Source organism: Eublepharis macularius, chromosome 4 (genome assembly GCF_028583425.1).
Source record: "Eublepharis macularius isolate TG4126 chromosome 4, MPM_Emac_v1.0, whole genome shotgun sequence".
Lineage (NCBI taxonomy): Eukaryota > Metazoa > Chordata > Lepidosauria > Squamata > Eublepharidae > Eublepharis > Eublepharis macularius.
Window position 1 is genome coordinate 28,188,879 of NC_072793.1, and position 259,806 is coordinate 28,448,684.

Genomic DNA, 259,806 nt, shown 5'->3' on the forward strand with positions numbered 1-259,806 from the left:
TGCAGGAAGATTCAGGCAGCCTCTCCCTCCCGCTGCCAAGCTCAATATGGGAGAACGGTTAAGTGTTCAAAACACACACCCCTTTCCTGAAGGCAGTTTCAGGCTCTCTTCACAAAAAAGAACATTTAAACTCTGTTGCCCTCTTCCAAGATGGTTGTGCTGCTTGCTTTGCTGGTGTCTCCATATTATTCCTGGGCTTGAGGGATGTGGAGGAAGTGGAACAGAGGAGATTGGGAGAGCTCAAGAGCTGTCTTCACTCCTCCACTCGCAAGCAGTGAATTGTGCAGTCAAGGAAGGTGAGAAATGGAGCCCCTGGAAGGCTGGGAAAGTATGTTTAAACAGAGAGGCATTTTTTGTCACATGACATTGGGCTCAATGAAGCTGATGGAGAAAAGTTAGATGGGTGAGGGAGAAAAGTATGCATGTGGGGGGGGGAGAAGGGGAGGCACTCTGTACATGACTCGAGGCATGTTTCTTTCTTATTATAGCATAACTGAAATAGACTGTGGCTGCAATCCTAAACTAAACCCACTGAACTTCAACAGATTTACTTGTGAATATGCAGGCTTAGCATTATGCTCTGTGAGATGGTGTGCAAAAATGCTATTTTGGGGCTGATTTTGACCCCACTGAGACCGTGCAGCTTCTGTTTTTCAACTGGAAGTGATGGAATTGGAGCATCTGGAGCGCCACACGCATGAGAAACATGGAATGTGTACAGCATCTGGGTTAAAACCATCTGGCAACCCTAATTCAAACTCAGTCCCGTCATAAACAAACTGTAGTTTGTTGTTTTCTGAATACAGCTAACTTTCTTATGCAGAAAATGAGAGACCTCAGTTGGCTCTCTCTGTTGAAATTTTCTTGCTATTCAAACACAGCACCCATGTTTGTAAAATACTTGTAGGCAGAGAGCGGGGAGAAAACTTTTGAGTTCAGAATGAGTGAATAAATTCTCTAGCCTTAATTCAAATTTGTACAAGCAGGTATGACTCTAGGGATTGCTCCTCAGATAAGGTACATTCCCCATTAATTCCTGAACACAACATGGATTCAAGGAAAACAACCTTTTTTAATCAGCAGTCAACACTTGCGTTATTTACTTATGGTACATTATCTTTATTTATACACTACTTTTCTTCCCAATGGGAACTCAGACTGGCTTACATTCTCCCTTTCTCTGTTCTCACAACCCTGTGATGTGGGTTAGGCTGACTGACCTGTCGAAGGCCACCTGGCATGCTTCCATGGCAGAGGGGGGATTTGAACCTGAGTGTCTCATATCCGAGCCCACCATTATAACCGGGTTTGGTGCTTGTTCATATCTTTTCTGGGCCCCGCCAGGTGGAGCTTTTGCGCAGCAAGGCTTCTGATTGGCTGTGTAGATTCAAAAAGAGATTGCTTCAGCAGCTGCTGCCACAACAGCACAAGGATCTTTGCTGCATGACTGAAGGTAAGCTGTGTGTATGCAAGAAAATGTTTTTTAAAACATCTTCATTTTAAAAGGCATTCTGTTAAGCAGAGCTTCTGCCTGAAATGTCGAAAAGTTACTATTAGAGTTACACATAATTTCATTCGGTGACATTTTGTGGTTAGCTTTGCCTCCTGAAACATTCATTTTGTGGCTTCACCCACCACCCTGTATCAAAATTTCAAAGGTGCCTGCAAGCTTGAAAAGGTTCAGGGGCTCTAATACCATGCTGGCTCTGAACACACTAGGGGACTGTGTCTGAAAAATTCAATAGCCATAAATTAAACCAGTCTCAAATTCTATTGTTCTCTAATCTTATGGTTGTTAAGAACCAAACATGATTTTAACAGTTTGAAATAAACCATTTTGGGGAGCCTACCCAGCCAACTTGAAGTGAGATATTTTCTTCCCTCAGTGGCCTGCAACCTACTATATTCATGCTAAGGAAAAGGTCCCAGATTTGGAAACAATCTGTGACTTTCCACTTTTGCTGTACATTTGCAATGTGATATTTGGGCAATTAATGCATTGTTTCCCATAAAACTGAAAAGCCTGAGCAGGGCTTCAAAATAAGATTAGAAAAACAACAGAAATATAGGGATTGTTTCATTTCCATAGAATTCTTGTGCCCCCCATTTTGCCAATCTCTCCCCCATGCCCCTTCCCCACCATCTACCCATCAGTCCTACATCAGCTTGCTTGCAAGCCAGCCAAAGGCCTGTCTTCCCCGTTACAGGCACATACTTCCCCCAACAGTACTAGGCAATACATGCGTGTATCCAAATGTGCATAGGTGGCAGGAGGGATGACAAACAAGGAAGGGTGCATGGGAAAGGCACCAGCAGCTGGCCCCATTGGCCACCCTGGGCCACAGCAGCTGCCATCCCATATCAAGGAATGCTGATAATAGGCGGGAGGCGGGTAGGGTATTCTACAATCTAAAACATACTTGTGAAATCCTGCATTACTGGTGAATGGCCCAACCCAGTAATCTTTCTACTGCTTCACAGCTTTTTACGCATAAATGTGTCTAGCCAAGAGTAGTGTCCAAACCTGCTCCGATTTGGTGGCTGATATCCAGACCTAATACATATGAACCAAAGTTCATAGACATCAGTCTGATTTCAGTGGCAGAGCTCAGCACGTGCTTTTTGTAAAGCCTCAGAAAAAATGACAGGGATGAAATAATGGGTGAGGCAAGGAAAATGGCATTAATGTCAGTAGGGCTGTTGTCATACGCCCTAATAGGGATGGCCCACTCATGGAATGCTGGTGACATGTCCGTGTGCAAAATGGTTGCGAGCCGTTTGGCTTCTGTTTTTTCGGTGCCTTTTCTGGGACCACGGAAAGTGTATTCCCAGAAAAGATTTGCAGTTTCCCAGCACACACAAACCTCAGTCACTAAATTACACTCCTGATAAATTATATTTCAAATGGAAGTTTCACCTTAATTCCTACACAGAAGTGCTCTTTACATACAGATTCTGTGAAATACTTTTCGGAGTCACGATTTGACACAATCCTTGAATACAAACCTGCCTGCCTGCCCTGGCCCTCTTAACTGCAATCAAATACCTTTCTACTCTTCTCAGCATTACCACATTCCCCAACTGTTTCTAATATTCCAGAAAATGGTTCTTATATAAAACATTTATTTGCCAATTTTAAAATCATACATCATTTTTAAAACAGGCAGGTGAAGACTTTTAAGAGGCATTTCTGGCCTAGTCCTTCGAAGTCTTTCAAACACAGCATGAAAAGTTCTCATTGCATCTTTTTATTTCCATTGCAGGCTATTTCCCTGAGTTAGAAACTTTTCCTTAAATAAGACTTGTCCGCCAGCTAAGAACAGGTCTGTGCAGTCATTTTAGACAACTGCTGTATTCTGGAAGAAGAGATTTCTTTGGCCCAGGGAGACAGAGGCCTATAAGCAGATCCAGGAGAAGAAATTTTCAAGGCCTCATGCCACACCATCGATAGCTTCTTTGAGCAATATTGTTTCCTCCACCTCTCCTTTCTGCGCTGTCATTTCAATATTCAGCAAATTAGACTGGCTGCTTTTCCACAAAAGGGACTTTTCATATTTGGTTTTAAAAAGCAGACCATGTCCTGAAGGAGGAAAGAAGGGAAATATATCTTTGTTAACTACAAGCCAAAGCATAGCTATTTGGGAAAGGTACGTTAAACGGGGAGCTTGAGGCATCAAGTAAAAATCTCCTGGCATGTATGTGATATAATAAGCATTAGAAAGAGAGGTTTAAAAGGTATAGGAAAGTTCGTTTAGTATCAGATTATAATCCTCCAAAATTCATAGATTTGCAGCTCTACTGAGTTCACAAGGTTATTTCTGAAACATTTAGGGCTGGATGGGACAGTTTATATTTATATGCCCTTTCAGGACCCAAGGTGACAACAACAATAAAAAACCAACTTGATAAAACAACAAACAAACCCAGAGATTTGGGCTGAATTGCCACCAATATGCAGATGATACTCAGTTGTCTTGCATTTTCAGCAACTCCTAGGAAGGTTGAGAAACCATGGAAACTAGAGGCAGTTTTCAGCTAGATAGGAACTAACAAATTGAAAATTAATCCCAACAAAACAGGTGCTACTGGTGAGGAGAAGGTCTGACCCAGGAATGGATATAATCTCCTTTTCTGGATAATTTTGCACTCCCCTTTAAAGGAGCAGGTTCATAGCTTTGGGGTGATCCTGGACCCGAGCCAGGGGTGTCTTTCACCAGTTTCAGCCTGTCCTCGGCAGGAAAGATCCTGCCACTGTAGCACATGCCCTGGTAACATCTAGAGTAGATTACCTCAATGCTCTCTATGTGGGGCTGACCTCAAAGACTGCTGGAAAGCTACAGTTGATGGAGAATGCTGCAGCCAGAATGCTCACTGGAGTCGGCCATAGGGACCATATCCCTCCCGTCTTATTCCATCTGGGCCCAATTCCAGCTTTTGGGCCCAACTGAAGATGCTCATATTTAAAAGTTTAAAGCTCTAAATGGCTGGAGGTCTCCATACCGCCCAGAGCCCCTGGGATGGGCGGTATATAAATTGAATAAATAAATAAATAAATAAATAAATAAATACCTGAAGAACTGCTCACTCCCATATCAACCTACCTGACCTCTCATTTTTAGAGGTCATGCTTTGGGTTGGCTCACCATCTTGGGTGTCAACCCAAGAAAGGGCCTTCTCAGTCGTGGCTCTGAAACTCTGGAAATTTCTCTCCAAGGGTATTCATCTGTATCCCCGTCACTGCTTTCCACCAGCAGGTAGAGACTTTTTCGTCTGGTGTACCCCCAATAACTGTTATTGGCCCTACTCCCTGTGTGTGTGCTTTTATGTGTTTATATTTTTATGTGTTCGTATTATCTTTTATTTGTTTTAAATATTTTATATACATTTGTATTTTAAATGCTTTTTAACGTCACAATTTTTAGTGGTTTTTTAAAATGCTTGCCTTGTGGACTCTGAATTAGGTGGAAAGGTGGCATAGAAATGTTTTAAATAAATAAAGCATTAAAACAACAGATTAAAATCTAAAAACACGTTTTAGCCAGCAGCAGCACTGTATTCTCCCTTTGGCCAGGCTGCCTCCAGTACTCTCCAGAATACGGCTACCTTAGAGCCTCACCAGAAAGCCAGCAGAGCAGGAGCCCCCCCCCCTGACTTCTTCTGTGAGGCTGGTCCACAGACATGGGGTAGCCATTTAAAAAGCCGGAGTCTGGACCACTGCAGATCAGGCCTTAGACAAGGGGGGAGGTACTGATGGTAGACCTTGCTAGGAAGAATGAAGCTGCCACATGGGAAGATGAAGGGAGAGGCTTCAAATGTGTGGGCCCCCAGGTCATGAAAACATGAGCACCAACACCTCGAATTGGACCCAGAAACTAGTCAGCAGCCAGTGAAGTGACCTCAGAATACAAGCCAAATGGTCTTGATGGCTAGCCCCTGATAACAGAGGCAGCGACTTTTTGCACCATCTGCAGCTTCCAGTTAGTCTTCAAGGGCAGCCCCATGCTGACCATGTTACAGTAATCCAACCTATCTGACAGATTAGATAGGAAGCCAGCTTCCTAGCTAGATGTAGCAGAAGAAAAAAAATGTTCTAATAAACGAACATAACTGCCCACACATTTTGAGGCAAGTTATTTCATAAATAAATGCTTTCTAGCATGACAGATGTGTGCAAATTCATGAATTCTTGGACTACCTAAAGAATATGTAAACAGTTTGAATTTACATTATTAAAACTATTTAATACATGAACATTAAGAAGTTAGCAATGGAAGAAAATCCTCAAATATCTTCTGCTAACCCAAAAATACCAATACACCATCTGGTAATGAACTGGACTCATGCCAATGCAATTGGGATTTGAAGTTTTTAAATATGAAAGTAGACAGTAAGTCTAAGCGACTATCCCTTTTTGATATAACAAGGTCTTTCATTTAAAGGTGCCCTGCCACTCTGAACAACTAAGCTGAGCTACACTTACCTGGGCAATCTGCTGTCTCTCTAAAAGCCCTTTTCTTGCAGCATCCTCGACACAGGTTAAACACACACTTGTTACCCTGGGAACAAAAACAAACTAGCTCATTTTACATATTAATTCCACATTGCAATAAACATGTAGAGAAGCAACTGAAAGTCCTTCCTAGGTAAATGGGATTTGAAATAAACCTCAGCACTAGAGGTTTTCAGAACATTTATTTTAACACATGGCCCTGTTCACAGGGGGAAAAAACCAAATTGCACTCGCTAGGGCTATGCACATCAGAGTTCTAATGGGAATATCCGTTAATTCCACCAATAGAAGATACCAGCCTAGGAAGGGGCTATGCCAACAAACATGATATAGGATGACAAAAAGGTTCAAGATGTTTAAAAAATGACACGATCCCAATGCAGAAAAAGATTTGTCAACCTATTAAAGGGTGCGTGCAGTAATCCCTTTAAACCAAGGGTCCCCAATATGGAGTCTGTGGGCACCATGGTGCTCACCAACACCTTTCCTAGTGCCTGACAAGTGTCTTTAGAAAGTGGGCAGAGCCAGGTGAGGATTTTGCCCAGAAGGGCTTCTGATTGGCCACTGGAGATCTGATAGGCTGTGCAGATTTTAAAAAAAATACTGCTGCCACCACAACGCAGGGAACTTTTATTGCGTGACTGCAGGTAAGCTGATGTGTATGCAAGAAAAATATTTTTAAACAATATGTTCATTTTAAAAGGCATCCTGTTAAGCAGAGCTTCTGCCTAAAATGCTGAAGAGTTACTTACTATTAGAGTTATACATAACCTCACTCGTTGACATTTTGTGGTTTGCCCCACACCCTGCGGCAGCCATTTGTGGCTGGCCCTGCCCCTTGCGGTAGCCATTTTGTGGTTATGTCCACCATCGTGTGTCAGAATTCTGAAGGTGAAAACATACTCAAAAGGTTGGAGATCCCTGCTTTAAACCTTGCCCATGCCCTACTGAGACATTTAGAAATGAAGTGGGGTCATATAAGCCTAGAGTATCATATTTTCGGGGCAGCATCCTTCACATCTCTGTCCTTTCCAGTGCGCCTCCAGACCGCTGGAAAAGTGATGAACATCAATTTTTAAAGAGCTCAAGCATAATATTTTTACCAGTGTAATATTTTATATTGCTGATTGCTGCCCTAAATACAGGAGAAAGCAGGATATAAATGCTCAAATAAATCACCAAATGCTGAACCACTCTCTGTTTTGGACTACAAACTCAAGCTCAATTCACACAGAATGTTATGGTTTTCAAAGGACTTATTTACAGTCCTGTATATGAAGCAAAGTGCTGATCTCAGAATTTCCTATTCGGTTAGAATCAACCAAAGACTATCCACAGTAAGAAAAATCATCTGAGGCCAACCCCCCCGCCCCAAACACACACACAAACCCCCAAATGGAATAGGCCCCTTTCTCATTGCAGCCATCCCCCCAAAAACTCACTTAGGCCTCTTGCCAAAAAGTAAAAGGTAATAATTAAACCACAACGTCACTAAACTCAAGTGTCAAGTTAAGTGCAAAAAGAACAACACAACAGGTAAGAGTTCATTTATTTCCTGAGCAGAGGCTGGAAAAAAAATCAGTGCAGATCCTGAGGTCATTCTTCTTCTTTCACAGTACTCTGATCCACAGATCAAGGAAGTCTGCAACAGAAATGCCCGGCAGATGGCAGCTCACCATTAAGTTTGCCACCGCCAATCATTACTGAAGATGCTCGTGGCTACCAAGAGGCTTCAAATCTGAGACCTTTTAAATAGTCCTAGCCAGGGCTTTTTTTCTGGGAAAAGAGGTGGTGAAACTCAGTGGTGGATCTCAGGACCACACAATGAGGTCACTTTGGGTCAGCTGGAACAAGGGGGGGGAGTTTTTAAAAGTTTAAATCGCCCTCGGTTAAAATAGTCACATGGCTGGTGGCCCCACCCCCTGATCTCCAGACAGAGGGGAGTTTAGATTGCCCTCTGCACTGCTTGGCAGCGCAGAGGGCAATCTAAACTCCCCTCTGTCTGGAGATCAGGGGGTGGGGCCACCAGCCATGTGACCATTTTCAACAGGTTCCGGAACTCCGCTCCACCATGTTCCAGTTGAAAAAAAGCCCTGGTCCTAGCTAGGAACAAAACAAGAAAAGGCCAAGTATCCATTTGGTATGAACAGCAAACATGTAAAACAACCACTGCTAATTTACACGGCATTTACATGTTGTTTCCTCAGTTGTGCATCAGAGTATTGTAAAAGAGTAAATCACTTAAGGAATTTTGAGCAGATGGCAGGGCACTGTTATGTAACAGAACAGCTGGTTACTAAAAGCCTTACTTTGCAGAGAAAGGCCTATCTTCACAAGGAAAGGGGATAAGGACGTTTTTAAAAAATGGAAGCTGGTGATTCAGAGAACATGGCAGACAGATTGTTAAAATTGCTATAATGAATTGCTCATGATATGTCAAATGCCATTTTTTTTAAAGAGCCCTCCAATGGCAAGGGAAATGGCCACTGCAGGGGAGCTGGGGCAGGGGAAATGGCATTATTGTTGGAGGGATTAGGAAGATCTGGTCTTTCCCATCCACACAGGACCATCCCCACTCTGCTGTGATCTTTCCTAATAAAACAGAGAGTATCACAATTAAGAGCTTACCAAAAAGGAAAAAAAACAATTGTGAAAGTTTACTAAGTTATCTAGTTCAACATTACACCTTTAATAAAGCATTTAATTCAAAATCATGTCTGCTTCCTAAGTTTGTGTCATGTGTCAGAAATACACATATATGAAAATGACCATTGAGTCAACCTCCAAGCCAGTATGAAATTTACTTGCAGTAAATCGTTCTGTAACTATGAAGTGCTCATGTTTAACATCCAATAAATAAGCCAAAATTCATTCTGCATGCTCAGCTTCATGCAGGAGCTTTGCAACAATGTATTTCTAGGAGTTAGAGCTACATGCATATTATCTCATATTGTTGTTGTGACTGCTTTGAGAAAAGCAATGAAACAGGACAAAATGAACCAGGCGACCAGTTAGCCAGTCACATTTGATTGATTTCTTGGCTCTACAAAGAAAGAATTAATCAGCTTTAAAACATACAGCAGCAGCTTTGGACCTGAAACTCGACTTTGGCAAGATCCTCTGAAAATATTGAGGGAAATATGGATCTTTAATAATACGTGTATTCCTCAGCACGCTGTTCTGGACCTCAGGACTGTGACAATAAATGGACTAGTACAATATCCAACTATTTATTTGATGTATTTATGAAATGTTTTTATTGGATGTTAAGCACTAGCACTTTATTGTTACGGAACGATTTACTGCAAGTGAATTTCATGCTGGCTTGGAGGTTGACTCAATGGTCGTTTTCACATACGTGCATTTCTAATACATGACACAAACTTAGGAAACACATAATTTTGAATTAAACGCTTTATTAAAAGTGTATATATTTAACTAGATAACTTTGTTCACATTTTTTTTTTCTTTTGGGTGATCTTCCCTAAAACAATGCAGCAAAGCGGGTTTGAGAAAGATGGGATTCAGGGGGCGGCAGCTGTGGGTCTGCAGCAGAAGAGCAAGACGTGGATCCAGCAGCAACTCAAAGACCAACTCGATCTCCAGGACGTGGAGTTTTTGAGAGTCGGATCTCCCTCCGTCAGATATGACGGGGAGCTCCTGGAGGTACACAGAAGCCCCGTGAGGCCGCCGCGGAGAACGTGACAAAAACCCGCCTCCCAGCAGCTTTCAGGCGAAGGCGAACAACTTGTGTGTAAGTGACCAAAGGGGAGACTTACCTTTGGATTTCCACACTGATCACATTTTGCATATTTAGCTGGAAAAGAAAAGGAAAAAAGGGATTTCGTTCTCTGGTATTTTGAATAGCCACTGATGTAGGAAAATGACTGAGACAATTTTCCGCATCTTGAATTTAAAAAGTTCATTAATGCAAAGGAATTTTGTTGCAATGCTTTTAAAAAAAGAACCCTCGAAACTAACCTTCCTTCAGCTTAAGCGGCTCTTCCTTGGCAGAAGAGCCACTTAAATTGGAGGGACGCTTCAATCTTGGCTAAGTGGAGTGGTAGGCTTAGGCCAATTTTACACCCTAATTAAAAGAAGAATGGAGTAATTTTCATGTAAAACTGTACAGAAATGTAACAGGGTGTGCTGAAGAAAGGAGACAGACATCTAAAGGAAACTTACAAGTCGGCTTTCACTACAATGAGTGTGAGGGCAAAACTTCTAGTTTCAGAGACACGGTCCTTTCTCCTCTTATAATCCCCATTTTGTGACTGTTTCTAATACCATTCCTTAATTATTTTGCTTTACTCACTGCAATTCATGTAGCCCTTTCCTCATAAAGAACTGCGCATTCCCCCAACCCATCTCAAAGGAACTCTGAGGCAGGTTAGGTTGAGAGAGGACAACTGAACCAAGGCATCCTAGTGAGCTTCACGGCCGAGAGTGAATTTGAACTCGTGTTTCCTCAGTTAAGGTCCTACAGTCTAGCCACTTAGGCCATACTGCCTCAGGTTAGTTCCACACTGGCTTTGTGAAAAACCATGGTTTAATTAAACTAATTATGGTTAGTGTGATTGTCTAAATGCAGGCCACTAACTATGATTAATGTCCATCAAACCAGAATCTGAAGGCAGAATCCAAAGCTGGTTCATTAAACACAGTCTTCACTATGGTTTTGTATGATGAACAAATACAGATATCCTGGTTTAACCTGGCTTGTTCTCTGGTGATGAAAGTAATTTGTCAAGGCAGACCAAGACTTGAGTGACTGTCCATTAACTTATTTCTGATTTCACATACTTAGTTTTAAGGTGATCCACTCCAGTATGTGAGAGAAGAGCAAATGCCTGTTCTTAGATGGCATCAGCCGCCACAGACCAAATTTAAAAGCAAATTAAAAAACTGTTGCCTGATTAGTTTTAGGACGTCTACTTATTTCGTCAAAAGATCCTAGCAATCTAAAGTATTTATAATAACATTAATAACATGAGATTTATATACTGCCCTTCAGGACAACTTAACGCCCACTCAGATTGGTTTACAAAGTATGTCATTATCCCCACAACAACAAACACCTTGTGAGGTGGGTGGGGCTGAGAGAGCTCTGGAAGAGCTGTGACTAGCCCAAGGTCACCCAGCTGGCTTCAAGCGGAGGAGTGGGAAATCAAACCCAGTTCTCCAGATTAGAGTCCCACTGCTCTTAACCACTGCACCTAACTGGCTCAAATGAGACACCAAAATGGCTCAAACCGATTCAATGCGGCAGCCCCACATCTTACGTTTCAAGGATGGATCAAAGCTTTTATTGGGATTTCTCAGTTTTTTCTTTTGTTTGTTCTTTGAGAGAGAATCTGAGTTCCCATCATCTTCATCCTCCAAAGCTCGCTTCCCCCGATTGCTTCCTTCCACCCCAGCAGTGCCATTTTCTTTGCATGTCTCCTTGGGCCTGTGAAGTTTGAACATAATTTTTTTAAAAACACAAGGCAACGGTCTCCATATAGATTCACCTTGGTGTCATAAGTTCCTTAGAAATAATAAATTAAAAAATAATAAGTATTCAAATATGCTTTTTTCTAGCTGTACTGTGAAAGAAGGCTAAAAGTTCCTGACATTGTAGAGTGTAGAGGTTGCTTGAAAGGTGAAAAGTCAGATGAGAGTTCAAGAATGTACTGAGAATAGCTGAAGGACTGCCTCTTCCTAGATGAGCCCAGGAGGACCCTACAGTCTTCATGCCAGGGACTTCCTTCAGTTCCCTCTCAAGGAGAGCCTCAGCCTAGGCAAGCATATTTGGAGGGGCAGCTCCATCCCTTTGGAAAGGGCTCCTGAATGATACGGTTTAGGAAAAAGTAGCAAAGCAGAACTTTTTAGAAGAGCGATGGTTGTTGGGGGTTTTCCGGGCTGTATTGCCGTGGTCTTGGCATTGTAGTTCCTGACGTTTCGCCAGCAGCTGTGGCTGGCATCTTCAGAGGTGTAGCACCAAAAGACAGAGATCTCTCAGTGTCACAGTGTGGAAAAGATGTAGGTCATTTGTATCTACTCAGGAGGGGTGGGGTTGAGCTGAGTCATTCTGTAAGAGTTTCCCAGGGTGTGGAATGCTAATGGCGGGAGGCTTCACTGTCTCCTGAGGAGGTTCTTTTGCATATGGATTGGTGCTTGATGTGCTAATCTTCTCTGCAGGGCTATTGTCGGGTGTGGAGTGTTTTGTTGGCCTGGTGTTTTTCAGAACCGGAGCCCATGCTCTGTTCATTCTTAAGGTTTCTTCTTTCCTGTTGAAGTTTTGCTTATGCTTGTGAATTTCAATGGCTTCCCTGTGCAGTCTGACAAAGTAGTTGGAAGTGTTGTCCAGTATTTTGGTGTCCTGGAATAAGATACTGTGCCCTGTTTGAGTTAGGCTATGTTCAGCCACAGCTGATTTTTCAGGCTGTCCAAGTCTGCAGTGTCTTTCATGTTCTTTTATTCTTGTCTGGATGCTACGCTTTGTGGTCCCGATGTAAACTTGTCCACAGCTGCAGGGTATACGGTATACTCCTGCAGAGGTGAGGGGATCTCTGCTGTCTTTTGCTGATCGTAGCATCTGTTGTATTTTTCGGGTGGGTCTGAATACTGCTTGAAGGTTATGCTTTTCCATAAGCTTTCCCATCTGATCAGTAATTCCTTTGATATATGGCAAAAACACTTTTCCTGTAGGTGACTGTTTTTCCTTGGTTGTTTGATTCATCCTGGGTTTGATTGCTCTTCGGATTTCATTTCTGGAGTAGCCATTTGCCTGAAGTGCGTGGTTTAGATGATTAATTTCCTCATTGAGAAAGCGCGGCTCACATATCCGTCTTGCACGATCCACTAATGTTTTCATTATGCCTCTTTTCTGTCGGGGGTGGTGATTGGAGTTTTTGTGTAAGTACCGATCAGTGTGAGTTGGTTTCCTGTAGACCTTGTGACCTAACTGAAAGTTTGCTTTGCGGATGACCAAGGTATCCAGGAATGAGAGCTTTCCCTCACTTTCTTTCTCCATTGTGAATTGTATGTTCAGGTGGATGTTGTTGAGATGATTCAAAAACTCCCTCAATTCTTCCTCCCCATGGCTCCAAATGATGAATGTATCATCCACAAACCGGAACCATACACTGGGTTTGTGGGGTGCTGATTCTAGAGCTGTTTTTTCAAAATGTTCCATGTAGAAGTTTGCTATAACTGGGCTGAGTGGGCTCCCCATGGCCACCCCATCCATCTGTTCATAGAATTCGTTGTCCCATTGGAAGTAACTGGTTGTCAGACAATGATGGAATAAGGCTGTTACATCCTCTGGGAAAATCTGATTAATCAGTGCAATAGTGTCTTTTACTGGAACCTTGGTAAACAGGGATACAACATCAAAACTGACAAGTATGTCTTGTGGATTGAGTTTCAGAGAACTGATTTTGTTGATGAAATCTGCTGAATCTTTGATGTAAGACGAGGTTTTCCCGATGTGGTCCTGCAGGAGATCTGCCAGATGTCTAGCTAGTTCATATGTCGGTGAACCAATGGCACTCACAATGGGTCGGAGTGGGACTGAATCTTTATGTATTTTGGGGAGTCCATATAGTCTAGGTGGCTGTGCTTCAGTCTTGCATAGTTTTCTGTGCGTGTCGGGATGTAGTGAGGAATTCTTGATCAGCGCATTTGTTAGCCTGGTGATTTTGCAAGTGGGATCTCGTTTTAGTTTTTTGTAGGTGGAGGGGTCCAGGAGTTCCTTAATCTTCTTTTTTTTTTCTATATGGACTCCCCAAAATACATAAAGATTCAGTCCCACTCCGACCCATTGTGAGTGCCATTGGTTCACCGACATATGAACTAGCTAGACAGATCTCCTGCAGGACCACATCGGGAAAACCTCGTCTTACATCAAAGATTCAGCAGATTTCATCAACAAAATCAGTTCTCTGAAACTCAATCCACAAGACATACTTGTCAGTTTTGATGTTGTATCCCTGTTTACCAAGGTTCCAGTAAAAGACACTATTGCACTGATTAATCAGAATTTCCCAGAGGATGTAACAGCCTTATTCCATCATTGTCTGACAACCAGTTACTTCCAATGGGACAACGAATTCTATGAACAGATGGATGGGGTGGCCATGGGGAGCCCACTCAGCCCAGTTATAGCAAACTTCTACATGGAACATTTTGAAAAAACAGCTCTAGAATCAGCACCCCACAAACCCAGTGTATGGTTCTGGTTTGTGGATGATACATTCATCATTTGGAGCCATGGGGAGGAAGAATTGAGGGAGTTTTTGAATCATCTCAACAACATCCACCTGAACATACAATTCACAATGGAGAAAGAAAGTGAGGGAAAGCTCTCATTCCTGGATACCTTGGTCATCTGCAAAGCAAACTTTGTTAGGTCACAAGGTCTACAGGAAACCAACTCACACTGATCGGTACTTACACAAAAACTCCAATCACCACCCCCGACAGGAAAGAGGCATAATGAAAACATTAGTGGATCGTGCAAGACGGATATGTGAGCCGCGCTTTCTCAATGAGGAAATTAATCATCTAAACCACGCACTTCAGGCAAATGGCTACTCCAGAAATGAAATCCGAAGAGCAATCAAACCCAGGATGAATCAAACAACCAAGGAAAAACAGTCACCTACAGGAAAAGTGTTTTTGCCATATATCAAAGGAATTACTGATCAGATGGGAAAGCTTATGGAAAAGCATAACCTTCAAGCAGTATTCAGACCCACCCGAAAAATACAACAGATGCTACGATCAGCAAAAGACAGCAGAGATCCCCTCACCTCTGCAGGAGTATACCGTATACCCTGCAGCTGTGGACAAGTTTACATCGGGACCACAAAGCGTAGCATCCAGACAAGAATAAAAGAACATGAAAGACACTGCAGACTTGGACAGCCTGAAAAATCAGCTGTGGCTGAACATTGCCTAACTCAAACAGGGCACAGTATCTTATTCCAGGACACCAAAATACTGGACAACACTTCCAACTACTTTGTCAGACTGCACAGGGAAGCCATTGAAATTCACAAGCATAAGCAAAACTTCAACAGGAAAGAAGAAACCTTAAGAATGAACAGAGCATGGGCTCCGGTTCTGAAAAACACCAGGCCAACAAAACACTCCACACCCGACAATAGCCCTGCAGAGAAGATTAGCACATCAAGCACCAATCCATATGCAAAAGAACCTCCTCAGGAGACAGTGAAGCCTCCCGCCATTAGCATTCCACACCCTGGGAAACTCTTACAGAATGACTCAGCTCAACCCCACCCCTCCTGAGTAGATACAAATGACCTACATCTTTTCCACACTGTGACACTGAGAGATCTCTGTCTTTTGGTGCTACACCTCTGAAGATGCCAGCCACAGCTGCTGGCGAAACGTCAGGAACTACAATGCCAAGACCACGGCAATACAGCCCGGAAAACCCCCAACAACCATCGTTCTCCGGCCGTGAAAGCCTTCGACAATACATTTTTAGAAGAGCCTTTGACTGAATGTTAGTTTTATAGTGATCTCTTTTAGCATTGGATGATGTTTTAAGTATTTACTGTGCACAGATTCTGTGTCTGGAAACTGCTTGGCACTTTTAGGGAAAGCACTATAGAAACTGATTAAATACATGTAAATAAATAATTCACTCGTCGAGGCCAGCTGGGCCACCCTAAGTGGTGGGACAGCCAACAAACTGCAGCCTGAAGTTCAAAGCTGGTGCACCGGGACAAGTAGAAGGAAAGAGTCCTTGGGTTCTGGGTCATGAAGGGCTTTAGAGGTCATGACCAGCACCTTGAACTGAACTCGGAAACAAACTCGAGCTGTTTCAAAATGGGTAAGATATGTTCTCGGTGGCTAGCCCATGGCAACAGTTGGTCTGCTGCACTCTGGACGTATTGTAATTTCCAGGTTGGCTTCAGGGACTGCCGCATGTGGAGCACGTTGTAGAAATCCAGCATGTTGCTGATGTGAAGTGTATTCAGTAACCTCTTTGGTACACTAGTAAATAAAAGTGTAGAGGAGGGGACGATAAACCACACTCCTCGTAGCTTCAGCATACTATCAAGGCTACCAAGCCAGGCCTTCTAAAGCAACATCACTGTTTGCAAGTAGAAACATTCTTGCCCCTTGTGGCTCAGCCTGGAGCCCAAGGATGCAATGGGAGAGAAGCGACCTTACAGGGTACAACAAACACATGCCTCTTAGCCAAGAGGAGCATATTGCAGGTGAAGGCTGCCTACTGAAAGGGAAGAGATATCCCTTTTCCTTGCAATTACCAACACTCACTTTGCTGCTCTTGTTACAAGGTGAGCTGGGAAGGGTGCATCTCTGGCCTCTAGATGCTGACCTGCTCATCAAGATGGTGAATAAACAGTTTAATCCCCAGGGATAAAGACTCTAGTCCACATGTATTGCACAAGCAATTTTAAGGGGTTAACACTGAAGCATGGCAACTCACCCTGGTCTCACGTATGGCTGACAAATCCAATGGGAGAAAGGCAGTCCTCCCTTGGGCTTCTCTTCTTCCTTCAAATTGGCAATTTCTTTCTGTGAGCACAATTATGAAACAAAGAAGAATTCTTAGAAGCCACACACTATTGTGTTAATTTCACAGGAGTAGAAACGGTAATTAGCACAGTCTGACGCATTTGAAACTAAGTTAACATGTTTTAATGAATTAGCACGTTGGAAGCTAAAATAAGAATTTACTGAACAAATCTGTTAGCGTAGCACATTCCGTATTTTTTAAAAAGGGACATTTTCCCCCTGTGAAAGAGATGGAAATATAGTAAGAACTTAAGCAGTCTACCTCTGGATGGCAAATAAAGAGGCTCCCCTTGCCATCCCCAGAGTTGCCCTGGCCGCTTGTACCTGACAGTGCAACTTCAGCTGTTTGTTGACAGCCACAAGACCTTCCAATGTCTTTACTTTTGCCAGTTCATCGCGCAGCTGCTGGTGAACTTGTAACCTGAAGGAAAGCAACAACCTGAGTGTTATTCTATTCCCCCTGAAAAGACTCGAGGCGTAGAACAATGCGAAGAAGTTTACAGCCAGCTCCTGGAGCCTAGATTTGGCAAGTGAGGAGATTACTTATCTCATGTCCCATAAAAAAAAAACCCGTATCAAGGGCAACTAACCACCCACGGCCAAGCTCACTGTTCTCAGCTCCCAGAGCTCTCAACAATCTACTGGGGGTGCAGGGTGCAGTTCATAAATGGCAGAGTCACTCACGTGTGATGCCACAGCTTGAAGAGATGAGCCCTGACGTAGGACAATGGGCAAGGATATTGTTGTACTATTTCCAGGTATTCCTCAGCCATCTCCCAGACCACAGGGTTTCTTCCCTCAAAGAGTGCTGGATTATGAAGATTGCCCTCTAGGGGGGAAAAGAGAGAAAAAAGTTTCAGCTCTTGGGGCTTGACTGATTAAGTACATGAGATTCCTAGCACCATGTTTGTCTCATAATGCCAAAGTAGGGACTGGGGAGTGGAAATTGGCAGAGGAGAAATGGCAGGCATGAAGGCGGTATTTATCCTCTTATTTATCCATCAACTCTCACCCACAACTGTCCTCCAGCCATTTTTAGGTCAGGGATTGAAAACCAGCCAGCTGGGGGTGAGTCAGTGAGCTTGGAGAGTTAACCTAGGGCTGGAGAGACCTCGATTCCAACCCCGTTCAGCCATTAAGCACAACAGATGACCAAGGGCCAGTCACTCTCCATCAGCCTAACCTACCCCAGAGTACAGGTTTGCCACCTCTGCAAAAATACACTGATTTTCCTTATATCTGTGTCCTACTGTTCCTTGAAAGAACAGTCCAAGTAACGTGCAACTAGCTAACTTAGACCACCTTTATTGTTTTTATTTGAAAGTATCTGTGTAATGAAATTGTGTGCTTTTCCCTGTATTTTGTTTTGTCCCTTTTTTCTGCCCCTTTTTAAAATCCAACCACCCTTTCCCTTTTTTGAATCATAAACTTTCTTTTTATAAAGACATTTTTGAGATTAATTTAGTACAGTATATTTCTCTGGGATATTTCCCTTGATCTCTTCCTTACGTGCGAGACTGCACAGATGCTACACAGTTTTCTGTAAGGTTTGCTCCGGGGTTTCCACCATTATTTCTTTATTGGTCTAATACTGTGCTGCAAGGAGAACTTCTTAGCATATCAGTGTTGATGGATCTCAGGAGATACCCTGAGTGGTGTCAGTCTTTACTAGGTTCTTTCCAGGGAACCCTCCATCTAAGGAAGTTTCCCTACAAGGAAAGGCACCTTCCCCCCCCGTCTTCCGTCCATCACAAGCACGGAGGCTGGTCAGTGCTGGGTTTCCTGAACCGACCAAGGCACACTCCGTCTTCAGTATATCTCATTTCCTTGGGTAACTGACCACCACCTCTCTAGAAAGGCCAGTCATATTCCCAGAACCACCGGTCTCCTTTTGCACTTCTACCATCTAGGAAAGTTGAATGATGTCATATTTGTCATCCTTGGAAGTCTGGCTTTATCGTGGATTCGCTACAAATAACAACTAGCATCTTGGAGCAGCTCTCTTCCTACCTGCACTCATGACTCCATGAGCTCCTGTCTTCTGAATACATTGTTCCACGTCACTGAGGTACTGGATGTTTCCATTTGCAAACACAGGAATATTTACAGCCTTTCTATGACAGACAAAAGAACAGCAGCAGCAATAAGTAAAGCCAGAAAGCAAACCCATAGCTCTTTAGGGGGAAGGAGGGTGGACCTTTTATGGCTATCATAAAGGGCCTGTTGAGAACTGTGTTTTATTTTATTTCCTGTGTTCTTTCACCTTTTTCTGTAGATTGGTGCACTACCTGTCGTGTGTGCGTAAGTAATAAAAGTTTGCTACTTTGACTGGAGCGACTTCCTGGAATAACTTTTCCATGTTTTTGCCACTCTATCACTCTACCTTCTAAAGGGATATAGAGACCTGCTTTTCCCCTCATGTACATGCACACACATGCAGACATATCTTCAAGGACTGATCTACAGAATGACCTGAAGCAGTCTGAAAATACTAAAATTTTATTTCTGGGTCCAGAAGGGATCTGTGGTTGGAGAAACATGGGGATCTGTAGGTAGAGATTCAGCTACCTGGGGTACAGCGTACCAGCATAATAACAATTCCAAAGTATAATCTGTGACAAGACCAAATTCATAATTTACAACAACATGCGGAACACTCTGCCCCACAAATGCCTGTATCGAATCTAGATCTTTGGCTTTGGAGAAGCGACTCACCACCAAGCTATTGTAGCACCTCACCTCACAGCTTGTATGTGCTCCCAGGAGGCCACACCAGCAAGAGGTCCTTTCTGTTCTTTTGTGCGACCGTGGACAGTCAGGAGCTAGGACAAAGTTGTATTTGCTTTTCAATTTATGTGGGTCAAAATTTATCTACATCTTGCTTCTCGGGTTATTACAAATGTGGCAGGATTCCTTGCACCAAATTTTCTCCCTATCTTATGGGTTCTGCATCAAGAGAAATTCTATTTCATCTGCTATGGCAATGACTTGAAGCCTTTTGAAGTTATGCTCTGCGCTACCAGCATGTATTTGTCTAGATTAATCAAGAAATCAGATACAGAACCCAAGCAAGCAGCTTAATCAAGAATAAAATAGAGATACACAAAGATTGCTCTCTCCAAATACACAAACAGAACAACAAAACTGCAGGGCATTTATCCTTTATGCTTCCGATATATTTATGGTGGAACCAAAGTCAAGGAATGATCTACAGGTCCATCAGTGGCTACTGGCCAAGATGACTAAAGGGAACTTCCATGTCCAGAAGCAGTAAACATCTGAATACAAGATGGTGGACTAGATGGACCACTGAGTTTGACGTTCCAGGGAACCCGTTACATTCTTCTTTCTCAAATGTTACTGGCTCTTTTAATATGTGAATGTACTTTGGCTCTGGCTTATTTAAAAATGACAACTTCAGTCAGAAGACAGAAGGATTTTGCTAGGGTCTCGAATTTCCTAGCTCCCCCCTCAAACGAGATATGTGGTTTCCCCAGCTTCCTATTTATCAAGTCTGGAAATCCCGTCCCATCATAGGGCTTTCTTGTTGGCCTGATGCAATATATTTCCATCTGCAGTACTTGAAGGCTGTTACAAAAAGGTCCCAATGGCGGAGTGTGTTTACCCATGCGAGACTGGGAAAGTAGAAACAATTGAGCGCATCATGCTTGTCTGTAAGCTTTATCATGAAATATGTACGAAATATATCCAACCAGTACTGAAGAAATTTTCGAGCCTTCTGGATATGGAGCTAACTAAGAAGCTCCTGTCAGGTTCTAATTCCAGATCACGCTGGCTAGTGCCAGATTTCTGGCTGCAGCTCACAGAATCCGCAGAGAATATGCAAAGGGGTGACATTTGTTTTTACACTTTAACTCCGAAAGCCCAAACTCTTGTACTTACGTCGTTAAGCTTTTATACAATTATTTTTATATCAAAGCTGTGTATTTTGAGTATGATACTCATTTATGTTTTTAATGGATGTAATTCCTCAAATAAACAAGACTGAATTTCTGACTCAATCTTTGCCAGGACACTGGTGAGGGAAATGCTTACCCCTCATTTCATTCTTTCCCCCCATACACAAAACATGTTAATGAAACTTCCCTGAGCCACGTCCCCTTAAATGTAAGCCTATTAAAGCCCTGTCTGTAATGCAACACAACAGAGAGTGGCTGACTCCTTACTTGGCATCCAGCCTTCTCCAGCAACTGAGCGTATTTGACAGTCTTGGCAATTTCTGGGAAAACACGGATTTTGCATGTGATAGGAACAGAGAGCTTCTCATTAGCCAACGCAACTGGAAAACAAGGCAAAGACAATAATTATTAAACTGGCTTCAGTCCAAAAACTGTATGCAGTAGAAAGGTAAAGCAAAAATCTACATAATTTTTCTTCCAGTAAAGGCACACTATACGATCTTTTCCACAGAAGGCAATTCATGCTTGTTTTCAAATTTCTTCCTTTTGATTTCTTTCAGTTTTTTATTATTCTCATGATCCCCCAGCTCCAGCCTTCTTGATGTACAGATTTATCTAAAACAGGAACATCTTCCATGAATGGATCTCTAAAACATTCACTATCTTCTTTTCAGAGGCAAAAAAAAAGAGACGGAACACACAGCAGCTTTCTGCACAGGTACGTGTGCATGTGTGTATTTTTGTGTATGTCCTGTTCTTACTCCAAAGAGCTCTGAATGATGCTTAAGACTCACACCCATCCAATGGGGCCTGGTCCCCCGGTGACCATCATAAATGAATGGGATTCCCCACATTCAAGCTCAATGCTCTACATATATGTTAGATATTAGGATTGATCAACCTGGAATTGCAACAGGGTGCACTGAACACTGACTACCCCAGTTCTGGTTGCTCCACAGCCATTACTAAATGTTAACTCCCACAGCTGGATTAGGCACTAGGCTAAATTCCTGTTTGTGACAACTTAAAAAAAATCAATATGCTGATACAATCTAATGGCACAAGGACAATAATTACCCTGTAGACTACAGCTCAACTATTTTGAGAGCCACTGAACACATGCAAGTAATTCATGGCACCTAATGGCAACAGCTAAGTAGGAGCCCATGTCTCTGTGTTTTCAGCACTGCAAAAGATTTGCAAGCAGCTAGAAGACTGAAAAAAGTGTCTTGTGAGTGGAAAAACTGTTTGCAATGGACTGTGTTCTCCTGTAGGGACAGAGAAATATAGTTTTCCTATGCCTTTGCACAAGTACTACTAAAGCAAATACTGTACATTTCCCATTTATTCTGAACATTCTTGCCTTTGTTTGAACTTCTCATGAACTTACTCATTCTCTGAAGAAGGTCCCACTCCTCCTGCAGGAATGCTCCATAGTGACCTATGAAAGAACAGACAATTATGGACTGGCAAATACAGCGATAGTCCTGGTAAGTGCACACGTTCAACAAAAATGAGACTCTTAAACATAGGCCAAAAAGTTAAAAATAAAGTATTCTTTCAATGTAAAATTCTGAACAGTTAAAACTTGGCAGCACAGAGTTCCTAACAAAACTAGAGTCTCTATAGTCCAACCAGTACCCAACAAAAGCATCTTCATTTTTATGCTGCTTTGATTCTAAATACTAGTGTGAATTAGGACGATACGTGCAGCTTGAATATAAGAAAGCTCAACAGGGTGTTCAATAGGAGAGTACTTGCACAAAAAACTTTTATGAAGAGGTTTAATAGAATGATTAAAGCAGGTTTCCTATGCTTGATATTTAAGGAGTGAGGCTGAGGTTGCTGCACAAATCGAGGTTACAATTCTCATCATATTGTCATTAAATTCAGTAGAACTTACTGCTGAATAGAAAGACACAATTTATTAATTGGGATTGTAATTGCCTGACCAAACCTCTTAGGACCAAACCTGACATGATGGAGACATCTACATGTTTGCATTCACGGATTCATCTATTCCTTGTAGAAGAGGGTTTGGGTGGGGGAGGGCTATTGTTTTTCACAGGAAATGGAATGTGAAAGCGAAATAAGCTAAACCACGTTTCCTTTACTTCATTGTGCCCCAAAGTTTGAAACACTGCTCTTCCATGACTGCTGGGAGAAAAATGCTTCAAGATACAGAGTGTAATGCAATGAGGCAAGGAACAGGAGAAGGTAGGGTTTCGTTCCCTTCACCCACAACCTCCATCTTTTGTAAGATAACAACCCCATCCTGTTTTACTCACGTGCCTATCACATCTAGTTTGATTTTCAAAGTCTACATTGATACAGATTCTGGTTTGCACATACCTCTCTTTGCAATCATCTGGGGGCATCCTAAATTCAGATCAACAGCATCACAGTAATCTTGAGCCAACAAGGCAGCCTGGACGAACACTTCTGGGTCATTGGCACAGAACTAAGGAAGATTTATAGAAGTAAAAAAAGAAATCAGCTGGAGTCCAAAGTACTATACCTACCCTGAGTATACAAAACAATAGGTCATTATGTAATTAAAACTATCATGGATTATGGCTGTCAGTTACTCTAAGATAAGAACACACCCTAAATTGTTTTCTGCCTATTTAAGCACCCAGGTCTTTGCCAACCATGCAAGGTTCCCCAAACCCTTCATATCCCACAGCATACATTTTCCTATTCTACAACCATCATTTCAGTCCTTCTCATAAAGACATCCGAAACATGTTTCTAGACATCATGGGTGCATATGAGTGTGTCTTTGAGAAGGTGTGGTTTTCTGAGATTCCACCTGAACCAGCAATTTTTCACATTTCATTTTGAATTTGTTTACCTTGACATTAATAATGTGGTGTTTATCATGCATAAACACTTCTTTCTCACAAAAGAATGCTGGATTTGCAGATCCTATCCACTCATATCCACTCCAATATATTAATCATGATGGGAAAAATGGAGGGGAAGTATTGAAACTGGATTACGAACTAGCTGAATTTAGCTCAAGTTAAAAGAATTTATCAGGGGGGGAAAAGCTCTGACAATGGTCCAAGTTTAATCAAGAAAAGAAGAAAACTAATTTTGTATCAGGAAATAGAATGATGGAATAAAATAGAATGCTTCTTTTGTTACAAGTCATGGGAAGGTGTCGCTTCAAGGACATACAAACTTTCCTACACTACCAGTACAATCCCAAACAGAGTTACTCCACTCTAAGCCCACTGAAATCATAACACGTAATTCGTCTCGCATAATTATCAAGAGCAGATCGTGCACCCTGCGTATGTATTGTTGCTGAGGTATACAGTCCACGTGTTTGTGTGCACACACACAACAATATACAACAATATATATAACAATGTGTGTGCGTCTCCATCCTCTCAGCCAAGGTTCTGAAGCATTGGGTTGTGTTCTTTTCACTCTTACTGGGTACAACTGTAGGTTTGAAAAAAGTTTTCACAACCAATGTACACAGTTTTCTATAACCTAGAATGTACCTTTGAGACATTCTTTGCAACCTCAGCAGTTCTCTCAGCCTTTTCTCACAAGTGGTCCTGCTTCACTTACAAATTTCAACTTGGCCATGTCCTGTTTTGTAGTGTTGAGTGGACAGCTACCCAAACCAGGCTTCACCATTAACAATGCTCCTGCTCATTTTGCAATGACCACGGGTGGCATAAGTGAAGTTACTCAAAAAGAAGTTTGGGGGACAAAGCTACAGATGCGTAAAACAGTTGCACCCATGAACATACCTCTCATGATAATGAACAAAGGTATCAAACTTCAAACCAGACACAACAGCAGCACAGCTGTTCAAGTTTGCAGAAAAAAACACTGATACAAGGACATTAGAAAGAATCATGCAAACATACCTTAAGGATGATCTCTACCATTCCTATCACTCTTGAAATGCTCTAACTGCAAAATCCTGACTGAGTGAGGAACAGAGAGGTTTCTGCCTCACTTGAATTGGCCTACATGTGGGATTATGTTGCATATTTCAGGAACAATTAATTTGTGGTACACATTATACTAGTATTGTTATTTTGAAGCAATGCCCTCACTAAATCACAATATTACAATAGATATTGCAACACTACCTATTTTATCACCATGTTGTTATATTAACTTGTAGGAAGAAGCATTCTTCACTCCAAATAATATAGACATTCAAAAAGGAAAAACCCTGTTATTGCTGTTACCTGCACAATCAAAGGTCTATCTTCAGGGCACACTTCACAATACAGATTTTCTTTACGGTAATTGGCATCTCTGACAAAGACCTGAGCATGCAGCATAGGGGTGTAACACAACTGGGCTCCATGACGGCGGCTTAGCAGTCTCCAGGCGAGTTCACTTTGATCCACCATGGGAGCAACCACGTAGCGGGCACCTCTCAATGTGTTTCTCCAAAACTCAAAGCCCTTAAGTTTGGGCATCTTCATCTGACTGGAAGGGAATAGTAACAGAGGATACATGCTCTAATGGATTTCAGTATGTGACCACTATTTTTAAAAAGGCCCTCATATCAGACACATTGATGCCAAGGGATCTTTGATTCTTCAAAGCTTATACCCTGAAAATCTTCTTGGTCTCTAAGGTCCATTGGACTCAAATCCTGTTACTGATGTCAACTATTATTTTTCCTGTATGAGAACTGTATGGTACGAATAGCAACTCTTGAATTTGCCATTTATGAAGAGTTTTGTTTGCCTCATATATACAATACACAAAACATTTACAGTTCCCTCTCCTCTAAAGAAAACACTGAGAAAAAATGTACTTAGTATCATGTTTTGTGACATTTTTTTGATATCTATATTTAAATTTTATGGGAGGCAATGCAGATAACATATACACAGGCCTCTACTGGGTTCTTCTATGAAATTATTATAGAAAGGAAAATGGAAATTTCTACAGTATTGTTAAGTATCTGCTACTTACTGTACCACAGCAAAAGTCTTGTTCAGAGTCAAGACCTTTTTTTTAAAAAAGGGGGAGGGAAACACAAACAGCAGTTTAAAAACACTTGCATTTCTTTGCCCTACACATCACTGCTTGAATAATTCACAGGAGGACAACATGTTGCAATATGGCATGCAAGGGGGAAGAGCCATCTGGAGCTCATGAAGAATTGCCCGTTGCATGAGGCTCTTCTATGGGGCGGATCTGATTTGATTAGAGCCAGCGGGCTATTTTATTGGGTTGATTTAAAAAAAAAATGAAAGTCTGTCAGCGAACTGGAGCAGGTTCCTACCCTGAGAGGTAAGAAAGAGTCCAGTAGCACCTTTAAGGCTAACCAACTTTATTGTAGCATAAGCTTTTGAGAATCACAGTTCTCTTTGTCAGATGCGAGAACTGAGAACTGATTCTGGAAAGCTTATGCTACAATAAAGTTGGTTAATCTCAGGCCTTTTTTTCAGGGAGAATGTGGGGGAACGGAGTTGTGGCACCTCTTGAAAATACTCGGCAATAGTCCTTGAAAATAATATGATTTCAAAGAATCCCATGCGTTTCTTCCTCATTTCCCTCTTGAGAGTTCCACCACCTCTTTTCCCAGAAAAAAAAAACCCTGGTTAGTCTTAAAGGTGCCACCGGACTCTTTTCTATTTTGCTACTACAGACTAACACGGCTAACTCCTCTGGAGCTACACCCTGAGAGGTATACATTTAATGACTGTCGCTAGTATTACTTTTCAGCTAGCTGAGGAGGAGAGGGTGTTTAGCTGTACAGAGCTGGCAACGGGCTCTTCCTGAGGGGCAGCCAAACGGCAGATCCAGGTTAAGCCGGTCTCAGGCGAGAGAGGCCAGGGCAGGGTTGCCTGTAGCAACCAAAGGCTCCGCATTCGGACAGGGGCTTGGCCCCCAAGGCTACCGAGCCCGCTCCCTCCCCGGAAGCCCAGCACTCGCCAAGCGAGCCCGTGCGGCTCCAACAGGGCTACCTAAGGCCAGTGACAGCCCTGCCGCAGCGAGGCCAGGAGTCAGGCCGCGGCTCGCCTTCCAGAGAGGCCGCGCCCGGCCCTCTGCCCCCCCATCCCCCTTCCTTTCCTCTCCCGACGGTACCTGAGTCGGAGCCCCAGGCAGGGCGCTTCGGCAGCCGGACGGCGCTTCCGCCATCCCACTCCGACCGGCGAGGGGACAGCGCCACTGCAAACTAGGCCCCGTCGGAAACCGTGGCGCAGCTAAACGGGGCCGCGCAGAGCTCTCTCCGCCTAGCGGCCGCGCCTGGCTTCGCGTATTTTCTCTGCCGCGAGAAGGGAATGTCGGGCTTGGGAACAAAAGGGGGCGAACCGGCAGTTTGCATTATCCGACTAGTAGAAGTGTGGGCGTTTGGCACGGGACGCGTCTGGGTACCCCGTGCCCATGCTGCACCAGGCTGGGAGGGGAGGCGCACAGGCTCTGTGCCAGGGCACCCTTCTTCCTTCCCAGCTTCACCGCGCCCAGGGCAGCGAAGAGGAGCAGGAGCACAGCGGCCGGCTCCCAGTTTCGCCCTATGCCCGCGCCCTTGTAGTCTCCGTGCCATCTCCCGTGCGCCTAGGTCAGGTCAAGGTCAGGTCAGGCTAACACATGGCACCCGGCTAGCACTGTGTGGCTGGTCAGGGCATGGCGGTGGCAGACTTCCCTTTGTGTTGGCTGGCCAAGGTGTGAACAGCTGAGGAGGAGGAGGAGGAGCAATGCAACTGGTCCCCAACTGACAAAAATCAGTTCCACTGGAGAAAATAACAATTCAGAAAATCAGTGAAAATCCAAAATGTCGACTTTGCCAGGAAAAAGATGAAACTGTGTCCCACCTTATCCCGCCACCGTCCCCCTACTCCTATATGAGAAAAGCAATAAAAATCTATTAAAAACAAAACCAAAATTGTATAGACGGACTACAAAGCTAGACATGACAGAGTTGCAAAGCTGATGCACTGGACGTTGTGTAAAAAGTATAACTTGCTAGTATCAAAGAATTCATGGGAACATCAGGTGGAAAAGGTGCTAGAAAATGACCAAGTCAAGATCTTGTGGGATCTCAGGATTCGGCACCTTGAACATAATACACCAGACATAACAGTCGTGGAAAATAGAAAAGCCTGGATAATCGACACTGCAATTCCTGGGGATGCCAGAGTTAACGAAAAAGAAAAAAATGATTAAATATAGAGATCTGGCAATAGAAACCACCTGACTATGGAAGAAGAATGCAACAGCAGTCCCCATTATCGGGGCACTTGGAACCATCTCGAAAAACGTTGCCATTCATATGGAAAATTGCAGCTTTCTTACATTAACACCTACAGAACTGCAAAAGACGGTGTTAATTGGAACAGCGTACATATTGTGCCGATATCTGGTTGATACTTTGGTCTCCAGTAAAAACTTGTATCAGCAAGGCCAATCAATAATAACATGACCTCTGCTTATTGTTGACTGTGTTTCGTATAATTCAAATAATAACAACTGCCCTTATATTCCACTCTTCTAGACAGATTACTGCCTAACCCAGAGCTGAACTAGTATTATTATCCCCACTATACAGTTGGGGAGCTGGGGCTGAGGAGTGGCTTACCCAAGGCCACCTACTGAGACCATGGCAGTAGTGGGATTCAAACCAATAGAGTGGTGATTTGCAGCTGAACCACTTAACCGCTGTGCTTCAGCAGCTCAATGTCATTATCCCCACAACAACAATCACCCTGTGAGGTGGGTGGGGCTGAGAGAGCTCTGGAAGAGCTGTGACTGACCCAAGGTCACCCAGCTGGCTTCAAGTGGAGGAGTGGGGAATCAAACCCGGCTCTCCAGATTAGAGTCCCACTGTTCTTAACCACTACTTGACTTGGAAGGTGGATTATATGACATTATATGCAGCTGAGTCTCTCCCTGCCCCAAACCCTGTCCTCCCCAGACTCCACCCCCCAAATCTCCCAGAATTTCCCAGCATGGACATGGCAATCCTCTGGGGTTTGGCATGCAAGGAGGAGGCGAGGAGGAGGATGGGCACAACAGTGCCTGGTATGGGTCCCTGCTGGCCTGGGTGTGGTGTGGCTGGCAGGGAGGAGCATAGGCACAGCAGTGCCCAGCTTTGCTCTGGTGCAACCAGTGAGAAGGAACCTTCACTTTGCCCTATGCCAAATCTGAGGTGGTGCAGCCAATGAGAAGAAGCATGGACACAGGAATGCCCAGCTTCACCTTGTGCCAGCTGGGAAGGAGAAGTTTAGCAGCTCCTGGCTTTGCCCTACTGGGCCAGGTGTTATGTGGCTGGTAGGGAGCAGCACAGACACAGCCATGCCCAGCTTCATTGTATGCCAGCCTTGACTTGGTGCATCTGGTGAAGAGCTTCACCCAACTCTGGTCGAGGTGTGGCTGGTGAGAAGTTTAGCAGTTCCTGGCTTCCCCACTGCTGGTTGCAATGTCATGTATCCAGGGACAAGCAGGGCAGCACCTTCTCACTCCTCCTCCCACTTTTCAGCCCTCAGTCAGGTGTGGGGTGTGTGGTCCCTTTCCTGGGCACTTTTAGTTTCCACGTTTACTCCGTAAGGTGGGTAGGGTCAGTTTATATGTATGAGGTAGTTTGGAAATCTTAGCTCCATAGGTTAGTGAACATGTGCAGGCTATAAGTGATTTAAGCTGAGACAATCTCCGATTTTCAAAAAATATCTGACTATGAAAAAGAGGGCTGCCTGCTTCACTAAAGTGGGTACTACCCCTCTCCTACCTCATTACTAACCAAAGTTTGAAGATTTCTTCCAACAAGTTGTAGGAAAAGCAAGTTAGGGAGGAAGGTACTTTAGATTGGAGGAAGGCTGGATCCACCCGAGTGTTTTCCCCAGGAAAACTAGTAAGCCACAGTAGGCTTACTAAGTCACCTGCTGGTGGTGGTCAGTCTCCCAAATGAGCCAGAATTAGTCCCGCGCAAAGCATGAGAGCATGCCCATGGTCAGTGCAATGACATCACTTCCTGAAAGTGATGGCTTCACGCAAGCCTGGGAGTGTGCATGCACGCTTTGTACACATGCAAGGAGGCTTTGGAGGGTAAATCCTGGATTCTTCACCTCCCACCGGGAGGTGATGGGACCTGGGATGGGAACCCTAAGCTCCAGGCATTCTGTAACACTGGTCTTTCATGATGCACTTGCAGGGAAAATTAAATGTGTTAGTTCCTATCTTGAAAGTCTTCTAAGTCTTGGCATGAAAACTAGAGGGAGTGCATTTGACCATACGATCCATCCTGCTTATTACCATCTGCCACTGGTAATCTCTTGGTGGTCCCTGCAGGAATTAGTGGTGGGGCCCAGGCTGCACAACCAACTTCTGGCTATGGTGTGCTGCAGCCAGGAGCTTGAAACTTTGAAAAGGACTTAGAGGGTGATTCTAAGCTGGTCTTCTCAAGTCTGTTCAATGGGACTTACTTTCAGGAAAGTGTTGGTAGGATTGCACTGTTAGGGAACTAATTTATTCAGCTGATGAGTGCTGATAGTGCGACTTAAAACTATTTCTCCATTGTTTTATTGAAAAGCAAATCAGAAATGTTTGAAATGAAGTCACAACTGGTCCAAAATGAGGCAGTGCGCTTTTTGACCGGGACTCCGGCTGAATCCACACACGTAGTGTCCCGGTGTTGTGCTAAATGTTCGCTAAACACCCGGAAGTGTAGCGTCTTTCTAGCGTGATTCAGAAATCGCACTAGAAAGACGCTATACTTCTGGGTGTTTAGCAAACATTTAGCGCAATGCTGGGATGCTCCGAGGGTGTGTGGATTCAGCCTCCATTCCAGTCACGTATTACACTTGTTCTGTGCCAACCACACTGGCTTTCAGTGGAGTTTTGGGTCAGGTTCAAGGTATTGGTTTTGAACTTAAAGGCCCTTAGTAGACTGGGACTGACTTATCTGCGGGACCATCTCTTGCCCTATATTCCCCGGAGGCTGCTTTGATCAGGAGACAAACAGCCCTGGCCCCAGGGAGGTTCGTCTTGCCTCAACCAGGGCCAGGGCTTTTTCAGTCCTGGCACCTACCTGGTAGAACTCTGTCTGTGGAGGCCAAGGCTCAGCAAGATCTGCGATCATTTCGCCGGACCTGTAAGAGGGAGATGTTCCGCCAGGCTTATGGTGGTTGAGGCAGACGAATTGCCCGACCGGCCCCTCCCAGCAGAGGTGGGGAGGAGAGATGCCCTGACCTGTATCTAATAAATCCTAGTCACCCTTCCCCATGTACCTTGAGGATATTTTGAGATTCGGGGTGCAATGTGAACGCCTTAAAAGCGCAGTATTTTAGTGCAGTTTTATATTACTACTACCAATGCTTTATCGTATGTTTTTATGTGTTTATATGTTGTGAATCTAGGGTTGCCAGCTCCAAGTTGGGAAATTCTTGGAGATCTGGGGGGGGGGTGAAACCTGGAGAAAGTGGGGTTTGGGGAGGGAAAGGAGCTTGACATGGCATCATTCCATAGAGTCCACCCCCCAAAGTAGCCATTTTCTCCTGGTGAACTGATCTCTGTGACCTGGAGACAAGTTGTAATTCTGGGAGATCTCCAGCCACTACTTGGAGGCTGGCAACCCTATGTGAATCCGCTTGCAGGGATAGCAGACTAGAAATAAAATAAATAAATAGTTAACTAAATATTACAGATAATTGGAGAGAAGAGACTGTGACAGAAGGATGCTACTTTCTATGATGGGACCCATGTTTGTTAATATATAGTGGTACTCTAAGGGCATTTTCAAATGTCATACTAAAAGCAGTTTGTGTTTAAATGAGTTTATAATGCATATATATATAAAACCGACGCTGGCTAGAATATACATTCAGGGTCTCTTCCATGTTTAGTCCCACATTAACAGTATGAATATTTGGCACAAAGCAGAGAGCGATCTTTGTGATGAAGTGTGAAAATAATTAGATTTTTTGCAAATTTCTGAGGAATTTGCTGTTGGGCCAAGTTTAGTCTAGTATTTGGCATAGGGCTCTCTGAGGGAAGGGAAAAAAGAGTACAAAGTGATTAAAATGGATTTTCTGAAGAATGATAACGGAACACATACACTCAGGGCTTTTTTCTGGGAAAAGAGGTGGTGGAACTCAGTGGGTTGCCCTTGGAGAAGATGGTCACATGGCTGGTGACCCCGCCCCCTGATCTCCAGACAGAGGGGAGTTTAGATTGCCCTCCGTGTGGAGAGCAATCTAAACTCTCCTATCTGGAGACCAGGGGGCGGGGCCACCAGCCATGTGACCATTTTCAAGAGGTTCCGGAACTCCATTCCACCACGTTCCTGCTGAAAAAAGTCCTGCATACACTAAATCTGATGTATACGTATGAAGACCAAAATAATAATGAAGTGCTAGTGGTTCAATGCACTTGTACAATCTCAGTAGTCTGTTGGGAGCCAATATGCAATACTGCCTCTATTAAACAGTTTAAGATGACTCTGTTCAGCAGTGTATAATAGAACAAATTGGACAAGGTAAAATTAGCCACTCCTGGACCAATGGCTTCTGGTTAGGAATAAATAATGCAAAAACTTTATGCTTCTTTCAAACAAATACATAAATATCTATGCCCTTTTCATATTCTATTAAACAAGTTGCCTGAATACTTGTTTTAAAAGTGTCTCCAGGATTGTTCTTCAAATAAAAACGCGTTACACTTTTCATTGGATTCCTGCAAAAGTTGATTCCTCTAAAAAAGATTAACAAATGTAGATGTCGGTTTGGCCATTACTAGATTTAAGGAATTGGGAGCCAGCTGTGGGATTGTGCATGCTCCCGAGCCCCTGCCTTCTTGTACACAGATTCCTGCTTTCCCTACTATAGTTAGGTCTGACTGCCTTTGATCATGGTTACCACCAACCTGGGAACACCATACCTAGCTTTTGAAAACATTATGGACAGTTTCTGCATGAACCCAAATTCAGAAATATGTTTGTGTTAGTAGATCTTCCCTTCAGAAATTAGGTGCCAGGTCAAAGGCAAAATTGAATGCTACGCTTAATGGTCATTGTAGAAAACACATTTGCCAGAGTTCTTTCATATGCGAACAATAACCAAAACGTGGCATAAGTGGAGTGAGAGAACTCAAATGTGTTTTTAGGATAATGCCCTAAAGATTTGGAGTGCGAACTTCGTCTTTTAAGATTGCAGTGCAAAACTTAGGAATAACCTTATGAAATTGCATGAACCTGTCCAAGAATTGACATGATCGTTGTTGGGAGTATTATTCAGTGAACAGTGATTTTATCTCCAAGCTGTTTCGGAAGCTTATGGTTGGGGGAGGGGTGATTTTAGATCTTTTAAATAAATAATGCACATATATAGCACTGAATGGAAATTTCCCCATGTATACTTAAATTTAACTAATTTATATCCCCATCTTTCAATTTCAATGTAAAATTTCCAAGATGGTAACTTTTTTCAGGACAGCACTTCTGTAAAATAAATAGGGAAGTAGTAATGTTTGTGGCATTCGTTGCATCATCATATATTCTATTCCGTTTGGAGTGTGTTGTTCTTAACCTTCCAATCCAGTTTTATTACATTGTTTGCATATTTACTTAATGGTCTTTATTCACATTGTTTTAATTGTGTAACTGTATTGTGTAATTGTGTTGTTCTTAACTGTGTAATCCACCTTTAGTCTCAGTGAGAAAGGGGGACCATCAATGAAGTAAATAAATGAATATTATCAATTACTATCTTCTGGATCAACAATTTACTTTTGCGATGGGCCCTGTAGCTGAAGGAGAAGAGAAAGCAGATAAATCAGTGAGCTCTTAAACTACAAAAGGAAGCCATAACATAAGGAAGATTTAAGGTTTCCATAGTAGAATCCTAAACAGAGTGACACCCTTCTAAGTCCATTGAAGTCAGTAAGTTTAGAAGGGCATCACGCTCTGTTTCAGATTGCACTGTCAGTCACATGTTTAAGAACTGAATATACCAGTTGAACACACCCAAGCAAGAGGAAACCACAACCAAAAGTACCTCAGAAACAGCTCTTTGCCGCCTCCAAACCATAGTATCTAGATGTTTGGAAGCCTCCTTTTCTTCCTTGAAGAAAAGGGAAATTCAACGTTTAAAATAAACAGAGAAGCAAGGAATATGAAAATAACAGACAAAAGCCAACGGACAGTTTAAGTTGCATTTAATTAATCTAGGAGAGCCACAGAAGAAAGGACACTCCAGAGCTTTTTCACCAAAGAAGTGTAAAAATGAAAAACAGAAGAGAACTGATATGGAAATGTTTTAATTTTTACATTGCAAAATTCCACAAAGAAAAAAAAATCCTTAAAATTAAAAACTAACACCAGTGACCCAGCTGCTTGTCCACAGAGGATGGTCCAGCCAACCAGTTCCCAGCAAGTATGGAATGGGTTTGTTTGTCTTTACACCTCAATAGTGGCAACATCCTCTAGCAGGGGAGCTAGATCGTAAAGCCATTTGGGGAGTAACAACAACCCTCATACTTGAGACCGGTTGCTCCCTACGTCTCCTCTGTATCATCAGAGCAGCAAGGATATCCTGATCCCTACAAGCATATCCAACAGAGAAGAGGCAAGAAAAGGCTTACTGGACTCCAGGCTGTTGTTTTTGTTTTAATATATAGGGGCTTTCGGTAGCTATATTGATAAAGTAGGGCGGGTGGGTGGGAGAGATGATTTGCCTGGGGAGGATTAAATCAGGTTCTTGTCAACAAGAAGCCACAAGGAATCCAAATCACAGTGAATCTTTCAAGTTGCAAAGATGCTGTAGTGAAAGCAAGGAGAGGGGACAATGCAGAAATTTGCACAAGCCTCGTCTGTGGGCTCTCCGCACAGATGCAGGAAGTAAGTAACATTTTGACTCTGACCTTTGCTAAGAATCTCACATAATGAATTTCACACAACTACCAACCCCTTCCATCAAGATCCGACAGATGACAAAGCAGAAGCAAGTCTTCTGCGGGGGGAAAAAGTGATACTTGTATTGGAATCCACTTGCCACCTTACATGAGAAAGTGACTGTGAAGATGAATTTTGGTTTAAATTAAGGGCTTAGGGGGACAGGCAACTTCATCTCGCAGGGGGAAAAAAAGTATATCCCACAATGGAGTATTTTCCCTTATTTTTTTAATCAAAGCTAAATTAAAATTGTGAGCCTCTAGTGAAGTAACAAAGCAATAAATATCTAATATATTTCAAATTAAAAATAATAGTTACAAAAACGCCTTGTTGGATTTAACCTTCCGATATTGCTACAGACTGACTCTTCACAGACAAAATGAGTCTCCAACATCAGTTGCAGCCTCTCTCCTTGCTCACTGGGCTTGGTTAGTTTAATTTATCCTTTGGAATACTGCTAGACAACAATACAATACAATACAACACACAGCACAAGTAAGGGGGGAAAAAAAGAGTCTGCTCCTAAGAGGGTGGGTTTTCTTTTCATGTAAATTGATGCCATCAATGCAGGTCTGTGCAACAATGCAACAGTAGTGTCAATGCACTCGAGAGTGAGAGAGACCGAGAGGTGCACTGGTCAGTGGGACTTCCAAGACTTGACTGCAGAGCAGATGGTATGGTGGATTACAGGAAGAGTTCCTTAAGAGCATCAAGAAAGGTTAGCTTTCAATTCTCTCTGCCAACGACAGCAGAGTTTCTGAAGAGTCTAGCCCTCTCGAACACTGTCCCGAGGCTCTGCTAGTGAACTGTGGATGATCCCAATAATTGACTCCACACCCTCTCCCTCCAGGCAGGTGCGGTGGTCCCCTTCAACAACATGGACAAATACTTTTCCATCACAGACCTGTAGAAGGCAGAGAGACACAAAAGATTAATGTTACATATACACAGGGCTTTTTTTCAGCAGGAACGCGGTGGAATGGAGTTCCGGAACCTCTTGAAAATGGTCACATGGGCTGGTGGCCCCGCCCCCTGATCTCCAGACCGGGGGGAGTTAGCAATCTCAACTCCCCTCTGTCTGGAGATCAGGGGGCAGGGCCACCAGCCCATGTGACTATTTTCTCCAAGGGCAACCCACTAAGTTCCACCACCTCTTTTCCCAGAAAAAAAGCCCTGCATACACATTTATTTATTTCCATTATTTATAGTCCACCTTTCTTACTGGGACTTGAGGTGGATTACACAGTGTGAGTCAACAGGATCAATGGCTCAGATATTCAATAATGATGCAGTAGGGTGTGGAATGCAGAAATCCGATACAGAAAGTTGAAACAATGCCGACACAAAGCATAAGCAATTAGACATGCCGTATTATATGAGGCAGAAGCTACCCAGTAGGTATACAGTAGTATAGTCCTCAGCCCCCGTCGCTTAACCAAAACCTCTCTCTGAACCATTTCCTTACAGTACAGTCCTCCTACTTGGGTAAAAAAGCTCTCCTGAATAATTCAGTTTTGCATCGTTTGCGGACAGCTAGGTGAGCTCTCCTAACCTCAGGAGGCTACAACAGGGAATGCGCAGGTATGGGTAGCTGTTGATTTTGTCCATTTGCAGGGTGGGACCTGGAGAAGACCCTGTTCAGATGAGTGAAGCTGCCAAGGTGGAGCATGGGGAGAGAGGTGGTCCTGCAGATATGAAGGACCAAGGCCATGAAGGGCTTTGTATGTGATAGCTGAGACCTTGAATTAAGCATGGTCCCTGGTGGGTAGCCAATGGCATGACTGCAGAATGGGACTAATATGCATGTGCCGCCTAGCTCCCAATAATGAACGATTCCGCACACGTTGGATAATGCACTTCCAATCCTCTTTATAGATCATTTGGAACGGATTTTTTCATGTGCGGAACAAAAAATCCACCTCAAACGATTGATAAAGTGCATTGAAAGTGCATTATCCAACGTGTGCGGAATCAGCCAATAACTGAAGTGGGGAGTTCTGCACCAACTGGAATCTCCAAGTTGACTTTGACGGGAGACCTACACTCTGTGGATCCTGGTGGCTAGACTGGCTGTGTCAAGTAGGGGGCCATCTTCCAGGCTAGGCTGAATTGAAAGAAGGCCTGTTTTGCAGCTGCATTAACTTGGTTTAGTTTCATACCCTTTCTATTTCCATTCATACCCTAAGAAGGAGATCTTAAAAGGTCCCTTTGGCTTCTAATTCTTACATTTCCTTCCAATACCTCTCTAAACCAATTGCAACTGAAGACATGTCAAACAAGGCCTGTAAGCCCTTTCCTCTCTGTTCTCCCAACTCATATCTAACAGATTTATTCCCCAATCTGGCAAACCGGATCTTGTATTCCTGCTATTGCTCAAAATTTTGCAGAACTGGCAGTGGCAAGCAGCCTATTGTGTTGCTTTAAGGGGAGGACTGATAGAACCACATAAAGCCATATTCATAAGACAAGAGTACTGTTGACTTTCTTCTGTTAATACTAGTTGCTTCTTGGACTAACCTCTGAAAGCTTGTAGTCTCCCCCAAGGCCTTCTCCATATTCGCTGTGGGTCTTTGCTTTCAGTAGCACCACATTGCCGTGATACTTGCTCTCTGGTACATACTCGTCTCCTGCCTTCAGTTTGTAGTAAAAAGAAGAAGCAGCAAAAGTGAGTGCCTCCTGGCTGATGTCTTTATGGTTCTGAGTTATCAGGTCCACGGCAGCGTTTACACGCGCTTCCAGATCAGGCAAGGGCAGAAGAACCTCCAGCAACTGCAAGCAGCATAAAGAGAAAAGCTTCACTACCAGTTCTAGTGCAGCTTGTTTGATTGATTTGATTTATTCAATTTATATTCCGTCCTCCCCATGAACGGAATCAGGGCGGATACAACAGAATTAAACCACAATAAAAGCAAAAATATGAACAGTTCAGTTCAGTAAAACATCACCCCAAAATGGCAGTTGTACATTCTTGACCCCAACCAGCACACCCCACATGGCGGAGGAGATCTCCAGGTGAGCTGATGAGTTAACTGGCGGAACCAAAGCAGGGGGTTGCATTGCCCACCCCCAGTAGGGGGCCAGCCAGGAGGCTTGTACTTGCCCCAGCATCAGCCATATGCCTGGTGGAACATCTCTGTCTTACAGGCCCTGCAAAAAGATAATAAATCACACTCATCCCAGGTCTCAACAGACACGAGAGTTCCACCAGGTAGGCGCCAGGACAGAAAAGGGAAACTGCAGTGAACAAAATAGTTTTCTTGCAGCTATGAACTGTGTTACCTTATTGTATTCCACGCCAGTAAACTGCTGAACAAAGGCACACAATGCTTCGGTCTCTGCTTCAGCTTCATTTCCTGGGGTTAGCTTGGCTCTGTAGCTCTGGAGGAGAGGATGGACCATAAAGTTTACTCTAATTGAACACATTTTAGACAGAAGTCTCTTAGCTCCACCTATGAGAGTACTAAAAATAAAACCAGGCAGAAAAAGAACTACTCATCCACCTACAGGTGGTTTGGAAAAATGAGCATTTTATTGCCCTTGATTCAGTACAGAACAGGAGTGCGTTTATCAGGCACACGGCTCTTCAAAGGAAATTATGCTGAAAAGTCTAGGTAAGTTAAGCATCCAGTGTATGTTTCTGGAATTGGTTGTCTAGGAAAAAGCAGGTCGCTCACATGCGAATTGTCATTTGCACATGCAACAAAACGTGTGCATGCATGCAGCTATCAATTCAGCAGGTTGCATGCAGCTATCAATTCAGCAGGTTGCATGCTGTTCCTATATGGAAATGTTGACTATCTGACACAGTTGGATTCACCCAAAATCTTCTTACCTGCGTGTGTGCCGCTACATAGGAGTGGGAGCCATCAAACAGAAAGAGGCTGTTGGGTGAATGGGAAGGATTCTGCTGGGCTTGGAGCTGACAGCATATTTCAAAGGCTACGCAGGCACCAAAGGAGTATCCAGAAATCCGATAGGGGCCTTCTGGCTGCACCTGCTTTATGCAGTCAATGTAGTAGGAAGCCAGGCTTTGAATACTATTCAGAGGAGCAGCTAGAGAGAAGAACAAAGATGGAAAGTTAGGGGAAATGCGATGGATGATTGTGACCAAAAAGTCTAGAATTTTGTGCTAAAATTCAGGTTAGGCTACTAGAACCTCCAAAATCTGGAATGGAAATAAATTAAGTGTTCAAATGCTCAAATTTTGTAGAATTAGAATCTTTTTGTCAAGATTAACAGAGATGGTGGACAAAAGAGGATGCTGCATTAATACATATATTTGAATAGAGGAATAGGCATTAGGCTGTATATAGCAAGGACAAGAATGTGTGTGTGTAAATTCATTTCAGGCTTTGTGTATTTCTAAATCAGTGGCAACAGCTTCCTGCACAAATTAACATTCTTTGATAAAATGGAATGCTAAATATTTATGTTTTAAAAAAAAGTAAGAGCCAGTCTCAGTATTTAAAACAGAAAAGAGTCCAGTAGCACCTTTAAGACTAACCAACTTTACTGTAGCATAAGCTTTTGAGAACCACAGTTCTCTTCATCAGATGCATAGTATTTAAAACAAAATCTACACTACATTTTTTCTAGAACTAGATTTCTCAGCTCTAGAAATAATTGCATGGTTGCTGAAAATTCTGACTCCAGAGATCAAATCAAGGTAGAAAGAACCTGGTTTTGTTGTGATGTGCCTATGGTTTAAGTGGTGCCAATGTAACAAAGTTCAGGATGTCTGTTAGATAATGTTGCTTAAGAGTAAGGGACAATTTGGAATCTATTTATTTTGTGCCATATAAAAAGGGTATTCCAAGCCTTTCAACAGTCATAGGTTTAAAAAAGCGTTTATTAAAAAAAAGAAACTATATAATCAACAGCTCAAAGGAAATGGTCAAATTAATTTTAAAACAGAAGAAGCAGCCGTCTTCCTATAGTTCACGCCATTTACATTATATAAGTAATGCTACAAGCACTTAGAACTGCAAACAAGAATTGAAATAGCACTCCAACAGGAAGGTGCATAGCCAGCTATCATGGCTAGTGCCGGTCTCTTTCTTCTTCCAGATGTCTGTGCTTAACACCGTAATGTGTTTGAGGGGGTGTCCTGAACCAATGTTCTAGTTTAGGTTTTTGTCCGATTTTTTTTTTGTCTTCCAGCAGTGAATTACTACTGCATACCAATCCTTCAGGTTTGGATACCTAACATGAATAAAATCTGCACATATCTAGATACATGGAATGCAGTGATGGGTTCACGCTGTATTAACAGTGGATTACAGCAAGAAGGAAAGTATCATGAAGGAAGCTAACCAAAGAATTATATCATGAAACCTAACTAAGCAAAAATACCAATGAACTACACATTAAAATAATTTTTTTTAAATTATTGATTTTATGTTTTTGTGACTTTTAATGTATTTTTTGAATGTTGTTAGCCACCCTGAGCCCATCTGTGGGGAGGGCGGGGTATAAATCAAATCAAATCAAATCAAATCAATAAATAGATATATAGGTATGTATTAATTTGTACAAAATTTTTTGTTTACTACTAAGTGCTACTACACAATATAGTGCCTTATGCAGGTACTTATTCTCTATTATTTCAACATATCAGGACCATACATTAAAGTGCTAGTGCTTCACAGGTTGTATTTACGGACCATATCCTATTCCTATGTCTTGTATACAAAAGTGCTGTTAATCAATATTGCACTATCCTGTAACAAATTGGCATACAAGGATAATTATTGCACAATAAAGTGCAGTCCTGGGTACGTATCACACAACTATAGCCACAACTTTCAATCATAAAAAAATCTTTCATAGAAGTTCTATCACTATTCAATGTACTCAGGAGGACAAGTCCTTGCAGTCAGTATGGATTCTGGATAAATAAAGTAACCAGCTTCTGAAGAGGGGATTAGTCTAAAGCGATAAATACACAGAAAGCTACCTTTTGTGCATTGAAGTCCGTAGCTGGGTATGCTGAGCTTGGAAGCAAGCGTGTTGAAAACTGCGACAGATCCTTCTATGGGGTGGATGAGGAAGAGCGGAGACTCCTTGCTCTGCACCTCATTGAGTTGCACAACAGTCGGTCCTTCCGGATTAACCAACAAGGTGTTCAAGTCCAACTGGGGATGCTCAGCCTGACCACCTTTGGTTTCATGTGTCAGCACTAAAAAACAAAATGAAACACCCCACACATAGGAAACAGCCAGCGAATGCCTTTATCTGGGAAGAAGAGCAGGCTAAAAAAGGCTTGTAAGCCAGTTTAGGAGTAGTCTTACTAGACTATATGTGAAAGTATTGACTTCTGGGCAAATAAACTTTGGAATCTGAGAGATAATATACTTCACAGCCATGAGCACAGGGGTGACCGCTTAAGTCACCAGAATGAGGGGGGGGGGGAAAGCTTTCTAGTGCATTGTAGGGCAAAATACAAAACAATAGAAATATCTTCGGAAATATCTTAGGGAAAGTTCCTAAGAAATATCTTAGGAAAAGTTACAGGACATCTTAGGAAAAGTTAGTAGTGTCCACACCTACTGACTTGCCTACCATCAATGAGGTTCAGAGTGGGGTTTGGCTGCAGAGTGCGGGAATGAACATAGAGACAGAAATATTAGAGAAACTCATATCCCTCAATTTTCAGCTTGATTCACAACAACCATCAATTTCTGCCAGATCTCCTCGTTGGGCGGAGCAGGCTCCACTCCCAGCAATAAGAAAACATAAAAATAAAAATGCAACACAATACAATTACTGGTGGTGCATGCTGTCAACTTGATAGTCCAAGGGGAACTGCCATGCCCTATCGATGCTACACCTGTGCTCACAGTCTTTGTAAGAACAGGCACCCATGAAGTCCTGTACACAACCCATTATCAAACGTTGCTCCACCACCTTCTCCTCTGTGGCAAGGACCTAGGATGCCTGCACATTTCAGTCCCTATTTATTCTGGAGGAGAGGGCAGAAATGATAGATTTGCTTCACTAACCACAAAACCTCTCTGTGCATCAGAAACAAATGGCTCTCATCCATAACAGGAGTGAGCTGGTCAAGGAGTTTGGCTCCACCTGGCAGCACGGGCACTTGCTCCCCATTCTACCATCCGTTCTTCCGTGTCACAAATGCAGAATCCAAGCAGCTAGGCACACTTACCGTCTGTGGTTCCAGGCTTTGAAGAAAGTTCCCGCAGTTTGTTAATGGTAAGCAACCTAACATCTCTCATTGCCATGACAATATCATAGTCCCGCTCCAGAGTTTGGCGCACTTCCACTCCCATTAAGGAATCCAAACCCAGATCAGCCAGCGAGGTGTCAGCATTCAGACTATTCACATCACGAACACCTGAGGAAAAAAAATACAAACTTAAGAAAACCCTTTCGGCAACTTTTTTCAACAAGTTTCCTTCCTCTGTGGACAAGGTATCTTTGAGGGGTTCAACTTTAGTTTTATCGGCTTTAGTGCAATACTGCAGACCACAGAAAAATTGTTATGTTATCTTTAGCTAAATTTCCAAATGCTTCCTAAACATTTTATTTTATGTACAAGTGTTTGTTTAATTGTTACAGCCAGGGGTCATTTCGTAGAAAAAGAGCTGCAGGGACTCATTAGCACAACTCATTAGCATATGCCATGCCCCTTGCCACCACCAAAAGTGTGTCATTAGCATACCTGATTTGCATATGCCCCACCCCCTGACATCACCTGTCCTGGTGGTTTTGAACCCAGTCCTGGCCACTCAGGGCCGGAATTGGACCCAAAATGGCAAAAAGGGGCCCAAAATGTTCAGAATTGGGCCGCTGCTGAGCAGGAGAGTCAGAGACCCAATCCCGGCCATTTTGGGCCCAATCCAGGCCGAAACAGGCCTAAAATGGCTGAAAATCAGGTGAGTGGGGCCACCTGACATGTGACCTCTTTGGAGATCTACCGGAACTGCATTCCTGCGTGTTGCCCCTCCAAATGAGCCCTGGTTACAGCAATAGTATCACCTTCAAACTGCTAGAATCTTTCTACCAAGAGGAAGCTGCAAGATACAGGGAGCAAGCAGACAATTCTTTGGGGGAAAAGGTTAATAAAAGTGACCCCTGCATATGGAATTAGATTCATCCTGGCACAGCAGATAACCACTCTTGCCTTGTGCCTGAGTCAGGGACTTATGATCAACTACACACATTGCATAGAAGACAACAGGCAAACTGTAGGATACAAAAAAAGAGAAAAGGAAGGGTAACAGTTGCTCAGCAAGTAGAAAGTTGGTGACAAGAAACCTAAAGTAGCATATATTAAATAAATTCAGAGACAAAAAAAAGGCTGCAGCTTGTCTATACTACAGGGAATAAATATGCCAATCTCTAAAAGCAAGCTATGATAAATATAATGAAGTGCATCCTATCGCTCTACTAAGCAAAGAATTGAAGCCTTCCGGCCTAAGGAGACTTCCTCCAACCTAAGTGCCACTTAAATTGGAAGAAAGCTGCTTGAAGGATGGTTGGATCCACTCCAGTGTCCCTTTGTTGACTTTTTGAACCAAAAAACCCTACAGAACCAGAGGAAGCCGAGTCGTGCCATTATCCAGAAATGGTCTGGTCTGGAAGACGGGGAGAGAGAGCTCAAATAATCCCCAAATTGCAGGCTTCACAGAGAGGAAGGACAGCAATTTAAGGGGAAGGGGAAAAATCTTCAAGCAGATGATCAGGCAGTCATCTCAATGAGCCAAATCAGCATTCAACGAAATAAGAATCCAGAACAGTCAGATGGCAACGAGAGAAACAAAAGGTTCTAAGAATGTAGATGCAAGAACATAAGAAGGCCCATTTTAAAAGAACATATTAAGGCATGGTGAAAGAGGTGTAGTTAAGAAAGGTACAGGTCCGTATCACCAGAGGGATGAAGAGAAAATGGGACAAGATATAGAAGGATCACAAAGTCTTTGTCTTATAGCCTACTGCCCTGTGCAATTAATGCATGATACACTAGGGACAGTTAGGGACCAGAGGTCCCCCGGGATCTAAATCCAGGATTCTCCCTCTCACCTGGCCTGCCGGGGGGGGGCAGGGAAACAGGCCTCCTGAGCATGCTCCTGGGTGGCTCAATGACATCACTCCTGGGAGTGACATCATCACACTGCCCTGAGAGTGCTCCCGCACTTCGCAGCCAGCCGATTTGGGTCGGGGCCCAAATCTGCCCGCTGCAAATTGCACAAGTGCTCTCAGGGTGAGCGTTCCCAGGAGTGACATCAACACACTGCCTGAGGAGCATGTGCATGCAAAGCATGCATGCAAGAAGGAACAAAAAGCTAAGTGCTGGAACCCCCCCCCCCCCACACACACACCGGGAGAGTAAGGGAACCTGGCAACCCTAGGGACAGTATATGGGCTCTTGCTCTACAAAGCTTATTTTGAACACAAGGAAACTAGCTGTCCCTGAGCTATGACGTCAAGGAAGACGTCATCAAGCATGATAAAAAAACAGAAAAAGATAAAGGTCATCCAGTCCTGTGGAGTAAGAAAGTAAAAGAGAACATAGATGGTGAATATGTAAGAGGGTCAAGCAATGAATCAGTTATGATAATATTTGGTCAATTCAAAACTTTCACTTCTTGCAGTACTGCAGCAATAGTTCCCATTCCTTTTCCACATCCAGATCCTTGCTAAGTCTTAGTTTTTCTGATCCCCACCCCAGGAGTTCCAAGCCTATTCTTACCCTCTTGAGATAATCTTTAAAGGATTGTGTTCTCCTCCTTCTCCCCACCCTGATTCTGCCTTCACCAGTTTAGTGTCTCTGTTAACATTATCCCTCTTCTTCTGTGTTTTCAAGGTGGAAGGAGGGAACAGGTTCACGCCTTTAACACCCCTCAAGACTCTTCTGTGCGCACCCGTGACCTCATATCCTCCCACATCTAATCCTGCTTGTTGTATTGCACCCAGATTTCTCCACTTGCAGTTTAGCACCATCTTCCATACTAACCCCTACGCCTGGCAGTTTCTCAAATGCTTCGTAATTCCGGGAAATGATATTCAGGGAGAGACAGAGATCTGCATGTCTACATGCATTAGAATTGCAAGAGGTGAAATTATTTCACACAATGCAGTGCAGACAGCACAATGTAATTGTAACAGAATTGTAACAGAACCAGGGGGAATGATCGTAGGAAGAGAGTTTCAGGATTAGGCCAGTGGTCCTTCTAGTCCAGGCTCCCATTTTCCATAGTGGCAACCAGAAGCCCCACAATCAGGGGCACAGAGGTCAAAGCACTCCCCATTATCCCGTTATTACCCCATGACAACTGGCATTCAGAAGTACACTCTGTCGGGACAAGGAAGCTGCAATTAGCCAGTGGTTAATAACCACTGACGGACCAATCTTCTATGAATGAATCTGTTTATATTTCCTTTAAGACCATCTAAGCAAGTAAGCATCACTATATCCTTTGGCAGGGGTACATGATCCCCGTCTGGGAACTGGGGTTAAAAAACCAGATTTTTGCCAATTCGGCTAAATCCAGCTTTTCTAGATCAAATTAGAGAATTCCATATCTGATCTGGGCCCTGGATCAAGACCTCTGGACAAATCCAGGTAAATCTGGGGGAAACAGCGTCTTGGCTGGCTGTTTACCTGACATCTCCTGAGGTTTTTTTCCAATAGGGGAGGGGGAGGAGGGAGTGAAACAGGGAGCCGGGAGCAAGTGGCCAATCTGTGCAGGAGTTCTTCTTGTCTGCCTGACTTCTGTGAGTGACACTGATTCAGTTGGGCTTTGCTTCAGTTTGGTTTGCGTGGAACTGCGTTTTGACATGATTCTCTGGTGTGATGTTGGTCCCCTTGTTTCACTTTGGTTCTGGGGAGATTCCATTCTCTTGCTTCAGTTTGGTTCTGCTGGGCTTTCTCTAGGTTGAGCTTGCATTTGGGAGTCTGCCTCCAGTCAGTGACTGCCTTGCCCCTGTGTGTTTCTGCCTGAGAGGAAGCTCGGAAATTTTCCTGCCATAAGAAAAAATGGAGAGTGGCTTGGCACCTTGTTCAGGGGGTACTTGGGTTTTGTGGGGATTTCAGTTTGGTTCTTTTCGGCTCCCTCTTGCAGTTGGGGGTGTACGTTTGGTCACTGGCAGCCTTGGCTCTGCGTGCTTCTGCTTGAGAGCCTGCTTGGAAATGTTTCCCCACAGGAAACAACGGAGAGGGGTAGGGGGCACCGTCTTCAGGGGCCTGGGATCCAATCTTCTTGAAGTTTGGTGGGTCTTCAGTGGATAGTCAAGAGTAGATTCCCTACAAATTTGGTGGAGTTTGCTTGAAAAATGTACACACACACAGAGATAGTTTTCTCCATAGGGAATAATGGCCGAATAAACCCAGGATTCTTTAATCTTGCTGAACTGGATCAGAGGATCTTTCCCAGATATCCTAGATTTTTTGAGGATCCCTGAAATCTGGATCCAGATTTCCTGGATTTTTTTGTTTCATGCACACCCCTGGCAGTGAGTTGCACCAATAGTTTTTTTTTCCTTTGGGATGGATAGCATCCTTGGCTAGAATTCCAGAGGCTGGACTGCTCTGTATGTTGTGTGCATAGGTGAGATTTATACATAGACACAGAAGGCATTTCAGGTCACCATCAAATTGTGACTATGTAGTAAAATAAACACGGTACAATAAATGCTCTCTGATCTCTATAGACTAGCAGCCATTCTGAACAAGATCCAGTGCAAACGCATGGGGTAGTTGAAACTCACATCCCTTCAGGATAGCTGTTGGATTTGAAATACTACAGATACTTAATAAAGACTTAATATCACCTCTTTAAGATATCAGGTTAGCCATGGAAGTACTTACCAAGAATGTGTGCAACAGCTTCCACAAGGTCCTTCTGGCTACCCCCATCACTTCTTGACAACACTTTCTCTGCCAGAACAAAACTAGACATGACAGGGTGAGGCTGGTTGAGGAAGTGATCCAGAACTTCCAAACATGAGCTGATCCTCTGGGGCAGAGTTCCACCAACCACAGTATCATTACTGCCCATTGTCTCCAAGACAATACCCACGTCACCGATAGCGCCCCACTGTACAGCCAGCCCTAGGAAGGAAGAGAGAATGTATGGAGACTGTTAATACAGTATATGGCAGTGGAAAGAGGGTATCATTGGAAAAACACAAACACAAAAAGGGGCCATTTTCACGTTGTTAACGTTGCGCAACATCGCGCAACACTCACGGAACATTAGCATCTTTATGGCATGATTTCTGACATCATCGTGCCATGAAAACAGATTCATGATGGGGTGATGTCAGAAATCACACCATGAAGACGCCACTGTTCCGTGAGTGTTTTGCAGTGTTGCATGACGTTAACGATGTGTGAAGATGGCCCAAAGGACAGCTCCATTACCTGGAAGCCCATCATGCCGTCGCTGTTCACAGATGCGCTCCATGGTAGAGTTGGCAAAACCGTAGTTAGTTTGCCCAGCATTTCCTCTTCCACAGCTTACTGAAGAGAAAGCTACAAAGTAGTCCAGGTCTGGACACTTTTGACGAGTCACCCTAGAGCAAAACAACATGGTGGGGGATAATTCGTTAATTCTTTTTCAAAACAATGCCTGCCTTCATCAGCATCAAGCAAAATAGTAGCTTATATTCATGCTTCACATTGCACTTACTGGTCCAAATTAAGTGTGCCTGTGTACTTCGGTTTGTTAACTTCCAGGAAAAGTTCTGGAGTCTGATTTTCCAGCATGGCATCTTTCAAGACCTGTAGGAAACAATTTTTTTTTCATAATTACCCACCTAGTTAGGACAGAACATATATCTTGTTTTTGTTTTAAAACAATGTGGGGAAAGATTTCAACTGAACTATGGACTAAGAGTGCAATCCTAAACAGAGCTACACTCTTCTAAGCTCACTGAAGAGGTTTAGAAGGTGACTTTGATTAGGATTGCACTGTAAGAAATCTAGCCAAGATACCACTGAGATATGAACTAGTATTTCTATGTAAAATAGTATTTCTCATTCACTGCAGTTTTACAAGTTTACAGCATGAAAACTGATAAAATAAATATTGTTCAGACAAGTCTCCCCAGAGCCTACCACGGACCTCTTCCCTCCATCCTCCAGATTGTCTGCTGACCACAAGACGTAGAGTAGAACTTCATCTGACAAATATCACTTCTCTCTGATTGATACAGGGATTGATAAGGTATAACAACCTACCCCCCCCCCTTAAGAATACTGCTGCCCAAGTATCATTAAAGAACTGGACAGACAGGGCAACAGCTTCCACTTTCTAGGCCTTGTCCAGAACAATGCACTGAAGAAAGCTAATTCAACCATCACTGGTCGGCATGACCCACCTCAGTAGAGGAGGAAACCATCACGGACACCTTTGATCACTCACCATAGCCAAGTTGAAGATGCCCCCAACTGGTCCAAGCTGAGAAGCTTCTTGTATTAAGGCTTCTGCCCCCTTAAGAGTCACAACATCAGTGGTTGACACCAGAACTTGGACTCCCAATTGCTTCCATTCTTGGACTCGTTTTGCCTGGTAACCTGCAAAGGAAGGGAGTATAAAATAAAGTTCTAGGTATACTGCTAAAGCTGTACTTTCTGCTTTTATTTATTTGTTTTTTTAGCGATAAAAAAAATCTAAAGAGACTTTCTAGGCATGTTCATTCTTTCATTACCAGGAGATGAAAACAGAATTTTTAAAAAAGTAGCAGGTACACTGCTTGTTTTGTAGCTACCAAATTATATCCACGCAGATACTGCAGAGATATAATAATACACATTTTCATATTATGGCCCTATTGATTCTTTAGGTTCCTCTTTTTCAGAGAAAAGTAAATATTTATTTATTTATAGTCTGCCTTTCTCACGGAGATCCAAGGCAGATTACAACAACACTGCAAGTGAAAATACAATATAATTGACAGCTAGGACATTCACTGAGCAAAGTATAATAATGAACAGCAGGACATTCAGGGAAACAGATACAATAGGGACTGGTAGCAGAAAAAGATTTAAATAAGCATAAAGCTAAGCATAGAGATGAAATCTGTCTGAAACAAACCATAACTAATTTCCATGGCATGTTTAGCAGCATGAAAACACCTTAATAGGTGCATATCTACATCAGCAGACAGTACCCAATAGCATAACATTTAGTCTCTGTCACTTCCAAAGCATCTCTCTGAGCTATTTCTTATGACACAGTCCGTAATCTGTGTAGAAGGCCCTCCTGAAGAATTCAGTTTTGCATAGTTGGCAGAAAGCCAGGAGAGTAGGGGCTTTCCTGACCACCTCAGGTAGGCCATTCCAAAAGGTAGGGGCTACCACAGAGAAAGCACGTGTGCCAGCAGCTATTGATTTTGCCCAACTGCAGGGTGGTATCGGCGGAAGACCCTGACCAGATGAGCAAAGCTGCCGTGGTGGAACATAGGGGGAGAGGTGGTTAAACAGGTATGAGGGGCCAAGGCCATGAAGGGCTTTGAATGTAACAGCCATGACCTTGAATTGAACCAACCATTGCACCAGTTCGATGGGAAGCCAATGGGAGGGACTGCAGAATGGGAGTGATAGGCATGCTCTGTCTAGCTCCGGAATCCCCACAAAGTCAACTCAGAGACCTCAGCTGGTACAGAACATTGCACCTTGTTTACTCTCAGAAGCTAGATGGAGCATGCATATCATTCCCATTCTGCAGTTACTCCATTGGCTTCCCATCAGTTACCAGGCTCAACTCAAGGTCATGACAGGGAAAACACACACAAATTAAAAATACTATCTCCAATATTTCTCTCATTCTACCCCTATCTGGAAGATCTTATTTTTAAAAAGCTCTAAGCAGATTTGCTCACAGATCCCTCATTGTCCCTTCAAGTTTGGCCCAAATTTATACTCAGCTTACCCGTTCGAATGCCAGAACGAGATGTCAGCACAAGCTTTTTTGCTCCTCTTTCAACCAACCACTGCGCCAGTTCAAGCCCAAATCCCCCAAGGCCTCCTGTGATGATATATGATTTATTTGCTGGGCAGGAAGTTCGGGAGATGGCTGGGAGTGGAGATAGCTTGGCACCCTTTGTGGGAGATCGCTTTTCTTCTTCATTGACCTAAAAATAATTGTACATAATGATAACTCATCAAATAAGGCGTTTTCCATGGCCATAGATCCAGAGGAGTTAGCCGTGTTAATCTGTAGTAGCAAAGTAGTAAAGAGTCCAGTAGCACCTTTAAGACTAACCAACTTTACTGTAGCATAAGCTTTCGAGAACCACAGATCTCTTCTGACGAAGTAAAGTTGGTTAGCCTTAAAGGTGCTATTGGTCTCTTTACTACTCATCAAATAAGGTAATGCTTCAACTTAAATCACACCCTGCGTTTACGTAGCAAAGGGTTATGCCATGCCAAAAAGACAATCAGGCACGCACGCTGCTTGCCTGTTACTCTATAGCTTTAACGTGAACCCCCCCCCCCCAATATATACAGGTGGACCAAGTGTGGTATATTGGCTAGAGTGACAGACTAGGATCTGGGAGATGCAGGTGCGATTCCCCATTCTGCCCTGGAAGCTTGCTGGGGGACCTTGGGCCAGTCACGTACACTCAGCCTAACCCGCCTCACAGGACTGTTGTGAGGAAAAATGGAGAAGAGGAGAATAATGTAAGCTTTTTGGGGTCCCCACTGGGGAAGAAAAGCAGAATATAAATTAAGTGAAATTTTTTAACAGTAACTAAGGTTGTCAGGTCCCCTGGGGCTGAAAGTGGGGGGTGCGTGTCCATGCATTCTGGAATACTCCCACGTTGCACTGGGAATTACATCACTCCCAGTGCAACATGGAAGCAATTGGTTGTCCTGGGGGACCAGTTCAGTAAAAACTGACCCCAAATTTAGTGTTTGGGGCTGATTTTTACTGAATCAGCTCCTAGCACGACCTGTCTCTTCTGCATCATGCCAGGAATGACATCATTCCCAGCCCAATGTGGGAGTGCTTTGAAGCGTGCAGGAGCGCACTCTGGAGTTTGCAGCCTCATTCCCGCACCTCCCTCCTACACGGACAGGTGAGGGGCAGCAGGAGGTGAGAGCCCCACTGCCGGCTGGTAACCCTAAATGTTCCCCACTTTGGTAGGCAACGCCTGTCCTTTGCTTTAGCCCACTGCTGCTGTGGGGAGAAACCGGTTATGCAGCCAGAACAGATGTGAGATGCTGGTTTGGTAAGCCCCCTCTCCCCCAGCCCTGATCTCCCAGGGGTTGTCAGCCAAAGACTGTCAATCCTTAAAGCCCATTCTGACCTTTATGAAGTAGGTGCAATTTCACAAATTCAAGCTGCAGCTTTGTTCAAGAAGCAAAAGGAAAGTGTAACTAGGTGCTAAATTACTTATCTGGGTCGACAATCACCATTTTTTGTGCCAGGCACAACTAAATAAAAAAAGCAGGTTTTTAATTAACTTCATTTTTATCCTATCTTTCTCCTCAATGGGGACCGAAAGTGGCTTACATCCTCTTCTCCATTTTATCCTCATATCAGCCCTGTGAGTTAAGTTATGCTGAGAATGCATGACTGGCCCAAGATCACCCATCCAGCTCCCACAGAAGAATGGGGACTCAAACACGGTTCTTCGAGATACTAGTCTTAGAGCAGGACCACAAGTGACGCCTGACACAGGTTGGACACTTGCCAGCTTCCCTCAAGTTTTGATGGGAAATGTAGGCAGCTTGGCGGAATGTTGGACAAGTGACAGTTGAAAAGTCCGTTGGGCAGCAGTCAGAGAGCCAAGCTGCAAGACCAGGATGCCTACATTTCCCATCAAAACTTGAGGGAAGCTGACAAGTGCCCAACCTGTGTCGGGCGTCACTTGCGGTCCCGCGCTGACACTCTAACGACTACTTTGAACTGGGAAAAGGTATGGCCAGGCATAAGGGCTTGGCCTACATAGAGTAGTCATTGTTTCCAAGGCTGGGACATCCCTTTTGCACTATTGTGACTTGAAATTGCTCAAACACAACTTTTGGTGGTTCCTCCACGGATTTTCAGGTATTTTCACATCAGTTCGAGGCTTCAGTAGATTAAGCTCAACTCTAGTAGTAAATGAAACCTCCCCCTCCCTTCCTTGGAAAGGAAGATATTACTGTCACTTCTCATAATTCTTCCATGCAGTTAGTATACATAGCATTTGTGGATCATAAATACAATCTAAAGACCAGCCAGTCATACCTTAATAATGACTTTTCCGATGTGTTTTCCTTGTGCCATATATCTGAAGGCAGCTTCTACCTCATCTCTGCTGAAGACCGTAGTCCGCAGAGGTTTTACAACACCGTTTTTGATGCCCTGTGTAAGCAAGTCCGATACTATTTCCCAGTCTTTGTTTCCCTCTTCAAAAATGGCATCTAAAAGTATCCCATGGAAAGCCACATTCTTCAGGAAAAGGGCCATTCCTAGAAGATGCAAAACAGTTAAAGAGAATCCTGTATTTATTTGTGATCTCTCTTTAGTGTTGTCTAGAGAAAAAATGTCCAGTTCTTTTAATAGACACTTATTGTGTAGAATTGGGAAGGTAAAGCTTGCCATCGCATCAGGTAAATAAAACCTGATAAATAATATTCCATTAAGCCTCTGCCAAAAGGATAGGGCATTTTTTCCTCAGGCTGTTGGCAACTTTATCTCTTTTTGCCCCCCCCCAATCTCTTTTGTACTTAAAAAAAAATTCACTCGTCTGACAAGTAATGACAATGAAACAGGCCAGTTACTAAGAATCAAAAGGAAACGTAAGGAAGCAGGTATTTTTAAGGAGGAATATCCACTGGACTTAACTGAAACGAGCAAGGCAGTTTTTTAAAGAGACCAGTTCTGCAGAAACTCCACCCACACAAATCTCCTAGGCAAAGGTATTAGCTTATGGGGATTGAGGCGGGCGAACCACCCAACTGGCCCCTCCCCGTGGAGGGGGGAATATGTGCTCCAACCTGCCCCGTGGATCTTGATGTTAGATGTAGGGTACAAGGTGGGCTGTCTTAATATGTTTTTATTGCTGTATTTATATGACTGCTCCCAGAGTTTTAATTATTTTTATTGTATGTATTTATATGTTGTTAATTTGTTATGAGCCCACGTGCGGGGAGAGTGGAGTACAAATTAAATTAAATTTTTTTAAAAGCAGAAACAGGATATTTAGAGAGAGAGTTGAATCTGGAACTGGTTCTGTGACCACTTAGGCTGATGCAGTTCTACTTCAGGGGGACTATGAGCAGAACCACGTGACAAAAGGCACAGATTGGACACTTGTCAGCTTCCCTCAAGTTTTGATGGGAAATGTAGGCATCTTGGTCTCGCAGCTTCGCTCTCTGTCAACTGTCACTTGTCCAACATTCCGCCAAGCTGCCTACATTTCCCATCAAAACTTGAGGGAAGCTGACAAGTGTCCAATCTGTGCCTTTTGTCACTTGTGGTTCTGCTCTGTAATAGAGTAAATGGTTACTGGTATTCTGGTAGCTACTAGGAGACAGAGGGGATGATGAAATATAACTGTTGCAGTCCAAGCTGTAAGTAAGTAGAGGGCTGCACTCACTAACAGGGCAGCACAGGGCAGGCTCATAGGCTTGGGGGAGGGGCACTGGCAGGTCCCTTTTAGCTCAGTGCTTGTCGGCTGGCAGGACAGCCAAGATTCGTTTTTTCCACTAGCATTTCTCTAAGCTAGAAATGGTCAGAGAAGTACTTATGGAAACAGAGCCAAGAAAGAGTTTAATATTCCCTGATATTTTCCCCTGATACTGTCGCCATGGCAGCTATTTCCTCCTTCTGTTGGAAGTGGAGGATTTTTTGGTTTTGAGTCTTTAAAAAAAATATATTGCTAGCCCTTTTTCTTGCAGAGATATACCTTTCCCTTTTTTAAAAAAAAAATGATGCTGGGAAGTCAGAGAATCTGGTACATAGAAAGTTATATTATGTTGATACAACAATATTCAATTGTATGTTTGAAAACAAATCTAAAAAGCACCAGCAGCCCAGAGGAGGGGGGGATAGCTGCTGCTGGGGGACTGGGGCAAGGAAACTACAGGGAAACCTGCCATGTGGAAGCGCCACTGCTGCTGCACTCTATCATCATCATCATCATCATCATCAAAATCACACAAGCCTGTCCTCCTGTGGAAGCCATCCTGAAGGGTTAATTTTGAGGTTCAATAGCACACCACAGCCCCAGGGAAAAGACAGAAGAGCTGATCTAAATGAGATGCAGGGACTTCACCACCCATTCAAAAGAACCCAAACTAGTCGTAAAGGCTTTAGTTTTTCTCTTTACTTTTTCACCTCTTACTGATTTCTGCCTTAGCTTTTCTGTTTAGGTTGAAATGTTTCAGGCAAAAAAACAACAACAGCATTGTTCCTAGAAGTCCTACCAATACAAGTATCAACATGTATCATTAAATACAGGAGAAGTTTCCAAACAAGGCCAAAAACATTCCTCCGAGAAGCCTCAGCATTACATATTCAACAGGTTGTCCTGGCTCCAGATTCTAGAACTAAGGAAAGAGAAGCTTCTCGCCAAGATCAAGTCCCCAGTCAGAGTTTGATTAGGGTTTCTGTGCCTATCTTTCAGGAACCACACAGTTCCAGATAAGGGTCTTGGTTATGAAGAGTAAGAAATAGTGTCATAGCAGCCAAAGTGATACTACTAATAGCTTCCTGTGCTAAACTCCCAGAGTTCACGTCTTAGCTCTCCAGATGGCTACCACTAATGTCAGAATTGGCTTGCTGAGCATTTGGGATCTGCTTTTTTATGGAAACTGATTGTCTATGCAAAACCTGCATTTGTTGTGGGCAGGGCTTTTTCCTTCCAGGCAATATCAAGCCAAAAGGTAGAACTCAATGTCATTTAATCCTTCAGCTATGGTTGCTGGCATAACAAGTCTTTCAACCCCAGTTCCAGGAAGGATAGCAAGCTGCTGCTGTTCTGCAGAGAGTTTTTTTTAAATGTTTTACTTTTCATTTTTTAAACAACATATATAACAAATATAACACGCACAACTTTTTTTTCCCAACATCAAGGAGAATTTTTTGTGATTTGTGATTTTAGTTTCTTCGAGAGGTTTTTGAGAGGTAAAGTTCTGTGCTGTACTGTGTTGAACTTTATTTGCTTAGTTAGGGAGACTTGGGTGGAACCTTTTGTCATCTTGAGTCATGTTATTTAATTGTCTGTATATTTTAATAAATGAGCGAACGATATATTTGTGTTTCTGGTTGAACCTCAGTGGCGGTGAGGAATTCAAAGAATAGGTACCATTTTCTCTGTGAAGTTAATTGGTTTGGGGTAGATCTCAGCTGCAGGGAAACCAGTTAATGAATGTGACCCTGCTTGCCTGTCACTCAGGCCCAAACTACACCTCCACACACACACACACACACACACACACACACACACACACACACACACACACACACACACACACACACACACACACACACACACACACACACACACACACACACACACACACACACACACACACACACACACACACACACACACACACCACACTACACAAATCTTTATGCAAGCAACAATGAAATGAAACGTAGAGAATGTAATCAGCTGTAAAGCTCTAAATGATCAAGCCTGTTGCTACTCGAACTAAAAAAAGTAAAGCTACATCTTACCAAGAGGTGTATTGTTGGACAGGTCAAATTTGCCAATTTCCAAAAAGCGCCCATGTCGAGCAAGGCAACGCAGACTTGCCTGGAGCTTCTCTTCTGCCAGGGAGTTTAACACCAGATCGACACCTACAAGGAGGAACAACACAATGAGTGATTCCGCACACGTTGGATAATGCACTTCCAATCCTCTTTATAGATCATTTGAAATGGATTTTTGTGTGTGCGGAACAAAAAATCCACCTCAAACGATTGATAAAGTGCATTGAATGTGCATTATCCAACCTGTGCGGAATCAGCCAATAATGCAACAGGAGGTTAGAACCATGTGCACAGCCCTGAGCTTACTGGAGGAGGGGCAGGATAAAAATGCAGATGGACAGACACTGTCATTGCACTGCCCCATCTCTCCTGTAATTAATCTGTACTTCCCTGCTTCTAATTCGAACATTTGATTCAGTCTTCTTAACCTCCAGGGCCACTTTTCTCTTGCTGGCCTATGCTCATGACACTCACCGGTACCATTGGTGACTCTCAGGACATGTTGTTCAAAGGAGGTATTTCTAGAACTGGCAAAGCTATTTACATCAAGTTGGGGGAAACGGGCTTGGAGGTATTCACGTTTCTCTTTAGAACCTAAAAGGAGAAAAGCAGCATTACATGTTTGCAAAATTCTTGGTCCTCCCCTCCTCAGAGATGTCTATTGAACAGGAGGAACTGTCGAATCACTGAGGGTAAGCTCCAATGAATGATATATAAAAACAACCAGGAGTAAAAACAGCGGGGAAGAAATATCCATTCTTAGGCAGTATACAGCTATACCCAGGGGTTTTTTTCTGGGAAAAGAGGTGGTGGAACTCAGTACCGCACAATGACATCACTTTGGGTCAGCTGGAACAAGGGGGGAGTTTTGTAAATTGCCCTCGGCGAAAATGGTCACATGGCCGGTGACCCCGCCCCTGATCTCCAGACAGAGAGGAGTTTAGATTGCCCTCTGCACTGCCGAGCAGCGTGGAAAGCGATCTAAACTCCCCTCTGTCTGGAGACCAGGGGGCGGGGCCACCAGCCATGTGACCATTTTCAAGAGGTGCCAGAACTCCGTTCCACCGCATTCCAGCTGAAAAAAAGCCCTGGCTATACCTCTGAAGAGGAGCAGGAATCACAGGAATTCTGTGATTTTTAGCTGCAAAAGGAGCTGTGCTTCTTCCTGACTTTGTGTCTGTAAAGACACAAATGCACTTTCCAATTTGGATCCTAAATGCCTCTTCCCATTACTCCTCTCCTCCCAATGTCTCAGAAGCCTGCTTATTTTCCCCAAACAGCCCATAGTTATCCGATCAAATGTACATTCGCAACACTTTTTTAAAAATTAAAAACTGCACAGAGATGGGTAATGGTTGCTTTGTGACTGACACAAGGGTCAGCCAGTCAGTGCTGTGTTTCTGTGCTTCTTATTGACAGAAGAGCAGGCAGCTTTGTGATCTCGCTGATCACTGTTGTATATAGCTATACTAGGGGGGGGGGGTAAGTTAGCTTAATTACTAGTACAAGACCTGGCCAATCAGTATTGTGCAAACTGAGTTTCAAAGCATCCCCCAAAATTTAAAATGCAGGAGGGGGGGGACTGTGTAACAAATGCAGTGAATGACTTTTTACAACGAGTTCACTATAGAAATTATTCACATTTGAGTACATAGAATCATAGGGTTGGAAGGGACCTCAAGGATCATCTAGTCCAACCCCTTGCACAATGCAGGAAATTCACAACTATCTCCCCTCCCACACCCCCATTGACCCCATCTAGTCCAACCCCCATTGACCCCTGCCCATCATTCCTTCCTTCCATTTTTATTTCTCTGAAATAAAACATGTACACTCAAGACACACACAATTCTTGGCCAACGTTTCAGAACCAAAAACTCTCTCTTAATACAAAAGCCTGGTTTACATTTACATTTTGAGCATTAGTATTAAGTTTATAAATACTAGGATAAAACAAAGAGAACAAAAATTCTCAGCATAGAAGCCTGTGGTCCAGGATAGCTAGGAAAAAGGTGTTGCTACTTACCAACTGTAGTGAAGACACGGCAGCCCATGCTAAGGGCAATAGAAATCGCTGCCTGGCCCACACCACCTGAGCCTGAATGAATGAGCACACTTTCACCCTTTTTCATGCCACCTCGAACAACCAAGGCATAGTAAGCAGTGGCATATACCACAGGTACAGAAGCGGCTTCTTCAAGAGTCCTGAGCAAAGATGAAAGAGGCCTTTTTAGACAACTGTGGTTCTCTGTTTTGCTGTATTATACTCTCAGTCATATTCAGTTCTGTTTTAACTGTGTATTGTGTCACAACATTGCTAAGTACTGTTAGATGTTCTCTAACAGGAAAGGGACAGAACTGTTATTTGCAGTATGTTGGGTAATAGATTTACAAAAAGGGCAGTGCTTGAAAAAGAGATTAAGAAATCAATGCTAAAGAAAAGGAACGACACCATTTCTTTTACCAAGAGAATATGCCTCTATGAATATGTTTGGAAGTTCATATAATGGCTGCCAGGACAAGCTCTTTGACCCACCAGAGAACTGTGGAAACTGGACACAGAGCAGAACCACAAGTGACAAAAGGCACAGATTGGACACTTGTCAGCTTCCCTCAAGTTTTGGCGGGAAATGTAGGCAGCTTGGCGGAATGTTGGACAAGTGACAGTTGAAGAGTCCATTGGACAGCAGTCAGAGAGCCAAGCTTCAAGACCAGGATGCCTACATTTCCCATCAAAACTTGAGGGAAGCTGACAAGTGTCCAATCTGTGCCTTTTGTCACTTGTGGTTCTGCTCACAGTCAGCTCCCCTAAACTATCATATCCTTAAAAAAATTAACTCTCACCCTGGCAGTCAAATAAATATCCCATGAAAACATACACCTCTGGGGCAAAGCATACAACATATCTGGGCAGCAGTAGTGCAAGTGTTCTTCACTAAGAGAACTTCCCTTAGACAATAATGTTGGCCAAATCTAACTGCATTCAGAGTAAACAGAAAGTCTTATCATTGAATTCATTCTCAAAAGGGTGGATTGATATTCTAAATCTCAGACAATTGGTATCAATGGACAACAGCGGTGGTGACACCTCGGCCTCCCCCACATGAATCATAGTCTGATCAAGACAGCTGCTCTTCCGCCTGTGCATCATTGCAAGATGGTATGGGCCGCTCTCTCAAGAACTGTATTTCATTGTAATATATGATTTTGTTGATGGTGTGGTTTTATTCTGGTTTTAAATGTAATTTATATCTTCTTGTAACCTGCCCTGAACCTGCTTGCGGGGAGAGAGGGCTAGAAATCGAATAAATAAATAAAATAAACTGAGAAGCAAAGAACCAATTCTATTATTAGCTTCTCTCAAAGCTATTCAGCAATGTTTCAACTGGTACTTTCCCGTATACGTAAAGTGCCATCAAGTTGCAGCTGAGTTATGAAGTCTCATGAGGTTTTCAAGGCAAGAGACTAACAGAGGTGGCTTGCCATTGCTTGCCTCTGTATAGCAACCCTGGTCTCCCATCATAGTGGTCTCCCATCCCAGTACTAATCAGGGCTGACCCTGCTTAGCTTCTGAGGTCTCATCAAATAATTATAGGTCACTGTCTATGTATACATATATATAAAGAGAAAACCGCAAGATCTCATGGTACTGGCTGATTAATTTAAACAGAACAGTTCTGCTTCAGAAAATCAGTCATTGCTTTGACATTATTTCTGTATTACATGAAACTGTATTACATGAAAGGTCCTCAAATCATGCAGTTGTATATCTTACTTATATCTAGACCAAGAAAGGAGAGAAAGAGAGAGCACAAACGGGCATACCAATTTTGTGGCACATCCCAGAGGAACCTCTTGTCAGAGTCTACTACAGTAGCCAGTCCTTTAGCTGGTAGCAATCCCATCACTCTCTTTCCTTTAGGGTCCAGTCCTGAGAATTCCATTCCAAGCATGCATTGTTGTAATGTCCAGTTTCCTGGGGGAAAAAATTGTGTGGACCTGTGAAGCTGCTCCTATAAAGTGATGTTGACCAAACGTTCTTTTAAAAAACACACACACACAACATTCAGATTGCTATGCCCATCTAGGTCTTTCCATCCTGCATGCCTCATCACGAATAAGTAAGACCACTATAATAACAACATTTGATTTATATACCGCCCTTCAGGACAACTTAGTGCCCACTCAGAGCAGTTTACAAAATATGTTACTATTATCCCCACAACCAAACACCCTGTGAGGTGGGTGGGGCTGAGAGAGCTCCAGAGAGCCGTGACTAGCCCAAGGTCACCCAGCTGGCTTCAAGTGGAGGAGTGGGGAATCAAACCTGGCTCTCCAGATTAGAATCCCGCGCTCTTAACCTCTACACCAAACTGGCTCTATGTGACTGGGCATTCTCAGTAGGGGCCAAAGCAGGAGCTGGGGGGGGGGGCGGTGCAGAAAGGAACCTACCTCCCGCTCCCACACTTTCTCATCCTGCCAGGAAGTGACATCATTTTCCGGTGCAACAGAGGAGCCACAGGGTGCGATGAAGCCGAGCTCAGCAAAAACTGCCTCCAAAGGGGGGATTTTCACTGAGCTCTGCTTTAGTGCACGCTGCTGTTCCTCTGTCCCCGTGATGTGGGAATGCATGCTTCCCCCTCTCCTGTTCTCCCCCTCTCCCCAATGGCCAAGTGAGCAGGGGGGGCAACAGGTGGGGATGGGGGATGGCAAGCCTAACCCTCAAAGAGGAAATCACATCTAATTTCTAAAAAGCTTGACATTTGGCTGGAGTAAGTTCTTAACTTATTTGCCCCCTCCCAATCAATAGCCCTGAGTGGTTCATTTCAAGATTAAACTCTGAATAACAAGATGAGAAGTCATTGGTAGCAAGGATAAAGAGAGCTTGTTGTAGGGATTTTCTGATCAACTGGTCAGTCAAATATGATTAAATATTGGTAAGGCATTTTTAAAGTTATTACTACAACAAAACAAAATGCAAGTGATTTGATTTTTAATTAGTATAAGGAATATTATGAAAACAATAACATTACATTTTAAATTTAAACAATTATTACAACTTTTTAAAATGTTGCGTAAGATGTCTGTTAAGTGTGAGAAGTTCGCTGAGTGCTTCTCTTTGGCTTTTGTCCTGAAACAATAAGGTCAGCCAAGAGCTAACAGTAGAAAAAACCAAAAAAACAGAAATAATGTAACAGCAACTCCTAAAATCAAAAGTCAAACTTCAAAAGTAGTCATGCTAAGTAATAGGACTGCCAGATCAGGCCCCCTTACCCTCCCAGAGGGAGGGGGGACCTAGCTCTTGCATTTTTTATTCTTTACTCTCTTCACAGTAGGCCAATTTGGGCTTCAAACGGACCCAAATCGGCCTGCTGGGGGCCCAAATTGGCCCACTGCAAAACACAGGAGTGCTCCCAGGGCGGCGTGATGATGTCAGTGACGTCATTGTGCCGCCCACCTGGGAGGTCCATTGCCTTGCCCTCCTCCCCTGCCAGCCAGGTAAGTGGAGGCAGGCTGGGGGAAGACGGTGAAAGCAGGGGATACCCCCACCCCCACCAGGGGAAATGGATCCCTACTAAGTAGACCCAGGGCCCTCCTTCTGGACTGTACGTGCCTACAGTTACAGCAGATAACCACTAGAAGAAGCTTTGTGTTGCTGCTAAATTTGCCCAATTACTGCAGGACCTGATTACCGCAAATGGTTTTGCTTACACAAATGAAACAGTAATGACATTTTTAAAAAGGTGAAACTGGCACTTGTACACTGATATTATTGGTTTTAGAGGTTCTTGTCAAAGAAGCAGTCACTTGACCGGTAAATTAACTGGTATGCCAATGCTAACATATTTGTCATTAACCTAAAGTGAAATTTCCCTGTAACCTGACCTCTGCCCACAAGTGTCCATTTCCCAAGCAGTGTCCATACAATTGCATTAAGCCATGCTAACACTGTATGAGGCAAGACTGTTAATCCCGGTCTCTGAATGAAGAAATCATAACCAAGCTGAAGCGATTAGCTGTAGGGTACAGAAGGAGTATAATAGCAGGAGGGGGAGGAGGAACTCCCTCATTTTAATCCTACACAAGACTCTTCACCCTTAATACAGATGGTCTGTTTACCTCATTACAAGGAAATGACTTACGTTTGTGTCACATAAAAGTTCAAATAGAAATCAGTCTCAGCTAGGGTTGCCAAGTCCGCTTGACAACAGTCAGGAGACGTATCTTGCTGGGGGGGAGCCTCACTGCCAATTTAACGATGTTGCCAGCAATGGTCTCTCTCTCCCCGTGCACCCAGACGTGACGCCATCATATCACCATAGAGTTTTTATGAAATGCTAGAGCATTCCTTGTTACTTCCAGCTTAAACTTGAAGCGTTATCAGCATGCCAGTGTGATGCCCAGGCCTTCCCACAATTTCTCCCACAGGCACTGAGGGCCCGAGCAGGCATCAAAGGGAATTGCCAGGAAATGCCTAGCATCCCAACTTCAAGGATGTGTTGGCCATATGGAAAAATGATGACTGATTCAAGTTCAGGCATTTAGTTGCATAGCCTGATACTGCCCACTCTAGCTAGCAGTTTCTCTCCAAGGGTCTCATACAAAGGTGATTTTCAGCCTTGCTACTTGAGACCCTTGACTGATTGTGGTGGGGATTAATTCTAGAATGGTTACTGTAATAATTCCATAAGCACACCATGTCTGAAGTATTGAAATTTTTATTTGAACAAAAGCAGGGCCTTCCCTCGCCTCTGCTTAGTACAGAACAAACAGCCAACAACCAGAAGGGAAAGTGAAACCAAACTACAGCACAGGCTTTTCGGCCCTAAGGGATCAGGGGAAAATAACTAAACAGTCCAGTAAGGGAAAAGGGAACATCACCAAATTCATGATTTGCCACTATATAAGAGTTAACATGCAAATCATGTCGTGACAGCCATTGAGGCAAGGGATCCATTCTTTAGCATTCATGCCTGGTTTTTAAATAAAGCACCTCTTATGTTTGGATCAGGCAAAGAGAGATTACCAGCGGAGTGTTAGTCACACTGTAAAATATATTGTGAATCCCTGATTGAAATTTTTATTCAACTCACCTGGAATGGCATCTGGAGAGAGTTTTCCTGTGGCCAACATGATGTCACGGAAGTTGAGAGAGGCATAATAGACTCTGCAGAGCTGGACATCAGGGTTGGTTGTGTGGAAATGGCGAAGTGGGGAAGCAATCCAGTGAAGCGAGGAAAGATCACCACGTGTCAGTACGTTTACAAACGCATATTCAGTGAGCTCTTCAGATTTGGCTACAGAGGAACAGAAGAATTAGAAATCGTCATTCTGCCATTTTACAAGCACAGCCACAGTAAAGAGGTTTCATATGAAAATAGAGCTCTTGGACACTAGGAATGTCAAAAAGGAGGAGAACTGAGGGATTTTCCTTCGAGTCAGCCATCTTTTTGCACATTGTCATTCAAGACATTTTGTCTTAGGGTTGCCATTCCCCCGCCCGGGGTGGGAGATCCCCAGATTCCACCCCCTGCACCCACTTACCTGGCTGGTGGGGGGGGCGCTCCCTGGGGCACCCCCTCCCTGGGCAGCACGGCACACCCGAGTAGGGGGTACACTCCTGCGCCGTGAGAGCGGGCGGTGGCAGCAGCAAGAGCAGACCACTCTCATTGCCGCTGCTGCCGCTGGCTCTCATTGCCGCCACCTCTTGCCCACTGTTGCCTCTTGCCACCATGGCCCCTGTGCGCCAAATGAGAGCAGGTCATGGCAAGAGTAAGCAGCAGTGGCAACGAGAGCGAGCAGCCATGGTCGCAGCAAGAGCAGGCAGTGGCAACAAAGGCCCCCTTTGGCCCCACATGATGACATCACTCACGGAAGTGACATCATTACACGACCCGGAGCGTGCACAGGCGGGAGAAAAGAAGCCGGGGTAAGTACTGGCTCCCAATCCCCTGCTGGGAGACTACAGGGAGCTGGGGATCCCCTGTTGAGGGACTCCAGGTCCCTGGCAACCCTATTTTGTCTACACTTTCAATTCATGCCATTTGGCTATGCTGGAAAGGAAATTTGCTGTTTCACAAAATCAGGACAAGGGAGGTTATTTCCTTTGATCATTACTGGGGAAACTGTCTGGGTTACATAGCATGAAATCCCTTATAACTTCATTGTTTCTAATCCCCATGGAAAGAGATGCTGCCACAAGCTGGTCTTGTTTGTGATAATCACCTTGCTTTAGCAGGATGTGTCTGAAAGAGCCCCATTTTCCATCACGATAAATATTCATTACTAGGTCATTCTGTAGCATTTTCTGCATCTCCTTAGCTGAAGGACTGGTGGAGGGCTTAGGAGAAGCAGCATTCAGGTTGGAAATGAGGAGGCACCTAAGGAGTAAAATACAATGTTTAAACCTAATTCTTATTAGACGTACGTTTTTATCAGTTGTTCATACGAATGAGCCAAATAACTGTCCTGCCACGGGTGGCTGAAGTTTTGTACCTGATCCTGTGGCCCCCAGGTTCTTGACGAAGACAATTCACCATGCCAACCACTCCTGATGTCCCACAGTTAGTGGCAGTTAGCCAGACAGGCTGTTCTGAAGTTTCTGCTAGCATTTCCTGCAAGAGAAATTTCAGCCGATCTTATTAATTAACACAGAATATAAAGAAGCGATTTTCATAATGCATAATGTGAAACAGCTCTTTAATTTTTCATATAGATTGAAGGAAGGCTTTTTAAAAAGCCTAAAAAAAATTCTTCTACTTGGAAACTCAGGAACAATAATGACAAGCAACTTGTACCGCCATTAAAAACCTTTACCTTCAAAGGTTCCACCCATTTGTAATGCGTCTCATCCACAGGTAAGAAAACAGGCTTCTTGGCAGGAGCCGGCCGACGACATAAGAAGATAACTGCACCAAAGGAGGATCTTTTTACAGCCACCAAATTCAAACCGACCTTGCTAAATAGATTCTCCCATTCTACCTGCCAAGACAAATAAGATAAGAATTATAAAATGGTGTCATCAACTGATCCTTAAACAAACACGCACTCAGTTGTTGGCTCTAAGTTTGGTGTAGTGGTTAAGAGTGCGGGACTCTAATCTGAAGAACTGGGTTTGATTCCTCACTCCTCCATTTGAAGCCAGCTGGGTGACCTTGGGTCAGTCACAGCTTCTAGCTCTCTCAGCCTCACCCACCTCACAGGGTGATTGTTGTGGGGATAATAATAGCATACTTTGTAAACCGCTCTGAGTGGGTGTTAAGTCATCCTGAAGGGCAGTATATAAATTGAACGTTGTTGTTGTTGTTATTAGTTTTGAACCAGTCAGTTATTTGTTAAATACATTATGGCGGTCCCTTGCCAGAACAGCAGAAAATTTCTTGTTCAATCATTGTTTTCTACTCTATGAGTGGAAAATATTTTTTTAAACCGTAAGTATTTATGCTGTGCCCTGCAACCAGTTAACAAACTCATCAATAATCTGAAGAAAACGAGAAGAAGAGAGTGCCACAATCCCTGATGGTCCCTACTATATTCATTTTCTTAAAAAGGAATACTTGCTAGTTCTTTTTTTAAACTAATAGACTCTGATCAAAGCATGACCTATTCTACAGCCAACTAGAGAAAAGGAGTTTTACCTGAGTCAGGAAGCTTGGTTTCTTCCGAAAGTCTGGATTTGTGAGGAAAAAGACTATTTCTCCCAGTATTTCTCCTTTCAGAAGAGTGTGCAATAACACAAAGCCACCTTCCTTCACTGTGGCTGCCATGTTGGAGAGCATCTCTGCTGGATTTCTAAAAGCATTCAGTGAGCAGTTGCACACCAGGAGATCAGCACTGGTTAGACTCCCAGAAGGAGGGTTAACAGGATCCCATTGGTCAATGGAAACACCAATTTCTTGCAAGTGGCTCTCATGTGCTGCGAGGATTTCTGGTGCTGCATCAGTGGCAATGTAGTCTAGTTGTAGCATGGGTTGCGTATTTAAAATACTTGTAACTCGTGAGAACAAGTGCCCATCTCCTGCCAGAGCCTGCAAACACCGAGTACTGGTTAATGAGGAGTACCGCAGATTATTTACACGTGAGGAAAACAATAAAAGGCCTCTGCAAAGTTACCCTCCACAACTAACCTCTACTATCTTCATCTTGCGACTAGTGATGTTCTCCAGTGCTATGTCAACACAAGTCTTCAGCTCAGCAAAATCCAGCAGGCCATTGAGAAGGGGGTCTTCTTGGAGATGCAGCTTCTCTCGAGTCACAACCTGTTCTAGCTCAGAGTAGAGGTTTCCATTCAGTTCTAGGCGGCAGATTTCAGCAAGTACGTGCAGGAGACCCTTTGATCCAGGTTCTTTTTGTACAGGTGTCTTCACAGTCTCCAGCCCTGGAATAGCCAACTTGACCCCATGCTTTGCTATCTTCTTCTGCAAGTTCTGGATCAACACTATAGGATGGAAGGGACAAAACATTCACGAATATTTGAGACACCCTTTAAAATCAGTGAAGAAGAGAACCTGACAGTAACACTTGTGAATGCACGCCCATCCTTGCTAGAAAGCCTTCCTCAGGGCTAGAGTTGTTCCAAAAGGAAGCATTTATCTTTGACAGAAATCAGATCCCAGACCAAAAGATCTTGGTATCATCCAAGGACCAGCAATTTAATCTGCAGACATGAACCCATCCTCTCCAAGTTATAGCCTAAAAAGTTTTTAATGACTTTCCAAGCACTAAGATAATGACTTGCCTGGTCCTTACCCTACGTATATGACAAGCAAAGGGGACAAAATTGTTATTTTTTTTCTTGCGTACAATTATTTGCCTTGTGCCACTTCTCAGAAGTAGGAGGTATTTACTTCCTGGGGCTTCTGCTCCTACAAACCACTTTGGCTTGGGAAATGGCAAGATCTGTGTCATAATGTCTAATCCATATAAAGCTTTTACAGGTCACTTCTCTGACCACGTGTTATGTGTCAAGTCAGGCCAAAAGCCTTGATAACAGTAGTGACTTAAGAAAGTAAAACTGCATCAACCTGTCTTTTTGCCAGTAATTAGATCAAACAGAATAGGTCCCAGTTCTATCACTTTGTGGTCCGGGTGTCCACTTTGTATAGGGCGTGTCATTTCAGAAAATAATCTGAGGGAAACCGAAATCTCTTTACCTTTGCAGTGTTCAAAGCTGGAGAGGAGCTGGGCTTCGAAGGACAAGCAGTCACTCTCAACGTGGGGCACAAAGCAAAATTTCTCAAGTGTTGGAGGGATCTGTTCCTGCTGTCGCCGAGGAGCAGCACTAGCATGAAGACCAGAAATCTGAACAGCTCCTGCTGTGATGGTATTAAGGCAACGGTCAACGACAGCATCAAAAGCTAGAAGGCAAGGAGAGAGTGAGCAGAAAGTGTTGGTGATGTCATGGAAACATAAAAACTATTATTATTATTAAATTCATTTGTAGCCTGCCTTTCTCACTAAGACTCCAGTCAGACTACAAAATATGAAAGCAGAAAAAGCCTCCAATAAACTATGCAGTAGGACTTGGATTACAGAGACTGCAAAACAATGTGCATCTGCTAACTGCTATACGGCTCCTACAAGTCCTCCATAATGCTTTAATTTGGCACAGCGGTTTCAGATATATTGGCTTCCCTTCAGGAGTTGAAAAGTCCCTGAAAAAGAAATGGTGCCCTTCACCTTCAATATCATCACTGTATTTGTGTACACGTTCTTCATGTAGTGTTGGGTCTATGTACACTGAAAGGATTCTGGTTGGCAACCGCAGACTTCTTCCTGTTTCCCCCAAGATTATCAAATGTAGCAGGGTGTCAAGGAATGTCACCCAGTTCCCGTTCCACAGCACCTTCCCTGAATTTCCTGGGGGTGAGGAAAAAACCCATTAGCGTAAATTCACAACAGCCACCAGGGTGGCTGCTTTGGCACGAAATGAATAAGGATATACAATTTGTTGTATCGTAATAATTGTACTGGTTATGAATTTATATTCCAAGCTTTTCACGCTAGCTCAGAAAACAATTACTCTAATGCTCCCCAATTTTTACAAATCTTCTCAAATTGTCAGGCACTCAGATATCCACATCCCTACATAAAAATTGTATGTTACAGGCGAGTAGGTCTTAAAGCTGAACAGAAATAATTGCTATTTTCAATTAAATACCATCACTACTGGATTCTATGAGTCCCTGGAATGTCGGCCCATAGTCATAACCACGCAGGCGAAGCTCTTTGTAAATGTCTCCCTTAGATAAGCGGATTTCCGAACAGGTATTTTTCTGGTCAATTTGCTGGTTACGGAAGTTATTCAGAGCAGTTTCTTCTAAAAGGCAAATTTTTCCTGGTAGATGCAATACACAGAGAACAAGAGCAGTCAATGGCCAGGAACATACACAGCGCTGAGCTATTCAGAACACATCTACAGGAATCAATGACTTACCAGTGACAGCCAGATTTCCATTGCTGGATACTTCAAAACACTGAGAAGCAGGCATGAGTCTCACCTCTAGCTGGGCTGAACCTGCACGGTAAGCCAGAGATTAGTGAGATGTTAAGAGGACCTTACCCTGACCCAGGCTAACCCAGTCTTGTCAGATCTCAGAAACTAAGCAGGGTCAGCCCTGTTAGTACTCGTATAGGATACTACCAAGGAAGTCCAGAGCCACCACGCATGGACAGACTACCTTAGTTTGTCTTTTGTCTAACCCCTCTGGGGTAGCCATAAGTTGGCTGCATCTTTACAGCCTGTTTACACACACAAAAGAATTTCAGCCTTCGGTCTTACTTGTTTTTATACCCATGAAAACCTCTCAGTATGCATAAAATAAGCAGCATAGGGTTTTTTTCCACCCTGTCGTTCACATAGCAATCTTTGAGATCTTATGCTTGCTTATGTGTTTTTCTTTTGCTTGACTAATACCTTATATAGCAAGGTATAGGTTATAAACCTGCTGATCTGGTTTCCTATTGTGGTATTCTGACAGAGGGTCCCAGCTGAGGCCATTCAGGCTCAGGGAAATGCCCTGTTCAGAACAACACCAACACATTAGGTTAGATCCTAACCACCTCTAGCAGATCCCTTCACCCTAGAAGCCCCCTTCTGATCCCTGGAAATTAGATTTCTAGGGATCAGAAAGGGTTACTATGGGGAGAGGAATGTGGCTGGGATCCTCACCTTCTGCTGGTGGTAATTAGGATTTAAGCCATAAAGCTGCTTAATTGGAATTCACATGCAAATTTCGGCCGTTTCCTCACGCCCTTAAAATAGTGGCACACTTCTGGAATGCAGTCGGCTTGTTCGTGCAATTTTTTTTGTTTAAAACAGATGCAGGGTGTTTTTTCGGCACATATTGTGCAAAGAAGTCCTGGGAGCGTGCCGCTATTTTAAGGACATGAGGAAACGGCCTTGGACTCAGCAAGAACGGTTAGTTCACTACACAAATAATTGTCCAGGCTTGCAGATTTATATACATGACCCATATGCATCTCATGTACTCTGTAGTAAAATAATGCAGTAAACTAGGTTGATTAGGTCTTCCTACAACTGAAGGAATCAGATAATGGGCCAATCACACCACTGATAGGAGGGAGAAAACTCTGTAAGTCTCACCTTTCTTAGGAAGTATAGTCGCCTGGTGAATTGCAACGTCTTCAAACACAACCGGCATTTGTTCTACGGAGGTCCCCAAAGATCGGGCTAGAGTGCGCCAGGCTAGTACTAGGTATCCTGTGGCTGGGTACAGAACTCTGCCATCAATACAGTGACCCACCAAGTAATGGTCAGGGGATTCAGGATTCACATCTGTCAACAATCAAAGGGGGGAGGGAATCACAGAAAACATTTTTAATAACTCCCACGTAAACCTCAGATTCAACAAGACTACAAAGCAATTGCCAGTTCTTTCCAAAATCCAAGCATGAAGCTTCACCCTGTTTCTGCCGCCCATATAGGTTTTAGCGCAGCGACTCTTATCAAAGCAAGCCACTTTTTTCTCCCTCCCCTATTAGCTTAGTTAGCACCCCAAGATATATGAAGATTCATATTTTCTATCCAGAAATAAACTCAAATTATACATTTGAGATATCTGGGAAAAGGCGTCATAAAAAGGTCCAGGACGCACCAAAGTTGTAGACAGTTGCTGCTCCAGAACCCCCTGTGGTTGTTGGGAAATCTTCGGCTTTTGGGACATCCCATGTCTGACTGTGGTCCCATAGGATGTAAGGAGAGATGAGTGGAGTTCCCACAGGGGCAGGACTTTCCACAGGTGGATACAGATTGTTCGCAAGGACATTTATTCTAAAGACACAATAAAGAGCAAAGAGTTTGTGACCCCCAATAAGCAATAGCAAGAGTAGTGAATGGGATGCAGCCAAGGTATTGCTGACCCCCCTCCCCAAATGTTAAAGTCTTAACCTCTATCAATAACACATAATATTGGCTTCTTTATCCTTTCTATTCAAATTTCACTGTGGGTCTTTCGAGGTACCGTACGGATCTTCAGCATCGATCAGAGTTCTCACTTGTACAATATAAATTGTAGAGCTGGATATCACATTATTCCTCTGAAGCAAGCACACCATCTTTTTTTTAAAGATGTAAATGAAAATAACCCATTCTTCTATTATACATCCAATGGTATACAGAATACTGTGGTTCTCCTATTGCTGACCAGCAATGTCTCTTCACAATAGCAACATGGGTGAGGTAAAAATCAGTTAAAGGTATAATTCAGTCTGTTCAATCAAAAATGAAAGGCTATTTAGTTTTCCCGTTATGTTTCACTCATCCCCTTACCCAGTCAAGTGGATTTTCCCAGCATGTGTCAAGAAGAACTCAAGGTTGTTTTTATGGTCTCTCTTCATCAAGGGCAGAATGGTGCAAGTCGGCTTCAAAGCTCTCCTCAAGATGGCCTGGTCAGGTGGAATTGAAAAAGTTATCAGAACAAGACAGCAAATTTCTCTGTATAAACAGAACTCATAGCAAGGGCTGCCTACAGTTTTTCTGGCAGCGCTTTTAAACATTACAGGCAAAAATTCATGCTAGGAAGAGTACTGATTGTCACATGACAACCTACTAATCAACATAAATTAAATATGTTACCACAGAATTAAAACTGATACACACACACACTTGACAAGCAGTGATTCTCCAAAAGAAGAAACAAGTGTCTTCCTACATCTTTCATTGCTCTTCCACTAAAACCACAAGCAAATCTAACTCTAACAAAACCGCTTCCATGACACTTATCTCCCTGTAGGATAAAGTCACTTAGATTGGTGATTCTCAATGTGACACCCATGGGTAAGCCATGCACCCACCAGAGCTTCTCCTCAGCCACCCATTTGCTTGAAAAAGGTTGATCAAGCCTTTTCCTGGCACACACTGAACAGGAAAATCTCCTTCCACCTTACCTCATGGCCAATAAACTGGGTAGCAGGGCATACCTGCTGCTGAGGGCATTCACTGCCCTCACTCACAATTCCAAAGGTGCTCACAGGCTTCAAAAGATTGGGGACACCTAACTTAAGTATCGGCCTCCCAACATGAAATCTGAGGGGGAAGCTTTCTCAACTGAAGTTAAAGTCCATTCTTGTGAATTGTATAAGAGCTTTTTTGCCACTATTTCCCCCCTGACATTCTTTAGTATTATTCTAAGCAACAAAGCTACTTAACCCTCTGAAAGCATTTAGGAGAGACCACCCCCGTTTCCCATAAAGAACTGTCTCTTTGGTTCTGTGCAACACTTGCCAAGCTCCTTAATCCCAAAACTCCTGTAAAACCAGCCAAGGAATTCCAACAGGAACCTTTGCTTGTGGAAGAAAAACAGGTCCTGGATCCTCAGGGAATCATAGCAAGACAAATGGCAAAAAAGCACCTGAATAAATGGTATATTTGGATATGTCAGTTTATCCCATGCCGTACATAATGAACAAGTATATACAACTGAGTACACCAATGTCACCTCCATTACATATTCCCCTGTCAATGGAGAACCTGTTGTGTTAGCACTTGCCTCCAGGGCTTTTTTTCAGCTGGAATGCGGTGGAACGGAGTTCCGGCACCTCTTGAAAACGGTCACATGGCCGGTGGCCCGCCCCTCTGTCTGGAGATCAGGGGCGGGGTCACCGGCCATGTGACCATTTTCGCTGAGGGCAATTTAAACTTTAAAAAACTCCCCCCTTGTTCCAGCTGACCCACAGTGATGTCATTGTGAGGTCCACCACTGAGTTCCACCACCTCTTTTCCCAGAAAAAAAGCCCTGCTTGCCTCTAAAGTACTACAGATGGCTCAGAAGAAAGGGAAGGAAGAAAGAACAAAGTGGGAACAATCTGCAACTCGATCCCAAAGAGACCCCAAGGGAACAACCAACAGGTATATGGAGTCCAAAATACGAGAAGAAAACCCATAGACAATTTCTTCATCTCAGCCTGAGGTCCGTGAGACTGATGTGCAAGAACATCTCCATGTGAGGTTTGCGTCTACCAAGCACCTCCTTTAAATTGGGCCCTCTGCTGCAACACATGCATTATTGGCACATCAGGGCCTGAGTGAGTATTGGGCAGGTATGATAACATTGCACATGTGATGGCACTGCATGCGCAGCAGCCTAGTTGATAAGAGATGCTGGGCAGACACAACATTGCACAGGTTTTTCATGCCTGCTAATATTGCATTTAAATTGTGTCTGGGAGTTTTAAGGAACAAACTACAAGTTAACACAAAAGGGAGCCCCCTAACCTGTATTTTTAAAATGAGAAGCAATTTTGCAATAGAGGTATTTGAAACATAAGCGCCCGGAAGAGAAGAGGAGGCTATTTAACCGTTTCCCTGTTGTTTTTCCACTCTGCCCTCCTGGTCCCAGATCCATGTTTACCACGTCTAGAGTACAAATGCTGCCCTTCCCACTAGTCATTTCTGCCTTCGATGAAGACAAATGATAAAGAGGTTAGAAGCAGCACATTATTTATGCTCTTTTGGCCCTAGCATTGGGCAACATTATATCAGTATTCCTATCCCCTAAGTACCCAAAAAGAATATTCCTTTGGCTCCCAGATTAATGACAACTTCTCCAGCAGAAAACGTAATTGGAGGAATAGATATAGGCAGGCAGGCAGGTAGGTTGATGAGTCTGAAGTATCTATGATCAGTGTCAAAGTTTAAGATTTCAGTATTCTGTATTTGCTGTCTGTGCAATAGAAGTAGTTTGAGAAAGATAAAGATGGTAATCAATAGACTTCAAACGTGAACAAGCATCACTGAAATGCTTGATTGACCACATATACGGTGCATGCAAATAAAGTTATTTCCAACATTAAACAGAATCAAACTAATCACATAACATTTGTCTCATTGGTTGCTTCGAAAGCTACTTTTTTGTCTTACGAAAAAATCACCAGTCTGTGTGGGAATCCAACAACTTCATTGTTAAATATGCCTTACTTCTAAGAAAGTTGCACCGTTAAGCTTCTAGCAATCGTTTTTGAATACACCTTCCTTTGTTAACCTAGTAAGCAAGACTTTAAATAGTATCACATCTTCGTGGCGGTTGTTTACACACTGGAATCAAGTAACTTCTTTTTACCTTCTTCTGAAGAGCTAACACAAGGCAATTTCTGGTTTTTCCTCTTTTCAGACAAGACAGAATTTTACATCCCTTCTTGAGTACACAATCAACTTCAAGCCTATCTATTCTATGTGATGTGATGCAACATACATTCTTGCCTTTAACTGAACAGTGACTTAAGTTTCAAGATATTTCTAATGGCTGCTTGCAAAGGTTATTATTAATCTCTTTCCCTAAATTTAGATGTCATGAGAAAGCATAATTAAACCTGAGTGGACACAAACAGAACTTGTCACCGTGCTCATGCACCTCCCCCACCCCCCAATTACGTTTGCCTTATTTCTTGTCACTCTCACAGAACTTGAATCTACACAGTTCGATTCAACTCTAATTTACCATTGTGGGCAATGTGGCACACTGGATTCACCTACTCTAAGCAGGTCACAATTCCCTGTGAGAGTAAAAAAATGCTATTCACAAGGAACCTGCATTCAGACATTACGGTGAACAGGGGCCAGCTCAAGCGGGAAAAGGAATTCTAAAATTTACCATTGTGGGTGACCCGGCACACTGGAATTCATCTACTCTAAGCAGGTCACAATTCCTTGTGAGAGTAAAAATTTGCTGTTCGCAAGGAACCTGAATTCAGACATTACGGTTAACAGGGGTCAGGTCAAACAGGAAAGTTCTGAACCAATGTCCATGAGGAACACTCAAGCACAGCAATAAGTAGTATCCATGTAAAGCTGGAGTTTAATTGTAGTTTGAATGCAGTCGTTGTGAGAAAAGACAATCAGGAGATTTATTTGAAATAACAAAGAGTCAAGATTTTATCTCATAACCCAACATTACTCAAATTTTATTGCATGGGCGCTAAAACTCAGAATATTCTTAATTGTTTTCACTTAGTGAGTCATCATGAGCAGGAGCACGGATAGGAAGCATATAGTTCCTAAACAAATTAGCCCATAGACACGTATATTTAGCAATGAAGTAGCTGATGAGGGTCAATGTTGTAACTCCCTAAACTATGGATCCATCAACCCACCACTTCCTGCCAAACCACAGGAAATCTCCCAGACTGACCCCGTGTTATTTAATGACACCTGATAAGATCAAGACCGAAGGAGTCACTGCTTCGGTTTCTCCTCCCTGCCACTCTCTTCCCACACATTATATTTATTTGTTCACCTGATTGTTGTTTCTCCATCATGAGTCCTGCCCCAACTTACAAAGCTTAGGGACGTGGTACATGCACAGCAACGGGTGTGTTCAGATTACTAAGTGTGTGAAGGAAAGTTGCATGGAGTATAGAACTGGCAGGACTCTCACTAGGGTGGGAGACGTCCTGCTGGTAGCTGTAGTTGCCTGCTGGTGGTCTGAGCAGCAGCAGGAGAGAAAAAAATAATTGAAAAATGCTGACCCCAGCTGCATTGCTATGTCACTTCTGGGGAAAACCCAGGAGTGACGGAGGATGGCTCCAGGAACTGCCGGAAACTCTATCCCTATGTCCCTGCCCCCCCTCCCAAACCTTCTACTGGCTGCCAGGTATGGCCTGGCCACCCTAACTGAGGAACACCAATTAAACAAATTGATAAAACAGGGAGAGAAAAGGAAGCTGGTGCAAGAAAAAAACAGCAGTATTGTCCTGGCGTTCTACTCTCTAACTTCAGCCTGTTAGCGATTGGCAGGGCCATACCTGTAGGAGGGCATGTGGTGCAATCTCCACGACGACTGCATTGTCCGGGATGTGTTTCAGACCCTCCTGGAACAAGACGGGGCTCACAAGGTTATTTACGTGGTACTCAGCGGAGGAGTTCTGAGCCAGGGCACTTGGCCACTGAGATTCAGGGATGGAGGTGCTAATCCAGCGGGATGAACGAGGTTTGGGATTTGGAATAACCTTAAAGAAAAGGGGGAGGGGGAAGAAAGGAGACGTGGTCAGGAAACAGTAAGGCGTTAAAGTTCAGAGATGCTTCATTTCCTTCATAACTTTACTGGCCGAGATCTCATAGAGTAAGGCAGTGCAAGACACTTGGATCAGGCAGCAGGTACTTTTGGACTTCAACTTGAAGCACATTCACTTGGATACAAATAATAATAATAATAATAATAATAATAATAATAATAATAATATTCCACTCTCCTCGCTCGCACGGGCTCAGAGCAGATACCAACCATGGATAAAATCACATTTAAAACCATAAAGAAGAATATACAGATCGATGAACATCTCTTGACGGCAAATCCACATTGCCCAGCCCTAACCAAGCATCCCATAGGGATGGAGGATGGAGAAGGATAATCAACTGGTGACGAGGGCTGGGCAGGGGGGGCACAGTAACCCCCCCCCACAACAGGAAACTGGCAGGAAGACTCGTCCAAGCCACAACTTCAACCACGTGCCTGGTGGAACATCTCTGTCTTACGGGCCCGGCAAAAAGATGACAAATCTTTCCGGGCCTGAGTCTCAGCAGACAGAGAGTTCCACCAGGCTGGAGGCCCCCAAACCGAAATGGCCCTGGCTCTGGTTGGGGCAAGGTGAGCCTCTCTGGGGGCAGTTGGTTTCAAGTGGGCTTAGTTTTATGTAAACCATTGGCAAACATAAATATTTTGAAAACTACTAGGCTGGTCTGACTGCGGCTGCTTATAGAAAAGAGTCTCCAGTCCGTCCTGATGCTGGACTCAGCTTCTTCTAACTTTGTTCAGAAAAATTAAACAGACGTTTCTCCCATTAAAACTTCGGTCAGGAGGAACGTTACCTTCTTCAGGGCACTAAGCAGCACCGGTGCAATGGATGCCATGTAGTACGAGTGGAAAGCGACTCCAGCACTGAGGACCTCTTTAGCAAACACACCTTCTGCTTTCAGTTTGGAAACAAATTCAGATACAGCGTCCTAACAAAAAGGAGAAAAATGACTGTGAATTGGTGTTGTGATGGCACGGTGCACTGAAGTGATCCGCTACAATCTGGGTTCTGCTGTTTATGAAATAATCATAATTCCTATTACCAGATGTGGATGACCCTACATTTCTGAGCGTGGCCAATAACATCCACTTTGGGCCAAACTACAAGTGACTCCTGACACAGGTTGGACACTTGTCAGCTTCCCTCAAGTTTTGATGGGAAATGTAGGCATCCTGGTCTTGCAGCTGTAATGCAGAGCCAAGCTGTAAAACCAGGACACCTACATTTCCCATCAAAACTTGAGAGAAGCTGACAAGTGTCCAACCTGTGTCAGGCGTCACTTGTAGCTTGGCCCATATATCAGCCTAATCTGTCAAAAGAGAATTTTCTTGCATCATCTGCCTTATTTGGATGTCCCAGCAAACTGCGATCACATTCTGCTTGTGTATGTACAAACTTCGTTGTATAGTGCTTGTGGTGATGCATGAACGCGGAGAGGGGTTGGTGCACTTTGATGTGCCAACCTCCAGGATGCACTAGTTCTTTTCCCTAACCCTACTGCAAGGGTGTGCAACGTTCAGCCTGGAATTTGGATTCAAAGTAATCAAAGTGGAAACCCACAACTAAGGGATACAGTCAGTCGGGTTCTGAAATTCTAGTGTATTAAAGTGGCGCAGTGCAATGAATAAATAACAATACTGTTATAAGCATATCAAATCACATAAACAATGTGCAATAAACAGTTCAAAATCGGCCAATACAGAAATATCCAATGGTGCAATCAAGTTCATATCAGAGTTCAAAGCAGAGATGAAACATAAGACAGCAAACCAGAGAAGCCCTGAGGACCCCTCGTTCCTGTTCAAGGTAAGTTCTTAAGACAGATGTACTCTTCTCATTTTCTTTCAACAGGTGGAACAAGGAGATGGAACACTCTGCAGGACCGAGACCCGACAAGGAACCGGTCATCAACAATGCTTGTTTCCAGACTGCATCCGGGGCCACAACAGACCTCCTCACCAAACATCTCACTGCTGCCGCTGTTACAAACTTCAGCGGCAGTCTGTCACACCTCTCTTAAGTGGCCGTGCTGTTTATTGCACGTTGTTTGTTTATGTGATTTGATATGCATATATTGTTATTCCACTTTGATTACTCAGGTTGTTGCTAAGGGAGCTTCCTTTTGTTCTATGGAATTTGGATTCAAGCAAGACCAGGCAGCAATGCTTCCTCTAGAGGCAGGAGCACTGACACGGGAACGTAAGAAGAGTCCTGCCGGATCAGACTCTAGTCCAGCATCCTGTCTCATACGGTGGCCAACTAGTTACTCTGGAGGGTTCAACCACAGGGCATAGAGGCCAAATTCTTCTCCTGATATTGTTGCCTGGTACTGTTATTCAGGAGGTTCACTGCCTCTGAATTTGGAGGTTCCCTTTAGGTACTGTGGCTAGAAGTAACCACTGATAGATCTAGCCTCTAATCCCATTTTTAAAGCTGCTGATGCTTGTGGCCATCACTACATTCTCTGGCAGTGAATTCTACATTTTAATTACTGGTTGAGTAAAGACGTATTTCCTAGTGTACATCCTGAATCTACCACCCATCAATTTCATTGGATGCCCTTGAGCTACAGTATTTTGGGAAAGGGAGAAAAAGTTCTCTCTGTCCACACTCTCTACCCTATGCATAATTTTATAAAAATGTTCCCCCCTACTCCTTTGTCATCTCTTTTCTAAAGTGAAAAATCCCAGACTCTTCAGTTTTTCCTTATAAGAAAGGTGTTCCGACCCCTAATTCTTCCCAGGCACATGCACTGTTTCTATTCTTTCTGCTCTCTTTTCAAACAAGGACACAGGTATTGCTGCAGCTATGGAGGAGATGGAAACAACCACTTAAGAATGTGCAGTGTATAAGAGAAGCAGCCGTTCTCAACTTCTCTCCTCTCCCAGGAGCTGACGATGCTCCAGTCTGCCTCCCCACACATATAGCCGCTGATTTGCAGCCATGGAAAGCCTAACAATTATTGCCAGCCTCATTCATATAACTTGCGCTGTCTCTCTCTTTCAGACCAAATGGTTCCTCTATTTCCAATGCCCCTTTGAAAGGATTTCTCTCTAATGTATCTAACCACCAAGCAGAAACCTAAGCAGATCTGTGGAGGAGAGAAAAGCTTGAAAGAGGAGGGACAGAATTAACGGGTGGCCAGTGAGAAATCAGGGTTATCATAGAATATCTGACATCCAGGTTAGGGACAAGAAACATAGAACTCTTCCTGTTCACCTCCAGTTCTGTTGGAAAAGAATGGACAAAGTAAATGCTGGAAGCCAGGGGAACAACCCCCCCCCCCATCTTGTTTGGAATTACTAGCTCTCATGCTACTTTACCGCTAGCCTTCATTTCTTCAGCAGCTATCCATATTCAGACTGGTTTCCTCTCATGAGTCAGATTAGAATCTCGTCAGACTTCATTTCTTGAGCTACTAAGATTTGACCCATATATTAAGTTCTGGTGACGATGCACTGTTATTTAGCAGTGGGAAATGCTTTCCACTGTGTTCTCACCTGAGGCCCTGAAACAGTCACAGTGTCTTCAGAGTTGTGACAAGCAGGCACCACTCCTGCAGGACACTTGCGCTTGCATTCCTCCCATGTTAGACCTGTGATGAAGAGAGGCATACGTTTTGGTCTTGTTTCAAAAACACACAAAGCCTGTTTGGCTGGAGGACAAAAGAAATGTATATATGTGGACATCATGGCAAGTGATGCTCTTTCAAATCGCTTTTGACTACTGTCTGTGATGTCTTTGCTTTCTGTCATATGTCATGTGCAAAAATAACCTGATCCAAGGAAGTGCTTGAATAAATGCTGCTTCAGTCCCCAAGATCTGGGGAATCGCTCTATTCACAGAACAGATTGTTGCTGCCTCTTCCTTTTCGTCAAAGCCTCCCTCCCCAAAAAAACTTGCTCTAGAATCTGGGGAGGGGGGGAAGGAAACTTGCTCTAGAATCTGTGTGTGGGGGGGAATTTAACCCACCCCCTGTGAAAAACTGTCCACCACAGTATGCATGAAAAATATTATAAGTCTTCCTGATGCTGCCGCCGCACAATACAAAATATCGCTATTTAAATTGTGTTTTAATATTGATATAGATGTAATGTTTTTAAATTGTTTTTAAAGGTTGTTAGCTGCCCTGAGCCCGCTAGCAGGGAGGGCGGGATATAAATATGAAATAATAAAATATAATAAAGAATAAATCTGGAGCCCCCCCTGATTAATGTGAGGATGTGGCATAGGGAGCTGCAGTGGGAAAGAGGGAAATTGCTCCTCACAGGCAAGCGGAAGCACCATTCCACTTATGGAAGGCATGCGCATGTTGAAACCAACATATAATTATTTGTAACATGCAAAATGTTTTACACCTCAACCACTCTCATAATAGAGCCACTCTGACTCTTATTTCATTGATGGGGAACCAATTTGCAATTAGGCCAGAGAGAAAATTGATGGCCCAGTCAACATTTGAAGTCTGACACTCTAGACCCAGGTCTGTCACTTGTACCAATCAATGCCTCATAAAAGCAATATCTCATCACTAAAGTGCACCACTAGCCATATTCTCAATTTCCCAAATGTATTCCACAGTTTGTGTTTTTCAAAGGTTTCCAATAAGTTTCTAAGAGAACCTACACAATCACTCTCAAAGGATATGGCTAGAACTAGAGAGCCATAACATTTGTTTGTATTATGTGCTAATATTTTCTATAATTTGAGTAGTAAAAAGGACAATTTATTATTAGGCACTATCTTTTGTGCCTGACTCTTTGGTCAGGCAGGAAGCATCTTTTAAGGGTCCCTGGCCCTAGGGAAGCCTGCCTGGCGTTGACCAGGGCCAGGGCCTTTTCGGTCCTGCCCAGGGCCTGGCCTTTTCGGTCCTGGCCCCGGCCTGGTGGAATGCTCTGGCTTGTGAGACCAGGGCCCGGCAAGATTTGTTAGTATTTCGCCGGGCCTGTAAGACGGAGCTATTCCACCAGGCATATGGCTGACGCTGGGCGGTGCTCCCCCCCACTCTGTGGAGGGGAGGATCAAACCATATGCCCTCCTATGCGGATGCAGATGTTATTATTAATGTTCACACTTGATACTGTACATAGTTGCTCTGGAAAAACCGCTGTATGGAACATCAAATCTCAATTATGTGCTGCTTTTATCTATTTGTATATAAATATATGACATTTATATACATAGCTGTAATTTTAATGATTAGATATAGTGTTTTAATGGTATTAACATTTGTATTTTTGTTATCCGCCCTGAGCCCGCGAAAGCGGGGAGGGTGAAATATAAATGTAATAAATTAAATTAAAAATTAATATAGCAATCCATGAGCTGATTTTATTATGCATAAAAAGGACCAGCACCAGAGAAAACATGAACAGACTTTGCAAGTAGGTGTGGGTGGATACGCGTGTAACTTTTAAAGGTTTAGGAGTAATAACCCACATGGGATTGTGCCACAATGGCCGGCTTGGCTGCTTTCAAGCATCATATAATTGGACCACAGAAAAAAGTTCTTTCTTTGAGGGCTGACTAATGATATATCACAGTACTTACACTGTGCCCTGTACTCAAAGTTTACTGGCCCCACTTGGATTTTTTCCTGAATTTTCATGAAGTTTTAATTACTTTATACTTGCTCCATACCACGTTAGATAAATGGATGGGAGTACTGTTGATTAAATCCTTTAACATAAAAGGCAAACTGTGTTGCTGACAATACACATTTTATCCTGGTGTGCCTGAGCAGAAGTGCCAAGATAAAAAGTGTGTCATGGCCAATACGGCCTCCAGAGGGCGCTGTGGCAGTGGGAAGATCAGGTGAGCCAGCCCACTCCTCCAGAGGCCAGCGCAGCGGCAGGAAGGCCAGGTGAGCCGGCCTGCCCCTCTGGAGGCCATGCCATTTTCTAGGGCTCGTTTTTTTTTTTAAACGGGCTCTGTTGCTAGTATTTAATAATATAGTAAGAAACTGAGACAAAAGAGAGAGAAAGCAAAAGGGATAAAGGAGGGCTTCTTGCTACTTACCAACAGCAGCCATGCCACCTGGCGGTAATTTGGCCTCTTTGATGCACCTTCCTCTCCAGTAGGCTGCAAGAATGGCCTCCTCATGACTTAAGGAGTTGTCTGCATAGCCGCATGCAAGTTCTCCAACCGAGTGGCCAACAATTCCATCAGGCTGCAAACCCATGACCTTTAACAGGTCTATCTGTGCAATCTGGAGAGCAGAAAATGTCTTGCTTAGTTTACATTATGTGGAGTAGCTTGTATTATTCTGTTTTTGCTGGTGTCTTCACAGCATGAACAGATGTCTCCTGAAAGAACACTTAACGTAATAATGGAGATTCCTATTAGCACCAACCCATCTTGCTCTCAACTCTGTTTTTTCCCCAAATATTTTATCACCCACTTCTATTCATACTTCTTCTGCCCATCAACTTCTCACTGAATGCCTCCTGTTGAAATGGAAGATCCTATATTATTACTTTTGACAGCTTGGCAGGAGGCTTGCAGTGTCAGAACTACCTGAAGCTACACCACAGGCCCATACTATACACTAACAGAAACATGCCCTTTTCTTGTTCTGAAACAATATTACACTTCAGTCTCCATTCCAACCTGTATTGGTTCTAATTTAACCTGTGTACTGTGAACAATGAAGAAATTGAAATTGTTAAAGATTTTCTATTCTTTGGCTCAATCATCTACCAAAAGAGAGACTGCGACCAAGAAATCAGAAGATGACTGAGACTTGGAAGAGCAGCTATGAGGGAACTAAAAAAGACCCTTAAGGCTAAGGATGTATCTCTGGGGGCCACGATCAAGAAAATCCACACTACAGTCTTTCCCATTATGATGTATGGATGTGAAAACTGGACAGTGAATAATAATATTTGATTTATATACTACCCTTCAAGACAACTTAACGCCCACTCAGAGCCGTTTTCAAAGTGTGTTATTATTATTCTCACAACAATCACCTGTGAGGTAGGTGGGGCTGAGGGACTCTGAAAGAGCTGTGACTGACCATAAGTCACCCAGCTGGCTTCAAGTGGAGGAGTGGGGACTCAAACCTGGCTCTCCAGATTAAAGTCCTGCCGCTCTTAACCACTACACCAAACTGGAAGAAAACTGAGAGGGAAAAAATTGCTTCATTTGAAAATAAATGGGTTCTAGATAAAATCAAACCTGAATTGTCTCTAGAAGCTAAAATGTCGTAACTGAGGTTATCATACTGGTCACATCATGAGAAGATAAGACTCTCTGGAAAAGTCAAAAATGCTAGGAAAAGTTGGGCAGTAGGAAAAAAAGAATACCTGAAATGATTCAATAAAGGAAGCTACATCCTCCAGTTTGCAAGATCTGAGCAAGTCTGTTCTTTATAGGACATTTTGGAGGTTCTTTCATTCATAGGGTTACCATAAGTCAGAAGCAATTTGACAGCACATAACAGACACACATTATGAACAATGATTTAGCTGATTACGAGTCAAGAGAGACATCACTCCTCAAACTTCTTCACAGGAATCAAAACAGGGAGAAACACTCATCCTTCATTTTTACCTGAATAGCAGCAAGTCCAACAAACGCATTGACGGTTTCGTTAAAAGTGTTCTCATCAGCATCCAGGAGCAGGTCAGACACCTTCAGGCCCGTGTCTTTCAAAGCCTCATCGGAACGCAAGATGGACTGGCGGAAGAGATCAAGCTTCATCAGGCTGAGGCCCATTCCTTTCCACTGTGTGCCCATGCCTGTGGGATTCAGCAAGCAATGCAAACCCCTTTAGTGCTACTGTCACGAGTAGAAGATGAAGACACATATTTGACTGAATTGGGAGAAGTGGCATTCAAAATTCAGATCTAGGAGACATGGAACTCCTCCAGCTACTGAGAATTATTACCTCACACTCTTAGCAGCATATGCATGTCGTATGAAAGTGACTATAACAGGGGTGGCCAAACTTGCTTAATGTAAGAGCCACATAGAATAAACGTCAGATGTTTGAGAGCCGCAAGATATGGTGCACTCAAGTGACTGGAGATGAGGAAGTGGGTTTGAGGGAGTGTCCCGAAAGGGGTGGGTTTCTGGTGCAGTATGCTGGAAGTGACATCATCGGAAGGGGTGGAGCTTGGGAAGAGCCATCACCTGACCCTTGACTGGGAAGTGACATCACAAAAGCGACATCACATCCTTGCTAGGCTTCACCCTCAAAGTCCCCAGATATTTTTTGAGTCAGACCTGGCAACCCCAACATTTTTATTGAAAACATGAAAGCCATGGAAAGGAGAAGGAAGGAAAAAAGGAAAAGGGAGGGAAAGACATGGAAAGAAAGGAGGAAAGGGAGGGAGGGAGGGAAATAAACTATAGACTAAAATAAAATGTATGGCCACAGCGATACTCAGAAACCTCCGGGAGCCACACAATATGTCTAGAAGAGCCATATGTGGCTCCTGAGTCACAGTTCGGCCACCCCTGGATTATAATAAAATTTAACTTACACAGACTCAAAATTGCATGAAACAAAAAGACTTAATGAGATGTCATAAAACCTAGGGAAGCTAGGACACGTCTGAACTCAAATGTTGAGTCTCATACAGGAAATCAAAGATCTGTTTCAAATTCGGATGTAATTACCTGAGCAGATGTACCACAGAGGCCTTCCGGTGGACTGAGCCATTTGAATCTCCTTCACATCACTCTCACTGCCAATCAAAGCGTAGCCCCTATAAGGCATGGATGACACAGGTATTCCAGAGATATCATTGAGCATGCTCAGAAATGTGGCGTGCTGCTGTTGTTTTGTGCTCTGTTCTATTAATCTTTCCACTGCTTCTTCAGTCCTTCCACAAAATTGAACCAATCGTGGCAAATTATAAGTTTCCAGAGGGGGAGATTTCTTCTTGTTGGGGCTCAAGATGATATGGGCATTTGAGCCACCAAAGCCAAAAGAATTGATTCCAGCATAGAGACCTTTTACTGGCGTCGGCTTAGTAACTACTTCAATACGTCCATCTTGTAAGGCAGGAATATCCGGATTTGGGGCATTGTAGTGAATGTTTGGTGCCCACACTCCATGTTCTAAAGAGAGAACAACCTTAGGGGGGGGGAAAGAACATAAACATTTAAGCTAAGAATACTTTCCCAACTGATGTCATTTGCATAATTTTTGCAGCAGCCCGAAGGGTTAGGAAATAGCTCAATTTTGAATAAAAGCAGAGGTCATCAGGACTTTGAAGAAGGCCAACTTTTACAATTTTCTCTAATCATATATAATGTGGAATGTGTTTCCTAACTATTCTGCTCTTCTTGCGTAATGTCTTTCATCATTCAAAATTAAGTTACTTCACAAGAAATAAGTAGGAAGATATCTATAGAGAATCTATGATTAAGTAACCCAATTGGGGATTTGGTATAAGAATTCTGACCCCATTTGCAAAATTGTGGCTCTGACTCTGCTAAAGTTTACAGTGTCACCAGCTGAAACAATTGTTACGACACAGGATACTTCAGGAGTGACAGGAGGACATGCAGTGATCCAGTCTGTTATACATATTCTTCCCTTCTACTTATTCTTCCTATTCTTGTAATTTCTAGTCCTTTTCTTTTTTAAAACATTGTGCTCTATTCACATATTGCATATCAGAAAGAGCAAAATGCTTTAACCAGAGCAAGACAAGCATCATAAGTCAGCAACTACACAAGACGCCCGAGCACATGTTGGGTCCCGCAAGGTTCCCTGGGTAGTGTAGTCTTACAAAGAACAGCAATTCGATGCAATTCTGCACCTTTCACTTCATACTACCATTCATTATTTCCGCCGTAGCTGGACTCCGCCTCCTGTTCCTCCACGAAATGGGCTCCAACAATCCCACAGGCCTAAACTCAAACACAAAATTCCCTTCCACCCCTACTTCTCTTACAAAGATCTCTTGGGAGCTATAATCCTTAGCCTGTTCCTACTCTCACTAATACTATTCAACCCTAATCTCTTAAGAGGATCCAGAAAACTTCACACCTGCTAACCCACTAATAACTCCCCCCATTCATCAAATCAGAGTGATATTGCCTAAGACTACACTACCCAGGGAACATTGTGGGACACAACACATGAAGAACACGTGTCTGACACTTTGTGTAGTTTGGCTCCTATGCTCTCTGCCAAACCCTGACTTGTTCTTGTTCAGCAGCCACTGTCCATCCCTTCTCTCTCTTTCTCTCTTTGGGCAGCAGGGCTACCCCCTCTGGGAATATCTGCCCCCTCTCCCCCTCGGCATAATTCTAAAACCTCTTACAAAGGCTCCCTCCTCTTCGCTTCTCCCTCATCCAGACAGAAGGCAGAGGGAAGGCAGAAGTCACTGCTATACTTGGCTGAGCAGTGAAGGCTGCTAGGAGCAGCAGCAACTACCACTGCTGGGGTGGGGGTGGGGGAGCTGGGACTGTGGCTGTTTTGCACTGCTGACTGTTTGCTCACTTGTGTGAGCAGCCAAGTGAAAGGCCCTGTCGGCAGAGGCATCAAGGAGCAACAACCTTCCCTCCCTTTTGCAGTGAAGGTGGTAGTAGCAGGAGATCCAGCCTCTAGGAGCTGGGCCCCCTCCTCTCCATGGCGTTGCAATGCTGGTTCTGGTGGCAGCTCTTCCTCCACCAAATACAATCAGAGGGTGGGTAGAACCCATGACTTTCGTTTCTCATCCGGCAGCCAACAGTCATTCACTTGTCTCCTGCCTGCGCAGGCTGTGAGGTTCAGCTGCAGCTACCACTGCTCACAGGAATAGGTGTTACTTTATTTAGCTATAATTTTGAAGTCACAGTTGCTTCCTGGTCTGTGTGTCGTACCCACAGCAGGGTCATGTGTGATGAAACAGACATCTACTCCGTCATTACCTTTGCTAAAGCAGCAAGCCCAGAGGCAGGTTCTGGATGACCCATGTTAGATTTAGTTGATCCAATCAGCAGTGGCTCTCGATCTGACTGGCAAAAAACACTGACAATGCCATTGACTTCTTGAGGATCCCCAACCTAATAAGAGTCAACAGGAAGACATTAAGAGCTGCTGGCTACATTTCAGAATCACTTATAGCAGGTCCACACAGTGAAATTCCTTCACACAATTGTATAAGCAGATAAGGTGTCAGTGTTGTGTAGTGATTAGAGCGTTGGTCTAGGATCTGGGAGATTCAGGCTCTATTCCCCAACCTGCTGGTTAATCTTGGGCTAATCACACATTCTCAGCCTAACCCACCTCACAGGGTTGTTGTGAGGATAAAATAGAGGACAGCCAAACAATATGAGCTGCATTGGGTCTCCAATGGTGAGAAAGGTGGGGTATAAATGAAGCAAATAAAAATAATAAAAAATAAATACATGACTACATGAAGGAAAATAGAAGTGTGACTCATGTGGGGAGCCAGCTCTTATCTCTAGGATCATGGCTGCTAGAAAAAGTGCAGATGCTATCAGCAAAATGGCTGATAACTCCATAAATGTACAGCTCACGTTTCCCGCACCCACATACACGATCACACGGAGGAAGGTGATGCAGTGAACTAAGATGCAGTCCCAAGTTTCTAAAACCTGTTTGGTGAATCACAGGGCAGGGTGCAAGGGCTGAAGCAACCCAGCCTCCAGCAAAAGATTCAGATGGGAAATCAAGCCTCCAAACTTAGCTGGAGGGATTGAAAAATGTGAAACCTGAGACACAAGAAGGGGAAGAGAGCCCCCAAAGGCAGAACAGGAGAACAAACCTTAGTGCCTGTGCCATGAGCTTCAATGTATTCCACTTCCTCAGGTGTAATCCCAGATTCTCGGTACAGAGAGCTGACCAACTGCTGCTGCATCCATCCGGAGGGGAATGTTACACCTGAGGCAAGAAAGACAAAGAGTTTAGATTGTGCACTAATTCTTGTAGCAGGGAACTAAACCTTGTTCCCACAGATTGGATATGAAACGTCTAGCATTGTAAACAAACAAGCAAGCAACCAAACAAACAAACAGCATTTGCAGAACAACTTCGGTCCACGTAATCTCATATGCTCTTTGAACAGCATCTGGGATTCAGAAAAATCAGAGCAAGCGCCGAGACACTCTTCCGTGCTTCATACAGAGGGATTTGCATTCTTTTACATTTTAATCAGAGCATCTGAAGCAATCCTTGGCTCAGGTTAAAACAAAAGCACTCACGCGAAGTGAAGACAGACATAACATAAAAAGAGATCTGGCAGGTATCCTTCACTCGCAGTCTGGGTTTGCCAGAGAAATAATAAATAAATTAAATACTGGCTGCGGTGGCAGTCTGCCTCCTCCTACCTCCATGCGTCAGACAAGCTATCTATCCACTTGTCCTTTTCTTTTTTTAAGTTTTAAAAAGGCTGCACGAACATCCATATGCCCACTCTTTTATTAACATTTCAGGGAAACATTCTAAAATTGCAGAACTGTTCCAGGGATTTGGGAGGCGGGGTGGGGTGTTGAGATTTACTGGGGATATTACAGAGCAGGGCCTGAAGCCCATCAGAACTATGTCTGGTCAAGTTCAGATGCCAATTCACAATGCTAGCTTGTTTTTGGAACTCGACTCCGACATCTGCCTTCACCTATGACAAGCCTCACAATTTCACAACCACCAGGGTCAAAAATCTCACCTTGCTCCTTAAATCCATCCGTGTTACACCCAGAATTGACTATGGTAGAATAAATCCGTTTGGCCATTGACCTCTTGGTCAAGAAAACAACGACAGCAGCTTCTGAGCGGCAATATCCATTCCCTGTAGAAATTCAAAATCATAAAAAGGACGGTAACCTTATTTACATGGTTGGATTTCTACCCATACCAAAATTTCTACCAACACCAAAATGAAACCTACTATTAAAATAGCTATTCAAATAACTTTAACCTGGTAGAGAGAACCTGTCTTGTATAACTCCACATTCAAATGGGTGTAAGAAACAAATGGCATCAGTTTGAGAACAAATGTTGACTTATTTTTCTTTTTAAGGTTGAAGTTGCCCTACGTTCACTCTCAGACCTGCCCGGTAATTTTTTTGTGTAAAATTTCATGCCATCTGTCCATATAAGCCATGTGACGTGACCTTCTATATTCAGAGAATCCTATCTATGTCTTCTTAGCTTCCTTACCAATGGCTAAGTTTGTAACCTTATGGAGAGGGAAATAGAAGATTATAACAAGAAGCCCCCAAATAATCCATGACCACCAGCTTAGTTTGATTAAATTTTGCTTTGGAAGTAAGACGTTCTTCCAGACAAGCTATGCAGTTCAAACGAATGAGTTGTTTCTGAAGAAACTTGAAAGAATTGCAATGTCTTCTCTGAGTTCTACAAAGAGTAGTTACGAATACAGGGTGGAGTTCTAACCATGTTTTCTGCAGACATTTCTGCAGGTGGAAAAGAGGAAGAGGTGATATTCAGAAATTTCCCCCTCCCTTCCCCCATAGTTATCTCAAGAGTTCACAGATCCCTACGTATGTGATGGGGTGGTGAAAGAGCTGGCTGTAGCAATAAGAGGCAAGTGGAAAATTAAGCTTCACCGAGTGCCACTCCATTAGCACTACAAAGTGCTGTCTGCTCCCCATGAAGCATCAGAAGTTGCTTACCTGAAGCATCAAAAGACTTGCAAGCACCTTCAGGACTGAGCATGCCGAGCTTCATGAATTGCACCGAAGTGCTGGGCTTCAGTAAGAGATTGACACCCCCTACAAGGGCCGATTCACACTGTCCACTGCAAATGGCTTTGTACGCATTGTCCAGAGCGACGAGGCCAGAAGAACATGCGGTGTCAATGGACATACTTGGTCCTTTGGGAACAACGACAACCACCAGTGGAAAAAGTCAAAAATTGCTCTACTGGCTTTCTTGATGCTGCTAGCAGAATATGCCCCTTGTTCTCTCTTCAATGTGCTAAGTTCAAGAAAGGTGAGGCCAAGGCTACCACTCGATTAAACAGCTGTTCAGTGAGACCTTAAAGACTAACAACATTTATTCCAGTATAAGCTTTTGTGAGTCAGAGTTTAGTCTTTCAGTGAGCTCTGACTATGTTGGAATTATCTGTGTTAGTCTTTAAGGTGCTACTGGACTCCTGTTTAATTTTGCTACAACACAGGTAAGCCTCTGGAACTGCTTCCACAGAAGGTTCACGTTACCATTCTTGTTTAGAGTCTCCAGCCAAAAATTCTTGTTTACTGTCCATATACTAGAGGAGTTAGCCATGTTAGTCTGTAGTAGCAAAATAGAAAAGAGTCCAGTAGCACCTTTAAGACCAACCAACTTTACCGTAGCATAAGCTTTCGAGAACCACAGTTCTCTTCATCAGATGCATCATGCATCTGATGAAGAAAGCTGTGGTTCTTGAAAGCTTATTCTATGGTAAAGTTGGTTGGTCTTAAAGGGGCTACTGGACTCTTTTCTATTTTGTCCATATACTGAAAGAGCCCACTCTTTTGTCAAAGGCTATGGCTCCATCCCTGACCTGAATATCCCAGGCTTGCCTGAACTGGTCAGATCTTGGAAGCTAAGCAGGGTTGGACCCAATTAGTACTTGAATGGGACTACCAAGGAAGTCCAGGGTTCCTATGCAGAGGCAGGCAACGGCAAACCACCTCTGAATGTCTCTTGCCTTGAAAAACCCCACAGGGTCACCATAAGTCAGCTGTGATTTGACAGTGCTTTCCACCACCGTGGTTCTCAAAACCTGTCATACAACCCGTTCCTGCTAACAATTCAAAGTGAATGAAGAATATTTATTCTCCTTGCTAAGTGCTCTCACATTCTTTGCATTATCTTCTACTGGGTCCTACTTATTCATGTCAAAGTCTTATCGTGGAAGGAATATATTATCCTATCATAAATAGCTCCCTTTATACTGGGTTGGACTCTTGGTCCATCTAGTCCAGTCCAGCCGTTCCTCTCCTGGATCTCAGGCAGAATAAGGTTTTTCCAGGTGCCCATTACCTGAGATCCTTTAAGTAGGGATACCTAGGGATCTTCAGCATGGAAAGCAGGGGATCTATGACTAAGAGTGCAATTCTAAGAAGTGTTACTCCCATCAAATCCCATTGATTTCGATGGACTTAGCCTGGAGTAGCTCTTCTTATGATAGTAAAGAGTCCAGCAGCACCTTTAAGACTAACCAACTTTATTGTAGCGTAAGCTTTCGAGAACCACAGCTCTCTTCGTCAGATGAAGAGAGCTGTTGTTCTCGAAAGCTCATGCTACAATAAAGTTGGTTAGTCTTAAAGGTGCTACTGGACTCTACGGTTTCGAGCTACAGACTAACACGGCTAACTCCTCTAGATCTTCTTAAGATTGCACTGTAAGCCTCAGCTCCACCTGAGAGACTAAAACATGCCCTAAAATGATCAATTTACGAGTACTAAACGGGTATTTCCAAATAATGGGCTACAGCCTCTGCACTTACCATTGAAGTCAAAGAAGTAGGAAATTCTGTTGGCAAACATAGCACGTTGACAGCCGGTCATACTATACCCTAGCAAATGTTCAGGGTCTAAGCTAAACGCTTCACCAGCTTCTGACCCACTCACACCAATCCATACACCTGTGTTGGTGCCCCTAAGGGCAGTTGGATTAAAACCTGGAGGGGGAGAAGAGGGATTTCAAAATATGAACCAGAATGCAAAGAACTGGAATGCTACAAATGCTTGGCCCCAAAGCAAAGCAAAAAAAACCCAATTCAATGGTCCTATTCAAAAAGTAAGGCCAAGGTAATCTGTCCATGGATTAAAAAAGAAAAGAACATGATGGTTCTTAATCACTGTTGCTTATCACATGACCCTTTCCCCATAGTATGGCATGCAGAATAGCAAATAGATTAAAGTTATGAAAGGAAGCTTGTAAATATCTTCATGCTGTGTCATCTCCAAGAGAGCAAAAGACATTGTATGTTTTGGTGTTCTGCTTCCCCCTCTGCCACCAAAGACCGCCCCCCCCGCCCCCACAAAAGCCTTCCTCAAACCTTTGGGGGAGTATGTTTAATTCCAGTCCTGTAAGTCCTCCCTAGGTTGCTAGAATTGTGAATGGGTGTGCGCAGGTGCTTATATGGGGTACATTTAAGGTAGCGACTGGATGGTGGGCCTTTCTTTATGACCCCAAGAAGGGCACCAAAGCAAGAATCTGAGACAAAGCCAGCCCTCTAAGCCTGTCTTAATGATGTCTGATATCTGATAGTGCAGAATCCAACCATGTTATGTCACACTGTCCCTGAAATGTAAACATGTTATCAAAGTGTATTATTCAAGTGCAGTTGCAACGATATTGAAAGGAAAATGTAGCCAGAGAGCACAAGACAAAAGCTAATGCCCTGCTGTCTAGGCAGGATGCTGGCGGATGGGATGCCCCTCTCTTCTAAATAAGCAGAGGGGCTCCTATCCATGTGCAGAAAGGAATTGGGAACTAACTAAGACTAGTTCTTAAGATTAAAGGACATGGATCTTTTTAGAGAGCCTTGGCACTTGCAAGCAAGGGTGCATATAATCATCATCATCACTTATATACTGCTCTTCTAGACAGATTAGCGCCCCACTCAGAATGGTGAACAAGTTAGTGTTATTATTATCCTCACAATACAGCTGGGGAGCTGGGGCGCAGAGGAGGGGATTACCCAAGGCCACCTACTGAGCTAATGGTAGTAATGGGATTTGAACCAGTAGACTGCTGATTCGCAGCCGAACTACTTAACCACTGCACTACAGTGTCAAAGCAGCCAGCCCTTTTTTGCTTTGGTGGGGCAAGCCGAGATTTCTTCTACTTTGACTTTGCAGATGGCACATGTGCCCTCCTCTTCATGGAACACTGATTTCATCATTAGCTTGGCCTCATACGCATACTTTCAATGGGGCTGGCCACCCTCTTTCTTGTTTAAAATACCATTTATACATCTATACATTTAAACAGTAAGAGGACTCAATATGGTGTAGAGGTATCAGACTAGGATCTGGGAGACCCAGATTTCAATCCTTGCTCTGCCTCGGAAGCTCACTGGATGACCTTTGGCCAATCATACTCTCTCAACCTAACCTACCTCACAGGGTTGTTGTGAGGATAAATGAGGGAGAGGAGAATGATGTAAGCCACTCTGGATCCCCATCAGGAAAAAGGCAGGGTGTAAATGAAGCAAACAAGTAAAACAAATTTATGGGGACTGATTCTTTAAAAGCAATTTTGCATTTTTAAATAGTAAAGAGTCCAGTAGCACCTTTAAGACTAATCAACTTTATTGTAGCATAAGCTTTGAAGAACCACAGCTCACTTCGTCAGATGCATCTGACAAAGAGAGCTGTGGTTCTCGAAAGCTTACTCTACAATCAAGTCAGTTAGACTTAAAGGTGCTACTGGACTCTTTACTATTTTGCAACTACAGCCTAACATAGCTAACTCCTCTTTCATTTTTAAATTTTTGTGATGTCACACCATCCAGCCAATCAGTGGTCTGCGCAGCCCCTCTTGCTTTAAACTGGCAAAGCTTGTCCCCTGGAGTTTGATCCTCAAGAGAAGGATGCATTTGTGACAACAGCATAGAGAGAATGCTTTCCACAGTGTGTGTGTACATCTAGACTTGAATCCTCCCTGTGTTCTTTACACAGATGTTGCATTTCATCCCCTAATCTCCTTCCTTATCCTTACAAAACAGTCCAGTATACCAGACTTTGCAATCTGAAATCTGAAATAGGGAAAGTAAATTGTTGATATACTGTACTCATCCACAGACAGAAGCAGAATTTTGGATTATTTGCTTACCGCCATCTAAAATGGCTTCATAACAGACTTCCAATAGCATCCGGAGTTGAGGGTCCATTGTGTGAGCTTGCTTTGGATGAACTCCAAAAAAAGAGGCATCAAATTTGCTGATGTCCTTGAGTTTCCCATTTCTCCTGGGTAATCCATAAACTCCTGAAATATAAAAAAGAAAATTGTCGCATTTTCAACATATTATATAATAAATGAAAAGGGAGTCCAATGAGGAATTGCATGGTGGTTGTATGTACTCTTGTTGTGTCAGTACTAACTGGACATTTCAGCTGCCCAAGTGAATGTGGTAATAAAACGATGCACAAGAACAAACATGTGACACAATTGTCTACACCAAGTTACAAAAGAATAAGTCAGAATTTCTGGAGCAATAAATGGTCAATTCTGGAGCAATAAATGGTCAAAGCTACAAGACCTCCTTTTTTCCAATAAAGGCAGCATAAAGTACCTTGTTATCCGAGACATTTCCATTAATAAGCAGAAACAGCATATCATTTAGGGATCCATAAGTTTTACCAATCATTGGTAGGATTCGTTTGTCCATAAAAATGGGCTTTTAGTCTAACATTCAAGGAACACAGATGGGGTTGCCAACCTCCAGGTGGGGCCTGGGGATCTCCCAATATTACAATTGACTTCTGGACAACAGGTAGATGTTCCTCTGGAGAAAATGGCTGCTAGACTGAGAAAGTCTAGGAGATTTGGGGGTAGAGCTGGGGAGGATGTCAGGTCTGACATAAGTTCTGTGTGATCTAACCAGAGAGACTCCATTTTAATCCTGTCAGTGTTTTAAGCTCTTCTTTTGCAGCCCAGTAACAGTTATCTCAACGAGGAGGAATGTTTTGACTACAGTCTTTCCAGCCCTGGGAAAGTTTCACTCTCTCAGCTTCAAGCCGTGTGTTTTGAGAACTGTGGGGGGAGGATGGGATTTGCTGGGCTATGCTATTCTGTACCCTAACCTTTACCTTCATTCGTAACAACATCCGTGTACCAGCCAAGATATTGCATCTTGGCCAGTGGACTATAATGGTTGTTTATATTCAGTAAAATCTTTTGAAACCAATGGACTCATGTCTAATTGCAAGAGATTGCAACTTTTAATAAGCCACAGTCTGACAGAGGACAGGATTAGAAGAGAGGAAGGATCTCAAGTCAGTATAATGCCATAGACTCCACCCTGCAAAGTAGCCGTTTTCTCCAGAACTGGTATCTGGAGATCAACTATAATTCTAGGAGATCTCCAGGCACCCTGGAAGCTGGCAAGCCTAGCGGGGACTTGATAAAGAGGGTGATCAATTGCTCTCTTGATTGACTACGGATAAAAACAAGAAATGACTTAAACGGCAACTAAATATTTAGGTTGGGATAAAGCGATCTACAGACTGTATCACTGGAGGCTTCTCAAAGCCTGCAAGTATTTGACGGGATTTATTTTGGCCGTTGCAACCGGTGAAGTAGAGAGACTGCATGGAGACAGTCTTGATGACATTGCTCCAGCTGTATATATAAAAATATCCATAATAAAAGATGAAAGGGCATAGTTCTTTGGCATGAACAGCACTGGGAATGATTTTTAAATTTTGATTTGATGCTCCTTAGCAGTCACTTCCAATTTTATTTCTATGACTGAAACAATTCAGAATCACTCAGCCTACCTGGTTTCCATCTCCGATCATCTTCTGTGACCATGTCCACTCCATTGATCAAATTTTCCCAAAACTCCTGTAAATTTTCTGATTCTGGCAGCTTCCCTGCTATGCCTGCAATCACCACGTCCTCCATGTCTCAACTTGGCTCTAAATGAGAAATGCAAGAAAAGTCAAATACAAACAACAAAACTTGAATGATGCAAAAAAAATGTGTTTCAACATCTCAAAAAGAAATCAGGCATCATCAAGCATAGACTGGGGACTGAATTTCATATAGCAAGACCACAATGGTAATGTTTTATGATAACACCACAATATTACTGTTTTATGAGTGGTTGTGACCAGATTTCAGTGCTCAGGTGTAATGACAGAGAAGTTTTTGAAGACCTGTTGGTACAATAACATCATGCTGCATTAATGAATCATGATAAACTGTGGTTTGTTTAAACCGGGGTGGGTAGGTGGCTTGCAATTAGTTATAGTTATTCAACAGGTGTTCTAACAATCCTGGTTTATAAACAATTCCTAGTTTGTCAGTCCTCCCTGCTAGAAGACAGAGAGAAGGCAAGAGGCATTCTACTTGTACTGCTGTCTCTGTGGCCAGAAACCTGTGAGGGGTACGTCTTAACAAAATTTGAGACATCACAACAAACTACTGTTAGGACACACTTTCAAACCAGCTACAAACGGAAATCCCAGTTCAATGCCAAGCAATTATTCACAGCTGAACTACACAAGATGAATTACATGTGAAGAGCACATGTTGGGTCCCGCGAGCTTCACTGGGAGCGGTAGTCTTACAAAGACCAGCAGCTCGACGTGATTCTCTGCTGGGGAGACTCGCAACTGGAGGGATTTTCTCTCTCTCTCAAAAATCCTTGGGGAGTGGAGGGGAGTGACAGGAGGCAGGAAAAAAGCAGAGAGAGAGAGAGAGAGAGAGAGAGAGAGAGAGAGAGAGAGAGAGAATCCACTATCATAATCCCTGAAAGGAGAACCACGGGAGAGACTGGGATTAACCTCAGCTTTTTTCCTGCCACCTGTTACATTGCTCCCCCACCAGCTCCCAGAGGGTTTTGAGAGAGAGTCCCTCGAGTTGCGATTCTCTCAGATTGAGTGGCATGACTAACTAGGGTTTGCTCGAACCTCTTGTTTAAAAACTATGCTTTATTGTGATGTCTGAATGCAGCCTAAGGACTTGTGGTTCGTGGACCTTGATTCCACATCGTAATTCTTGAAAGAAGAATACTGTTTAAGAAAAGCTTGAATGAGCAGTTTCACATTGAGCGAAAGAAGTGATGAGCAAGAGTGACAAGCAATCACTTCTAATGGCATAGTAGTTTGACTAGTGTTTGACCAGAGAGAGTTTCAAATCCCCATTTTGTTATGATGCTCACTGGGAACCCTTGGACCAGTCACTTTCTTTCAGCCTAATGTACCGCACAGGATGGTTGTTAGGATGAAATGGGAGCACTGTACAACGTACATCTTTCTGCGCTCCTTAGAAGGAGGATAGGATAAAAATAGAATGAATAAAACAAGCATGTCCCTACAATTAGAACAACTGTTCAGTTATCTGAGAAAACCAGCATATGTAATATAAATCATGTTCAGGTCCACAGAAAAAGCTGCAGATAATAACAGTTAAGAAACATAACAATCATATCACGATGGAGACATGCCAATAGGCAACAGCTTCTTCACAACTTCTTGTTTATGCTACTACTCTTAGTCACTATATACCTCTACTGCCCAATATCAACATCCTTTCACTTCTTCAACCTAGATTCTATCTCACTCCATGCTAAAAATATTCAAATATTTCAAAGCCATATATAATTAGGCAGATTAAGTAACTTATTTTGCAATATTTGCCAGTTGTGCAGAACTTGAACTTCCTTGATGCAGATTTTGGATTTTTTTAATTATTACTTAATTAATTTATTTAATTTCTATACTGCCCATGGCCAGAGCTCTCTGGGTGGTTTACATCAAACATAATACAAGAAATACAAGAAACAGACATTAAAATTAACGTATTATATTAATATAATATAACAGTAAAATATATAACATAACAGTAAAAACAATAAAAAACTATTGACAGAGGTGCCAAGCTTGGAATGACCACGGAGATCTTTAAACACCTCTGTAAAGAGAGCTGTCTTTACCTGGCACTGAAAAGATGGCAGATTAGATGCCAGATGGGCGGCAGCGGTGGGGAGGTTGTTCCATAGACCAGAGGGGTGGGGTCACCACTGAAAAGGCTCTTCCCCTAGTTGCCACCCTAGCATCTCAAGGAGTTGGCACCTGGAGGAAGGCCCCAGAGGTACTTAGCACAGTATCCAGGTAGATGGAGGCGGGAATGGCACTCCAACAGATATTGTGCTGCCAAGATGTATAGGGCTTTGTAGGTTAAAATCAGCACCTTGAATTGGGATTGGAAACATAACAGACAGCCAATGCAGTGGGCCAGAATTGGTCTTATGTGTTCAGTCCCTCGGGTCCCAGTTATTAATCTAGCTGCTGCATTCTGCACCAGCTGCAGCTTCCAAACCATCTTCAAGGACAGCCCCACGCAGAGTGCGTTGCAGTAATCCAGTATCTGGTTTCAGTAGTCTGTGCTCTGGCAATCTGTATCCAGATAGGGGTGAAACTGGGCCACCAGCTGAAGCTGATATAAAGCACTCCGAGCCACTGATGCCACCTGAGCCTCAAGTGACAGAGATGGATCAAGAAGCATCGCCAAGTTATGAACCTGCTCCTTCAGGGGGAGCGCGACCCCATCTAGAACAGGTTGAACATCCCCCATTGAGTCATCGAGAACAGGTTGAACACCCCCCATCGAGACAACTACTAACAGCATCTCAGTCTTGTCTGCATTGAGTTTCAGTTTGTTAGCCCTCATTCGCTCCATTATCATAGCCAGACTCTGGTTTAGCACATCCACAGCCTCACCTACTGATGATGAAAAGAGAAAATAGCTGCATGTCATCAGTACACTGATGGCAATGCACTCCAAAACCCCAGATGACCCCACTCAGCATCTATATGATGTTAAATAGCATGGGGGACAAAACAGACTCCTGAGGAAGATCCTGCAGGAGAATCCATGGGACTGAATAATATTCCCTGAGCGCCACTTCCTGGAGATGGCCCTCCAAGTTGGAGCAGAACCACTCAATGCAGTGCTCCCTATTTCCATCTCTGCCAGCAGCTCCAGAAGGATACCATGGTTGATGGTATTGAAAACTGCTGAGATGTTAGGATTGCCAGGTCCCCTTACCCTCCTGGTAGGAGGGGGGACCTGGCACTCACCTTCATGCCATCCTGGGAGTTTTTCCTGCATGTGCCTCCCCACACCTATATGACGACATCACTTCTGGGAAGTGATGTTGTCGCGCAGACACAGGGGCACAGTATGAAACATGGAAGCTCTCTTGGGGAAGCATGATGTCACTCCAAGGAAGTGATGTTGTTGCACTGCCTTGGGAGTAAGGGTGTGCAATTCGGGTTTCCAATTCAGGAAAAGTACCCGAATTGGGCCCAATTTGCAAAGATTCGGGATTTCCGAATCGGCCCCAGCATGTCGGGCCCATTTCAAAAACCCTGAATCAAAGCTTCCTGAAGCGATTCGTATCATTTTGGGAAGCTTTGGGACAAGCTACTAGATCTCTTGTAGAGACCCCGGTTGCCCGGTGAGGGCAGGGGATTCCCTGCTTCCACCCTCTAACCCTGCCACCATCACCTGACCAGCAAGGAGAAAAGGCACAGGAACAGGCCACCTGGGTGAGGGAGGCAGCAGTGACACAGCAAGTTCAAACTTGCCATACTGCCACTCATTCACCCGATGCTGGGGAAATGGAGGAATTCTCCCATCTCCCCTCCATCAGGTGAAGGAGGTAGCAGCAGCAGCAGCAACTTTAAACTTGCCGCGCTGCTGCTCATTCACCCAATGCCAGCTAGACAGGGGGAGATCCCCCGTCTCTCCGGCATTGGGTGAAGAGGAGGCAGCAGTGGCAGGGCAAATTTAAACCTGCCACACCGCCGCTCACCACCGCCTAGGTGGCCCGCTCCTGCGCCCTTCCCCCCTGCTGGCCAGGTGAGTAGTGGCAAGGGTGGAGGGTAGAAGTAGAGAATCCCCCACTCTCACCAGGTGACCTGGGATCTCTACAAGAGATCTAGCAGTATCGACAAGGTTGCACTCCCCGTCTCGCTTCTGGAATAGGTCATCATACAGGGCAATCAAGGTTGTTTCCATGCCAAAACTAGGCCTGATACATAGCTGATAAAGAAAGACCATAGCTCATAAAGAAAGATCAAATCTTGCTGAGTCTTCAAGATAATTTTAAATTTAAATTTTACAATTTTAACAGTCCTTCAACAACTGCACATTTTCTACAAATATGATAAATGCATAGAGCATTTCTTCATTCAGGTCACAAATAATAACACCAAATAGCACAAATCCCTGGAATTCTACTTCATACCATTTGCTTAATGTCTGTTCATTAGTATACTCTGCCTGAATTGCTGCAATGAATTAACAGAGCAACAGAATATATATTTTCTAAAATCAATAAATTCTCTTTAGGCTTGATCAAAGATGGTTAACACTCCACATATATACTCAAGGATCTTCCCTCTCCTTCCTACAGCAAGATTATCGTCAATGACACCTCTCAGTGCTGCCAGGTATAAATATGATACATAAACTATTTTGTTACTTTATTTTAAAATAGGTACTGATTATAATGCATTCGTTATGTTCTTTTATGGCCAGGTAGCCAGAGATTCCCCTCCCCATGTATTCCTAGCATATTTTATTACATATTTGAAATATTTCAGCAATTAATTGTTTGACACATTATAAATAAAACTCAGGTTTTGAAAGGGGAAACAAACATAGTTTGATGCCTGTCTTTAGGAGGAAATTCTTGCTAGGATCCCTCTTCAAAAAGATCTTCAATGGATGCATGCATGCGCGCGCGCACAAACACACACACAGACTGCATGTTAGATTTCAGAAACGAATACAGAATTTGAGCAGTGGATGTAGAGAGGAAGGAGGATCAGCTTGTACTTTTATGAGAAAGAAAGTTTCCATGTTCCACACCGAGATGGCAATAATAGTTAAAATGAGAATGGTATGCACTCTGAGATAGGGGCCTCGGGTAGCAAACAAGGTTTTCAGAGAGAAGTCTCTTCACTGAAGAATCTGCTCGATTCTATGCACTGGGTTTATATGTTCACAGTTCACCCAATTCTGTATAATTTCCAAGGCAGTGAAGGTCTGCTGCTGTTGGATTTTAAAGGACGAGAATGACCATTCAGAACAGACATCAGGGTACATCTCTTCCCTCAAAAAGTTATTTTGTGGAACTCACTGAAACAAATGCAGTGGCGGCCACTAATTTAGTCAGCTTTAAAAGAGGGTCCTCCAGGCCATCGGGAGTGCCGGAAGCAATGGGCAGTGTCTTTTGGACCAGGCACTCAGCTCAGATCCATCCAGTGGTGTCAGTGAAGAAGGAAGTGTGCGTACTTTGAAGGGACAGACTGCCATGAACTGGCGGCCCTGGAAGTAACTTTCTGGGGACTAGAGGCCCCAGCAATTCAAGCAGGCTTTGGCCTCCATGCCCTGCTTGTGGGCTTCCTCAGGGCATCTGATCGTCCACTGTATGAAGTAAAATGCTGGACTAGATAGATCCAGAACAGCTGCCTTTATATAATCTTTGCGTTAATAAATGATAAGTAACAATTAAACCCTTTGATTACCTTATCAAATTCTTTGTCTAACCTTTTCATGCTACATATGGGGGAATCTTAAGAAGCATGCAGTGTAGAGTTGCCAGGTCCCTTACCCGCCCAAGGGAAGAGGGGGGCAGCCGGCACTCATCAAAGAGAGACCTATTTGGGCCTCTGTGAAGTGCAGGAGCATGCCCACTGCCGGGCATGACGACGTCACTTCTGGAAGTGGTGTCATAACGCGGGTCACGTGCTGCCTGCACTTCCCAGGTTGGCCCGATTCAGGCCCAATTTGGACCGAATCTGGCACAGAGCACATACACTCCCAGCTTGCACAAAGACGTCACTTCTAGGAAGTGATGTCATAATGCGGGTCACGTGCTGCCCTAGGAGTACTCCCGCACTCCCCAGGTTGGCCCAATTCAAGCCCAATTTGGCCTGAATCTGGCTGCTGCAGAGCGCTGGAGTGCTTCTGCGTTCCACAGCAGCCCGATTCTGGCTGAACTTGGCCTGAACTGGGCTGCTGTGGTGCACAGGAGCATGCTGCGCTGCACAGGAGTATACCCCAGGAGGTGCATTTCCACCCCCCCCCAGCTAGGTAAGCAGGGGTGGGGAATGGAGGGTGGGAGCGGGGAATCCCCCCCTTTGGCGGGGGACTGACATCCCTATCACACTCCTCTGAGAGTGCACCTGCTGAGTGCTGGTCCGGGAGCTTTTTGCCTCCCAAGCCCATTTCCTGGGTCTTTTCTCCAACCAGGTGAGTGGTGGCAGGGGGCGAAGGCAAAGCCCCCACAGGGGGACTGGAAACCTAATGCAATGGCATCTAATTAAGCTACTGGCAATATTTGTATTTTAATGCTCGCTTGTCATACTCTTTGGTGGCTTCATGCATCCTTTAGTCTGAGATACGATCAGTTCAGACATTTCTGTGACATACTCTGAGGGAAGAGTTACAGGTAATTATCCCCCTCCCCATTTTGGCTTAACAGAAAGTAGACACAGGCTCTGCCATTTAGAGGAGGAGACAAGGCGCTGGGAAGAGGTACAGGGTGAGCAAGAAGACAGAGACTAATCAAGTCTGCCTGTATGCTGGTTTCCCATAAAAAATAACCTCGAGGTTGTACTTACTCCCAGTGGCAAAAATTTACATTAAATTTTCCTCAGGGTGAAGCTTGAGGAAGGTAATTTTCAGGGAGAAAACAGGACAGTGGTTGAACAGGGCCTCCTCATTCTATATGCTATGGCTGCATGTTGTTAAAATTAAATAACAAAAAGTTACCAGGAAACAACAGTTCCACCCTTACCCTTAGTATATGTTTACTTAGTGCCACTGTTGACACAGTATTTTGCTTCCATGGCATACCTCTTAGAATGGTGTAGCTTCACTCTAAAGCTTAAGGACAGTGTAACAGCACACAGTTTTATCATAGCTACTAGCAATCCTATCCCGCATAAATTAGTATTTTTTAAACCTGGCTAGGCCACTGACCATTCCCATATATACAATCCTCCTGGCAGTGCCTTACAAAATCTGATATTTTATTTTCATGTTATCCTGTGTACAAATACTGACTATTCCTGGCAATAATGATTAGAATTGTTTACAGACAGCATAACAAGCACCGCAATGAAAAAGGGAACTTCATTTACAGTGCAATCCTAAACAGAGTTGCCTCCTTCTGAAGCTTTTTAACTTCAGAGGGCTCACACCCTTGCGAGTCCATTGAAGTAAATGGGCTTAGAAGGGTATAACTCCATTTAAGATTGCAAGCATCTGTCGGCATGGGAACTTGCTTTATCCCCTAGCTCAAAAGAGCAAAAATAGAAAGCAGTAGCTGGAAAACCAGGCACAATGCAATATTGAGTTTTATACACGAATATTCTGTCTGTATTCTGCCCACACAATCTGCAATGCCTCCCCTCTTGAGAATGGACATCTGGAAAACACATGTAGGTTATTCATAGGTGTCAGGTAGTTTGCATAGATCAAGGTACACTAGTTAAGAGTACCTACAGAAACAAGGTGTGTATACACACCTACTATTACTGCACTAACTGTTCTCTTGAATCAAATATTGATCAATTTCTTCCTAAGGCTTGCTGAATCATTAACTAAAGTTGTCAGATGGGTTAATGTAGAATTTAATAACCATTATGTTAGGTGCGCCATTTGGAGAATATGGAATAAATATAAACCAAGAATTTGCCCAAAAATACTCCTGCGGCTATCACTGCAAGAAGCCCACTTTAGAAGGAAAACGGCAAGTATATTTAAGTGGTTAAAGTATTGAGATATCAAGAGAAGATTTTATCAATAGAGGGAAATATTTGTCAATAGTTTTCTTATATGCACATTTTGGAAAGGTTTAAACTAGACAAGAGGCCTTATAATTTTGAGAAATCTGAGACTGAATGTGAGATAGATCAATATACAAATGATGGATATGTTATTGCCAAAACGTGTACACTCTTGTTGAAATTTGAGAAAGAAGAGAAAGTGAAAGTATGTATGATTAATTGGGCAATTTTTTTTGATATGATAGATTAATGGAACAATGAGAAAATATGTGGTTAAAAGTGATAAAATTTACATTAAGCTCCAGTCTTTAGAATTTTTATAAGATGATGTACCATTGGTATATGACTCCTGAGAAATTGGCTGTAATATACAAAGGTTTTTTGAACTTATGCTAGAAATGGGCTCAGTATGAAGGATCATTTTATCATATGTGGTGGACCTGCAAGAAAGCAAAGACTTTTTGGACACAAATACAATTATTAATTCAGAAGACTTTAAAGATTAAAAACACAATTGAAACTTGAGAACTTTTTGCTGGGAATGATGGATATGCAGTTGGAAAAAAGCTACGGAACATAGTTTTTATATATGACCATGGCAGCAAGAATAATGTATGCACAACGCTGCCTGTAATGGACAAATGGTTCATAAAGATTTGGGAAATAGCAATGATGGCAAAAGGTACTTCACTGATCAGAGAGAAGATAATAAGTTCATTTGTTGTCAAACAAACGCCTTATTGACTTTTTACATGAAATAGATAATAACAATTTGATTATTTGTGGATTTATGGATTAAGGAATTTGGACATTAGAAACGCTTATTTTTAACATAGAGTAAGGGAAAATTTGAAAATACTAATATTATCAGAAACTTTATTTAAGTTTATATAGTTTTTCTTTTCTTTACATGTATATTCTTTGTTCTGTTTATATGGGTTATTGTTGTCTGACTGCTAGCTGATTTCTTTATTCAGTTAGTTTTTGTGTAATTGTATCTTTATGTTTTGTCTTTTTTGTTTTTATTATATTAAACCCTTAATAATAAAAAAATAAAGTTGTCAGAAGGGGAGTACCAATAATTTAGTACAGTGTCATACATGACATTAAATAATGGGACATTTTAGTAGCAGATTTTGATTTGTTTTTAATCTGGAAAATATAAAATATTTAAAATGTCCCTATTTAATTCACCTAAAATTAGAATATGACTTTTACACACAGAACCTTTAAATTTACCTAGAAGAGTAAAATTAGAATTCAGTAGGATCTTACAGCCCAACAATATTTCCAGGGTACAAGCTTTAGAAAGTCAAAGATAGCTTTGATTCTCAAAAGTTTATACCCTAAAATCTTGTTGGTCTTTAAGGTGCTACTGGACTTAAACCTTGCTGTTCTACTGCATTCCAATGCAGCTATCCTTCTGACGCTATTTAAATTTACTTAGTGCATCTCTTATCTGCAGGCAAAGACAGCTGTCTCTCAATTTTTAAAAAGTACCTCTGTTCTATTGTATTTGATAATATATTTCTTCAATTTGCCTAAGAAGACAATATATGAAAGCTGGGCTTTTTTTCAGCAGGAACGCAGTGGAATGAAGTTCCGGCACCTCTTGAAAATGGTCACATGGCTGGTGGCCACGCCCCCTGATCTCCAGACAGAGGGGAGTTTAGATCACCCTCCGCGCCCTGTGGCATGGAGGGCAATCTAAACTCCCCTCTGTCAGTTCAGGGGGTGGGGCCACCAGCCATGTGACCATTTTCTCCGAGGGCAACCCACTGAGTTCCACCACCTCTTTTCCCAGAAAAAAGCCCTGTATAAAAGTGATTTGATTTGCATATAGGAAAGGTGAAATTTCTATGTGGGCAGCACAGAGGGCATCTGAGTTGCTAGCAGTAGCATCTTAAGCAGAGTTACGTTACATCCTTCTAAGTCCAATTAAGTCAATGAGCTTAGAAGGGTGTAACTGAGCTATGGTGGTACTACAGATATTCTGAATGAAAATAGTGCCACCTAAAGAGAGTAGGAAACATTTCTCATCACATGAATATAGTAAAATTGCAAGGACGACTGTGAATTCCTGGCAGATTCAATTTAAAAGAATATGGGAATAGACTGGGATGCATTTCTACCTGGGGAACAGGCCAGAGACCAATTTATCAGAAAATTGGAAGTGAATTGATATGAATGATAATGATATTAACACGTGTTTAATTGTCATCTCTAGGAAACAAGTTCGCAGGGGTCTGTAATGCTTCCATGCTAAACTATATGATGATGTCATAATACTTGCCCCGAACAATTCCCCTCAAAATATAGCCACGGGAGGTGCAAACTAAAACCAAGCAAAACAACACAGGTAGAAGGGGATTCTTTCCTCATGCCAGTTTCTGCTCTCCAAACTTCTTTGTGCATCTATATTTTTCCTTTGAATGGAGGAGCAAATTTTAAGTGGAAACATGGCAAGATAGGAAGAATTTATTCCTTTATGTTTTTTTCCACTGTCATGGCTGCATCCATGGTAGCCTTAATCACCACTACCTCCCCACAACTGGAAGCCGTTTACATGCAATCCAGCATCATATGTAGTCGGGCCTTCCAAAACTTGAAAAACCTGCTTGACCAGAGGTGATAATATGCCAAAAGAAATTAGCGTGTACATCATGAGAAACAATGCTTGTCAATTCACTTTCAACACTATTCACAAAGTCTCGACTCGGACAGAAACATCTATCAAAACGTAATTAGTACAAACTTTCCTTAATCGACAATGGCTAGGGAGATCGGGCTGCCTTTCAAGAGGGCCCTTCTCAATATGTTCCTTAAGCGGCTAATTCTGTCACTGATCTGATTGTACCAAGTTGCTTAACATTATTATTAATACAGCATTAGACTTATTCATAGCCGTTTACAGAACAGAGTCCCTGCCCGATTGTCATTGCCTTCTCATTACAACAGAATGGTGCAATAATTAGATTACAAAGCTTTTCGGGTGGGGCAGTAAAGCACACACAAAAAAGCTGTAACTTAGAAGTGGGCCACATCCAGGACAGCGAGGTGAGATGGAGGAGGGATAATTCAGTCTCTGCACACTCTCGCCTATACATTGTATTTACTCAAGTTTAAGCAAACGCAGGAAGTGAACGCTACTGATCAAGAATGGAGAGTGAACATTAATTACGCAGCTTGTATGAGCCTGCCCTGACAAGAGACACCAGGCCAACCATCCCAAGGAGAGCACAGCACATTTAACTGGGTGATCACAGATGAAACTGCCAGCAGTTCCCACAGATATAAATTCCCACAATCAGAGAAATTACTGCCAGCAGTTTCCATGATAGCCTGGTACATTATGTGTGCCAAAGGGACTACAGATCCCAGGACTAATTAGGGCTGTTCAAACATAGAATAAAATTATGTGAACTGCCCTCAGGTTTTTCTTAGATGATTCTACGGCCTGACCTTTATTTTGGGAGTTCTCTTCCTACTGTCTTTGTCAGTAAGATGTCACGTTAGCACGATTTTAAGCTTGATGGCTTTGCGTGATCTTTTATAATGGATTTCTTAGTGTAACAATTCACAGAATTCTCTCTAAAACAATCATATTCTGATATGAAACCATCCAGGGGAGGCCTTGATATTGCAGGGCTTAATTACTACCTCACTGATTCATTCAGTGTTTTTGTAACTTGTTGCACTATGCTACCTCGCTTTGTTTATCTCCTATAATATCTAGTCTTTCTTTCTTCATTGTGCTTTAGGTATTTGTTTCACCATAGTTCTTTTGCTAGTACTGTCCCATTATTGTCCCATTATTCACTGTCATTAACAGTGAAATCCTAAGCAGAGTTATTCCAGTCTAAGCACATTGATTTCAGTGGGCTTAGACTGGAGTAACTCTACTTAGGATTTCACTGTTAAGTAACTCAACTGCTGGGTTATAATGTAAAGAACTCCAAAATCAGTAACACATTGTGAGACTGTAAGAAAAATGATGTATTATATGTTTTAGAACATTATCTGTACTTTATTAGAATGTATTATCCTTTCAATGAATTAAAATTGCCTTTTGCTGTTATGTTGCATCTCTTCTTTTCCATTTCTGCAACAAATAAAAGCATTCCTTTAAATAAAAGACAACACACCTTGTGAGGTGCTCTACTAATTTTTAATATTGTTGCATTATGATCCTTTGAAAAATTTCAAAACACGCTACTTTATTCCAATGTGGTAATCGTACAGCAAAATGTTTTAAGATGTTGAAATCTATTCCTTGTTAATTTCAAGAGGTACATATTTTACTTTTGGTACTGCAAGTATCCCATTGTTTCTTTCCTTAACTTAAAAAAAAAACGCTTTGTACCAAAATTATGTTTATTTCAACACGTTTTCTGTTTGTCCCTTTCTGTAGTTGAGATGGGACTTCCAGAAAAAGATGCCAAACATGCTAACAAAAGTGCCATCAACAATGATTATTTATTTCAAAGAAATACTTCTATACTTGTATATTTATCCTTAACAACATTAACTGAATTTGAATCTATTTGCTGTAGGTATGTTAACCAGAAATAGAAAAAAACATGCATTACTTCATGTGTAGTATTAGATCAATGGTTCTTGTATTTTTCTTTATTAAAGGGACTTACCAACTGAATGTCAACTTTCAAACTATAACTGTGGTATCACATATACCTCTGTATTGCACTGCATGCTCACAATACCTTCTTGCTGGTGATGTACACTTTCACATATTTCTATGTAAGTTGAAATATTAGCATTTATAGCGAGAAGTCCCACTGATTTCAGATGGATTTATTCCCAAACTCATATAGTTAGTACTGCAGTCCAAAATACACTTATTGGAAATTCAGTGAGATTTACTTGGATGCACAGGGCTGAGCCAATTTTTTTTAGTCTAAAGAAGTGATGCTGGGCCAGCATATAAATACTTAGAGCGGGATATACCAATGGTACTACCGTAAAATATGGGTATAAATATCACGTTTAATGCATGTAGGTTTAAATTTAAAATTTAACCAAGTGATACCAGCACTGGCTTCAGTTTGGCAGATGAAACCTAATCCAGCAAGCTAATCCATCATTGGTCCGCCAAGGTCAATATCCTCTACTCAGACTGACTGGTAGCTCTCCAGGGCCCTCTTGGTCCTTTATGATGGATATGCTGAAGACAGAACACAAAACCTTCTGCATGCAAAGCAGATGTTCTTATCAATGGACCAATTGCCCTAAAGAGGGGGAAGTTAAGGTAAATGGCCCTTGTGGGAGAAAGAATATTGGGCCCTAAACTCAGTGTCAAACTAGATGACTGGAATATACATTACTGGATCTCTATTTCCTCGAACCTTTAAAAACATTTATGGTTTTCAGATTATTACAGGAGATTTAGGACTATGTGGCAAACGGAAGACATTCTGATTTTCTTATTTTGGAAGCTTGCTTAAAAGGGTAGTTTTTTGTGTGATAAACATGCTAAGGACTTTAGGTAACGATGATGTATTCAATGTAAGATAGCACAGGGGGCGTGGTACCATTCGCCCTCCATCACTTACAGTATTTGGTAGCATACAAACTATGGCACTTTCTGTGTAATCCTGTGAAGGTTTACTCAGAGGCAAATCCTACTGAATTCAGTGAGCCTTACTCCCAAGTAAGCAAGCACAATTTCTGTCTTTAAAGCCTCTATGGTGTGTAAATCTGTTACTTTTATAAAATAATTTTTAAAATAGGCAAGTCAGAGAACTGTGTTATGCAGGGCAGCATAAAGTTAGCTGACTGTCAGTTTTAAAACCTCAAATGATTCTTACCTAACAAATGCACCCCTAAGCTGAAAATGGGCAGAGTAAGGATACAGGTGAGGGCAGCAGGGAGATATATAACACAATGGATGGCAGCCTGGATTAGACAGAATTATTGAATTTTTTTTTTAAAAAATTACAGACTGTGGCTGTTCAGAAACAAAGAATAAACTTCTAATCAAGCCTAAGTGCCTTGCTTATAGCAGCTACTCAGGAGGAGTGAAAGGATGCAAGTGGCAAACTTGAATTATCTGATGTCCTAATTTCCTAATATCACACAAGACATAACAGAGAACATATGTCACTGAGCTTTCATAATCTGAGCTCCTTCTGTGTACTTGTGGCTACCCACAGTAAAGAGCTGGTCATTAAGGAGAGGCACTAGCCCTCTTTTCTATGTGCCTAGATCCGCTTTAGTGTGTTCACTGCCTTCCCTCCTTGGTATCAAAATGGCTGGATGCAGCTCACAGTGCAGTAAGGCTTAGCCTCCATCTCCCCTCTTGCCAGCTTACTCCTCCCCCTTATTTCCCAGAAATTGCACCTTTCTTTGGATTCCCACACACACATTAGAAAACAAGCCACACAGAGGTCTCTCTTCCCCCTCTTCAGTGTTTTTAATTTTGAAGAGGGTATTTTTGAAAGGAAAATCCAACTGAGCCACAGCTTCCCTACTCATCTCTCTCTAGCTTGCCATCAACACCAATTAAAATGGAGAAGAAAACCTGAGCCTCAGCTATTAACCAACGATGCACCTCCCAGTCTCTCCAAGGCCTCCCCGGCAGCGGCTCACCTGGAACGGCACATCCCTCCCAGAAGCACCTGAAACTGATGTCGCCTCCTATTTTAGCGCCCGGCCCGGCTTCCATTCGCAGCGGACGCATTTTAGCCTTCGGATTATTTGCAAAAGGAGGCTGGAGGAGACGCGAAGGGAACTCGCGGCCGCGGCGCCGGGAGAGGCTTTGGGGGGCAATATGAGCCCGCCGCAGACCCGCAGCGAAACCCTCAAGGGCATCCGCAGAGCCCCCTTGCCGGGCCTACGGAGGCGCTCTGGGCCCGCCCTGTGCGCGCAGCTCCAGCCGGCTGCCTGCTGCAGCTCAGACTCGCTCCGGGCCGCCTTTCATTCATTCCAAGCCCCTTACCTGTTTGGGTCCGCGGGATGTGGGGGGCGGCGGCAGGCTGGGCACAAAGAACCGGGTCGGTGCTGGGCAAGGCTGGCGCGGGATGGAGAGGCTGGCGGCGGCTTCGCGGCGCTCGAGAGGTGCCCTGGGACTGCGCCCGCCGTCTGTGCGCTCGGCGCCCTTCTCACTGTCTCCCTCTAGCTCCCAGCGCCTATTTAAACAGCCACCACCTCCGGCGGCCACGCCACATGGGCTGACAGCTTTGCTCCTCGGCGCAGTCCAATGAGAGCCTGGGCTGGGCTCCCGGCGCAGCGTCTGGGGCGATGCCAGCCCCTTGAGTCGCGCGCGGCGGGGAGCGAGGCAAAGAGCAGTCCCGGGAGCACGCGCGGGCCCACGCGCTCGCCGCCTGGACGCCGCGGCCGGGCCGGAACCGGGCCAACCGCCGGGCCGCGTAGCAGCGGCGGCCCCAATAGGCAAGCCCGCGCCTCCCCCAACCCCCGCACTCTTGATCTTTGACCAGTGTGCCCCACGTCCCTGCAGCCCGCCATTGGGAGCTCAGCGTGCCTCCGGTGTGGCTCTGGTGTGGTGCACGCCGCCTAGAATCCCACGGGGCGCGCTCCCCCCCCCCCCCGCAATGAAGTCCCTCGTGTGAGGTGAAAGGACTCCGCGGCGCCTCTTTCTGCCACAGAGCCCCCCGGGGCTGCGCCGCCTCCTCTCGGGCCAGCGTTTCCTTAACGAGACAAAGGCCCGGCAGTCTTGAGGGCGAGGAAACGCAGCTACCCCGCAGTCAGCTCGCCTGGGCAAGCGCCCCCCCCCCCCGCCCCCCGGCATGGCGAAGCGGGCATTGCTATTCCGTCCCCGCCAGCCCGGGCTAATTCACCCCTCTGAGGCGGCCCTGCTGGGGAATCCCTGTGCGAGTGCTTCAACGAAAGGGAAGTGAAAACAGCGCACCGGAGGCTGAGCGAGGAGCGTAATTGATTCCTCGCCGCTCCCGTGTGCGGCGAAAGAATTAATTACGCGTCACTCGGGCGCGCTTTCGCTAGCAGGCCCCACAGAGACTGCGTAGCGGGCCGCAGGCTCTCCGCTCTGGGGAAGCGAGCGGTGTCCAGGGAGACGGCGAATGCCGCCCGCCTTGTTTCACGAGGGCCGCGTTCTTTCCCGGAAAGCCGGCACAAGAAACTTGACAAAGGAGAAACCACATTTTCTGGAGGCCCTGCTCACGGGCGCGGGGGTCCAATCAGAAGAGCGGGGCGTGTGGGAGTGTCTGTTACTAGGCCAATCTCCGAGGCTTGAGTGGGTGTTGCTAGGAGATAGGGTGATGTGGTGACTGTATTGGGGGATGGCTCTGTTTAGGAAATGAAGCTGATGGTGATGCAAGCAGCGCCTGTGAATTGTGGCTTATTTCAGGTCATTCACCTCAGGAGCGTGTGAGCTTCCCGGGTTACTACAGTTCAGTCAGCCAAGCAGATGCCTGCTGAGTGAAATGTGCTTTAGGGGGCTGAATTCTCACTATACCTCAGTATAGTGTCCTAGGAGACAGTTAACTAGCAGTTTGGTGTGGTGGTGGCAGCACTAATGTCTTCGGCACAGTTCTGCCTAGGACTGTTCCGTGTGGCTTTTCTTTCTCCTGCTGTGCTTTGTTACTTCTGCAAGCTTCACAGCAATGTTGCTCCCACTAAGTTACAACTGAGAACTTGTATAATCTTGTTCACCCAGAGGTTTCCATTGACACAAAGATGGTCTGCTACGCACTTACAGTTTGGCTTCCCTCACTTCTGTGTGATCTGTTCTTACTCAACCCTTGTATCTTCTTTGTTCCTTTCCCCAAATGCAACAGCTAATGACAAACAATAAAACATATTCCCAATCTTCTCCAAAATATCTTAAGGAGATAGGCAGCGGCACAACAAATGGGGCATGGACCAAGGTGTCATTGAATATTCAGCATGGTCACTTTGAGAAACAAAGGATTAAATACAGCTGAGAACAAAAAAGAGTAATTTTTTTTTATAACTCATAAAGGTACAGAATCTTCCAGGGCCCTGTTATTTCTTTTTATATTTATTGATTGAATCTTGTAGGATTTCTCATTGGATCTAAATAATTAATTTGGAGTAAAAAAATTGTTTAACAATACTCTGTTGTTTAAAAACTGGTGTTAAACACTTTTTTGCTCCATTTTCGTGGTTAATTCCTGTAGTGCTGGGTCTCGCAGCTGTGAAACTTTCTTTAGGTAAGATCCTGCATCATAAGTGGAAAATACCAATTTACTCAATTTAATTTACTTAATTTCTTTATTTAACATATATTATGCTTTTTCTCTTTAGAGTATTGGTGAAAGAAGATCATATGAAGCAATTAAAAAAATTACATCCTAGTGTTATGAATTGCTACATTTTCTAGTGGGAAGACGTAAGTTCTTTCCCTGTGCTGAATTTACAATTACTATCCCAAGCATGAGGTCCCTTCCTCCATTGTACTATGTGAAGAACTTTTATCAAGGGAGAGAAACTTGGCCATCAGCGATCCCTAATGGAAGAATATGAAGACAGTCGGAATGGCTCTTGCATTCCTGTGTTACTTTGCATCAGCAGTAGGGTTTGTGAACGGCAAGTGTGCAAATGCTGGCTCAGTTGACTTCTGATTTACTTGCAATAGTAGCCATTAAGACTGGATAAATTACTGCTATTGTGTGTGCTTCAGGTATAGTTCAGTATATCTTGCTTAGCCTGTTAAAACACTTCTGCAGGTATCTCTGTCCAGGCAGTCTAATTCTTAGTATACTATACATTCCAAGTGGAGGCATTACAGAAAAAAAATTGTTTTAAACAAAGAACATTGTAATACCACAAGAAAAAAAGCCAGAGTAAGAAAAATCTCATCTTTTAACCAGCAACAATCATTCATGTCAGCAGCACAACAGTGGAAGGAAGCAAGACTAGAACCCACACCCTGCAGCAATTCTGTAAGCACACAGTCATCAGGGCATACTAAAGAAGAGCATGTCTCGGGTCATCTGGAATCCTTCATAGCCCTGGTGATGCAAGCAGTCACATACACCAGAACCGAAGAAAGAATTGAGAAAATCCTAACCCTGTGATGGCAGCACAGGTTTAACACACATGAAATCCCAGGTTCTGACCCTGGATGAGGTCACCTACCAGAGAAGGCTGGAAGAGGCCCTCATATACACATAGCCCATATAGAGTTTGGCCACTGGATCCGTAGCTTCCTAGACTTGCTGCAACTAAGGCTTGCTGGAGCAGATTAGAATGAGAACTCCTCTGCCCAGACTATGAAAGATCTCCAGGAATCAGCCCAAATGGTATACGAGGCTGTGTATCTATGTTGAACAACAGTTGGTCCCGTAGGTCCAAACTATATCATCTGAGGTCATAAGCTATTCCTTCCTCCCTGCTGTTAGCAACATAGTTTCTGCCTATGGACATCCTTGGAAGCTATTAATGCATATGTTTGTTTGTTTGTTTGTTTGTTTTATAGTCTGCCTTTCTCACTGTGATCCAAGGCAGATTACAACAGTGCAAGTGACAGTACAATTTAATTAACTGCTAGGACATTCATTGAGCAAAGTATCATAGTGAAGAACAGCTAGGACATTCAGGGAAACATACAGTATGGTATGGTGGCAGAACATTTTTAAGCAAGCACTGAGAAGGAAATGATCTGAAACAAACCACAACTAATTTCATGGAATGTTTAGCATGTGGAAACTCATCAGTAGGTGCATATCTATGTCAGCAGACAGTACTCAATAGAGAAACATCCACTCCTCGTCCCTGCCAAGGCATCTCTCTGAGCTATTTCTTATGACATAGTTCCACATACGGGCTCCGTATTTATCTCTGATTCTTCCCACTCCCACCCCCAAATTTCCTTGCAGACATTGCAAACCTTAAGTAGTCACGTGACTGAACAAGCTGTTAAGGAGTGAACAAACCAACTAAAAGCCCATTACATCTTTGGAGAGAAGAGAAGCTGTAGGGATGGAGATGGGTACAGAACCGTGGCATATTGGAAAATACAGGGTTAGATCCAGTGATGCAAAGATGTCAGAACTTTTCTTTATTTTTCCTCCCCCAACCATGCTTTCTGACCCTGGGGAAGTTTCCTAGGATTGTGGGGGGGGGGGGGAATCCCTTAAAAAAAAAAATTGGAAAACACTTTCCATGGGTGAAAGGGCATCTTTCGATGCAACTCTGTCTTTACCAGCTCAAGTTGTAGAGAAAAAAGTAGTCTAACATGCAATTTCATATCCCAGTGAAGTGGTCCAATATTTCCACTCAGTATCTTGATTAACGAACCTCCTTTTATGTCAGATGACAAGCTTAATCCTTTATATTGTAATTTCGAATTTTAGTTGTCTGCTGAGAAGTACGAAGCTTTTGTGGTTGGTTATAAGATGACTTCTTTGGTTTTAGTTTTGGCTGGACATTAAACTTGTTTCCTGTGACAGTCAAGGCATCAGCTGGTGCTCCCTCTAGACAGTAAGTGCTGGCTTTTCCCTCAAAGTCTTCAGGTTTTTCAGTTCCACAGTAATCCTGGCATTCCTCTGCAATCAGAAGGAATATGTATGTAACATACATAATGTCATATTCCCCTATAGTTTAGCAACACAAATACTGCTAAAGACAAAACTGCAATCTGATGGCATAAAAATAGTCTCCCCCCTGATTTTTAAAGGGAACTAATTGGTGCAGAAGAAAACAGGGTTAACATACCTGTAACTTATGTTCATCGAGTTCTTCTGTGCTGACACACATGGGGACTGCGCAGGCGCAGGCCAGCCGCTGGAGAATTTTCTAGAGCTTCCATGGCTCCGAAGAGGCCGTTTGTCGCGCGCCTCAGCGACCGTTTTCCCGCCCAAACGGTCACGTGATCCTCCAGCGACCAACGGCCCCTTCCCTCTTCTCCTTTGCCGCCGCTTGACCAACACACTTCAGCCATAACACCTTAAAAACACCAATTTCTGTTACAGCCATCACAGTATTGTGCATTGGAGTTCACAGCGGGGTAGGAGGGAGGGTTGTGTGTCAGCACAGAAGAACTCGATGAACATAAGTTACAGGTATGTTAACCCTGTTTTCATCTTCGTTCTTCTGTGCCTCCACACATGGGAGTGTACCAAGCTTCACACAATAAGGAAGGCGGGGGTGAAGTCCAACACAATTTTATTGAACAAACAAGAACAACAATAAATAGATATGCATATATACATCTATGTAAAAAAACTGTGTAAGGACACATAAATACTCAATATTTACATATATACACCCCAAGGTACATATATACACTTTTTCACTCAAGGGTACCCAGCAGGTACACCAAGAAAGTCATCCCAAAACTCCCTCAGGAAAAAAGGGAGTGTAAGACAGCCTTGGCCACAGATACATCTTGCTCCGCATTGACATCAACGGCGTAATGCCTGACAAAGGTGTCTGCAGAGGACCATGTGGCGGCTTTACAAATGTTAACCAGGGGCACCCCCCTGAGGAGTGCCGAAGAGGATGCTTGGGACCGCGTGGAGTGGGCTCTGACATGAAGCGGGCAAGCCACCCCTGCCAGGGAATAGGCCTTGCTAATGGCCGCCACAATCCACCTAGACAGGGTCTGTGAGGAAGCCCTGTTACCCTTGTCCTTGGCCCCAAAACATACAAACAGGTGAGGACAGGTGCGGAATTCCTTTGTCCTATCCAGGTAATAGGCTAGGGCCCTCTTCAAGTCTAGGGAATGAAGGGCCTTTTCCCCCTTAGAGGAAGGTTGAGGAAAGAATGCAGGCAGTGAGATATCCTGCGAGAGGTGGAAGGCGGACACCACCTTGGGCAGGAACCCGAGGCAGGGACGCAGGACCACCTTGTTGGGATGAAACACAAGAAAGGGAGGGTCAGACCGCAGCGCAGACAGCTCACTGACCCTTCTGGCCGATGTGACGGCCACCAAGAACACCACCTTATAGGATAGCATATCCAAGGGGCAGGTAGCCATTGGTTCAAATGGAGGCAACATGAGACGTGAGAGCACCAAGGACAGTGACCACTGAGGCACTGGCGCCGACACAGGTGGGTAAAGATTGTACATGCCCTTTAGGAACTGGCGGGATTGTGGGTGAGAAAACACCGTAGCACCCTCAACTCGGGTGTGAGCAGCTGATATCGCTGCCAGGTGGACCTTGAGGGAGGAAACCTTCAAGCCCAGGCCATGCAAGTGGCACAAATACTCGAACACAACCCCCAAGGGACTGCTGTCAGGCACCACTCCTCTGGCAAGTGCCCAGAGCTCAAACCTGCGCCACTTGGCCGCATAAGCGCGCCTAGTGGATGGCCGACGAGCATTCAGGAGGACCCTCTGTACCTCGTCAGTAAAGCCTATCGGGGAGGAACGATCCGCCAAGCCGTTAGGTGCAGCTTCCTGGGATCGTGGTGGACTAGGCTCCCGTTTAGGAGAAGGTCTTGCCGAGGGGGCAGACTCACATACGTCCGTTGGGACATCTGCAGGAGCTTCGGGAACCAAACCTGCCGTGGCCAGAAGGGGGCCACCAGGATGCAGTCCGTCCCGTCCTCCTCTATCTTGCACAGGACCCTGGGAATCAAGGGGAATGGAGGAAACATGTAGTGCAAGCCCTGCGTCCACGTAAACTGGAAGGCATCCCCAATAGAGAGGGGGTCGCTCCCTGCCCTGGAACAGAATGTGTGGGCCTTGGTGGTCGCCGCAGTGGCGAACACGTCTATCACTGGATGACCCCACATCTGGAAGATCGGCCCAACGCACTCTACGTTCAGTTCCCACTCGTGGTCCAGTAAAGGGACCCTGCTGAGGGCATCTGCCCGGGCATTGTCTGACCCAGCCACGTGTATACCACGGAGCGACACGCCGTTCTTGATAGCCCACTGCCAAGTGAGCGTGGCTTCCCGGCACAGGGCCATGGACACTGTGCCCCCCTGCTGATTCACGTAGTACATGGCAGTCGTGTTGTCCGTCTGCACCAACACCTGACGATTTCTCAGCAGTGCTGTAAGAGACACAAGTGCGAAACGAATGGCCCTTAGTTCAAGCACATTGATATGGAGGGTCTTTTCCCTCTCAGACCAGACATCCTGCACAGACACATCACCACAGTAAGCCCCCCATCCCAACAGAGAGGCATCAGTGGTAACCGTGATGTCATGGTGCTGATACCCAAAGGGGGTCCCGTTAAACAAGTTGTCATCAGACAGCCACCAGTCCAAGGAGGAGAGGATGACCCTCGGGATAGAGAATTTGAGGGACGGAGGGTGCAGCAGAGCATCGTACCTCCGCACAAACCAGTTCTGGAGCGGGCGCATACGCAGCCTAGCAAAGGGCACCACAGAGGTGGCCGCTGCCATATGCCCTAGTAAGCACTGGATAGTGCGCGCAGACTGGAATCGGTTCCTTTTAAACATGGACACTAGACCCCTTAGGGACCGAGCCCTCTCCAAGGGGAGCAGAGCCTTACCCTCCACAGAGTCTAACAGTGCACCAATGTAGGACACCTTGCAGTTGGGCACCAGCTTGGATTTCTCCAAGTTCACCAGAAGCCCCAGGCGTTGGCAAGTGCTAAGTACCAAGCCAATGTGCTGCACTAGCCTAGACTCCGATTCAGCCACGATGAGCCAGTCATCGAGGTACGGAAAGATGGTACAGCCTTCTTCCCGTAGGAAGGAAACCACAGGGGCCACACATTTAGTGAACACTCGTGGGGCAGTGGACAGGCCAAAGGGGAGCACCTTATACCGGAAAACCCTTTGCCGGTAAACAAAGCTCAGGTATTTCCTGTGCTCCTTCCGTATGCCCACGTGAAAGTATGCGTCTTTTAAGTCAAGAACCGCAAACCAATCCCCCTGTTTCAGCAAGGCGATCACAGCCGCCAACGTAACCATTTTGAATTTGGTCACCTTGAGGAAGGCATTAAGGCCCCTCAGATCTAAGATGGGACGTAAGCCCCCATCCTTCTTAGGGACCAGGAAGAACCTAGAGAAGAATCCCTTTACAGAGTCCTCATAGGGCAATTCTTCCACAGCACCCTTGGCCAAGAGCGACACGATCTCCGCATCCAGCTCGGCCATAGTGTTATTGACAGCTGTCAGGGGTGAACTGCATCTAGGCAGCTCAACAAACTCCAGCCCATATCCCAGTTCAACAATCGTTAAGACCCATGAGTCAGATGTTATTGACTCCCACTCAGAGAGGAGTGGACTCAGTCTGTCCGAAAAGTTCGGGGATACGGCTGGCGCGACCCGTCAGTACTGCCTCCCGGCGCCCTGCTGATCTTTCTGCTGGGCCGGTTGCTGTGCCGGGCGAGGCTTGAAGGGCCGACGCCTCCTCTGCTGTTGTGCGGGAGGGTAAGGCCGCTGCTGGTAGGCAGGATACTGTTGGTAGCCCGGCCGCTGCTGTTGGTATCTGCCCTGGTAGTGGTAAGGGCCGGACCGGGGAGCGTACCGTGGCCTGGAGGAGGGCTTGTCCGCAGGAGCCAGCCCCAAGGACCGCGCCGTCTGCCTGTCCTCTTTTTTCTTTTTCAGGGTCTCGTCGGTCGATTTGGAGAACAGCGAGTCCCCTTCAAAGGGCATGCTCTCCACCCTGGAACGCACCTCCTGGGACAGGGCCGTAGACCGCAACCAGGAGTGGCGCCTGAGGACCACCGCCGAAGCCATTCCCCGAGCAGCAGTGTCGGCAGCGTGGCTCCCAGCATTCATTTGCTGTTTAGACAGCCGGACAGCCTCTGTCTGCAACAGGGAGACGACAGCCCTCTGCTCAGGTGGGAGGTCTCGAGTGAAGGATGCCAACTTCTCCCAGAGGTACAGTTGGTACCCTGCCATGATGGTCTGGTAGTTGGCAATCCTCAGACCCAGCGAAGCCACAATGTACTGGCGCCTGCCCATGGCATCAAGCTTCTTGCCCTCTTTATCGGCAGGCACCGAGGAGTGACCCGATCGTCGGGGATTGAACTCCTCTGTGACCAAGGAGGAAGGTGGAGGGTGCTTCACCAACGCCGGCCAGGTGCCCTGCTTGATCTTGTAAAGCTGCTCGATGCGCTTGGATGTTGGAGGTTGATCACAGGGCACCTGCCACACCTTCTCCACAATCTCCTCAATACCCTCGAGCATGGGGAAGCCAACGGACGCCGGATTATCCCCATAGATACGCTTGAGGAGCTTGTCCTTGGTCTGGGGGGCTGCTGAAGAGATATCCATCTCGAGAGCCTTGGCCATCCTTGCCATCTGGTCGGCGTAGATGCGGAGGTCCTCGAATGGCGAGTCCGCAGATGGCACTAGCTCCTCAGCTGGCGACGGTTCGGACCAGGACTCCAACTGGTAGCCAAAACTCCCCACTTCCTCCTCATTGGAACCGAGCTCTGATTCCTGAGCCCGGAGTGGAGGGGGAGCCCACGCCGACCTCGATGTCGAAGGCCTCGGTTCCGACACGGAGAAGCCCGCAGGTGCCCCCTCCCATTGGCAACGGTATGGCGAAGGGAGGTAGGAAGCCTGTCGATGCCGGGACGCAGTGGACCGGACAGATCGGACACTGTCCCCGGAACCATGCCGCTCACGACCGACCGGAGGTGGAGACGGACGGACAGGCGACGGACGGCTCCGACGAGGAGACGGGCTCGGTCCCAGCCTCGGCGACCGAAGGGCAGGCGATGGTCGGCTTCGACGGTGCGGGCTCGGCTCCGGCCCCGACGAGAACTCTGCGGGCACCGTCTCGAAGGCCATCGGATCCGGCACCGGCACGGAGATGCCTTCTGGCTCAGGGGAGCCCAGATGAGGGGAAGGCGTGTGAGGAAGCACGATGACCTCCTCCTGAGGAGCGGGACGCGGCGACCGATGATGCTTGGTCTTCTTCTTCTTCTTCGCCGGTTCCGAAGAAGACCTCGGAACCGACGCGCTCCTCGCCTTCGAAGGGGACCTCGGCTTCGACCTCTTAGGCTTCATCGGAACCGATCCGGACGTCGGTTCCGACCGAGGACTCGGTACCAGGATCCTCGGTTCCGACGTAGGTCTCGGATCCGACCTGGTAGATGACGCGCTACGGGGCGGCCGCACCGGTCCCTGCGCTGGAGAGGCCGCTCTCGACGCCGAGGTACTCGGGGGACGCGGTTTCGACCCCGACCTCGCGGAGGCCACTGAGCCAGCTCTTGAATGCCGTTCGGCAGAGGGGCTAGGGCCGGCCTTGGGGGAGGGCAACGGAGCGCCTCCAGACATGACCTTCTGCCACAGGGAGGAGTTCAGTCGGGCCTTGCGCTCCTGCCGGGCCTTGCTGGTGAAGCCCTGGCAAATCTTACAGGCCGACACGTTATGGGTCTCCCCCAAACAAAACAGGCACAGTTCATGGCCATCGGTCTTGGCCATTTTCGTGTGGCATTGGAGGCAATGCTTGAAGAGAGCCTTTGAGGCCATCTTCAGGGGCACGCGAAAGGAAGGTCAAAAACAGTCCGAGTCAAATTACCGAGCCCACAACAAAGTCCAAAACGAGATCCGAAGAATAGTCGAGGTCACGAAGTCCGAAGTCAAAAGCCAAGCAATCAGTCAGAATAAAGCACGAAGCACAAAAAAGCACAGAGCAACGAAGCTCACGTTCTCTCCAAGCGGCGGCAAGAAGAGAACTGAGGGAAGGGGCCGTTGGTCGCTGGAGGATCACGTGACCGTTTGGGCGGGAAAACGGTCGCTGAGGCGCGCGACAAACGGCCCCTTCGGAGCCATGGAAGCTCTAGAAAATTCTCCGGCGGCTGGCCTGCGCCTGCGCAGTCCCCATGTGTGGAGGCACAGAAGAACGAAGATGAACATAGGTTTCTGTTAAGTACTGCAACTTACTGAATAACAAAAGCTTTATTAAGGGGTCCTCCCTTTAGGTTTTGTTAAAGAAGTAGTGAATTGTTAGTGTTATGTACTGCAATGACCACAAGACCTATAGCAAATCTTAGTTCCAATCTCTTTTTTGCCTTAAACTCACTTGTTCATACATGGCCTTTGGCAAGCCTTGGCATCTCAACCTAGGACCACCATCTGATGCCAATGATCCTCAATTGCTTACAAAGTTGTTGTAAAAATTACTGTGACAGTATGTGAAGAGCTGTGAATACAATATACAAGCTGAAACATTTTATTCTTAATAGAAGACAATCAGTCCCAAAGCATTATTGGAGTGCATAGAGCCTCTGTTTTGAGCTTTACTTATATGGTAGGTATCAAATGAGACCTGGAAATTCATTTTGCTTAACCTACCTTACAGAGTTGTCATGAGGATAAAATAGAGGAGAGTTGAAAACAGGATTGCACTTACCTGTAACTGTTGCTCATTGAGTGGTCTTCTGTGCAGGCCACATGGGGACCTGTGCGTGTGCAGGCCAGCCACAGACATTAAAAACAGATGATGCTTGCCTAGCCTTTTCATGCAATTTTCCCCCAGGTGCAGCTATAAAAGGCAGCGTGAGCGGCTCCCTCCTTCAGTTCTCTAAGCCATTGGTGTAGAAGGATTGTAATAAACAGAGCACATGGCTAGGAAGAACGGAGGGATATGTGCCTGCACAGAAGACCACTCAACGAACACATTACAGATAAGTGCAACCCTGTCTTCATCATTGTGTCTTCTCTGCAGTCTCACATGGGAGATTAGCAAGTGAACTTACCCAGGAGGTGGGCATGAAGCTCTTTAATGGAAGAGATTCTTTAGGACAGCCTTGCCAATAGCTGTGTCCCTTCTGGAGTCTACGTCAAAGGCATAATGCTTGATGTCATAGATCAGGTGGCCACCTTACACAAGTCCACTAGAGGAATGTCCAAGTTGAAGGCTGACAAGGTGGATCGAGTCCTTGTAGCATGCACTCTTCTGTGCAATGGCCATGGTTGTTTAGATTGAATATAACAATCCTTAATGAGCCAAACTAGCCAAACTTGAAATGGTCTATGCAGTGACCTCGAGACCCTTTTGAGGCCCTATAAATGATACAAAGAGATGAGGGTCATTTTGGAAAGGAGCAGTCTTGTCCAAGTAAAAGGACAAAGCATGCTTAACATCATTTGGATAGGTGTGATTTCCTGGTGGGTGGTTTTCTAGCTTCCAACACGACCTTCTAGACTGGGGAGGAAAAATCCAGTCCTTGTGGGATATGAACCAGGCTGTCAGTTTCAGAGTGTCCAGGTTGTGGTGGAGAACTACATTGTCCTGTAGCAGGTGTGGTGTTAGGGGGAAATGGTAGATTCTGCCCTGTGCCATTTGAAACAGAGTGGCAAACCAGGCTTGTCTTGGCCAGTAAGGGGCTATTACGATTCTCGTGGAACCTTCCCTCATCATCTTGCTGAGTGTCAGTATCATAAGAAGAGGGGAGAATGCATACAGGAGGGTGCCCAACCACAGGATCTGAAAGGAATCTCTAAGAGAGGCCTTCCCCTTCCCTTCCTGTGAACAATAATGAGCACATCACCTGTTAAAGTCTGTGGCAAACATCTATGGTAGGATACCCTCACATTGTAAACACGGTGTAGAAAGTCCACGTGAATGGACCATTTGTAGTTCTGCGACTTGGAGTGACTTAGCACATCTTCCAGAACATCAGTGAGGATTCCCAAGAGAGAGCCAGGGAAGCTGTGCCACCCTGCCTGTTCAAGTAATGCATGGCAGTCATATTGTCTGTGCACACTAGTTCATTCTTGCCTTTGACTAGGTGAACAAGAGTCTTCCAAGCATACTTTATTGCCCTGAGCTTGAGGAGGTTGATGTGCATAGACAATTCTTGAGGGGACAAAATTCCCTTTAGTTGGGTGGTCCCAGAAAAGCACCCCATCCTGACTATCTGTGTAGACTGAGATGTGAACTGGGGAGGAGCTGAAGGGAATCCCCACTAAGAGGATGTGTGTCATCCCACCATTTCAGGGACTTGTGGATGAGCCTTGGAATTAAGAACTGCATGTACAGGTTCTGTTGGTGCAGGTGGAACATTCTGACAAACACTCTGCAGGGGACAAAGCCTCAGCCTGGTGAACAGAACTATCAGAGGCAGAGAGGCCATAAAACCTAACAATCTTTGAATTTATTTTGCACTTTGGTGCAGGCCGAGTGGCCTGTACTTTTCTTGGTAACAAGAGAACTAGCAGGAGGGTGAGTAAACAGAAAACCTGATCCTTCCGGTTTCGTCTTATACATATTGTCCAGCTTCTTAGACATCACTGGAGTCGAGGCCAGCCTGGACCATATGTCTTTTGTTACATCTAGCATGCCTTGCATGATGGAGATTCCACCTGTCTGGTTGCTTCTGAGTGAAGGACCTTGAAGACCAGATCTGAAGAAGTCAGAGCAGAGCAGGTCACCTCAATGTCCAGGGATCTTGCCATCTGGACTGACAGTATTCAAGCGGAGATTCTCACTCGGGGATACACAGAATCCTCCATAAGAAACACTGGTGGAGAAGGTTTTTATGCAAGATCCGATCCAATATCGGAGTCATCATCAGAGTACATAGTGTGATTCAACGTCGGTTCTGGGATAGCATTGTCTTCCAGAACTGTGGCCAGAATCTATGTAGGTTTGGCTTTAATACTTCTTGATTCTGAGTGAACTGAAACATAAAGGTCTTTGTCATGGAAGAAGTCATGAGGAGGTGGGTACATGCGTGGTGACCCTTCAAACCTGTAAGTGTAGTAATGGTATGGCAAACCATATGGAGAATAATGGAACCAATAGTGTCTATGGCAGGGAGCCAGTTCCAAGTGATTGTCATTTTCAGATGGGCCTGAAGAAGCCCTCTGTCTTTCCACAGGCCATATTGGTGACAGTGCCAACGGAGAAATGGCTGTCAAGAATTCTACAACTTCTGGAATTTCACTCTTTGAAAGGGATGGAACCAAAGTGGAATGCCATCTAGGTGTTGGAGACGAAGTCTCAGAACCCTGGGCGAACTCGATTGTAACTGATGTGGTCGAAACTGAAGAGAACTTTTTCTTCTTTTGTGACCTTAAAGTTGCATATTTATCAGCATGCTTCATTTTGAGCTTAGCCTTTTTTGTAGGCAGCTCTGACTGGCACTGAGGTGGAACCGGTGAAGAAGCAACTGGAACCGACTGATCCTTCTTCGCAGTAATAGGTACTGAGCATGCTGGAGGAATGGAGGAGGCCCATTCTGGGCGCTGCAGTCCTTTATCTGTGGCATTATTCTCGGAATCAGTAGTGCCTTCAGGGCTGACTCCCAAAGAACTGCTCTCAGTTGTGACGTCCTTTCATGGCGCACCTTGGGTGTAAATTGTTTACAGATTGTGCACCACAAACCTTCACCCAAACATAGCAAGCATTTGTTGTACCCATCTGATTGAGCCATTTTGGTTTGATGACATTTTTGTTTTGTAGAAGGGAACTTCAGACCAGTTACAAACCTTTCACAATTGGCTAGATAGCAGAGGTATAAATCTAAAATTTGACATACATGCAAGCAGTAAACAGATCACACAAAAATGAATGGATGGGAATTTTGATTATACACATTGCACTTCCCAAAAGCACAAAATTTGTACAACAAATTAACCCAGTCCAACTGTCTCCATCATCAAAATCACCCGCTTCTATACATAACACTTTTGATTCTGAGACTCTAGCCATTGTCAAGTACAGAAAGCAAACTGGACTACAGTTAATATTTATAAAACACTTGGAAAATGAAAAGCTTGACAAAATTTCAGTCTCCACTGTGCTTAGAGCCAAAAGAGAGTTTACGTCTTTATGTTGGTTAATATTCTACCCAGTCCTCTCATTGTCTGGCTCTTTACCCACATAATGGAAAAAGTGTTGAAATTTTGTCCCAAAAGATAATATATGACCCAATAAACGCATGATTTCAGACTAGTTCACTGGATTATAATAAAAGTGGCTCTTTAGTTTTCAACATCCAAATTTAAATATTGCAGCAGAACAACTATTGCAGTTTTGACTATCCCCTATTTTTCTGCCCTTTGGCACTTTATAAAGTGCCAAAGGAACTCCCCAAGGAACAAGAGTTCTGAAACTAAAATAAGACCACTAGTCTTACAAAGTTAAATTCTTCCTTCTCTGACATATACAGGCTATTTAACAAAGTGCTACTGCAGCAATTCACAATATATCAAGTAAGAGAGCCAGTTTGGTGTAGTGGTTAAGAGCACGGGACTCTAATCTGGAGACCCGGGTTTGATTCCCCACTCTTCCACTTGAAGCCAGCTGGGTGACCTTGGGCTAGTCATGGCTCTCTGGCGCACTCTCAGCCCCACCCACCCCACCCAGGGTGTTTTGTTGTGGGGATAATAATGACATACTTTGTAAATCGCTCTGAGTGGGCATTAAGTTGTCCTGAAGGGCGGTATATAATTCGGATGTTATTATTATTATTATTATTAATCTATATATTGGCAGGCAAGGCAGGACATGTTTTTGCCTTTCAGCTGTCTTAATCTTCTCCTGAGACAAATGTTTAGCAACCTGTCATTTCGGCCAAGGACAGATTGCTTGGGTGCCTCATCTTTACAGTGGCCTCATATTCTGCTAGCTGACTGAGCAACAAGCTACAGCTAAAACTTGCAGGTCTCTGTGTTGATCTATTAAAAGTAACAGTAATAATCTTTTGAGCATGCTTTTCTACCATGCCCTTAAGCTTCTATTCCTCCCCTCCCCTTTTGTTTTTCACACTGAATATCTAGCATAAAGGAGAGTTCTGGTGAACTCAAAAACTTGTTCACTACTTTGAGATGATACTGCTGTTCCAATAAAAGGTACAGTTTAGTTTTCTTGTATGGTGTAGTACTAATCAACTGCTACACCTGTCAATTCTAACCAATTATCATAAATTCTTTCATTTCAATCAAAAGCATATCGACCATCTCTGGAATTACATCTGAGAGTGACCAACACATGCTAGTCTTGAACATACGAAACAGTTCCCAATATCAAACTCTTTTGTGATCAAGAAATGGAATCCAAAATGGAGATGAAGGGGTGGAACTATACAGACCGGATCAGATTCTGTTCTCAGTAACTTCCATTGAGTTGTCTGGTACAGAGCAAATGAGCTATGAGAGAAATAAGGAGGAAAACCAAGGTTGCCAGAAACAGGTTTTGTTCCCATCTTTCCAGTGCACCCTTTTTATTTCTACCATAAATTAATGGCTGCCATACTCTCCTATGGGAAAAGCAAAGCATTACGATTGTACCACTTTGAACTAGTGATAAAATCCACCTGCAAACACAGACACTGGGTATCCTGGCTTTCAATGGCATTCCAATTGGGACACACTGCACACTCACCTCTACAATATATATATCCTCTGCTATATATTTCATATGTCCACCATTAATTTCCGCTGGTTTAGGGGATCGATTAAGATGTCCACCTTCGTAGTCTGATGGATCCAATTGTTTTTAGATGGCACTAGGGGATTTTTCTGCTGATATGGTCAGTGCTCCTGTTGATGTACCAGTTGACCTCTGGAATGAGGAAATGACCCAGGCAATTGACACAGCTACAACTAGGCACCCTCTCTCAGGTCTAAGAGTAGGGGCAGCCCCTTGGTTAACGGAAGGGCTGCAGGTGATGAAAAGACAAGGGAGATGGCTAGAGCAACAGTAAAGAGAGACTCAGGATGAATCCAACAAGACATGGGCTAGAGCTCATTTTAAAGCTTACTCTGTAGTGGCAATGGAGGCAAAGAAACAATATTTCTCTGCCACTCTTCCACTCTACTCTGCACAGTGTAGTCATTAGCTCTTACAGCTGGTACAGGGCCTATATGGTTTTGGCCTGCAGGAGGTGGTAGACTGCTCTGCAGCTCACTGCGATCATTTTGCTAAGCACTTTGCTGATAAAATCTCTTGCAGTGACAGGATCGGATGGTCCCAGGGTGCTGATCGATCCAGTTGTGTAGAATACCTTTCAGCTTGTACAATCTGAGGATGTGGACAGGATTCTTGTAGGTTTGAGACTTATCACACTTACTAGTACATCCCTTGGCTTCTTAAATCTGCTGGAGAGGGCGTCTGACAGACAATAAATGCCTCCCTGAGGGAAGGGGTGAACACTCCTGCCTTGAAGTGGGCAGTGATTCATCTGCTCCTACGGAAACCTACTCTGGACCCAAGAGAGTTGAATAACTATCATTCAGTCTCAAATGTACGATTCTTGAGCAAGGTGATTGATCAACCATGATAACCATCTTCAAGTACTTGAAGGGCTGTCATATAGAGGAGGGTGCGGAGTCGTTTTCCATTGCCTCAGAAGGTCGGACTAGAACCAATGGGTTGAAATTAAATCAAAAGAGTTTTTGGCTAAACATTAGGAAGAACTTCCTGACAGTTAGAGCGGTCCCTCAGTGGAACAGACTTCCTTGGGAGGTGGTAGGCTCTCCTTTGGAGGTTTTTAAGCAGAGGCTAGATGGCAATCTGACAGCAATGCTGATTCTGTGAACCTAGACAGATCATGGGAGGGAGGGCAGGAAGGATTATATCAGTGCTTAGTTCTTGTGGCTCTTTCTTACACATCCAGGGCACTGCTGATCGCCACTTTGGGGTCAGGAAGCAATTTTCTCCAGGCCAGTTTGGCTAGGGATCCTGGAGGTGTTTTGCCATCTTCTGGGCATGGAGCAGGGGTCACCGGGACAGTGGGGGGGTAGTTGTAAATTTTCCTGCATTTTGCGGTGGGTCGGACTAAATGATTCTGGAGGTCCCTTCCAACTCTGATTCTGTTACAGTTCCGCAGGGCCTGTAAAATGGAGATGTTCCGCCGGGCCTTCGGCTAAGTGCCAGCGGGTGTCCTCCTTCTTCCATCTAAGACCACCACTTCTTCTGGGGCTGCCCTTGGCCATCTGCTATGCCCATATACGGACTCCCAATATTTGTTTAAATAGTCTGCTCTTGGACTATTTTAATGACTTTTAAAAAATTATTGATTTTATGTTTTTTTTTACTTTTAATGTATTTTTGAATGTTGTTAGCTGCCCTGAGCCCATCTGTGGGGAGGGTGGGGGGTATAAATCAAATAAAATCAATCAATAAATAAAATAATGATTCTGATTTTAAGTGGTGGCTGGGTGACTTCAGGGATTCCTGAATGAAGCAGATTGTTTGGATCCATTCCAATCTGATTTCAAGCCTGGTTATGAGACTGAAATAACCTTAGTTGCCCTGGTGGATGACATGTGCCAGGAGACAGGTGGGAGGAGTGCAACCCTGTTAATTCTTCTGAACCTCTTGGCAGGTTTTTATATCATCAATCATGGTATCCTTACAGACTGCCTTTTGGGACTGGGACTGGGAGGCAGTGTTCTGCAATGGTTCCACTCCTACCTCATGGGTAGATTCAGATTTATTTAATTCAGTATATAACCAGCACAAGTCTCTACAGTAAAACCAGAGTAACAAAATAAATAAAGACACACTAAAATTCAAGCTATAAAAATACATTAAAACCTATCTACAAGATTTACTTTAAAATTCCCCACCTTCTCTATAGAGATTAAAATCAAAGTAAAGAGATACTCATTCTCATAAGTCCCCAGCCTCCCAGCTACATTAGGCTTTGTCTTTACGAATCTTGTGGGCTATAGCTAAAAATTTGGCAGAATTCAGTATGTATTGGGGATTAGGATTGAAAAGTAGCTTTTGGCATATTCTCTCATCTGCAAGCCCATAAAGCCTCTTTAATAAGGGAAAGATAAGCTTTACTCTGCTGTCCTCATAGAACCTACAGTGCAATAATACATGATCAATCGATTCTATGTTCCCTGACCCACACGGGCAGAGCCGATCTATCAATGGTACTTTTTTGTACCGGCCTTGTGTTACTGCTGATGGAAAGATGTTACATCTGGCCATTGAGTAGGCCCTGCAGTATGTTGGGATCTCTACCAGAGATAAATACGCTGCTGGGGCCACTACATTTTTTTTTCTGTGGGGCCCAGCAGCTAGGGAACCTTACAATATCATTCTGCCTTTCTATGGCAGTGGAATTCTGGGCCACTATGTTGATATTTATAACTGTATTTTAACTGTGTAAATTGGATGTTTTTAGAATTGTTAGCTATAGTAACTGTTTTATATATTTTAACCTTTAGGTATTTTGTAATCCGCCCTAAGCCTGCTGGAAATGTGGGGAGGGCGGAATAAAAAATCGAAAATAAATAAATGTATTCTTTGTTTAACTATCGCCTTAGCTTTTCCGAGTGGCATTATATGCAATGACTCAAAAGAGAAATCCAGTAGGGATACCTTGTGGTGTACAGGGCAAAGAGGTAGGGTGCCAGGACGCAGCCCTGCTTGACTCCTTTCTCTACTAGGATGGCGTTTGTTAGATGCCCTTGTTTATTGCATCTAATCTTGATGGTTGTATCTGTATATAGAGCTTTTATCAGGAATAGGAGCCTCTTATCGATTGTTGCACTGCTCAACATCTCAGAGTCTTGTCCTGGAGTTGGAGTCAAAAACAGATTTTACGTCTACGAAGGCTGCATATAAAGGAACCCTACTATTTGATACATATTTATCTATTAAACGAGTAAGGATCATAACATGTCCTAAGGTGGAACGCCCTTCCCTAAATCCTGCCTGTTCATCAATTAGGAGCTTCTCACTGTCCAGCCAGTCTCTAAGCCTCTCAAGGAGGTGGCTCGCGTATAACTTCCCTAGGATGCTCAATAGGCTGATGGGTCTGTAATTCATCGGGTTGTTTCTCCTCCTCGCTTTGAAAAAGGGGACAATCACAGCGTTTCTCCAAGTCTCTGATATATCTCCAGTTGAGTCAACATATGTGAAGAGTGCGGCCAAAAGAGGGGCCCACCAGTCCATATCCTCCTTCAATAATTCAGGTGGTATGAAGTCGGGGCCTGGAGCATTGCCCTTCTTGAGTTTTCCTATTAGAGATTCAATTTCCTGTACTGACACTGATGGCCAGGATGGTAACTCATCTTGTTTTAGGATTGACAGTAGCGGATGTCTTGCAGAGAAATGTTTACTGAAGAATACTTCCCATCTCTCCGCTGTAATATGAGATTCGATGGGGGAACCATCATTGTTTGAATGTATCGAGATTAGACTCCAAAATTCCTTGGCAATCTTCTCTTTAGAAGAAGATATTATTTCTTTCTGCACTTTCTTCAGGTCTTCTTGCTTCTTCTTTGCTATAATATTCTTATACGACTTCTTGAGGGACAGCAGATGGTTTGCAGCGTCTGTAGCCTTTAGTCCCACTGACTTCTTATACATGTGGTATGCCTCATTTAGTTCTCTTTTTGCTGTTATATAGTCTTTGTTGAACCACCGCTTATTAGAGTTCTTACATGTCTGCTTTTGAATACAGGTATCCTGAGTAAATATCAGTTTTAATAATTGTACTAGGTTATCAAGAAGTAGCAAGGACATTTGTTCCTTTGAGCAGGACATAATTGCAAACCTCCACTGGCACCCCTTTTTATCCTCTAGACATTCCTTATCTTTAGCAGCTAGTTTTTCTGTCCATTTGGCACAGCATCCCTTGTGCTGTGCTGGTTCCAGACATGGTCCTGGGTCGATGTTAGAATGCGATTGAGGAGCAAGAGGAGCCAAATCAAGCTGGAGGGGGAGATGATCACTCTCCAGTTCTGGAAGAACCCAAAGGTTCTGAACTTTAGATAATAGATTGGAGCTCACTATAAAATAATCAAGAGTGCTGCATCTGGAGCCTGCAAAGTATGTGAATTCACCGGGATGGTCCCTGGGAATGGAACCATTTAAGATGAAGAATTCATGCCTTTTTACCATTTGGATCAGCTGGTGAACGGCAGCATTGACTTTGTTGTCCTTGGAGAGTCGAGGGATATGGGGAAAATCCCTGTTTTCATCATTTTCTAAGAGTGTGAACTTAGACCCGTCTGAGGTAGCCCTATCATTTGCTCCTATCCTTGCACTGAAATCTCCTCCTAGTAGTACTGAGTCAGTCAGATTATCAGTCATGAGATCTTCTATGTATGATTTCAATTTGTTCCAGGATTTCCTGATATCTTGTTTTCTTTGTTGGGGGGACAAGTACACATTAATAACAAGGAGTCTTTCTTTGCCAAAGTATAAACAGACTGCCATGGCAAGTTCCTTTAGCGGATTTAATTGAACGCATTTCGTCCTTAAGGAAGTGGCAATTAGAATTCCCAAATCCCCTTTTAACCTGCCTGGGCCATTCCCGGAGCTTGCTGCATTTGTGAAAGAGTGATATCCATCTATTAGAATTTCGCCTGCAGTCCAGGTCTCCTGCAAGAGTAGGATATCATATCTCTTTTATAAGAGGGAGCACTCCAGACTTCTTATGCGAGTCCAAGCAGCAATGTTCCAGGAAATAATTTCAAGTTGGTCTCCCCCTTTGGACTTGTGCAGGGCTGTCTGTCATGCGTTCGTTTCTTCCACTGCCATCAGATCTGTGATCTTGCAGAGGGCTGGGTCATCTGGCGGGACAACTACATTAGTGTACAGGGTTCCTTTCCGTATTGTTATAATGGGCTCCAGTGGACAAAAGCCCGGGGGTTTTGGTGCCAGCAGCTCAGCAGATTTTCCAGTGGGGCCTGGGGAGTTAGGAGATCCCTTTGGAGGCCATCTTTGTTCTTTCAGAGTGCAAATCAAAACTTCTAAGAGACCCAGTATGGAATCCTGATCTTTGGTGGGCAGGGATGTGAATGAGGCAAGAAGATTTGCCTCCACTTCTTCTTCCTTACTCCCAACCACTGGCTTGCCTCTAGTGTTTTGTGCTGGTGAATTCTTTGCATCAGGATATGCAGTTGAAGCCTCTTTTTTTGCGCCTTCAAAGGAGAGGGTAGATTGGGAGGGATAGCTGTGTCCAGGAGTGGTTGAGGATTTAATATGTCTCTTGATGGTGTTTTTTGAAAACTTAGGGATAGTTCCGGCCCCAGGAGTTCTTCCACATCTGTCTTGCCCCCTTGGCTCCCGATTCTCATATCTGTAAGTAGATCTTGTCTTATAACGTTTATAAAATGTCTTTGAAGCTTAATACCCAGTGTCAGTGGGCGATAAGATAGGAGGGTATTTTCCAAGAGCGAAAATGCAAAAGGTAATGATCCATCCTTATATAGTTCCCTAAACGCTCTATCCTTGCAAGATCTATGACTTCTCGACAGAATCCAGTGTACCTCATGGGTAAGTTTCAGAGTGCGGTGCCACGGGAGTGCTGCTCTACTCCCTGGTCTCTAGTGTGCCTCCAAGTTCCATCTTGCCCTCTCATGCTTTTCAACCTCTGTATAAAGCCACTGGGAAAGGTTATAAGGAGATTTGGGCTGAGTTGCCATCAATATGCAGGTGACTCTCAGCTCTTATTCCATGCTACCGGCAGATCTCAGGGAGGCTGTGGAAATTGTGACCGGGTGACTGGAGGCAGTTTTAGAGTGCATGAGGGCTAACAAGGTGCTACTGGGGAGGGGAAGGCCTGATCCAGGAAACAGGTTATATCCTATTATGGATGGAGATACACTCTCTCTAAAGAAGCAGTTTCATAACTTGGGGGTTCAGTGGGATTCAGGCCTCTTGGCAGAAGTTGTCAGGGTGCATTTCACCAGCTACAGTCCTTCCTGGACAGGAAAGATCTTGCCACTGTAGTACATGTCCTGGCAACAACTAGATTAGATTACTGCAGTGTGTTCTACATGGAGCTACCCTTGAAGACTATCCAGAAACTACAGTTGGTAAAAAATGCTGCATTCGGAATGCTGACTGGAGTATGACCATATCACACCAGTCTTGTTCCATCTGAACTGGTTCCCAATTTGCTTCCAGGCTGAATTCCAGGTGCTGGTATTGATATTTAAAGCCCTATATGGCTTGGGGCCAGCATACCTTAAGGACTGCCTTCTCCCATATGAACCTACCCATTCACTCCGGTCATTTTCAGAGGTCCTGCTTTGGGTGGCCCCATCATCTTAGGATGGCAACCCGAGAAAGGGCCCTCTCAGTCGTTGCCACAAAACTTTGGAACTCCCTCCCCAGGGCGTCTGTCCCCCTCTATTGCTGTCTTTTGCCTGTAGGTGAAGATTTTGTTTTCTTTGGCATAACCTCAATAACTGTTATTGGTCCCTCCTTTCTCTTGTTTATGTTGTGTATTTTATTGAATTGTTTTAATACTTTTTGAAAAGTTGTTTTAGATGTTTTAATGTTTACCACCTTAGGGACCCTATTTGGGTAGAAAGGCAGCATACAAATGTTTTAAAATAAACAATATATGATAATACACGTGTGCATGTACATACAACTACACTTGCATTTTGGCTTTAGCACAGTGATACTTAGTGGCTGTGGAACTACATGGGGCTCTTCAGCATCCTGCTTGTGGCTATTCTGAACACCAATCCTCAGTGTGGCACTGGCTCCACGTTCCAGCAAAGTGGGCAAGGCCAATGCCCAATAGAGCTTGAGGTAGGTAGGTGGTTTGCCCCTTGAAACAGCTGCCACAAGAGGGAGTAGAGGATAAGCTGCAAGCCTTCCTGCACTGTGGGCCAAGGATGGATATAAAGGGCCCATCCTCTCCCAACAACTTCCTACCCTTCTCCTCTGCCTCTGCACTCTCCATCCAGTACCTGGGAGGTTGTAATGAGGAGAGCAAGTTGGCCACAGAGAATAAAGAAAATCACCACCATGGCAACCATCCTTGAAAAGAGCAAGCTGGCTACAGTGAGATGGAAGCAATTTTACTCCCTTTCTCCCCAGCCAGCATGCTCTCCTCTGGGCACCTTGGCAATCTCACTGTCTTGCCTGAGCTGTACCTCATGCTCAGGAGAGAGAGAGAGAAGGCAGAGAGGGAAGTTCTTCCCCTCACTTCAGATACACAAGGGCTGCCTAAGATTTCAGCCCTAGTGGGGAGACACAACCCTACATGTTCAGATGTACTTTGGTAATTTAAAAGGTTATCACTGTATATTTAAAATTAACAGTTATATTGTTTTATGCATACATATATGGAGTGGAGCACATGGCATGCAACAGTCATATGGCTCTTTTAGTCAATATAAACGTAAGCAGTGGTACTCATTCTGTGAACCACAGAGTGAATACCACTGCTTAGCCCAATTGGATGTTGACTCTTTGTTTCACAGGCAAACAAGATGATATGTTAACTTTCAGCACATTCAAGCCTATCCACAGGTTCAAGAAATAATCTATAGACAGAGAACTAACAAAAGGTATTTTAGGGTCAGAGCTGGAAGTAGGCAGGCAGTCTATCTAACCTATACAAATCTTACCTTTCCTGGATGACAATATTCCCAAAACAGAGTTGAGGAAAATCATCACATGTCACATGCAATAGATCAGAACACAGAAGTACCATACCATGAGATGCTACTGCCCCTTTTAAATTCTGGCTCTCACAAGAGATCTTTACTAGCCAACGTCAAGGTTAAACTATTCATATAAGGATAAGAATCCATTTTTTCAGATTAGTAAATAATTTATTAGACATGACAATGCCATAGGTGTGAGCAAGAGTTCCTCAAAAATATAAAAGTCCTAAGCCCCATATATCTTAACTGGAATAGCCCAGATAAGCCTGATCTCATCAGATCTTGGACACTAAGCAGGGTCGGCCTTGGTAATAACTGGATTGAAGACCTCTGGCGAAGACCAGGATTGCAGAGGCAAGCAATGGTAAACCATCTCTGTTAATCTCTTGTCATGAAAACCCCATCAGGGGTCACCATAAATCAGCTATGACTTGACAGCACTCTCCACCACCCTATATGTTCACTTAATGCAGAGGTATTTAATCCATGGCTCACAGAGAGCCGTATTTGCAATTAGTGTCAACTCAAAGAATGACATGACTGTTGTATGTCCTGTGTGCCACCCCAAACACATACATACATACAATATAAGACAAAGCTACTAAATATTAACTGTATAACTATAACCCTTTTAAATTACCAGAGTACCTATGAGCATATAGGGTTGTCTCTCCCCACCAGTGTTGAAACTTAGCCAGCCCTTGTGTTATCTGGAGTGAGGCGAAGGGCTTGAAAGTCAGGCTTATGACGCAGGACGTTGTGCAAGCTTTCACGTTCTCCAGCACTCTTTAGTAGGCTGGATGTGAAAAAAACTAAAATAAATGGACCCTTGAAATTGAACTCTAGCCGTGCAGGAGATGGGATGGTCAGACTTCTCCTGTGCTAAGTTTTCTACTCGCAAGGAGTTTTGTTTTATGAGTTAGCATTTAACAGTGGTATGCCCCACCTCAATTCAGTTATATATGTTGATCCAGCCTCCTGCACAGAACCCCTACAGCCTTAATATAATCATCATGGACAAGTTGTGTTGCATTTTAAAAAAGAAACTGTTAGTTTTATCTTAGGACCATACTAATGATGAAATTATCCCAGTTCCTAAGGAGCTCGTCCTACCTTCCCTCTTCATCTCCCAGGACTGGGTCAGATTGCTTGAGAAGCCACCAAATTTGATACCACTCTCCCAGCCAAAGAACAACATTAGTGTCCTCTTATGCATGTACATTCAAAAGTATATCCCATTTTGTTCAAAGTCCTCCCCCCGCTGTTTCAAAATTTTTGAAAATTTTTCATCTATAGTAGGGCTCAGAGTGTGATTACTGAAAAGCTCCAAATATAACTTCTCTCATAATCAATCTGCATGTCTAGGACAAAACAGAGTATCTTCACTGTAAGCAGCAGGAATTTTTGTTCTAGTAGACTTTGGACATCTGCAGCATTGACAGCCTGTGGTCCTATTTGGGGGTGGAAGTTTGCAGTCCTAGATTAGGAAACCTGTGTCCTTGTAAGGCTGCCAGTTGAAAGCATGAAACATTAGGAAAGTTGCTGTGACATCTACATCTGCAAACACAGTTCTTGCTTTATCAATAGGTTCTTGACCTGTAATATGTCTGCTATGCCTATGATCATAAATGAATTCTGAACCAGTGACAAACTACCACTAGCAGCACATCTACAACCCACAGAGTCATCTCCCTTGCTGTGACATGTGTCCGTGTACAACAATGCTGCCATATGCTTGCTAATACAAGGATAGAGTAGTAATACACTTTCTATTTTCAAAGCAAATATTAACTAACGGATCACAGTCCTTGGGCTACTCTGGGCAGATTTATTACATTGTCTGGCGGATTCATATTTCAAAACACTGGCATCCGCAGGGACAAAATTAAAAGAAAAGCAATTTTTTAAAGCTAATACTGAGATGAAAAATGGATCCAAGGGAAGCTTGCTTTGACCAAACATTTTCAGCACGGAATCTTAAGAAGAGGGAAACTGAACTAAAATGCCTGTGTTCTGATCTTTGTTTTTCTGTTGATGGGCTTCAGTAGACCCTGCAGAGGATGCTGGGATATCTTCTCTATGGTATATAGTTCATATGTGGTTGTGGTCAGGCCTGTTAGGCCTCACAGTTACTCCATGTGAACTGAAAATGCACCATAGAACACATGCAAATTATAGGAAAAAGATAAATTGTGGGGGCAAGCCATCTTTCAGGAAAAATTGTCTGCCATTATTGGTTGCCTTAATGAAAAACTCATAGCTAACTTTCCAGAAACCTCAGGGCCCCTTGAAACACAGCAAAAGATATTGCTGAATTTGGGTAAGTAGTGGACAGTAGCATCTATACACATTGATTAATGAGTGTGTAGTCCTCACTCAGCTGAAAACTGGTAAATAAAGAGCAGGAAAATGGTTGATGGCTTCACAAGTAAGGCAGGAGCATTTCAAAGCATACAGGAAGTAGTGTGTAGTAAAATTGCTACTGTGTCTGACAGCAAAATTAAATAGTCACCTCTTTCTGTATCATACTTACCTTGGTCGTTGTTGCTTTGTGGACTGAGAATAGAAGGGCTTGATCCCATCTCTAGAATCTGCCAAACATCCTGCAGGGAACTTTGTGTACCAGTTGATGACAACTGGCCTTGCTGGGATGGGTTGGGACTTCCTTTTCTAAGCTGATGATCCTGATGGGGTACTAAGATTTCATTCTTTTTAAGTCCCGCAGTGTCATTTCTGACAAATGATTCTGACTGAACCTGTGAAAATGAGAGGATGTCCTTAGTTCTGTCCAACATTTTGCATTAATGGCACATAGAGATGGGCGGGAGAGGTGTCATAAGCCAGGAACGGTTCTAGCACATGAACTTGTGTATAACATGGTGCAGAACCCCCAAGACACTGCCACGGCAAGCAATAAAAATAGTGGGAAGAAATTGAAAATTCTAAACCTCTACTGTACCTGTTTCACTGGGAGTTCTGCTCCATCGCTACAGTTACTGCTGCCTGGGACATTTTTATCATTAAATTTCTCAACAAGACATTTTCCTGAGTTATGTTTTCGCTGTGCATACTGTAACTCCTGCCATGAAAAGGAAAATATATACACTGGAAATATATACACATACATACTTGTTAATAAAAAGAACAAATCATCATACAAAACTATCCCCTGCCCTAGTCAAAAGTGTCTTCCTAACATTCTCTCCTAAACTCCAATCAATGCATTACTCTTAAAGACTGCAGTTCTCCCATCCAGTTATGCCTGCTTAAGTTCATTAACTTCAGTGAGTCTAAACACATGCAGCTAACTTATTGAATAATCACAGACTAGTATTGTTCACGGCAACCTAAATTCCCTTAATTTAGGGGGGGGGAGCTAGAAATGATCAGGTAATAGGTGATGTGACAGACCTCCCACCAGAGACTCTGGAGAGCCACTGCAGTGTGGGCAGACAACAATGACCTTGATGGATCAAGGGTCTGATTCAGTAGAGGCAGTGTTGTGAGTTAATTCACCATGTAAATGCAACCCAGTTCTTTTAGAAATCTTTCAGTAAGATACTAATTGTAATAATATGAGACTAAAGACTTTTACTGAACTATACTGAAAAAGCAAGATTCATCTGTTCCATAAAAGCAACAGATAACTGTCTCATGAACTCTTAATAGGCCTAGTCCAAAATTCTAAAAGGCCTAATCCTAGTCCAAATCAGCGTATCAAATCCTACCATTCTTGGGCTACAAATGCACTTGTACTTTCTTAAAAAAAAAAAGAAACAAAGAGGAGAAGTGCAACCTTCACATTGAAGTAACACTGAACTGTACATAACCAACTCTCTTACTTTGCATCTGACCAATTAGTGTAATATGGACACAGGCACAACAAAAGAAGAGCATGCTGAGTGCATGTTCCTTTCCACTATCCAACCAAGATTCTGGCTTTTGTACAGCATGCACACAATGCCACTGTGACCAGGACAGAGAATATCTGGCATTCTCAGGCATCTGCTCTCAGTGCCAGATGTGACTGCAATATTCAGCAGCTCTGTCCATACAGAAAGCACATGACCGTATAACTGTTCTAAAATGTGCTCATGTTACACAGAAAATAATTCATTACCTGCATTGTAAGTTGGTACTGCAAATGTTCTAAAGCTAAAAGGCGGTGTTTAGTCTCTCTGGCAAGTTGTCTCGGATGGAGGGCACCAAGGAAAATATGTCCTTGAGTCTGTTTTGAGCTCTTGGAATCTTCAGATCCTACACAGATGAGAAAATTAATATGATGGCATTTTTTACTTTTATCTTGAAGCAAAATTTTGCCTTCTATTCTTGACTAGGGGTGTGTGATTTGGGTTTCCGATTTGCGCCGTTGCTCCAGCTGACTGGCAGGCTCCATGGGTCAGCTGGAACAAGGGCAGGGATTTAAACTTTAAAGCGCCCTTGTGCCACTTGCAAGAGGTGCAGGGGGCACTTTAAAGTCTGCATCATTGCTCCAGCTGATTGGTGGGCTCCGCCAGCCACCCGGAACAAAGGAAGGGGGTTTAAACTCGTCCCCTGTTGCTAGCGTGGGGCCATGAGACAGGCAAAGAAAAAACAGGGGGCCCCCTGGACTGACCCCCATCCATCCCCCCACCTCGCTCCCGACCAGACAAGGGCACCATGGAGTGGGGTTGGGTGGGGTGCTTGCAAGTGGCATAGGGTGCTTTAAGTTTGTGTCATTGCTCCAGATGACTGGCAGAGCCTGCCTGCCAGCTGGAGCAAGAGTGGGGGGGGGTTTAAACTTTAAAGTGCCCCCATGCCGCTTCTAAGTGGCGCAGGGGGCACTTTAAGTTTGGCCCTTATTAATCGAAGCGGGTTAATAAGCGATTTCCGAACCGGCTTGCCACTTGGGAAATTGCTTATTTCCAACTCTTTTTCCCAATTTTTTTTTGTTGCACACTCCTGCTCTTGACTGTTCAAAATGAATTACACAGTATAGCTAGATCTTAGGGTATAAGGTTAAAGAGTTGCATAGGAACTGTTGTGCAAGCAATAACCTTTACTTACAGCGCAATCCTGAGGGGGGTGCCAAAAGTGCCCTGGGAGCTGACTAGGAAGGAGTTATGCCGTGTAACTCCCTACACTGGTGCAGCAGCCCGGTGCAACTCCTCCCAGTTATTTCGCCAGTGCCCAGTCACAGTGAATGGGTGCTGGTGTAACTGGGGTGTAAGTCCCCACGCTGGCAGGCCAGGGAGTTGGGTGCGACTTAGTTGGCTCCCTAAGCTGTTTTGGGCGTGAGAATGCCCCCAGCAGCAGTGTAAAGTTACACCACAAAAACTGACAGCATAGCCCATAGGCGCCCACTGTATGGGAAAAGTCAACCCCCCCACACACACCTGGCCCCACCCAAGCGGCTTGGCAGAGCATAGGATACTGACTACCCGTGATAATCAATCCGCTTTTGCCCCTGCGGCTACCCCGGCTCACTTGTTCACACTGGGCTCCTCTTTCCCCTCACCTGTGCCCTCCCCAACACCAGCCTCGGCGGTTGAGGCTTGCTGGGGGGGAGGGGCGCAGGCCTTGTCCATGAGCCAGCACAGCCCATGCCTTCCACAGAGGCAGTCACGCAGGGAATCACACTCAACGGAGCTGGTTTTGGAGTGGGGGCTTCCAGCAGCCCATGTCAGGGCTCCATTCAGATTACCTTAGCCAGGCTCCCCTCTCGAGCAGAGGAGAGAGCACAGCTGCAGGCCGTGGTGACTGGGTGGCATGGCGGTCTCAATATTGTACTGCCCACTACTTTGTCTAAAGAAGCTGAGTCACAGAAATGAAATCTCTTACAAAGCATCTATTTTGGCCTCAAGTTTGTTATACAATAATGTCATTCTACATTGTTTCTCATTTCCAGGGGGGAAAATCCCAACAAGTGCTTATTTCAGAAGGCCTTATAAATACTTTATAAGTACATAAAGGACCTTTTTGCTATTATGCAACGTTCAGTTGCCACCTTGACCTCATAGTGTCAGTACTAAAGATTTCTATAGCCAAGAGAGAGGAACAAATACTTTGTTCATGTTTTATCCCACCATCTCCAATGTTTGGAGCAATTGTGCTCTTAATCACTAGAACTTCATTCTCAGATTAAAACTGGAGACCTCTTAATCTTAGCAAGGAGCCTACAGCCAACACTTCAATTTTCTAAAGCACCATCCATCTCAAGAGGCTAAATTCTCCCCCACTCCCAATGCTTTATCCTCCCTATTCAAATCAAAATCTTCCTGCCCAGTAATTTTACCTTCCTTTGATATTGCTCCAATTTCTGCTCTCAGTCTGTTTACCATCTCAAGTAGTTGTTGCTTTTCTCTACTCAGATTAGAGATCTTTTTCACAGCTTCCTTCAGTTTCCTCTGCATTCCTTGAGCATAGTTTCCTGTATGTTGGTGGGGCCCATCGCCTGCCTCCATGCCGAAAAACGATGGTTTGAGATGTACAGAATCATCCTTTAGTCTTCTAGTCACTGCCTTCTAGAAGAATACAGGTATAATGATTTCTCTGAATCAAAGTTAATAAAGGAATATGTTTGGTAAGGAACATATTTCATGGTCCTAAAACTTGGGAGACCCACACTCAAATCATCACTATGCCACGAAATCATTGAGTGACCTTGGGCCAGTCACTCTTTGAGCCTTGTCTTCCTCACAAGGTTGTTGTAAAGATAAAATGGAGGAGACACAAAATCTGCTAGACACTGCCAAAGTATGAAGCATGGCACACAAGCATACTCTGAAAGTGGTATAAAAGTGGCTTGAAATAGTGAGTTGCCATTGCTGGAAGCTGTAATGATCTTTGAGGAGAGGTCTCTGTGTCTCCTATTGAGAGAAGTGGGGGAAGGGATGCAAGAGGAGAGAAAATGAGGTCTCGATATACCACCAAACCCTGATTCTGCTGCCCTCCGAAACAGTGAATGGGCATTAAATTTCATCTGAGCCAGAAGACTCTGGCTAGCAATGCATAAGTTAACAATGGAGGAAACTACTGATAAACTCTGTTTTTGCCTCAGTGGTGGCTTTGCATTTCAGAGCATGTACAGAAGAAACCCCAGTAGCCAGGAAATTTAAAAAGGGAAAATTTATTCAGATGATAAAAAGAGGAGAATGCAATGGGGACTGAGATGGGTATTTTTAATTGAGGGATACAAATTCTTATGCAAAGATAGAAAATATTAAAACCAGTTCTTTACCTAGTTATATTTTCATCAGTAACCTGATTCTCTGTACAGATCCAGAGGAGTTAGCTGTGTTAGTCTGTAGTAGCAAAATAGTAAAGAGTCCAGTAGCACCTTTAAGAATAACCAACTTTACTGTAGCATAAGCAGTTCTCGAAAGCTTATGCTACAGTAATGCATGCATACATCTGACGAAGAGAACTGTGGTTCTCGAAAGCTTATGCTACAGTAAAGTTGGTTAGTCTTAAAGGTGCTACTGGACTCTTTACTATTCTGATTCTCTGTAATTTCCCACTGGGGTGTAGCCCATGACTGAACTAAGCTGCACCTCAGAAAATGGAAAAAAACACACCAAAGGATGCTCTTTTAAAATACTGTTGCAGTTCTGGCTGATATTACCCCCATTTTACACTCATAATCGTATAACCCCTTATCTGTGTAGTGGGAGCTACTGTAAAATATACCTTTTAAAAGGAAGTAATGAATCAGGGGGTCATCTGGGTCATCTCTGCACTTCCTATGGTGTTCTTTGGTCTACTGGCTGTACCACTGGGTTTTATGGCCTTGGGTTTCACAAAGACACAGGAAAGGAAATATTTGGGGGAGCATTTGGCTACATTATCTTTAAATCATCACAAATGCACCCATCACTCAGGGTCTCTTGGATGCTGGGAGGAAATGTTATTATGGATACCATGCAGTGGCAATGGGAAATAATGTCCAGCAAACATCGCACAAGAAGTGGTTGCAATCTACACCCAAATCTCATGTCTAGTCACTGATTGACATGAAGAAACCAGCACTGGAATGAGTATCACATTCAGGAGGTAATACTAACCATTCCACATTAATTCAGCCAAATCTCTCACAGCATCTCTCACTTTGGCCATTGCTCTCACTTTCTTTATTTCATTATTAAAGCCTTTTTCTTGTTTTAAGTTAAAATTAGTTTTATACAAACCTGTCATTTATCATTTTAAATTCAACCTTCCATTATAGTTTCTTGTGCTGAAATTTGGGTGGGGTTTTTTTTTCTGATCTTGAACAATCAAGGCTGCAAGATCTCATGTTGAAGTTTTAACATCCCTCCACCTTTTCTTTAGCACATTGCATCAAAATTAGTACTGTATATGTCTAAGTATAGTACAGAAATGCTCAGCTTGCAGGTATGTTTACTGAGTATGATTAAAATTACAACAAAACTAAGTCTAAAATTCCATGCAAATATAGGAAATAAATAAAATAATACTAGGACTACAAAAGAGGAAGTGAAATGAAAAAAAATACTTGGATTCAAATCTAGCACCCATACCTTTACAGCTTGAAGGTTATGCTAGTTTAATAAGCTACATATGGTATTGCACTTAGAGCCTCTTCAAAAGTTCTGCTGGTGCAAAATAACATGGTATCCCCTTGGTTGGGATAGATTGCTGAAATCCCATTACAACAGTATTGTAAGTGGAGATGGGAACCACAAAAAAACGAACCATGAGGTTCGTGGTTCATGGGTTTTCATGAACCAGGAACCACGATCTGACACGAACTGGGGCAAGTTTATGAACCAGTTTGTGGGGGTTAAATGCCCCTTTCCAGCAGCTTAGCAGTGGCAGGGCGCTTTAAACTATCAGCAGGCAGGCGGCAGGGGGGATCCCCCCCTCACCGCCTGCCAGCTGATAGTTTAAAGGGACCTGCTGCTTGCAAGTGGCAGGGCCCTTTAAACTGTTCAAACCCCAGCCCGCCCACAGCCCCAGCCCCACAATTACCTTGCCCCGCAAGCCCAGAGTGTCCTCCCCCACCTCCTGCAAGGGGCGGGAAGGCAGGTTTTGGCCTCTTCCGCTGCTGTGTGGGCCCGCAGGGCGGCAGAGGAGGCAAAAACGGCCCCTCAAATGGCTGCTACTGCAACCCAAACGAACCATTAGAGCAATTCATGGAAGTTTGTGGAAACGAGCTTCCACGAACCACTGGTTCGTGAACTACAAACCGGCCTGATCCGTGCGTTTTTTTGGGTCGTAATTCGATTTGTGCCCATCTCTAATTGTAAGCTATAGTGCTAGTCTCTCATTGCATTTCAGGGACAAAATTCAAGGTTCTGGCTCTAACCGGTGTGTGTGTTATGTGCCATCAAGTCGCCTCCAACCTATGGTGACTAGGGGTATGCAGGGCCAGGTTGATTCAGGTTTCCCTGAAAATTCCTGGAAAATTCAGGAATACTGAATTCAGGAATTCAGGAAGTGGAAAGCCACTTCAGAATTATGGTATTTTACTCGCTTCGGTATGCTCCGTAAATATTCGGAGCATACTGAAGCGACTCCCCCACCCCCACCTCCCCCTCGGGGCAACCCCTCCATACCCACCCACCGCCGGGCAACCCCTCCACTCCCCACCCACTTACCTTGCACTGGAGGGAGTAGTGGTGGGCTGTGGCAGCCGTGGCATCGCTCGGTAGCGGTGCTCAACGGTGGCAGCAGCTGCGCACAGCAGGGGCCTGGAGCCAGCTGGCTCCTCTGCCACCACACCACCTCCTGCCGCACCGCCTCCTCTTCCCCTCCACAGCCCTGTGGGCAGCGGGGACGGCCAGAGCCACCATAAGTGGCTCAGATCCTGCAAACTGGAGGACATGGCTTCTTTTCTTGAGTCAAGCCATCTTGTTTAAGGTCTTTCTCTTTTCCTACTGCTACTTTCCCTAGCATTATTGATTTTTCCAGAGAATCTTGTCTTCTCATCATGTGACCAAAGTACAGTAGCCTTAGATTTGTCATTTTAGCTTCTAGGGAGAATTCAGGCTTGATTTGATGTAGTAGCCCCAAAAAATCCTAAATACGTTATGTTTGGTGGCCTGCACTGTGACCTCCTAGAACAGCTGAGAATGGGAGATAATAATAATTGTACAAATTCATCAGCTTTGCACACTGAGGAGAGGCACAAGTGCTTTTTTGGTGGCTTCTCTTTAAAGTTCCCTTCCAGGGAGTTTCAAAGTGATGCAAGGCCTCATTGAGATCGCTTTTGGCAGTCAAGGTTAACTTGCAACTGTTCAAGTTTAAAACAGTATTTTGTATTTAGCGGCATTTAAATAAAACCAGCCACTGAACAAGGACTTATTACTAAAAATGTCCAATGGTGGAAAACACTGGTTTTCAACTATAATGAAGCTAGATAAAACTTTTTTCCACTTAGCTTGTATAATTGCAAATTTAGTATAATACAGTAACAGATATATGCTGCTGATATATTTAAATTGGCCAGGCCCAATTAAACCAAGTTTTTTATGCTTCTAGGTCATTCCATTCCATTAGATTGGAATAAATGTGTCATCATAAATCACACACAACACAGAAAGGTAGAGTCACAATGCCCCCTAGAGGAGATCCAATGCTCAGTATGTTAGGCTTTTAACAGAAATTAAGATATTATTGTCTATAGAAAATTAAGTTTTGAAATACATACTGGCTTAATTTCTGAACATACAAACAGAGAGAGGCACGGAACAAATCCACAACAAACTGTATATACCACCGTGCCCGACTAACTATATACAATATTGCAGTAATTATTTAGAGTCCTCAAAGTCAATTTGAAAGAGCTTTTAAATACCATTCAAAAGTACAAATGGCAATATCACACTCTTCTGTACATACATATGCTGATTTCATTCCAATATTCAACTGTGTCATTCATATGTAGTCAATAATATTCCTTATATCCAAGCATTATTTCCTATTGCACATGCCACTGAGAAATTTCAATATAATAAATTCAAGAAGTGTAACTGCTGACGGGATCGCCAGCAAGAGGTGCCCGTTCCGGATTCCCCTTTCTCAAAGCAGTTACTTCTATAAAATACAAACGTGAAATATACAAAGTCATTTAGCATGCCCATTCCTACAACAATCATAAAACATTCAGTTGGATATTTATACTCACAAATACCAATTTGATAGATGATAATTCTCAAAAATTACTGTAAGGCAGAAACATATCATATTCCTGTGTTATCTTCCCTACTCTTGTTAAAAAACATTTTTTTATAAAAATACATACATTGTAATAGCAATTCTCATACTTACAATCACCAAGTCAAAAAGCTTTTTATGTGAAAGGGAAAAGCAATAGTCCGCTTAGTGGCGTTAGCAATTCAATCTCACGACACACAGCTGTTAAGTATTACATCAATTTCTGAGGCTGCGGCGAAATGCAACAACAATGCAAGATTTCCACGCGCATTCGGTACGGCTAGAGAAGCAACTTACAGAGAAGAGGTACCCAGCCAAGGTGATTGGTCTGGGTAAAAATAGAGCTATACGGAGGAATAGACAGGAGGTTTTAAAGGGCATTGGAAGGGTACAGAAAGATAGATTCTGTTTTGCTTTGGATTACACACCATTGACGAAACAGATTAGAAGTATAATTTGGAAATACTGGCCCTTAGTGGACAACTAGCCAGGTTGTAAGGACAAACCCCTCATTGCCCTTTGTAGGACACAGAGTATTAGGGATAAATTAGTGCACACGGATATGACAGGGAGAACTGCGAGTAGAGGATTACCGAAGGGGCATTACAAATGTGGCAGGTGCAATATGTGTGACTTTGTGATGTCACCACATCAAATGAAAGATCTGGGATTATATTGGAGGGAGTTCTCAAATTGTAACAGCCAAAACATGGTATACTTAATAATGTGCCCTTGTAAGAAAATGTATGTGGGATGTACAGGACATGCTATAAAGATAAGGATCCAGGAACATCGATCTAGATTACGGAGGAACGTGGAGGATGCACCGTTGGTTATGCATTTCAAGGACATGGGACACAGTGAAAATGATTTTGTCTATACCGTACTGTATGTGAGTCATCACAAGGATCTGGCCATGTCGCAACGGGACGTACTTCAGCAGGAGGCATGGTGGACGTTTAAATTGGGTACGATGGAACCAAAGGGTCTGAATAATTCATTTGACCTAGCAGCATTCTTATGAGACACTTTAGGAGCACTAGCACTTTAAAAGTTGTGAGAGTTTTCGATGTACCCTTAATTGATGTAATACTTAACAGCTGTGTGTCGTGAGATTGAATTGCTAACGCCACTAAGCGGACTATTGCTTTGCATTTTGCACGTAAAAAGCTTTTTGACTTGGTGATTGTAAGTATGAGAATTGCTATTACAATGTATGTATGTTTATTAAAAAATGTTTTTTAACAAGAGTAGGGAAGATAACACAGGAATATGATATGTTTCTGCCTTACAGTAATTTTTGAGAATTATCATCTATCAAATTGGTATTTGTGAGTATAAATATCCAACTGAATGTTTTATGATTGTTGTAGGAATGGGCATGCTAAATGACTTTGTATATTTCACGTTTGTATTTTATAGGAGTAACTGCTTTGAGAAAGGGGAATCCGGAACGGGCACCTCTTGCTGGCGATCCCATCAGCAGTTACACTTCTTGAATTTATTATATTGAAATTTCTCAGTGGCATGTGCAATAGGAAATAATGCTTGGATATAAGGAATATTATTGACTACATATGAATGACACAGTTGAATATTGGAATGAAATCAGCATATGTATGTACAGAAGAGTGTGATATTGCCATTTGTACTTCTGAATGGTATTTAAAAGCTCTTTCAAATTGACTTTGAGGACTCTAAATAATTACTGCAATATTGTATATAGTTAGTCGGGCACGGTGGTATATACAGTTTGTTGTTAATTTCTGAACAGACAAAACCTTCAGTTGTATTCTGCCAGCTTTTCTGCTAATAAAAGGGGGAGGAAAGTGTTCAAAAAGGCTATGCTGGAGATTTCTGGTTCCACAAGGGGGCTGCAGTGGGAGAGGGACTCTGGCAAGATCCATCGGAAAGGCTGATAGTAGACAGCCCTTGTAATGATTTCAAGAAATAGTTGCATGTGTCTTTAAATGCTTGGTTTGAGCTAGGTGAAGAGTGGCGGTGAGAGGGATGAGTGAGTGATTTGATTGGTTGATGACTGAGAGTGGGTGGAGTGAATGCAGTTTGAGACTGACAGTAGAGAGAGAAAGGTTTTGAGAGAGAAGAAAGCAGGCTAGCTGTGTGCTGCCTGAGTATATTGAAATATTTATGAAATATAACCTGTGTGGAACCTGAACTGAGCATGTTTGTGAAAGGACACTCAGTCAGGGAAAGAGAGGCCAGCTGTGTGCTGCCTGAGGAGTTTTCTGTGAGAGAAATATAGAGCCTAGAGAAAGAGGCTAACTGTGTGTGAAGCCTTACAAGAGATCTGTGTAAATGAGTTTAAATGAAGTAACATTAAGAACTAAGAACTACTTTTATGAAACCAATACGCTTCTTGAAAAATAAACATTTATTTTGTTTTGTTATATCCCAGAGTAGCTGTCATTGCTATATCCCATTCCTATCCTCAGGGCCGCATAGAACCACGAAGAAGCCTGACGCTTAGGAACGTTACCAAAGGGAAAACTTAATTAAAACATATTGGAATATAATATTCCTGGTGGCAGCTAACTACCTAGAGGGTGTAAGGGGAAGATTAAAAGAAAAATCTACCCCCCAAAAGTAAAGGTCATAACAGCCCTCTTGTCTCAAACATTCAGTGGCCTTTATAAGTCTGTTCTACTGCTGAATTGTCTTCTATAATCGTAACAGTACTAAGTATCTCAGATTTTCCGTACCACCTGTGTTCCTGTCAAATCCACATGTAGAGCTCTGGCTTCCTGCTTTTTCAAAGAAGCTCCAGCAATTTCATCTGGATGTAATGTACCTGGAAAGGCAAGAAGCAAGTAAGCTAGATATCACTCTGAGCGAGTGTTTTGTGTACTTTTTTAGAAGTAGGTAAGGTTCACACTAATGATTTTTGAGCACCCACACAGAAGCTTGATTAATATAAAACATGCTAGCATATTATTTCTGAAAGCAAACGCAGATACAAGACGAGAGAATTGGAGGTTTAAAGCTAAATCTGCTCTATGCCAAACTCAGGGTTGGTTACTTCAAACATGAATTTCCTGCAAAGGAATGCACACGGATAGATCAGAGTCTGGGGGATGGGCGGCCACCTCACCTATACCTTGGGTGAACACACACTCCAGGCAGGGCAGGTGCCTCTGTATGGATACCGTGATCGCGGGAATCTTTGTTCTCTGTGCACCCACTCTCTGGAGGGGAGGGGAGTGGCACTAACAGATAGCGGCAGCAGGAGCAGCAATCACAGCCCACGGATTGGCTGTGCCTTTGCCTGCCATTCATGGGGCTGTGAACAGCAGCTGCCTTGCCATTGGGGGATGCTGCTGGGGTTTCCAGGGAAACAAGAGAGCATGCTCTCCTTGCCATGGCTTCAATGGGCTCAGCCACCAAGGTAGCTTGCTTGCAAAAATCCTTAGGAAATGAATGAGCAGCGCCATGGATCCACGGGCGGGTGTATGACAGCAGCAAGGGAGGGCTTAGGATTGCATTGAAAGTAAGACTAAAATCTGCATAATTTAACGCAAATATATACATGTTACACATATATACAAGAAGGGGAAAAATGGGAACGATATCAATGTTTCTATAGTATGTATTGTAAATGGATTTCTTTTTTACATTTAGTTTTTTTTAAAAGCTGATTTTCAAACTGTGACTTCCAGAGACTAACATAGATTCAACAAGTTATGCTGAAAGGAGAGCGTTACTTCCCGGCCATATTGCAGCAGTAGTGTTTGCTTATTTAATGATTTAAAACATTTAGAAAGTTGCCTTTTCCCCAGAAAACAGCAGTCCTGGGAAGGGTAACAATAACAAAACCAATGCATCAGAAAAACATCTTTAAAAAACTACACAACAGCCAGCAATAACAAATTATAAAGCAAATTTTTAAAGAGTTGCTCTTGAAAGGCAGAGTTTAAAACACTCATTCTACAAACCAGGGACGATTCCGCACGGCTTACCTGAAGCCGAGACGTTGCGGAACATGCTGGAAAAAATGCGGAAGATCGCGAGAAAACGCGATCTTCCGCTTTTTTTCTGGCATGTTCCGCAACATCCCGGCTACAGGTAAGCCGTGCGGAATCGGCCCAGAAGTCCTTCTAAAAAGTCTTGCATCTCCTCCAAAACTGCAGAAGTGATATGCATCACCTAATATTCTAAGGAAAATTGTTCATAGTATCACAGCAAATACCAAAAAAGGATGCAAACTGGCAGTCATAGTTTGTACCCTCACAAGAACTGGAAGAAACAGAAGGTGAATGACACTGCAGCATGGGCTCATACCTAAGACATATTGCTTCCAAGGAGGAGGGAACAGCCATGAAAGACAGGGGTTCATAGGCATTCAACAGGCTGACTGAAATTTGTAATATAATTGTACAGGAACTAAAAGCCACTTTAGGTTAATTTATCTAAGGCAACTATGGGACGATTACATTTTCAATATAACTTTTAATTGCAATCTCCTACAAGCTTACTCCAGGCTAAGTTGAATCGACTTAGATGAAAGTAAACCTGCATAGGGTTGTACTGCTAAACTCTTAAGAGTAACAATCCAATATAGAAAGAAATATTCTGCTACATATACTGTTTGAGTAATACATTTATTTTGTCTGTACTGATCTTGTCTTTCAGAGCAGTTCCCATCTGTTCAAGTTTAGCTACATGTTATCTATCATGAGATCAAGATTACTTTTTACTATGGTTCAAATGCTCTTGGGGACTGTATTATGGCATGATGAGAGTCAATTGCTTATATACGGGAACACTCCAGAATATATATATATTGTATATATATATTTGTTATTTTAAGTAAAACTAGTACAAAAAGAAAATCTATTGTTTGAATAGCATTCTTATAACTATTGAGAAACATGTATTGAAAAAGAAATGTTAAGAGGGCATATAAAGATTGCTACACAGTAAACTTAACCCAGCCCTCTTCATTACCAGGAGTGAATGAAACTGCAGTAGTATCAGCAGACCTAGATGTATCCTCTGTTTTCATTTTGGTGTGGTCTGAAGAAGATTCTTGAACATTAAGGGTCTCCATTTCTCTCCTCATTTCTGCAATCACAGCCCGCAAGTTATCATTCTGTTCCTGCAACCTTTGAACCTCAGGAGACAGAAAACCTACTTTACAGTCTCCTACATTTTCCGGCAGGGTAACCTAAAATTTAACAGACAAACAATTATAGCTCCAAAAGAAAATGTAAGACAGAAAGCTCTATGGACGAGATTAGTGATTTTTTTCCATATAAGACAAACTGCTCTATTTTTAAAAAATCATTTTAATGATATGCCACAAATCATTCAGAAAAATTCAGAAACATAAGAGCTGAAAGGGTGCTCTGGCCAGATGTGGAACAATGTGTAGCTTAATTTGAATGTGCTTCATGACAACAGCCTCACAGGGTCAGTCAAGGGTATTGATTGTGATACTAAGTATATGACTGAGGGAAAAGAACCGGAAAGGTCAACAATGGATGTAAAAAAAAAATTTCCTCAACCATATATGGGGGGAGGGGTGCTGAAATATGTATTTTAAAATTGAAAACACACATTCAACTTCAACTGTACATTAATGAATCCAGCAGCCCCTAGCTTTGGAGAGAGATATTCGAAAAAATGCGATCAGAACATTTTTCCCAGATCGGAAGGCAAATATACAACTCATATATTTTCAAAGTGTATCAACGCTAACTTCTATACCATATTTTAGAGGTTAATTTATTATTTTGACTTATGCAAGGAGCAATAATAGTTGGCCTGGAACCTATCTCACCTCTCAATGTGTTCACTCAGTGATTCTGTATGTTTTACACATACATGAGGCCTGAGGTTCAATTCCTGGCATTTCCAATAAAACACAATCTCTGGAAGACTGGGACAGATTTCCGCCTGACACCTTAGGAAGTTGCTGCCAGCCAGAACAGACAGTTCCAAATTAGATGGACCAATGACATTTCAGTACAAGGCAATGTCATGATCAATGCATGAAAAACTATTTCTTGAAGCGCCTCTTTATCAAATCAAGATATTTATGGTTTATGTCCAGAAACTATAATTACAGTAAACAGGGATCTCAATTAACTGATCCTCTTTAATACATTCTAAAATTACCCTTTTCTGAGTATAACAAAGTTCCAGTCACATATTATGGGGAAGACCTGCATGATCAACAACCATAAATTGCTATCCGCCAGGTTTTTGCATGTTTATGAAAAGCATGTACTAATTAACTATAATTTCTTATGATACATTTTTATGCATTAATTAACGTATCTTGCCAGTTTAAAACAGAAAAAATATTTTTAACCTTCAGTAGTGTGTCAATTTTTTAAATAGCTTGTAACATTCTCTTTATCTAAAAGTTCTGTGATCTAGTTTAAGAAAATATTCAATCTGATTGTCTTCCAGAAGAGATTTCCCAGGAACATATACTTTTCTGGAGCAACAAGCAAGTAGGCAACCACTAGAGCGCAGCATAAGATATCTTAAATGTCAACATTCAAAACAATCTCTTGCAATACATCTTTGCCACTGTGTGTGAAAACAGCCATTATCACCAAAAGGCCACAGCAACAAAATACCAGATCAATTATCAGGAGCAACCTGTCTGGATTCAGAAATGTTTTAACATTTCTCACCGATTCACACAATAAGGAGAAAAACAGGGTTTCTCACCTGTAACTGTTGATCGTCGAGTCTCTTCTGTGCAGACACACATTGGGACTGCGCAGGCGCAGGCCAGCCGCGGAAAAGATTTTTCTAGCTCTAAGAGATGTGAGGGGGACGTTCGGATCCACCGCGCATGCGCGCCGGTGTTCCCGCCAATTTTGAATGCATATATATCCGAACGTCCCCGGCATTCCCTCAGTTCAACTGAGCCGCCGGAGAAACAATGGAAGAAACCAAGCACTCACAGCGGGGCAGGCGGGAGGGAATGTGTGTCTGCACAGAAGAGACTCGACGATCAACAGTTACAGGTGAGAAACCCTGTTTATCGTCTTCGTCCTTCTGTGCAGCCCCACATTGGGAGAGTAACTAGCATCTCACCAATGGGGGCGGGTGTGAGTGTCTACTTGAACAAGGACTGCAGGACAGCTGTGCCCACAGCCGAGTCACGTCGTGCATGCACATCCACAGAATAGTGCTTGATGAAAGTGTCTGCAGTGGACCATGTCGCAGCTTGGCAGACGTCCCGGAGCGGCACTCCTCGCAGGAAGGCAGCAGAAGCAGCTTGCGCTCGAGTGGAATGAGCGGTAACCAACAAGGGACACTGGACTCCAGCATGCTGATAGCAAAGTTTAATCGTAGACACAATCCAGCGAGAGATGGACTGGGCAGAAGCAGGTGAGCCCTTGCGAGGGCCAGAGTAACACACAAACAGGGCAGGAGACTTCCTGAAACATTTGGTGCGGTGCAAATAAAACAATAAAGCACGCTTTACATCCAATGTGTGTAGTGCTCGTTCCCCTGGGGATGAAGGTGTTGGAAAAAAGGAAGGGAGGAACACCTTTTGCTGTAGGTGAAACCTTGAGACTACCTTGGGCAGAAACTCCATGCTAGTGTGGAGCATGACAGTACCAGGGAAAAACTGCAGGAAGGGAGGGTCACACCGCAGGGCAGACAGCTCCCCAACACGCCTAGAGGACGTGATTGCTACCAGGAAAGCCACCTTCTGAGTGAGCAAAGGTAGGGGACAAGAAGATAGAGGCTCAAAGGGCTGGAGCATCAGCCGGGAGAGAACCAGGGAGAGACTCCATTGCGGAATGGGATGGGCCCTAGGAGGGAAGGTCTTGAACAGGCCCTTCAGGAACTGCTTGGAAAGCCAGTGAGTAAAAACTGTCTTCCCATCAATCTGCTCATGGAAGGCAGAGATTGCAGCCATGTGGACCTTAACACTGGAAAACGCAAGGCCCTGGGAGCAGAGTTCCAGGAGGTAGTCCAGGATGACAGGAAGCGGGCAACTAAAGGGAGAAACTCCCTTCAGGGCCAACCACCGGGAAAAACGCGACCACTTCCTCTGATAGGACAACCTGGTGGACGGTTTCCGGGCATTCAAGATCACCCCAAGCACTCCAGAAGAGAGGCTCACTCCCGGGTGCCCAGAAGCCAGGCAGTCAGATTCAGTACAGCCACATCGTGATGCCACACCCCGTCCCTGGCTAAGAGGTCCGGGGCGTGAGGCAGGGGGAGGCATCGCCCCTGGGACAGGGAAAGTAAAAGGGGGAACCAATCCTGGCGAGGCCACCGAGGGGCAACGAGGATACAGTGGGTTCGGAAGGCCCTGACCCTGGAAAGAACCTTGTACAGGAGCGGGAAGGGCGGGAAGGCATAAAAGAGCCCTGGGGACCAAGGTATTTGGAAGGCATCCCCTAGGGAGTGGCGGCCAATGCCGGCCCGGGAGCAGAACAGCGGGGCCTGTTTGTTGCGGGCAGTGGCGAAGAGGTCGACCAACGGCGTGCCCCATGTGCGGAAAACCTGGTCGAGGTAAACCCTGTTTAGGGACCACTCGTGCTGAGGCAGAAACACCCTGCTCAGCGCATCCGCCGAGGTGTTGAGATCCCCGGCAATGTGCACGGCTCTGGGAAGGACGTTGTTGACCATGGCCCAATTCCATAGAGTCGTTGCCTCCTTGCAGAGCTTGAGCGAGACCGTCCCTCCCTGCTTGTTGAGGTAGTAGCAGGCCGTGGTATTGTCCGACAGGACCTGAACCCTCCTGTTCCGAATGGCATCTGCAAAAGAAGCGAGGGAGTAACGGATCGCCCTAAGCTCAAGAAGGTTGATATGCATGGATGCCTCAGATGGGGACCAGATGCCCTGAGCCGAAAGCTGTCCACAGCGCCCCCCCCATCCCAAGTTGGAGGCATCGGTAAAACCGTGACCTCAGCTAGGAAGGGGCCGAAAGGACAACCTTCAGACAGGTTCCCAGGGACAGTCCACCAGGCCAGAGAGCGCAGCACCACCCTGGGGATGGAAAACCTCTGGTGCTGACCCATGGTGAGGGGGTTGTACCTCCGGACAAACCAGTTTTGCAGAGGCCTCATACGCAGGCGCGCAAAGAAAACCACCCCCGTGGTGGAGGCCATAAGGCCCAACAGAGTCTGAACCAAAAGGGCAGTCTGATACCGGCAATGCATAAAATGCCGGGCCAAAGCGGAAAGCCTGGCCAACCGGTCTGGGGGCAGGTAGGCTCTACCCAGCAGGGAATTGAAATGGACCCCAATAAACCTAATGGCCATGCCTGGGGTCAGGATAGACTTATCCCCATTAACCACCAAGCCCAGCCTAGCCAGCACGGACAAAGTGAGGGCAATATGGGCCTGGAGAGAGTCAGGCGAGGGTCCCACCAGGAGCCAGTCATCCAGGTACGGGTAGATAAAGCAACCCTGGGACCGCAGGTATGCCACTACGGTGGCCATGCACTTTGTGAACACTCTGGGTGCAGAGGCTAGCCCGAAGGGCAACACTGTATATTCATACACAGAATTCCCATACACAAACCGCAGGTATTTCCTGTGGCCCTCAAATATAGAAATGTGGAAGTAGGCATCCTTCAGGTCTAGAATGGCCAGCCAGACGCCCACTTCCAGGAGTTCCATGACTCGCGCCAGGGTCAGCATGCGAAACTTCTCAGCCTTCAAATAACCATTGAGGCCTCGAAGGTCTAAGATAGGCCGGGAACCTCCACCCTTCTTATCCACAAGGAAGTATCTGGAATAAAATCCCCATGGGGAAGTAGAGACATTGACCACCCGGACAGCACCTTTGGTAACCAACTCCATAACATTATTGTGTAACACAACATCACAACATGGAGAACAACGGGGAGGGAGAGAGAGAGGGGGTGCATCCGTAAACATTAACTTGTAACCATGGGCCACAATGGACAGGACCCAAGCGTCAGAAGTAACACGCTGCCAACAGGGCAAAAAAGGTCGAAGCGTGTCCAGAAACTGGGCAGCAGAGGAAGCACCCTCGGAGGCCAACGGGGGAGCGTTCAGGCACAGTCAGAAGACCGAGGGCTTCTGCGCCGAGGTCGAAGGCTTGGGTGAAGAGGGCTGTTGCCTGCCCTTGGACCGGCCGGAGCGCCTGGAAGGGTGACGCTGCTGGGCAGAGTAGGATCGGTGACCGTAGGATTGGCCCGAGAAGAAGCGCCCTTGACGCTGCTGGTAAGGCTGGTAAGGGGTCTGGTAGGATCGGAACCGACCATAGCGATACCTCGGACCCGAAGACTGGACTGAGGGGGCGACCCCGAGGGACTTGGCCGTTTGCTGATTCTTCTTCATCAGGGAGAGGGACTCATCCGTCTTCTCCGAGAAGAGCTGGGGCCCCTCGAACGGGAAGTCCTCCACCTTCGCCTTCTTCTCTGGAGGCAGGGCCGTGGACCGGAGCCAGGCGTGCCGACGCAGGACCACCGAAGTTGCCATCGCTCGCGCTGCAGAGTCGGCGGCGTCCTTGCCAGCTGTCATTTGCTGTTTTGACAGCTTCACGGCCTCGGCTTGGAGGGCCTTAACCAGGTGGCGGCGATCCTCCGGGAGGTCGGAGAGGTAAGAGGACAGCCTCTTCCACAGGAATAGATTATAGGATCCCATTATGGCCTGGAAGTTGGCAATACGGAATCCCAGAGACGCGGATGAGTAGAGTTTCCTGCCCACGCCATCCAGCTTTCTGCCTTCTCGGTCCGCCGGGGCCGACGAGGAACCGGAACGGAACCGAGCCTGACCCTCCTCAGCCACGATCGACGAGGGTTTCGGGTGATTGAAGAGGTACGGGCAATCATCTTGCTTTAAACGGTAGTACCGTTCCACCTTCTTTGCCGTCGCGGACAGGGACGCCGGCGTCTGCCAGAGCGCGAGAGCGTTATCAACAAAATCCTCCACAGGGGGAAACGCCACCGACGCGGGGGACCCGGAATACAGCGCCTCCAGCAGCTTACTCTTGGGCTTGGAGGTCGTGGAGGAGACGTCTATCTCCAGCGCGGCGGCCATCCGCACCATTTGTTCGGAGAATAGCCTGTAATCGTCATTCGGGGACGATGAGCGGGGCCCACCCACGGTATCATCCGGGGAAGGATCCGAGGCCGCGTCTGAAGAGCACTCCGACGGTGACGCCAGACCTTCGTCATCCTCGGAATCCGAAAACTCCGGCGAGGTTTGCGTCGGAACCGAAGACCGGTGAGCGGTCGGGGCCGATGGATAAGTTGCAGGAACCGGCGGTCGCAGAGGCAAGCCCGGAGGTGGAGGAGCGGGTGCTGGGAGCCCGACTGGCTGAGCCGGAACGGAGACCATCGGAACCGACGGATGTTGCAGGAAGGGCAGCGACTGCTGGAACCACGCCACAAAATCCTGCCAGGAGGTCATGTTCCCAACCCCCGCGACCGGCTGGCAAGGGGGCAGAGAAGCAGGCACCGGGGCAGGCCAGCGAAGAGGCATCGGAACCGACGAGGTAGACGGCAGTGGAACGGAGGCCTCTGAAGGCGCCGGGGCGGACGGCAGGGAGCGCTCAAAAGATTGGAACGGTTCCGGGAAAGGCGGAAACGGCATAAATTCCTCGGGAACCGACGGAGGAGGCGTGCAAGGAGGCGACGGGGTGTGGAGACTCACCACATCGTCGGGTATCAGGACTGGTTCGGCCGGAGAACCAGGCAGCACAGTCGGAGCTGGGGACAATGCACGGCCCTTGGCCCTCGACTTCGCCTTGGCCTTCTTGGACGGGGGCTCCGAAACAGCCTCCGGAACCGAAGGCTTGGAGGAGGACTTCGGCTTGGGCGCGGAACGCTTCTTGGCCTTCCGGCTCGAAGGACGATCCCCGGAACCGGAATCAGGTCGGGCCTCCGGAACGGGTTGCCCCGTCGGTTCCGAGGGGAGCGGCTCTGGCGACTTACGAGACGGCGCCGGTGACGGAGCGGCGGAGCGCGGCCTATCTCCCGAAGAGCCCGATGGCTTGGGGGGGAGAAGGTTGGCATCCCACAAGAAGGCACGGAGCCTGGCCTTCCGATCACTCCTTGCCTTCGGAGTGAAGGACATACAAATGGAGCAGCGCTCGACAACATGCCCCTCGCCCAGGCAGATGAGGCAGAGCTCATGGCCGTCCGAATGGGTCATCTTAGTGCCGCATTTATGACACTTTTTAAACAAAGATGTCTGCGACATAATGAACGGTATCTCCCGACAGATGACAAGGGGAAAATACCGACCAGCAGAAGAAACGATCCAAAACTCCGAAGAGACGCTGGAAACGAACGCTAGACAATAAGAACCTTTTCGACGGCGGCGAAAAAGGAACTGAGGGAATGCCGGGGACGTTCGGATATATATGCATTCAAAATTGGCGGGAACACCGGCGCGCATGCGCGGTGGATCCGAACGTCCCCCTCACATCTCTTAGAGCTAGAAAAATCTTTTCCGCGGCTGGCCTGCGCCTGCGCAGTCCCAATGTGGGGCTGCACAGAAGGACGAAGACGATTAATTTAAATCTTAACAGGGTTTGGTATTTCATATGGCACTACTGTTGGCAATGCAGAGCTGTGCTGAGGATTTAAATGGGCTTTGGTTATTATGGTTAGACTTTTATGTTCTCCTGAGCTGTATTTAGCAAGTCACAAGTGCTGGGAAGCGAACAAACCTACCAGAGTAACATTCACAGTGAGTACATCTTAGATGAATAATTCAGTCTTCAAAAAGTACATGGCTATTGCCTCAGTAACAATACACCATAAAGGCATTACAAATGGCTAGAAACATTTAGATAAGATACAGATGACTTCCGGTCCTCCAGATCAAAGCCTGCAGATTCACACCAAATTGCAGAGAGCAGCACTACCAAAGGGCTCACGTACTATAGCAAGGCGAAGCATTCTGTATGTGTTCTCCAGGGCTCACTCCCTGTTATTTCTTTACGGGTATAGTGCTATGCTAGAAGGAAACCTTCTTAGCAGGTCAGTACAGATCTTCCCAGGATGTCCCTGAGTGGCAGTGCTGGCAGCCTTCACCAGGTTCCTTCCAGAGAACCCTTCCTCTAAGGAGGTTTCCCAGCACTTTCGTTCTGCTACACTATTGTATACTGTCCCACGGGGGACGGAAATTTATTTTGTTTTCTGGATAATTCCTTTTTTTTTTTAAGTATCTCTTAGATTTTCTGCAGCCTACTTTCTTTACTGTGTTTGGTGCAACCGCACTGAAAGCAAAAAGCGTTCTCTTTCAACTAACTGCAGTGCAATCCGGTACATTATTTAAAAAGGGAGTCTTGCAGACACTTTTCAGGCTACTTTCTATTTCTGATCGTACATGAACTGCGCTAGAGCCATTTACCACAGTCTTCAAGGGCAGAAGGCGGGAAGAATGACTCTGCAAAGAATTAAAAGCTACTCTCTTCAGGCTGAGTCAGGAAACACGGCATCTTTCAAAGTCAGCCACAATACCACACTGATGCAAGCTCAAAAGTAAGAGATACTGGAAATAAGCCAGGAAGAAGGATCACAATCACCTGTCCACACAATTACCCACCAAGAGATCCCCTAACAATGACATTAAACGGCCATCGATAATGGTCTTCTCTAGTTATACAAAACAATGAATACAAAAAGAGACCCCTATCTTTCTCATTCATCTTTATCCAGGGGAAGAGATTACAAGACATTTGTGTGCCCTAGATTATAAGGGCAGTCAAGCTTCTCTCCAAGACCGTCTGTGGTTGGGCATATTGATAACAGAAACCTGCATAATGAGACTGACTTCCAGCAGCAGGGCCAAAGGAAAATGGTTACTGTTGTAGCATAGTGGTTAACCAGCTCTCTGCTGGTTTGAAATTGAATCTCACTACTACCATGAGCTCAGCAGGTGGCCTTGGGTATGCCACTCCTCTCAGCCCCAGCTCCCCAGCTGTATTGTGGGGATAATAACACTGACTTTGTTCACCACTCTGAGTGGGGCGCTCATCTGTCTAGAAGAGTGATATATAAGCAGCTATTATTATTATTTAACAGGCCACAAAAACATTAACATTACATTAACTACAACAGAATACTGTTGTTTTCAAAACTGTTGGGACGAGAGGATAAACAGTTGGAAAATAAACATCATTATCTTATTTCTATATATGACCACGGCAGCTAGGCTTTTATATGAGCAAAAATGTGAAAGTACAGTATTTCCTTCTATTGAGCACTGGATTGTAAAGATGACAGAGTTAGCGGAGATGGCTAAATTTACAGCTCTGATCAGAGATAAAACATTGACTGCTTTTATGCTTAACTGGAAACCCCTTATTGACTTTCTGTGTGAGACAAGGAAAAATGAACTGATGATCTGTGGTTTTGATTTTTAAGAAGATACAGTTGGAAAAAATAAATAAAAGGGGGGCATTATTGAAAACGTAAATTTCGGAGCTAATTAAAACTAAAAGTATGATGTTTGTTAGAATAGGTGTTGTAGAGAAAAATGGAAAACGAAATGTATTATTTTTCTTAGTTATTTTCAATTTTTATTCTTCTTTTTCTCTCTTTGTATTCTTTTTTCTTTACTTTTTTCTTCTATTTCTATTTTTACTGAGCTTTTAATTCTATTAATAAAGCAAAAATTTAAACTCCAGAAAAACCAAAAAAACAATACTCAGTACTCATTTGACTTAACAAATGTCATGATGTCATGCAGTTGGAATACTGTGTAGTCACAAACATGACAAAAGGAGACATTACAGCACAAGCAAAGAACAAGAACCAACAACATCCTGGAAGCATTTATAAGGGTAGAAAACCCATGGGCACTTAAGATCACTACTCAGTTGAGCAACTTAGGCATGATGAAGTAGAATGTTCACATCAAAAGAAACTTAAAGGAAATTTATTCAGAAGCTGTCTTTTCTCTTCTGCAGTCAACAGATTATCTCTTCTGCAGTCAACTGCAGTCTTCTGCAGTTAACAGATGCTTTAAAATACTGAATGGAGAGAACTGCCTTCCCAACAGGAAAAAGCAAACTTTCACATTCAAGGTTGTCCCAATTATTTGATGGTACCAGGGCTTCTTATAAAATCTAGTACCCAAAAATCCAATAACCAAGAAACAAGTCTCCACTCTGTAACGTCATGCAAAGAACTCTTTGGCTCTCAGGGCTGTTTCAAACATGACACAAATCCACTTTCATATGGAAAGTACTATGCAAATTATATGAAGGTTGTTAGATGTGAAGACTGATGTGCATGTGGTTTGTTACAGGCCTATGTGCTGCACTGCATATTACAAAACCACATCTGGTCACAGTTTTCAAATGCCTATGTATGCAATGAAAAAATACATATGTGAATATATTGTGTGACAAACTACATGCAGGCTGCTTATCATTTCCTATATGAAAATTATTTCCATGCAAGAATTTTGTCCCACGTGAAGCTGCTGTCAGGTGCAATATACCCTAGAACAGCTTTGATTATAAGGTGAGCTGTCCTAGGATTCAAGTCAATAAACAGCATAAGTGATTCTAACCTGTTTTATTCCTTCCGGCAAGAGACCATGCTTTTGAAGCACCTCAATAGCTTGGTCTCTCTCAAGGGTTGCAGCAGACAGGACCATTTCCACTTCACACAACTTCTGTTCTTTCTTTTGCAGCTCAGCAGTAACCTACAAACGAAAATTACACTAACTTAAATCTTGTGCTGAAGAACTGATCACCTTGGTTTCTATGCTGTCATGTTCTCCACTTTCAAGCAGGATTTCTTTCAAGAGAAAGCTCCTGGAGCTTAGTGTTCCTTTCATAGCCCCTGCCCCCGTTAACTGATCTTTCTTCCTGTCTTAACTCTTAATTTTTCCTACCCTAGAGAGTAATGATCTATACCCATGGATAGGAAGTTTTAAGTACAGCATGACTTAAACACACACACCATTTTAGATGAGAAAGCAATTGACCAATGCATCCAAGATACAATCTAACTACGATTTACTAATCACTGTTACGTGTTGGCAGGATTGTCACTATCTGAAATACAAAAATATTTATTTTATCTCCCTTATTATATTTATATGCTGATTTTCTTCCACAACTGACCTCAAGAGAGGACACCTCCCATCCAGACACTGATCAGGCTCAACCCTGATTAATGTGGCTCTATTATGAGCCCTCCAGTCATTTCATGGAAGCCACAATGAACAACCTGAATGCTGCCCCCGTCACATTTTGACCTTTCATAAAGATATCAGTCAGTCACAATGCAATCGTAAACACCATTCTCAGCCCACGGCATTTAAGGGAATTAGAGTGTAATTCTGCTGAGGATGACACTATTAGTCATCTCTCCTCACTGAAAAAGCCAGCTAGTCCTAAGTTTATTTTATTAAAATATTTACCCCCCTACCTTTCACATAGCTCAAGGCAGTATACTCAATTCCAATTTAAAACATACAAGATACACTAAAACCCCATTTAAAACCACTCAGCCCTAGATTAAGGCCCAGTGATGCTGTTTACCTAAATTAGAACCAAATAGCTTCTTTGCATTGGCTGCATCAACATTAGGAATGCACATTTTGTTTAATAAAGCAACTGATTAAATTATTAAAACTTCAGATCATTTAAACTTTAACAAGCTCAAAATCTAACTTGCATACATATTCTTACATATCCTCAGCTCCAATACTGATTCTTGTTAAGAAAGCTAACATGGTAACATGCTCTAGTGTCGGTTCTGTGTCGAAACAATTAAAAGAAAGGCTAGCACTGGAAAGCACACAGACGATCCCAGAATACACAGTAACCCTCTCTCAGCTAGCTAGTTTGGTGTAGTGGTTAAGAGCGTGGGATTCTATTCTGGAGAACCAGGTTTGATTCTCCACTCCTCCAACTGAAGCCAGCTGGGTGACTTTGGGCTAGTCACAGCTCTCTGGAGCTCTCTCAGCCCCACCCACCTCACAGGGTGATTACTGTTGTGGGGATAATAACAACATACTTTGTAAACCATTAAATCGTTTAAACATTTAATGTTTTATACTCCATGGTCAGCACAGACACAATATATTTCAGAAAGTGTGACTTAAATGTCTGAGTAAAATGGCACACCTCACATATTTGCTAGAAGACCGATCAGTTCAAAAATATCAGATCTCCCATCATGAAAAGAGAACTATGCCAATCCTCTGTGCTAAGCTGCAGTGGATGTAATATAATACTGACCTGGTCCCTAGCTGTTGACAGGCTCTGTATTAGAGCCTCTGATTTCTGGTATTGATTTCTTTCAGCATTCTCACAATGCCTCCGCCAGTCCAGTTCTATTTGTACTTTAGCTCTTTCCAGAGCCTCTTCTCTCTCTGATGCTAGTAAAAGCTGTTGTTTATACCTAAAACAGGGAGAAATGAAGTGTGTATTTTTAGCTTCTCAGTTAAGGTAAAAAAAATTCAATACTATGAATACTTCAATATGAGCTTTGTCTTTAATCTTTTACAGCGGAGGTATGCAGTATATAGCCCAAAGAACTTCAGTCCACCAGTGATCAGGCAGTGCATTGTGTGGAATAATAATAACCACGAGGAGTTTTTAGAATCTATAGATTTAAAAATCCTAAAGGTTTCAAAACATATGTGAAGCTGAGAAAGGATGCAAAGAGTTTGTTCATTACATGGGAAACATTCCTTCCAATATGTCTGAAGTTATTTTGAAAATACACTCTTTATTTACAAAGTTTTATCTTGTCTTTCTGCCCAAATCAGGCCACACAAGGATGGTTGTAAACTGTTTGTACCGCTTCAAATAATTTCATGGGTTATTATTTCAGGTATTTTATTTGTCAGATATGTAGACATCTACAAAACAATCTAAAAGTCTCCTTCAATAAAGAAATGGGCAAAGAAATCAGTCCAAAGCAGACACATCAAATAGCTAGAGATGTGGTATGCAAAATCTTCCATTTCCAAAGCTGTTTTATTTCATAAAATTAACAACAATGAATGGATACCCTTGCCAACATAATATTAGGAAAATCTGGCAGTTTCAGACTTGTAATTAATGTTTTCCAGGAGATTAGTCCTAGAAACTGTGAGAGAATATATGGTCTAGTGATTTATAAATGAGGGAATAAGGGAGTAAAAAAATTACACATGATAATTCAATCTTAAAAAAAAAAAATTATGAATTCATCTCAGTATCTATGAAGGTAAAATCAAAACCAAGACTAAAATTGTTATTTATATGTCTCCTCTCACATGGTGGAATAGATACTGCAATCACCAATCTGATAAAGAACTAGCAAGTAATGCTACGGGTAAAACTGGGGGTGCTTCCACACATTGATAGTTCTCCATGTGGCTCTCACTGCTAGAGCATCCATATGGCAGTTCCCCCCTCTTAGTTTTAGCCCCCTGTTACCGGAAGTGGTCTCCTTGCAATAAATATGATTTATGGGGTAATTAGCAAGCAAAGAAGACAGCTATACGAGAGTTGGTAACTGGGATCTATCACCTGTGTATACCAGGTCCCTTCCGAAAATAGAACAGCGAGTCTGGTGCTTAATATCAAACAATAACTTTTATTGAACACAAGAACTTCATGCACATACACACAAATTACTGGGGAAAATAATTACACACACACCAGAGCCCTAGGAAATGTAGCCAGAGATTGGGAATAGAGGGAGAGGGAGTAAGTATATCTACCTATCCTGGAGAGTAGTCCAGTCCATGGTGAGGAGAGAGAGAGAAGCTTCAAACGTCTAGCGTCCTCGGCCAAGAGAGCAAGAGGCTTAGAGCAAACGTGTTCGATTTGAATGGGGCTAAGGTTCTGCTTTTATAGGTAAAATGTGCTCTGGGGTGGAGGAGAGTCCTCCTAGCAGTTAGGACAAAGACTCCAATGGTCAGTTCCTGGGTTAGACAAAAGGCTTGATTGCCTTGATGGATAGCTGCCGAGGTGTGTGAATGCAGATGCAAAACTAGTTCTAGTGCTGCACAAAAAGGACAGTTTTCTGATGAAGTCCACCAGAGCTAAGTTAAGTACTTTTTAGGGAGGGAATGCCTTGTGCCAGGAATGACTATATACTTATGAATGTCATTTGATTAGTTCCTTGATCATGGACAGGAGATCTCATCACAGAAGGAGGAAACGGAATGTGCTAAGTGGGGGTGACTCTGCGAGGCCTTTGTTGCACTGGACCCTTCCGGGGCTGGGATGGCAGTAAATCCAATCAAGCCGCAATCACTCCGCATTCCAGGGCAGCATTCCTTGCATGCCTGGTCCTCCCGGGTGGGATGTAGCAACGGCAGAGGCTCTCTGGTGGCTATACGGTAGCCATTTTAAACTCCAGAGGCTTGTACACTTTTAATATTACACGCAGCTATATGAAAACTGCTGTACAACTGGCGAAGGCCGGGCTGACTGCTTACACCCCAACCACAGCTCTCATTCTCCCCTCTACCACTGTTATGTTCCCAAGTCCAACCCTATAATTTATTATGGCTATTGTGATACTGACACTTAAGACTGTAGATGGGACACAGATCAAGCAGAAAGATTCTGAGAGAATCAAGGTTTAGCAATCACAAAGTTATTTACCTTTCAATATCTTGTAGCAAGCTAGCCTGTTGTGCTCTCAGTTTCACCTCTTCTTCTTGTAGTCCTTGAATCTGAAGGTCTTTTGAAATTATCTCCCTGGAGACCTGAGCTACTTGAGAATCACAGCTTGATTTTAGTGCCTCTAGCTCTTGTTCAAGTCTAAACAAAATAGTACACAAGCTTGATAAAATTAGTGGCGTTACCACTTCAAGTAAAATAAAAACAAAATCTGGTATACAGAAGTTCAGTTTCATATATCCAGGTGACTCAAATAAATGAAAGTGATAGTTACCTATTGCAATGTCAGAGAAATATCAGAAATATACAATGGATCTGAATAAACAAAATGTTCACATAATGGGTTCCTAATAAAAGTGTAAAAAGAATTTAAAAATATGTCTTCCCTCCACACCAGTCATAAATACTACAGTACGTATTCACACAGACAAATTTAAAGAGATCCAATTAACTATCTGAGCCTTGGGATTCTCAAAAACTGAAAAATCAAAAAAGACCAAATCGTTAATCCAGTACTGAGCTGAGCTCCCGTGCAGCACATGTTGTATTTGCAGAGGCATTGGGGTGTCCACGCCTCTCTGCATTTATAAAAAAAAAACGAAGTTCCAAATGAAGAACTCTAATAAAAGGACAAGAAAATAGGGCCACTATTTCAACATTAATAAGCCCTAAGAGAGATATTAGTTCTGGCATTCACTTCTGTGCATCAACTGAGGAGAGATGGAATCAGGCAACTACAAGGGCACACTTCTAATCTCACTGCTTAGGAATGGGGAGGAGGAGGGGTTAGCAATGTCCAAAGAACTATCTGGCAGATGAAATTCAGTCTGTAAAAAATGTCAGGTTAAACACACAGGAAAAAAAATCCTAACTAAACATATATATCACTGAGTTCTGAATTAGAATTATTTGGAAAAGATTTTGTATTTAAAAAAACTGAAAAGTTCACCCCATATGCTAAGGTAGTTTATTTACATGTATCCTGCTTTCTCTCCCTAATGGGGCCCTAAAGTGGTTTACATAATTCCCCTCCATTTTATCTTCACAACAAACCAGCAAGTTTCCAAGGCAAACAAGGATCTCTAAGATCCTAGTAAGGGGCAGAGTGCTGGACTGGAAAGATCCATGTTCAAATCCCTGCTCAGCCATGAATTTCATTGGATGACCTTGGGGGCCAGTATCTCTCAGCCAATCCAACTCACAAGGTTTGCATGCTGATAAAATGTATGAAGGGAATCCAATGTATGCAACACTAACCCTGAAGAAACAGTGAGGTAAAAATGAGACAGATAAAGACAGACAGACAAGATATCAAGTATTGTTAAAAATCAAGACTGGAAAACAAAGGAGCAAGCATCTCAATTACACTGTGTAAGTCTATGATAAACCTTGGGATGGAAGCCGGCACCATGGTTTACCACGGAGCTGGCTGACCTGAAGAGGGCTGGCAGGCAGACATCTAGAAAGACGCTGGCGTAAAACACGCACAGAAACTGATAGAACTTGCTACAGAACACACTGGAGGATCTATGAAGCGGAAACGAAAGCGGCAAAGAAACGTTACTTCTTGGCAACCATTGCGTTGGCTAGTTCACGACCATCCCAATTGTTCAGGGTATCCAGACACTTTCTAACCTCTAATTCTGAACCTTTACAGACCCAAGAACAGATAACTAGCTGTGAGGCCTTTGCTAAGTTTTTTGCTGATAAAATAGCACGAATACGCTCTGATCTAGAGGCTTGCTGCAATACAAACAAGATAGAAGAAATGCTTAATACACCATCTGACCTATATTTGGACGGCTTTGAACCAATTACAGTGACAGACCTTAACAGGATCCTGGCATCTATGAAAGCCACTACTTGTGCACTTGATCCTTGCCCATCTTGGTTGTTAAAATCAAGTAAAGATCACATAAGTGAACCACTGAGATCTATTGTAAATCAGTCACTAACTCAGGGCACCTTCCCCCCGGCCGCTCAAACAGGCAGTTATCCGTCCGCTAATTAAAAAGTCATCTCTAGACAAAGCTGATGTGGCCAATTATCGTCCAGTCTCTAATCTGCCCTTTCTGGGCAAAGTGATTGAGAGAGCAGTAGCTGACCAACTCCAGATCTTCTTGGAAAACTCGAGCACTCTAGACACTTTCCAGTCTGGATTCAGACCAGGGCACATGAGACAGAGACGGCACTAGTAGCGTTAGTGGATGATCTCCGTCTAAATATAGACAAAGGCCACATCTCCTTATTGCTCCTCCTGGATCTGTCTGCAGCCTTTGACACAGTAGACGATGCCATCCTGTTGAGGCATTTAGAAACAGAAGTGGGCATCAAAGAATGTGCCTTGGACTGGTTTAAATCATTTCTCATGGAACGGATTCAAAGGGTTGCCGTCGGAGATCAGCTATCTCCAGAATGGGGTCCCGCAGGGTGCAATCTTATCTCCCATGTTATTCAACCTCTACGAAAAACCTTTAAGAGAACTCATTCACAGCTATGGAGTGGGATGTCATCAATATGTGGATGATACCCAGCTCTATATCTCACTATCCAGGTCCTCACAGGATGCAGTAGAAACCTTAGATTGCTGCCTGACAGCCGGAGTAAAATGGCTGAAAAATAACAAATTAAAATTGAACCCAGATAAGACTGAAGTGATACTTGCTGGGAAGTCAGAGATCTTGAAAAACATTGTACTCCCCACCTTTGATGGAGTTTGTTTAACCTTTGCAGACTCGGTGAAGAGGCTAGGGGTTATAGTGAATCCAGCATTACTACTAGAAAAACAAGTTAAGGCAGCTGCAAAAAACGCTTACTACAATCTCACTCTAGCCTGGAAAATGGCTTCATCTCGACACGGTCGACCTGACCGCCTGGATCCATGCTATGGTAACATCAAAACTTGACTATTGTAATGCATTATACATTGGTCTCCCATCAAAGTTAACTAGGAGGCTCTAATTGGTGCAAAATGCTGCAGCTTGACTATTATCAGGAGCGAGGAGCTTGAACATCACTCCCATCTTATAGTCACTCCATTGGCTACCTATCAGTTACCGTGCTCAGTTCAAGGTAATGGTTATTACATACAAAGCCCTTCACAGCCTTGGTCCAGCATACCTACAGGACCGCCTCTCTCCCTATGTCCCTCCACGGCAGCTTCACTTCACTCATCTGAACAGGTTCTCTTGCAGGTGCCGGCCTGTACATGGACGAAATCAACAGCAGCCCACACACGGGTTTGCTCTGTGGTGGCCCCTACCCTATGGAACGGCCTGCCTGAGGAGGTCTGGAGAGCCCCCACCCTTTTTTCTCAGCTAAGAGGGTGGTATTGTAGGAAAGGGATCCCAGATGATTCGCTAATGAGTTAGAAACCATCAATTTCACCATTATGTTCCCTTACATATTATCTGTTGCTTTAAATATGTACTCCTATATACTACCTGTGCTTTAAGTTGTTCAATTTAAGTCCTAGAATTATGTTCTGTTTCAGCAATTCCTCAACCCCATACTGGATCCTTGCTAATACTATATCTTTGTAAACTTATATTCTTTTACCCCATGACATTGTTTATGGAAATGTTCTTGACACTGTATGGAAATGCCTGTCCTTGTCCTTGCCACTAATTGTACTAATCTCATACTATGTAATCCACCTTGAGTCTCAGTGAGAAAGGCAGAATATAAATAACATAAATACATACATAAAAATAAATAAATTTCTGCTTATTCACTTCAAAATATATGCAGTTCAGCCAGAGAAGGTGCACAAATAACCTGCTAATGTCTTTCTTAAGAAGATATCCTTGTGCAGGAGTACTTTATAAAAAGCTTAAGTAATAGAAATGTAATGAAGTAGCAGAAAGAGACTTGGGTTAAAAAACCTGCTTTTTTTCTGAAAGCCAAAAATGAAGATAATTCACTGAAACGGAGCTATAAGTTTAAGAAATACAAAATAAAGTTCTCTTTATGTTATAAAAGGCTAATCTATGGAACTCATTGCTACAAGATGCTTTGATAGACACGAGGATAAACATCTCTCTTTTTTTTTTAAGAATTAGCTGATGCCATGAAAAGTAGATCTATAAAGGGCTACCAGCTACAACAGTCAGTCTGCAAATAGAAGAGGAAAAAATCCACAGGGAATACAATACTAATTTACAAAATTACAAAACTGTATTCAGAGTGCAAAGGCTACAAAATTTCACCATTGTATTCATATAAATAAATAACAACCTCTTGATGCAATTTTCAGACATACACATCAACAATACAAAAATCTTTTACATAATCATACAGGGCAAGTTGCAGTGGACACACACAATTCCCTCAGCCACAAACGCATATGAGATTTTCAAGGCTATGTTTTGGGCATGAAAGATTTAAACACATTGGAAATTTCCTTTTCTGCTGTAAAGGTACGTGTTTGTGGTTTGGGTCATGAAACATTTTTATGAAGACCAAGGAGGCTAAGTAAAAAAAATTTTATTGTAGCGTTCCACACGCTCCTGATGAAGGATTCCGATATCTGCCACAGATAGCCGGCCCCAGATTGAGCGTGGGTTGGAGCTTTGCTTCGCGGCTGGGCTTCACCGTTCACTTGCTGAGGGAAGTCCTGAAAAGAATTGTTATAACTATACCAAGAAGATTGTTGGGAATTGTGTGTGTCCACTGCAACTTGCCCTGTATGATTATGTAAAAGATTTTTGTATTGTTGATGTGTGTGTCTGAAAATTGCATCAAGAGGTTGTTATTTATTTATATGAATACAATGGTGAAATTTTGTAGCCTTTGCACTCTGAATACAGTTTTGTAATTTTGTAAATTAGTATTGTATTCCCTGTGGATTTTTTCCTCTTCTATTTGCTGTTTTGCAAGGGAATAGCCATTTTGTTCTCCACAACAGTCAGACTAGCTGGCATCATGAATTAACAACTCTTACATGGACACTGTGTATTGAAGAATGCTTCATGTTCTAGATAATTCTTCTTTAAATGCATAAATTCTACTTCAAACATTAGGTTGACTCGCTTGAAGTATCCATTATGGACACCATATTTTCTCCTTAGACAGACAGCTGATGCCTTCCATCTGATCTCTGGTGGTCTCTCTCCAGCACATTCAGTATGTTCTGGTTTAGGGAACAGGATTTGGTTTCCCTTATGTCTATATATAGTTGCACCATTCACAACACTCTGCTGAAAGAATCAGCATGGCCTACAGAATAGGAGACCTGGGTTCTGTTGCTAATTCTTCCAGTGGTTTCGTGGGGAGATCTAGGAAAAGTCCTTCAATACTGCTGTATAGTTTTCACTATCAATAAAATAAAAATAGTAATACACTTTTAAAGAATATATGAAGTGGCAAATTATATCCTATAGCACAGAATTCTGCCTCTTTTAGTAAATTGTTTGTACTATTTAATTGGTGTTTTAGATTTACAGTCCTGTTTAATAGTAAAATTTTATTGTCTTTATGTATATTTGATGCTGTTGTAACCTCCCCTGAGTCTGCTTGCAGGGCGGGTGGACTATAAATCGAACATATAAATATCAATAAATAAAATAACCAGGATTAGCAGTTTCAGACAGCATCCAATGAAAATTTAAAAGCATTATGTTGTTTATTGCTTATTTATATACCAGTTTTAATTTGCAAAATGAATTACTTTCTTGATTATGCTTCCTATTTACAACTAAGGAACTGAGCTTGCCGAAGACCACGCAACTGAGATATAATAGCTATTGACAGAGCAATCTTCTGTTATATTGAATACACTTTTAAAATTCTGGTATTCTTTTGGACTTTTCAGTATCTGATGGCAATTAATTCTATGGAGTTAAGTGTGCACTGCATGAAAAAGAACTTACACTCTTATACAGCAGCTGTAGGCTAATCTTATTTCTAATTCCCTACTCTTTCTTCATTGCAAAATTTCCCATTGTGCTTGAAGGGGGTTCCTCTCACAGATGAAAATGAGAAGTAAATAGGTAGGCTAATAGGTTGCGTCAATTTTCTGGTGAAACTGCTCGGGTCAATCTTGTTAGCAAATTTTGCCAGAAGAACAGGGAGAATGCAACTCTACTGATTCTGATACTATTAACCATGGCATTATTCTCAAACAACTATATTGAATGGGAGTTGGGAACATCATGCTCCTATACTTCCCCTCCTACCTAAAGGGCGGATTTCTGAAGGAGATGGTGGCAAGGTTTCTACTTCGTCCCGAAGTATTAATACCATGGACTGTGGCAGTGTTTGTTATCTTTGTTTAGGCTCACAGTTTGCTTTCTAATTTTAAAAAAAATCATGTTTGTGTGATTAACACCATGATTCTATTTACTTGGAAGTACAATTTATTTTTAAAATGAATATACTGTCTTTCCAAGTGTACTATCCTATGTTATTTACAGTTATTCTTGCCTAAGCTCACTGAAATCAATAGGTAGAATGAAGTAAGTACGAAGGATTGCATTGTCAATATGGGCCACTCAAGCCACACCAGAAAGCAAGCTGGTTTTGTCATCCACAGAAAGAAGATTTCAGATGAAGACTTCCTTGCATGACAAGGAGATTGGCCTAAAGAAATCAATGTAATGTATGCATAACTGTGTGTACACAGAACTGTGCACTGGGGCACAGTTTTGTGGTACAGGACATGTAACTCTTCCTAGTTGCATTTAAAGAAGGACAGCAACATAATATGTAAATGAAGAACAAGGGCACAATTTGTATCTGTTTTAATTAATAAGACATGGACTGCACCCCAAGTCTCTGCCTATAATTCCAAAATTTATAACCAGCAAAAGGCTGAAATACAGACTGACTAATATATCTAAATTTACATTTGACCTTTGTTTGAATAGCATATGAGAGAGGCTTTTCCCTGGAGATAAGATAGTATAGCCCTCTGTCACTCAGTAATGAACAGCTACAGTGTTCTTATGTGGCATTTCTGAATGAAGAAATGGTGCTTCTCAACTGAGAAGAAATATATACTACTTTTAAAAATGTCATCTTAATAGAATGTCTGTATAATACTAAGCACGATGAATTGTTAGCAACTCGACCAAAAGTTCTGAAGAGACACATCGTATAAATTTTCAGTTAATCCCTTTTCACTAAAGGCCACACACTCAGATTATTCTCAGAACTTCTTAAGAGTTTACGAGTGTCCTCAAGTTGAGCACCCAAAACATATTAAAGTAAGCTCAGGACTTTCCCTCAGTCATGCCCTGTTATAACAGCAAGTTAGATCTGACATTAATGAACTGTGTCTCAATGTTAGCTGGAATTGATATGGTACTAATACTGTACTAAAAGATGTTCCTATGCTAAAGCAGAACTGGTGTGAGTTCTTCATTGGCTCATGACATCAGAAATGTTTGCACCGTGCCATCTCTGTCATTTTTCTGTATATGTTAAAACTGAATTCTTAAACATGTACCTGTTAGAAACCGGTAACAAACATAAATAAAAAAGATAGCAAATATTCCAAACTCTTTCCTATTTGTTACTTTCCTATTTTAATTTATGCCTTACTTCAAATTGCTTAATTTATGTCTTATCTCAAATTGCTTAAACCAATTTGAGAGTGTTTTTAGGCTGAAAAATGGAGTAACACGCATAGCTGAATGGGAATCAAATTTATTATTCTTTTGTGGTACAGCTGCCCGACTAGGAAGACCCAGTTTCATATCCCCACTCTGCCACGGAAGCATGCTGGGTGACACACACTCAACCTAATCCATCTCACTGAGCTGTGAGGATAAAATGGTGTAAAGGAGAACAATATAAGCCACTTTGGATCCCCACTGGGGGAAAAGGCAGGATATAAAAACAAAGTAAATAAATTAATTCATAGTGCACTATTTCAAATGCTGAATGAAGCAGGCATCTAGAAAAACTAATATGTCTATAAAGTATGCTCATGAAAAGAACCAGTTAAAACTTTTTCTTAATTCCTGATGTTTGACTTTGATAGAACCCTTATTCAAATTTTCTAGTCGTATCCACACAGTAATTTGCTAGTGAATGTTCTAGCATGCTGCACATAACTAGAAAAGCAGCTGTACTTTAAACAGAATAAATCATAGGGTTCTGCATTATTATTCCTCATTCCAGATATTTGACTTATTTAATATTCTGGCAACAATCCCACATAGTTAAGCATACCTAAATCCTACTGATCTCATCATTTTCAATCTACTGCATACCACGATGTCCAGTGTACAATTGTAAATGATTCCTAGAATTAGACAGAATTTCCTTTACAATTTACAATCCTTTAAATACATATAGTTCTATCATTTCCAGAAGAAAACCCTGTGGAACTATTACAGTACCATACGTTTAAAACACACAGTTTCTAAGACTAAGCTCATATTCCATTCTTGTATGCCTTACTTACTCAGGTTATTCCTATTTGTCCTTATTTATTCCAGAACTATTCTTTACATATTTGTCATGAATAAAAGAGAAAAATAACTAGGACTGGATTTTTAATTCTTTATAAAATCTTTATTTTGAACAATACAGATTTTATAAAGAAATAAAAATCCAATCCTAGTATCACTTGTGTAACCGTTCAGACCTAGCAGGTGTAAAAAAGGAAGAAGTAACTGCATTATAAGTGGCAGGGTGCTAAACCTACAAAAGAATAAATACTGGTGCTTACACTTCATGAGTTAAAATTGTGCCAATATGCTGTTTCTAAGATGAGGAACAATCTGCCCCTTGCAATGTCTGTTTAAAGATCCTACGGACAATGTGAGGAGTAAAATATTAATTTCCCAACACAGAAACTTGGAAACAAAATGCTATTACGGTCATGTTAGGGGATAATGTGAAGACTGACACAGTTGAGTACACTATAACCTGCAATTTATCATATAAAGCCATTTGCTGCAGACTCGTATATACTAATAGCCAAGTGGCCCTGATCTGAGAATTCTTAAAGCCAAAAATTGGAATCATTAACAGACAAGACAGATCTTCCTACACACCTGAAAAGTGCCTCAGGTTTGCAAAAAAAAAACTGATTAAAAAAACAACAACAACGAGTTGTTAAAAACTCAAAATGACAAAAGAAGAAACTGTAGCTTTAACCAGATGCCCTCAGTGGCTGTTACTAGGCAACCATAACAGTTTAACTGGTATTCTGGGCTTGGTTGCTGTCAGCATAAGGTAAAGGGAAGGGGCAAAGCCTTTGAGGGAGGACTCACTGGGGCCAGTCTCAGAAGAAACCGCCAGATGACTTGACACCACATGACTTGCATGACTCACCCAAGCCGGGATGTTTGCTACTGTTCAACAGCAGCCCCTCCCCTTAACAAAAGCAAGTAGTCTATTAGTGGTTAGTTTCAGAGTAGGATCTTAGAAACTCAGGTTCAAATTGCCACTCTGCTGTGGAAGCTCACTGGGTGACTTTGATCCAGTCACACACTCTCAGCCTAACCCACCTATTAGGGTTGCTGTGAGGATAATATGGAGACAAGGAGAATGATGTTAGCTGCTTTGGGTTCCCATTGCGGAGAAAAGCAGTATATAAATAAAGTAATTTAAGAAATATAGGTGAAGATGGGGGGCAGATAAAAGGTAAGTTGTTAGCAGGTTTGAGGGACAGAATAATGTAGGAAAAGGTGAGAATATGGAGGTTGCCAGGAGAAGGGAAAGAGGAAATAGTGGGGTAAGGGGATACAGGGGAAAGTGAAGTCCCCCCAGCAAGTCCTTGCAGGTTCCCCACCATGCAAATGGGCCTGGCTCAGCTAGCACCACACAACTGGGCCACTGAGCAGAAGCTGCTGGGAGGAGAAGGTGAAGACAAGTGGGTGGGAAGAAGAGAGGGAAGCAGAAAATAGGAGGAAAGGCTTTGGGGGCAAAGAATGGAAAGAGGACACGGTGGGAGAGAATGAGATGCTTTTGCAAGTCATTGTGAGTCCCCACTTGTAAATAGTTTATTTAGGGCCTATGTTGAAAATCCTGTCATTTTTATGATGTAATCTTAAGCAGAGTTACACCCTGCTAAGCCTATTGATTTCAGTGGACTTAGAAAGGTACAAATCTACTTGGGAGTTGGAATTGCAACATTTGCTGACATATTAACAGCGCCCGAAAATACATATTTAGACATGAACACTAATGCATACGATGATTCTATGAATAGATGACATGTTTGCATGCCTATAGAATTACAGTTAATGCATAGTAAAATCAAATAAGAAATCATTCTAAAAGTCACACTTACTTTTCAACGGCAGCCTCTTTCTCTCTCAAGCTGTCTGTATACCTCCATTCAGCCTGATGTAGTTCCATTTCTAAAGTTTCTTTGTTTATCTGCAATTCTCGGATTTGATTCTCCCATTTATGCATTTGTTCAGCATGGGCCTCTTTCACTGAACTGAGTTTTGCATCCTTTTCCCTGGCCAAATGATCTATTGCTGCATGTCTTTTAAAAAATTAAACAAACAGACAAGTCATTAAAAATTAAATTAAATCTGAATCTCATGCAGCTGAGAGCCCTTAAAAGCAAGTGGGCTGAACTGGAGGTCTTTTTTTCCTATCCCTGTTAAGAGAGCACTGAGTATGGGTGGGTGCCCAACATCCAACAGAAATTTCAGGTTCTTAAATGGATTACCAAAGTGAGGTTTTCAGTAGCGGTTATAAGGGATTTTTTTTTAAAATCCCTATTATTTAGTAGTACAAATCTTTCACAATTGACTCAAATTATTTTTAAAAACACTCAAATACATTATTTTTCTATTCTCTTTCTCTATAAAATACTGTATAAACTGAAAGATGTGAGCAATGTGCATTTTATAAGCTTCTTATGACATTGGACTGCATTGGAAATCATCATTTTCTTCAGTTTCATTGTCTTCTCCTCCGACATGATAAATCTGACCATTAGATCGTCAGTAACCAGGGAACATAACTCCCCAATACAATTTTCTTGGGTATATCTGCAGAGTAGGTGGCCCCGATTCAGATCAGGACCATGTCATATGGGCAGCAGATGCTTAACCCATTTTCCCAACCTGAAATGGCCTTCAAGGAGCTGTTTCTCCCATCGGGAAAACCTACGTTAATCCTCCACAGGCCTTTCAGATTGAGAAAAAGGCACAAGGGAGAGAAGCTTTAAGCACCCACTTCCCATATACCACGGTTCCAATCCCAATGTAGCCTTCCCTGTGCCAGGGAGGCATGAACAAATGGGGAGGCATGACCCAGGGATATACCAAAGAAAAATGTATTGTGTAGTTAGGCCCTGAATAGCACTGATATGATCAAGGACAGGCTATCTCCAGAGCTTGGAAAAAGAGATGCCAACAACCACTTTAGGAGCAAAAGAGGGCTTGAGTAGTCCCAGCAGCACTCCAAAATTACCCTCATGCTATATCACAAACAGCATTTGAAAAAATGTCTGCTTAAGACCTTTTTTTGGCTAAAACTCTTGTACAGAGACACATCAGACATGCAGTGCTAGTGAGTTAGTTCTTTGGCTCCTTGTCAACGGCTGATTCTGCACATGTTGGATAATGCACTTTCAATGCACTTTATCAATCGTTTGAGGTGGATTTTTTGTTCCGCACACAAAAAAATCCGTTCCAAATGATCTATAAAGATGATTGGAAGTGCATTATCCAACGTGTGTGGAATCAGCCAATGAGTTTTCAAATAGCCTGGGGTAGAAGGAACGTAAATTAGAAGTAGCTGTTTGCCAGTTTGGTAACAGTGTAGAACAATGCTTGCAAAAAAAAAAAAAGTTAAAAATGTAAGAAGTATTTCCACATGATAAGACATCATCATCTGCGGGCAGTCATATTTTTAGTTACATGAAACTACTGTATGGCAATGTGTAGAATGCAACACACTACTTTTTATGATACTGTCAGTACACTTAAAATGTAATATCGTCTCTTAAAAGTACTTACTTTCTCTCAAACAGTTCTTTTTCTTTTTTCCAGCTCAGGTGCACTGAATCAAGCTTCCTTTCTAAATCTCGTATCCTAAATTGGTAGGTATTGGAGGAAAATAAAAGCAATGTATTATATGTAAAGACGTATGGCACCACCAGCAAGGGGATTTCAAGGCAAGTTAGAAGCAGAGGTGGTTGGCCATTGCCTTCCTCAGCACAGTCTTCCTTGGTGGTCGCCCATCGAAGTAATGACCCAGCTTAGCTTCCGAGATCGAGCTATACTATGCTGCCTTCCTTCCTAGAATGAGGATAAAGTCTGAAGAAGAATATACAAAGAACAATGAAGAAACTGAAGTGAGATCAGAAAGCAATTGAAGCTTGTCCTGCTACAGAACGGATTTTCTCAGGAAGAGGATCTTACAGATTGAATCTTGTTATGATGATGTTGTAAGGTATATATCCACACTAAAATTCTTAAAGCATTTCACTCTGAATAGTCCCCACCCGATGGATATAGTTTGAGAGAAGCTGTCATTTGGACAAACCCAAATAAACAAGAGTGATATTTTTGTGGGTCAGGTTCATGAGAATAACTGAAAATTTTCAGCCCATAGTACAATCCTGAATCCACTACTGCAGTTGCTGATGTGTCTATCAGTGGATTAATTTTTACCAATCATATCTCATGATTATTAGAAATACAATTCTAAGAAACACCATTCTTATAATTATCACAACTATTTCTTTGGCAGCATCTTTCATATCAATTTCACTGCAAAATTCCTTATATTTAGCCAAATCTTTTAAAAAGAATTTTCAGATTCCATGCTATATCTTCTTCCAGGAGAGGAGAGATGCTGTGACTGCTCATCCAAAACCTAAGACATTTTGCCATTTGCCATTTTGCATCTTTAGTAGTTATATCACCTATTTAGTCATTATACTGACTAGGGAAAGTTTTCAAAACTAGAACAATTTTGTTCTTTTGATTTTATTTTCTATACCTTTTCTGGGTTTTTTAAAAAAATACTTTATTTTTAATTTTAATATTGCAACAGAACATCCTATGTTACTAAGCTTTTTGCAATAACTTCTTAAAGTTAGACAAACATAGTATAGGCGCTGACATAATTTATTTTATCAAAGATCATCTATGCCTTTTGTTAACAAACTTAATTTATTGTTTAAGTAAGTTTGTGTGTTCTGAGCTGGGAGGACTCCATTTAAACTTCTCTCACCCTATGTTGATTGGCCAAGTTACTGAGAAAGTACACGCAAACCTTTTAATGCAGTTGGGTGATTAGAAATTAGAAACTGGCAGAATTGTAATGTGATACACCTGTAATCTACAACAGATTTGCTGCTCTTTAAACCAGGAGGCAGCGACAGCTCCTTTAGCATGGATTAGTAAAACTAGAGCAACGAGGCACCCACCTAACACTATTCAACTATATTTGATAAAATCAGCAATTATTAAAGTGCGTGATCCATAAATATTTAAAGCCTAAAAAAAGAAACTGAATGTTTAAAAAAATATTTTCTATAAAAACCACAACCACACTTCAATTACTATCTAATCTCGCTTACTAAGTGATGGCCTGGGTGGCAAGATAAGGAAAGGGAAAAGGGAGCTCCAAAGGACTGCAAGGAATGTTCACACAGCATGTCTCGGAAAATAAGCACATCATCCCAGTCAAATGTAACACAATTCAGAAATGTGTCGCTGCACTGAGTTAACCCCACTCTCAGTCTTCCGCTCATCATACATGTCTGTTCTTCCCTTTCCCTGTCCTGCAGCCTTTATTTATTTACTTCGGCAAATACGGGGATCTAATTTACTGATTAGACTATTTTTTTTAACTTGATTTGAGCAATTCCTTTTCTGTTCTGGAGGAAGGGGAAACTGTTTCTTGCACAAGTGTGTAGCTCTGTATCATAAATGTGTGCGATTACACTTTGCTATAGTGGAAATGTGATCATACCTATCTCTGCAAAACTGAAAGTCGTAATATAACACACTAAAGAAAAACACACTGGCAGCCACACTGGGGGTAGTGTTTTGGTACTGGATAACGAAAAACCACTATTATGTAAACAAAGGGCTCATATCTAATTTGACAGAGATTAAAGGAGTGTAACCACAAGCACATAGGCAATACAGACACTGCAAACCAGCACTATCAAGTCTGAGATACATTAAGCGGTGCCATAAAAATTGTGAAGTGAGCCACTGTTATGTTAGATGTGATCCTCAAGGAGAAAAATATAAACATTTTCCTTTTGCAAACATGAAAAAGCTCAAAATATAGAACAAATTAGTGGGAAGAAAAAAGAGGTGGGCTAAAAGGCTTCTCTAAAACCTCAAAGGAACAATACAGTACTGAGCATCTTTTACAGCCACAAGATCCTTAATTTCCCAGTTCTTGCATTTGACTTCTTTCTCCAGCTCTAAATTAGCTGCTTCTGCCGCTTTCATTGATTCTGCTGCTTTCATCCCAGCATCTTTCAAAGCTTCCAATTCCTTGGTCAACAATTTAACCTTTCAAAGAACAACAACAACAAAGAAGAAAAACAACATAGTTTATTTCTTCTCCATCCCAAGCCTGATTAGACACAAGACTACAATCATAAAGTAAATTATCAGGCAACTTTATTTTCTGAACCCAATCAAAGAACACAAATATATTTTCCTAAAGAGATTTAAAATATATTTAAAATTAAATTTTGATATATCTGAATTGAGAACCAGAGTTTGTAAGCAACTGGGAAACCGTTTGAAGTGTGTTTCCACCCCATGTTTTCCGCTATCGATGGCTTGGTGTGATGCCTGAACTGGCACACCACAGTTTGCGCACCTACAGACTGCAGCCTAAGCAAATAGAAAATGAAAAAAGACAAGCAATTTTAGACCAAATAAAAGACCCTGTGTGATATAATGGTTTGAGCAGAATCTGGGAGATCAAATCTGCACTCTGCCACAAAGCTCATCGGGTGATCTTGGGCCAAGAACTTTCTCTCAGCATAATCTACCACGCAGGGTTGTTGTGAGGATGTTGTGGGGGAATGGAGACCCATGAATGCCAATCAGAGGAAATGTGGGATAAAAGTGAATTAGACTGGCCAACCAACTGACCACGCTTGGGTTCTAAACTATGATTTGATGTGATGTCAGAATTGCTCCACTGAACTGACTTTTACTGACCTAGGGTGTAGTTATAAACTGAATGAATGCATACATTTTGAGCATCTTCACTTCCCTCAGAAATCTTAACAATCCCCGAAAGAATGATCTGAAAGTTGATGAAGATCTCTCTCTGGAAGCTATCTTTAGACTTTGTCCAGCACACCACCTTGGCACTTGCCTTCTCCTTACCTCCTTGCATATGATGATACTTTATTGAACTAATCAATTTAAATAAATGTTCATGCTATAATTGGTGCTAAGGGGACAGGAGGGTAAACGGAGCAAGGGAGTATACTCCCTGCAACTTAGAGATGGGGTGGGAGTAGGGAGATGGATATTTAGTATATGCTCATAAATGCTTTTTAATAAATATCCAATAAAAGCATCTTCCCAACTCAGGATCAACACATTCATTCTATCATCCTTAAACATTTTTATACAGAATGTAAAAATCGAGCAGAGCAGAGTGGATCTCATGCAGTGGTGATAACATTAGGGGCTGGATTAACATCTACGTCCACTCCCATCTGGACTAGAGCACATTTATTTCTAATGACAGAGAAATGGAGGCCGGATGTAGGAAAATAATACCGTCTCTGAAATCCATATGCTACTTAATGGGAAGGCTGATCAAGAATTCCACTGGTCATGGAAATAGGGAAGAACATAATTCTTTACATATCATAGGAAAACTAACTAGGAGTAATCATGAGTATGTTGATTTTTTGGCATTCCTATATTCTTATCATATTTTGAAGGTGTACTCACCTTAAGCTCATGAGACAGAACTAAATTGCTCATTTCATCTGCTTTCTGTTGAAATTCATGTTCTCTTTTTTTCATTTCTGTATCAAATTCCACCAGAAGTTCCTGAAATGGAAAACACAGAATTGTATAAAATGACATAAACACAGATTTTAAGACCCACAGAGCTGAAGCAAATATATGTTGAAAACATAATAAATATTGCGTCCTTTTGTCGTGACAAAAATATGTTACATACATGAAAGACTGAGAAAGAGATTTGTATAAACTTGATGAAACTTTCATTGGTATTAATAGGTAAATTACTCTGCAATCTTAAACAGGTCTACTCAGAATCCTACTCACGTCTATTCAATAGGATCCCACTGTTAATCAAGTAAAATATAAGTCGATTAAACAATGGGGGCTAATTTTGTTGAGGCTGTTAGTAGTTTTGAGACTATTTTAGTTACTAATTTCAAAAGCATAATCATGTTAATCTGGTGTAGCAAAGCTAAAACAGAGATTAAGAGGCACCTTTAAGATTAACCAAATTTATTCCAAAATAAGCTTTCATGACTCAGAGCTCAGCTCGACTCTGACTCGAAAAAGCTTATGCCGAAATTAACTTGGTTAAGTCTTAAAGGTACCACTTGATTTCTGTTTTATTTCTGATATGTATTAAGAAATAAAAACACGAAATTATTTAAAAGATGGTTTGAGAGATAGATTTTGTTTATTAAGTTATTTGATATTTCCTTCAGTATCTCAAAACCTGTATTGCTAACAGGCCAATGATCAAATAAACATTGTTTGATAAGCTGATAGCTTTTTAAATAGCCACATGCAAAGTTGGAAGGAAAAGAACACTGAAATCGGAGAAGCAGTAATTGCTGGCAACGACCAGCATGTTTATTTAGCCTTCCTAACTGCCTAAAGCTGCTCATGATTTATAGCAATGACCTTCCTGAAATTTCAAGGTTGGCGAATTTAGCAGAGCATTTCAGCTAAATCCCGTGGCAAGTGTCTTACACCATCTCATTTTACTAGGCACAATCCTACCAATTTTTCCCCAGTGGGAGGCTGCCAGAGCAGGGAAAAAACAAAGAAATAAATGCCACCTGATACCTAGAACAGTGAAACAATTTCAACACATTATTTTTTTACCTTAAGAGTCAGAAATACAAAACAAAATCTGAAAGGATTTCATGGGGGAAAAAATAAAATTAGCTACATTTCCACAAAAGGACGTGTCAGCCTTTCCTGCTTAACTGGTGTCCGAGGTCAGTCTCACCAGGAGGCCCGGATGAGCCTCATCCACCACCACCCCGCGGCCGCACAGCACTCACCTGGGGCCCCACACAAGCAAGCAGCAGAACCCAGCAGCAGGCATGTGGCAGCAGCATAGGAACAAGGGAGCCACAGTTGGAAGAGGCTGACCCGGCGGCAGACAGGCAAGAGCGATCAGCGGCAGGCCACAGCGAGGTTGCTTGGCCCACCCCATGAAGACGCAATGGCCAAGCCAGCAGGAGGAAGGATCAGCCAGGAACCTTGGCAGCAACAGCGCCAAGCCATCGCAGGCTGGCTTCAGCAGCCCAGTCAGCTCCCCCACCCCAGCTGAGACACCTGCCGACCCACGCAACCAGGCTGAGGCCACGGGCCCTCCAATCCCAGTCCAGGAAACTGCCAGGGAAGAGGGAACCACTGGCACTTCTGGCCCAGAGGGCAGGGGACCTGGCATGAGTGAAGCAAGGGCAGGATGGGACCAAATGGGGAGGGCAACAGCCACAGACAGATGGCTGCAACAACCAAGGAGGGCTGCTTGGGCACCCCTGGCCCAAGTGATAGGCCATAGGGGCAGGCTCAGAGGGAGGGGGAGGCAACTCACTTAGGAGGGAGGTATAAAAGAGGGCCGATGCCTCTGGCTGGGGAAGAGAGCCGGAGGTCTATTCCTGATGCTAAGGGACGGCCTCTCAGGTGGGAGAGGAGCTCTAGGGACTGTGGTCCCATCACTTATTGTACTGAATATGAGGCCTAAAGGAGGCGCACTCTCACATGGCACAACACCGGTGTAACTGTGGAAGCTGAACAGGCGGCCTCTTGGGGGATAGGGGCGGCCCCAGGGGCGCAAGTGCACAACCAGAGCCACTGCAGAGTCGCAGCCGACCATCCCGGCCAAGGAAAAAACCTTACAACTGGTTTATGTATCTTCCTATACCTGTCTTTGCAATGCAAGTTCACCTTCTACTTCCTGAAGTTTTCTTTCTAGTTGTCGTTTCATATTCTTATATTCTTCACGATGATGATCGATATCAGAGTCCTTAGAGCTACGACACCAAACAGTTAAAACAGCCAAGGTAAACATATTTCAATAAATAAAGTCCAGTGAAATAAATAAATAAATCCAGTGAAATCCCATTTACTTCAGCTACAGAATAATGGTTTAAAATGACTAACCTGCAATAAAAGTATGCTATATTTCAAAGAACTTACAGAGTAAAATTGAAATGAAATTTGAAAAAGAATTAGTCCTAGCAAACTGGACTTTGGGGGGATAAACTGCAGAATGTATTGTGTGCTTGAATAAAGCCTTATTTCTATTTATGCTCTCCAGAATTAGAGTTATCCACCCTAACTGCAGTTGCATTTCAAATGCACTGAATGTGGTTATACAATTCATTTACCCAAAACAACAGTACAGCATAACTAGCAATCCAAGTCCTTTGCCTATTTTAGGTAACAATAATACTGGGGGTGTGCAATCTGGGTCCAGTAACCAAGTAAAGAAGATGGATTTTTGCCAATCCAGATAAATCCAACTTTCTCAGAGCAAATTAGAGAATCCTGGATCCGATTCGAGCCCCAGCTCAAGACCCCTGGATAAATCCTCATTAATCCAAGTAAACCTAGGAAAAGGTTTCAGCCTCTTGGCTGGCTGTTTCCCTGTCTTCTCCTGGTTTTTTTTTCCAAGAGGGGAGGGGAAGGAGGGAGGGGGGAGGGAGGAGAGTGAGCTCTCCTTGTTTTCCTGGCTTCTGAGAGTGACACTGGTTCAGTTGGGCTAAGTTCCAACAGTGGCCTCTGCTTCACATTTTGGTTTGGGTGGAATTCTGTTTTGACAGGATTCTCTGGTTTGATGTTGGTCTCCTTGCTTCAGTTTGGTTCTGCTGGGCTTTCTCTTGCATTTGGGAGTGTGCCTTTGGCCAGTGTCAGTCTTGCCCATGTGTTTCTATCTGAGAACCTCCATAGAAATGTTTTCTCCATAGGAAACAATGGAGAGTGGCAGGGGCCCATAGAATTGTATCCTGGAGTCCAATCTTCCTGAAACTTGTCTTTAGTGGACATTCAGAACTAGGTTCCCTGAAAACTTGGTGAAGTTTGCTTGAAAAATGCCCCTACTACCAGCCCTTTCTTCTGCTGGAAATTTTTTTAAATAGGGCAAAGGCTCATCAAAGCAGTTATATTGCAAAGGAGGAAGAGCTGACTAAAGCAAAAAGGACACTGGCAAGAAGTACCTTCTAGTGTTGATTCCAACCAGCACCAGTCTACAAAAATCTATGATGCCTGCAGGGGTCATGATCATTGTTATATAACAATACACAATATATTGTACATAATTTTCTAAAAGGATAAAAATCTTAAATATATAAAAAATTCATTATATATCCTCTTGCATAAAGGCTTTAAGCTGTTTTCAATGTGTTACTACATTATAGCAACCAATTATAATACACATTTAGGTAGTAGCTATACAATAAGACAATTTTGATTTAAATTAAACTTTAGTTCTTGGTGATTTAAATTACCTTGATTAAATCAACCTGATCTTATTGTGGAGTGCACCAGGTGTTTGCAGAATGTATCCCAAGAAAATGATGCGGTAACTCTCACATCTGAGCGTTATCTCTCATAATCACACTCTGAGTTATCATTCTTTCCTTGTTTTCAAAAAAGCTAGATTAATTACAATTACAGTGTATTTCATACATATTAAGTATAGATGGTTGCTTCTGCAGATTAACTGTAACTGTGTGCTATACACAACCATGACTAAGATTATTTTTTCCTACCACTTATTTCTTATATGTGGTAAAATGGCAATTTGATACAATAGAACAGGAATGTACCATATTTTAACTATTAGTGATTCCACACACATTGGATAATGCACTTCCAATCCTCTTTATAGATCATTTGGAACGGATTTTTTTGTGTGTGGAACGAAAAAGCCACCTCAAACAATTGATAAAGTGCATTGAAAGTGCATTATCCAATGTGTGCGGAATCAGCCTATATGTACGCAATGATATAAGAGGTATAAACTATACATTATCCATCAGTTAGACTTTGCTTGACCCCAAGACTTGGACATTTAAATCTTTGTTATATTTATGCAAATAATAATAATAATAACATTTGATTTATATACATTTGATTTATATTTTACATTTATTTGAATAACATTTGATTTATATATATTTGATTTATAAATCAGACCTATCTTACCTGTGAAGCCGCTGCAAATCTAATTGGTGTTCTTTAAGCTTTTGTTGATACTGATACTGTAGAGCTTCTTGTTTTTTGGTTTCCTGAGTAACTGCCTGTTGCAGCTTATCCACCTGAATTCTAAGGTCACTAATTTCTGCCTCCTTAGCATTTTCAACTACTTTCAACTGGGTGAACAAGGAGTCATAGTGTTCCAGTTCTCTATCTCTCTCTTGCAGGACTTTAAGGTTATAGGTGAAATCGTCCTTTAATCTGTTGAATTTCCTTTGCATTTCTTGAAGTTGTTTTTGGGTTTCTTGCAGAGTTGTCTTCTGAAAATGGATCTGACAAGCTTGTAGCTCTTTCAGTTCTTGTTCTTTACAGATAAGAAGTTCAGTTAAATCTTTTTCTGTGTGTAACATTGCTGAACCTGAGAAGGATAAAAAGTGTTAATTACACAGAGAAGAATATAATCCTAATCTATTATTTTTCTTAATTGTAATGTCAGCATCACAAATTCTTCTTTCATTGCCCTCACCCACAGAAGTGAAGCAAGTGGTAACCAGAAACAGGGCTTTTTCTGTGGTGACTCCCCCCATTGTGGAATGACCTCCCTCCTTGAAGCAATTCTGGCTCGTACTTTTCTGGCTTTTAAGTGCCAGTGAAAACATTTCTCTTCACCCAGGTTTCCTCTCTGTACAAGAGCAGCAGCCAGCTATGATACACAAGAGGCTTTTTAGAGAAGGAAGAGCAAGACCTAGAGGAGTACCTTTCATCCAGTTCTAAAAACTACAAGAATGGCCTTGCTGTTCCAGTGCAGTTACAGTCTTGTACAGATCTGCCTTGTATAGGACGTTGCGGTCTCCTTTTCATTAACAATCCAAATCACAACTCAACCTGCAGCAGACATGAGGGTAAAAATAATAAAACAGTGATTAGATTTCCTAGATCCAGCAGCTGTACTGAGTATAAACAGTCGTTCACCCTTGTGCTTTAGCAATCAGTGAGATGTTTCTATTAAAATTCAGAACCTTTAAAATAATATTTTCAGGGAATATATTAACCCTGATTTAAAATAATATTATATTTAGTATAGTGTTAGTATATTACTGAGGAGTTCGTATATTCAGCTCTTTAAGTTTGTCTTGTTACATTCAGGATCTCATACATTCTGTTAGGGAATCTCCTCTGCAGATCCAAAGGGCAGGGGAAGCTCTACCCTCTAAGATTTGGATCTTGTGGTATTAAAAAAGAACCTCTTGAGGCAAGGCAATTGGTAAAGCAGAACAGAGTTTATTAGGACGGCCACCCGATGTAAACCAGAGAAGCTAGAATGCGTGAGGCCATTTCAGTTTCAGATTCATACAGTTCAGTACATGTTACAGTGTTTTAAGAGTACAAAAATTTCCTTCACACTTTAAAAACAGTACTTCAAATATGTATTTTGGTCCAGCAGCAACTATAGATAACAATGCAACTATAATCTAGCGGTTTCATATCATAGCTTCCCGAGTTACTAATATGAAGAGGTCATTTAATTCCACAGATTATCCTCCAATAATCTGTCTCATATCAAATGCCTAGCAATTTTAAGTATAATAATATTTCTAACTTCCACTCTATATTCTTATTTATAACTGGCATCTAATTATTTTTACTTTTTCCTCCATCATCCTTTAAAAATATATTCTAATTTCTACAAAATCCATAGATTTTTATTAATTTTGCAAGAGTTTTTTTCCTAGTGAAGCTAACTTCCACTAGAAAATAAATAGTATTCTGGAAATAAAAAGCTTATATGGAAAACACGGCTCAGCTCCCCCTTTCCACCTGCCTATACTGAACTTTCAATTTTATTACCCCTCAACTGTATACAGATTCAGCAGAAATCAAGCTGGACCTGTGAATATTAAATCTAGTTTGACTAGAAGTCTTTGAACCAGTAAAGCTTCCCTAACTGCTTGTGTCATGACAGAGTTTCTTATCTGTAGAAACCACGAGGAACAGTAACAAAGATCAGACAGCCATCTCTTTCTAATCCAATGCTCTCTCTTTAACCTTTTCAAAGAAGCAGGTTCTCCACATCAGACAGCCAGATATAGTATCTCCAGTGAGAGTAGAGTTGTTTACGTATGTTTTCAGTACAGGCCCAAAGTTCTAGGGCATTGCCAGAAATTGAGAAAGCCTTGCTTTTTCGATATATCGTCGAAGGCTTTCACGGCCGGAGAACGATGGTTGTTGAGGATTTTCCGGGCTGCATTGCCGTGGTCTTGACATTGTAGTTCCTGACGTTTCGCCAGCAGCTGTGACTGGCATCTTCAGAGGTGTAGCACTGGAAGACAGATCTGTCTGTCTTTCAGTGCTACACATCTGAAGATGCCAGCCAGTCACAGCAGCTGGCGAAACGTCAGGAACTACAATGTCAAGACCACGGCAATACAGCCCGGAAAATCCTCAACAACCTTGCTTTTTCGTTAATGCCAAATTTATTAGTTCATTGCTATGAAAGGAAAAAGTAACTTTGTCTATAATCATTGTTTTCAGCTGTGCATTCTCTGCAATAAAAATAAATGTTAACTACTTTCACGCAGCTCTCATAATTCCAATAGAATAATTGCTTTTCACCGCAGACAAAATACCAGAGTTTATGTGCTAGGAAAATGCAGTAGTCCCACAGCCTTAAGGAAAGCTACATTGATCTATACATGTTCCAGGCTGGCAGTGTTGATTACACAGCAGGACAGAAACATTTTATGAATGCAAGATTTTTTTTCTTGCACAGGATTGACAGTAAGGCTGCTTCCACACGTGCCATTTTAAAAACTGAGCCTAGTGCTTCCCTGTTTCTCACAGTGGCTATGGATGGAGTGTTCAGAAAGATGCTCCACCAGCAGCCGTCCTGCAGTTCTTCATTTAGTCCACAGAAAAACAAAATCGATCTCCAGTTTTAATGGGAAAGCCCCAGAAATGCTGTGAGTCGTACTCACAATGAGCACCATGTTATGAGGACATAATCCAAGGCCTTCTTCTGTTCCATGTAAGGACAAAACCCTGTGTGAACACAGTCCAAGAGAGATCTGGCCGGGAAATCTGCATCATTGCACAGATCTCTCTTGCTGGATTAGAGCAAGTTTCCAAAATTGCAGAACTTCCAAAACAGCAGTACATGCTGCCAGCTGCCAGACTAGATCACACAGAAGTGGCTTGTTCAGGTTAACACTCCAATCTTTCAAATAATGAAAATAATATTGGATAGTATGCCCTAATATTAGTATTAAAACTAGACTGATCTTAATGGATCCGAAATTCAACCTGGTTTTATTGCATATACATATATACACATATCTTATATATACACATGTATATATCTTATATATACACATGTACATATAAGAAAATGCTCACTTGACTAGGCAGAGTTGAAGATGTACTGGTATTAGTTTATTATATCACAGAATTAAAGAACTTTGATGAAAAGTATTAACTATATTTTTCTGCCAGGCCTCCTCTGCCTTTAATAGCTAGGGTGATAGGTATAAATATACCAAATGAAGTTCTTTACAAATATTGTATGATAGGTTGACCCTACCTCCAATTTATGTGATTTGTTTTTCACTGATATATGTAAGACTTTTAAAGCTTGTTTTACTGATTTTCATTGTTCACTGCCTTGGGGACCAGAAGTTGAGTGGAATGGTGGCATATACATGTTTTAAATAAAATAGATAAAATGAAGACCTTTTATCTGTCTGGAAATCCCACCAATGAGCTACTTTCTTTTCTATTAAGAGTGTCTCAGACATTACTGAAGGTGTATTATGCATTTTCTATTCAATCTGCTACTAAATGCACAAAAGTGTTATTAGATAATATAAAAAAGGTTCTAAAATCTCTCTCTATTAAAAAACCACATTTTCCAAAATTAAATGATTTTTCCTTCACTAAACAAAACAGAATTTGATGCTAAGCTACATGAAAACAGGCATAAGAACACTTTAGTAAAACGCTTTTTAATAACCAACAATTCTGACACATGTTCCTTTGGTTAAACTTATCAAGACCTTTCTAATGGCCATAAGAGAATGAAACTTAAGACTATGTTCTTTACTAGGCTTTTCCCTCTCTATTTTTGGAAACAAGAATTACATGTGTATTTTTTAGGCTGAAGCTTACACAGTTTGCACTAAAAGAATTAGCACTAAAAGAATTAATCTCTGCCATAAAACTTACCAGTCCCTTAAATCAGTGACTGGAGCCATGAACAGACAAGACAGAACTCTCTACAAACTTGAAAATTCTCCTAGATTTACAGAAGAATCTGAAATCTTAAAAACAAAACATTGTGAGGTTAAAAAAAACCGAAATAAAAGAAGCAGCACCCATAGCATTAAGAAATTAATGCTCTCGGTGGCCATTGCTAGGCAACCACAGCAATAATGTTAGCCTTCAAACTTTGGTTCCTCTCAGTAAAGGGAGGGGACAAGCCAGGCTTTTCCACATAAAACTTGTCAGGGCCAGACCTGGCAGCAACCATCAGACATCTTACAACCACGTGACTTACACGGCTCCCCCAGGACCAGCTGCTCTCTACAGTTCAACAGCAGCTACCCCATAAAAATCAGGGTGGGTGGTGGTGGTTAGTCAATCTGGGAAACCAAAGTTTGAATCTTTACTCTGCTATGGAAGTTGGCTGGGCGACCTTAAGCTTGTCATACACACTCAACCTCACCTACCTCACAGGGTTGTTGTGAGGATAAAACGGAGGAAAGGAAAATAATGTAAGCTGCTTTGGGTCAACACTGAGGAGAAAGATGGGGTATACGCATGGTTGCCAACTCTTGGTTAGGAAATTCCTGGAGATTTTAGGGGTGGAGCCTGGGGAGTGAAGGGGAGGGACCTCAGCAGGTACCCTCCAAAGTACCCATTTTCTCCAGAGGAATTGATCTCTGTCATCTGGAGATCAGTTGCAATTCCAGGAGAACTCCAGGCACCACCTGGAGATTGACAAGCCTGGGTATAAATGAAATAAACAAATAATAAATATAGCTGAAGATAGGTGGCAGACAAAAGGCTGGTAGGTGGGTGCGTGAAGAGAAGGCAGGCAAAGATGAGGATGGGGTTGTCAGGAGGACAGAAAGAGGGAATAGTGTTGGAAAGGGGATACGAGGGAAAATGAGGTTCCCTTTGCAAGTATTTGGTTCTTTGGTGCGAAGCAGGCAATTGGCATCGCATATCTTGGCCAGACTTTTCCCAGGGAAAGTCTACCAGAGTGAGGGAAGAAGGAAATGCTGGAAAAGAGCAGCTAAAGGTAGGTTAGCAGGAGAGTGGCAAGGAGAAAGGAAGCAAGACAGGGGAGAGGCTTTGGGGGCTTTCATGGAATGGAAAGACGAAATTTTGCCGAAGAGGAAAATGAGATATCCTCTACACACCGCAAATCCTTGCAGCTCCCCCACTTGTATAAATCTAAAAGGGAGGCAGGAAAGGGAGAAAGAAGAAACGAAATTCCTCGCACAGCTAGTTCATAATTGATCATACAGTAATTATGAAAACAATCATTCTGTGGTGTTTGTGGCTCCAGTGCAGGAAGCTGGAAATGACTGCGCCTTTATTGAACTCATACTGACCGCCTCCAATCCCCGTCCCAAACAGTATTTACTCCAGCACGCTTAAGGTGAAACCGGCTTTGCAATAGAAAATACTATACGTCCACGCAAGGAATAGTTAGATTTGGGAATGGAAATGCTAATAAAGGCCCCAATGAAAGGGACGCACACGCCCTGTCCCACATACAAACCGGACGGATCTTTCTGTTCTGCAAACGGTTCAGTCCCTGGGTGGCGACTGCAGGCCCCGTTTCTATGGAAACCGCGGCACCTGGTGTAACTTGAAAATACTTCCCGGGACCACGTGCCTTGAGCCTTTCAGGGCCGTCCCTGCCTCTTCTCCCTGTCGTGAGCTGCTCAGCTCTTTAGCAAGGACGTCTAACGCGAAGGAACTCTACATTTGTCCCATCCCAGCCAGATAACTCTGATGTTCTCCAGGACCCCCGTCTTCTACCAAAATTACAGCATTACCAAGGCTTTAAAAAAAATTATTTACTTCATTAATGCCCCAACTTTTCCCCTAGGGAGGTTCCAAAGCAGCTTATTATATCTTCTCCTCTCCTCCATTTATCTTCACAACCTAGGGTTGCCAGCTCCAAGTTGGGAAATTCCTGGAGATCTGGGGAGAGAAACCTGGAGAAAGCAGGGTTTGGGGAGGAAAAGGACCTTGGCATGGCATAATTCCATTGATTCCACCCCCCAAAGTAGCCATTTCTCCAGGTGAACTGATCTCTGTGGCCTGGAGACCACTTGTAATTCCGGGAGATCTCCAGCCACTACCTGGAGACTGGCAACCCTATCACAACCTGTAGGGTAGGTGAAGCTGAGAGTGTGCAAGCAGCCCAAAGTCACTGGGTGAGTTTTATGGCAGGATGGGATTTCCTAAGAAGGGTCTTCCAGATCCTAGTCCAACACTCTAACCAGTCCAACCACTCTTAACTCCCATCTTCTCATCTTCTATTACCTGTATACCTTTTCAGTACTGCACCCACCTCCATAGTCATGTCCACAAAAAGATGTGTTCATCCTACTCTTATTTCACTTATTTCAACCCAGACTCCTCACAAGCTCCTAATCTTTTCTTCCTCCTCTAAACTCTCCTTTGTGGTCCACACACAACCTCCATCAACTCCATCTATTCTCTGTCTTACTCTGAGCTACATTTTATTCATAATATTTATAGTCTCCTTTTCAGAATTCTTCTCTTGATGCACATCACACACACAACCTCCATCAACTCCCGTCTATTCTCTGTCTTACTCTGAGCTACATTTTATTCATAATATTTATAGTCTCCTTTTCAGAATTCTCTTGATGTCAGAAGACAAGCTTTAACTCCCAAGCTAAAAATAAAAGGCATCTAAAGGGCAGGAAATGGAAGGGAAAGGCAGAGGACATGGACATCAGAGAATCTCGCAATGCAAGCACTTGTATCCAATTGGGGCCAATTCTTTGTAGGAGGGAGGGCTACAGTGACTACAGCGATAGAGAACAGAGCATCCTTCCTCCTTCTGCACACAACCACAATAGACTATCTGAACCCTTCATGTTTTTCTCTTCAGTTATGTCCACCCACGCCTCTCCTCCATAAAAAAAACCACCCACCAACTGTTATCATCCCAGGACCATTAACCAACATTCCTGCCAGCTTCCTACCACTAACTGCTTCCTATTTCTGCCTTACTAATAGACAGACATCCTTCCCCTATATCAGCCTTTTGTTATAGCTCCATTAATTTTTGACATACTTGCTTTCCTAAATAACTATTTTAATTATCAATCAAACTGTCATTATTGGTCCTGTATAAATGATATCTGGATCTGCACACCCCCTATTACTACTTTTAAATCCCCCCCAGCATTAACTTGTTCTGGCATATGTGTTGGTTTCATATACATATTTGGTAGCATTGCTAACCAGTCTTTTTTTAAATTTTCAAATAGAACTTTCTAATCACATCTACAAGCTAGCAATATCTACACTTGTTTTTGTATATGAGTAAAAATATTTTTGAAACCCCATGAGGGGTGAAAGCCCTAACATCTTTAATGTCATTCCATACAAACCATATTAATATTTTGTCTTAACAGGGGCCTTCCAAAGTATGACATAAGTGTATGAATTTGTAGTATTCCATCATATTTCTATTGTATAATACAGGGGTGGCCAAACTTGCTTAATGTAAGAGCCACATAGATTAAATGTCAGATGTTTGAGAGCCGTAAGAGATGATGCATTGAAGTGACTTCAGAGGAAGAGATGGGTTTGGGGGAGTGTCCTGAAAGTGGCATCACAGGAAGGGGTGGGGTTTTGGTGCAGTATGCTAGAAGTGACATAATCAGAAGGGGTGAAGCTTGGGAAGAGCCATCACCTGATCTTAGACAAAAGTGATATCTCATCCTTGATAGGCTTCACCCCCAAAGGTGTGTCCCCAGGTATTTTCTGAGTCGGACCTGGCAGCGTCAACATTTTTATTGAAAATATGAAAGACATGGAAAGAAAGAAGGAATGGGAGAGAGGTAAAGACATGGAAAGAAAGGGGAAAGGAGGGAAGGAAATAAACTAAACTAAAATAAGCTGTACGGCCACAGTGATACTCAGAGACCTCTGGGAGCAGCACAATATGTCTAGAAGAGCCGCATGCGGCTCCCGAGCCGCAGTTTGGCCACCCTTGGTATTATAGATGCATGAATAGATGATTTTCCCACTAAAAAGGGGTGGGGACATAAATTGTCCATATATATGGCAACTTCACAGATTGTACCGTAGGCATTCTGAAAATGCATGGGTGTTCATAATGAATACTTTAGCTGAATGCATGAAAAAGGCCATAGATTTGCTGCATTCCCTGGCTGATGGTACTGCTTTGCACATTTGTTACCCAGTTTTCGAGTCCTATAATTGTAAATGGGTACCTGTACTGACTCCCAATCTTTCACACTGGCAATATGCCATACAGCAGTCTGATACAACCCATACAAATTCAGAGATGCAGCCCAGTAATTCCTTTGGTAGTACAATAGTTGTGTGCCATGTAGCAGCATTCCTTCCAACGTTGTCTTCCAAAAATATTGAAACAGAATTGCATACTTGGTAGCTCTCCTGGTAATAACATTATCTCTCTTCTATTGATAATTATGACTGCCTCCTTAATTCACAGATGTCAAAATGAATATAGAAATAAAATCTGTTATTTTAACTGTGGATTTTGAAGGGCTTTAAGAGGTTCTCTTCGAGTTTGATGAATGGCAAATGAGATTCAATGGAAGTAAGTGTGAAATGATGCACTTTGGGGACAACTAATCTTGACTTTACAAACACACTAATGAGTCTAATGATCTGAAAGTGACTAATCACAAAGAGATCTTGGGATCCTACTGGACAGTATTGGAACAGAGGCAATTCAGCATGCCTGGACATAAGGTGGGGGTGCTATTTTCCCCTTTGCTCTAGAACCAGACTCTGTATACATGTAATGCCTCTATTTGTCTGAGCAGCTAGAAGCATCTCTCTGACTCCTCATTTTCTTTTTGTGATTTTGTTCTTTCTCTCCTCTTGATCTTGCAAGAAGCACAGTGATTTGCAGAGCTCTCCTGCATGCCAGAGAGACACCCATGATCTCATACTCCCATTCATGTATAGCTGGGTTAGCTAGACACATGTAAGAGGGAATAATGTTATTGAGATAAGATTTCTGATTTTTTTATCTGCTACTACAAAAATGCAAGTGAATATGAGTCAGATTCAATAAAAATAACTTTTATCTGTTGTAATATACTGGCTTGAAGAATGTTTCACTGATGGAATAGGCATCTCAGCGTGCCTTGAACACTGCGGGGCACTGCATGTCTCTCTGTGTTATGTGTTGCTCTCTTGATAAGTAAGCTGCTTCTCTTTGTCTAAGGTGGGGACACCTCCTGACTCCTCTCTTTTTCTGTTTCCTTAGGGAGATTCTTCTTCTTGCCTCATAGCCTTCCAAAGGGGAAGGATGTATTTTTCAGAGCTCCTGCCATGAAGGCCTAATCCATATACCCACATCCAGCCTCACTGCCGTACAAGGTGGCTGTGGTAATAGGGAAAGTGATTCTTTAGACTAGGATTCTTTCTTTCTAATCCAAGATATTGCCATGAATGAAATCTACCTCAATAAACTGTAAATTCAATAATTTCTACAATTTGATTGCCTGAAGATTCATTACAGCATATTGGGAAAAATGCTTCTGACTGGGTAACTCCACTACCAAACAAAATATAACTTCCTAATATTGACCACATATGATTCCATGCTTTCCTGACTGCAACTTTTCTGCGTTAACTAACAAATACCCCCAATAGGTAGCTCATCATAAGTTCTATGGGGGAAAAAAGTGTGCTAGCCAGGGTTTTTTTTCTGGGAAAAGAGGTGGTGGAACTCTCAAGAGGAAAATGAGGAAGAAACGCATGGGATTCTTTGAAATCATATTATTTTCAAGCACTATTGCCGAGTATTTTCAAGAGGTGCCGCAACTCCGTTCCCCCACGTTCCCCTTGGAAAAAAGCCCTGGTGCTAGCTGTGAAAAAGGCAAATTCTATACCATGGTTTTTAGGAAAGGCGCAGAGAATAAAATTTCCAGCATTGTAATAAGTGTACATAAATCTGTGGTAACAACCACTTTGGGTATACTATGTACTATCACCTCCATCTCAAAAAAAGGGCATTGTTAGGATTGCCAATTCTGAGTTGGGAAATTCATGAAGATTTAGGGGAGGAGTCTGGGGATGGCGGGGCTTGGGGAGGAGAAGAACCTAGCAGGGATGTGATGCTATAAAGTCAGTCCTCTAAAGCAGCCATTTTCTCCAGGGAAACTGGTCTCTGACGGTAAGAGATCAGTTATAATTCCAGGAGATCTTCAGCCTCCACATGGAGGATGGAAACTCTGGCACTGTAGAATTGAAAAAGGTCCAAAAATAATTGATCAAATCATGAAATGCTGGAGCACCTATCTTATAAGGAAAGGTTAAATAATTGAAGTTTTTTTTAATTTAGAAAAAACAATTACTAAAAGGGCCATGAAAGAGCTCTATTAAATTATGAATGGTGTGGAAAAGTAGATAGAAATAACATTTTCTCTGCCTTCCATAATACAAGAATGCAGAGTCACTCAATTAAATTGATGGGCACTGCCTTCAGGACAGACAAAAGAAAGTAACTTATATACTAATAGCCAAGTGGCCCTGATCTTAGGATATTTAAAACTTGAGATTGGAGCCATGAATGGACAAGAAAGATCTTCCTACATACCTGAAAAATATCTCAGGTTTGCAGAAAAAAATGAAACCTAAAAAGAAAAGGACAGAAACATTATGGGGGTTAAAAATACATTGGTTTTTTTTTAAAAGCCAAAATGATAACATCCTGTAGCTTTAACCAAATACCTTCAATGGATGTTGCTAAGCAGCCAACACAGTTCAGCCAGTATTCCAGGCTTGGTTTCCATCAGTAATAGGCAGGGAGAGTGGGCAGGGCCCTTTCCAGAGCAGTTTTGATCTTTGAAGGAGGACTCATTGAGTCAAAGCCCAGAAGCAATCACAGGGTAACTTGATAGCTAGGGTTGCTGGTCCCCTGGTGGGGGCAGGGGATCCCCCGTTCCCACCCTCTGTCCTCCACCACTGCTCACCTGGCTGGTGGGGGGGGGGAAGGTGGGGGAACAGGCCTCCTGGAGCATTCTCCTGTCGCGGTTAATGACATCACTTCCAGAAGTGACATCACTGTAGAGGCCATGGGAGTGCTCCTGCACTTTGCATCAGGCCAATTGGGGTGCCAAATGGTGTGAGCACGGAAGCACTCCTATGGCCTGTGCGATGACTTCACTCCTAGAAGTGATGTCATTGCGTCGTGTCAGGAGCACATACTCACTTTGCGCACATGCAATGACCTCCAAAAGGTGAGTGCTGTGCTCCCAAGGAACCTGGCAACCTTATGATAGCACACTCAAATTGCCACTCTGCTGTGGAAGCTCACTGTTTGGCTTTGATCCAGTCACACACTCTCAGTCTAACCTACCTCTCAGAGTTATGATGAGGAAAATATAGAGACAAAGAGAAGGATGTAAGTTGCTTTGTGTCCCCATTGAGGATAAATGCAGTACATATATGAAGTAAATTACGAACTATAGGTGAAGGGGGGGCAGATAAAAAGTAAGCTTTTTTGTGTGTCTGAAGGAGAGAGGGGTTTAAGGAAAGATGAGCATAAGGAGGTTACTAGGAGGCAGGAAAGAGGAAACAGTGTGGGGTAGGGTGGCAAGATAGGGTCCAGAACATCACCAGGCCCCAGGAAGAGGGAGAGCTGCGCTTATCATTTGTTAATAGGAAGTGATGTCACCACGCCGACCAGTTCCAGGCCCCCCAGCTGTCTGGTCACTCCCTGGTGATACTGTACAGCCACAAGAGGCCAGACAGGTACCCAGGTTGGCTGGCCCCTGTGGGGCTGAGCCACACAGCTGCAGGAGGCCAGGCTCCCAAGCCTGCTCAAGCTGTGCAGGAGGCCAGGCTCCCAAGCCGCTGGACACTGTCCTGGCCTGGGGTGATACCACACAGCCACAGGCTGGGTGGCCAGGCTGGGCAATGGGGGAGGGGAAAGGGGCAGGGAGGGACTAGAGGTCTGTTATTTGGGGGATGTTTCTCCTGGGCAGCCCCCTTAAAATACCAAACTGTCCTGGTGTCCTGGACACTTGGCACCCCTAGTTTGGAGAAGAGGATATAGGGGAATGTGAAGTATCTCCACAAGTCTGTGCATCTCATTTTCCCCTCCCCACCAAGAAACTGGGCCTGGCTCAGCCAGCACCATGCAATTGGGCCGTAGGAGAGAGGCTGCTGGGGAGGAGGGGTAAAAGTGAAGAGGAGGGGGGGAGTCAAAGGTGGGTGGGTAGGAGAGAAGGAGAAAGGAAAAGGGGGAAGAGGCTATGGGATGCAAGGAAGGGGGAAAGGGCATAGTAAGGGAAATGAAATGCTCTTGCAAGCCCTTGTGGGTTCCCCCTTGTTTTTTTGAAAAGTTATGGGATTTGCTGCTACAATATAAGGTAATCGCCTATATGTCTTTAAAAGTAAATTAGACAAATTCATGGAGAATAGTCAGTCCGAGAGGAAAGTAATGGGGATGGGGAATCTACTACATCCCTCCCTGCCTTACTTATGGACTCCTTGATAGAATCCAAGGGTATCTGAAGAAGAGTGCTTTGCTCTCAGAAGTTTATACCTTGAAAAGTGTTTTGGTCTCTAAGGTGCCACTGGACTCATATCTGCAATTTTACTGCAGACCACCACAATTACCTACCTGAAGCTATCTTGTGGGGGAAAGGATGCTAACTAGATAGTCCTGCTCTAGCAGGGCTCTCTTCTCATTCTCTTACATGCTCGAGATGCTTACAAGTGCACTCAGAGTGGGACCACTGGGTGTGGTTCATCTCATCTAAGTATTTTTGGAAAACAGGCTTTTAAATTTGTGGCAAACTCTGGCACCTTATCTGACAAGGTGTGCCCACCCACAATGGGAGGCTCAGGGTCAATTTCCCAAGATTCCCATTCCCCTTATTCACATGACCCTAAAAAACCCACATGTCTGTTTAGCTACTATAACTGTAAGCATGACTGGATGCCTCAAGGGGCATCTTAAAGCAAGCTGCTTCGTTCCTTGTCAAGGGGTTCAGGAGCAAGATTCTCTCAGCCATAGCATGTCCTGCATGCACATTGGCTAGGGTGGACCCTTCCTCTTATTGAGCTATAGCATGCAATACTAGAAAGGAAGCATCAGTAAAGAAGCAGCAGCTCTGAGACAGAGGTATGAGAGCCAAGCTAGAAGTGACAAATTACACTTGTGCTCCACTCAATCACATAGAACCAGTTCAGGCACAGACACGGGATGGAGAGCTATGTGGTCGAGTGGAGAGCAAGTGAACAGGGAGGAATATATGTGAGTCTGTTCATTTGCCATTCAAGTGTAATTCGTCATTTCTAGCTTGGCTCTAAGATGACAATTGGCTGGCAGAAGGCAGCATCACTCTTCCATCCTAGTTGGGTGGCATCCTAAAGTGAGGTCTGCAGAAAAACAGGGCTGGGGCAAGATGCAGTCTGAGGGCCACCAATTGGCTGAGTAAAATAGTTTTTTTAAGGGGGGTGTCCAAACTTTTATTCACTTTAAGTTGTCCCTAGTTTTACAGATACGACAGATGACCAAAAAAGACAAATAAGTGGGTACTAGATCAGATCAAGCCTGAATTTCCCCTAGAAGCTAAAATGACGAAACTAAGGCTATGCTTTGGTCACACATCACAAGAAGACAAGATTCTCTGGAAAAGTCAATAGTGCTAGGAAAAGTGGAAGGTAGTAGGAAAAGAGGAAGACCTAAAACGAGATGGCTTGACTCAGTAAAAGAAGTCACATCCTCCAGTTTGCAGGATCCGAGCAAGTCTGTTAATGATATGACGTTTGGAGGACTTTCCTTCCTAGGGTCGCTATAGGTCAGAGGTGACTTGACAGCACATAACACACACACTCCTCCTTTCAACACCCTGTGACTCAGCAAATGTGTAGCTAGAAAATGAATATTCAGTGAATACTTTACTAGAAAGGAAAATCAATTTACAGCATTTATAAAGATCAAGATAGATTCTAAAAGTAATAATATTAGTTGCCCCCCTCAACCCTTTCCACAGATCTAGTATCTGCTAATGTCTGCATCCTTAAAAGCTCAGAAAACATTACAGTAAAAAAATTGTTAAGGGAACCAGAGCAAACCAGCTCAGTTCTGAATGAGGAAACACCGGTAATAGATAAAGTAGAGCAGGGTGGAGCATAGTTTCTAAACTGAGGGACTGGAATGCAAATCCCTAACAAGGTAAAACTGAAGGTTTACAGGATGTTCTAACTTCTGTAAGACCCTGACAATGTACACTCTTGGTCTACGTGAGGCTGGAACAGTAGTCTGTTGGATTTAATGCCTCACCACGGTAGACCCTGTATGACTTGTCTGTCTGGAAATGACGAAGCTTGTTTCCTAAAGGAGTTGATTTAGCAGAAATCTACAAGTCATTTGCATGAAAGGAAATCATCTGAGAAATACTAATACAATGGCAGGGACGTAGAAGTTGTTCCACAGGTTGGAGGTGGTCAGAGTTCTCAAGAACATTTATAACGTAATTAGTTGTTATGAATGCTGTTTGAGTGAATCTATCTAGCATTCAACATAAACTGAAACCGTAATGTGATTGTTTGAGCAGATGCCCAAATTTAGCTTTTTATGTCAGAATTAAAACTGTTTCATCTTTTCTTGGCCCATTAACAGCCAGTCCTAATAACAGTATCTTATTGCACTTGTAGAAAGTACTTAGGCTCAGACTTCAGAGTCTCAGGTTTCAACTTGCAATTCAGAGCACACATACTTTATTATACCACAAAGTGGCCAAAAAGATATTGACTGGTGATGCTATAAATGTGAGTTGCGTTGCAAGCAGGGTACAAATATGCCAACGCAATGACTGGATCTCACAGGATACAAAGTGATGAATAAATCCATGCATCCACAGTGATTGAATACAACAAGATACTGTGAATTGTCTCTTGGAAGTGCCTGATCTTGATGAGGTTGCACTTACACTCTCAGTCTCTGTTTGAGTTATTATATAATGCAGCTACATGAGTGAATGTGAAAGATCCTTCTTCTGTTCAGAGTGCTGGACCAGATGGTATATTGGCTCTTTCAGACCCTACTATAACAGAAATAGTAGTCTTTATATACAGCAATTCACATGACTAATACTATTAAATCTTTGGAGTAATTTTGCAGTATTTAAAGAGAAAAAAACCTACAAATGAAGCAGTCTAAAGACGAGCCACATTATTGACTTCTAGGACTCCCAAATCACACTAAATTTCAAGATTAAAACTCCCTTTTACTGTCAAGGTCATCATAGACATAAAGAGGTAGCCCTGCATAGGAGAAGAGCCTGGCATGTACTACTGAGCAAGACGGCTACTCTCATGTTTGTACCTCCTTACAGGATTATGGCCCAATTAAGCCCTTGCAGGATGAGGTCCCAGAGTCAACAACTCCCACTCCTGCATATCTGTCATGTATGTATTCTGTGTTATGTGCTGATCCTCTGAGGGCATGGGAAGTTTCTTATTGATGCTAAGCCAGTCGGTTATCTTGCAAGTATTTACTTTCTCTTTCCCTGCCGCTTCGAGCAAGTGTCCTTGAATGCTGGCTGCGGCCCACTGGAGATGTATCCTTCTTGGGAACTGAGATGATTTCATTCTTTGTTCTGTCTAGCCTAAACCTATTTTCTCCCCTTCAACCCCCCCGGCTCCTTCGCGCCAGAACTTTTCATTGTCCTGAAGGCAGGGAATCTTCCCTATAACTAACACTACCAACCCCATTTACGTCACTTCTGCCAATCCCGTTGTCTGAGCACCTTGAACTTGATGGATCTCTAATAAAGTTACTTCAACCGAGGTTTGCCCAGGAGACCGGAGGGGAGCCGCAGCGAGCGAGAATGGCGGAGACGGACCCCAAGACCGTTCAGGACCTCACCGCCGTGGTGCAAACCTTGCTCCAGCAGATGCAGGACAAGTTTCAAACCATGTCTGACCAGATCATTGGCCGGATCGACGACATGAGCTGTCGCATTGATGACCTGGAGAAGAACATAGCAGATCTCATGACTCAAGCTGGAGTGGAAGAGCTGGAAAGTGAGAACAAGGCTGCTACCAAGACTTCAACTTGCCAATAATCTTGGATGGGTGCTGGAAAGAGAAATTTTTACAAGCTTACAGGGATTTCAAGACGGCGTTTGTTGGGCTTTTATTTTTCAAATACTGTGTGTAAAAGCATTTTTCTACAGCTGTAGAACTTGCATTCCTAATATACATTGTATAGCTAGATTTGGAACAGTTTCTATTCTGATTTATTGCATATTTGTGGATTTCGCACACTTTTTTGAATGGTCACGTTCTATATGCTTCAGTTATTAAAAACTCAGTTTGATGGAGTTCAACTAAAATAAAATAAAAAAAAAAGTTACTTCAACCAATACACCTGTGTGGTTGCTGTGGAGAACTTGGGGGATTTACCTGCCAGGGACTGACAATTTCCTGGACTATTTAAACCTTGCTGGTTCAGCTACTTTGCCTAGACCAACTCACAAACAACCAATGGTTTTCTGTGTTAGTTATTGGACTTGGATTCCACTTCTACCCTATGCATAGCCCTAATATGTTATTATTAGTCGGATAAATAGTAATGGCCAGCCTAGATTAGCGGGGTGATTTATATGCATTTATACATTGGTCCACCCCATTCACATCTAAGACACAGGAGGAGTGTTTTTTTAAATGGAGTATGTGGGTAAGGAAGGCTTTGCATCATTGCACTCTGGTGCTTTCAGCGTTCTTCTACCAGCTTGTTCCCTTATGAGAAGCAAGCAAATCTTATCAACAAATACGTGGCTTAAACATTTGCTATGCAAAAACAAGAAAGAGGAACAAGCTTTGCAGTAGTCTGTGCATGTTATGTCACTGATGTATTTCTTAATGCCTCTCTGTTGTACACTTAGAGCATCAGGGTGAAATGTTGCACTCCCCAAAATCTCACTGTTTAGTTATTTCCTTGTTAGCCTTATTGTTGCTTTGTTCTTGCAATTCTTGATCATCAATTCCAGTCTTTTGAAAAGATTTCTAATCTGCATGATGTGCCTGCCTAGCTGTTCCAAAGAGCAGAAGGCTAGAAAGACATGTTGGCTGGGTACAAGTTATCTACAAAGAAAGGCTCATTAGATGAGTCAGTGTGATTTATTGTATTTTCAGTTTAACATTCTCTGCTTTCCTCATGGATGTATTTCTGCTCATTTGTCGGGAAGCTTTGGGAAGAGAAAAATCAACATAAAAGAGCTGTAATATCTTAGGCTAAACTACATCTCCAAAGAGCTCCTGTAGCTCTTTCTAGTCAATTGCCTGTGTGTAGTTGACTGAATGCAACCCTACGAGGGTCGGTGCCAATGAAACAGCGAGTAAGCAGGACTGTCTTGCCATATATACATCAGGGAGTGCTGCATCACTGACAGCATAACTCATTTGCCATCTCTGGCTCAAAGGAGCGCATGTCATCTTTCCACTCCTGCCAGTAACAATGTACAGTCTTTTCCAGCAGAAAACTGGACTACATATTCAAAAGGAGCATTGATAAAGCATGCAAAGAGACAGCAGGGAGGAGATGGCCATGGAACACCATCAACTGAGCTTCCGTAATGAGGCATCGTTGAGCAGAAGTATCCAGGATTTTAAAATCTGCTTTTTTTCTACGTCACTTCAGCCTTCTAGACAATAGAGATGCTGTTGCTAGATTGTCAGAATTGGGAAGGCCCAGATTTGGATACCCACTCAGCCTCTAAGCTCATTGGCTGATCTCTTGAGCCAGTCACTCTCAGCCTAACCTACACCACAGGGTTATTGTGAAGAAGGGGGGGACCATGTACACCACCCAGAGCAGAGCAGGATAAAAATCTGTTAGGCAGTATACTATTTGCCCATTAAAAAAATGCAATCAATTCCTTTCCTATGGAAGACTTCTGGTACCCCAAAAACGAAATGTTATTGGCAGTCAGAGCTGTACAGCTGGAGTACCAAAGGTAATTTGTCCAGTCTCTTGTAATGAGACAGTGTGCCATCCTCCTTCCAGTGTGCCACAGAGCAATTCACAATCCAAGACTGTAGTATGTTCTGAGTACAGAACAGCTGCACTGTGGCAAAAAATACATATGAGCCCATTAACTGATGATTCAGACATAAGAGCCCAGCCACTTACTGCTAGTTTAAACACATCCTCTACACTTGCAACATATAGTTAGAACTAGAAATCAGTGTACTTTCCAGTCTATTGCTCTTGGTACTATAAATTCCTTCTGGCAAAGGCTTCCAGGATTTCAGAATTTTTTTTCCCCGTATTGACTCCCTAATCAACAAAAAAGACAGAAGATGATATAGTTTTCATCCATCAGACATGAGAAGAGAAACAAACATGGTTGTTGTGGGTTTTCTGGGCTGTATTGCCGTGGTCTTGGCATTGTAGTCCCTGACGTTTCGCCAGCAGCTGTGGCTGGCATCTTCAGAGGTGTAGCACCAAAAGACAGAGATCCCTCAGTGTCACAGTGACACTGAGAGATCTCTGTCTTTTGGTGCTACACCTCTGAAGATGCCAGCCACAGCTGCTGGCGAAACGTCAGGAACTACAATGCCAAGACCACGGCAATACAGCCCGGAAAACCCACAACAACCATCGTTCTCCGGCCGTGAAAGCCTTCGACAACACATAGAAACAAACATCTTTAACCTCCATCACTAGCCTATACATCTACATCTATAATATATTGAGCTTGTGGGAGTAAAACCTCTGATACAGATTTCCTGGTGTGATATTCCAGAAGCTCGTGGAAATTTTCAGCAGCAGAATATATATGTATTGATTAGAGAATAGAAAGCAGTGGTTAAGAAGAGTGGCAGGACTCTAATCTGGAGAACTGGATTCCCCACTCCTCCACTTGGAGCTAGCTGAGGGACCTGGGGTTAGTCACAACTTCTTGGAGCTCTCTCAGCCCCACTCACCTCACAGGGTGATTGTTGTGGGGATAATAACACACTTTGTAAACTGATCTGAGTGGGCATTAAGTTGTCCTGAAGGGCAGTATATAAATTGAATGTTGTTGTCGTTGTTGTTGTTGTCTGTAATTAAAACAGTGACTGTTTTCACACATCTTACCGGCCTCCAGAACATAATGTAAAACACCCAGAAGACAGCGTCTTCTTGTGTGAAATTGTGCCAGGAAGACACGATTTTGTGCAAAACTCCCGGATGACACCGTCTTCCTAGCACGATTTCGCATGAGAAGATGCTGTCTTCCAGGTGCGTGATGTTTCGGCAGCAGGTAAAATGTGAAAACGGCCCTTATGTATTCTTACAGGTGTGCTCCTATCAAAAGATGAACAGCCTTACTTTGCATTAATTGAAACTTCCACAACGTCTTCCAAGATGCAGTCTCATATAGAACATGGATACTTATGGGTATCTTCTCTGAGTTATTCCAGTGTATAAAAGCCTTATGCTGCTACTATAGACTGCCATACAGCAGACTGGAGGTTGAAGGGGAGCCTTGAAGGTGCTGATTGTATTTTTTTTTCTTGAAGACTCAAAGTTGTCACTGATGGCTGGCAGTTTGTCCCATTATATAAAACAATCGCTAGTGACAAATTGTCACTTCTGTTTTAGAAGTGTACACTTGCTCCTGGAATGGAAAATGTGGGTTAAATACCCAGAACAAGCTTTTAGTATGACTGCTGATAGATCAAAATAATGCACAAAAATGGCTTGATAAAATGCCAGAGAAGCAGCCATTTTCTTCAGAACAATTCTGAGAAATTACTTACTGCTCATTACTCTGGAGCAGGGAAAACCCTGAGAAAGGATTTCCACGTATGTGAGGTGTTTTGAAGTGACATGTTCTATTATGGCAGCATTTTTGAGAATACACTAGGCTAAGTTACTATGGCTGCCGAGGCTACTGCATAACAGCCAGTGTACATCTTCAGGTTTCTAGCATTTCTTGAAATATGCTATTTTAAAGTTACACAATTTAACAGAGATGTGAAGAACAAGAAATTTTGCTAACTAGTCTTCAACCAAATTTTCCTAGCTTCAAAGTTTTGCTCCTATCACTAATATTTACAAAAAAAATGTCTGTATACCTAAAAATGGCATAAGTAGGCAGTTTTGCCACCTGCATGGCACTTTATTGCCTAATGAAGAACTCTGTATAGTTCCAAAGTGTGTATATTCTTATACCAACAGAGGTTGATTCAAATAATTTAATGTGTTTTGTGCTACTCGCTTTAGGTTTATGGAGCTGATCAGATAATGATCTACATGATAGTTGCATGTGGTTAATGTGGGTGGGTGGATGCTTATGTAGCATCCGTAGGCCAATAGAGACCAGTCCCTAAGGACTAGGGCCCCTTAGGCCCACCCTAGCCAGATAGTAGCTGCAGGCTTTTATAGTCTATTGCTGCTGTTTTGTTTGCACAACCTCCTCCCTGACTAGATCAGAAGCAGTCTGACTGTGACTGTGTCCCCATCTTGCAGGGACTTTTCCCCACTATGGGTTGCTTTGCTATAAGGAAAGCTTTTTGTAATTAGGTAAATTAGAAGAATTTCTAATTCTATTGGTGGAATACCAATAGAGCTATTTCAAGTTACAGAAATGGAGTCCATCAAAATCTTAACAAGAATCTGTCAACAAATATGGAAAACAAAACAATGGCCCACAGACTGGAAACGGTCAGTCTACATTCCAATTCCAAAAAAAAGGGATGCCAAAGAGTGCAGCAACTATTGGACTATTGCATCAATCTCCCATGCAAGCAAAGTGATGCTCAAGATTCTACAGCAGAGGCTCTTACCATTTATGGAACAAGAAATGCCAGATGTTCAAGCTGGATTAAGGAAAGGAAGAGGTACTAGAGATCACATCGCAAATTTACAATGGCTAATGGAATGCACCTTGGAATTTCAGAAGAAAATCAGCATGTGTTTTATAGATTACAGCAAAGCTTTTGATTGTGTGGATCATGAAAAGCTATGGAAAGTCTTAAAAGAAATGGGAGTGCCCCACCATCTGATTGTTTTGATGCACAATCTGTACTCTGGACAAGAGGTTACTGTTAGGAAAGAATATGGGGAAACAGAATGGGTTCCAATTAGTAAAGGTGTCAGACAAGGATGCATATTATCTCCCTACCTGTTCAACCTCTATGCAGAGCATATCATAAGGAAAGCTGGATTAGATCTAGAAGAAAGTGGAGTGAAAATAGGTGGAAGAAACATTAACACTCTGAGATATGCAGATGACACCACATTACTGGAAGAAAATAGTGAAGCCTTGAAACAATGATGAAGTTTAAAGGAGAAAGCGCCAAAGCAGGATTACATCTGAATATCAAGAAGACAAAAGTAATGACTACTGAGGAGTTACATAGTTTTAAAGTTGACAATGAGGAAATTGAAATTGTCCAAGATTTTCTATTCTTTGGCTCAATCATCAACCAAAAGGGAGGCTGCAATGAGGAAATCAGGAGACTGAGACTCGGAAGAGAAGCTGTGAGGGAGCTAGAGAAGATCCTTAAAGATAAAGATGTCTCTCTGGGGACCAAGATCAAGATAATCCAAACTATGGTATGCCCATTGCCATGTATGCATGTGAAAGTTGGACGGTAAAGAAAGCTGACAGGAAGAAAATTGATTCAATTGAAATGTGGTGCTGGAGGAGAGTTCTGCGGATACCATGGACAGCCAAAAAAACAAATAAGTGGTTACTAGATCAAATCAAGCCTGAATTCTCCCTAGAAGCTAAAATGACAAAACTGAGGATATCATACTTTGGTCACATCATGAGAAGACAAGATTCTCTGGAAAAGTCAATAATGCTAGGAAAAGTAGAAGGCAGTAGGAAAAGAGGAAAACCTAAAACGAGATGGCTTGACTCAATCAAAGAAGCCACGTCCTCCAGTTTGCAAGATGTGAGCAAGTCTGTTAATGATAGGACATTTTGGAGGGCTTTCATTCATAGGGTCGCCATAAGTCGGAGGCGACTTGACGGTACATAACACATACACACAGATTAGAAGAACTCATAGCAATGTGCCCGTTTAGGTAAATAACATTCTCGGTCCCCAAAGAACACTGGAAACTGTACAATTTTCAGGATTCTTTGAGGGAAGTTATGACAATTACCAGGGCTTTTTTCTGGGAAAAGAGGCAGTGGAACTCAGTGGGTTGCCCTCGGAGAAAACGGCGTGGAGGGCACTCTAAACTCCCCTCTGCCTGGAGATCAGGGGGTGGGGCCACCAGCCATGTGACCATTTTCAAGAGGTTCCGGAACTCTATTCCACCGCATTCCAGCTGAAAAAAGCCCTGACAATTACACAGGTTAAGAACAGATTTCATTAGGGGTTTGCTATTGGAGTGCAGGAAAAGGGCAACTGAAGCACTGCCTGGGTGGAAGAAATCTGGACCCCCTACAGCAAATGTACATTTATTGCACCAAGTGACCACCTGGAACGGTTCTTATTCTGTAAGGCAGGCATTGCAATAAGTATGTTTATTTAAATGTGGAAGGGAAAAGGAGCCTGATCTTGAACAGAAAGAACTCGAGCAATGTATTCCTCAAGGCAAACAGCTCTTTGCAAGAAACAAAGCCTATGGGGGGCGTTTTGTCATGTGTTATAAAATCAGATCCTGAGCAGCTCATCAGATTGGGACCTGCGGCCAATTTATAGAAATGTAAAAGCAGAGGGAAGAGTAATAGTTAGACAGAAGTGTTGGAAGAGGAGGATTTAGAGCTGTCCCTTTCCTCCGGTTTCAGAGAGGGACAAACCAAAGAGTTAGAAAGACAGAGAGGTCAGGGCACTCTGTTTACTGCTTGGACTGTCCTTTGATATGTAGATTGCTATTCTCAGGATTTCCTCCTCCTGACTTCCTCCCTCTCACTTCTTCTCTTCCTGGCATTGTTCCAGGCAACATCTCCCTCCTTCTCCTCCCTCCATCTTGGCAGCATGGATACAGGCCTTGTCCTAGCATCCATGTCCATCTTTAGATTAGATAGGGAGTTAGGATCTATCTCTCCTCCTTTCCTATCAGAGTATGGATTGCCTACAATAAAGAACTCTTATTTCTTTTCTAAATATAAACCAAGTGTATGATTTGTTATTTTCTCTCCTGCACACACACCAGCCAGCAGAACGAGCTCACAACCACCTATAAGCACGCTTCCTATGAAAAACGATATACTCTGCTAATGGCACAAACATGGAATCCTTTAATTAGGTTTCTGGAACCTACATAACGATTTATTTATCAAGAAAAGGCAGGCAAACAGCTGAAGACATGGTACAAAATCCAGTCCACCTATTCTGTGCCAGCTGCACTGGCTCCCAGTGGAGTTCGGGTCAGGTGCAAGGTTTTAGTTCTGACTTTTAAGGCCCTTAACCGACAGGGACTGACATACCTATGGGACCACCTCTTGCCCTATATTCCCTGGAGGCTACTCAGATCTGCAGACAAACAACTACTGGTGATCCCTGCCCCCAGGGAGGTTTGCCTTGCCTCAACCAGAGTTTTTTCGGTCCTGGCACCTACTTGGTGGAACTCTCCATCTGTGGAAGCCCGGTCTCAACAAGATCTATTTTCATTTCACCGGGCCTTCAAGACAGAGATGTTCCGTCAGGCTTATGGGGGTTGAGACAGACAAATCACCCAATTGGCCCCACCCAGTGTATGTGTGGCAGGGGGCGGGGGGGGGGCGGGATATATGCTCAACCCTACATTGATTGCATTTTAACCACCCTGCCTGTGGGCTCGAGGTGTTGAGATGTGGGGTGCAATATGAGCTAGCTGCCTTTATATTTAATGCTGTACCTGCGTGATTGCTACTAATGTTTTAATTGTTCTTAACGGTTTTTATGTATTCATGATGGGCCCGCTTGCAGGGAGAGCGGATTATAAATTAAACTAATCAATAAAATAAATAACTTCTCTTCCAGTTTCCCCGACTGTCCCTGCTCTTCCTGACCCAGGCCTTCTCCCATTAGGTGGCAGCCCGCGTGTTTTCTGCGCAGCATCTCTGAACCCGGTTCAGTCCCGGCGTCCACCGTCTGTTCCTGGCCCCAGCAGCTGCTGCAGACCCTCGCCCCATGGTTCTCCTGGGTCATCAGCATCCTGGGCTCCACGGGGCTTTGCCATTTCCAATCCCATCCCGGCGCTAGCCCTGGCCCTTTGGGTCTCTGTCTTCCGCCCGTGCCCAGGCTTTGACCCTTCGCACTCGCCACAAGCCTCTCTTTGATCCGATCCGAACTGTTCCGCGCCGCTCTCCCTCCCCCCCCCCCGGAACCAGTGACGTCCCCCGGCTGCGAGCGTGCCCGACCCGGCGCGGCTCTGAGTCACCCGGGGCGGCGCTAGGACCCGTCCAGCCGCGCGGCTCTCCCCGGCTCTCTGTGCTTCGCTGACGTTAGCTGGAGAGGGCAGCATCGCCGCTCCGTCCTGAGCCACAGGCGCCAAATCGCCCCTGGGCTGGAGCCGGCACAGACCCCACCGGACCAGGCACCGACGCAGATCCGACCCGGCCGGGCTCAGCTGGGGTCGCGCAGCCCAAGCGGGCGGCTCGGGACGCGCAGGTACCAAGGCAAGGGGAGCTGTCCGCTGATGATGGGGCGGGCTGGGTCGGAACCTCTCGCCGGGGACCCGCGCAGGTGGCCCCAGTCTCACGCGCGCCAGCCCCGCGGGCCAGCCCTGAGGGCCCCCCACCTCCTCCCCACAGGCAGGGGTTGCCCTCCCTTGCTTGCTCCGGGGCGCACGCCGGATGAGCCCGGGCTGCGAGCGAGTGAGCGAGCGCGTCGCCGAACCCCCTTTTGCGCCCCGGGCGCTCGCCTCCATTCCCTCGGGAGTGAGTTCAAGGGGGGGGGGGAGACCATCCTGGGGTGGGGGAAGCCGAGCCAGGCGAAGGGCAGCGGACCTGCCTGCCCGCCACTCGCCCCTTCGCTGGGCGCCCTGAGGCTGCGGTGGGAGATGCTGGGCAGGGGAGCGGGGAGGCCGCCTGTGTGCAACAGGGGATGGGGGGGGGCAGCGAAGTGGAAGCAGAGAGCCTCCCAGCATCGCATAGACGTGGATAAGCCCCGACGCGGCCAAGCCCCGAGCGCCATGCGGTGCCCCGTCTCCGGCACACAAGCGCCGCCATCCTCCCGCCCCTGACCCCGCGCCCAATGTCGCCGTGACCCGGCCCGGACCCCCGAGGGCCTCCCCGCGCCCCCTTTTGACGCCGGGCCCCACCAGCGCGCCGGCACGGCTGGCGCGCCTCCTCCTCCTCCCCGAAGGAGTTCATTCATTTTCGCGCGCGCATCCCTGAGCAGTTGAGCCGGGTCCGCGGCAGCACAGCCTTCTCTGGCACTCCGGCGCTCTCCCGTTTCTAGGCGATCGAGCCGTCTGTTGTTCTCCGTGGCCCAGACGGATTGGGAGGGAGGGAACCCAGCTGCTTAAGCCCCAAGGACAAGGAGGCCGATGCCTCCCTCCCCGCCCTGAGAGCCTCAGAATCAGCCCCAAGACAAGGCCTCTGCTGAGCCTTGGATGCTGAGGGGATCCAGGCTGGCCGGCTTGCTTTCATGGGCTGAGGAGAGTGGCTTTCAGTTTCTTCACCTTAATTTCTCACTGGAAAGGTTCCCAAAGATGGAGGAAATAACAGCAACAACAACTGCACTTATATCCAGCTCTTCTAGACAGATTAGTGCCTCACTCAGAGGGGTGAACCAGTTAGTATTATTAATATCCCTACAATTCAGCTGGGGAGCTGGGGCTGAGAGGAGGGGCTTCCCCAAGGCCACCTACTGAGCTCATGGCAGTAGTGGGACTTGAACCAGTAGAGTGCTGATTTGCAGCCCAATTACTTACCCATTGTGCTACAGTAGCTAGACTGGAGAACAAACACTGTCACTTGATATTTGTGGATGAGCCTGTCAAAGAGGAAATAAGGATACTGCTGGGGCTCAAAACGACTGGAAAGTCACCTCATTTGGAAGCTGCCCCTTAGCTGTGAAATCAAATAAGCTTGCTTAGGGGTACTCTCATATCCAGAGGCAGTAAAGCCCTGAAAGGCTTTGTGTCCTGTGTGTTGGCCCTCAAGGGATACTGGTTGGCTGCTGTGTGAAACAGGATGTTGGACTACATGGACCACAGGTGTGATCCAGCAGAGCTTCTCTTATGATCTTACATTATTGTTTTCACTCAGTCTTAGTCCTGGCATTGAAAAAACAACAACCCTAGTTCAGATTCAGTTTTGGTTATAATAGTCTTCCGCACTCCCACCTCTATCAATCTTTGCCAAGATCCTCTCATACTTGAAAAGTTAAGTTTTATCAAAGTGATAAAAAAGTCCTGCCCTCTCTCTCGCACAGACACCCTCTTAACAATAGCAAGCCATTTAGCTGTGGCTTCCCACCGCCATCAGTCTTGATCTGAGGTGTCCTTCCTGGTCCGCCACTGTACTCAGCATATGCCTGATTCATCCCCTCCAGCCAGTGCTCAGAGTCTAATGACTAATTTTGTAATATCCCTTTTTTTTTTACTGACCTAGGACATTTACTTGGATTTGAAATACCTTCCTGTTGCCCGTGTAACCAAATGTTCTAGATATCCTGGTTGTATTTCTTGTTTTTCTGCTCCCTTGATGTGGCCTTTTTAAAAGAATAGAAGAAAATTCTAATAAATGAAGAGGACAGATTTCAGTTTGCCTCTCTTTCTTTGAACATTTATCCTGTATTTTCTGGAGTTTGGAGCTTGTTTATTCATTCAGAACATTTAGTACCTCCACAAATGGCACCCAAGGCAATATTAAAGAATATTGCCTAACATCTGTGCTGGCTTCGTTCTTATATTTGGCATCAATTTTTCCCCCCAGTGTATCTGTGACATTTGGTTGCTTTTTAGCTGTATACCCACAGTGATTCCTACCTCTGTTTTGGTATGGTAATGAAGTGAAGTGCGGCATCATCTTATACTGGAATTCCCAGTAAGTTCTATACTTGCACATGTGCATATAGGAACTATGCTAGAGGCAGAGTTGCTGTTTGAAAATCTCATGTGGAGCAGACTTTGGATAATGGATTCACATGTAGGACTGGCACCGTAATTAGAGTGTTCTCATTCTGAGGACATGAGGCAAGGTACATGCCCAGTTTGGGCTGCTAGTGCGGCTTCTCACCTTCTCTGGGCCCTGACACAGTCTATTCCCGCTGAAGGGTAAATTCTCAAGATGCACAGTCGTAGAGCTTGTGACATAGTCTAAAGTGCAGCTCTACTCTGAGAACTGACTGTAAAATGATAGCCTCACTTGACAGCTCTTTTCCCTGGGTATTCAGTTCTCCTCATGACTTGATTTCTGATCATGCAAACATTTGTGCACGTGAAATGCTTGAGCATTGCAAGTCGTGCCCATACAGCAGATTCAGTGTGATCGCTGGCATATAGTTAGTATTCATGTGCAAGAATATTTATAGGACCAAAGGGGTTTAGTTTTATTCATTCTGTTACCTTCTTATTACCAGATTGCAGCACCAGGGATTGAATTGTAAATCACTACAAAAAACAGGACTTTTTAGAACATCAAATACATGGCCCTGACTCTTGCAAAGAGGCAAGCTCTGTTTTTACTTTGGGGTACTTTTGGGTAACTGAGAGCCAGTTTGGTGTAGTGGTTAAGAGCTCGGGACTCTAATCTGGAGAGCCGGGTTTGACTCCCCACTCCTCCACTTGAAGCCCACTGGGTGACCTTGGGTCAGTCACGGCTCTCTGGAGCTCTCTCAGCCCCACCCACCCCACCCATGTTTTGTTGTGGGGATAATAATGACATACTTTGTAAACCGCTCTGAGTGGGCATTAAGTTGTCCTGAAGGGCGGTATATAAATCAAATATTGTTGTTATTATTTTAAACAATGCTTAGTAAGGCAAAGCTAGCAAAATAAGGTATTTAGTTCTAACTAATCTAGTAGTATTTCCAGCACTTGCTGCTGACAGCCCTAGACAGGCACACTTGTAAACCTGCAGCAAGCTGTCTTTATCGGTGAGAGTGTGTATATATGTGTGTCCATGGGAGCAGAAATGCCTGCAGGCAATTATGCACGAAGCCAGAAAGGAGGACAGGGCCAGGCTTTCTGTTTTGTATTGTTTTTTAAATTGAGGTTGTAGTCCTGGCAGTTAGGCAACATCACAGTAACATTAGCGCCACAAACACGCATAGAATGGCTGTTCAAAGATGGTGCAAGGCAGGGATAAGAAACCTTTTTGGGCTGAGTTTCAAAAACACACAGTGTCTACCTGTGAAAATTAGGGTAGCCAGCCTCCAGGTGGTGGCTGGAGATCTGGAAATATAACTGATCTCCAGGCCACAGAGATCAGTTCATGTGGAGAAATCAGGCCAAAATGTGTTTGGTCAATTTATTTTTAGATACTGTATTATTCATGATATAGTATTTGTTTGATGTATATATATACAGTCATTGGATTCTCCATCAATTTTTATGGAATATCCATCTTTGTGTGTATTTTATAGTTTTGATATTTAAACTGTTATACTTTTATTTTATGGTGTTTGTGTACACAATTTGTAATAAATATTAAATTTTTAAACTTTTATAGGTTTAGCTTGACCCTCTTAGTTCATTCTCCTTTTTGGGTTGAGTTTTAAAACCCTTTTCCTTTTGGTTTCTATGGAATTATATCATGCTGAGGTCCTTTCCCTCCCCAAACCCTGCCTTCTCCAGGTTTCACCCCCCAAATCTCTAGGGATTTCCCATCTCGGAGCTGGCAATCCTAGTGAAAATGTTGGTGTGTTGGCAAGGGTGAAGGCTGTCCTTGGCCACGTGCACAGGAAGCCAGCTGAGGCCCAGTGGCATCATCAGTGTCACAGGGCGGGGTTGACCTAAGATCCAGCTGATGGATGTGTGAGCCTGGGAAGTGATGACAAGTGTAAGCCAAGCCCATAGTGGCCCTTGCCTTGACTGCTTGGCCCTGCACGCTGAGTAAAATGGTATGACACATTATTTTGGTGGCCTAACTACCCTAAAAAGGGCTTATGGCTTTTTTTGAATTGGATCATTTTAAGGGCATTGTTCTGATTAATACTCTCCTGCTTTCCTGTGGGCAATCAGAAATGATAATCTTCAGACAGGGCTATTGGATGACATGTTAAAGTGCGGTTGGGTTGGGAAGGAACTTTGTGTTGTCTTTTAGTTAAGGCCCGAACAGTTATGACCATAGTAGGTGTGAGGGCCAGAACGTTATTATGTCCCCTTATACACAACTACTATTCTTTACATCACAGGTATATTTTAAAAAAATGTTAATTCAATGTGTAGTATCTCCTAGGGTGGCCAGTATCCAGGTGATGGATGGAGACCTCCCGGAATTACAACTAATCTCTAGGCCATAGAGATCACTTCCCCTGGACGAAATGGCTTTTGGAAGGTGGACTTTAGGGCATTATACCCTGCTGATATCTCACCACCATCACCCCCAAACCTTGTCCTCTTCAAGCTCCACTCCCAAAATCTTCAGGAATTTCCCAACCCAGAGCTGGCAACCCTAGTACCCCAAAAGGCTCAGGGCAGAGTAGTTCTCTACACACACACCCTGCATTCATTAAATGCATTCTTGCCTTGGCCAATGGAAATCAGTTTTAATAAGTCTTATACTGCTCCCCCCACCTCCCCGTGGCGCAGAGTGGTAAGCTGCAGTACTGCAGTCCAAGCTCTGCTCACAGGACTTGAGTTCAATCCTGGCGGAAGCCAGGTTCAGACAGCCGGCTCAAGGTTGACTCAGGGCCAAGCTACACATGACGAATGACACTTGAACGGCAAGTGGATTGAGTGGAGGGCAAGTGAACAGGGAGAAATACACTTGCTGTTCAAGTGTCATTCGTCATGTGTAGCTTGGCCCTCAGCCTTCCATCCTTCCAAGGTCAATAAAATGAGTACCCAGTTTCCTGAGGGTAAAGTGTAGGTGACTGGGGAAGGCAATGGCAAACCACCCTTTAAAAAGCCTGCCAAGAAAACGTCAACGTCCCCCCATGGGTCAGTAATGACTCGGTGCTTGCACAGGGGACTACCTTTACCTTTTTACCTATACTGCTTCTAGGCCTGAACTTTAACAAGTCTCAAATAAAAAGGAATTTGGAGAGGGGAGACCTGGCAGTCTCTGAGAATGCCTTTCTAATGTATGTACTGAAAGTCTGCATCTGGACTCTGGTCCACCAAGTATACCTCCACTAATTCCAATATCAAGCCTTAAGAAACAATTTCCTTCTATCCTCTCTCAAGGGCCAGTAGTGTAGTGGTTCTGGAGGTCTGTCCTTCTGCAGCATGTGACACAGCTTACTTGCCTTTTGGATCACCTGTAATGTGACCTTTTAAACTCATTTCTTGTCCCACAGGAACTTCTGGCACACAGTCCTATTGTTGTCTTTGCACTTGGTTTGTGAAACACTCTTATTCAAATTAGACATTGATTTCACTGGATTTAAAAGGGTGTAACTCTAGAACTGCACTGTAAGATACTTCATATTTTGAAAGAGTACTTCAAAAAAGCTGTACATAAATACTTTTTCTTACAGCTTTGTATCAAAAAAATTACTTTGGTGCAAGAGTAGGACCAGCCCAATCACATTCTGCAATTGAAAAAAAATGCTATTTGCAATTTCAGAGTGGAACAGTGCTTTCTTGCTTCCCTCCCTCCTGCTCTGTCCTTGAGCCTAGCCAATGATACATACCACCTCTGTTTGGTCAAGTGGATAAGTGTCATTTGCAATACACCAGTTTTGGAGCACTGTTCTTTGAAGTTTGCCAGTGCCACTGATACAAAATGAATCTAACACTTGTGTAAGTCCCCTGTGCTTCAGTTACTCCAAAAGAAATGTCACAGTAAAGGTCAGAGAAAAGAGAAGACTTTAGTGAGTCGATAAAATGTGTTGTCAGATGGGACCAATAAAGTAGATGGGGAGATGACAGGTGAGTTGAAGTTCTCCATTGGATAAAGGGGAATTTCTAGGGGCAGCTAAGAATATGATGAAGAGATATGAATAAAGTGGTCTAAGAAAGGCATTCTTAAAACTTGGAAGAATGAAAAGTAACATATATATATATATAAAACATTTATTTGAATTCTAGTCTTTTACACGTCGTGATTTCTAAATTATATCTTGTTCCATAAACTCAATAAAGGGCAATCACAAACACTCAACAGTACTTCTATGTTTTTAAGATTACTCAGGTCTCTCACTGTCAGTCTTCAGATTTTATACCATCTTTTTGTTAATGTCAGTGGATTATGACTATTTCATTTACTGGCAAGCAATGGATTGCATTCTATCATTTTCCTCTGGAAGAAGATATTCTCTGTGCAGAGTAGTAGACTACTACAACCCAGTATTTCCACTGTGGTTAATAAATTCCAACATGCTTCTGAATTACTCAGCCCTAACAGACAAGGAAGAGTATTGAAAGCAAGCTATATTTAATTATCAGTTTAATTGCATGTTTAATTTTCCTCCAGACAGTGTAAATTTTGGAGTTGCTCCATAAGCTATGGTTAAAAAAACCCCAATCACAATTCTGTTGCTAACATCTTCAATATTTATCATATTTAATTTTGCTCAATTGATAAAGTATCAAATAACAAAAAGGGAATCTTTGAATAGTGTTTTTTTACTTAGACAGGAAGAGAGGGCAGGGAATTTTGTAGATTTTTTTCAGAACAGCATTTGAGATTTATACCCCAAATTCTTCTGAATTTGATTTTAAAGTTGTTTTTACGTGTTTTCATACAAAACTATAATATGATAAAGAAGAGACAGCAAAGCTTCCCAGTTCTTCCTAGTTCTTCCTATTTAATATTAAAGTATCAATAGATGTAAGTTCTAATTTTAATTTCCAAATCCTTTGATTATATAAGCGCCTAAATGGAGTCACACCTTACTAAGCCCACTGAAGTCAAGAGAAGGGTACAATTCTGTTTAGGATTACACCGATAGTATCTCAATTCTCCCACTTTGTTTGCTATTTTTGATAATGCAAGCGGTTTCCACCATCACATCTCTAAACCACATAACTTTTTATTTCTGCTTTTTGCAAGTATTACAATGCATACAAAATATCATACACTTTTAAAAAGATATACTGACGTTGAACATATGTTGGAGGAGGTACATTGCAACAACAAACTGCAGACCCAATTTTAACATGTTTTTATGGCTTTTAAAAAAAAATTGATGTGTTATAATCATTTTGTTTTATTATCTTACCTGTAAGCTGCCTCAAGCAGGTCTCTGGAGATATGGCATAACATTTTAATAAATAAATAAAAATTATTGTGTGTACTTGAAAGTGTGTAAATATCTGTGTGTATACATTTATATACCTGAACCTCTCCACGTGGTTAGAAATTCGGGGGGGGGGGGGAGTATCTAACTGTAGGGATAGATACCTACATGTATAGCCGTTGTACACATGAAGGATTTTTACACGCTTTCAAGTGAATAAGTATAAATCATTTCCCCTGAAATGTCTGAAATTGGCTATAACAAGCAAAAGATGTTACTATTGAAACAATTGGATAATTTTAAAAATATTTATCCCATACTTGTACTGTAATATAGATAACACTTTTCAGTTTTTCAGTAAATATTTTTATATTACTGTGGTACCAAGGAAAGATATATATTGAAACACTTTGTTCTAGTACATTCCACTTCACTTGCATCTATATTTAGCTGTTGAACACTTCAAATATGTTGTATAACAATTTAAAAATTGGGAAAATTAAACGCTCTTTTACTATAGTTTTGTAGAGCTGATAAAGCAACTCTTGAATCTTTTAAAAAAATTCTTCACAAGAAACTCAGCAATTATATTTTGCCATTTTTTCAGTGTATATAAAAGAATTGTCATTCATAAGTTTCCCAACAAAAATAAGATTACTGGTTAAAACATTAATCTTTAAGGCAGAATTTTATATATCTGAGAAAACTCCTACAGTGACCATTTCTTCATATAATCTAATATTGTTCATTGGTGAAATTTTAATTTCAAATAGGTCTTCAATATTGAATGTCAAAAGATTACTAAATATATAATGGATTTTCAGACTGATTTCCAGTTTAAAGAGGATAAATAATGTTATAGTGCAATCCTACATAGAACTACTCCAGTCTAAGCCCAATGACTAAAACAACTTGAATTACTGAATTAACTATCCATATGACTGTATTGTTAGAATCTTTACTGGATCTTAATCTTCAAAAAGATAGCTTTAATATTTGTTCCATAGCCAGACACACTCCTGTATACTGTAATACATTTAAATACTTTTTTGAATAGATGCTTTAGGATTAGCAACATAATCAGTATAAAGACTGTTTTAGAAACATAACACCCTGTTTCTATTCTGGTAATCCTTTCACAGCATCTAATTAAGATCATAAAAGGTTCTGTGCAAACTGTGAATAACAAAGCAGACAATGAATGTCCTGCATGGGATGAAGTGGGCTTTAGACCACAGAAGCTTATGCTAGAATAAAAATGTTGTTAGTCTTTAAGGTGCCACAAGATTTTTTTGCTACAATAAAGTAACACAACTACCCCTCTGGAAATGTAAAAGTGGACAACATTTTCTGGCCCCTTGCTGCAGATTTATTGCTTCTGATTTACTACAAATTGCTTTAATATGGTTTTTAGAAGATTTCTAAATCCACCTCAAAATTCAAACTAAGAACTGCCACTCCACTCAATCAAAAACATTTTTTTCAGCACCAAAGAACATAAAAACCATTTCTTCTTCTGATTATGATTCAAATCTTACTATTAATTCACTTCCAAACTATTCCTATCTCCACCCCAAATTCATTTGTGAAATGGTGGTAATGAACAAGTAACAAGTTCATTTGAATTTTTTTTTAAAAAAAAGAAGGAAGAATAAAACCGAAGGAAAAATAAATAGGAGAGAGAAAAGAGGCTTGGGATCCCGTAATGTGAGACTTTGTTACGATGCTATTCAAAAAAGAAATCTATCTTTTAGGCAGATGTGCATTGGTATACAAGGGAGATTGTGCTAATTTAAAAAACCCACCCCTAAAAATATTGAGATAAACTATAAACGATGGAGTAAAAGAAAAACTAACTCATTTGAAAAACAGCATCCAAAAAGGTCAATGCTTACTTAAATTTCATCTCCAAGAAAACTTGGCAAGAGGAAATCTGCAATGGTACACATACATACAATTAAAATACTTTTTACATCTCAGTTACTTTCAGTACAATCCTAAGAAGAGTTATTCCAGTCTAAGCCCACTGATTTCATTACACTTAAACTGGAGTAACTCTTCTTAGAATTGCACTAGAGTTGCCAGACTCCAGGTGGTGGCTGGAGATCTGGAATTACAACTGATATCTAGGTGACAAAGATCAGATCCTCTGAAGAAAATGGCTGCTTCGGAGGGTAGACTCTGTGGCATTATACCTTGCTGAGGTTCCTTTCTTCCCCAAACTCTAGCCTTCCCTAGCTGCACCGCTAAAATCTCCAGGAATTTCCCAATCCAGAGTGGGCAACCCTAATTCTATACTATAAAACTTCTTGAAACATCAATGGACTTTAGTACTGTCATTGTTGTCACCGTTTTAGATATTTATTTTTAGATGTTTATAATTTTTGTTAGAAAGATTCAATGTACTTTTCCCATGCTATATTTTAGTGAATTCCATAAATATTGGGTTGGATGTAAACACCCCTTTCTGCAACCAAAAAAGTACTTTCATTTACACAAAGCAAGAGGGGGCACTTCCCACCAATTCCTCTTCCTTAGTGCAGACCTCTATGCCATACCCCATGCCATTCCTAAGAGTGTTCGGAATGGAGTGTTTTTTTAAGGGGCACAGGAGGGTACAGTGAGATGGGGAAGCAGGAAAAATCCACTGTGTGAGCTTTGTCTCTGCTCATAGTTCTTTGGATGCAATACATGTAATTCATTCGTTTATTTACTTCATTTCTAGTCTACTTTTGTCACTGAGATTCAAGGTGGATTTCACAATTAAAACCGATGCTAGCAGAGCTGCATACATACAATCCACAATGCTATAAGACAAGATTATAAAATTACAGTAATGCATATAGTATACTATAAAATTGAAGTTTAGCATAAATCGTTCTTTTAAAGAGTGGAACTACATGTTGTAGAGTTACACATACATTTCCCCTGATGTTTTTCTTTTACAAAATGCAGCTACAGTGGCTACAGTATTCCACAGAGGACTGATGAAAGGGGGAAGGGCTCTTTAACCTTTCTGGTCAGTCCATTTCTATTAAAAGTTGCCCCTCTCAAGTTGTTTTTCTTTCCTCACATGGGAAAAGATGTGTGTGTGTGTGTGTGTGTGTGTGTGTGTGTTGTGTGCTGTCAAGTTGCCTCCAACCTATGGCGATCCTATGAATGAGAGACCTCCAAAACACCCTATCATTAACAGACTTGCTCAGATCCTGCAAACTGGAGGATGTGGTTTCTATTATTGAGTCAAGCCATCTCATTTCAGGTCTTCCTTTTTTCCTACTGCCTTCCACTTTTCCTAGAATTATTGACTTTTCCAGAGAATCTTGTCTTATGATGTGACCAAAATATAATACCCTCCGTTTTCTTATTTTAGCTTCTAGTGAGAATTAAGGTTTGATTTGATCTAGTATCCACTTACTTGTCGTTTTGGCTGTCCATGGTATCCACAAAACTCTCCTCTAGCACCACATTTCAACTAAATCAATTTTCTTCCTGTCAGCTTTCTTCACCATCCAACTTTCACATCCCTACATAGTAATGGGGAATACCATAGTCTGGATTATCTTGATCTTGGTTCCCAGAGAGACATCTTTATCTTTAAGGATCTTTTCTACACCTGTTATATTTTCCCTTGCTCAGGGGCATGTTGGCCACTTACTCTACTGGGAAAGATCCTGGTGGGGCACTGCCCTGACCCCTGCCTGTCTCTATGGTGGGACTGGCAAAAAGGAGCCGTCAGCACTTTGCTTGATCCTGCTGGCTGGATTTTCCAGTCTCCAGGTGGTAGCTGGAGGTCTCCCAGAATTATAATTGATCTGCAGGCCATAGAATTCAGTTCTCCTGGAGAAAATGGCTGCTTTGGAGGGGGGGCTCTATGGCATTATACCCCACTCAGGTCCTTCCCCTCCCCAAACCACACCTTTCTAGTCTCCACCCCCACAAATCTGTTGAAACTGAAATGAAATACTGAGGAAAAACAAGAATAACAACAGGAATAGTACACCTTGAGAGCAGAGATGTTGTTTGTCTACAGCAGGGATTCCCACTCTTTTGATACTACAAGCACCTTTGGAATTTAGAAAGGGGGTGACCCCAAAAATGGCTGCCACTGGAGTCAAACACAATACTTCCCTCCTAACTTTGCAAAAGAATGACAGACTGGGAATAAAAAGAGAGTAAGGGAAGTCGGGGGAGAAGTAAGGGAGAAAGAGAACGCAAAATAAAAAGAAGGCATGCCTGAAAGAAAGATGGAACCACAAACCTGGATGCTTACTGGTCCTCCCGATACTCCAGCGGCTGCTGCTGTTGCATCTGTGGAAACCACTTTCATGTGAATAAGGGCAACCAATAACAAGCCCTGCCTAACAAAGACCTGCCCACTTTCTGACAAGCTTGGCAGGCGCCATGCTAGAGAATAGTGGGAACTGTGGCACCCATAGGCACGATGCTGGAAACCGTGGCCTACAGACAGAGTATCACCAAGTAGGCTGAGACTCTGAACATTAGTGGAACTATTTTTTTATGTAATAGCCAAGACAATTAAAAATTTGTTTTCTTATTTAAAAACAATCACCAAAATTATAAGCTTTAATCTTTGCATCCCGACTTTGTGCTACACAGCTAAGGCGTGTTTCTGTCAACCAATCCACTTTGCTTAAAACACTTGTACTTGTGCCACAAGTTCTTTTTATACACACATGCAGCGATTGTCAAAGACTAATCAGGCTAGGCTACATACACTTCAGTTACTGAAACTGGCGGCCAAGAGCGGTTTTATTCGATTGATGGGTCCCATAGTGAGCCAGCCAGTCAAACACACCCGAAAAAACACCCACAACTGAGTCAACATGAAGCAAATGCCTCCTCCCTCCTTACTATTCCTACCTCAGTTTCTAAGGCAACAGTCTAGGCAACAGAGCACACCTTTGGAGGGGAGGCAGAACTTCCCCCCACTTTGCTAGGTAAGGATATCATAGATATGCATGCATGTGTGAGCGTATGAGGATTCTGGGCAGAGTGGGTGAGGATGTGGGAGGCTGCATGAAACTGGATCATTACATATAGATATTTGACTCAGTGCAGTCGCCTGTTTCAGATCATGTCCTGTGCAAATATCCTGCAAGCCAATTAGTTGGTTTCCTGGCTTTTGTGGTGTTGCTTTTTCTAATTTATTTGGGCTAGATTTGTTGACTGAAATGTTTTCTTCTTAAAGTAAGGCATCATTGGCCGTCTAGGACAGCAGTGCTGTTATCACAACAAGGAATAAGGCTCAGGGTTAAGGTATAACCAGAAGAAGGTGGTTTGAAACATGAGATATAAGTGGCAGTTTGGGATTTGTTCTTCTGTGCACTTTATAGAGTGGGCAGTGGAAGTGTGGGGTAGATGTCTGTTGCATTTACCTGGAGTGCCTAAGCATTCTAGAAGTCTGATCCAAGGCAACCCGCAGAGACTTTAGGAATTTCTCTTGGTTGGACTTTACTAGCGTTCTTAAAGGAAAAATTACTTTCCTTTAAGAGAGGGAGCTGAGATCACAAATTGCGGTGAAGTCAGTTTTATCCACGTTGTATATAGCTAATCCAAAAGGGCTTGATGATAAACGAAGTCCCTTCTGCGTCTCCCTGCGTGCACAACCGCCTCAATTTTTGAGCCGAATATTTTATTTTACTGCAGCGACGATACTGTTGATGGAAACACCATATCTGTGTCTATCTATCTGTCCATCGTATTCAAAGGGAAAAGTCATTAGGAGTTTGATTCTAGAAGGTGAAAACGTTTTCCATTGCGAGGATTATATCTGTTGATGGCCGTCAGAGTTGCGGGTCCCCAAATACAAGAGAGGGGAACGGTAGAACGAGACCTCGCATCCCATACACCCCCTCTCCCCACAGCCTCGCGGGCTACAGCCGGCGATCAGACTTGCAAGCGCCCCAGCCAATCAGGCTGTGTTCTTATACATGTGTATCCGCTTCGCTAGCTCTGTCCATGCGTTGTTTCTGGGTGCGTGTTTTGTTCGTTTGCTGCTGCGGTCAAATCAGAAGCAGAGTCCCTCGAAGGGGTTTTTTTTTTAAAGAGAGGTCAAGCGTTTAGTTAGGATTCCTAAGAATTATTACTTTTTTTAAAAAAAATCCCACTTGTAGTAAACAAGTAGCAAGAAACGCAGCGTATAGTATTGTGGCTCTTCTTTTCTGCAAACAGGAGCAAAAGGGAAGAGGACGGCAGGCTGAGCCGCTTCCTTTCGCAACATTACGGCTCGCTCTCTTTCTCTCTCAACGCGGAGGCGCGTATCCTCTAGTACTTACGGTGCCGGCGCCTCTCGCCCTCCTCGCTCTGTCACGTCCTTCACGTCTGCCTGCAGAGGGGCGTTCCATAATCGGTCCAGCCTGTGTGATCCGCTCGTGCAGTTGGGGCTAAGGCGGGCAGGGAGCCGCACGGGAGGAGCCTGGTTAACCCAGGCGGTGGGAGGAAGGGTTCCCGTTACGGTGCTCCCGAAAACCAGCTGGTCGGGAGCCGGCATTGCGCTCTGCAGGGCCGTGCTGGCGGCCGCGGCGCGTGTGCCTTGGCGTGCAGCGTTTCCAGAATAACGTGGTAGTGAGCACTGAAATCAGTAAAGAGTTCAGTAGCACCTTTAAGACTAACCAACTTTATTGTAGCAAGCATTCGAGAACCACAGCTCTCTTCGTCAGAGAGAGCTGTGGTTCTCGAAAGCTTATGCTACAATAAAGTTGGTTAGTCTTAAAGGTGCTACTGAACTCTTTACTATTTTGCAACTACAGACTAATACTCCTCTAACTCCTCTAGATATATGACCATTGAAATCAGAGATGCTTTAGGCTGATCCTGCACTGGGCAGGGAGTTGGACTAGATGGTCTGTATGGCACTTTCCAACTCTATGATTATTTCTGGTCCACGAGATCTTTATAAACATTGCATTAGCGCATAGCCTTTGCAAACACCACCACCAAGAGAAAACGCCAAGACAGTCAATATCAGTTAAAATCTCTGCGAGATCATTGCATAGGCTCGGCTGGACGTTTCCGGCGAAGTTTTCCGATTGACGCTGCAATCCTAAAGACATTTTCCTGTGACTAAGCTCCACTGACTAACGTGGGACTTAGTCCTGAGCAGGATAGCTTGATTGTTTTAAACTGACAGGAAGGAATGGCTTGTTTCCTTTACATTATGTGGTGCTGTATTATGCACTAAATAAATCAGGGCTCAGACCAGGGTTTCCTCTGTAAAAGGAGAGGTGCCAAGAATATGTTGCTTCCTAACTGCTGAGGGATTCAGTTAATATTCTCTTACTGCTGATAGCACGTACAGCAGTGTTTGCAATATGGTTGCTATGATGCCAACCGATATATTTCTTAGGGCCTCACTTGCTTCCTCAAAACACATCTTTCCCAAATCAAAGAGCTAATTCTGGCTTCTGCCTAAGAGCCCAGGACACATCACTTTGGGGTCTTCTGGGGGGTGCCCATAAAATTGCCATTATAGGAGGATGTTTGGCTTAGAACCTTCCAGCATTCTGTCAGCGCCCCTTCAACGTGGCCATTTAGTTATCACTCTTGCCTCTCATGGCAGCCATTTTGTGGTGGCCTCCACAGATCTCGCACAAAATTCTAAAAGCATCCTCAAGCTCAGCAGTGTTGGGAGACCATTACTTAGAGTTGCCAGAAACCTGGAGAAAAAACATGCTGTCCCATTAATAGAGGTTCAATTGAATTTGTTTATAAGGTGATGTTATTTACCTTCATGCCATGAAAAACTTCAACTGCCCATTTCTTCACATTAACCCTCTATTAAAGGGGCAAGACATTTTTTTTCTCCGGGCTCTTGGCAACTGTACGGTCTTGCGGATGCTATAAGATGTTATGTACTTTTTTTTGGTTTTATATGATTGTACCTAGATTTCTAATAAATTTACAGGTCTACAGGTCATAATAGGAATATTGGATTTGGATGGAGACAATTTGGGTTCAAACCAGTGTTCTGCCAAGAAACTTTGGGTGACCTCAGGTGAGGTACAGTCTCAGCTCACCAGGTTGTGAAGATATAAAAAATACATGTGTTGTTTCCCTGAGCTCCCTAGAAGACAATACAAATGTAAGAAATAAAGGACCTTGGTTCTTCTGAGGCTTACTTAGACTACAAACCAATGGGAATTACTTCCAGGGAAACAACTAAGATTGACTTCCAATTAAACATGCACTGTGCTTGGCTCCAAAGGTGTCATTCTGCAGAATGGCACTATTGTGATTTTTGCTTATTACCCCATTCTGCGGCAGATTCCCCCCTTTGCTCCCCTCCCTTTCCTGAGTAGAAATTGGGGGAAACTGCAGTTGGAGTGGAGAATGGGTAAATCCTACTCCTTTAGCAAAACTTAGGATCCAGCCATACAGGTTAGTCTGTGAATGGCAGAAGACAAAAGGTGGCGAGAAGAGTCAAGTTGAGGCTTGATAAAGGAGTAACAAGGAATAATTAGATGCCCAGTTTTCAGTTGTGAGGTTCTTAACTGGTTTTTATTTCTTTCACAATTCAGTAGAGCTTAACGTAGTTCATTTTGACTCCTCAAATCTATTGACACTGTGGGGAAAGACTGGAAATTACATCTGGTGACGTCCTATTAAAATGGATCTGTCTCCAGAAATTTGGAATATGTTTATTATACCCATTTGGGGAAATTCCTGGGTGGCTATTCCTGGGTTTACAACTACTGCAGTTGTGCTGATTAAGGTCATGGCTTCTTGGGTAAGTGCTCGGCAGAGTCTCCAATAAGAGAGTTCTCTTACAGCCGTTTTATCCCCATGTCAACCCACCTTGGTTCTTGTTCAGCGAAGATTAGGCCTACATCCACAATGAATATCCAAAAGGTGTATTTGTTTCTGGAAATGGTAAAGGAACTCAGATAAGAGGGCTGTAATGTAAGGAAGCAGTCTCAAAGAGATGCATCAGTAAAGGGTAGAGAGATACTATAGAGTTTATTACTATTGCTCTAAGTATGATAGAGTGTAGACTCTGTATTATTGCTGTAAATATAATCCTACTGAGTAGATCCTATGTTTAATATATCAGAATTAATCATGTTTCAACGTTTCTTCATCTCTGTATTGGATTTCTGCTGGCTTTAAATCTTTGCAAATTGGCATGTATATTTCCTATACCTCCATATCCTGAGTGAGCCTGATCTCATCAGATCTCAGAAGCTAAGCAGGGTTGGCCGTGATTAGTAATTGGATGTGAGATCTCCAGCAAAGATTAGGGTTGCAGAGACAGGCAATGGCAAACCACCTCTGTTAGTCTCTTGCTATGAAAACTCCACCGGGGGTTGCCATAAGTCAGCTATGACTTCAGGGCCCTCTCCACCACCACCACCCTCAATTACATGTGTATTAAAATGTCTTTGAAATTGACTGTACTGATTCACGCTGTGTAATCCGCCTTGAGTCTCAGTGAGACAGACTATAAATAACATAAATAAATAAAAATATTTCAGAATCTGTGTGAGAAGCAATAAAGGAACTGTGGTTCAGATTAAAACAAGTCACATGGATCTTAAAAAGTTTATTTTTTGGAATATAACTATCTACAGAACAGACTCTGCCTTAATTGAAATGTGGCACCTATATTCTTCTATAAAGATCTACAAAGGAGTTCATTATCATTTTTTTGCGTTAAATTAAACCTCAAATTACACAGATTCTTAGCGTGGTTGCCTTTGGGAAAGAATAATTTGTACAGCAAAGGGAAAGAAGATCAGCATGATATTTGTATTAATATTTATGTTTTAGAGATGAAAATGGGCAGGAACAGATAGATAAAGTACAGGCAAAGCATAGGAATTGTGGAAGAAAATTTCACTACATCACTGCAGAGAACATTCAGTGTTTCAAATGATAGGGAGAGAAGATGAGAACAGGGAGTCTCAAGATGAAGGATGGTATGAAAAGAGAATCGATGGAGCGTTCAAATTGTAAAGGAAAAAATCAGGAGGAATCAAGAGTGTAGGAGGGGGTACTTGAATGGGGAGATTTTTAAAGTAAGGGATGACCAAACAGAAAAGAAGAGCAGTGAATGGCAGGTTTTAATGCTGTTTTCTTTGGCTCACACAGTCTCTTTAAAAACCTTCACATCTAGTTTGACCCTTAGAGCAGGTCATTTCCTGGTGACCCAAGCTTGTGTGGGTGTGTTGAGGTGCAAAAGGAGAAGGTAAACCACTCTGTATTGGAGCTCAGAAAAACAAAGAATATTTATTTCCTTCAGTTATAATCCTCCTTTTTTACTCAATGGGAACTCAAAGTGGCTTACATTGTTGTCTCCATTTTATCCACACAACCCAGTGAGGTGGGTCAGGCTAAGAGAGAGTGACTGAGCTTCTATGGCAGAGTGGAGATTCAAACTTGGGCTTCCCAGATCCTAGTCCAGTACTTAATCACAACACCCCAATGCCTTTGTCGCTCTTTAAAAATTAGTGTAACATACTCTTTGTTGCATATTATAATTGCAAACAGCTGGGCTATTTTAGAGTCCCAACCTGAAGTTTTCAAGCATTCTTTAAAGGCTGCCTCACATAAAGCAATTTTTCTTTTCATATCCATTTATTTAAATAGAGATGGACTGCGGTGTGGATGGGGAGAACAGTGAACATTTTCTGTTGCTAGAATCTGTTATTCGTAAATCCCATTTACCTCAATATTTCCAGTGATAGATGTGTACGCGTGCGTGCGTGCGTACACGTGCATGCTATATTTTCCTTTACTTAGAAAGTCTGGTCACTTACCCCAAAATGTCTGATGCTTCCCTGAAGAAGTGAAGAAGAAAGCAGTAAATACTGGTCAAGATGGGCATGTACTTGCCTTTTTGTGGCAGTCATAATCTTGTTGTATTGTAAAAATCAAACACAATGTGGCCTCTCTAAGACTTTGGGCCTAACCACAATACACTTTTCTGAAGTACATTATTAGGCCAGACCATAGGGCTGCCAGACCCCCGGTGGGGGCGGGGGATCCCCCCTCCCCCTCCCCTACTTACCTGGCCAGCTGGGGGGGCGCGCCCCTTCCATGCGTGCCCCCCTGCGGTGCTGTGCGCCCCCGTGCACAGCAGCAGCCAGGATCAGGCCTGGATCAGGGCCACTGCGGGGCGTGGGAGCGTTCCTGCGCTCTGCAGGGGCCCACAATGGGCCCGATCCGTGCCCATTTTGGCACAGATTGGGCCCGTTTTGGGCTGCTGCAAAGTGCAGGAGTGTTCCTGCGCTCCACAGCAGCCCCCAACGGCGCAAGCCAGGGGGCTGCGTGATGACGTCACTTCAAAGTGACGTCATCATGCTTGGAGCACACACGCACCCTCCCCCCCAGGTAAGAGCCAGGTCCCAATCTCCCACTGGGAGATTGAGGGGGCCTGGCAACCCTACCAGACCAACATGCATGGTGTGAGAATTCTGTGTTTCCCAGATGTAGACAGGCTTGATTTGAATTGGGATGAGGGAGTGCAGGGAGAGGGAGTCCCCCTCCCCCATTATATATTGAGATTAACAGCTTTTTATTATAGTAAACATCTTTATTGGAAGCTGAAAGCAGATAGACGACACTCAGGCTCAAAAGTAACTAATTTATACTTGCAGAAACCACACCCACTTTTAACAACAACCAATACAAGGTAAGCAGCTAGAATTAGGGCTGCCATCCTCCAGGTAGTGGCTGGAGATCTCCTGGAATTACAACTGGTCTCCAGGCCACAGAGATCAGTTCACCTGGAGAAAACAGCTACTTTCAGGGGTGGACTCTATGAACTTATGCTATGCCAAGGTCCTTTCCCTCCCCAAACCCCACTTTCTCCAGGTTTCCCTCCTCCCCCCCCCCGCCCCACACATACCTCCAGGAATTTCCCAACTTGGAGCTGGCAACCCTAGCTAGAATCCTTCATTTGCATGAACTATATACAAAGTAATTACTTGCAGCACAGTGATTGGACTATAAGGCAACAGTTATGATTAGCCGTTACCGACACAAAAGACCAATAGTCTCGTAGGCCTCAGGAGCCTTCGTTCCTATTCAAGCAATACATAACATCCCCCTCCCCCCCCCCACCCCAGGTTTTCTTGGCCTGAAAAAGCCGTAGAAAACTGCTTCATCTCGGCAATTTAACATGTACAGATGTACTATAAATGTCCCCAGTGGGGCAAATAGCTGTTCCCCATGGTCATTTCAGACCTAAGCCCCCCCTGAGAGTACTGACAAAACGTGTCTCTCAAAAGGCTTCCTAAGGGAAGATAAGATGATGTAATGTGATGTGAAGGGAGCCCTTTAGATGAGTCAGTTGGGTATCAAGTTTCACTGTCATAGCAGACAATAGGCCATATTCTAAAAGTGAAAAGTACTGAGGAGGAAAACCCTGTTATCAAACAATGACTTTCACGGGGATGCCTGTCAAATGTTCTACGCATGCTGTGTGTGCACACAGTGAACAAGTTCTAGTATTTGGACTTCTGTCTGTTAGTGTTAAGCATAATGGCTTTAGGATAAGAACAAACAGCTATCTGATTAAAGGTGGGTGCATGGTTGGCTATAAGTTGCTTTGGGGACAGAATGGCCCCTTTCCTTCAATACAGAGCCTGGTTTAAAGGGAGGTGTCTTCAGGTTTCCTGAAACAAGAGTGTATGTTTCAGAGGTACTACTTAGTAGTTAATCTTGAGTAAAACTCCAAGGGAATTGATAGATCTATCTGTCATGTCCCATGCATTGTAGCAAAATTGTCTCTCAGCTTAGCCTATCTCAAGGTTATTATAAGGGCATAATGGGGGGGGGACGGGACTAAGTATGCCAGTCTGAACTTGGAGGACGATCAGGACCAAAATATAATAAAATATACAAACAAAACCTTTTGAGTTCTGTCTGGCTCACAGAATGAGTTAGAACATATGAGCAATATAATGATCAGTTCTCAGACAATTTAATTGGCAGGCAGACTGTACGTGTGAGAATGCCAGTAGTTTCATTCTTTTTGGAGAAACATCTTCTAGATCTCTGAGTTTTCCTAGTTTGAAGCCATTTTTCTTAACAAAAGCAGAAGCTCCGAAGATAGATGTATATCTTTGTTCGTTTATTACTATTTTTGTTTGTTCAGCTTCTTGTGACAGAGTTGATTCAATGCATGCTCTTTTTTCTAGATAAAAAAGTCACACTGCTCTTTAGCAGTAAGCATTGATTCATTTAACAATCCAGCTGCCTACTTGCAGATGGAAATTTGACTGACAGAAGCATACACTGTGTTGAAGTGCAGGCGGAGAACCTTAGGCAACCTTTACCGTATTTCAGCACGGAAGATACAAGTGAGAAATGTGTACAGGAAATGACACAGTGAAATGTCATTGATGGTAACGGTGATTTCTTTGCAGATTGGGTAAGAACTTGCAGTATGTGGGGAAATAAAACGTCTTGGGCTTCTTGTTGCAGTCATAAAATGTAACTTGCAAGCCTTATCGTGCCATAGCAGTACCCTCAGGCAGTTGCCAACTCATGACCATCTTAAGAATCTTTTTGCTTTCCTGGAAGAAGGTATTCTTGGGCTGGGATTGAAGATCTACTTCAGACACGCCCATGTCTTTTTACTTCCCCCCCCCTTTGAACAGCATACACTTTGCCTTGTCACGAACTGCTTTCAAACTATTTCCTTTGTTTCAAAACTTGTTTGCATTAGGGCACAGGAGGGCAGGTCTGCTACTCTTCAGGAAACATAAGCCCCATGGCTCCCTAGGGCTAGTGGGAGTGAGTTGCACAATTTCTTTGGATCCCACCCCTTATATTTTCTACAGCTTGTGGCTTTTATACTTGTTTCATGTTCTCTCTTTATGTGGCTTGGGTAGCCTGTGTGTTTAATTGTAATTGAATCTTCCCGTAGACATCAGGAGATGATGAAGGAAAAGCATTTGGATGTTTTCCTTCTGTAAAAGCAGCTCCATGCAATGAATCTGCAGTGGCAGGCTCTGCCAGGTTTATTTCTGGAGTTTGAATGTTAAATTCTTTTCTTCCAAGCTGTGTGGAGTACTGGGCCTAAATGTCACAGAAAGGACTCTGAATGATCAGGCATTCAGCCCTCAGCTGTCTAGACACCATTGGCTTCAAGTTCATATTTATACCCAGGACTTGCAGGACATTTATCATAGGAACAAAGCACAGAATGATCCTTATGTATAATAGCCAAGGGGTGCCACCATGTGGATCAAAACATCCACGCAATGGGGCCAGCCAAGGCTAAGATACAGGTTTCTGATAAACAAAAAAAGAGGTTACAGACTCCTCAAATGACAACAGCAATGTGTGCACATGCAGAGACATCACAAAAACATTCCACAAAATTCAGGTGTCCACTGCCATAAGGAGTGGTGATGGAGCAGGAGTCAGGGGTAGGAGAAGAGGAAAAAGCAGACTGCTACGGCTGTGGTGGGGAAGCAGAGCTGGCAGGAGCGGCAGGTTTGAAAAAGCAACAGCTGGCAAAGCAAAAGGAGAGGGGAGGAGAAGAAAGTAAAATGAGGGGAGCGGGCAGATATGAAACCAGCAGGATGTGAAGTAGTGCCGTAGGTGTGTGTGGTGTGGGGGGAACTGGGGCTAGCAACAATGTGTGTGGGAAGCAGAGACTGTGGGGGAGAGGGGCAGCAGGGCAAAAAGAATGGGATTTCTTCTTTCCCCTTACGCTCCCCCTTAACACTGTATCCTGTAGTAAACAGGGTGCCCTCATGTGTATGACAAAAGCTGCATGATGATACTACCCACAGACAAAGTAGAGGTTTCTGCCTACTCAGGGGACTCTCCAGGTGTGCAGAAAAATATGACTATATCAATTAGCTTACCAAAAAAAAAATCTGTAAAAACTGTCCGAATAAGAACTGAAAATGCTGCAGAGGGATGGAGTATTGAGAGCACCTGAGCATCAGGAAAGGGGGGAAAGAGGGGTGGGGAGCAATCAGAAAGGTTATTGAATCCCTGTGGGGTGTTTTGAGGGGGCAGAGGGATATTTCCAAATTCTCCCCACCTCTTCCATGTGCGTTATAATATCCACACTTTTGATTGTCCTGTGAGAAATAGGTGCTGCTTAGCAGGAGATCCCTTTCTGCAGCAAGTAATAGGTATTCACTGTCTTTGGATCTTGACTAGGAACTTGGGAAGTTCAGTGGTTTTGCCATTAGCTAAACAGAAAACCTGGACCATTTTGGAGAAGTCGATTTAGCAGAGAAAAATGTAGATGTATTTTAACTGCTCGTGATTTAGAAAAATATGAGCAAAGAAGCTAAACCACACAACTAAATCTTTGCTCTCATGTTACTGAATTCAAATGCTTTTTACAAGTTTGCACATATAGTTCTCTTCGAATAAGTGAATGACAGGTAGCTCTCTACCATGTAGAACACAGCAGGCATTTACCTGTATTCAGAGGTGCAGGCAGGCAGGTGAAGCCCCAGAAGAGAGAACAGAATAGCAGCAAACATGACCCATTTCTGCTTATAAAGAAACAGGGAAGTTTTTCCCATGTCAGTGCCCTGATGGATAGAAAGTGGAAACTGCACAGAAACACCTATCAGGATGATCCTCTTTGGCAGGCATATCTGCTAACTCTTCTGGTTGGCATTCTTTGTCAGTTTATCTGTCCTTTCCTCTTGCTACCCTTCCACTGCTTTTGCATCATGCAACTGTGAAAGGCAGATAGCAAAGCACCAAAGTAATTTCTGAAGATTTCCAGTTTTAGAAATCCAATTCAGTATATTCAACAAAGAACAGAAGAGATTTGGTTCAGGTTTAATTTCCAAATATGTATCCCTACAATACACCCCAAATTAATCAGAAATAGTCAGTTGGAATATTTATCCTTTGGAGTACATCTTCATAAAAAGCCATCTCTTAATAGTTTTCAGCTTATTCACGCTTGTTTCTACCTTTGTCCAAATTGTTTTTGTTTCCTTTGGATTTCCCACTTTCTGTTCCACTTTCCAAGCATTACAACTGAACAGATATTAACATTTTAAAAACAATCTCCAGTAGTTAAGGTATGTCACAGAACCCCATGGAAAGTGGAGACAAAATTGTTTTTGCTTCCTTTGGATTTCCCACTTTCTGTTCCACTTTCCAAGCATTACAACTGAACAGATATTAACATTTTTTAAAAAATAATCTCTGGTAGTTAAGGTATGTCTCAGAACCCCATGGAAAGTGGAACAGAAAGTGGGAAATCCAAAGGAAGCAAAAACAATTTGGACAAAGATAGAAACAAGCGTGAATAAGCTTAGAAAAGGATAGCTTTGCTTTTCATACCAACTTTATTGTAGCATAAGCTTTTGAGAACCACAGTTCTCTTCGTCAGATGCATGGAGGATATGAAGAAACTGGCCAAAGATATATAGGTGGTGAGGGGAGGGGGGAGCAGATGCAAACCAGTTGCAAAAGTCAAGAAGGAGATGGAGTGCACAATTTAGGTTGGGTATGACCCCTCCCCTCCATAGCTGAATCTGAATGGAATGCCTGAAATGGACACAAATCTGACATTAAAACGTCAATATCTAGAAACCAGTAGAACACTTCACTCTACCAGACCACTCCATCAAGGACTTAAAGGACACCATAGTTCAACAGAAACATTTCAAAAGCAGAATCCAATGGGAAGCTGCTGAATTGGAATTCATATGTAACTTTGACTCAATCAGACTTGGATTGAATAGAAAAAAGTCCAGTAGCACCTTTAAGACTAACCAACTTTACTGTAGCATAAGCTTTCAAGAACCACAGTTCTCTTCGTCAGATGCATCTGACAAAGAGAGCTGTGGTTTTTGAAAGCTTATGCTACAGTAAAGTTGGTTAGTCTTAAAGGTGCTACTGGACTTTTTACTTTTTTGCTACTACAGACTAACATGGCTAACTCCTCTGGATTGAAGAGAGACTCTGGATGGTTATCTCATCATCAGAAGTAACTGCCTTTCAGGCATTCCATTCAGGCATTCCATTCAGAGAGCCAGTTTGGTGTAGTGGTTAAGAGCGCGGGACTCTAATCTGGAGAGCTGGGTTTGATTCCCCACTCCTCCACTTGAAGCCAGCTGGGTGACCTTGGGCTAGTCACGGCTCTCTGGAGCTCTCTCGGCCTCACTCACCTCACAGGGTGTTTTGTTGTGGGGATAATAGTGACATACTTTGTAAACCGCTCTGAGTGGGCATTAAATTGTCCTGAAGGGTGGTATATAAATCGATTATTATTATTATTATTATTATTATTATTATTATTATATTCAGCTATGGAGGGGAGGGGTCACACCCAGCCTGAATTGTGCACTCCACCTCTTTCATGACTTTAATTTGCATCTACTCCCCACTCCCCTCACCACCTATATATCTCTGGCCAGTTTCTTCATACCCTCCATGCATCTGACGAAGAGAACTGTGGTTCTTGAAAGCGTAAGCTGCAATAAAGTTGGTTAGTCTTAAAGGTGCTATTTTGCAACTACAGACTAACACGGCTAACTCCTCTGGATCTTTGCTTTTCATGGTACATTCTGTTATTTGGCGTGTACTGTACTACTGGTCTGTACTGTATAACAACAGTGATATGGTTTTTCCTGTTACTGGTGGGCTCTGTAACCACTGCTTTTTCCTCCCATTTATGTCTTAGGAAGCTGATATACTCTCACTATGGGAGCTGTGGTAATTGATGATGGTCCAACTGGAGTTAAAGCCCCAGATGGCGGCTGGGGCTGGGCTGTTCTCTTTGGCGGCTTCGTCATTACTGGCTTCTCCTATGCCTTTCCTAAGGCCATGAGTGTCTTTTTCAAGGAACTGATTCGGGAGTTTGGTGTTGGATATAGTGACACGGCATGGATCTCCTCCATTCTGTTGGCTATGCTTTATGGAACAGGTAAGTCTTTTTATTATTTGAAACAGAAATAAAGAGATCAAAGGGGCATTTCATTCTCAGATAACTCTAGATGACTTTAGATAAAATTGATCCCTGAGCCTTTGTATCTCAGTCAGAGGTGGATGGATTGAAGCAAAGAAGGAAGTCAGAATGTAGAGGTACAGAAATTAGCATCTCAACACACCAAATAGCTTCCTTACAGACTAGTAAAAGTATTGCTTCCATATCTTCATCCCTGTCTGTGAAGAACCACACTAAATTAATAAATTACCCTAAAAATGTATGAACATTAATCTCAGTCACCCATAAATCTGAAAAGGGGCCCCACAACCTGTACAAAGTAAAGACTTATTATCTTGCTGATTAATGTAGATTCTAAAATCTTGATCATTCCTTGTGGATAAGCATTAAGAGGTAAATCCCACATCAGTTCCTAAAATCAAGTAGGCTTCGTTAGAAGAATCCAGAATTCAGACAACATGAGAGATACTTTCCCTGGCAAAATTTAAATTAGAACCAGCAGTTGTCCATTCTCTTGAGGCCAAAAAGGCATTTGATAAGCTAAAGAGGCATTTTTCAATGGCAACTGAACAAGCATATGACCTGCTGTCCTGTTCTGTACAATAATGAAGCTGAGCGACTTTGACTTTAGGCAATGAGGAAAAAGGCTGAGAGTTACTAAAAGAACACGGGAGCTGCCCAGTTAGGTTCAGGGCAAGGAAAAGGTAGCAAGCTGTCCAACTAGATTGCCATTGCTTCAGAGAGACAAAAAGAGTAGCTGAGGGAGATATAGCAGTAGCGAAGTCCTGGTGGCTATTGAAGAGCTTTGTCACTGGCTCTGCATCATTAATGGAATTAACCCCAGTGTTATTTAAGGTAAGCCCAGGAGGGTTTTGAGAGCAATTGTGGCAGGTGACAACAGAGGTACTTCTGGTTTCCAGAACTGAGCAGGGTTCTTGAATGCTATCTTGTAGGCATGTATCTCAGTGTCCTCCTGATGAGGTGCTGTTTCCTACTGACCCATACTACTACTGGACCTGAAGGGAGGACTTTGAAGGGATACAGGAGGTCTGGTGACATTGCTTCAGAAGGTCTTTAGATTTAGGCTGTTGGGAACAATGGCAACTGCCTAAGCAATTTATTCAGCAGATCCAGGTTATTTATTTTCTCCCTGAACTCAGAGTAGTTACCAATGGAATAATCTCATCCTCAATTATATTGCAAAGAGGCACTTAATAAGGTTGTTGCCTTTCACTCCTCCTGTTTAACTTGACAAGAACTTTTAAGCATGTGGACTGTAAAATAATTAAGGGCGTTTAAGCAGGAAGTAAAAGGAGCAATAACATTCTGTTATAATTTAGAGTTAGACCAAATTGAAAGAATTGCATGTATGTGTAAATCAGAGTTGTTGGTTAGGTTTTTTTGTCTGCTGAGTGCATACCAGTTCTGTCTAGTTGCAATGAATGTGGGCAAACTGCTTATAGAGGTACAGTGGTAGGTGGAGACAGGGAACATTTAACCTTCCAGTGGAGCTAAATGGGATTCTTCAATAGGAGTTCATGTGGCTGCCTGTTCCTCAGCTGGTCATTTTCATTCTAGTGCTGATGTTATTAAAAAGTCCTTAAGATAGCCAAGTAAATCAGGTAGTTTATTTATTTATAAAATTCCCTTCTCTTCTGTCTCTAGCAGCTGGAGTTTGAGATAAGAACAAGGTGATGCCTCATTCCGGGGTGGAGGGGGAGACTAATCTTGTGGTATATTTTCAGGAAGCCGAGAGCGTAAGACGACTGATTAGGCAGGTTTGATGGGAGTACATATTTATGTTTATGGTATTAACTATACCCTATGAACTGTTAGGCTTTCCATCTATCTAGATTTATTTTCAGCTGTAGAATTACCCATTCTATATTGGTCTGTGCCATTTGAGAGACAAGAAGTTCTCTGGTGTTTGTGTACTGACTTTCAAAGATAGCAGAGGAAGAGTGTTCCACAACTGCAGAGAACCATCAGGAATGCCTGTGTACATGCCCTTGTGGTTTGATCTTGGGTCACAGATAGTACAGTTGAAAAGGCATTCTTGGATGGTCTTAAATTTCATGAGGGACCTAAGGATAGAATACATTTTTGAGATAAGTAGGGTCCAAACCGCAAAAAGGTTTATTAGGTCAGAGCCAAGATTTTGAATTGTGCTCTGAAAATAACAGGACGCCACTACAGATGCAGGAGTTCCAATGTAATGTGCCTCTGGCAACTCACTGATCTACTGCTTCAAGCATGCATCCGCTGAAGCTACTGCATAGTCCTCAGGGATGGCAGTGTGTCTAGATTCTGTTACAATGGTCTACATTTGAGGTCACAAAGGCATGAATTCTGGTTTCCAGCCCTTATGCAGCTAAAGATGATATATCACCTTCCAAAATTGAACAAGTAAAAAGTGAATACCAACACTACCCATGCTTTCAGGAGCAGCTGTGTATCCAAACGATTCCCCCATAATTTGTCTAATCAAGTTTAGGAAATCCAGAGATAATATCTCAGCTCCCGAGCCCAATGCATTACTCATGGGTAGACCTTTGCCACCAGCACTGGATCCTGAGGCTGTTGATATTTGCAGATCTGCAGAATGGCTTGATTGGCTCTCGCTGGGTCCTGTGCCCATTGATTGGCTTATGGATGTGGGGAAACCACTCTGCAGCCACCTTCTAGTCAGTTGGTAAGGTTGCCTGAGCTGGCGGGGCAAGAAATAGCTGCCAAGGCCTCCTTAGGTAGGGAGGAATGGTGCCTCTTTCTGCCACGCTTTTGAATCTTTGATCTTTTCATGCTGTGAATGCCAGCCGCTATGGTCTCTGAGCAATCTGTGTCAACTGTACTGAGAACGGCAGCAAGGGAGGCTTCTAGCTCTCCTTCAGAGAGGAAGCCATTGCTGCCCTCACGATTTTCCATTTTAGAGCAGTTGAGAAACACACTCTGTAATGCTGTTAGATCTGGAGAAAATGGCTGCCACGGCCAATAAATTCTCCTGTCTGAAGAAGTCTCCCCTTGAAGTTTCTTCATGTAGATACACGAAATAGAGTAGGGTAGAGAAAAAATGTAGAAGGAATTGAAGAAAGGCACAAGAATAAGAATCTAGAGGTAGAAGTAGGTTGAAAGGAAGGAAAGAAAAAGCAATAGGTGAGTCAGCTCTTCCTACTCTTCCTGTCGAGGCAGGAAAAGAATTGAGGAGATGAGTGACTCCCACCAAGGAGACAAAAAGTGGAGGAACTTTCTTCCTGCCTCCCTGAATGGAGGGTGGGAATCACCCACCAAGAGGTCTTCCTTTCCTCAGAGTAGAAGGACCCTTCACAATAAATATCCAATGGTCCACTCCATTCCACATAGATTTTGTTAAGACAAGAAGTAGCAAGAATGAACTATTCTTATAAGTTTCAAGATATTTCAAATATGGATAACCTTGTTTGGTGTATGAATTCATAAGATAATTAGTTAGTTAGACAAGAATTTGAGTCTTTGAAGAGAGATAGACAACCATTGTTATGAGAAGGTTCTGAAACCCTATAAATATGACAGGCTAACTTGATTGAGCTTCTTTTTAGAAGTGTCTCCGTGCCTGTGACCTTCGTATCTTTGGGTAAGATACTTTTTTGGACTCATGTAATTGCTCTCCTTTAATGATCTGTGTAGTTATAATGGACGACATGATTTTCTGTTGATTGAGTTGATATTAAAAATGCCAAATAATTATTTTGTAATAATAAAGGCTTAAAATGGATGTAGAGACTCCATAATTGTATTACTTGTGTACAATACCCTGTAATGAACCTAAGATGTTATCTGTGGTGTACCTCTAGCCGGGAGGTAAATGATTTGATATAGAAAAGCTAACTAGATACTCAGGGCTTCTTAAGTGCATGCCTGTATCTGAATCAAGCTTGCCCAGGGTCATCCAGAACAACCAGGTCTCTACCCAACTGAATACGAGTGAGAAATATGACCAGATATTCAGAATGTAACAAATCCCATAATCATTCCTTGCAGTTACAAAAACAAACGTATGATGGTCTTTATTTTGTCAGGTCCCCTGTGTAGTATGTGCGTTAATCGGTTTGGTTGCCGTCCTGTTATGATGGTTGGAGGCCTCTTTGCTTCACTTGGGATGATAATGGCATCTTTCTGCAATAGCATTATCCAAATCTATCTTACTGCTGGTGTCATTACTGGTAAGTAATAGCGACAAACTTTGCGAGACTCCTTCAGCACTTAGCTACGCAACACATGGTATTCTGTTGTGTAGATCTATGCAAAATCTATGCAACACACTATGCAATACAGTATTTGAGACTGTAGGTTGATCTACATTTCAAAGGAGAAAAAAGCACAAGTCTTATCCTTGATATGCTGACTTTGTGTATGCAAGATTTCTAGGCAAGGCAATACTGAGGTTCCATGTGCATTATGAAGTTCTGTAGTCTTAGGACTGCTGTAACATGTGCTTCAAGTGGCTCCCACATTCCCAATATTCTTTCCGACACCGTCTTTCCCTGATTCCCCATCCTTTCCTGGCAGTCAAACATTTGTTTCCATGCTTTTCCTTCTCCCAGGTAAGTGTAACCCCATCACAGTTGCTGTTCAGTCATAACTGCCTGCATGTACCTGTAAATGCAAGTGGAGAGCAGCAAGAGGACGGTCTGTTTCACTAATTACGCGGACCTGCCATTTAATGTTATTTATAGATAAGATAATCAAGCATCTGGAGACTAAAAAATCCTTTCTTCCTGTCTTGCATTTCCGCTTGTGCAAGACATAGCACAAGATATGTTTCAGCAAGCCCTGCCCCATAATGACGTTCTTTAATCTCGTCTCATTCCAAATTGGAGTAAAATGACTGCATCAAATAGTATTTTGATTTTTGTGTATAGGAACACTGGCTGAAGGTGATTGAGGCTGCTGCTGTTGCTTTCCCCCATCTCCATTATTTCAACTGCAGTCCCTTATTGTCTTCTGTCCACGTTGGGGACTTTGCAGCATTGGGTGGGGGGAATGGAGCAGGAACCAAAGGAGTCAGCGTTAAAAATGATAGAGATCACATCAGGGTTAAGATAGGAGCTCTACTATGAAAAGAAAGGGAACAAATGAGGACTGGAAGGTGGGTGGATTAGGAAGAAAGCAGAAAACGTATTTGATGCAAGTCGCTTTGAATTTATGTACTTAAAGTATTTATACCCCACCTCTCCACATAGTTCCAGGTGGCTTACAAAATGGTTAAAAGATTTCCAAATTAAAAGCAAGATAAAAACTCCCCTCACATAAAAAAAATGCTTGCTCTTCACATCCCCTCAAAAACCATGGCAAACAAGCAAGACTTGCAGCACCTGCTGAATTTCTCCAAGGAGGGGCTCCTCGCGCCTCTTCAGGGAGTCTGTTCTTCAGAATTGGGGCCACGATGGAAAAGGCCTAGACTCTGGTTGATGCCAGGCAGGTCACCCTTAGGTGGTGGGACAGGCTGCCTGAAGATCATAGCTGTCACACCAGGTCATATGGAAGGAGATGGCCCTTCAAAAATGTGGGTCTCAGGTCATGAAGGGTTTTAAAGGACCAGCACCTTGAACTTAAGTCGGAAACAAACTGGCAGCCAGTGCCGCTGTTTCAAGCTGGGTAACATATGTTTCCAATGACTAGCCCCTGACAATAATAGGGCTGCTGCATTCTGGACCAGTTATAATATCTGGGTTGTCTTCCGGGTCAGCTGATAAAAGGTATTCCAAGCTACCATGTTAACCTGAATCTCATTGACTGGGAGAAAAGTAGGATATATTTTAAATAAATAAAAATAAATCAGAAATGAAAAATCAGCTCTTACAGTAGCTGTTGCCCGATATCTTACACAAACAAAATCATGTTAAGTAAAACTTCCTTTCCACTCGAGATCCAGTTCAAATGTACTTCTACATAGGTTTCGTCAATAGGGTGCACCCCACATTGACATGCCAGTGTAACTGTATTAGTGAAAAGAATATAGCCTACAAAGGACCACATCCTGACTACCTTTGTGTCTTGGGGTTGGGAATCGGGGACCTGCAGCCTGTGTTCTGTGGAAATCTTTGTCCACCTCTGCTATAGCTGCTGAATTTTGTTTAAAATGGGACTTGTTCTTTTGCAGGTTTGGGTCTTGCGCTCAATTTCCAGCCTTCGCTCATCATGCTAAATCGCTACTTTGACAAACGCCGACCTTTAGCCAATGGGCTGGCCGCAGCTGGAAGCCCTGTTTTTCTTTGTGCACTTTCACCATTGGGGCAGATACTGCAACATGAGTATGGATGGCGAGGGGGATTTCTTATCCTGGGTGGGATGCTTTTGAACTGTTGTGTCTGTGGAGCTTTGATGAGACCTCTGGAGCCTCCTAAGAAACCTGAAGATTCCAAACAGGTCTCTGAGAAAAAAATCAAGAAAAAACTATTGGATTTTGGTGTCTTTAAAGATCGAGGCTTCCTAATCTACACATTGGCTGCATCCATCATGGTTCTGGGCTTGTTCGTGCCCCCAGTCTTTGTGGTGAGCTATGCTAAAGATCTGAAGTATCCTGACACCAAAGCGGCTTTCCTTCTGACCATCCTTGGATTTATTGATATCTTTGCTCGACCTATTTGTGGAATAGTGGCTGGCTTGAAATGGGTTAGGCCTCGCTGTGTCTACTTCTTTAGTTTCGCTATGTTTTTTAACGGCTTTACTGATCTCATGGGGTCAATGTCCTACAATTATGGTGGCCTAGTGGTCTTCTGCATTTTCTTTGGTATTTCCTATGGAATGGTTGGTGCTCTTCAGTTTGAAGTTCTCATGGCTATTGTTGGGACAAAGAAGTTTTCCAGTGCCATTGGCTTGGTTCTCCTGGTTGAGGCAATGGCTGTTCTAATTGGGCCACCTTCAGCAGGTAAATGTTCAATTCAGTTAATTAATTCCCTGTTCATTAAGTGCTGTGAGATGCTTGTGGAATAAGACAGAAGAACAAGTGGTGACAGTCACAGTAGGAAGCATAGAGTAAGGTGTTGAATGGCAGTCTTCTTTATTATTTGTGTTAAGATTGCTAGGTCCCCTGGGCCTCAAAGCAGGGGGTGGGAGGGGTGTGGGGAACATGATGGGAGCACCTGCCTCATGTGCGCATACTTTGGAATGCTTCCACATTGCGATGGGAATGATGTAATTCCAAGTGCGATCCGGAAGCAATGGGTTGCACCAGGGGCTAATTTGGTAAAAATTGGCCCTCAATCTGGTTGACCCTGCACTTCCGTGTCACACTGGAAATGACGTCATTCCCAGTGCAATGTGGAAGTGTTCCGGAGAGTGCAGAATACTTTGGGAGTATTTTTGGCTAGTTCCCATGTCTTCCCTCCCCCCGCAGGCCAGGTGAGAGGTGGGGGGCAGGGACTAGGAGTGGGGATCTCTTGCCCACAACGGGGGACTGTTGATGTTGAAAGAATCTGAAAAGTCAGCTGGAAATTTACTTTGGACACACAATAGGATGTCTAAATATGTTTGTTGCATTTTTTTATCCTGTTCTCCAAGGGGCTCTGGGCAGCATACAGAGTTCTCCTTGCCCCCCATTTCATCCTTTCAAAAACTTTTTGAGGTAGATTAGGCCAAGAAAGCTCATCTAATAAGATGCCTGTCTGGAGATTTGAACTTGAGTCTCCCCACTTGTAGTCCAATATTTTAATTGCTACACCACTCTTGTTTATGTGAGAAAAATAGATGTCTGAATGATGATGAAGAAACAACCATTACCTTCAAGTTTACAGAAGAAAAAAGTAGACAAATGTGAAGTGAGGAACAAGGGTGGAGAGTGTGGAAAGGGTGTACAGTCAGATGCTAATCATGACAGACAACCAAGAATTAGTATCCTCCTCACATAATTTACAGTGTTCCAAGAAGCATGACAAATATCTAAATGGCAGAATTCTCACAGATAATCTGAATTTCCATTAATTTGCAGTTCATGTGGATTTGTCACACTTTCTGAGATGTTCTCCTTCTCAAAACAAATAGTTCCAAATACATGTGAGAGATTTTGGCCATTTCCAGATGGCTTACCTGAAGCTGCTCCATGCCGCAATGTTGTGGATTGTGCCGGGGAAAACGTGAAATATCGCGTTTTCTCACGCGGGTTTTGTGCGACGTCGCAAAACTCGCCCCCTTGTTCCAGCTGACCCAAAGTGACGTCATTGTGTGGTCCTGAGTTCCACCACCTCTTTTCCCAGAAAAAAAGCCCTGGGCATAACAGCCAGGCCCTTTTCTCTGATGAGAGAAGGGAATAAAGTTTTGCTTAAAAAAAATAAAAATAAAAAATGTACAGTGAACAGACTAGTCCTGTCACCATTTAAATCCTTAAAATCTATTTTTTTTAAAAGGAGAAGCCTTGAGCTAAAGGCATGTAAGGTAAGACTGGCAGGTTTCTTAGGGAATTTTTTCACTTGGACTTTGGCTTCAAAGTTTTTTGAGGATATATTTATGCCCATTTAGAGAATGTATTTGATTGACTATGTTGCCATTTTCTTCTCTGTAACGTTAGCAAGTTTTTAATGACTTGTGAATTTTCTTTTCTAGGTAAACTCTTGGATGCAACTCATAAATACATGTACGTTTTTCTTATTGCTGGTGTTGAAGTTGTTATCTCATCTATCGTGCTAGCTGTAGGAAATGCTTGTTGTATTAAGAAAATACCAGCACATTCACAGAAAGAAGATGCAGCAGAAAGGGAGGGGTTAAACAAACAACCTGAAGATGCCAAAGTGGACTCTATTGAGGTGGAACAGTTTCTGAAAAAGGAACCTGAAAAAAATGGGGAAGTTGTCACTAATCCAGAAACGTGTGTGTGAGTGTGACAAGGATGAATGCCAGATATTTAGGAGATTCAAAGAACTTCAACACTTATTTATTTTAGAAATAGGACTAGCTTAGGGCTGGGCCATCTGTTTGGCAACTGGAGGCCAACCAGTTCATGACATCACTCTTTTTTTTCCTGCTTAAAACAGGATTGATCTTCAAGTTCAGCTGCTTGGGCATAACTACTGCTATAACTAAACAAATGGCCTTCTAAACACATGTAGAGGTCCCTGCTATGCATCACCAGAAAAACTTTCACTTGGGTGAAAATGTACTTTAACTAGAAAGGAATTATACATGAACTTTCCTGTAACACCAGATGAAATATCTATCTGTTTTTATGTGTGTGAAGCACCTCGATGTATCTTCCATGTCTGTCTGTGTCTGCTTTAGGAGGAATGGCTTAGCAAGAAGAAATCTCAGGGACTCCGTAGTCTCCAGTAGGTTTTTAAAAACATACTTTTCCAAGTATTTTTAGATCATTTGGCTCAGCCCTAATCTAATTTTGATAACATGTACAATTTTCAATGACTTTGGTTTGTCAATATATTTTTATGTGCTTTTGTTATACTTGTCCTTTTTACTGGAACATGTACCAAGAAAGGTACTGAGATTTTCTTGGGAAACCTCATAGCTGCTGTTCCCAAAATGTCTGAAAAACAAAATGAAAATTGTGTTTAATCCTAACAGATCCATGGAGCAAACTGTCCATATAAACTACCTGTTGACTGTTGGCTTTAAGTGCAGCCTCTGCCAAACATACCCTACTTTGGACAGAGTTTTGTACAGTGATAATTACTTTGAATAGATGTATTCAAAGAACTTTTCCTTAGACAACTGATGGACATTAATTTCAAGAAAGAAATTAAACTGGAGGAGGGAAGCACACATACCTTGTGTAGACAGGTATATAAAAGTGTTATAAAAAGGTGCTAGTGAATTCATTTTTATAAAATAAAATATTGTAAAAGAATGCTCTCACTTTATTTAAACATTATGAGGAGCTCGTAGAGTTGTTGGCCCTGTTCTAAGTGGGATGGGTTAAAGGAAGGAGTATGGGGCACGAGAGGTCTATTTGGCCTCTGCCATCTCACACTCTTCTGAAAGAAACCTCTGGTTGCAATCCTCTTTTTTCCTGGCTCACAACAGCTGGTGAAGCAATGACAACGTTTGGGAGGAAAAGTGTAGATGACCCTGCAAGGATGTTCAGTGACAGGAATGTCAAGGATTCATTCGGACATACCGAACAGAAGAGTCCTAGGATTCACAGCCTTATCTAATTGGCCCTGAATAGATTTTAATCACTTCTTTCTACAACCAAGCTTGTAAATGGATAGGCATTTCTACTCCTTCAAAGAGTCTTTGGCTGCTTCCACACACGTCGGATAATGCACTTTCAATGATCTTTAGTGATCATTTGGAACTGGGTTTTCATGTGTGAAACACAAAATCCACTTCTAAAGGGTAACTAAAGTGCATTGAAAGTGCATTATTCAACGTGTGTGGAAACGGCCTTTAAAGGAAGGCTGATCATTCCAAGTTCTGATCGAATAAACCCCATAAAGAAGCTTATGGAGTTCATACGTAACTTTGGTCACCCACAGGAATAATTCACAATTATGTTTGTGTTTGTAGAAGACTCTCCTCTGTACGCAACATGTGTGTACTCCACTATGGTTTAGCCAACTTGCATCCCAAGGAAAGCATCAAGCCTGCAGCCTGTTGCTCTCCTATCCTAATGTCCCACATGCACAGCAATCAGGAAAGGATGGCAGGGGGCAGAAATGCTACAGCCACTTCTGTTCTTGCAGTAAGCATACATAAGAGTTGCCTGGCTTTGTACAGAGTGGAGAATAATGGTGCACTCCAGTTCTCACTGAAGCTAGACAGAAGAGGAAAACAAGGCAATTGTGCCTTCTGCCATCATGTCACCCCCTCATACTTCAAGCTAGCAATGATGTCACATTCGCATGAGGTCTAAGCGCACAAGCTGCGTACATATGTGCATGTGCGTGTATGTTTGTCTGGCTCTAGCCCCGCAAGCAACTCCTTCCTCGTAATTTTATACAGTCATCTTATCCTACTCTTTTCCCACCCGTGCAAATCAAAAGTACTTTTTCCAAAAACAGCTGTCAAAGATAGTAGCTTTCTCCCTAAAAATGCAGTTGTGTATTACTAAGGCAAACAGAGGAAAAACTGGACTGTTTAAGTGCCACAAAGTAAAAATGCTTCACCTTTTACAGAGCGTTGACAGAAATTAACTGGATTGGTTTTTAAAACTCTCTCCCCCCCAATGAAACAAACAGTACAAACAGGCTGGATCGTGCCTACAGATTTTAATGGTGGCTGTAGGTATTCTTCTCTGCTTCTATGTTAGAATGTTAAGGTTCTCCTTCATGAAAAGTACTTCTGTGGAGGAAATATTGTTATTCCCCCGCCATAGACAGTCTGCAACCTCTGCAGATATTTATGTGCAGTGAGCATAAAAACGTTGTTTTGGGAACCCAGTGTCCAAGCTTGATCCCAGATTTATCACATGCAATACATTTTTTCTGAGACTTATATTTCATGATCTACAGACAGGTTTCATGCTGTTTTTCCATGGATGCATTTTCTGTGTAAGATTTCTATAATATGTGAACTCACTCTGATTTGTATTGTCGAAGGCTTTCACGGCCGGAGAACGATGGTTGTTGGGGGTTTTCCGGGCTGTATTGCCGTGGTCTTGGCAAGACCACGGCAATACAGCCCGGAAAACCCCCAACAACCATCACTCTGATTTTTTAGCATATTTCAGTTCAGATTTTTTAGCTTCTTCAAGTTACTTGTACAGAGATTAATGAAGAAATCCTAAAATATTTTAGTTTATCTATTAACTAAAACCCCAAACCAAAATGATTATTTAAAAATGATACATGAAAAATGGCAAGGTTTCTCATAAGCATTTTTTCAAACAGTTCTAATCAATGTTAAACTGAATGAGTATGCTTATCATTTATTTTGATAGTACTGTATTCGACAGGGCATATGGCTGAAGCCAGGCATAAACCTTCATCACAGGTCAAGCTTAACTTAAAAGACAGTGGTTTTCTGGAGGTAAATATCCATGTTGACTAGATATTAACATGTACGGTTAAGAACCCATACATGTTAGAAGGAAATGGGTAAACTCAGTAGCAAAATGAGGTCTCTATTTGATCACCTAGTGTACTGATTCCCATATAGAGATGGGCACGAACCAAAAATCATGACGAACCAGGCCAGTTCGTGGTTTGCGAACCAGTGGCTCATCAGATCCCATTTCTGACGAACCGCCACGAACATTAGACTGGTTCGTTTGGTTCATTTTTTGGTTCGTCGCTGCAGACAGCCTGGTGCTGATCAATCAGTTTCCTAGGCAACGGGGGATAGACTTCCTGCAGACCCTCTGCTGACGCAGAAGTGACGATTTTCTTACCTGGATGTGATGTTTTCAGAAACCAAACTAACTGGGGGCAGGGTCATGAAAGTTTGTGGTTCGTGAAATTTGACGAACCACATGGTTCGTTTTTTTCCGGTTCATTCCCATCTCTATGATAGACTTGGACCCAGTGTTGCTTTATGAAAAGTTTGAAAGGGAGCATTTGTCAACAGCTATTGAGAAAAAGGTCAGCTAAGGATTCCAAAAAAGAAGTCAAAGTAAGCATCTATCTGCTGGGTCAGATTATCATTAGTACATTCCTTAATAGAGTGTTTGATAACCAGTGATTTACTGAGAACCTAAGGGAGGATATCCACACGTGAGTTAATTGAACTAAATGTTTAAAGGCATGTGCCAAACTTCCAGTATTTTCTAATTTGGTACTTCCCTAAGAATACACTTGCCAGCTGTTTATCTGAAACCCCAATACACTGGTAGCACCGCCATGAAACTCTAACTTCTTTCAGCTGAAGCTCTTTTGCATAACTCTGGCAAATGGGTATACCTGTTGACTTGGTTTTAAGGATTTTAGACCACATGTGCTCCATTACACTGACTCCAGTGAGTAACCACAGAGCTTACCAAGGTCATACACCTGCTTCTGAATTATGTGGAAGGAGAAAGTCATGTACCCCAGCATCAGCAAACGCCACTATGAAATTAACTTCTCAGACCATATGCTCTTATGGTTTTTTTTCTAAGATATTCTGGAGGAAGAATATATATATATATATAAAAAACACTACTTGCCCCCCACCCCCAGCTGTTTGTCAAGGAATACCAAAGAATACTTGCTGGCCTTCTGTATCACAACTTATAAATTTAGAACACAAGAGAAAGGAGGGGAAATTGAAGAGAGAAAGGCCGTAGGAAATGGAAATCTGGATCAATACACAAGCTATTTATACTTTCTAAAATGGGATATATTCTAAAAATTGCAAGCGGACCTTTGCTAATGGAACAGGGTTTTTCACTACTATATATTTGATTATCTATTCCCTCATTTCCTTCCACAGATTTTATATAAGAAACAGATGTAGTATGTGTGAGTGCAAAATGTACGTGGTACAACATGTACACAAATGAAAATGAACTGCAGCAGCTTATACACTTAGTCCTTGATCCAGAGATTCATCTATATGCAAGTATGCACATGAAGTTCTAGTATCGACTAAGGTCCCCATGTATTTTGGAGGATGCAGTCAATATTCATGCATAAAAGAAACACTGTGCAGATCAACGTGCCCCGCAAAAATGAATGGGGAGAACATTTTGAACAAGAGAACTTCTGTGCACCTGCTAAGATTCCCCTGCACAGATTGCTGGATACATACACCTCACCTTTCTGGAGCAGGCAGAGCCAATATGGGTTCTCTACTTCACTGTTCAGAGCTGAATTTGCTGTATGAGCAGTATCATTAAAGTAAGTAAAGTAAAAGTTCTCTGCTTTCACCCTACATAAAGTAAAATTGCCAGATTATTTTTTATTCTCTTTTGAAAATAGATACAAATATATATTTTTATCCATTTGGAGCACGATCGAAAGCAACTGAACCAAATATATTTAAATGATGCAGCAGACCTTTAAGGAGTAACCAAGAGCTTGTTTATTTTCTTTCAATACACAATTGCGGCTGGCAACATAACCTATTGTCTAGGTTGTAATGGTGCGTGTGTGTGTGTGCAACAAATGCAGGACTGATCCATTTTGGGTTCACAGACACCGCCCCAATTTTATCTAGAGTCTATGCAATTATTTTCTTAGTTTACCAAAAGGAACCACCTTCAACCACCATCACCCCACGATCTACTTGTGTTTCCCTTGGTTTGTTCTCAAAGGGCAGCTGATGCTGTAGTGCAAGGATAGTGAGATGGTAGTGATGAAAGTTTTCCAGGAGAACAAAGCTCTTGTGTGCTATAGATACTGTTATGTGCACAATGAATCTGTGTCAACTGTGGGTGTGTGCGTGTCAACATTTGCCAGTTGAGTGTGTGTTTGTGACAAGCTTGAGGCAAGTGAAGTCACTTTTGTCCCTGCTTTTGTGTAAATGCACTTTAATGTAATAATGTGTGGATGGTGATGTAATCTGGATTTATGCTTTTCTAGTGGACTGCTGCAACCATAGTGAATAAAGTTACATATTCTGTTGTCACTATTGTTATATCAGAAAACTTGTTCTTCTGCTTCAGCCATGACTTCTGGGGGCTGGGCAGAGTTTAATAAGTACTAGACCATTTCCTGGAATATGGTTTCTATGCAAGATCTCAGACATGAAATATATTAAGTAAAAAGAAAGTCCCTCTGAGCAGATGCAGAAAGCACGACCGTACCAAAATTCACGTTGGAATTTAGAAGGAAGCACCTGCAGATCAGAGTGTGGTGAGTGAAGACAAACCTTGGTATAATTATTTCTAGAAACTATATACACTGAACTGGCTCATTTTTGCTTCTGAATACTAGATTGTTGTGGTACACTGGCACAATAGAGAAATAACAGAGCACCCAGTACTGCGGAAGTGCAACCACACATTTTTAGACTTCCTTAATCCAAGAAACTACCAAGCTTTGTAACCTTCAAGGCAACTACAAAAATAGGCTATGCTGGACACTCAAGAACGTTGCAAGCAAAAACAAACCAAGGAAACAATCAAGTATTTAAAGTGCACTGTGCAAAAATATCTAATTATGTCTTTCTTTAATCAAAGAGCCATAGGCTCACCATCAACACCTTCTAAAGTGCTCAAGTATTAAATCAAGTAAATCAAGTATTTAAAGTGCACTGTGCAAAAATATCCAATTATGTCTTTCTTTAATCAAAGAGCCATAGGCTCACCATCAACACCTTCTAAAGTGCACAGTGCAACTCAAATAATTTACAATTCCAAAAATTCATATGCAATCACGATGTCAATTTCGTATACAATCTTGCTTTGAAAGTCCGATGTTAGTAGAGTCCCAATGAAGATGCTTGACACACCACCTCCTCTTCTTTTATATTCCATGTCGGAGGCTGGGAGTACTCAGTCTTTATACAACCGTCTTTTAATTCTGTTGAGTTGCACTTTAGAAGGTGTTGATGGTGCACTTTAGAAGGTGTTGCACTTTAGAAGGTGTTGATGGTGAGCCTATGGCTCTCTGATTAAAGAAAGACATAATTGGATATTTTTGCAAGGTGCACTTTAAATACTTGATTGTTTCCGCGGTTTGTTTTTGCTTGCAACGTACTTTAGTAGCCGCAGCCCCCTTACAGTGTAATTTGTGTGGTCACTCAAGTACAGCTGACCATTCACGTTTCCCTTTATAGTGTTCTTTGTTCACACTTCTGCATTTTAGTTGGCACTGTAGCTGGTCTCCAGGTAAAATGTAAGGAACTAGCTCTGCCACAGTAAGTCGTATGTGGCTAGTGTTCCAGCTGCAGAAATGTGCTTCTCTTCTTAAGGAACACATAAAACAGATTAGCAAGAAATATCTTAACCTACTATCTGACAAAGATTACTCTGTTCTGATTCCTTCACCAGACTGTAGTTTTTCTACTGCACAAAGCAGGCTTGTTTTATTTTTAGCTGTTTTGCCAATGTCACAGCAAAAGTGGAGTCTTTCACTGAGATTAGCATGAAAATGCTGATCAGAAGAGGGTCTGTGTGGAAGAGGGCAAAAGTGGTTTTAAAATATAGGGACACGTAGCTGCAAACATCCTGGTTTCTGGCTACCTGATACTGCCTGAACTTCTTAGCAATTACCACTGGAATGTCTCTTAAACTTGGTTCTACCATTCCAAAGATGAGAGTTATGTTTTTTTCAGATCTGAAACAAGCATCAGGGCTCTAGGATATGCACAAACGTGTGCCAAATGGGACATTCTCCCACATGGCAAACATCCCTGCAGCACACACACGTACCGCCATACCAGTATTTCCCATAGTAAATGGGAAAAGCATAGGTAATATACACTGTTCTTAAACACAAATAATGGGGCACATTGTTTTTTAACAAGCAGATCATGCACATATGCCCTCTGGGAAAAAATGGTAATATTGGAATATGTACAGCAAGTATTATTTGACGTATAAACTGTGGAGCTGTCTGCAGATTTAATACCGCTTTGTTAACGGAAGAGGTAATGATACTTTTTTCTAGACAGACCATCAATTATTCAGATTTGTAACAATCCAATTTTAGCAAAAAGGAGAGATAAACTTCCATCATAGTGTGAAAATAACTGAATTTAGAGAAGGCTTAGGCTCTTTCTGCATGGCACAATTTAAGCCGGCACTTCGGAGTATTCACCCTGATCGGTGCCGAATCCACTTGGGAGTCCCTGCATTTTGTACTGCGTGATGCTGAAGCAATTTGGCGTCTGCTTTTTTATTCCAGATGTGTTGGGTCTGTTTGAAGCTACCTTTTGTGAGAGCTGCAGCTGACGTCACTTAAAAAAAATGTTTTTTAAACACATGCTTCATAACGTGCAATGCTGGAACCCATTGAGCCCACCTTCCTTCTCCTTCTCCCTGTATTTGCTGGACAGTCCCATAATCACTATTTTTTTTTTTTTTAGAATTCTGGAGAGGCAATTGGCAGTGGAGTTCTAGGGGAAACCTACAAAGCGCTTTTCGCTCTTGTTCCACTCAGATTGCAGCCACTGCAGTTCCTGATGATTGCTCTGGTGTGGTTTGAATTGTCTGATTGGCACAAAACGACACCTCTGCCAGAGCAAAATGTTCAAATGTTGCTGCCCAAACAAAACAGCATTTTCATTGGCCTCACATCATGTGGCGTGTTCTGGGATGGGGAGGGCAGATTCTAGAGCTGAGCCCCCCCCCCCCGTTTCCCAATCACTGTGATCATTACAATCACTACAGCTGCTGTAGCACAGTGGTTAAATGGTTCAGCTGCGAATCAACACTCTCCTGAGTCGAATCCCACTACTGCCATGAGCTCAGTGGGTGGCCTTGGGTAAGTCACTCCTCTCAGCCCCAGCTCTCCAGCTGCATTGTGGGGATACTAATAACACTAACTTGTGCACTGCTCTGGGTGGGACACTAATCTGTCTAGAAGAGTGGTATATAAGCACCGTTATTATTATTATAATGAGCCCGAGTTATAAAGAAATCAAAAAGTATACCCAAGAAATGATCAGTAGGGAATATGGATCTCCATCAGGGAACAGGACGGGCATTGCTTAATGGAGTCGAATGCACAAACATCACAGTGTTGCAACTCTCCCCTAATTTAAAAGGAGGGTTGGATGCTCGGCTGTTTGGGGTTTGTCAGGCTTCTTCTAATGCCAAAGAGTCAGTCAGATGAGAAAATGTAATTTGTAGACAGTTTGCAAATTTATGAAACTGCAGTCTTGATGAGAAATGATGTCGCAGTGTTACAACCCTATGGCAACCGCCGTTCATGCTGCCACCCATCAGAAACCTCCCTTCACAGGTTTGGGGCTTCCCAGGGAAGTTACCACATGTCACCTGTCTAACCACTAATTTTAAGGTTGAGAGATTTGACCCAAACACTCACAGGGTCTCTTTTCCTCTTTCAGAGGCTCCACCAGTCAGGCAGCCCGTTCCCTATATTTACTCAACCCTACACAGATACTGTCCAAAGCTACTGGGGAAAAGGGAACTTAATTTATTTTCCTTGTAATAAGCTGCCACCACTTACTTAAACTTGGCCTATTTAACGTGATCAGAGCATTTGAGGTCTGTGTGTGTGATATTTTCCCTCAGCCAATGATTTCAGGCCAGCCAGGGTTAAATAAAACAAAAATAAACTTTATTTACAAGATGGAACATAAGGAGTGAATGTTTTTAAACTCATACTGGAGTCAAACAGAGAATGTTTCAGTATAACAGAACAGGTTTGTAATCAGCCAGCCATCTCTCTGCTGCCATGTCTTAGCTGCTCCCAAATGTTTTCTCCCTCCTCTCTCTCTCCAAGGAACTCCACCAGCTCTCATTGGTTATTTCACAGGAGAGGTGGAGCTGGAGCCAGTCCCATCCATCACAGACCCTTCTCTTGTTTAAAAAAAGGGGTGGGGAAAGCTGGGGAGACAGGGAGTGGTTTTCACCAAGTGGCCAACCAATCAGCACTCAGGGGAAGAAAAGAAGGGAGGAAGAGAAACAGTATAGGACTAGATGCAGAAGAGTTAGCCGTGTTAGTCTGCAGTAGCAAAATAATGAGAGTCCAGTAGCATCTTTAAGACTAACCAACTTTATTGTAGCATAAGCTTTTGAGAACCACCAGTCTCTTCGTCAGATCCATCTGACAAAGAGAGCTGTGGTTTTTGAAAGCTTATGCTACAATAAAGTTGGTTAGTTTTAAAGGCGCTACTGGATTCTGTGCACATATAAGACACATCAACAGCAAGTTAACGGCGGCTTCAAAAAAAGTCACCATATGTGCACGGGGGGGGGGGAGCCAGGGGAAGCTGGGGAAAGTTCAGTTCTAGATCTCGTGCCTTTTTCAGGTGGAACACTGGAGATCAAGAGGAGCAGAATGGAATCGGAATTGCCATAAACTGACCAGTGCAATCCCAAGCAGAATTACACACTTCTGAGTTCCCTGTTGTTACTGGGTTCGGAAAGCAGTAATTCTGCTTAGGCTTGCACTGTAACACACTTATATTTACAACCACACTACAAAATAAAGAAATGGAAAATCATTTTAAAAATGGTTCTCCTGCACTACCAAACATTCTACATGCCACTAACTGCAGGAGAGAGGTTCAAACATGCTTTTTAAAACTTTACATATGAAAACACTTTTTGTTGGATCAGAACAGGCTGACACTGGAATTCTTGAAAGGCCCCAAGCTTTAATTCAAGTCTAAGTTGACAAACACACCCAGAGCTGATTTTCAGGCCCTACACGTTGCTATGTGACTGTATTGTCACCGTCATAGGTTCAGCCCTCCCTTTCTCAAAGAGCTTGTACAAGACATCACAAGGCCAAAGGTGAAACACTTTCTCAAAGTACATACAATTTAAGAGGAAATGCTATGTGTTGGATTAAAGGGAGTTGAAGACTCTTTTGTTCCTTTCGTTTGCTACTGCAGTCCCACACTGAAATGCTACTCTTGGGTGTTGGGGAACCTCAGGAAGGTGGGATGCGATTGGTGAAAATCTCCCTTCTGGCCACAGAAGTGACTTTCAGCAGGCAGAAACCGACAATGGGTGCAAATCAATAGATGCCGTGTTTGCAAGACAAGACGAGGTCTAAAGTTTAACTGCCAGGCAACTTAATAACAAAAACTGTCTATTTCTCAATGTGTGTGAAGTCTAGAAACGAGTTTCTGTTATAGAATTAATATCCTTGGAATTACCGTAACTCAGATCTAGGTTAAATCTAGATTTTTCATTGTTTTGTTTATTTTGAGCAGCTGGCCATATGGTAGAGTACTATTAGGACAAAATAACAGGTGGTCTTTGTTGTAGGATGGTTGAATGCTGAATAAGTGTGAATTAGATGAACCAGAGCAGATGGTAGTGTCTTCTGTTCAACCTAAATTAAGGGAAACACACACATACCAACTTTTCCCCGGGCAGAAATAAATTAAGAACTCTGTCAAAGGGTTTTACAGTTTTATTTTGTGTACATACTGTAGAAACATTCTTGCTAATCTGTAAGCAACATATGCAGAAGCACATTTTTTACTGGCTAGATCTACTGGTGACATGGATCCATATAGCACAACTTCACAGGATGTGGTCCGGCAAACTTGATCAACTTTGATCAGATGAATTGATCTGAGTTGCTTTTTTCTTGATCCCAAATAGTGGCTGGAAAACAGCACCCTCGATTTGGCAAGCAAATGAGAAATACCTTGGGCCAGAACTGGCCCTTTCCCGTGATGGAACAGCCGAGTTTGCTCTTCGGGTAGACCTAGCCAGAGCTGAAGCAAGCCTCTTAAGCCACATAACAGCTTCCTCAATTTTGGTTTAACAGATTGAAAACAGCTGTATGTGTGTGTGTGTGTAAAGTAACCATCAAGTTGCAGCCGACTTACGGTGATGCACCTAGAATTTCTCACAACAGAAATTTTCTGAGTGTTTGTGGGGGGTGCCTTTTGTACATTAATAGGCGCAAGGGCTGAATGCTTATGTGCTCAGATTCTAACTGCAACACTTCTGACCAGAAGAATCTTCAGTATTTATATTGAATACTGTCCTTGTAATAGCAAGTGCCATATTGTGCTATCTAAAGAGTGAGATACATGTTAGCAAATGAGAGGGAGGAATACCGGTTTGTGTGGGTTTGCTATTCAACCAAAGTATAAAGCCAAGATGAGTCAGTTTTAAATTCTTCAACATACAAATTACATGCACCTCTTTGCTTCACACTGATGCAATCCTACATGTTTCATTATTATCTGACCCTGTAATTATCAAAATGTTTTATATAACCTCCAAGCTATTTGCAGTGATACATTTGTTAGTCATGTTTGGGTGTTTGCACATTCTGAAGAACAATGCATTGTACAGTATCCTTTTGTTTAGAATGGAGTATAGTATGCCTTATTGTTAAAGTTATGTACAACACAGGATTCTGGCACTGAAATTATATTACAATAACACTAAGCATGAAGGGTGCATCTTCAAATACAAACTGTAATGAACATGCCGAGTAACATCATTTTCAACAGGAAATGAAGGCGTGTAAGAGAGGAAGGTGTTCTCCTTTTCATGTCCCTTAAGAGTAACAGATTTACAAATGGCTTAAGAAAATTTAACCCTAAACAAACAAAAAAAACACAAGTGCAAACAGTTTGAAACAACACGAAAAAGGATTCAATGATCCTTCAAGGGCTTATTCTTGAGCACTGAAATAGTATGATTGCTAGAACAAAACCTTAATTCTTGTTAAGGTGGTGAACTTGTCTCTTGGCTGTACCACTTTAGACTGTCACATGACTGAAAACTCAATGCACAGAACTCCCTTCTCAAAGAAAGCGAGTTTGTCAGGAAGAGGGGCTAGGCTAGAACTTTGCTCTGTGACAAGAACAAGATTCGGGTCCAGCAGCATCTTAGAGATGAACTAGATTTCCAGGGTATGAGCTTACAAGAGTCAAAGCTCCCTTCATCAGACACATGGAGTGTGACGAGGCAGCATTCTATGTGAAAGGAATTTGATATGGAGAAACATTAAATCATAGAAGCCCCCACTTGGTATCTAGAACAGTAGCCCACAGTTCACTTCAGAGAGAAGCATCTGGTGGAAAAGTTGAAACACATCTCCATGAACTACGAAATTTGTCTTCCCACAAAGCTTCCCAGTTGCCACAAAATCTCCAGATTTTATTGACATATCCACATAATATTTTTCCTTAGATCCAAACAATATTAAGTTATAGACTGACTTTTCAGTAAGTGGCTGTAGTTGAACCAGAGGAAGAAGAATGTGCCATCAAGTTGCAATGGACTCTAGTAGAAAACTAGAAGTCGTTTAGTATCTAAATTGCTCAACTGTATCTAGTTCGAGATCCGGTCTCAGACTTAGAATAGTTGTCTAACTGCATCACCAGGAGACGCCATCCAGAACAGAAGTTTCCCTATGACCACATAGGAGTACCTCTTAGGCTAACATTCTTGGGAGCCTACTGCTGTGGATGGACAGAGTTGAGAGAAGAGAGTATTCGTCTCTGGTGTGTTCTTATGGATACCACTCAGGAACCTGCAAATCTGAGCCGAAAAAGGTCAAAATACATAAATAATTATTATCTCTGAGGTAAGGTTATTCTTGTACCCTGACATGGATAGGCCAGGAGAGCCTGATCTCGTCAGATCTCAGAAGATAAACAGGGTTGGCCTTGGTTAGTAATTGGATGGGAGACCTCCAACGAAGACCAGGGTTGGAGAGGCAGGCAATGGCAAATCTCCTCTGTTAGTCTCTTGCCATGAAAACCCCACCAGGGGTCGCCATAAGTCAACTCTAACTTGAGTGTTGGATTTCCTTTCAAGATTATCTTTGTAGGGACTTGGAGGAGCATAATTTAAGTCATCTTCCGTGAAGTGGGACCTCTGCAGAAGGCTATGCTGATGTTATGGATGAAGGGAGGAACAGAGGATGACTACCATTTTGAAAAATATAGCAAGCATGCCCAAGTTCTGATAATTTGTGGGCAGAAGTTAATTGCAGTTAAAAAAAATCTTGAGAAAGGCTATAAAGAGACCATATCTGGAAGCTCACAAGGCCAGACAGTAATCAAAGACTGCACCCGCTTCAGAGTTAGAAACATGACAACTTCCTCCCAATCTGTTTTGAAGATTAAAGGAAATTGACTGGTATAGAAAATCCGGTGCTGGTGGATGGCTGCAAAGAAACCTTGAATATATCCAGTGTTAGAAAGTCTCCCTGGATTGCGGATTGAACTGAATGTGTCCTAAGGATTCTTCACCAGAAGCTGGTTCTCCTCCTTTCAAATCTAAGATGGTCCCTAATATCTGATTTCTTCTACTTAGAATGGCAAACACAACAGAAATTGCGCTGGAGCTGTGATCTTGGTGGCATATGAGAAAATCCCAAGGAGTGACCTCTAACTTTCATGGAATTCATTTATCTGACATTGACTTCACGATTGTCTACAAATACTGAGAGCCTTCCTTCCATCTGTTGTGCAACGGTGAAGGTAAGAAAAAGATGGGTCCTTTCCAGATCATCACTGCTTGGTGTTTCCTTAGGATTCAGAAGCACATGTGCTACTTCCACTTGCAGCTTTCTGCCATAGCTGCTGATACAAGTGAGAAGCATGGAAAAAGTACAAAGAAGAATGCATTACTGGCATGAACATGCTCTTTAAGGAAGAAGGGATACGCTCGGATGGAGTTCGTTCTGTTATTTTTTTTTCTTCCTTGGACTTTTTCAAAGGCACCACAAAACCCAGGAGCCACTAACCTAGCAAAAGCTGAGAGACAAAATAAAAATGGCTTTGCTTAAGAAACGGGTGGACAATAGACAAATTTCGATAGGGCAGGAGTTCTAAATGCCTTGGTACCACAATGGGGAAAAACCCGTGTCGCTTATCCACCTTGCTTTCAAAAGTGGGAAACCTACAGAGCAGTTGATTTTAACTGCTAGGCAAGTTCGTAAAGGAGGTGTCCACACAAATAACCTGATCCTATAGCATTAAGACTTCATACATTCTAACCACCATTCTGAGTTTTGTTCAGAAACAAATTGGTAACCAGCATAAAGTTATTAAAAGCGCCATGATTTGGACCATGTAACTGCCACTGCTTAATACTGAACCAACGGAAGTTTCCTGAGTAGAGATGGGCACGGATCGGGAAAAAAACGAACCATGAGGTTTGTGGTTCGTCGAGTTTCAAGAACCAGCTCCAGTTCGCAAACCGGTTTGATTCATGAAAACGGCAGTTCTAGGTCAGCAAATCGTTATTTCCGGGTCAGCAGAAAGTCACTTCCAGGTCAGCAGCAGATCTGCAGAAAGCCCAACCCCTGTTGCCTAGGAAACTGATTGATCAGCATCAGGCTGTCAGCAGAGATGATCTGAAAAAATGAACCAAATGAATCAGCCTAAAGTTCATGGCAGCTCGTCAGAAATGGGCTCTGATGAACTGCTAGTTCATGAACCACGAATTGACCTGGCTCGTGCTGAGTTTTGGTTTGTATTTCAGTTTGTGCCCATCTCTATTCCAGAATCTTAAAGGGCATCCACAAGCAGAGTGCATTGTAATTGCAGTAGTCTATTCTGGATGTCATTGGGGCATGGATAACCATGGCCAAATGATGCTCCGCAAGAAATGGCCCAAGGTGGCATTTCAGCAAGCTGGCTACAAGGCACGTTCTACAGAGAAGGCCTGAAGATACAGATCTAATAGCAACCTCCAGTTGCAAACCTGCTCTTGATTGAAATGAAACCATATCCAGGACAAGCTAAATCTGCAATCCCCGATTGGCCTTACTGTGGATCAAAGGTAGCTGGTGTGTTATCTGTACTCAATATATGTGTTAGCCCTCATCCAGCTCAATACCACTGATTCAGCACATCCACTGATTCAGCATTCTACCAAGTCATATACTGCTCAAGGCTATATACAACTAAACAGACATTTGCAAGTCTAGTAGCACCTTTAAGACTAACCAATTTTATTGTAGCATAAGCTTTCGAGAATCACAGTTCTCTTCGTCAGATGCATGGAGGGCAAAAAGAGAAACTGGTCAGATATAGAGGAGTCTTGGAGGTGCTGCTGGACTCTTTTTGATTTTGCTACTACAGACTAACACGACTAAGTCCTCTGAACCTTTACAGAAGCAAACCGATCTCCAAATCAGAAGGAGCTGTTTGCATCTGCATATCAGAAGGAGATGTTTGCATCTACCCCGCCCCCCCTCCTCTATATCTGACCAGTTTCTCTTTTTGCCCTCCATGCATCTGACGAAGAGAACTGTGATTCTCGAAAGCTTATGCTACAATAAAATTGGTTAGTCTTAAAGGTGCTACTGGACTCTTTTTGATTTTGCAAGTCTATGCAACTCTTGAGACTTCAATGACTAGTTTCACTGCAAGTTTCTACACAAATGTTACAGTACAAAATTAAGTCTCACATGGTTACAACCAAGGGTCAGAATTGCTCAGGTTTTGTATTTCCTTATTTTAACAATTAGTTGCAGTGAAATAGTCCCAGACAATAAAGTGAAAAGTAATATTCACTGCCTCAGTGAGGTGTAAAGTGTATGGGAGAAAAGAGTCGGTCCCTTAATGTTTTTTCTTCCCACTATAGCACAAGAAGCCATC

General features: G+C 43.1%; 5 protein-coding genes across 5 annotated transcripts; 2 read left to right on the forward strand and 3 right to left on the reverse strand.

The window, feature by feature from the left end:
- Positions 1-2,161: 2,161 nt before the first annotated feature.
- On the reverse strand, positions 2,162-26,676 carry DUS1L (dihydrouridine synthase 1 like). Its single transcript, XM_054978808.1, has 14 exons — positions 26,569-26,676; positions 24,708-24,954; positions 22,840-22,948; positions 21,878-21,928; positions 20,755-20,867; positions 19,307-19,389; positions 18,578-18,681; positions 17,252-17,396; positions 16,892-16,988; positions 16,479-16,567; positions 11,293-11,459; positions 9,790-9,827; positions 5,981-6,056; positions 2,162-3,580 (listed from the first exon to the last, which is right to left on the reverse strand). Exons 2-14 carry the CDS (start codon positions 24,948-24,950, stop codon positions 3,432-3,434), a joined length of 1,464 nt encoding a protein of 487 aa, XP_054834783.1. The 5' UTR covers positions 24,951-24,954; positions 26,569-26,676; the 3' UTR covers positions 2,162-3,431.
- A 7,037-nt stretch (positions 26,677-33,713) lies between these two features.
- On the reverse strand, positions 33,714-109,116 carry FASN (fatty acid synthase). Its single transcript, XM_054975931.1, has 43 exons — positions 108,983-109,116; positions 93,994-94,134; positions 92,327-92,479; positions 89,991-90,164; positions 88,171-88,371; positions 87,201-87,323; positions 86,304-86,419; positions 85,444-85,578; positions 83,197-83,656; positions 82,126-82,313; positions 80,590-80,779; positions 78,072-78,166; positions 75,365-75,499; positions 74,302-74,505; positions 69,833-69,948; positions 69,159-69,334; positions 68,648-68,839; positions 67,478-67,558; positions 67,202-67,378; positions 66,721-66,900; positions 66,195-66,398; positions 65,169-65,479; positions 64,680-65,069; positions 63,859-64,023; positions 63,538-63,656; positions 63,268-63,422; positions 62,136-62,339; positions 58,867-59,017; positions 57,068-57,246; positions 55,516-55,635; positions 55,006-55,128; positions 51,565-51,788; positions 49,261-49,462; positions 47,752-47,903; positions 47,017-47,108; positions 46,749-46,900; positions 46,194-46,436; positions 41,529-41,717; positions 40,320-40,541; positions 38,196-38,416; positions 37,643-37,741; positions 36,881-37,132; positions 33,714-35,267 (listed from the first exon to the last, which is right to left on the reverse strand). The coding sequence occupies exons 2-43, from the start codon at positions 94,118-94,120 to the stop codon at positions 35,130-35,132; spliced, it is 7,530 nt and encodes a 2,509-aa protein (XP_054831906.1). The 5' UTR covers positions 94,121-94,134; positions 108,983-109,116; the 3' UTR covers positions 33,714-35,129.
- Positions 109,117-111,282: 2,166 nt separating this feature from the next.
- CCDC57 (coiled-coil domain containing 57) lies at positions 111,283-190,150 on the reverse strand. Its single transcript, XM_054978784.1, has 19 exons — positions 190,093-190,150; positions 188,529-188,623; positions 185,068-185,195; positions 184,320-184,728; positions 182,035-182,143; positions 179,841-179,942; positions 178,270-178,427; positions 175,905-175,979; positions 174,218-174,418; positions 163,954-164,112; positions 161,587-161,749; positions 159,906-160,040; positions 149,368-149,587; positions 147,126-147,214; positions 139,526-139,754; positions 137,372-137,508; positions 136,211-136,330; positions 135,785-136,007; positions 111,283-113,531 (listed from the first exon to the last, which is right to left on the reverse strand). The coding sequence occupies exons 3-19, from the start codon at positions 185,072-185,074 to the stop codon at positions 113,308-113,310; spliced, it is 2,760 nt and encodes a 919-aa protein (XP_054834759.1). The 5' UTR covers positions 185,075-185,195; positions 188,529-188,623; positions 190,093-190,150; the 3' UTR covers positions 111,283-113,307.
- A 10,245-nt stretch (positions 190,151-200,395) lies between these two features.
- On the forward strand, positions 200,396-200,926 carry LOC129328785 (heat shock factor-binding protein 1). The gene has a single exon (XM_054978057.1). The coding sequence runs from the start codon at positions 200,432-200,434 to the stop codon at positions 200,666-200,668; it is 237 nt and encodes a 78-aa protein (XP_054834032.1). The 5' UTR covers positions 200,396-200,431; the 3' UTR covers positions 200,669-200,926.
- An 8,076-nt stretch (positions 200,927-209,002) lies between these two features.
- Positions 209,003-244,567, forward strand: SLC16A3 (solute carrier family 16 member 3). The gene is made up of 5 exons (XM_054978741.1): positions 209,003-209,150; positions 234,478-234,720; positions 238,794-238,937; positions 240,878-241,645; positions 243,316-244,567. Exons 2-5 carry the CDS (start codon positions 234,498-234,500, stop codon positions 243,585-243,587), a joined length of 1,407 nt encoding a protein of 468 aa, XP_054834716.1. The 5' UTR covers positions 209,003-209,150; positions 234,478-234,497; the 3' UTR covers positions 243,588-244,567.
- Positions 244,568-259,806: the final 15,239 nt, after the last annotated feature.

Excerpts from the sequence above, each read along its gene's own strand:
- DUS1L (XM_054978808.1), bottom strand. The coding sequence starts at position 24,950 with ATGAAGATGCCCAAACTTAAGGGCTTTGAGTTTTGGAGAAACACATTG. Across the intron at positions 6,057-9,789 it reads ATCAGTGTGGAAATCCAAAG|GGTAACAAGTGTGTGTTTAA; the intron begins GTAAGTCTCCCC and ends TTTTGTTCCCAG. Across the intron at positions 3,581-5,980 it reads AGAGACAGCAGATTGCCCAG|GACATGGTCTGCTTTTTAAA; the intron begins GTAAGTGTAGCT and ends TTCCTCCTTCAG.
- FASN (XM_054975931.1), bottom strand. The coding sequence starts at position 94,120 with ATGGAGGACGTGGTGATTGCAGGCATAGCAGGGAAGCTGCCAGAATCA. Across the intron at positions 67,379-67,477 it reads TGGAAATCTGGCTGTCACTG|GAAAAATTTGCCTTTTAGAA; the intron begins GTAAGTCATTGA and ends TGCATCTACCAG. Across the intron at positions 35,268-36,880 it reads GAGACTACAAGCTTTCAGAG|GTCTGTGATGGAAAAGTATT; the intron begins GTTAGTCCAAGA and ends TGCCTTCTACAG.
- CCDC57 (XM_054978784.1), bottom strand. Across the intron at positions 179,943-182,034 it reads AACTTGCATTGCAAAGACAG|GAACTTCTGGTGGAATTTGA; the intron begins GTATAGGAAGAT and ends TTTCCATTTCAG. Across the intron at positions 137,509-139,525 it reads TGGAGCAATATCAAAGGAAG|GATCTGAAGATTCCAAGAGC; the intron begins GTAAAATTACTG and ends TCATCTGTGTAG.
- LOC129328785 (XM_054978057.1), top strand. The coding sequence starts at position 200,432 with ATGGCGGAGACGGACCCCAAGACCGTTCAGGACCTCACCGCCGTGGTG.
- SLC16A3 (XM_054978741.1), top strand. The coding sequence starts at position 234,498 with ATGGGAGCTGTGGTAATTGATGATGGTCCAACTGGAGTTAAAGCCCCA. Across the intron at positions 234,721-238,793 it reads GGCTATGCTTTATGGAACAG|GTCCCCTGTGTAGTATGTGC; the intron begins GTAAGTCTTTTT and ends TTATTTTGTCAG. Across the intron at positions 238,938-240,877 it reads TACTGCTGGTGTCATTACTG|GTTTGGGTCTTGCGCTCAAT; the intron begins GTAAGTAATAGC and ends GTTCTTTTGCAG.